The sequence below is a fragment of the Rissa tridactyla genome, chromosome 3, assembly GCF_028500815.1.
Source record: "Rissa tridactyla isolate bRisTri1 chromosome 3, bRisTri1.patW.cur.20221130, whole genome shotgun sequence".
NCBI lineage: Eukaryota > Metazoa > Chordata > Aves > Charadriiformes > Laridae > Rissa > Rissa tridactyla.
In genome coordinates, this window is record NC_071468.1 from 77481861 (window position 1) to 77718349 (window position 236489).

Genomic DNA, 236489 nt, shown 5'->3' on the forward strand with positions numbered 1-236489 from the left:
AAGCGCTGCCATCCCACCTCGCCTCCTCCCATGGGCAGGTGGGAAGGAGACGGGGTGCAAGCGGGGAGCGGTGGTGGTAGCTGGAGTCACAACCCCTCTCACCGCTGCTTTCAAAGGCTCACGCGTCTAAGTGACTTCTCAGCAGCTGTCCTCCCTGGAGACCCGCTTGCTTGAAAGATGATACCACTCTTGTAATTAAGATAATTGTTTAAATTCAGCCCCTTAAACCAGACCCCATCATACCTTAACCAACTCTGTCTACGCAAGCACGGGGAGGGGGGTGAAGAAGGTCGGGGCGGGTGTCACGAGATTGATTCAGCATCCAGAAAGATTTATAGCTAAAAATCTTGTTAAACTGAAACGCCTAATAAAGATGCAGGGGGAAAAAAATCGCATACAGGGCATAACCCTGCCCTGAAAAGGCTTTTTGCATTTTTGCCTTTTGTGCAGCGGTGTCTGAGGAGGTGAATGTCACCCCTGCGGCCAGGCATTCACTGGTGGCAGAAAGAAGAGCTCCAGATGAGCTCCTGCCCTGCTCACCTTCTGCCCAAACAGCAGGGAGGGCTGCACACACTTAAGCTGTTTCGGGATGTTTAATTTCCTTTCTCACTTACCCTGAATGCTTTCTGATTTCATGGAAATCTGAAGGTAATTGAATGTAATTGTTTAAAGAATCGAATTATTTAAATTATAGGGTAATGCTTGAAATAAAATGACAATCTGTGGGAGTTTATTAATGTTGGTGGTGGATGGAGAACAGCGGAGCGCTGTGCGCCATCCTGCCCAGCGCCAGGCTGCAGGGACGGGTGTGCCGGGGAGCCAGCGGATGGGGAGGGATGATGGCACAATGTCAGGATCCGGCACACTCCCGCCTGGGTGGCAACCCCCTGGGATGCTCGTCCCTCCCATGGCCGGGTTTGTCCTCGGTCCAAAACATCCTGGGCAGTCCAGCAAGAGCTGGTGGGACAGACCCTCTTTGAGGATGTTTCAGGGCATCTACAGTGGGTGACAGAGATCACCGTGGGGATGAGGGCTGTTCCCATACCTGTTCCCCATTACCACGTGGATGGTGATGGGCATCTGTGACCCTCACCCAGTGTCGCTAGCAAGGAGCCCACAGCAGCCAGTGGGGCAGAGCTTTGGTGTGGCTGCTGGTATTTCAGATGTGACTTCAGGTGGCCAAGGGTAAAATTTATGTACGTGGCACAGAAAAATACCCAGCTAGTCTGCAGACAGGCAAGGAAAGCCCTTGCATGCAGGAGACCAGGCAAACTAGGGGCTAATCCAGCACTGAAAAAAACATGTTCAAACACTGGGCATCGGACTGTCTCTCAGCTGGTCATTAAAGCCCTGACCCATGCTCCTCACTGTGCCACCGCCTGCCCCAAAGGCTTCAGTCCTGCATCTGGGGTCTGCTCCTGCTCAGAGGAGGCTGTGAGGACAAGCAGTAGAGGGAAGGGCTGAAAAATAAACAGTACAAAATAGGTGAAAGACAAATATCAGGAGAGTGATGAAAAAAAGCACGGAGACGGATGTAGAATACAATGAAAAAGAATTGTATTTCTAAAAAAAAATTTTGGAGATTGATGGTGGCCCGTGGTGCAAATAGTCAGGGAAGCAGTGACAGGAGACAGGAGACTTCAGCCATGCTCCTTGCTCTGCTGTCGCCTGCCTCTCTGTGCAGAGATCCTTAATATTTCTCTGCAAAGTGTCATCTTCATTTGCAAACCCTATGCCTAGAGAGGAAACTATTTTAGCATTTTTGAGGCTTGCTGACACCCAGGGCCTCAGGCAAACAAGAACTTTTCTCCCCCCCACCCCGCCCCAGCTTTATCACCTTTCTCATTTCTATTTGGAAACGAAGCAAGTGATTACATCAGTCCACTGTGTTTCTAGCATTTGGTGGGCAGATTTACTTCAGCAGAGATTTAAAGCTCCCCTACCTCCTCCATCTCCCCTGCCGTGGCCCTGTGGTCAGACACATCTCTGCACAAGGGAGAGTGGCGTGGGCAAGCCTGTGGCTGGAAGGGGCAACCTTGGGTTGAAGCCCACCAATGCGTGACCACGGCTGCTCAGGTGTCCCCTGAAGCTCACACGAGCGTGCCACCAGCATGCACGCAGACCGTTCCCCCGAACCATCCTGGGAAATACCTTCCCCTTGGCCCCACCTCTGGCTCATGTCCCTTTGCCCCTCGCCTCTCTCTTGCGGACCCCAAGATGGGGAAATGAGCCCTGCATTTGGCTTCATAGGCGATGTGAAGGCTTTGAACCATTCCCCCAGTGCTACCTCACCCTCCCTTGCTTTGGGCCATAAGTTAAGCTGCCCTCCAGACCAGCTGTATATTTTAAAACAAAATTCAAGGGTCTTTAATTTAAACTTTAAATTTAAGGCTGTCAAATGAGCCCTGCAAAGACCATAGTTCAAAGAACTCTGCAATCCTTAACGGAGCAAAACTTGCTCCCAAAGCAGTGGGGATTTGGCTGGTTTGAGGCCTGCAAAATTATTCATGGCATTCAGTGACAAAAAAGAAAAATTTCCAGCCCCCTCCCCAACACTTTGTTATTGCGTTGCATTGTATTAATATCATATTTTTTTGCGAGAGGCCGCAGCTGATGCCTCGGCGCGGTGCTGTTGTGCCAGCCCGCCCGTGCTAGATGACATCGGTAACATGGTGTGACACAACCAACGGCACCGAGTGTGACAAGCCACAGCAGCAACGCTTCTGCTGAGGCGATGTGAAACGACAGGGGTGGCTAAGACTCATGCTCAAAATTGTGAAGAGCTTGAAAGAGAAGACAGGCTTTTTAAAAGAGTCTGTCGTGATTTTTCTTAATCACTACTACTTTTCCCTCTTGATCCTATTAGGGAACATAAACAGGAATTTGCATGGTGTTCCAGTTCCCTCCATTTTATTCTGGTAAGGGAATCCGTGAGTGCTGGCCCACTGACCTTGATCTTTTCAGGGAGAAAGGGGTATTACAGGCCTTTTCCAGGATGAAGGCTGGGCTGAGGAGCGCTTGGGTACTTCCTTACCCAGTGTGTTTGCAAGTACCACAGGTGTCATACACCAGTAGCGGAAGACAGAAAACAGTTGTTCTCTAGTTTTTCTCTAGCCATGACTTTAAGAGAAAAATAAACACCCCGGCCATCCTCCCGCCCTTATTCTTCTTGCAAGGGATCGGTGGTGTGAGCTCGAGCATCTCACCCTGCTCGTAGTCACTGGTCGGCAGGTGCTTGGCCACCTCCCCGCTGCCGGGGAAGGGCACTAACAAAGCCCTGGCTCTTGTTGGTACAAACGGTCCGGGATCTGGGGTTCCTTGCTTTTCCTCTTCTTCCTTGGTAAACATAACAGGCTTAATACTCATCTCACATTCTGTGGTGGCGAGTCCAAAGTAACTCCCCTAAACCCCGTAAAGCCAGGCTAGCACAAAACCAGCAGGGACCACGAAACCAGCAGGACCAGTGATCACCACGCTGCAAGCCCGTCTGATGAGGCATTTGCGGGAGTGGAAGCAAAGAGAGGTGAGGAGCACATTTTGGCTTGCGATAAATACTGGGTAACGATATACGCGAGCGTGCGAAGTGGGCAGCGGGGAGCTGTGCAACACTCACAAACAACTGCGACAAACCCCTGGGCTGGGATAATTTGATCTAGCACAGTCAATGGAGCATGGCAGGATTATTATGATCATTATTTATTGTATGTATTGCAGATTTTTTTTTTTTTTTGGTGGTAAGAGCTGCTAATGCTGTGCTAAATAAGGGAAGACACGGTGCGTTCTGCGATGAGTGACTGGAAACGCTCCGGCATCCTGCCCAAATGCCATGGTATAGCTGTGGTAACTGATATTTCTACATATTGTATATATATCATTGCCTGGCCATACCTGTAAAATTATCCACACCGCTGACTGTTTGTGTTTGTGTACCGGTGCATGTGTGTGTGTGCGTGCATGAGCAATGCCGTACACGCACACCTACCGTCGCCGGCAAAAAGATCCCAAGTTCTCTTCCCCCAGTTTCCACGTAAATTAGCCAAAACGAAGCGACTGATCCTTCCCATCAGTGGCATCACGTAAGCTCAGCATCGGGCCAGGCTGCTGCAGGAGTGGGACAAAGGGCTGATGCTACAGTCCGGTTTCCATGGCAACAGAGGAGGGGTAGTGAAACCAGAAATGTTGCAAACACCCCTCCTGCTCATCGCAGCCTGATGCACGGTATTGCGAAAGATACTGCTATTGGGGGGGGGATGCAGGGAGAGGAGGGGGAAGAGTCCAAACGCCTTTACCTTTCCGCTTGTGGAGTTTCTGAAATAAAAAGAAACAGCAATTATTATTTTTTTTTCGTTTTTTCAGTGTAGCTGCGAAGAGAAAGGAAACCCGACGCGCAGGCCTCGTTTTTCTGTGCGTAAAATGTGTGTGTTCTTTAAAAGGCAGTGGTTGGCTGCTTTTCCGGACATGATGTGGTTGAAGCTGTCATCGTAATGGAAATTCATTGCTGTAGCTATGGTAAATCGAGTTTTCTGCCTGTGCTGAATGCATTAGTCTAATGAGATGTTTGCAGCTGGAGAGCCGAGCTGCTGGAGACTTGCACTGTGCTAAGAGACAGGGAGAAGATGGCTTTTGCCGGGGTCTGTGTGACTGTGCTGAAAGTCCTCTGCCCTTTGGGTCCCAGTGCCCAGGCTCTCTAAAGGCACTGCTCAGTGTTTTAACCTAAGCAATAGGTAAGGGCAAAGCATGCTTCTTCTTCTCTGCCTGATGTGTGTCGTTGAGCCTTGTTGGAGCAGTTTCTCGTGCGGCTTGTCTGTCTGTGGTAACTTTGCAGCTCCTCACTTGGAGACCCTCTTTGCCAAAGCACACCTTTACGTAGCCCCGGGAGCGGGTTTTGGGAGGAGAGGGGCAGCAGAGCAGTGGGTGCCGCCGGCTCGTGGTGGGAGTGTGTATATGTGTGTGTGTGTGTGCGCGCACTAGTTGGTGAAGACTTCTGACTACACAGCACTCTGCATGCAGAGCAGCTTCGGGATTTTCCAAACCTGAATCCAAGCAGTTTTTTGTGGGGTTTTTTTCTTTTCTTTTTTTTTTTTTTTTTCTCTGCCAGGTAAACGTCTCTTCCATTTTAAAAGCAACTTATTTTGCAATATACATAGCGGGCAGTATTTCTACCACAGATTTGGGGGGTTTAGTATAGTTCACAGAGCATTGAGCTTAATTATAACCTCCTCATATCTTCCAACCAGATGGTAAGTTGAATTTTTATCCTTAACTGAAAATGGAAAGGAGTGAGACTGTCTGTATGCCGGGTTTTCCCTTCGAGACTAAAAGGCACCTAGCTCGTGAGAGTCGCCGAGGAGCCTACTTTAGCAGAGTTGGACCTGTGTGTCCTTTCAGGTGTTTTAAAGGTAACTTTGCAGGAGGACAGGGCACGGGGGGTGAAATGCGTGCGTGCCCCCGGCTAGCCCTGACGGTCCCTCCTAAACCCCCCCAAGCCGCCGCTGCCGCCCCAGCTGGCCGCTCGCTGACAGAGGGTGAAGCCCGGCGTGGTTCAGCGAGTAACTCAGCCTTTGAGAGCCGGGCGCCGTTTGCCCTTCCATCGCCAGTGAAAGGCTGCGAGCGTTGGTTTCTCTGCCTGGGGTTCATCCAGCGGCAGCGGTCTGGAGGAAAGAAGTTGGTTTTTTTGGCTTTGGTGCATGCGAGGCTGGTGGCAGGAGTATAAAGTTAGCCTGGCGAGCTGCAGAAGGAAAGTTGTTCTGATTCTCTGCTTGGAGGGGGATTGCTGTTTAACCCTGGGTTTATTTCAAGAGCCTTCCGAAGATACTTTGCTCAAGGATAGACCAAGGGCTTTTCAAATTGATTAAAAGCACAATGGGCAGTGTAAAGCATGTAAAGGAGGGGTTAAGTAGCAAATACTCGGAAAGCAGGGGGGTGTTGTTATCTGTGAGAGCAGGGCTGGAGTCTAAAAAGTGTCTTTGTGCTACAGGAGTACTGACAGCATCCTCCGCCACACTGTGCTGTCAGACCTCGGTCCAGCTAAGCACACCGGGGTCACTCAGCTGGTGGTGTAAATCAGCATAACTTCCTTGGCTCCAGCCTCATCTGACACCAGCTGAGGGTATGGTTTGGAGATTTGCAAGTTCAGGTTTTGAGATTATATTTAGATGAGGTGTCTCCCAATGCTTTCCGTCTGCAGGTGACTTTTTATTTTAATTTACATGTCACACTGATTCTCCCAGGAAGGCAGAGCCCCTCTGCCCCATCATAAAAGTTATTTAACCGATGCACGTGTCCTTCACAGTAGAAGGGCTGGCAAGGGCATGAGCTTTTTAATGATGGAGCGTGGAAAGGGGACCAGAAAAAAAATCTACCAACAGTAAAAGTACATGCGCTGAATTAGATCAGAAACTCTGCTGAAGGTATACCTTGATGAATGCTTTGTTGATGTAGCACAGTAACTCTGATATTTCTGTTATTTTTTTTCTTGGATGTGTTTAATGAGTAATGTCCTACGTTTTGTGAAAAAGAGTGGGCAAAAAAAGGCAATTTTCTTTCTTGGGCAATCAGTGCCTTGCCCTGAGGTTTCTCACCTGCTGGGAACACGACAGGTACAGGTGCTCGATGGTGGCTACAATAGCTAGAAAGAAGAAATTGCAGTAGGATGCCTTCCCCTCAGCTTGACAAAAAAATTTGGCGGTTTTGATACATATTAAAAAAACCCCAAAGTTTAAAAGAGAGACACCATAGAGCGCCCAGTCCTGGCATGTGGGTGACACCCTGCCCTTCAGGAGGCTGAGGTGTGACCTTACACAGATGTCTCCCCAACGCCTTCCCTCCTTTGAATTTAAGGTCACCTAAATAAAAGGCAAAAAGCAAGAGAGGGCAGAGGCTGTAGGGTGAAGTGAGGAAGCGGGGTGTGGGACGGTTGGCTGTTCACAGCCTGGGAACAGGAGACAGGCAATCCCTGCCCGCTGGGCTCCTGCCTGCTCCTTCACCCAGCCCCGCAGGGATGAAGCAGACGAGCGAGGGGCTTGCTGCTGGGACACGGGCTGCCCTCAGTGGGGACATGTCCATCCTCCTCATCCCTCATCTCAGTCAGAACCTGCTGACACCCTCACAGGCTTCCCTGTGCCCAGCTCTGGTGGGAACCGACCCAAACCCTGCAGTAGAAAAGGGGGTGGTTTAACCAATTCCCCAGCATCACCACTTCTCGCTGGGCTCTGACCAGAGGTACCCAGGGGCTCCTTTCCTGCTGCAGACCGAACTCACATCACTAAGGCTAGCCCATATTCCTAGCATTGGTTTGAAAACATCTTGGGGTACTTTAAACTAGAGACTGAGGCACGCTCTCCCCCTGCAAACGGCCTGGCAAATAAATACAAGGCATAAAAGCATAGCTCGGGTAAGGAAGACCTTCAGGAAATAGCTGGTGAGAGTAAGACAGCAATGATTTCTATTAAAAATGGAATGAAGCAAAATGTTTATATTTGACAACACTGAAGTCAGCAAAGCCCTGTTACGTTCAGGAGATCTTAGTTCACTTTCATAAAGTATACTCAATGGCATCACAGTGTTTTTTAAAGGGAAAACATAACGATGAGGAAAAAAACACCCCAGTTCCCTAAAATCCTGCCCTACTTCTCTCCCTACAGCTTTAAAATGGTGCAAAGGAGGAGTCAGCTTTATTTACATAAAACACTCCCAGCTGAGTTCTCCAGCTGACCATTAAGAGCAGCTACAGTATTTAACAGGTGATAGTCACCACTGGGCTCCCCGCAGTGAGAATGAACAATAATTGCTTTACTTATAACAAAGAAAAATATTCCAGCCTCACCTGAAAGGGAAAAATGAATTATGTATATTAATTCTGTCATAACAAGTTGCATCATGAGGAATTGGTTTGCTGTGCAAAGGAAGCAAAATTTTCACTTTATTTTGCCGTATATTAAAAAAAAAACAAACCCCTCATTCAAATTTGTGCATCAGGGGATTACACGCTGCTCTGCCAAACAGAATCATGATATATGGGTGCATTAAAGGTCCTGGCTAAATTTGCTATCGACTAATAAAATGGAAAATAATTTATAATCTAAGGTAGCATCTTTGCACCAAGTTTTCCTATTGACAAGAATGAAGGAATTGCCAAAAGAAAGGGTGATGTGCAGTGAAGGTGGGGTTAAAATTTACTAATTAAAGATCTAAACTTCTGATATTCTTTTTTTTTAATAAAGCCTTACAAAGATGATGAAACTGTAAGTCATTCATTAAGGTTGACTGCTCCCTTTAGGAACTAGTGTAAATTTGGCCCGAATAAAGAATTGCCCAGAGAGAGTCTGGATATGTAATTATGTTCCGCTGAAGGATGAATAATTTCTCTTGAACCGAACAGTTTGCTGTTGCCCTGCAGTTTATCCTGACCCCATCTTTAAAGGTGATTCTCATCGTACGGGAGAAATGCTGCTATAAATGCCAGCCTTTTGCTTCTCCACCTGTTTGACTTTGTTGCTCTGTTCAGTTTGGGTGTGCGATTCAAAGGACAGGGTTCCCTTTCCGTTCCCGGTCAGCAGCGGAGCCAGGAATACGCCCCTGTTTTCCTGCTCCTTTTACCTGCCACATGTGCGGACACCGGCACGCTCAGGGTTCGAAATGTCAGACCGTCACAAGCTTTCGCAGGGACCAGCTGTTGCTCTTGTGGCTTCGAATACTTACATATTTGAGGGCTCCCAGGAGCATTCCCTGGCATTTTCTTGATTTACGGCAGGTGTGACTGAAATTGAGCTCGGGGCTGTGCCCTAAATTGCTCTCAGTGCTTTGGTCGCCGTACTGCTGGCAGAGGGTCTGCTCCTGCCTGCATTGTGGGGCTTATGGGCCCTGGGTGCTCTGCTGCAGCTGGGGGGCAGAAGGGAAGGGGGCTGCAACTTGGTGCAGGGCAGGGGAAAGCCTGAGGTCTAGATTTGGCACTTCAGGGCGTGCTCTAGCGGCAGAGATTGTAGGAGTTTGGGGTTTTTTTTTCTGTGTGTATGGTTGGACTCGATGATCTCAAAGGTCCTTTCCAACCATGAAGATTCTATGATTCAATCATTCTATCATTCTATGATTCCTCCATTAAACCTTCCATCCACATTCTGGCCACCCCGCTGCACTCCTTGGTCCCACCTTGGTGTAGGGTGCCAGGGAGCAGCCACAGTTCAGCTGCTGGGGCTCTGCTGGCACCTGTGCAAGCCTTGTTTTCCCAGGGAGAGCTGGAAAGGATTAATCCCACAGCATGTGCAGCTATAGGTGATTCCTGATCTCAAGCAGCACAAGAAATCTGTAAAAAATCAGCTATATTACTCTTTGACGTGCTCCTTGGATATAAGCGGCCACGTGTCCACGTGTCTTTTGCTGAGGGACCGGACTGTCTGTTGTGTAAATACCTTTTACACGACTGTCTGTTGTGTAAATACCTTTTACACAACTGTCTGTTGTGTAAATACCTTTTCCTGATGCTTGCCTCTCTCTCACCACGCTTCCGCTTGTGGTTCAACGATGTGAAGGAGGTAGCACAAAACGTGGCGTGTTTCACTTGGTGGGAGGCGCAGGGAAGGTATGAGATGCTTTCTTCTTTCACCCCATCTTCCTGCAGGTGTCATGCACCTGAGGTTTCAATATAGAAGCTAATTGTGAGCGCTTGTCCTTCAAAACTGATTAAGATTTAATGGCAGGTGAGGACATGCTATCCCCACACCCCAAGCCTTGCAGGGTGGACTCCCGAGATCCAGTTTCCCCGCAGCCGACAGGGCTAACTGAGCGTTGCAATGAGCATTTCCTACAAAGAAAGTCCTCCCAAAAGAGCTCCCTGGAGGAAGATGCCACCCTGAGATGTCCCCAGGCTGAGCAGGCTGGCTTGCAGGCAGCTGCCTGTGCAAGGGGCTCTTGGTGGCCATGTGCATTAGCCCCCTCTTGCTAGCAGGAGGAAGTTGCCACGTCCCCATAAGGCAGGAGAAGGCCTTGGTGACCTGAAAGCCTCTAAGCAGCATTGGCCCCAAGTGATTTCTTCCTGCTTGCCTTCCGGAGAGGACACCACAGACAGGTAAGTTTTTAAGACCTTCTCCTGTGACACCGGCAGATTTATTGAGAATTATGGCCGTTGTCATCCCGAGAGGCTCCAGCAAATGTTCAGGCACTCTATAAACTCAGGGTTGGAGGGAATGTGTCGCTCAAACACTGCAAATCTATCAAGAGGAAAGGTGGGAGCGAGGGACCACCACTGGTCCTGTTTGCTGGGTGTCCCGTTGCCACCTCCTGTCCCCTTGCCACAAAATCAGTCTCTCAGGTGCCCTCCTGCTCCCTGAGTGCCTCCCGCTGCTCCCTGGCCCCACAGCGTGGCCCGGATTTGGGGCAGAGCAGGCACACCTGGGCCGTGAGGCCAGGACTGCACCCTGCAAGGGGCGATGGAGGCTCTCCCGGGAGGCAGCCAAGGGGCACAGCCACATTGGGACGGGAGCAAGCAGGTTTGGGGTGGGGGGTCCCTTTTATAGAGTTGGTGCGTAAAATGATCTGATTTCCAAAGTATACATCGTAGGTTTGCAGCCATCTACAGCTGCGGGCACTGCGGGGAGTGGGATGTTTCTCAGGGGAGAGAGCAAAGATTCGGGAGCGGGCTGCAAACCTGGCCAGAGACAGCACTCGGGCAGAAGAGATTTTGCAAGGAGAGGTACTCACTGAACAGGGGAAAGGGGAGCTCTGGGGGTCTTAACTGAGGACAAACCCAAAGGGCAACATTAGAAGAGGGGATTCCCCATTAAGGACAGAGGTTGTGTGGTATTTTTTGTCTCTGCTATTATTTTTGCTTGGTGCTGAGCTGCTGCCGCAACTGGCCATCCCGGTCTGTCCTGCCAGGCAAGCAGGGTGGTGGTGCCGGGCGCTCCATCTCAGCTCCCGCCTGGCTCTTCAGGGAGATGCCTGCACGCCCTCAAGCTCGGACAGACGCGCCAGCCCAGAGCCAACACGGGGGTGCTGGAGAGACCTCAGGGGTTTGTTGGTGACCCCTATGGAAAAGCCCCGCAGCATTCAATAGGGATGCAGCCCAGCAGAGTGCTGTGGAGTCTAACAGTAGATAAGGCCTCTTAAAATATGTATCTGCGTATTTCCACGAGCATAGGAACCATCCTATTGAACTGTGCGATACAGAGAGACAATTTTTCCTTGCTTTCCATCTGAAAGAATAAACAAGTGAATCAGTGTTACCAGGAAGAAAAGTCTTGCGGAGGACATGTCTTGAGGAGGGCACATCCATTTGGCTTGGCATCTTAAAAATCTTACACAGGGAACTGAAGAAGGACTTCAGTAATACCATATCTGATACATTTTTAAGATCTGTTTCCCATAGAAGATGTTTTTCCTCTGCCTCAGAAAAGTGCAGACCTGGAGAGGCCTCTCGTTTTGCAAGTGCCCCGTGCAGCTTCTCAAGAGGGCATCCGTGAGAAGAAATGGTGCAAAAGGTCTCCCTCCCCTTTCCTGTGCCAGGTGCCGTTGAAGGGAGGGCTCACATTTTGGTGCCAGAGAAAGAGGGAGTCACAGCAGGCAGCCCATCTTTTCAAGGTGAGCATGGCGAGGACGGTGCAGGGCCCTGCTCTGTCCCCAGGGGACCGGAGGGACCCCAGTGCCACCAGCAGGGAACAGCAATGCAACAAATAGAGCTTCAGTGCGAATGTGTAGTAAAAGCACACATGCAGAGTAAAAATAAATAAACAAGAAGATGTCTTCAAGAAACTGGTTTTGATCAATATTTATGTATATGTGGAAACTCAGTACCTTTTCCCCTGTTGCCTTAAAAAAATGTTTATAGCATTTATCTCCCGATTTCATCTGGCAGCTTCCATCTATTTTCCTATAAATGGTGAATGAGAGATGTGCCTAGTAACTGTCTCTTATGGCTCAGTAAATACTTGAATTTATTTGCATATTAAATCGGCCACATTTATATTGCGCTCACTAAATGCAGCAACACGAAATAGTACAGAGAGGAGGCTAGTCGGCCATTAATGTGCCGAGGATTTATGTGAATGACTCCCTTTAACATTAATGGAAGTTATCTACACAAATCGCTTTCCAATGGGGGAATAGACCATAATGTATGTAAATACGTATTACTCACTGCCATTTAGTCGTTCAAAAGGATGCCTAGCAATCTAAACCACCTCTCTGGTGCTGATACTCAATCAGTTTTCCTTAAAATGCAGGAAGGGAGGGTGCTGCTCATGTAGGGTGTTGTGTCACATCCGAGCTGGCACGTACTTGGAGGTGGCTGCAGTCCCTTAGGCTTTGGTGGCCACAAGAGAGAAAAGTTTTGCAGGGTTGAGTCCTTGCTGAGACAGCGTCCTGTGTGGGAGTGGGGGCAGTTGGTGGGATGCAAGAGCTGGGAGAAGACGATTTCCCTGTCCCTCGTAAGGTCCTGGCGCAGCTGGATAAGGCATTCCCTGTTTCCCACCCGATGGCCCTGCTGCATGCCCAGGAGGGGTGGCAGTGACCTTTCTGGTTTCATTTGGCTTGTCTCTCTTGCCATTTACTCCCTTGCCTGGGAGGCCACGTTTGTGCAGGTCAGTGAGCAGCATGGCTGGGCACCACCCATGCATGTGGTGTATTACGTCTGCCTTCCCCCAAAAAAAGGAAGTCCCCCCTGCAACACTTTGCTGCCGGCTGCCTGGAGCCCCCGGGGACTGGCCCTGCCTTGCTGCTGAGGCTGCAGACATGGATAAGGTGTGCTCTGGGGAGCAACCGTCTTTGCCCTCCCTCTGCATGCCTATTTTTTGCCTCTCCCATCTGGGTGACAGGCAGTGGTGGGTGCAAGTCCTGCTGCACCAGCTCAGCTCAAAACTCTTTGCTCTACCAGGGCAGGAGGGATCTATGGTGAAGGCTGGAGCAGGGTATACCCTCAGCCTGTCCTGGGGCAAAAGCCTTTTTATTACCAGCCTGCTGCTCCCCAGGGTGGCTGAGCTGAGGAAAGCAACTATTTGCTTCATTTATTTGCAATTGTGTGCCCAATTTTGGGCTGGGCACCAGGGCTTCTCAACGGCTTCCCAGCAACGCCGAGGTGAAGCGTGGTAGCTTTGACCAGTTTCACGACGAATGTTAGAGGGAACCTACAGCACTGAAACTGAAAATCCACAAGTCCCGGTGAGGTGGAGCCGTGCTGTTCCTCAGAGGTGTATTTTAATCCAAACTTGCTGTTTTTACAGCTCCCTGTGTCCAGTTCGTTTTCTGGGCACCTCTGCTCTGTTTGCATGGATGCATGGATTGTGCCGAGGCCAGGGTGAGGAGCCTCACTCTTGGCTTGCCAGCGAGGGGTGGGACTGGGACTGGGACTGGGACTGGGACTGGGACTGGGTGGCCAAACCTCAGCTGTGGTTGCCGTTCCCTTGGCCATCTCGGCTGCAGGAGAGCAGTGCGGTGAAAAAGATGCTCTCAGCTTCCTGGCCATGCTGTCCTCCTTGCTGGCCCTCCCCTTGCTCAGCCGCAAAGCTCTGTGCAGAGCTGGGTGTCTTCTCCTTCCTATCAGCCAGAGGAGCCAGAAGCCAGGCAAGTGAACAACAAAAACCTCATGGTAAGAGGACAAGTTCCAGGGGTATCTTGACCCTCGCGTGGGTGCATGTGGCACTGCTGCCCGGCTCCTCAGGAGGCACCTCACAGCTCCAACAGTCCAGGGATATTTATCACTTGCTGCTCTTCCCTTGACTGAGCTTATTGGACACACGTTCATGTGTTTTGTTCCTCATGGAATTGCTGTAGTTGTATCAGGCCACTGAAGTTAAGCCTGTGCAAATATCCTTCCCTCTCAGAACACAGGCTTTTTGGGTGATCCTAAATAAAAAAACCAGAAAACGTAGCTCTTTTGTTCTTTACAGCTGTCTAGGTGAAGGTAAATTTGCTCTGAAACCAAAAATTAAGAAATTAGGCTAATGGGACCGGTCACAAAAATTACCATTTCATCCTGCTTCCCAGTCAGACGCAACTATCACTCCAAATCCCCCTGTGATGCTGGAGACGGGCTCATTACCCAGCATTACATTAGGCAGCCCCACATCCTTGCCAGCCTGGCAGGGTACCCAGCACCCCTCACCCTGGACTCAGGGCTGGGCAGCACAATTGTCCCTCATCCCAGAGCCAGGCGGGAAAACCTACAGCAGCAGAAATGAAGTTTTGCTGCAGCGAGGCGCTGTGGCACTGGGAGGTTTGCTCTGTGCCACTCTGTCAAGTAGGTAGTCACGTCTCGCCCCATCCCTGTGTAGCCACAGGTTTGTGCCTTGGCTACACGGGCACTCAGGAGCTTGTGCTTGTCAGGGCACCCTGCAGCAGACACGAAGACCCGCTGGTGGCCCGTGCCTGTCCTCTGCGATGGTTGGTTTTGAGCTGTGTGGCATATGGGAAGACTCCTGGGAGAAACTTCCAACTCCAGAGAAGTTTTTATTAACAAGAATATTAGAGATGGTAAAATTCCTGCAATCTCAGGTGTTTCAGAACTTATATTAAATTTACCTGCCACGGTTACTACCTATGATTTCTAATTAAATGGGGTTATTAAACTGGGAGACAATATTGCAAAAATGATGATTGATCTTTTATCCTTACCCATTACTTTTGCACACTTAGCAGTGGCAGTCTCTGCTGACAACAGGGACCGACAATGAACCAGCTAAGAAACTCAATTACTTGTCATTGCTGAAAAGAATCATAGAATCATGGAATTGTTAGGGTTGGAAGGGACCTTAAAGATCACCCAGTTCCAACCCCCCTCCCATGGGCAGGGACATCTCCCATAGATCAGGTTGCTCAGAGCCCCATCCAGCCTGGCCTTGAACACTTCCAAGGATGGGGCTTCCACCACCTCTCTGGGCAACCTGTTCCAGTGCCTCACGACCCTCATGGTGAAGAACTTCTTCCTAACATCCAGTCTGAATCGTCCTATCTCTAGTTTTAATCCATTCCCTCTAGTCCTACCATTACCCGACATCCTAAAAAGTCCCTCACCAGAAAGATCTGCTCAGGTGAGCTTACCGTTAACCTTGCGGCAGGGCTTTTGTCTCTCTGTCGGCTTAGATCTCATGGAGCAAGAAAGTCTGTCCAGGGAAGGGCTGAGGCGGGTATTTATTTACCCGGGTAGGCAGGAGGCTGCCCCATGCTGAGGAGAAAATGAAGGGTGGTCGGGGTGTGCGGTCTGGTGGGAGGCAAGAAGGAACATCCTCCCCTGCAAAACAGGGAGAGCAGGACTGATTGAGGCTTCTGGTGGGTGATTTATTCTAATTAATTTGGAAGCTGGGGAGTTCTCCCAAACTCATTAACATCTAGCTCTGCAGATATAGAGGTCTCACGCATAGGGACATACAGGGGGGATGATGGAGCCCATTGTCTGGGTGAAAGCTTCAGAGCAGGCAAGGAGCCAGGAGGAGAAAGACATGAGGCTCCAGCCCCTCTTGAATGCCCTCAGGGATTCAGGGCACGGCTCGGTAAACACAGATGGCAGTGAGCCCCGTGGGAGGCTGTGCCAAGGGGAATGGTCCTCAGGGCCAAAGAAGGGGAGAGTTTGCCACAGCAGGCAAAAATTGCCATGTGTGCCCACCTGCGTGCTTTAGAACATCACACGAGCTGGTTTTCCCAAACATCATGTGATTTTATACAAATACGTGACATATAGGTCCAATGGCGAACAGGGCTGTACTTGCCCCTGAGTTATTTCTGCCATTAGTGCCAGCATGGGGGTATGTCTATAACCGCGGGAGCACTCGTGCCTGGCACTTTAACAGCTGAGGCAAAGTGCAGAGGAACTGGAACTGGGAATGTTGGTCTTGCCATGTGCTCAGCCTGTGTCCTAGGCTGCCACTGCAGCCTTAATTACTGTTTGATTAAAAAGTGTTGCTAGTCAGAAATATTTTAATAAGTGTTGTTAGTAAATCTGGGAGACAGTGCACGACTTCTATGATTTTCTTTTTTTTTGGCAACGGAGAAATAAATGGCAACAGAATAAATAAATAAAGCCAGCCTCTGAAAAGGTCACATTTGCCAACAGTCACCGTCAATGTGCTGGCTTCTTATGCTAATTTTGGGACAGTGAAAAGCTTGACACCATGGTCCTGCTGCCTGGTGACTGCTAGAGAGGGTGGCTCAGGCTGGTCAACGTAGGGGTGGTAAAGCACAGGAGAGACGCGATGCCCTGGGAAGGCCAGGAGAGCATGCTCCATAAGGGAGTGCAAAATTAGAGGAAAGCCAAAGGAAAATGAAATAAATAAAGTCTGAAATCCCTCCAGGTATTCAGGAGGCTCCATTCATCATGCGCTGTGGGTGGCACTGTGCCACAGTCCCTTGCAGGCTCCTTGCAAGCATGGAAGTTCTCTCTGAATGAAGTGTGTTAAAATCATGTGTTCTCAAAGGTGATAAAGGAGCTAAGAAAGCTTGAGGGCGAAAACCAGGATAAACTCCAAGTGGAGAAAATGTCTTCAGACAAAGAATTTGGGGCATAATTACAACATTGTTGATGCTGGATCCCATGTGAATTACAATGCAAGAGAGTAAATCTGACTTTGGGCTTTAAGGTGCAGGAGGACGAGTTTGCAGTGGGGCACTTTGCCTGTTCTACTGTGGGTATCTGAAGCAATTTCACAGAGGTTTCATGAAGAGATACATACTAATTGTCTCAAATGCCATACTGCCCCAAAAAGCTTATAACGTGTCCTTGAGTGATGTCGTCACACATCTAAACTAAAAATTAAACTAAAAATAGGATGACTTAAAATCATAGAATCATAGAATTCTCTAGGCTGGAAGGGATCTTTCAGATCATCTAGTCCAACCATCAACCTAACTGACAAAACCCATCACTAAGCCGTATCTCTAAGCTCTATGTCTACCCATCTTTTAAATACCTCCAGGGATGATGATTCCACCACTCCCCTGGGCAGCCTGTTCCCAATGCTTAATAACCCTTTCTGTGTAAAATTTTTTTCCTGATATCCAATCTAAACCTCCCCTGGCGCAACTTGAGGCCATTTCCTCTTGTCCTATCACCTGTTACTTGGGAGAAGTAGAAGACTTACCTCCGTCCAATGTCCCCGTCCCCTACGCAGGGACAGGCAGAGTGAACTGTGATCTGCAGATATTTTATCTGTCTCGTAATCACTTCTGTTTTCTCACTGGCAGAATAGAGGGATTAAAAGCCAGAATGTTTTATTGAACAATTTTGAAATGATTCTGCAGGGAAGAGGTGTGTCCGGGCCCTGGAGGTGCTTATGAAGGCTTCTGGGTTGGGGAGGTTTGTGGGATGGGGGAGCAGAGCAGAGCAGCCTCCTCACCAGCGCTCTTGCTGCACTCGGCAGGTGATGGAGGTCTCCCTTCCTGGGGGAAAGCGGGAGCTACCGGTTGGGACTGCGCATTGCTTCTCTAGTGATTCGCGTACTAGAACAGTCACAGAATCATAGAATCACAGAATCTTCATGGTTGGAAAGGACCCTTAAGATCATCGAGTCCAACCAAACAACCTACAATCTCTGTCACTAGAGCATGCCCTGAAGTGCCACATCTAGACGTTTCTTAAACACCTCTAGGGATGGTGACTCAACCACCTCCCTGGGCAGGCTGTTCCAGTGTCTGACCACTTTCAGTAAAGTAATTCTTCCTAATATCTGATCTAAACCTCCCCTGCCGCAACTTCAGCCCATTTCCTCTGGTCCTGTCATTATTCACCTGGGAGAAGAGGCCAACACCCACCTCTCTACAGCCTCCTTTCAGGTAGTTGTAGAGTCCAGAGTTGTAGAGTCCTCAGACACTGAGTGGCTCCTGGAGCCCTCACTGCCACCGAGCGTGAAAACTCTGTGCTAAATCAGAATATGAGGCAGTGGGTGGCTGCTGTCAGGCTCAGGATTCTGTGTGCCTCGGTCTGTGCGTGGAGACACTTCTTCCTTGGCAGCCCCAGGTATTTCCATAGAGCTGTGATGAGCTGTCTTTGCTACTCGAATTGTTGTCCCAATTAGTTAGAAGAGATGTAGCCAGGAATGGAAGACATTGCCATTCTGTGCTAGAAATCTTTTGCCACTTTTGTGATACAGACATAGAAAATATGAAAATGATGGCATCTCGAGAACCAGGAAAAACTCAATGCATTGTGGGGAAAAAAATCACCGTGTGCAGGGTGACGTTGGTGAGAGCAACGTGAGCTCTTCCCTGGTCCCACAGAGAGCTGTTTTGGAGGCTTAAGCTGGACTGCAAGAACATATACGCCTTCTGCTAGTGCTTTGTGTTGCTCTCACCAACTAGAGACGGAATTACACGGGGGCCAAACTTTGTGATTAGTTTCCATAGCATGCCTGAAAGCTTTCCATTAGTTGGCCTCAGAGCTGGTTTGGAAGGGTGCCTTCTACTGACCAGCACCTGCAAGTACAAACCAACTGAAAGTTCATTCAATGGGACCTTTCATCTGGGGTGTTTTTTAAAGAACAGCGAAAGCAGAGATTAAATCAGTACAATTTTGCAAAACCGATTGCCCAAGGTATGCAGACGATGACACTCAAGCCAGCTGGAGTGGTTTTGTTCTGAGTATGGAGTTTCTAGGTGATGAAAACGGGGTCGTTGCCAAACATAATGTAAAAATCATCTAGAAAACAGGAAACGGTGGTTCGTTGGAAGGGGAAATGGATCAAAATAGCTTTGAAATTTGAAGGTTATATGTTTATTTAGAAAATGAATTACAGATATAACGAAACAGGGGCAAACTTTACTCTTGGGTGCTGAATGCTTTAGTAACCAGCCCCAGTTAGCAAAGCTTTGCTCCCCTGTCACAGTGAGTCACACCTTGCTAATTTGCCACATGGTGTTCCCACGGTTCAGTTTTAGGTCCGGGATCTGCTGTGGTTTTCCCAGCATGTTTTTATTCCAGATGTGTCCGCTCTGCATTTTGAGAGCCACCTGCAGCCTCCCCCAAAGACAGACCCGGTGTGCAGGCAGGCAGCAAGCCTGCGAGCTGCCAGAGCTCGCCTTCCAGGTGCGCTGGGCGAAATCACCGCTGACGGCCCCACGAACCTCCTCCAGCTTGCCCAGTGGTCACTCAGGCACCAGAGCTTTTCTTCTGGAGTGGGAAGTGATGGCAGCGGGATGACTGTCAAGTTCCTAAGCATTCCTGGGCAACACAGCATACTCTAGCAAGTGATGCACGTGCTTTTCTTGTTCCCAAACTTAATGATTAAATGAATACCCTTTTATTTATGCTGTCCAAATACAATGTTAAAACGTGGTTGACTCTAAGCATATCTTCCGTGCGTGGAAGTAAAAGCTTTGAGCATCTTCAGAAACTGTGGTCCCTGAAGTCTCTATAGACAGAAACATAAGAGCTACTCCAGTTTATGCTAGAAAAGGATGAATGTTTTATAAATATTATTTCTCAAAATGTAATATAAAAGTGCAGCAGGTCCCTAGGGAATAAAGATAACTTTATGTGAGAAATATGTGAAATTCCTGCCCTCTGTCTAAGAAAAGATATTTCCCTATTGACTTTTGTAATATCACTTCTTCTGATTTAGGGGGTTAATTTATTTCCTGGGACAGATATCTGTGGTAGGCTTACCAGCTGGTATGCACGATCCAGCCAAGTGTGTTGGTGTTGGAGAGAAATCATCCCAGAGTCAGTGGCTGGATATTACTGGGGACAGAAAGGGAGGCAGAGCATGGGGCGACGTGGGAGCCGGGGGACCGGACACGGCTCCCGAGCTGCCTGGGGGTCCCCAGCACGCTGCTGGGATAGCATTTGCATGGGATAGGAGAAGCAGTGGACTGTTTCTTTAGTGCTCAGACTGCCATTTTAATGGGAAAGGGGTTTGTCCTACCTTTTTTTCCAAAATGGGCACATTAGCCCTGGTGATTTCATGCAGTAGACCTAATTTGGCAAGGAAGGAAGCACAGATGTTTTAATCCATACTGTGGGCTGAAGAAAGGTAAGGAATGATGGGGGTTGTACCCAGGACAGGGGCTGCCTCTGTGTTAAAAACGTATTTACTTGGCAAAGTAATTGAGGATAATAGTATGTAATGAAACGCCTAGAGTGGCACAGGAGGCAATAAATGCCAGAAAAAAACACCCAGACCACCTCAAGCTGCTCATCATGACAATTTTCTCTTTTCCACTATAAAGTTCGCTCGTATTTCTTATTAAACAGCTGGAGGTCCACTGGATCTGGGGAAGACAGGGAGTTTTTCAACTTGACTCTAGCTTCTGTACTGCTGACTCTTTCTGCTAATTCCAGGTGGTTTCAGGGATCAGCCCAGGTTGTGCAGCCCAGGTTGGCCCCGGCGCGGCAGGCACTGGGGAAAGGCTGGGCTGGGGCACCATCAGCCATGTTGATGGGAAGCAGATTGCTGTCCTACCAGCGTTTTGGGGGTGGAAAGTTCTTTCTCATCCTGTGCTGGATTTAAATCACAACCATTTCAGTGTGCGTGGGAGAAAGTCACCAAGCCAGTGCCCTCGTATCCAGTGTGTGAGGTTGGGATGGAGTCACCCTGTGATGAATACGCACAACATAAGAGAGCCATGACAGCAGGCGACGAGAAGCTAGGATCTCACATTGGGTAACAGTCTGTCATTGAGGCACCATCTCCTTGTAATAGAGCACCCCTTTTTATAAGTAGAAAAGGAGGACAGCTTTCAACCTTCCCCACTCTGCTTAATATTAGCATCCTCCCTAGCTTTCTTCCAGGTTACTCCATCTAACTCTCCCAAGACAAATCTGCAGCCCAGGGGCCAACCTTAGCCACGTGGATGCAAGCTCCGCTGCGCCCATGAGCCCTGGAGATGGGCATTAGTCCTGCTCCTCTTTTATTTAGTAGTAGTTGTAGTTACAGGGACTCCTGCTCAGTCCTGACGGCGATGGGGACCAGAGTTCCATGCTCCCGTGTGCTGGGGAGTGCTCAGGCAAGGGCGCTGAGTCTGCCTCTTTTGCTGCTTTCCAGCTCTGCCACCCGAATGCAGCCTCTTTTGCTGCTTTCCAACAAAAGTTTTGTTTCACCTGGCTCTTTAATGCAAAATGCTCACTTAAACAAGAATTTTTATACATTGTGGTTTCCAAAAATTCCCAGCCAGCTCTCATTGCAGTGTGCACAGGCAAGTTGGGATATGCATCCTGAATCCTAGCACATCTGCATGTTGGTGGGACGTTGGTGAGACTTTCTCTCCACTGTCTGTTGCTATTTATTTTCCTCCATCACCTCCACATTTCAGAAATACATACGAAATCCTCCTCAACTTGTCCTGTGCCAAATGCACCTGAGAGGGATTCCATGTGGTGAGAGGACACATAGCTCTAGAAAAATGAGAAGTCTGGGGACATTGCCACTTCTCCCACTGTCTGCCTTGAGTACACTGACCTTCCGTGAGTTAAGTCCTTCTTCCTGCTACATACAAATGTCAAAATCTTTTTTGTTTTTCCTGCAGGAAGGGCAATGCATAGCTGGTTCAAGAAAACATTGGAAGCAGTTCAGGGAAATTATCTAGATATTTGGATCCTTCTTTGAACTGAGCTGACAGATTTGTAAGGCTCATCCATTTATGGCAGACACTGGTTGAAGATGTCCCATAAATGTAAAAACTATAGAAAACTTGGGGGGGAGGGGGAGAAGAAAAGGCAAGCAGTTAAAAAAGAAAAGGCTGGAGTACTGCCAGAGAAGCGAGAGGGAAAAAATATGAGTATCAGCCAATTACAGACTCAGCTGGAGAACTGAAATGGCCATAATATAAATGTTGCTCATTTCACATTCATTTGTTCCGAATCTTTGCCCCTGAAAATTTAACAGAGAGCAGAAAGGATCCGTGGCTTATGGGTGATGAAAGCATATGGCTTCTGCGCGAGACACAGAAGATGAGAAAGTAACTGTTCAAAAGAGAAGTTGGGGCTTTCTTTGCTGGCCTGAAGGTTGTAGATAAATAAGATATTGCTTTGTGTGCCTGTGGTTCAAGAAGGGTTAGCTTGTTAAACGCGCAAGTTCCCCGGTAACAAAGCTAATGGCAAGAGGGGACTCCTGGAAAGCAACCTGTAAATTACACTGGCAAAGTGTGTGATCAGAAACAAGGGTGTCTCAACCAGCAATCGCTTGGCTGAATATGTGAAACAGGACCTGTGACAATACAAAGCCCAATTTAAGTTTAATTGCTGGTGCAGAATCCCTCAGCCTCAGTTTTATGGGCCAAAGCCCTATCAAGGATACAAACATTCATGCATTCACAGAAAGATTTGTTCCGGTGTCATCTAATAAATAACAGATATCCTGGCCATCTTTGAATCTCCAGCATTCAGGAGTTGAGCTGGGGAAACTGAGGCTGGAGGATCTTGGTGCTGGAAATCACGTCTGGGGGTTTAGGGAGAAAGGAGAAATCTGCTCTGCATTACAATCCTCCTGCTCACTGGAAAAGTCACTTGGTGACAAGACTGCGGATGGCCAGAGGCAGGGCAGTGGGGAAGTAAGTGGAGGGCCCACGGGAGGTATATTCTGCTTATGGCAGAGCTCCATCACACTTCCCTACACCCAGAATGATGCTGGTGCGGCATGAAGCATCCCTGAGGCCATCAGCCTCCTGAGCAGAGGGAGTGTAACGGGCTGTGGAGGCGATGGGAGAGAGGATCTGCCTCCTTCAGAAACTTTGCAGCCGGTCAGTGTGGAGGGGAGGGCTCCCAGATGAGGTGGGGACGGTGAGGAGATGAAATAGAGGTAGGCTGATAGGAAGGCTTGGCAAACAGTAATCCTGAGATTGCAAGTCTGCAGGAGTGCAGGAGTAACTACTTGTATAATAAATACCAACCTTATAATACTCAGCCTTCGGCCTCAGCCTTCCATTCTGCCTCTCCAAGCTTGCAGAGGAAGTTTTGCACGGCTCCTGGAGTGCTCTGCCAGCAGCCCACTACATTTTACCACCCTCAGGATTTCAGAACAGGGGATTTTAAGAGGTTCTTTTTAGCAAACTGAAATGGCACCTCTGCATACCCAGATGCTGAGGCAGGAGGCCTCGGGGTAGTGAGAGGAGGGACTCAAGTTGTTTGGCTGGGACCTTGTCTTGCAAAAGGTAAACCAGTCTGAGGCAAAGACCTGCAAGAGGAACTCCACCCTCTCCTGCAGCTTGTCCAGGTGGGAGACAATCCAAGCACTGTTTTTCTTCTTGTTTCTCTGCAATATCAGAAGTGGTGCTACTAGCTCCACATAAGAGAGAGAGAAGGAAGGAATTGCCTTTGTTTTCTCCTTTTTTTCTGCACATTTGGCTTGACCACCCTCAGCAGAGCGACCCTTGCCACTCCCGTGGCCTCGGCGCATTCATTTTTCACATCTTTTCTTTTGGTGCTCTGCCCACGCTCGCTCGCTCTCCATAAAGTTTCATTTCCTCAATTCCCCGCCACAGGCTACTCGTCTGCAACAAAACCATCAGGCCAAATGAAGAAAGGTAAGATCAGGAGGCAAGGCTGGCCTCGGCTGCTCCTGGGGGTCCCATTCTCGCCGGGGTTTTCAAGTTCTTCTGGCTCATTAAGCAAACCTGAGCGAAAGGGGGCACGCAGCTACTGCTCTGCCTGCTGCCACCAGGGTGCTATCCTTCAAAAGAACACCTCCTCAAGGACAGCACTGTCACTGCTGCTGAATTTAACTTAACAAAAAAAAAAAAATCAGACTGTAAGATGACACTGGGAGCCATTTTTTCTTTCTTTTGCTCTTAGTAACAAGGAAAGGAACAGACACCCTCAATACTTTTTGTCTGGATTTTGAAGAATTCTGTGCTATTTCCTACCAGCTCCCTGCCCCTTCATTAAAGCACCCAGACTAAGAGAAGGAGAAGAGGGAAGGGTACAGGACTGGACGCTGCTTGCACGATACCTGGTTCTTTCCTGTCCCAATGCAGCGACTGCGAAAATACCAAAAGCAGCTCTGCAGGACCTGCTCTCAGCAGCCGGAGACAAAGCCTGCTGCAGGACTTCTTCTGAAGGGGCTCTGCCACTCATGAGCCTGGGGCAGCCAGCAAAGCACCCATGGCAGAAACATTGCTGGGTTTCTGCTGCACTGGGACACGTTCGCAAGAGAAAAAAATGTTTTCTTGTTTGAACGCGGTTTGATTTGGATCCTCTGTCAAATTTTTTAATAAAGCGCCATGCAATTGCTATTGCAGTGTAACCTTCAGTGCACTTTGCAGCTGGAGACACGCAGGTAAAAAGGGCTGAAACTAGCTCCAAAGAGAAATGTGCTATTTCCCGAGACGCGAATAGCCGAGCAGCAGTGTGGCAGCCTGTCCAGCCTGGCTGCTGCACCTCCTTCAGTTCCTGCGCAGCAGCCAGCGAACAAACTCAAACACGGAGCAACTAAAAGAACAGCCCCAGGTAGTTTCCTGAGCAGAGGAGAGAAGGATGCTTCGTTTTCTATAGATTTGTGTCCTGTAACTGCCTGATTCTGGTGTCTGGTCTGATAAGAGCTTTTCCCAGCGTTGAAGCTTTTATATTCTGTCTTCTGCTCCCACTGTCTCTTAAGGTGTGTGGCCAACACTGGGGGAGCGCAACTCAGGGAGCACATCTCTGTCTTCTACACATTTCCACTACACCTGCAAACCTTTGCACCAGTTGCTCCGTCAGGTCTGTTTGAAATGAGTCAATGAGTCCAAAAGTCATATAAGAATTGAATGAGACCACGAGTTTGTAAACACATGAACTCTTACTCTGCAGGAAGGTAGGCTTAAAAAATTCACACCACGTTTTTGCCATGCATGTCTCACCCACGGAATGACAGCACTGAAGGAGAACTTGCCCATCTCGCCCTCACCATCTCCCATTGTCTCTCTGGCTGACATGATGGCTCCAGGGCAAGGTAGACAGAGTCTATGCAGTGACGGATGCTGGTGTACGCAGTTTGGGATGCTGCTGCTACTTTCAGTTCCATCAAGGAGAGTTAAATCTCTGCTGTGCTGCAGGCATAAAATGATATATGGCTACCAGCTTTATCAGAAGATTACAGCTCATTAGAAAGCCATGTTTTTACAGCCCAGAGCAAAACCACATTCACTCCTCCTTGTATTTGCTTACAGGCTTTGCTGTAGCACTGCTCTGTGTAGGGAAGACTCACAAATACCTCTTTTGAATACCTAAGGATCAGTCTCCTTGGGAGAGGCTCCAAGCAGAAGAAAAGGTGTTTGCATCTTCTTCAGCCTTTCCTAAACTGCGTGTGAGAATGTTTAAAACACGGGATAGCTGGCAAAATTCAACTACTCCAGGAACTAAGAGAGGAAACACATTCTTTTGGCCAAATGAGAGCTACCGAAATATTTGCCCGCTTTTCCTTGAGAATCAATGTGTGGCAGTGGTTGGGATATGGGTGATGGGAGCATGAGGAGCCTGGACCCTGCCATCAGCTGGCCTTGTCCCCAGCAAGTCGCTTCGCATGTCTGGTTGTTTTCCTGCCTCCTGGAGAAGATGCTGTGGGACATGTGGGAGAAGCGAGAGACTAAAAGGGTAGGAAGTTCCTCACTCGGGACCTCACAGGGAGGCAGGGACAAGGTCAGGAATCTCAAGTCTTTCCTATCTGTGAAGCTTGAGTTTTCACTTCCAAAGAGGCAATGATTTCTTTTGCAATGCAATGTACTGTTAACCAGAAATATCCTGAACACAGGATAAAGCAGAACTGGTCACTGCGGGTAGGCACAAGTGGCCAAGGGTGGGATACACCTGGGCACTGTAGATATCTAGGTATGAGGTTCCTTGCTTTTATAAACACAAGAATTATGTATACATAGTACATGATTAACTTCACCCTATTGTTGTGAATAAAACAGACAAGTCAAGCCCAACTTTTAGAAATGCGATCAGTTAAGGATTACGACACCTTAGCACGGGTCTCTACAAGAAAGTAACAAAGCTCCTATGATCATCAAATCGCACCTGGTCAGTGGACCCTAGAGCCACTGAACCCACCAGAAAACTACATCTGTATTTGTCCATCTGAACGACTGCATGCCTTCAACCATATTGGCTAGATCTCCACTGATACCATGGGACGTCAGACATCCATCACACACAGACACCTCTGTATAAGAGTCTGAATGCAGGCATTTAGGTGTCTTAATCTGCTACTGAATTATTCCCTATAGCTAACTCTGGTTGCCTAAAATAGCCATCTAGTGCCACCTGAGATGACCTGAGGTGCCCAAGACATTTTGGCAGATGTGACACAGGGTGTAAGAGAGATCGCATCTGAAATGATCAGAGGCACCTGTACTGAGGTCACTGATGAACAGAGGTTTGAAATTAGGTGGATATAAACACAATCTCGGTTCCCAACTACCACAGATATTTGTGGTATTTGTTTCTTTAATGATTAGTTTGGGAAAATGGGCCTTTCTACTCAGATCCCACTGGCTGGACAGTCTCAAGGGTTTTATGTAGAAATTATCTTCCTGAGGTCAAAATGGGCAAAAGCGTCCCCCAGAGAAGCAGCTTGTTCTCACTTCAATCCCCAAGGCAATAGGCAAGAAAAGAGAAGAGCTTTGCAAGTCCCTGTAGAAGAACTTCATGACAGGGATGAAAACTATCCTGACCTTTCTTTGAGCAATGGTGAGATGGGTGCTCTCATGCAACGTTGTTAGGCCATCACATCCAGGCATGCAGAGAATATTGGTTCAAAGCTTTTATTAGCAAAAATTCCTACTGTCTGCTTCACTAAACACTTACCTTTCATGTACTATGTGGTACTGCTTTGGCATTCATGATGAAGAGATGTGTAATGCCTCATGTCCCTGAATACTACCCAAGAGGAGCACGCAGATATAAACCTTTGCTTCCAGATCAGGCAATGCTGCTGATTTTGCTCACCTACTCTACAGGCCGTCATCTCTGAGTGGTCACAGTCAAAGGGCTGCCCTGTGTGCACAGAGAAGGGAGGGGAAAATAGTCCTGTTACTGGCTGAAAAGTATCCCCTCCCTCCCATTTAGTAATGTGATGTTCCCCTGCAGAGTGTGCTTTCCTGAACAACAGCTGAAGGAAAGATAGACAAGATTACAAGAAGTTTATACCTTTTCCACATACAGCTGTTGGGTATGTAGATCTGGGAGACATGAAGCTCTGCAGGGGTCAACTGTTGGAGGCAGGACTGCAAGTGCTGGCAGGGACTCCTGGATCAGAGTCCTTCTGGAGCTGGGACCAGTGGCTGTACTGGGAGTGAAGGGCATTCTCCTTCAGCCGCTGTGAAACGGACACATTTTCTACTCAACTGCACTTTTGCACCTTCCTTTGGCTTAAGGCATGAATAGCTTGTTCCTTCCCTATGCGTCATCCCTGTGCCAGTCCAGGCAGGGGTTTGCATGAGACCTGGTGTAAACCAAGTCTAAATGATCATCCTCTGGAATTACCGGTATAAAATTTAATGTGATATTTTTACCTTCAGCCCTTGCAGTTACTGTAGTGCAGGTTAAAAGCTGCATTTATTGCAGGCGTTTATTTTTATTAAGAATGGATCTTTGCAGTCCATCAAAAATACTCAGCTTGGGAGGAAATGCACTGTAGCTCCCTCCACTATCAGCTACAGTTGCCGGCACGGTAAGCTGTGTTGCTAATCATACAGCGTCTACACCAACACATGATGCAGGGCAAGCACAGTGCAAAGCACGGGCTGTTAGAAACATCCTACAGGTCACCGGTGTTGGTCTCAGGCATGTCTTTTCTCTCCACCCCTGGCTTTCCACAGGGGCAGACTGCTGTGCATAGGATGCTCCACAGGATCCTCTGAAGTCATGGTAGAACCTCTGCTGCCCAGGCAGGACAAGATCTGACCCTTCCCGCAGCTCTCGCCTAGGCGCTGGGGTGGGAAGAGGTGTTTCCCTGCTGCCTCCTCGCTGGGATCTGATGGGGCAATGCGGAAGGCAGGGTTGGGAATTAAATTTCCAGATGACAATGTTTGAGAGACAAGTAAGGAAAGGTTACCCTGTGTCTAGCCCTGCATTAAGTGATGAGAAGCCACAAATGTAAAGCAGTTTCCTGCTGTTATTTTTAAACTAAGAATGGGAAAGTGATAGACCCAGGTCAGACTGAAGCTGCAGCATCCCCAGCTGTCCAAAGCCAGTGCCTTAGGAAAAGTACAAGGACAGGGCAAACACATACCGATTTCCCTCCCAAAATACTCCCGGGCTAGTTGTACTACAGTGATTTCCTGAACTGAGGCGGCGCCTTTGCTAGTAGCCTGCAATTTGCTTCCTTGAATTTGCCCTTAAATTGCATCAAGTTCTCTTAACTTGCCTTGAAGCCACCCAGCTTTCCAGCCCCTGAGCCGTGGGTCAAGCCCAGGCTGTGGCAGCGGTCGGAAAGTCCTTCCAAGGCAAAACCCTGACTTCGTTGGGGGGCAATCAGACAAGTCCTTGTGTCCCTCTGGCCGACCCGCAATTTGACTGCCTGTTTTTCCAGCCTACCCAAGAGCTTTCTCCTGGCTGTAAGAGGAGGTCGTGCTGTCACTCCCCACTGTCAGACAGAGGCATTTTTTGCTTCTCTGCTGTTTTCCGCTGCTGCTGGGGAGCACACTTGCCTTCCAGGATCTGCAGCAGCGTAACGCAGTAAATGCCACCAAAGGCACTCTCCATTTCCCTTAGCATACAAGACAGGAGAATCAAGTCATCGTTGGGCTTGTAATTAAGTGTAATAGCAACAGCTTGTACACTGCAGTTGGCTTCTTGTCTTTGCTGTATCAATTCAAATACACTACACTGAAATCATTTGGTGCACAGTCCGGTTGGGTCCCATGTGTCTGCGCATGTGGCAAGGAGTTTTAAGAGGTTTTGCCAAAGCACAGTGCCACAAGTCCCAAAAGCAGAGATAGAGGACAAAAAAAAAAATTGTGATTGATAATATTTAGTGTGTTTCCTGACCACCACGTGTTTCATACCTTACCAGCTGCAAAAGAAAGCAGCATCTCAGTCAAAGAAGTGCTTTAGGTCAGCAGCTCTTTTGCTTCGGGAGCTGTTAATTCTCAGTTTCTGAGGTGCCACCACCTACCTTTACCATTGAAGGAGAATACAATAAAGGCGACACAGTGTGGTGTTCGATGCAGGACCGTACCTCACAGCTTCATGGCCACCAGTGGCCACCACTGTAGGAACCGCTGCTCTTCCCCAGGCAGGGAGCAAACCTGGGCTGGGCTTGTCTGTTCGCATTGCCAGGCTTTGTTTAAAGCAGACCGAAATGCAAAGCCGGAAGCAGTAGTCTTTCATAGCGGGTTTTTGCGCCAAATCCAATGTAATCCTTGCATTTCCCTTCCCTGCTGAACTCCCTGCCCGCAGCCAGCCGCTAACTTTAACATCCTGGGGACATTTTGTTTTGGGAGGTGGAAGAGGCACCAAGGGTGTCCCTCAGAAAGCACTCCAGGGAGGAAAATGCACACTGCTGAAGCCAGAAGGAAAGTGGTGATGCTCAGGATAGACAGTGCTTTTCCATTTGACTCCTGCTGTGGTAAGCCTTGTGCTTTTAACCCTGAAAGTATGACTCTCTGCAGTCACACGAGACTTTCATTTGGGAAAAATCAGAGCACGGTGGCGGGCCTTCAGGTGGTTCCTGAGCTGGCTGAGCATGCCTGGAGAGTGCAACCACAGCGGCCCTGGACAATATTGTAAATTAGGTACTGCAGGTTTGCTCTGATCTAATGTTAGACATTCAGTGTTTGCATGAGAGTTTTAGGCAGCTGATGATGAAGACTGGAAATTTTATAGTCAATCTATAAGTCCTGCCATATGTAATGGATCTGCCTGAACTGAGCAGATGCCCCTGGTGTTATTAAGAAACCTCAGTTTTTAATATATTGCAAATAAATGCATTTACTGGAGGGTAGGACTGGGAGCTGTCTATTTTTTCTGATCCTACAGCAGACTGTGTAAATTATTGACCGGATAAGCCAGAGAAGTGAGTTGCTTGTTAGTCAGTCATGCTTACAAAGTTTTAACGAGGCAAAATATGTTTGCCTTTGAAGCAGAGAAACCCCCAGCTGCAGACACTTGTCACCAGAGGCCCCTATCAAGTGGTGCCCTTCCCACCGTGTGGGTGAGCAACCCTGATTTCATTTTCCAGCAATGTCAGCTCTGATCAGTCCGATCACACTGCCTTCTGAAATTGTGAGATTTGAAGTGTGGTGAGCAATTTGTAGACTTTACCATTTGTAGATTTTGTAAAAATTCATAGTTGTTTGTAGTAAAAAACCAAACCTTTACTTGCTTTATGGTTTTTGAGCTTAGAGGATGCTCATGGACCACATCTTTAGGCTTTTCTCTGTAGCTGAGAGGGCTATGAGTCTGCTCTGTAAAAACAGAGAGCTGGGAGTCTTCCCTTATCACTGGCCTGAGGGAGCATGAAATTGAAAGCGTCAGCCATCGCAAGGCTTATCATAAAAGCATGGGAATTGCTTAGACCCTTATGTCTAGCACTATATTCAGGCAGGACTGGGACTAGTATTCTGCCCACGCGCAGGAAAGCAGATGCCTGGACAAACCAACATTTGAAAACATATTTCTGCAGTTGGGGTTTTTCTTAATTGACCTTCGTTAGCATCTGACCCTTGCCAGAAGCTATGAAGAATGCTGTATATTCCCTTGGCACTCCGGGTATGGTTGTATATTTGTTTTCTTTATTAAAACCTGGACAGAGGAAAATGGACCAGATTCCACTCCATTACCCCTGCTCAACTTCATCAGCTGTATGGAGTTGTGGCAAAATAACGGCTTTTGATGGAGTACATCCAAAAGCCCACTACTAACATGCGTGGTAACAGATGCTATTAAATTGCAGAGAGTAAATGTTTGGCAATTCTCCTCTAACGCGGCTACCTTGTGCTGGCAGCCTTGTGGTCCAGTTCTGCCTCCCCGCTCAGGAGTCCTGCGGAGGGAAGAGGGAAGTCCATTTTGGTATCGGTAGCACTTCCGAGGTGAGGGAGGATTTGCAGAACCACAGAATGCAAGAAAAAATCAGGTTGGCAGGGACCTCATCTACTCCAAACTCCCTCTGAAAGCAGGCACTGACTGATGGGTGCAAGCTCATGCCTTCATCACACTTCTCTGCAGGATGCAGGGTTAAGGTGGCTGTTGTGGGATTCACCTGCGATAGAGACCTCACCACCTGAGCCAGCTCCCTGTCCTGTATCCACGGTCAGCAGAAAGAAACGGGCATGGCAAGGGTTTTGTCCTGCTTTGGAGAAGCTGAGCCAGCTGTGGTCAGGTGAATCCCACCCAGGAGTGCACATCTGTGGCATCTTTCTTGCTGCTTGATGATTGATGGTAACAATGAAAATGACAGTATGAGAAAACTGCCTTTGGATGAAAAACCTAAACTTGAAAAATAAATAAAAAGCTCTTTTCTTTTTTTTTTCTCTCCCTTATGGTTGATCAGCAGCCCCGGGACAGATGAGCCACCAGGCGTGCCTGCCTGCCAGCCTGGGCTCCGGGGAGATGCAGTCCCCCCGAATGGTGGGGAGGAAGCGAGGGCGGCCCCCGCTCCAGCCGGCACCCATCAAAGTGGCCGTTCACAACCTCTACTCAGCCCCAGCCGGTGCTCTGCCAGTCGTGAAGATCCCGAAGAAGAGAGGGAGAAAACCCGGGTACAAGGTAGATAACGTGTTTTTTCACAGCCCTTCTCCACCTCCTGCTGGGTTTAATACATTTTCTCCTAGAATTTCAGGTGAAACATGGGAACAGAGGCAAAGTTGTGCAAGCGTTGGGCAGAGCAATGCAAAAAAAGTGAAAGGAGCTGGTTTCTCTTCTACCTGAGCTGGTGAAAAAAAGAGGGAATCTATTTGTTTAAAGTTTACAGTTATTTCAATTTGCGTCGTTTGAAAATAACTTGTGTCCCACAGTGTTGTGTGGGCTGCACAATGCTGCAGTAACACAGCGCTTTGGACCTAGGTGGCTGGGCGGTTGATTGCTGTTGCCCCCTCCTCTTCCAAAGGGAAGCTTTTCCCCCTGCTGGGTGCCACACGTGCCTCCTCCCCGTCCCCAGGGACTCAGCAGGGAGATGATGGCATCCCTCCTTGGGCAGTGAATCTGGGATGATGTTATTTCTCAGCGAGTGACAGCAGGTAAAAAAACATCCTTTTATAACCAATGGCTTAAGTTTCTGGCGCTCATGAGCTGTAGCGTCCATGGCATCTGGCCTCGCGCCGTTTATTTGCACTATAGGATTCGCACACCGAAGCGATGTTTTCTGTGAGGCGCCTCTGTACGCTTTGCGCGCAGCTGAAGTGAACCCCTCTCCATCGAAAACACTTCCCCAGCGTGAGTCACAGATTACATTTTTTTTGATGGGGAACTCTAGCTTGATTTAATTAGCTCGCTAATTGTATGACTTTCAGATACCATGAGACTTAAACGCATTTTAAAAAACGACTCCCTGCCCAAATGGCAGGCGACCAAATTCTTTATAGCAACCAGATAGCTGAATTATTACAGAACAGATGGAAAGATACTTCTGAATTTTTAGCAAACTAGGAATTTACAGCCTACATTTAAATTTATTTTGACCGAGATGTGAATAACAGACATTTTTAATCACATGCTCTTTATAGCCAGATGATCCATTGCCTGCTTTCATTGATATTAAAGCAAATATCTGCGTTTTCCTAAAATGATATTTCATCGCGCTTCACCACCAAGCAAAGTCCTTTTCCTCACTATCCTGTTTATTTTTTCACAGCTTTGGTTATAAAATTTCATCAGCTGTTTTTCCAAAAACAGTTTTGTACCTGATGTGGAGCTATTTGCTGTAAAAAGCTGCATTTTCCCCAAACGCAATATTCTTTCTGACTGTCTAAATCTCTAGGAAAAATTCTATCCTGGCAGCCAGGGGGGGGTTAGTAGATGGTTGGGGTTTATTTCTCCAGTTTTAAAGTGAGGGGCAGCCCCAAAGAGCTACCTAGAAAGCCCATTCAAGGGAAGGCTGTGTTGGCATTGTAGGGGGATTTGTGGTGTTAGAGGATGTCGGAGTGACACGTGTGCGGGCAGCACTGCAGCAAAGACCACCGCATCCCTTCCAGAAGGCAACAAAACGATGGCCCCATACGAGCAGCCCAAGGGCAGTTTGTCCCCCCAGTGCCACCGCAGCAGCTCCTGCCTGGGGAGGTGGCCCCAGCCCTGGGCGAGCAGTTGGCTGGGACCTTGCAAGCTCCTGCCAGGCGGGGTGGGCAGCAAGAGTCACCCTGTGGAGGACGGCGTCTGGAGCGACAGTTTCCATTACAGGGCATAGGTTCCCCTGCTGCCTTAGAAGTCACTATTAATGGTGACAAATAAGCAGTCAGGATTCGGACACACTGGAACTGAGATTGCACAGACAACCTTCAAGTGCCCTGATTATTCACCTGCCTTGTGATACAGCCTTGGATTCCAAGGTTGCATACGCTTCTCTTAAGGTCACCCGCCTCATTCACTGCAAAACGCTCAGGGGATGTAGGAGGCTGCGTGCAGACTCCCCTGCATCCTTTGCTGTGCGGAAGAAAGGTATTGCATGACACAAAAAGAAAAGGTGGGAAAGGCCTTGGACTGTGTTTTGCCTTTGCCAGCACAGTGCTGACGCCTCTCTGCTCCACTGACTGAGCTGAACCCTGACTTGCCTTGTGCTGAGCCTCCTCACCTGCAGCCAAATGCACAGAGGGGTAATGCCAAGGACCCCAAAGTGTGTGCTCTGAAGCTCTGTGCTTCCCTGGTGCAGGTTTAATGACACCTTTCTGCCCAACCATTGGAAGACCACACTGCAGGACCAGGCACTCACCTTGGTGCACATCTGCATGCACATCTGCAGGGGCTGGAGGTGGTTTTCTTTCCAGCAGCAAAGGCTTTCATGTCCAGGAGGTGACTCTGCCCTCCTGGCTGGAAGAACACAGGCCCGTGGGGATGGGGTGAACCTCAGCCTTTTCTAGCAGGGCAGGGGACAACCAGTACAGGGGAACTAGGGGCCATAAAGATGAGGACCTGTGTTCTAAGTGGTTTAAGAAAAGTACAGGGAAAGTTTGTATCTCGGTTCATATTGTTTCTTTCCTGTATATTTTATTGCACAGGTTGGCAGAGAACTTATTCAGAAGAAAAAAAAATATCTGGGAAATGTTCTTCCCTCTCTTTCACTTATTTTTGGTGTGGAATGACAGAAATACGAGCTAGATGAGTCCTGATTGCTCGAAAGGGGTGTGCAGATTGTAACAGAAACTCGAGGACTCAACCGGGTCCTCCGCAGCCGCTGTATGCTCAGACAAGCCTGCAGCAGTCATCAGTGGCATGAAAGCCCGCATTCTCTCTGCACCTAATGCACTGTGACTTTGGCAAAGTAGATGCACTTATTTTCTTCCCTAAATCTCTGATTGGCTTTCTCTGATCTCTTTTCCATGGTAGAAGGTCCATAAGAGCATGGGGTTGGTTGTACATCTTGTTTTAAAGCCTTTTATATCTCATGCTGTGTATATTAAAACTTATGCCATTTGATACTCAAAAGCTGATTCAAATGCCTTACCATGGGGATTTCCCAAAGTGCTCTGACAGATTTGCTCTGTCTCCTTTTCTCTCTTTCTCTCTCTCTTCTCTTCTTCACCATTTTTTTTTCACTTTTATGCATATGTGCTCTCTACTGCCAAGCTCTGAGTCAGTCATCTGGTCGATTGGGTTGGCGTTTTGATAGAGAAGAATCAGTCCAAGAAAAGACATCTTTAAATTAAATACTTGGAGATCTACGCTTACTGATATGCAGGGGCTACTCAGGGTTTCAGTGTCCAGAGGCATTTAAGCCGTGTTTGCTACTGTATTGTCTCCTCTAATCAGGCATTGTTTTATTTTGATCTAATGAAGGCACATTCGTTGCTACCCCTAATAAAATGGCATATATCTGTATCCAGAGGCTGTAGAGCACATGCTGTTGCAATTAAGTTTGCAGTAAACTCTTTGCTAAAACAACAAACTGCCAAGACGGGGCTTCCAAGCCAGAGAGTTTACACAAGTCTTGCCCTCTGTTTATTTGCTCTTGAACATAAGCCTGCCTGGGCCTCCAAGAGCCAGGGAACAGGCAGAGAAAGAGGTTCTACTGGGCAATGTCCCATCTCCACCTCCACTGGATGTTGATTGTTAGGGCAACGCACTCTCAGACGGTGCACGAGGCTCAAGGGATGGAGGTGAGGGGCTGGCACTTGTGCACCTGTGTTTGGGGCAACAGGGCTGTGAACTAGTAAGGACATTAAGGAGCCAACATGCAAGTCAAACAGAAGTTATTAGGTCTGCTGTCTCCAAAATAGTATCTATATAGGTGTATGCATGTGCGAGTGCATATATATATATTTATATATATATGTGTATGTTAATATATATACAAGTATATATGTATGTCTCTATATAAATGTATGTATTTTTATATCTATGTATATACTATGTACAAACACATATGTATATATGCATTTATTATATATGCATATATGCATATGATCAAAAGCAAGCCCAGAAGCCTAGCACAGGGGCTACCTGAAGTTTCACATTGCCAGCGCGCTTCACCATAGAAAAGTGAGTCATCAACATGTTGCTATACGTTCAAAATAACAAATCACGCTGCTTCTCACCTTCTCATATGGGATAAACCCCAAACTGGGTGGGAACCTTGATTTTGGAAACACTGTTTTTCTCCCATTTATTTTTAATTGCTTGGAAAACAAACTGACAGCACTTGCTGCTGGTCTTTCCTGATGTCAGTCTGAAAGCAAGACAACCCTACAAAAACAGTTCAACACAGCTTTCCCTCTCCCTTTCGCAGCTTTCTTTTTTCACAGTTAGCATTGAAACAGTGATCATTATTTTAGATAGTTGTAATCATAATCATGGACAACATGACTCTCTATCCAAAATGACTTCTACTCTCCACCAGGACTTGCTCACTGTTTGGTTTCTAGGTAGTGGTCTGGCTTCATTACTACCTAAAATATACTTTGTACATTATTTACAGCTTGGGTGTAAGCTCTGAGAGAAGAATTACTCTGCAAATTTAACAGGGCTAAAAATTCCTTTTCATTCTTACACTTGTCACTTATAGCCTTTTTTACCTTTGGCCACTGAAAATCAACAACAACAAAAAAATCACCTGCCAGAAGAAGAGCTCAGTGCAGTATATGTAAATATATAAACCAGCCAGCTGTGTGCTTGGCTCTCTGCTTTCCCCCTGCTTCCCTTTGTAGTAAAAGGAAAAGGGAGAGTGGTCCCTTCAGGTCACATCCATCACGTCAGCCCTTTGTAATTATGAGGATCTGATCATCACTTGACTGGTGAGACGTTGCCAGGTATCAGCAGTGTAAAGGCATAGTGATATTGCGCTGTAAATTCCCACTGCGTTTCACTTCTCCAAGTCAGGTTGCAGGTCACGAAGATTACTGGGTGCAACAGTGCAGCAGTTTGTATTTACTACCTGGTAATAACACACTACGGGCCACAGTCTGAGCTTATTTACATGGGTGTCAGCCCAAAGTAGCCTCTTGGTGCCACTGGGTTTAGACAAGATTTACACTCCTGTACCCAAGGGCAGAATTTGGCCCTAAATTATGGTGTAGTTAAAGATCCCGTGTTTCTGAGTTGCAGAGAATTGTTTACACCTACATGAAATGTGTCGTAAAATACCATTGCGCTGATTTGTTAGAGTGTTAAACCCAATTTGCTTAGGTGTAAATAACTACCCAGTGGGTGGCATAATATTTTCATCCTGTAACTTAAGGCATTGCTGTCTGCTGCAAATCAGTCAGGCATCAAGCTCCAGTATCCTCCCGGGAGCAGAACGGATGCTTCTGGCCTGAAGAAAGCGATGCAATAGCGGATTGCTAATGGGTGGGAGTTCATGGGGAGTGACATACCCAGAAAAAAAAATGGAATATCTTGTGTATACTTTCATTACTCAACTGGTTATTTTTTGCAGCTGAAATCTCGTGTCCTGATGACTCCCTTAGCGATCTCTCCGCCGAGAAGCACACCAGAGCCGGATATTAGTTCAATCCCCCAGGACGCAGCTACAATACCCAACTCGGCCACCCCACAGGCTCTCACAGGTACCCAGCCTCAAGTGCTCAAGGTCCAGAACAGGCGGAGCTCATGAAAATGGGGTGTTTGTAGATTACACTGGTGACCAGTGACAAAGAACAGAGATGTCCTGCGAGACTATATTTTGACTGCCATGTGTCAAGTTCAGTGGAGATGTCAGATCCATTCCTCTTGAAATGCGGACATCAACATCCCATTAATGCTAACTATTTTATACTTACCCCATCAAATGTGTTGCAATGACCAGACTAAACCCCGATGTGAACATGAAGCATCTGGTACAGCCACGGGGAGAAGGATGGAGAAGCCATGGTCTGACTGTACACAGGGTTACCAGCACATAAACCCCAATACCTTACCCCACAGCAGCAGACCTGGTAATTTCTGACTGTAGTCAGGGAAAACACAGCCTTGTCCTTTTTTTTTGCTTATATTACCAGAAGTAACATAGGTCAATGCTTTTAAACTGATGTAAATGAGAAGAAAATCAACAAGACAGTTGATTTACCCAGAGGTTTCAGCAGAGAAATGGATTAGATAACATTAGAATCTAAACACAACACATAAATCCCATTATTTCTTAGCTGGGATGCACAGAGGAGAAGTTTTCCATCTGCTCTGGTAGCAGAATGATGCTAAACGTAGCGATGATGACGATAATAATATATTTTATTCTCATTTGTCCCTTCACATGCAAAGACTGCAAAGCGCTTGGCAAATATCAGTCGAGTGGTGTTTTGTGGCGCTGTCCTGAGAGCCGTGTCCGGTGCTGCTTTCGGAGGGGGACAGGGAGGCACCGTCCACCAGCCCCACCAGATCACTAGGGTGGCTGCAGAGGCTCCGTGGGCATCATTTTGGGCTCTGTGGATGTGGGTCCCTGCACCTCCAGCTGCTCATCCCTGTGTCGCTGGTGCTTGCTCTCCCAGCACCTTCCCAACGGTGTGTGGAGGCTCCCACCGGAGCAGGGTTTGCAGGAGGTGGAGACAGGCTTAAGCCAACTTTTGCTTCCCTATCTGCACTAAAAGGATCATAGGGGCCCCGGCTCCCCAGCGAGGGACCCAGCACGCTGCCTGCAGCCTGTGGAGTCCTTCCTGCAGCTGAGACTCAGGCAAAACCAGTGGCTTGTCACGGCAGAAGCCACGTCCTGCAGATTCGGCGAGGTTTGGCACAGTGGCACACCAGGAAAGCTGCACCCTGACAGCCCCCTGCAATTCCTGCATGATGCTGCTGTCTTTCAGTGTGTTATCCCTTTGTTTGTTTGGCACTTGGAAGGTGTAAAGTGCTACATAATGATAAGTATGATTGCTATTATCCTCCTGTTTACCCAGGATATACTGCTGGAGCCCCTTCTGCTGCTCAATGAGAGATGGCGTAGCAGAGTGCGCTGTGACAGTTGCACTAGATTTTCATTACGGTGATGCAAACTGTAAATTATTTCCAACTTTACACAGCTGTCATCGTGTCCTCCACTCCGCTTGATGGGGTTTTTTTGTCACATATCTGATTTCTGTCAGAGGATAATGTTATATTGTCTGAGAGATGACAGCTCGAGCACACTCAGCCAGCTATTATAATACGTCTCACTTTAGCCTGACTTCAGGCTCTTAGTCGCCCTTAGCGCTATCTCCGCTTCCTCCAAGATGCAGTTAGTCTCAGCCAAGCTTAAAATAAGTTCATGCTAGCAAGAGGAGCACGCTGATTTTTTTGGCTATTGCCGGCAGGCCTGATGGCACGCATAAAAACTGCCTTTGCAGGCAACAGTGTATGAGAAGAGACACACAGGGATTGGGGGAGAGGCTGGGGCATCCCTCACAGACCCCCTGCGGGGTCCCAAAGTGGGGTTTAGCATTGAAAGTGACATAGGGTTTCCCTCGAGACGATGCAGTTTGCAGCGTGCTGGATTGGACGTGACGAGGTCAGGAAGCTCCCAAAGACCAGCGTCTGCCCATCTCACTGTGCAGTTCAGTGCACCATAACCCTCCAGAAATTACAGCGGCATTAAGGCCAGAAGCAGCAAAGAGCCAAAGTCTCCCAAAACTCAGCTCAGAGCAGTGCTTCTCAAAGGGCTTCTCAATGAACCAGTCTAAAACCATCTAGAGAAAATAAATAAAGAGACAAAACCACCTCAGGCTGGAGTTTACCCATTCATGTAAGGTCACCCCTGCTCTCCCTGGGCATTTTTTCTGGTTGCCAGCTGCATGGATGAGGTAGTCTGCAAGAGGCACACACAGGGGGGCTTCCATGAGGATCTTTAGTTGCATGTAGCTTATTCTTGCCTCTGACACTGAGCAAAGGCCCCAACTCAGCTCACTTCACTTCGGCAATGGGTGAATAGCATAAGGAAGGCTGTCCATGCCATCGCAAACGGCAGCAATTCACCAGCGAATGGAAGAAATAAATGGAAATGTATAAAGCTAGCATTTGCTAGGACGCTCTCAGGGCCACTTTGTAATAAGCTTGTTGGGATTTTGTGCCTACAGTCTGCATTTATGTCAACAAACAAGCGAACCTGGGGCCGTACCTCGACAGAAAAAAAGTGCAGCAGCTGCCAGAGCACTTTGGGCCGGAGAGACCGTCGGCGGCCCTGCAGCAGGCTGTTCAGGCCTGCATCGACTGCGCGCTCCAGCAGAAGGCCGTCTTCTCCCTCATCAAGCAGGGCTACGGAGGCGAGATGGTGTCAGGTAAAGCATTTTTGTAAGGGGTTTGTGGCCAACTGGGAAGTGCTTGAAATCTTCAGCTGATCATAGAAACATGGAGTGGTTTGGGTTGGAAGGGACCTTAAAGGTCATCTAGTTCCAACCCCCCTGCCCTGGGCAGGGACACCTCCCACTAGACCAGGCTGCTCAAAGCCCCATCCAGCCTGGCCTTGAACACCTCCAGGGATGGGGCATCCACAGCTTCTCTGGGCAACCTGTGCCAGCGTCTCACCACCCTCACAGTAAAGAATTTCTTCCTGATATCCAATCTAAATCTCCCCTCTTTCAGTTTTAAACTGTTACCCCTCATCCTATTGCTCCACTCCCTGATAAAAATTCCCTCCCCATCTTTCCTGTAGGCCCCCTTTAGGTACTGGAAGGCCGCTATAAGGTCTCCCTGGAGCCTTCTCTTCTCCAGGCTGAACAACCCCAACTCTCTCAGCCTGTCTTCAAAGGAGAGGTGCTCCAGCCCTCTGATCATCTTCGTGGCCCTCCTCTGGACTCGCTGATCCCCAATCCTGCCTATCCTAGCTGTCCCGTTCACATCAGCAGGCTGTCAACCAGCTTTGAACATCATTTACACCTTTGTAAAACAAGCTGCTGCAGGAATTGCCTTGGTGTCAGATGAAAGTACATCGGTAAAGGGCATTGCAGCGGTGATTCAGGGGAGGACCAGTGCTAGCTCCAGAGTCCTGCACTTACCGGTCTTTGAAACAGTGCCGAGGCCAGGCCTGTCAGCTGAGTTTTTCCTGCAGCCGTACAAGGATGAGCAGCGTTACAAACCCACTTCATGCCGCATGTTGCCGCCACATGTTGCTCTAAAGGAAAACTTGCACAGAGTTCAGCTGCTGGTGTGTCCTCCTCCTGCAGTGCATGAGCCAAGTCTGCTCTCAGCTGTAGGAATTGCAAAAGTCCCGTGGCAATTCCTCATACAGCAGGACTATACAAATATATCGGAGAGAATCAGAGATCAGATGGAACTTCCCAGGAGCTCTTCATCTTCCCACAGTGACACTTCTTGTTGTGTCCCGATGAGTCTCCCATGTCCCACACTGAATCCCCTGCCCTGGATCTCAGACTGAACATGAACTTTTCTTTTAATCACAGCAAGAGTTTTGTGTCACAACATTGTTTCTGCATACGGGGAGGCAGTGGGAATTAAACAAGGATGGGAATATGGGAACAAAGCGCTCCAATGAGCTGCCACCGATGAGTCAGGCCCGAACATGAAGCCAAGGACCGCAAGTCCCATCAGTTTTGCAGGGACCACAGCAGCTCAGCTGTGCCATCGGGACCCTCTTGCGTGGGAGCCCAGGCTCTGGCCCGCTGTGCAGAATATAAATCCTGCTTCCTGCCTCTCCTCTAGTTCTCTCTAATCACAGGTGTGCCTTCCCTAAGGGACATCAGAAATACTCTAAGAATGATCCAGATTTGTTCACAGAAACATGAGACGGAAGAAATTTAGTGCAGAGCTTCATTTTTGCCTGGTTCTGTGCTGCATATATGATTTTCTGCAGAAAAGTCACGTTGTGCACCAAGCCTGCCAAGCCCATTGGTCTCAGTTCCTCTGAGTTGTCTCGGCTTCAGGTACCTGAGCTAGAAGCGCGTGGCCAGCCTTGTCCCCAACTTGATACCTTTTATAATCACCAAGGAGGGGCGAATGGCCTCCTAGTCATGGTATGGCTCTGAGATTGCAGCTCACTCCCAGCCCAGCAGCAGTGCAGACAGATTTTGTCATGGGCTTTCCAATCTTCCCATGGCTTGCCTCACAGATGTTCAATCAGCTGTGGAGCATGATCTCTTACAGCAGATCAGGCAGCAGGATATCTCTGAAGTTATCCCAAAGATTGTAAGCCTAAGATTGCAATTTATGCTTGTTAGTAGTGACTGGAGGCTGTAGGACTGGAAAAAACCTTTCAGGTGGTAGAGGTCAGGCAGCCATATGATGTATTCCTCCCTGCAAACCTGTTGACACCTGAATGAGTCCTGCTACAATTGATCCTGGTGTGTCTGTTGTGATCCCTCCACCTCTCTCATGGCTGGGACCTATGCCCTTTTTGATTCTTGGCTGAATATATTCCTGGACAGCTTTGCCCAGGAATTTTAATTGCTCTACTCTCACCCTTGAGTTCAATCTGAGCTGTATTTCTAGAGAGCAGTCCTCATCCTGCGAGGCTGAAACACACAGTTTCTTTCAGATCCTCTCTGCATTGTAAGGAAGATCACTGGATTAGTGAACGAAGCACAAGTATCTTCCCACAGCCTCACATAGCAGAGATGGTGATAGCTGGGAAAATTTCTGTTTCCTGAACATCACTGTGGCCTGCCTGTGCACCTCATCAAATGTGAATTCACGCCTCTCAAGCCTGGATGACCTGTCAGTCCAGCTCTGGTTCCACCAGGACTTTATATAGTGGAATTGACACTCCCTTGTCTCTCCTGGAAATGCTTTGTTCAATACCTCCCTGAAATGTATCTGACTTTTTCATTGCAGTGTCACCTTGGTGGCTCATGGGCATCTGGTGAGCCTATCCCATCATTTCTCTTCCCATCAGGTCATGTTGAGCCTCCTCAAAAAATTATGGATTGCCGTGTATTTTCTAGTGGTTTTTTCCACACATTTTTATTATTGCAGAGCTCAAAATCAGCCAGTCCTTTCTGTGCAGTCTCACAGTTCACTTCTCCATTGATAATGCGTACTAGCTTACACCATCAACAAAATCTTTTTGTGCCAGCACAGAACACTGCTGGTTCCCCTCCAGTGCTTGGGGTCTCCTGCCAGCAGAGCCTGTTGTCGTCTCCTGACCCACCTTTCCTATGCAATCATTTCCAGTTTAATGAAAGATTTCTCATACTGTACTGAATTCCGGATAGAACACAACTGCCAACCTTCTGTTGCCTATAAATGCAATTAAATCAGTAAATAAAGATCCATGGTGAGGCTGGTAGCTCTCTCTTCAGTATGTCCTTGGTACCTTTTATTCATTTGTAGCCATGTCCTTTTAATTCTTGTCTCCCCATTATCTTTTAAAACCTTGGGTATTGCTGAAGTCAGCCTAATAGCCCATCATTGGCAGATCACTTTCTTTCCCCTTCCTTAGACCAGGGTATCATAATTGCCTCCTTCCAATCATACAATACAGTTTTCAGTTGGATGCATATATTAGAAATCCTTGCACTGCTGGCCATGCTAGACAGCATCTTTCAGCACTCCAGGGAGAAGGTGATCTGGGTCACACAAAACGCAGCTCCTTAAGCTCTCCTCCAGCTTGTTTTGCACTTCAGGTGGGGTAATTGCGCAAAATATTTTAAAACATACAAACAAATACTTGTGTGAAATCTTCTCCCCTGCTCTCATTCTTTTTCCTGCCATGCATCCCCAGGTATTGAATTGCTCCTGCTTGCTTTCCAGTTTCAGCTTCTTTTGAGGGGAAGCAGCATCTCCTGAGCCTGCTGGTAGTGAACAGCATCGGGTATGTCCTGCGCTTCCTGAAGAAGCTCTGTCGCAGCCTCCTGTGTGACAATCTCTTCAGCAACCAGCCTTTCCAGCAGTACAACACTGCATCAGAAAGCCCAGAGGCGTATGAAAACAGACAGATGGAGGCAGGTAGGCTGCTTGATCGGCTTGGGCTCCAGATTTATTAGGGCTGAAGAAATAACTGTCCTTTTTTGGTGCTGTACTGTATATGCCAGAGAACTTCAGGTCCCAGTGGGATCTTTCCAGAGGGAGGAAGAGGGCTGATTTGCAATATTTTTTCTGGTGGCTGCAGAGGAGGCTTTCGGGTGAAAACCACTGCACTGAGGAGCCCCAGCAGTGACAGGGCTAATTTTTGATTATTTTATATGTCTTTATTTCTTTTATCTCTTTTCCTAAGGAAAAAAGACTTGAGCGATCCTGTTGCCCCTGTTTCTATCAATTTTCTTCCATAACTTTTGGCCACCTCAGCCATACTTGTCCCTGGGGTAGAAGCCTCAAAGAGATTAAGTTCCTCCAAGTTTCAAGCAGGTGTGATGGTAGTGGGGAAGTTGGTCCCTTCATCCAACTCAAACACCATATTAGGCACTGAAGGATCCCCACCAACTACCAAGCCTCCTCTGCTTGCAGACTTGCCACAGAGCGGTCCTGGGGGTCAGTCACCTCAACCAGGTCTTGCCTGTCCCCATTCCCCAGGCCCCTCTGCTCGTGCACTGCCTCGGCTCGCTGGCTGCAGCGAGAGGTGGGAGTCCAAGTGACAACATGGACCCCAGCCCACGCTTTGGGGTCATCTTGGCACGAATATGAAATCACTGCTGTCACTGGTATGCTCTAACCCGGCACTGCCCCAGCACTTCATTACCCATGTGCTTCCCCGCTTGCATGACGCTTGTTTTAAGGATCACCTGCAAAACAGAAAGGTCTGCCTTCACCCAGAGGGGCCTCTTACCAGGTGAGTGGAGAAAGCCGCTCGCAGCAATGCAGTTTTGGGTCAGTGCCGTTAGCGTAAATCCAAGGGAACATTATTAGCTGTAGCGCACTTGGCCTGGATCCTTATCTGTCATCTCCACCAGCGAGTGTAAACCTAAATGAGAATTGTGACTGCTAAAGGGTTTGCTTTGCTACTTGCAGGAGTATTTCTGCTAGCTTAAAACACCTACGGGCACCAGCAAGGTCCCTGCCTTAGTGCTTGACTGTGTGAGGTGAAGCCTGGAGGGGCTGTGGCACAGGGCAGATGCACCCGAGGACGGTGATGGTCCAGAGAGTCACCAGGCTCCCAGGTGCGCAACAAGCCTGGGCTTCGTTCTTACCCACACTCCAGCGTGCTGGGATGCGGTGCTGGCCCTGTGCAGCCCCTGTGGAGCTGGGACATGCCTGCTGCCCCCATCTGCGATCAGTGGCCGGAAAGCTGCCCTGGGCCCCTGCTACGGACATCATAAAAGTTAGTTTAGGAAAAAAGAAAGATGCAAAGTTATGGCCCTGAACCTCCGCTTCACCTGCAGGCTTCCTCCTGACTTAAATTATTTTTCCTCCTCTTTTATTAACACCTCTGTGGGTGTTTGGGGAGCACACTGTCTCTCATGCGTTCAGTTTAATGGTAGCTACATGCCGGCAGCTGAGAGAAAGGTATTTTAGTGTCCACAATTATGATCCACAAGTCTCCTGTTTGCCAGGAAGACCCTAAGTGTGTGCTTTGCACACCAAAGCTGGGAGTGGGCTGTGCACACAGTACAGAAATTGCATTTTTGTGCAAAGAAATCCATCTGCCACTCTTACACATAGGGGAGCAAAGGCAGGAACCCAGAATGAAAAGCAATATTTTTTTCCTTTGGACTAGGACATTTGCAGCAACCTGAATATTTCTGAGAGGTCAAGGGATTTCTGTAGCACTGAGTGAGTGCAGCCCAGGAGGCCTGGCATTTGTGTTTTCATTTGCATTTTAATTTGCATGTACATTTGCATTTACTTTTGCACAGCAAGGCTCTATGTGGTGGAAGGCAACTCCACAACCACAGGTTTTACAGTGGCTGTTACACATTGAGCATCTCCTTCCCTATATAATTTCAGTGCAGATGTCCCTGACACCATTCCCACTGGCTCTCCCCAGCCACTGAGGAAGTGGCAAAATATTATTTTTGCCCCGGACCAGGCAGGAGACATGGATGTAGAGAAGGCTTCTCTTCCCTGTCCCTCCCACTGCTGGGAGGGGCAATTAATAGCCCCCCTGGAGGCAGCATGGGCTGGGCAACCTGGACTAGTCAGGGCTCATGCTGGCCTTGGCTCTCCTCCCCGTCTTGCTGGGAGTGGAATGGGGGAAGAGGCAGTGTCTCTTGGGGCTTTTATACCTCCATCACCAGCAGCACTGTGGTACAGTGGAGAAGGAGAGCTGTGAAATAGCTGAGGGCCACAGTTATACATGGGGTTAAAAAAAACGCACCAGGCTCCAGATTGTTCACCCCAGTGTCTGATAGCCACTGGCCTGCTAGGCAGACAGCCATAGTGTGGGTCAAAATGACCTGGAGAGAATTGAGTACTTCCCCGCTGAAGTGGGGATGTGGGAGAGGTGACAGAGGAGCCACCTGGTCCTGCAGTGAGGGAGGCTGTGATGAGCAGTAGCATTTCCAGAGCAGCCGGGTGCCCAGGTGGCTCTCCGAGCCGTCAGCCCCAAAAGGGGACTCTCCTTCCACCAAAGATTAACAGAAATATGGAGAGATGGGATTTGAGGACACTTTCAGCACTCTGCTGACCACTGACCCGGTGTACCAAACTTGGTGAACCCCGGGTTGCTCTGCCAAAGCCTGTCCATGGGCCTGGGGGTGGCTGGGGGGGAGCTCAGCAGCTTCACCAGCTAACCCACTGTCTGCACCCCTGTGGGTCCCAGGATGCAGGCTGAGAGCCAGGAGCTGGTTTCAGTTGCAGCCAGGTAGTTGTTTGGAAAACCCACCGACAAGATTACTGCTCAGCCCCAAGAGCGCACGTGAAAGCACGGAAGGAGAAATTAACTCCGCCACATAAAACCCTTGAAATGTGGAATTCTGGAGAGAGGAAAAGCTGCCTCTTCCCCAGGGCAACCCCTGCCCAGCTCAGGAGCTGTCTGTCCATGACTGTACGGTAGAGGAACAAGCGTGAGGGCTTTGCGCCCTTCATGCTGCGCCCAGCCAGAGCCAGGCAGACACATAATATTCCTGCTCATCATGTCAGGCTGTATTCAACAGCTCTGTTGGCACCAGTGGAATACTCCAGTTTTAGGCACTGGGGCTTAAGCCACTGAGTCTATGTTTAATGCTGCATTGCCTAAATCTCCTTCCATCTCCCCAGGAGCCAGCGTTTCTCTGCAGCAAGGTCAGCACAGGGGGACCTCTGCTACACAGAACAGAGATGGAGTTTCCCTGTAGTGGCAATAATAAGGAGAACAGTAGGAGCTCTTCTCGCAGGCGGGTCTGTGAGGGTGCCTGTTGGGATAGAGCTCGCATGGAAGGAGCAGGGCCATAATAAAGCACTGCAGGAAGCCATGCAAAGCAGCCACATTTTTCATTGTTTCTGTTCTCCAGCTTGTAATCGGGATGTTCTTTCTTTTAAAATCATGTGCTTTTCAGCCCCTGTGTACCAATGAATTTAATACATGTATTGACTTCGGTGCAGTTACTCTTGATTTACACTGGCAGAAATGAGAGGAGAAGCCGGCATCGTGTCCAGTCATATTAATCCACTTACACCATACAGGAGTCACCTTTTAACCTTGCTCCAAAGCACATGCCCCTAAGCCATTATTCACCTGTGCTCACAGCAAACTGCCAGATGCTAATGGCTGTGTACAGGCCAGGTGGGATTTGTTGATATATGCATATATCACTTACAACGATGTTTTACATGTCTAAGAAGTATGCACTCACTGGGCTGTACCCGTCACCGGCCTCTGCAATGAGCCTTGTTGGCTGTGCATCACCGTCGCACCCTGCCTGCCCTGCCAAACTCTCTCAAACCAGCACCCAGCGGCCCCGCACGTGGGGTGAGGGTCCCTCTCCAGCCCTCTCCCAACATCCATTTGTGGAGAGCAATTTGTGGGGAGCAGCCATGGGATGACTCCCAGGATTTCATCCAGGAAGTGCCGGGCTTCAGGTCTGCATTACAGCAAATCCTCGAATGTTACCCGTCCCCACAGCACTTGGGTTCAAAGCACCTCTGGAGCTGCACCCAAAAATTTTCCATGAGAGTTGTAGTGCAGTTTGAACCAAAATGACGGCAAGACCTGGGTGAACTCTGCAGAAAACACTGTGAAGTGTGCCAGGGGCTACATGGATGGGAAGCCAACAGAGATCCTGTGAAGTGCCTCCATCCACACTCTCTGTGTTCAGCTTTCATTAGTCCTCCCATGCTGAGCTAATGGACGCCTGGATGTGAGCATGGGAAAAGGATATTTCTGGAACACCTACATACTGTTGACATGCACCTATGTAATGTTAGACTGTTATTTTTCAGAGGAAAGCAAGTTTGCTATAAAAGTTCTTGCCAACCTGGTGGTGGACATAGAAATTGAAGTAGTTTCTTTTATTTGGGAAGCATCAAAATTGATAAGCGTCTTTGTCTTTCCCCTTTCAGTCAATCCTTTCCTTGCTCTTTCCGTCCTGAACCTTGTGTTTTGGTTATTTTGTACTGTTAGACAATCTCTGTGCTCCACGCAGAGCGTGGCTGCATGTAGCTGCATCAAACCTTTCTTTATGCAAGGACTCCTGTGGCCACCCTGCATCCTTGTCCTCATGAGGGGGGATGACAGGAAGTTCTGTGAATAAGGTCCCCAGCTTTGTTCCTCTCCCAAAGGCGAAGCCAAATTTGTATGCGTAGATATCATATGGTGTCCCCTACCCCTGTCCACAGAACAGCACCTCTTCTTGTGGAAGTGGCTGGAGGTAGGGCTCCACATGAAGCAGAAGCACAACAGGAGGCAGAGGTACCCTATGCCACATTAGTACCTCTATATGTAGGAAGGTGGGCTCTTCCAAGCTGGTACGAGAAGTGCTATAGCAATGCACTTTAAGAGTGTGACTAGTAGGCAAGGCACTAGGCTGGGAGCTGGATTTTGTCAGAGACTTTGCCATTGATTGTGTGGGCAAGTCACTGTTTGCTGCCGTGCCTTTATTTGAGCATCTGTCCAAGGAGGGCAATAATTCTTGCCACCATGCGCAAAGCCCTTCTAAAACAGCTAGGAAAAAAAGAATAACACGATAGAAAACCACATATTATTACAATCAATATTTTCTGTTCCAAGCACCAAATAAACAACAGCTCAGAAATTTCAAGCCCTGAGAGGGCAAGAAAAATGTTGTCTTTCCCCTTCCTAGTACCGTGGCTTGTTTAATCTTGTCTTGTTGCCTGCTATGAGGAGCTGTGCTCCTGACTTCTCAGCACGCTCAGAATAAATGGCTTTTATGGCTATCAATAGCTTTGGCGCTCTTCAGCATTTAATTACCTGCAAAGGCCATTTATTGCCTCATATATTCCTCTACCATGAACATTATCCTTTAAACAATAAATAAAATATTAAGGTCACTCTTAAAGTGGGAGCAGAGGAACTGCACAAGCCATCCAGCCACAGGAAAGAGTACTATAAAAAGTTTGTCTGGTCTTTGGGGCATTTGAATTGACGGCAAAGCCCGCAGTAAAGCAGAGAAAGGGTGGGATGGCTGCAGGCATTCCTCCCTTCCTTCCTCTATTCCTCTCTCCCTCCCTCCCTCCCTCCCTCCCTTTCTCCCTTCCTTCCTCCCTGAGTCTGTGCATCCATCATCAGGCTCAGTGCCTCCTCCTTCTCCAGACCTGACCCAGCCAGCCCCAGGGAAGGTTATCCCAACAAGGAAGCCCCCACTGAGGTCCAACCTGCAGCTGGAGCACCATCCCCAGGACTGGCTTCCTGAAACGAGGTGTCTAGGGTGGTAACTCTGTGGCAGAGCAGAAAGAGAGGCAACTGTCATTCAGAAACTTGTAATTCAGAAACCTGGGGAAGGACAGGAACAGTTTAGGATGGTAGAAGAGGTAGGAAGTGAAAGCAGGAGGGTGAAAGAAAAGAGACAGTCAGGCAATGCTCTTGTGGAGGCGTTTCATGAGAGTATTCAGGCCCTTTAAACTTAGACCAGAAGAAACTAATGAAATGTACACTGCTGGGCAAATCCTGGCAGGAAGAAAAATAAGAGATGCATGGGAGAGACGAAATTCACCTGTGATATAATTTGCCTGCACTCTATAGAATTGGCAGAATTGGATAAATTGAGTCTTATGACCTTTATGCTGTGTGAGTACTGTTTGCTAACCCTCAAATGAACTAAGAGTCTCTTTCTGCTCCTTTAAGTTTATGAAATTGTATCTCCTTGTGGATGCTAAGCAATGAAGCTATAAGCAGACACCCCTCCAGCAGTCAGCCCAAGGGAAATTCTCCTTCCCACCTTCTGCCAGGCCTCCACGGTCTTGAGAGGGTGCAAGAAAATTCATCCCTTTTGAAATCTACCCCTGGGAGGGCAGGCACTCTGCTCCCAGCGGTGGATGAGGAGTAGCCCAAAGGCCCTTCTGTCCTTCAGCCAAAGACGTGCTAAGGGCCATGGCACAGGCGCTGGCAATGCTGGAGATTGCCTGGGCTGCAGCCATGGGGGCTAGAGGAGACAGCTGAGCTATGAAATTGAGTTTAAAGAAGGGAAAAAAGATGCTTTATTTTTCTGTATCAAACGGTATACATAAGGGAAGTGGATGAAATGATGGGCATAAATGCATGAAGCATGATGGATGAGATCACATCCACTACAGAAAAAAATACCCCTGGGAATAAGCATTTAATTCGAGCTCTACATGCACAGTGATGTGGAGGAAGCATGGACACTCTTTTAGAGCCCCGGTCAGGTAAATCCTGTGATTGTAACTCTCTTTTAGCTTCAGTTTTAGCTTTAACTTTGTTTTAGCTGATTAAGACTTTTCCATAGAGCTATATGATTCCTTTAGGAGACGTCTGAAGTTAGGAGTCTGGGCTTTGATTTTAAATAGCATAAATTAAAGTTGAATCAGGAATTTCCATTCCTAAACTTTTAAAATATTGATACAAATGCCTGTGATCCAACATACCCATATTTCAAGTAGTCAGATCAGCAGGCCACAGGCCAGAACCAATGATGAAAAACCTCCCCCCCATCCAAGTGCCAAGTGTACAAGCCAACATGACCCACCAGAATTTTCATAGATGTGAGGGGGAGAAAGATGATCCTCAGGATCCTTACCTTGTGCCAGTTCAAGCCACATTAGATAACATCACTTTGGAGCCACATGTGACGTGTTGGTGTAGGTTCTGATAGCCCATGAAAGCCATGGGCAATTAGATGTGTAGCTCCTTGCTGCTGGGCTGCTGTTGCAGTCAGGGTAGTAGAAAGGCTGGCTATGGCAGTGGAGGGGGCTATGAGAGCTAGCAAAGCCAGCACTTACTAAGTAAAAGACGCAACGAGAAATGTTTTGGAAGATAGATGAACATTTGCTCGTGCTTTGTGAATCCGGATGCAAGCGCCCTTGCTTCTGGGACTGCCTGGTACCCATGTGGTGCCTACGGCAGGGCCTGGGCTTGCACCTCCATGGGAGGACGCAGAGCCAGCTGAAAGGGGGGTAGGGGAGTCTTGTCTTTAAGCTATTTCCATTTGACAGGTTTCAAAGCAGATTCAGATTTTTTTTCAGGGGACGTTACTGATTTTTTGCTTAGATGTTCTTCAGTTTTTCAGCTCCGTTTTTCTCCTCTCCCATGTTGCTCTCTTTTTTAGCCTTTTCAATTGAAAGATTAAAAGGCTCTTCCTCCTTTATCTGTCTTTATCTTCTGTTTCTCCCTGTCCTTTTCCAGTTCACTGCAAAATAAGTGAAAACCCACGCACAATGGCAATTCCAGTTCCATGGAAATGAAACATCCATTTTTTCTGGAAAACTCTTGGCCCCTGTTCAATAAATAGTGTTCCCCAGCTCCTTAGGGTTTATTTGTTTGTGGTAATTATAGAGAGTACATCAAAGTGCCTTTCAGAAAGTAGTAACACACAGCATCTGCCTGAAGAACATTCATCTGTTGGCAAAATGAGTGCAGAGCAGGAGATTAAAGCAATTAAGAGAGTAACGGAAGCAAACTGTTGGTGGTGATGTGCAGTTTGGTGTTTGTGCTGGGATGGTGCTGGCCGCAGGCAGCAATGAGAAAGGTAGGGGTGCAAGGCCAGGACTTGCACCACCAGCAGCTGGGCAAGAGAAATACATCCCCACCTCTTGATGAAAATAAGCTGCAAATGGAGATTTGGGGAATCAGGCACTTTATGGTGGGTTTCTTCATGGAAGAAGTAAGGTCACAGAAGTGATTTAAAGAAAAAGGCAGCAGTGGCTTGCAGAGAAACCAAAGTTAAGGAAAATGTAGTAATGCTGGGGGTGAGTCCTGGGATGGGGTCCCAGCTTCCCAGTGGCATGACACGGTGCAGGACGCCGGTGTGAAGGGAAACTGGTTTTGTGGGATTATGGGGAGAGGAGAGGATAAAAAGACCCAAGAGAGGGGAATTTGTGAGTTCCTTGCTGCTGGGACTGAGATCGGCCAGGGACATCAAAAGCAGCAGCAGAGAAGGCAGGAAAAGAAAGGATTTGTTAAAGTGAACTAAGGCTCTGGGGCCCAGCTATCTTGTATTTATATGGCAGAAGAATCTACAGAAGAAATATCAGAAAGTCCAGCTGAGCTGCAGCACTGGACAGGGAGAAATGAAGCAAGGATTTTATAAAAAGTTTTATACCCACGTACAAACACATGCACAGGCTCGTGATTTATATGTGCTCTACCTAATTTCTGGAGGAGATTATGAGTTATTAATGGGCCAACGCAGCTTATTTTGCAGTTACTGTACTTTGCTCTAGACATCTCACTTCTTGTGTCACAGATTATTTGTTTTTCACACAAAAAGTTGCTGTTAAATATTTTAAGCCAGTACTAACCAATATAATTCAGGGAGATTCATCGTGGTGGTAGCAGAACCGAAATGCACTAAGTACTTCAGCTGCAGAGAATCCCCAATATATAACACCTTGAAATTTTCAGATAACACAGTCATTTTCACCTAGTCTATTCTATATACAGCTTTTTGTGACTTTTATCAATGCTGATTTATAAGCATACAGAGTACGTTATGAACTACCTGGGTAGAAAAGCCCCTCTAGGTACTGCTAGAAGCTGGAGACAGAAAAGATCGATCGCAGCCTCTCCCATCCCCCTCTGCCAGTGTGGAGCTATTGCTGTGCTAAGACACAAAACTATACAACCCTGATAAATCTTTTCATGATGTACATTTTGGTGCAACTGAAAGGTAAAGGAGAAGGGAAGAGAATGGAGGATCAGGTCTGAAATCAGGAGGAAGAGACCAAAGGAAGACTTTTTCTAAAGGTCGGATGCTTATATCATTGAAATCCCTTTGCTTTCACTCATGGGTATGCAGTGCCTAAGCAATTTGTCTGTGCTGTAAGATAGGACTAAAACCTCTCCATCGCAACACAAGATATTTACTCAATCATCCCCAAGTGCTTAAAAAAAAATCCTCAATGGGTTATTTATACACATGAGCACCTTTTATTATTAAATCTAATAAATTTGTCAGCAGCTAGCTTGTGAATTTACTCTACCTTTTTACTCAGTTTGGACAATAAAACCGTGTTGATCTGTTCCCAGCCGGTTTCATTCCCTGGTTCTACTGCATTAAACACAATGTGGCTGTTGTCTGGGCTGCAAACACTCAAGGGAAGTCGTTTAAATAATGAAAAAAAAATTGCCTATGCCGAAGTCCTTGCAATCAGGACAACATTGGGTTTTGGAAAATTCTCTAAAAAACTTAGATTCTTGATGTTAACTGACTGGCAGCTTCTCCTTGGGGGATTTGGTATTTCAGTTACCACAAAATATTTTTTAACAGCTAGGACACAGCGAAATGATACATGGTGCAGTAAAACCTCAGACTAAGCCCTGGAGAATTCACTGCAGGTTTTATCTCCACAGTGTGACCATGCTTTCAGTGTTCATAATATCTACATTCACAAGTGTATGAGGCTTATTTACATTTTCTTGTTCTGACTGACTAGTACCCCCCCGCTTTTTCTCCCCCGTGGATGCAATTGTGTGTTCCTATAACCCATGCAAAAGTTTACCCGGAGACAGAAAAATGCAGGCATGACAGCCCTGAACCGCTGTCGGCGGATGCCCTGGGCTGCCTGCTCGCTCGTTGCCTCTCTGCAGCAGCCTCAGAGATGCTGTGGCTCCTCGGGGACACGTCTCCATGCCACTCTGCCTTGGTGAGCAGCGAGCAGCTCGTCTCCTCTGCCACGAACCAGATGTCGCTCCCTGTAACGCGCTCCTTGTCCAGTCAAACCATGGCCGCCACAGGCTGCTGTGGAAAAGGTCTGGTCCTTGCCCAGCCATGCTGGATGTGGATGCATGCACAAGAGAGTGGTGTTGACACAGTCTAGAAACGCCTGCTAAGGGGTGACATCATATTTTCATTGTGCAGCATGTCTGGACGGGCAATGGAGCTAAAAGGAATGGGCTGGTGCTGTAATCCCAGAGTAAATCACAGTAGGCAGAGCTGGAAAGTCTTAATCCATCATAGGAAGCTCTTATCTTTAGATATACGCATGCAGGCTCAAGCCACAAGGAAGATAAGGTCCGTGGTCTGTTTCTGACTGGACAGAAATGTATGAGGCTGTTTGGCAGACACAGAAAAACGTTATTTTTTAATCTTTTAAGAGCTGATGTTAAAACAGAAGATAGCAGTTCAGAACAAAGGCATATCTTTTACACTCTTAAATACTGTTTAGATCTCTCTGCTCTCTCCCTCTCTGGCTTGCACTAGATCAAACTGATGGTTAAACTCCCCTAAGTATTTCCTTGTGCATTTCTGTATTTGCTTTTTGTGTTTCCCCACTTCTATTTTTCCTTCCATGAAGGCTGAGATGCAGGGTTTCTAACTTCCACAGCTGCTTAAAACTGTCCCCTTCTGCTCCCTGCACTGGCTCCCAGATAGGGCAAATGCCATCCTTGTGTGGGGAGCTGGAGCCAAGCTGAGGAACTATAAACTACAGGCGAAGATAAAACCGTACAAGGAGTCTCTTGATAGGACTTTGACACTGTGGCTGGCTCCTTCCAAAATGACTGGGAGATGAGAAAAGGTTGGCCCTGGCTGGGGGAGAGGAGAGGTCTGAGGAAGCTATGATATCATGCTGCTTAAAATATGGAGTTCACATCTGGTCAACCCATTATAGAAAATATATGGTAGCACTTAAAAAGGTACAGGGAAGGGTCAGAGGGCAAAGCCCATCACTAAACGATATGAGGAATAGGAGACAACAGAAAAAAGGAAGAGTGGGGGCAGAGAAAAGAAAGAAAGAAATCTATATTGACCGTGAGGAAAATAAGTTAATGGGGAATTTAATTAGAGCAAATACATATGATTGACATTGCAGATGGTGGAGTGAAAGGTTATGAAATAACACAAAAGTATTGGCCTAGGAGGAAGGGCAGTTGTCCTAGGAAGCTACTGGTGTGTAAAAGAGGACCTCCCTGGTTTGGGGATCAGTGTCCAGCGTGCTCAGAGGCTGGGGTGCAGGTTTCCATTGGTGCACCATGCAACCTTCACCTGAATGCAGCTGCTCCACGGCTGTGCAGGACATGGCCTGTTAACTGGGAATGGGGACCCTGGTTCCAGTTCACTGCCCTGACCTCAGGCTCTGCTGTCCAAGTGTCAATCTGGGGATGAACCCAGAGAAAGGAATGGGGGTGTCAGGAAAGGGAAAGTTGGAGGAATGAAAGTGTGAGACGGATGGAAGGGGAACAGCCTGGGGAAGAAATGGCTACGCAGGTCAGAAGAGCAGGAGGAGGAAAAATAGAAAAGGGAGACAGGAAAATAGCTGGCAAAATGGGAAAAAGGTGATGCTGCTGGTGTGGGAAAGCAGCGTTAGAGCAAGGTTGAGATGGTGGAAATACGATGGAAGTAGCAGTAGGAAGAGAGGCTGGGGAAGAACGGAGGGAGGAGCAGGTGAGGGGTGTAAGGGAAGGGAGCCTGAGACAGGTAAAGGGAGAGAGGGATGTAACACGACAAGTGATGTGGGAGCAGCAGCAGATGAGGAAAGAGGCACAAAGTGCGTTTGGCCTGGGAGGAGAGCAGAGAAGGCAGACTAGAGCATGTCTCTGGAGTGCAGAAAGAGCTTTTACCTGTAGGAGAGATTTTAGCAGAATAAGTTTGTTTGGGTTTTTTAATGATCAAGAAGAAGTAGTGAGAGATTAGATCTGCTCAGGAAAACATCAGCTAAAGATCATCTTCCCTGGGTATACACTCTTCATTTCCGGCTTGAAATTGATTTTCATTTGCTTTCCTAATGAACAATGGGAGGCATAATTTTTTTTGTCTTTCTGGAGTGTCTCTATTCCCAGATGCTACCAAAGGTCCACTGAATGTGTTCTGCATTCACACATGCAGTATAAATCCATGTGGCACGCTATAGTGGCATACAGATATTGCTGAGGCAAAGGACTTGACATGTTACAGAGATGAGAGAAAAAACAAGTATTTTTCTTCATCATAATGGAGAACTGCATTCCAGAGATGATGGATAACCTGACCAAGGTCACTCCAGAGAGCTGGCATGTGAGCTGCAGGTTCTTGTGCTGTTTTAACTCACAGCTGACCCATCTTCAGGAATTTGGCGAGGAACCATACAAGCTGCTACTTTAAAGATACTCAGCTAAAGAAATGTGCATTTTTAAATTCAAAAAGCAGTTGGTTGGGTTTTTTTCTCTTCTCATTTGCTGCATTTTAAGGTGTGCTGGATGTAACAGCCTTAGTCTTTTCAATACATTTGCCTGTGAACCATTCATGGAAAGGAAAACTATGCCAAAATGGCTTGAGCATCTCAGGGTGGTGAATAGTTGTAACAAAGACTACTGTGCTTAAGGCAGCTTTCTCATAAATCCTGCCTTAAAACATTGTGTACTAATTTCTCACTAGTGTGTGCCCTTCTGCTGACTACCTAGAAAATAAAATACAGAAGTGCGACAGAATACAGAAGGGCTAAGCTACAGATGTATGAAACTGTTGCATTTTAAACCTCAATAGAGAGTTATGCTTTATTCTATTGTCTTAGAAAACATGTTTTTCCCTAATTGGCCAAAGTGGGATTAGTAGCTGTGAAAGCCGTACACTTTACAAGGCCTTATGGGAGATTACAAAATGCAAATATTTTCATATACATCATCGGTGGAGCCCCAGCTCATGCGGTTTCTCTGTGGTACAAGCTAACAAGGGTCTGGAGAAATATGAACACAAAGAGCTTCCACAGTCTTTTGTAGTTTTTGGACAGTGGAGCCTGTCCCTTCTGCTGCCTCCTGTGCCACTGTAAGGGGCCATAGACCCTTCACCTGAGTCCTTGCCTGGTTCCCCCCCCACACACACCCGCAGCTGCTTCTTGGAATGGAGACGACATCAGTCATAGGATCAGAGGACAATTCAGGTAGGAAGGGAGCCCAGGAGGTTTCTGATCCAATCTCTTGCCCACAGCAGACTGAGCTACTTGATCAGACCAGGTTGTTCAGGGCTTTGTCCTATTGAGTCTGGAAAACCTCTAGTTCCAGAGCCTGCACAGTCTCTCTGAGCAGCCTCTGCCACTGCCCCACTGTCCTCGTGGCGAAAAGGTTTCTCCTTACATCCAGTCTGAAGTTTCATTTCAATTTTTGCCTGTTGTCTCTTGTTGTCCTGCTACGCATCACTGTGAATAGCCTGGTTCCATCTTCTTGGTGACTTCCACATGGGTCCTGTGGATTAGGTTCCTGCTGTTAGGTTCCTACCCTCAAGCTGCCTCTCCCCCAGGCTGAACAAGCCCCATTCCCCCAGCCTCTCCTTGCAGGGCAAGCACTCCAAGCCCTGGGCATCTTGATGGCCCTCCACTGAAATCACCCATTTGTCCATGTCTGTCTGGTATCACAGAGACCAAACCTGGATGCCAGGATAGACGACTGCAGTACCCCACTTTTTACTGGCCTCCAGACAACCCATTAACCATCATGCACTAAGCTGGATGACCCAACCAGTTGCTCACTGAACCCAACTGTAATGTTCTAACTTGGACGCAAGAGGCGGTGTTGAAAGCCTTGCTAAAGTCAAGGTAAATGGAATCCACTGCTCTCCCTTTGCCCACAAATCCAGTTGCTTTACGATAAAAGGCAATCAGGTTGGTCATGTGTGACTGACCCTTGGTGAACCCATAGGGACTGTCACCAGTCATCTTCAGCTCCTGGGAGGGAAATAAAAATGTCTTCTCCTGCTCTGAGGTGGCCATGGGGACTCTGTCCCCCCCTCAAGAGACTAATGTCTCTCTGTGCCCTGAAAGCCCCCCAGGCCTGACTGCCTGCCTCTTCCCTCCCACATCCGGGTCTCTCCTGAAGGTGGCCAGACTGTTGCAGGGCATGGGCTCATGAAGACATGGTTGCTCAAGGTGCATCAGCCAGTGCAGTTTTACACAGCAGCCTGCACTCAGTAGGGAGCACAGAAGTTGACCAGCACCTTTTAAAACTCTGTGATTTAAAACCTGTAACCACACATACTTGAATGCATAGTCTCCTTTTTCTTAATCTAACTGTGACCTACATGTCATCATGAGCTTCTTTTGGTTAGGAGGAGGTGACTCTGATGAGTTGCTCTTGTAATATGCTGACTGCTTATATGAACTTGAGGATCAGGAGCTCCGAAAAGGCTTGCTTAGAAACTTGGCTGCTTGAGAAGATCCCTGCTCCCCCCTGTCCAATGAAGACATGGATATGACTGTTCACAATCCCAGAGCACCTTCCACTGGGGCATGTTCCAAACAGTAATGAATGGAGGCTCCTGCTTGGTCCGTGGCAGTAGGCATCACTACACCCATTTTGGAGCCCAAAGCAGAGCCCTGTGGAATAACTTGATGTAGATCAAGAAAAGAGTCTTATGCAGGGTCAAGAACGGAACTGATGATGTCTGGCTTCTCATCACAGTCTCGTACACAACTCATGCGTGTCTTCCATGGGGAGATTTCACCCCCACATGTCTTATTTCACACAGATTACTGAAAGAATCTGACATCAGTCAAAAAATCCCTGGTGTCTGCTGACAAATTTTGGAGTCATTTATATCCATAGTAATAAAAGCTGTATATCATTTATTTAGCAGGGCTCTTTTAATGTGCTGTTTGTTGTTTTGATAGTGTGTGTCTTCTTCATATTGTAATCATATTAAAAGAACATTCTTTTCCTGGAATAAAGAGGTAATGATTCACAAGAGGCATAATTATTCCATGCAGTGCAGGCAGGATGCTGCAGAAAGAGCTGTCTTCTTTATGCGTAAGAGGCTTTTATTGCAAGTGTTCTACACAGTAATTAAATTCCTTTGAATGAGGAGGCTTGATTGGATTTTCATTGGTTTATTGGGAGGAGTCTGAAAAGCAAGGTATTTAGCTCAATTGCTATACAATTTTGGCATCTGTTGGAGGTTAGGGAGAAAGGTTCAGAGTGTCTGATTCCCATGTCTCTTATGCTAGTGTTACATTAGTTGAACTCCGTTGAATTCAATTGAATTACACCCTATCTGTATTTGTGTGAGAATCAAGCTCAGAAATCCCTGGCAGAAAGCAGCAGGATACCTGAATGCATGCAGTAAGGATCCAAATTATCTAAGGGAAAAAAGCCTTGCTAAAAGACAGTTACTTGCAGTTGCAAAGGCAAGTGCCCAAAAGTGAGGAAACTTCAAATTTACAGCTGTTCTTCAGATTTGATGTTTGCCTTATGGTGAGTCCAGCCTTGGCCCAGAATGGGACAAAGTCTTAAAAGACAGCAACAAGAAAATGAAAAATCAGGCTCTCATGTAACAAAAATCTGTGCTGTGGCTTGACACATGAGCCAGGATGCTGGCATGGCACAACTCTTGAGTATTTGAGTTGTCAAACTAAAACATGTTTGTTTAACATCAACTACTGTACGCGGCTGCCAAGGATTTTTGGTTTTTCGTATTTTTTTTTTCAAAGGAAAAGAGTAAAAATTAAAATTAAAAGGAAAACACTAGTATACACAGGCTCAACCTTGAGGCCTGTTGGGAGGAGACTGGAGCTAGCCAGAGGAGGACAATGACACAGACATGGAGGTCTCAGTCCAGACAGCAAAGCAAGATGGACCTGGACCTATGTCTGAGGGGAACTGGCAAAAAGTCTGTGTACTGTGAAACCTGGGGCTAGACCTGCCTCGTGCGTTAGACCTCCAAGCAAAGGGGAATACAATTCCCTAAATTAGGTCTGTAAGTGCAAAATTTGGTTTATTGGGAGGAGTCTGAAATTAGCTCCTACACGGTGTGCAAAATGCAACACAGAGGAGAGGAACCACAGCAATGATTTGCAGTCGTCCGTGACGCCGGCACACATGTCTGAACCCGAGCCAGGTCTGGGTGACTCATTCACACATCTCTTCCTGGGATAAACCTTGGGCGTGCTTATCAGCCATCAAGCCTCTTCTCCTTGCTGGATACCAGGCCTGATGGATGTCTGCAGCTGAGGATATTTTCTGATTAATTACAGCCAGAATGCTTTGGTTTATTACCTTTGCTCCCTCCTACTGGCTGGCAAGCATTACAAACCCAACAAACTGCTTGTCCTGTTGTCCTTCTCTGCCTTCTTCCTTTCAAATTTCATGTTTTTTAAAGACAGAGCAGACAGTAGCTGCACAATCCCTCGCTCTCCATGGTATTCAGGGAACACCACGAAGCAAATGGGACCCACCAGTCAGTGGCCCAGGACTTTACAGAGAATATTGCCGTAGGCTGACATGGATGAGTCACATCAAGCCACAGTTTCCCTGTTGCGATTCTACTGACTTCTGGGTGATTGTGCTTCCCTTCATTATTTATTAATTCTCAGCAAGGATCCCTCTTGCAGCCAGCTGTCTGTACAGAAAGTTGGAAATGGAGTTAAACTTTTTGCCAAAAAAAGGGAATTTTGGCCAAAATATTTTTTCAGGGGCTGAATTAAAAATTCGTTCTGATGTTTCTTTTGTGTCTTGGCTTCCTGAGCAGAAACGGTCATACCTGAGGACTACCTGGTTGATCCTGCGAACATGAAGCGGTACAGCGTGGATCCTGCTGATTCTGCCTTCAGTTGCATGGGCTCCGTGTACGCTGTGCGGCAGAGTCCTGCAGATGGACGTCCTGCTGGAGGCTCCTCTTCCTCCTGTAGCCATCGTCCTGCCCAGATATCTTCAGGGGGTTCCTCATCTACTGGCCTGCGGCATCAGACCTCCAGCCCAACGAGGAATGGGACCTATCTTGAAGGAAACAGAAGTGGTAATATAACATCTTCCATTTAGCAATGTGTGTTGCTATGCTGGTGCCATGCTGGCGTCTTCGCTCACTCCCAAATTCCCAGGAAAATTAGTGAGGTGGGTCTGGGTTGACATCCATCCAGACCACTCACGCTTCCATTTAGAAAGAGGAATAAAAACCTATGTAAACACAAAATCAATCTGTTGATCATTAAGTAAAAAGGTGAATGTTTTCTAATGCTGTTATTAATTATGTAAGCATATGTATTATGTATAATCGTGTGGCAATCACAACTGTTATTATTGACTTACAGATATAAATATTAATATATAAGGCATTCCTCCCAAAGATTGATACTGCCTGCAGGCAGGTACCTGTTATTTGTGTGACACCGGCTGTGTACAAGATACAAGGCAGAGCAAAACCAAATATTAGTGCCTGCCTCAAAGCATTTTAGCAAAAGGTTTTGCTTCCGAGCTGTGTGGCCCTTCCTGCCCCTTTAATCATGAACCAAGCCAGATTTTGCTTGAAAAAGACTGCCCAGCAAAACGTATATTTTTAGAAATCACCCAGCTCACTGCTCAAGGCTCTTTTATCCTTCAGGGAGCAAAATCACACAGAATTTGTCTCCAAATTCAAGAGATGCCATGGGAACCACTGCATTCAACAACCCTTCTTCTCCCCTTTTTTTGTATTTTTGTGCAGTTACCCTGCTAGGATTTAGGTTTGCTGGGTCGGTCGCCCTGCCTATTACCTGTGTTCCCTATTAGCCATGATTTTTTTTCTCTAGATATGACCTGGCTTCATCAAATGGGTTAGCTAATTCCCTGAACTTCCGTTAACTTTGTCTTTGTTTGCGTTTTCCAAGTTCTCCATTAAGAGGTCTTTATCAGTCGTGATTCGAACAGTGTCTTCACCCCTTACTAATTATTCAAACTTCATTTATGCATTTTTCATCTTGAAGATAGATCTAACAAAGGAGTTGAGTGTCTCAGCCATTTTTAAGTCATTAATTTCTTTCCCTTACTCATTTATTAATGGAATCTACTGTCACTCTAATATTATTTTTTTAAAAATCTTGATATATTTGCAGAAGCCTTGCTGGTTCCCCTAGTCCCTTTGTCTACCCTTAGCTCATTACACTCTCTTTCTGCCCTTGGATTTCCCTGGAAACTGCAAGTGATTCTGCATATTCTTGCTTGGTAGCCACCCCAGAGCCTCTTTCCAGTAGCTGCAGATCTTTGCAAAATTCCTTCACATCCGTCACCTCCCCAACGTCTGTATTATTTCTTGTTTCTGAACCTTCACGATTTAATATTTTAAACATTATTCTTGCAAAATACGTATTACTAGTATTTATCCTTGCATTTCTTTGTTTATCTAATTTTGCCTTCCTAAATGTTCAATACCTACTCAAAACCATCACTCGCTTTGCCATTATTTTGGCACATCTGTTTCCCTGGTTTATCCCTGTGTTACTCTATTACACAGAGCACAGATAAGCATTCGATTCTCATCATTATTTTTTCTTTACTTACAGAGTCAACTTTACTCAAAGCAAAGTGGATAGTATAGAAATGCACTACTGCAAACAACTTGTAAAAGGTTGTCACTAAGAACTAGGGGCCTCAGTTACAAAGAAAAGGACATGAAAAGCCCTTTCTTTCAGATCTTGTTCTGTGCCTCTCAGGCCAGCACAATCAGGTGCTGGGAGGACAAGAGGTTTACTGTGTACAGGATTCATTTTCCCCTCTCCCACTGCTTCCCTAGAGCCTCCCAGCAGAACTGGGACCCTTTCGTCAAGCTTTTTAGTTGTCAATGGCGAGGAGCCAAGATTTATCGGTGTTGTTACTTGCTTGCTTTGAAAATCTTTATCATTCTGCTTGAGATCAGTCATTATCTCTTTGTAGTACATAGGAAGGGTCAGGGCAGTTCAGAGCAAAGGTCTGTCTAGCTGTGCATCCTGTCTCCAGCAGGAGACAGCAGCACGCCCCCAGGAAAGAGATAAGTGCAGAGATGGTGATGCTTCCCCACTACCCTTTCCTCCTTCGGAAATTTTTTGGCTCAAGGGCTTCCTGAACCAGAAGTAGTGGATTCATATTTAGTAACCCTTCATAGATTTTTCTTTCCTGAATCACCCAGTGGCTTATTGAATACTTTGTGCATTTTCAGCATCCACAAAATACTGTGGTAGAGTTACCGTGCTTAAAAACGTGTTGTGTGGATAAAAAGCCGTGGTATCAGGGGTTTGAATCTACGTTCAAGGGACTGAAGCTTAAAATCAGAGCTCTTTATGCTTGTTCAACTGCATTACTTTCCCTTCATGTTTCTGACTGTGAATATCACTGTTTCCCAGCCTCAGCCAATGTCCTGTGAAAACTCAGCATGGTCCTTAGGCAGGAAGCTAAGCTTCAGGAGACAGCTCCACCTCTCATGACTTCCCACAAAATTTGCAGTCTTGACAAAATGAAAGCCTAAAAGATGATGCGTCTTTTTTTTCAGAGCTGAACCAACAGAATTGTCATAGAATGGCCATGCAGTAGGCTTTGCAGGTTCCTATATCTCTCTAGCTTGAAACATATTAAGGCACTTTGAGGAACAAAGAAGAAGAGTTTGCTTTTCTACTAGGCACCCATGACGTTTGGGTGTCTTTGAAGCAGTTACAAGTGACTTTGAGCTGCTACATATGATACTTGAGGGTAGCAGGACTCATCCCCAAACTGCTTAGTATTTTTGACATGACAAGCATTTGACATTTGTGAAGACTAGCTCCTCTGGGACCTCTGGGTCATTAGGAGAGCTCAACAGTAAAGGCTTCCTGAAACTGGTAGTTACACAGCGATCATCACGAAAATGGTTATTGGTTTGTTGATATTGCTTATTTACAATTATTAACAATTTATTACTCCTGGTATCATCCATTGTAGGTTAGGGTCTACCATAAAGGTACATGCAAACCCATATGGAGACAGATTTGCTGTCAAGCTCCTTCCAACAGGAGGAATAGCAAACCCCTATGCTCCACCATGTACGGCAGCACAAATGGCTAGTGCATGTTTGTACCACCACCATCCATCATATTTACTCTGATTCACTCAGCTGCCTTCTGGAGACTCCAGCAGCCCATGGCAGGACCTGGGTCCTCTGAGGCAGAGGAAAACCTTTTGCTCTTGGACATGGCCAGGCAGTTTTCAGTGGCTGTGATGGGGAACACAGTGACATCCACGAAGTCAAGGTGCCCACAGATTCATTATGACACCACTTCTAGCATTAAAGAAACTGCTGTTTCTAGTCACAGCCTGGTTTCATCTCCTACTCCATTTGCGATAGCTTCAGCCCTGTAATGCTGGAATTCCCACTGCAGAGTTCTACAAAGCATTGCCTGCTCCTCCTTAAAATTACAGACTGTATTTCTTCACAGCTATCAAACTTTCACCCACCATGCTGCTTCCACTTTTGCTGGAAATCGCAGACTTTTAAAATACACATCTTTCTGCAATTGCCTTAGTGCAGCCACACTAGAGTTTGATTACTGTCTTTGCAAAATCTCTTCTCTTTGGAATCTCTCACTATGATGCTTCTGCATGTGTTTCTCCTCTTTCTAGGGATAATTTATATGCTGCTGAATCATAAGTGAGCAAAGATGAGTAAGTGATGCATACCAGCCTCTGTTCTTATCCTCCTCAGTTTGCATACTTACAAGGCAGAGATGGGCAGGACTCATTAAAAGGAGGAAGAATTTCTCTCTGAAACCTCAAACCAATCCTCTTCATTTATGGATATTTTTGAAAAATAGCTTGCCTTATTTATCATGGTGGGCAAATATCATGGAAAAAACCATAACCATAAAACATATCTCAGTGCATAGCAGAACATGTCTTTCAAGCGGAATGGATGAGATTAAACCTCAAAGCTCTCATTAATGTGATCAGAAGCTCAGTGTCTAATTCTCCATGATTATGCTAAAAAATTCCAAACCAAAAAAAAAAATAAAAATCTCATTTCAGAAAGCCAGTTGGGGCTGCTAACAGATAAACATGCACTTTCCTGTCATCATTTGCCAAATTGAAGCTCTTAAATCAGGGAAGGAATAGTCAAGGACATCATAAACCTTTCCAAGCCTGCTTACATAACAAACAAAGCCTTTATTCTACGTATGAAGAATTGCGTGTTCAACCACAACATAATAACCTTAACCTTGCCCTGTAGCTTGTTATTTTTATGTAGATTTTATTATCCAATATTAGCAGTTAATTATTATCACCTGAGGGCCTTTGTTAAAGAGGCAATCCTGCTTGCTAATACATTTATTTCCTGAAAACATCTGGGGGCGCAGGGTTTGAAGTTTCTCTTTTTCCAGAATAGTGCTGCAAGCACCCTGGGGGGGCCAGATCCAGCACTTCCCCAAGGCAGTGGCCAAGGAGCTGCTGATGGCATTGTGGGACTCAGAGCTGGGTACCGATTCTTTGGCAAACGCAGCCTGCCTGTTAGTTTTTGAGGATATTTACAGCCTGAAAGGTTCCATGCTTTCAGTGAGCTGCCTATTTTCTCCCCCGCCTCCCTGTTCCTGCAAGAGAGCGGCAAATCAAGAAAAGCCCAAATAAATCTTTAATGCCAGCCCATGGCTGCATCTCATGCAAACAGATGCTGGGGGGTTCTTGCAGCAGGTGGAAGAGCAACCACGATGTTGCATCCCCATGTGGCACGTGTCGTGCCGGGAGCAGGAGTAACAGTTGTGCTCATGGGGTGAGGAGGACTCTGCCCTGCCATGCCGTGGGGCCAAGGCCACCAGCCAAGTGGTGCACGGCATCTCCTGCAAGTGCCTGCCAGGGCAAGTCGACATGCTAAGCCCAATCTTCTTTCCAGAGCTCTCTGCTGATTGTGGCTCGTCAAATCCCCCTGCACCCATAAATATCCTGTAATTGTGTTCTCCCACACAATGCCTGCTTTTCTGATGCTTCTGCTCTTCTCCTGCTTGGTGTGCCCTAGACTTTTAGAAAAGTGTCTTCTACAAAGCCTTCCTCCAGTCCTTGTTTATAGTGGGAGGTTTGTTGTTTTTTAAAATGTTTCCCGTTTCTCTGCGCCTTTGACGGCCTGCTACTTCTGCTTAGTTTCAGTAGATCTGCTGCTCCTTATTATCTGCTCCAGTGCAATCAGAGAGAACCTTTTAAAATTTCATTCCCACCCCCTTCCCCTGAGGCAAAGAAATCATTTAGGCCTGCAGCAATATTAAAGTTCATCTGTCACTCCCTTTCCACTCTTATCTATCAATGACCGTACCCCCTCTGGGCTGTTTGTTTGCCAAGAACATATTTAGGGAGTCTGTTATTTATCTTTCCTTCTTTCGCAGGTTTAACTCCATTTTAGCACTGGGTTTCCTTGTCATGCCACTGCAGCTTCTTGGCTGTTGACTTTCTCTCTCTCCATCCTCCTTCTCAGGAAGGTCCTGAGGCCAGAGTGCTGGGCAGAGAAAAGCATGTGTGGTCTGAGAGCTCAGACCAAGCCAGGCCGCCTATTTCCATTGGCTTCTCCGGGCTTTGGCCACTGACCCGGTATCTCCAGCCATTTATGCTCAGGCAGTGGTCTCGAGTGGGATGCCCCGAGACCTTCCCCTGTAGAGGAACCTCTTCACTCTTCTTCCCCGACACCGCTTCAGGCAGGAGGGGGAAGTGCTTCCCTCTGATTACCCAAATTTCCATATCCCATTCCATTAATTTGACAAATTTTTGCCACCTGTCAAAAACAGGAAATTGGATTTGACCTAGATTACGATCTCTAAAAATAATTATTGGTCGTGAGCACTCCCATCTCTTTGTAATCTGAGTATTCATTATCATCTTGATTAATTCTGATGACAGGATGGCATAGGATACCCGGGAGACATGAGACTTCCTCATTTATCTAGTTCTTAGGTTAAGTGTGAATACCTTCAGATAAGAAAAAATGTATAGTACTTGCCCTGCTGCCATCAAACACTTTTGTGCTTAATATAATCTCTCAGTAAAGTGAGGCTATTGAAAGAAACCCCATGCCTTTGTGTGGACATGAAATGATTTATTTTCTTTTGTAAATAGAGAGATTACACTTAAATGTGTAAACTACAATGTTAAAAAGTCAGAGTAAATTAAACAAGAAAATACACTTTAAAAGATATGGAAAAACAGATTGTTGCCAGTCTCACCAGCTACAAATTGTGCTCAAGATATTTGTCTGCACCTGGTGGTATCCCAGTTTTACTAACGACATTAAAAGGTAGCCCCTTACACACAAGTGAAATAACACATCCTAATTCATGAAAAAGCAGCAGAGAGTCCAAGACTTGACTCTAGGTAGAAAAATAAAGACAAAACAACCTTTGAAGAGTTAGTATCTACACATAATTCTTGGGTTTATGTTATTATATTGTACCTCGGGTAGGGATTTGAAAGGGTTATCTTCACCTGCTGGTGCCTGGAACAGTTCTAGCCATGCAGTCTCTTTAGAAAGGTCATTTATATATTTGTCTTTAAAAAATCAGATTTATGCTATTGATTGCTAGATTGCAAAGAAGTGAATAGAATTCCCCTGTATTTTAACCTTTTCTTCTCATCCCCCTTCCTTTCATTACAGATATTTCCAATACCTCTGAAGGCTCCTGACCTCTCTGGGGTTCTCTATTCCCCTTTGCCCTTTCCTGGCATTTCTGGAAGCAGCAGGTTGCGGGCAGGAGTCACTGGGCCGGGGGCTGCTCTCTCTGCGCCTGATGTGAATCCCAGGCTAAGCTCCCTGGGCTGTCCTTACATTCATACAAATTGAAGGGAAAAAATGTGATCCTCAGTAGTGGCACGTCTCCCCCAACCGCATTATGGCAGTAGCATAGAAACTTCTGCAATCCTTTGGGCACGGCAAAACCTTTCTCTCCCTGCCCTCTATTTTCCAGCTGGTTTGTGAAAGCCTGGTTTTCTCCCTGCCTTTGGTTTGAGGTCCTGAGGTGCACAGCATCTCCACACATCAGCCGGCACTCTGTCCATGGGCAGATCAGGCAGGGGAGAAATACTCTCCCCTCTGCCTTCAAGACAAGTCTTAGTTCTTCCACTTGCCCCTGACAAAGTTACTCGATGTTACAGATGATCCAGGGGCTGGCCAAGATTACCCTGCTCGTTTTGCACTCTTTGTCTTCATCATTTCATGCCAAAGGCTCCAGATGGTGTCTGTACCATTGTGTATTGCATTTATTCTGTGAGCGGAGCCCAGGGTTGCCTAAGTCCATACGAACACCAATCCTCGCTGTCTAATTAAGAGGACCTGCGGCTATTCCTTGTCCTTTATATCCAGAACAGTGACTTAGCAAATGAGAGCGTAATTATCATGATATTTACATCACATCCCATTATGAAGCCCATCGACCAGATTTGCACATTCATAGCACCGCTGCTTTCCGGAGTTGATCCTTCGTAACTGCAAAATATACCTCATTACATTATACTGCAGGATGAGCATGGTGGCAAGAAAAATAGGACCAATATGCACATAAAGCCATTATTGGGCATATATGGGCAGATCCTCGGCTAATATAAATCAGCATGGCTCTATTGAATTCAATAGAATGACAATCTACATAAGCCACAAACCCGGCCCACTACATTTGTTCACATGCATTAGGATCACGTTCTGAGTCACGCATGGGGATTTTCATACATTTCATCTGTCTCTATAAGCTCAGTATTTCTACGGAGAGCTCAGCCCTTCTCTCCTCAGCAGCTCCGATTGCCCTCTTGGGGCTTCTCCAGGCTCAAGTTTAGGTATCTGTGGTCTCCCTCTACTTGCACTCTTCTGTTTCCTTTTCTGTCTTCTGTAGTGCCTGCTTGCTTACCATTTGCACTTCTCGCATTAAAAACCGGGCCTTAACGGAAAGAGATGAGCAGGTCTGGGCAAATAACATTTTATACATCTGTGTGCTGCCGCCTGCTAATGCAAAGTTTGCTTGGTGTGGCTATAGCAAATTTAAACAGCTTTCCTGTAACCTAGCATAATATAGTTATTGTAACAGTGAAGCAGCGTAAGTGGAGGTGCAAATTATATTCATGTGGAGGCTGAGATTTATAATTCTGCAGAGACTAAGAATAAAAACATAAATGCACTTTCATTCCAATGTGCCTTTATTCGCTTGATTTAAAGCTCCAGCAAGCCGAAGTGACCTTAAATCATCCAGGGCTTATACCATTAAAAAGTCACATGTGCAATGTTCATCTTCACATGTTTTAGTAGCTTTCCAAATAGGCATTCATTGGGGACCATCATCTTTGTGAGAGCCTAAGATTAGGAGGGTATTGACTAGAAACCTTCCTTTAAGCTCTAAGATAAGTCTGAATGTCTGAATGTGAAGAAAAAAAACAACTATTTGCTAAATCCTGATTTTATCCTCTAGCTTCGCATTCAATGGCAATCTCCTTTGTTTGGTGCTGAAATGCTTTCTCTCCAGGTGGGAGGGTGGTGTCTTCTTCAGCCAAGATCCCCGCTGCTTGCAGATCAGACAGCAGGGGCAGCTCGGTTTAAGAGCCTGGCAGCTGGCACATTTTTCCTTCCCCAGCAGGAACCTGGGGGTTTCATGGTTTTTAACGCAATTCACCAGCTGGGATCGTGTCTCCCAATAAGCAGTCAGATTGGAAACTGCTCCAAGTCCCCTTCTCTCCCCACCCCACCATCTCAGGCTGATACTTGCACACACAGACCCGACGTCCAACACTGCAGTGAGGCTGCCGTACCACTGCACACTCACAAACCGAGGAAACTGCTGCATGCCGTTGTAATGCGCTGTTGTGGGCTTTTTTGTACCAATAGCCTCAAGTCCTTCACCAGAACAACAAGACACGGCTCGGCCATCAAGCAAGAATCCTTTGACCTGGACGGTGGATGACGTGGTTTGGTTTGTGAAGGATGCAGACCCTCACGCTTTAGGTCCCCACGTGGAGCTCTTCAGAAAACACGTATGTAGAAGGCTGCCCTTACCAATTCTGGGTAATTTAAGCTAAGTGCATGGGCAGTCCCAAGAGACAGCCAGTACACATCACACACGCACACGCCCCCTCAGTTGCCTTTGGCTTCTATAGGTAGTGTTTGTGCTCAGCTAGATTGAATCCAGGACCCCGCAAGGTGTTCAGCACCACTGGAGGGGTTGGGCTGAAGAAAAGTTCACTTATCATCCGAGAGAGTGAGTGGTCAAACAGTGGAACAGGCTTCCTTGAGAGGTGGTTGATGCCCCAAGCCTGTCAGTGCTGAAGAGGTGTTTGGGCAATGCCCTTAATAACATGCTTTAACTTTTGGTCAGCCCTGAATTGGTCAGGCAGTTGGCCTACGTGATTGTTGTAGGGCCATTCCAACTCAACTATTGTATTCTGGTCTATTCTGTTCTTTCTGTTCTGTTCTGTTCTGTTCTGTTCTATTCTATTCTATTCTATTCTATTCTATTCTATTCTATTCTATTCTATTCTATTTATCCTTCAATGGGGAGGTCTTAGCAATTTCTTGAGAAAATGCTCATTATTTGTTCCCAACTACGTCAGTGTAAATTATTTCTATGCCAAGCCTAACAGAAAGCACAGAAGATCTGGTGTTCATTTTTCATTGTCATATTGTCACAAAAAAGCCTCATCTCAATGACGATTTTTCCCCAGGATACCTATGATTCTTCTCTGAAAAGCATTTTTTATGCGTCTCTAGGTACTTAGCAGGAGAAACCCAAAACAGCCAAGCTTTTAATCTTTTTCCCCTTGGTATTATGTAACTACATAACCAAATTTAACAGACCTGCTGACTCACTGGAGAATATGATAGTTGCTTTTGCTAGGCAATCTCCAATTGTGGAAATTATATTATCCTTAATTAGTAAAGGGGAAGACTATAAACACACATCTGATCTTGAGTTTCTTGTTCTGCTCTGGATATGGAGTTGACACCAATGCATGTAGTAGCATCTTCAGCCCCCTTCTCCTTCTCCATCCTTCCTTGATCAGTTCAGTCTGGCTATGAAAATGGATTTTACCCTGAAAGTTACTTGCGTTCAACTGGAGGTCACAGCTTAGGATGTTAGTGCCTGGACCTAACTACCTGAGAAGAGCTTCCCAGCCCTGACTCCTGATCAGCCCATCAGGTTGCAAAGCAAGAGAGAGGGCTTGATCACCATGTCCCGCTCCTTTCCTGTGGGACAGTAGGGACAGGTGGGAGCGTGGGGCTGCAGACAACAGCTGAGGGAGACAACTGATGGACGTCCAACTACACCCTGGATGTAGGGTTTCCAGATACTGAGGAGAGGAGGTGGCTAAGGAGCAGACGAAAATGAAGGTGAACACAGGCGTCGATGTCTGCTCACCCTAGGCAGGTACTGAGGCCCTCTGCCATTCTGCAGACAGGCTGGTGGGATGAGAACAACAGAGCAGGCACAGCGGTGCTGGGACCAAATCTGCAGTTTCGGGCCAGGTGCCAGCCTACTTTCCTTGCCTTCTGCAGAGAAGTCAGATCTGCCTTATACGCTGATAATGAAAACATGGGCTACGTTGGCCCAGTGGGTAACCAGGCAGATAAACAAGCCACCTTTAGATTTAAAAGAATTTGCTTTCAGCATGAGTTTTTGAGACTATCAGAAGGGGCTGTGCATCAAGAGAAAACTCTTCATGCAAGGGAGAGAGAATTGCCATGGTCTGAGGCATACAGCTACATCCCAAAGGAGAGAAACATTTAAAGTTCATCTTGTAAATACGGACAGTGTAAAAGCACTGGTTTAGTCTAGTTTCCAGTTGGAGCAAAGGATGGCACAGCGTGCTTTTCTCTAGCAACAGGGCAGTGACATGCTCCAGGCAGCTGTGGGCCAGCCGGAGCATGCCACGATACTACAGCTGCTCTGTGACCAAAGAGACCAAGCTAAATTGCCACTAAAGACTGTCCCTGTCACCCTTTGTTGAACACCCCGCACCCATGGGCTCTACTTATCATTGGTTTCCTTGTAAAATATGCTGTAGGTGTGAGAACCTGGGTGAGATTGCCACACAACTCAATTCAATTACGCCTTCAAGTTATATATGTCCCTGCAATTTTTCAGCCTTCAAATCTCATCTGGATTAGCACAAAGACCCCAGGGGTGAGAGACAAGTGATTAGTCCATTAACCTTAGCCATATCTTCCTGTATGTTCAATCTTTCTATGAAGCAGGTGCATAATTTACTTAGAGGCACTTACTGTCATTGACCAGGCTCAGCCATCACCTCAAATGGTTGCTTTGGCAATCAACTCATCTGAGCTATGACATGGGGAGGGAGAGGGTGGTGGGGCCACCAGGAAGAAAAGGCTGGGGGGGTTTATCCTGTGTGCGGGCAGTGCTCTTCCCACCTCTGTATTCAGCCATTTGGGGGCAATCCCTGGAGCCGGCTCTCCCAGGGTGCAATAAGGACGTGCAGTCCACATCCTCCACAGCTGCCATCCGCATCGCAGGATGACTCTGGCTCTGCTCTTCCCACCAGGAGCAGAAGCTTTTCTTCTTGTGGAGACACCCAAGGAGCTCTGTCACAGGGGGCTCCCGAGATTGTCCACCAAAGGCCGTGAAACTGCCTACTACCTCCCCTCTGCTGTTCCCTGCTCCCTCGGCAGGGACGCGTGCCGAGGAAAGCCTAGCCCATAACTGATGGGTCTTTTGGCCTCATGCAAAGGAGCTACCGGCCTGGTAGGGACCTCATAGCAGGACTGCATAAGAACCTCACGCAGTGCCCTCTCAGCAAGAAAGACTTGGTAGAAAGACTGAGGGAGGGGAAACGGAGGAGGGGAAAGAGTTACACAGGGAATTAGCAGGTAGAAAACTTAAACTGGAAGGGATTAAAGCAATGTTATGGTCTGACAGTTTAATTATGGCCAGACATCAGACTTGTGAGCACGCAGCTTTCCCTAGACCTTCTTCATCTCGAGTGTTTGAGCACTGCCCACTGAGCTGCCAGTCGCTGCACTCCTGTCGCAGGTGGTGGCCTTACCAGGGTTGGTGTCTGTTCACGAGATTACAGAATACGAAAGTAGGGATATATACATATATCTCCCAAGCAGGATAGAGATCCTGAAGTCTTTAATTTTACTCAGAATTAAGTGCTTAAACAACCGTGAAGATGGGGACTTTGATCTTTCTCATTAAAAGCCTCATCCTCAGGGACATCCACACCAGGTGCAATTCTTATTTGCATGGCACAGGGCTTGTTTAGGGGCTACTCTGCTTTTTGAACAGTATCCTCAGAACAAGTGCTGCAAGAAGTCGGCACAAACACAGTAGTACTCATTCTTGCAGGTGGAAGCTGTATGTTTATACCCACTGTGTCATGACCTCGCAGCTCATACGTTTGCTGCCACCACCCCCTTGCAGGAGCACAGCAATGATCTACAATGTTCTAACTTGCAGTGGGCCCCATCTCAACTCATGTGAAACAAGCTAATTGCACTGGATGGCACTGAATTTTACCAGCTCTGCATCAGGTTCAAGATCTGCCGGTGGGGCTATTGCAGATCCGGGGTCCATGCTATAGAATCCTTCTTTTTCAAATTATTTTTTAAAAGGGCTGACACAGTAATACTGTAGAGAAGTCAAGCCAACAATCTGCACAGGGACATGGCTAATATGGGATATTTAATTGGATATGAATGCTCCCTCTGGCATACTCGTGTCATGGAATTTAATTTTGACCCCTACACGGTAATAATAAAGGAAATAATAAAATGCTGAACTCAACATTTAGAAACAGCTGCCTCTGCACCAAACCCTTGGCAGTGTTTTTACCCTATGGCACCACAGTTCCAGGAATTTGTTTTTCTTTCTTATGCAAATATTAATTACACGTAATACTTATTCTTACTTTCCGTTAGCTTCCTTAAAATAATGGGAAGGAGAGGGGGAAGGTGAAGAGAGGTTCTATTATAGATAGAGTGGGGGTTGCAAAATGAAGAGCATTAATTGATTGAGTTAATCAGAAAGTGACCTTAACTGCTCATCAGCTAAATCACCTACTGAATGGAATAATAATGATCAGGGCAAATTAGGATCCATAGTATTGCTTAATTAGTAGGTAATGGATCACAGAGGAAAGATCTGACCATCAAAACCAGAATACAATATATACAGCATTAGTATGTGTGTATACGTGTGTATCTATGCACACACACGTAGCACTCATTATGTTTTAGCTCTGATGGTGCGAGTATGTAAGTGTGGTGGAGACTGTGAGGAGGGGTAGTATTTTTTTAGCAGATCCACTAATATAGCTGGGAAAAACCAGACGAGCTCAGGATCCAAGGAAGCAGAGCGCAGCTGAAAGCTTCTGTGTTTTACGGTCCATAGTAAGACAGAGCCCGTTTCTCTGTGCACCCAAGCTACTTTGTGCTCACTTTGTGATTTCAAAAGGTTTTCAAGCCAACAGGTCTGAGATAAAAAAATTCAACTTGGTGGTAATTTCCTTCACTTACATAGCGGTTACATGAAATCTGAATAAATTTTAACAATAGATGCAATAAAATAAGCAAGTTACTACGATATTCAATTTAAGAAAAAGAAACATACATATACATATATGTCACCAGATATAAGTGCACTGAGGATATGTGAAAGATGCAGATAGCCAGAGACAAAGCTGGAACTGCAATTCAGAGGTGCGCAGTTTGTGAGGCCACATCCCTCTCCTTTTCTCCATCACTCATTCCTTTCTCTCAAGGTTGACTGGCTTTTCCCAGAATTGGGCTTAGAGCAAACCTGATCTTTTGAAAAAATCCCCATGTTTTAATTGCAAAATAATCGAAAACCTAGACAAACCTTACGGTTCCTTGAAGAATAAAAAGTACTATATGATTAACTCCTCCTTTAGAGTTTCCTTCTATCATACCTCAGATTCTAATTTTTTAAATGACATTTCAAAATGCATGACATTTTAGCTAGCTCTACTCTAAAAGGCATGCCGTTTCTGATTCACCTTGTTTAATGTGTCAGGGCACAGCACTGGCAGGGGGTTAACACATTTTGATTCTCTTTCTCTCTTTTGAAAACAGGAGATTGATGGCAATGCTTTGTTGCTGCTGAAAAGTGACATGATCATGAAATACCTGGGGCTGAAACTGGGACCTGCGCTGAAACTGTGTTACCACATTGATAAGCTCAAGCAAGCCAAGTTCTAACGATTTCTTGAACAACAACAGAACCTGACCTAAATCTAGATGGAAAACTAAAGGTAACATGTTGCCTTACCGAAATGCATTAATTTGCAGATTGTTTTTCCCTCTTTTTTAACAAAGACTTTGTCTTTTTTAACATTTGTGCATCGTCACCTTTTTTTAATCCAATGGGATCTTTTGGGATGCTTTGTGTTAATAATTTGCCAAAAAGTATATAATTACAATAATTATTTTGTATCATTAATATTATTATGATTATAGTAAGTCCTATTTTTGTAATCAGAAGTGGGAAATCAAAAACAAACACAGCTACGGCATATGCTGAGGACTGCTGGAAGATGAACCAAGAGTCCCTCACTTGCCACGGGTCTGCCCCGGAGAAATAACCACTGACCTGCGGGGACAGGGCTCCAGCTCCAGCACCGATGCTCAAGGGCTGGAAAAGCATGGCTTTTGGTCACCTATTGTCTGATGGGAACTGCCCCGTATCTTGCACTATCTGGAAAACTTGATTCTTCTCTTTAAAAAAAAAAAAAAAAAAAAAAAGTTTAGAAAAACAAGAAAACAGGAAAAAAAGGGGGTTTTGCAGCTAAAGTACTTTTTCCCACTAGAGGGAGCAGCCCTAATAGACTTAAGGCTGGAGCTCCGATGCCATGGTGCTTTCTGTCTGATGAGCGTTGACCATCACGACTCTCCTACCCAGCACATCTATAAACACCAACAAGGAATTGCAGGCTCCCAGCAGGATAAACCCGTCACTGTTTACAGATAATTAATTCAAGAAAAGCTCAAATGCAGAAAGTGTTTCTGACAGGATGTTTCTCGTTACGCCGAAGAGGGGGTGGATGGCTCCCACGGTGTCTGGCGTGCTCAGCTGTCGGCTGCCTTCCCTGAGCCGTTTCTGTCTGGCATAGAGTTTGTGGCACTCTAAGAAAAAGCAGAATTTCTAGTTTGGGTTTTGTTTGCATTTTTAAAAAGCGAGGGAGCCCGAGGGGGAGCGTTCCCCAGGTGGAGCTGGCAATGCAGAGCACAACTCTGCGCTTTGCAACCATCGTCAGGTTGGGGGCGGACGCTGTAGAATTGGTTCCTGATTGCGCTGTGGCTTTCAGCACATCTGCAGATGTGCTGGGATTTCAGTCTCAAGTGGATTAAAAATAATGCTCTTCTGCTTCTTACAAAAATCCAAAAAGTGCTCACTGATATTCCACGTAGCCAGGCGGGAGAGGACAGGTCTCAGGCTGAGGAGGTAATTTGCAGCACGGGTATGCCCTCGTTTTCACCCTTCGCGGAGGAGGATGACAAAGGGACACATCCATACAATTTAAACCCTTAGTGTGTGACAAGGACTGGTAGAAAGTGTTTGTAAGTCATGCAGGTTATTTTAGAGCTAGCCTCAACTGCGTTGAGAAACAGGGTCCTGATAATATGCAAGATGTCATACTGTCCGACCCTGTTAATGCAGAGCAGAATATTACCAAAAATACCTCATGGAATTAAATTCAACTTGATGCATGTTGCTAGACTAGACTAGAACTCCTACAAAAAGATAATGGTTCAAGACCTAATCCTGAAAATCCTTAACAATATCAGAAACCATATCCCACAAGACTTCAAGTAAACTCTTGGGAACTGTCCCCCAAATTAAAAAAGTTGTCTGCATGCGTTTGCAGGATCGGATCTCTACAGGACTGCCCAGCTTTCAGCAAATCCTGTCTGCACGCTGAAACACCTTTACTAGGAAGAGCTGAACAAGCGTGTTAAATGAAAAGTCGTATACTCTCCAGTGATGTAATATACTGAACCCTAAACACGCCGATGCTGGGATGGTAACACCCACCTGCATCGCTTTGTGACCATGGTGTAGAGAATGGAAATCTGCTCAGCCATCTGTCTGGTTGAGGCAGATGTGACTTCACATCAACACCAAACCTGTATAGTTCATTTTTCACTCTTACATCTTTTAAACAATTAATCTTTTCCCCACAAAGATCCCCAAAATATGTAAAAATCTTGCTGTATTAGTAATGTCACCTTCAGAGAGTCCTCAAACAATCTTCTTTTTTTTTCCCCCATAATTTTGAACATCGTTAATCTCTTATTTTTTTCAAAAGGTGATTTTAATTCCTCCACTTAGAAACCCACCTGACTGCAGTATATCAGTAGTCAGAGCTGGTTAGAATTTATCAGATGGCTTCAATGCTGGAAAATCCCACTTTGTCAAAATCAAAACCCTTCATAAAAGCATGTCACTTTCTAACGTAAAATTCTATTTAACTGAAACTACAGCTTTTGGTAATGTCAAAACATCATTTTGACATTTTGGAAATGGAACATTTTTGTTCCAAGAAGATTTTTGCATTTTATTGTATTTTCCTGGAGAATCTGTAACCTCACATTTTGTTCTGAGAGTGGGGAAAAAAAAAACCCACAACTACAGACTTTTCCTGACTCTTCCCATTCAGCTTCCATGCCCTACTCCGGCCATTACAGCTCAGAGGGCTGATAATACAAATGTAGTATTTATAGACTCCTCAGTGGCAGTGAAGTTTCTACATTTAATATGCCGAAATAGTTTTCATGTATGTATCTGAAGTATGCACTCAGTGGTGGTATCTCATTTGATATGACACTTGTAGGTGCAACAGCACTGTCCACGATATTTAATGTTCTGTTTTTTCCAAGGGAGGCAGTCACTGGATTCATTTTACGTGTATGTAACATTTATAACAAAAATTCCTCACTGCGTGTGGTTTGTTTTTTTATTTTTTTCACTGAAAGGCAATTAGGAGGCAAACATTACTGCAATGGTATTGCAATTATAACTAATTTTTCTCTTTTAAGTCTTGTCGGTGAGAGTAGTTAAGCAGCTCTGCGTGTGCCGCGGGTGTCAGGCCATTTCCTCAAAGCAAGCACTAAGGAGCCAGAACATGTATGTCAGCCACTTCTCCATTAGCTGCTGCTTGAGACATTGCTTGTACAAATTACTTCGCTTGCTATTCCATCCGTAGCTCTGGCTTCAGACTCCGGCCAAGCCAGAAGTATTTTTGAACTGTTCCCAACAGGTGGGTGGATGTGCATACCCTTAAAAGCAATACATGCACCTCTTTTCTACTTCTAAGCAGACTACTAAGCTACTTCATAGCTGGATCAAAAGACGCTTTGGTTGCTTCAGGGGGTTTCAATACTTAGCGAGCATTCGCTTTAAAAAAAAAAGGAAGCAGGCAAAGTCTGAAGATTTAGGGAGAGCTCTTCCCTTGCTCGAGTGCCAGGCATTCGGAGCACAGAGCCAGCGGTCCCATGGAATTGGGCTCCTTGCATCTAGCATGGCCGACCAGCTCAGCCTCCTCTGCAAGACAGGTCAGCCACGACGCCTTCCCACCCACCTGCTGTCACGGCCTCTTCTCTCGCACTGACAAATGCCTCCTTCCCCGGCCAGACCTCACTGAGTTTCAAGAAATGCCTGTGGGGATGCCTCCACCTCTCCGAGCCCACTGTCTTGCTTGGCAGGCTGGGGAGTGGGACGGCCTTTGCAGCGTTGGCAGCTTCGCTCAGCGTGATTAATGCAGGCAGGCACCCATGGGACTGGCATGTAAAGCGTCACTCTGGGCTGTTACTGCCCTTAAACCGATGGCTGAATTTCCGTTGGTTGTCAGCAGCCTTCACGAGTCACGCTTCTTTCCTTCTTAAAGAAAGGATGGCTGTGAGAGATTAAGTAAGAACGTTATTAGCAAAACCAGCAATAATCAGCAAAACAACAAGAAAATGGCTAAGGAAGTTTCAGTGTGAAAAGATGTCTCTGTTGGATTAGCGGCAGGAGATCAAACCATCCTCTGGTTCAAGCAGTGCTGCTCAGGCAAGGCAGGATGAAAGGACAGCATGGGTGCAGGTGTACGGCTTTAGAGAGGGAGCAGCTCTGAAGCCTGGCCTGACTCCGTCAGCCGCAGATGGCCTTTCCTCTTGCCCCGTTACGGCCATGGCCCCCTCCTGCCCAAGGGATGCAGCGCCCTCCCCTTCCCGGCTGGACTCTTCGGGGGCTGAGCAAGCTCAGGGAGGAATTTAGCAGCTCTTACCTCCCCAAAACATACCCCAAAACCTTCAGTTAATTGTTTAGTGCCTTCTTTTTTTTCCTCCTCCTCCTTCTCCTCTCTCTCTCTTTTCCTTTGAATGGCTTCTATTTGGAAAAAGACATCAGGAGGGGGATCCCACCCCCCCGTGGGTGACCCCCTCAGCTCACCCCATGGAGGATCATCTCTGGGCACAGACATCTGCCAGGATGCAACCAGTCCTGCCTTGGCACCAGGAAGGGAGGTGAGAATTAAATGCCCCCTTTTTATTAATTAAAATTAAATGCTGTTTGGGCACTCCCCCTCTCTGAACCTCACCCTCCCTCCCCAGGGCCGGTTGCAGCAAGGAAGGAGGTGCCCGAATGCGTAGCCCAGCAAGGCAGCAGGTATGGCAGGACCAAAACCAGCTGCTGCCCTAGATTGAAACTGGTTTGGCTGGAGAGAGGTGTCGTGCCCAGGGTTTCGCTCCGGGGGATTTTGCAGTCAGTTGTTCGCAGGTCACACCCCAGTGTTTCAGCCCGCATGTTCATTCTGTTGCTTTGCGGATTTTGTCTCCAAATCCACCCTCTTGAGCTCACATTAGGGGATCGCTCTGCTGGCACGGGCTGCTTCCACATCAACAGGCTGGGGGTTGCTAGGGAAATAAGTCATAATAAGCACTTTAGGGGCAAAAATTCAGGGAAATGGCAGGTCAGCAAGAACCTCCCTCCCTTTCCAACTACTTCTGTGCTCAGAACCTTACTGTGGCAGCTCCAGAACAGGGCCCACACACCATCACTCCCCGTCGCTGGTAATTGGGTCATATGGAGCTGTACAGATTTTCCCTCTCTCACCAAGAAATATGGTCCCAAATACACACACCTTCACCAGAGAAAGCAGGCAAGCCGCTGCACACATTGCCTCTGATGCCGTGCAATAGTTGCATGCTGCTCTCTAATCCATGCTCCCTTCATGGACAATTGGAAACTGATTCCCTTGGAAATCTAAAATTTTGCTTGAAAAAGAATTACTTTTATTCACTGCCATGAGTTAAATATTATGGAAACATGTCTGCTAACAATTTGCTTTGTGTAATTTGTACTAATGCTAATAAGCAACAGCTGCAACGCTTCCTGTTGTAAATTCTTTTGTGGTTGCAGTGGTATTATCACATCTGTACTTCGCAAAGCTGATAGACTCGAGCACAACTCGCTCATTCTGGCCCCAGCTCCAGCAAATCCCCGTGCCTCAGAAGTACGGCCATTCAAACGTGAATTTACAGTCCCTGTCTCCCTTCGCTCCCAGAGATTCCGCTCCCCACCAGGTGCCTGGAGCTAGAGGGGTGGGTGGGGATGTGGTAGCCCGGAGGTCAGCCGGTGCCTGCACAGTGTGGTGGGAAGGGATTGCTTTCAGCGGAGACATCACTGACCGGCCAGGTTTATTTGCAGTTCAAGCAGACAGGTTTCGGTCAGAGGCTAAGTGTAGGAGAAATGTGATTTATTAAAGAAAAAGAAAGAAATACGAGCGTGCAATACACTGCCACCATAAGACTTCAGCTGAAACCCAAGAATCTTTCAACTGTAATCTAAAGAAAAATGTTTCCCTCACTCAAGACGCTAAATAAAGCACGTTAGGCCAAACCCAAGTCCCACTGAGGTCCGCGTAAGTTTTTGTATTGAATTCATAAGACCGGGGCTTGGCTCATAAACCAGGTCAAGCTTCAGCCACGTCCCATAGTAACTAGAGCCTAACAAGCTATTTCATCCTCCCTTACAAAGAGTGGAGACAGCCGCCGCTGGCCAGCCCCCTCTCCTCTGCTCCCGGGAGAGCTGCTGGCTTCCTGGTAGAGAGCTCTTCCAGCTGCACCTCTACCTGATCCCCACACCTTCTCCAGTTAGCTTTGCGTTTCAGCTACGAGTTTTCGTGGAGGGTGGTTTGGGTTTTCCACTTCGCAGCAAACCAAAGCCCATGCGCTGAGGATTTCAGCCGTGCCACTAGGCAGAAACTCGCCCTGATTTGAATATGACTTCACTGGGAGATTTCCACTCGTTCTTGAGGAGAAGCCCTTGGTGGAATTTAAAAATAAAACATGTCAAAATCAGTCCCAGTGACCCACAATTTTTGGCTCCTTCAGCATCCACGGCACTTCATCATACTTCAAACGGCTGAGTCTCTTGGTAGTGCCATAATCGGACAGGAATAGCTCACAGGACTTCAGAAGAGACTCCATCTCTGACTACAGAGCCTTGCTCCTCTTGATCTATGGGCAGCTGCCAAAAAGCAGCATTTGAGGCCGGACAGGAGTGTGTGAGAGTGTGTGTGCTGCTCAGAGAGGCTTGCCTGGCTACACAGGCAGGCTGCGAAGCGAGTGAAATAAGAGCAGGGCAGAGCAGCTAGGAAGGATGGGCTTGAAAAATGGGCAAGTCCCAGGCTTTACTGGGGTTCCTGCAGAGTTTGCGCGCTGTCTCCGGGTTTGGATTGAGCTTTCCCTGCATACAGCAGTATGTCTTTATTACCCAGAGTTTTATATAACCTTGGTATTATATAAAACTGGGATCATGCTGCCCTTTTCTTTTTGAACATGAAATGTGGGCAACCAATTTCCTGTTGTCAGACATCTCTAAAAGAGTAGGGAACAGGAAAAACCTGAAGACTAAGCGGTACTCGATTTGTCCATGAGGACATTTCAGAGTGGAGCAGTTTCACAGCTTTCAGTGTCTTTCAGCTGAAACATAGGAGAAGGGGAGAAAAGGGACTTCTGAAATGCAGTGAATCCAAGCCAGGGAAAGACTAGTGATTAATTTTATCCCTCACTTGATGGTTTCCTGATCTGTAATGTGTTTTATGGCCCTGAGCGTTTGCTGCAGTGGCGGTATTGTGAATTGATCCATGTGTCCAGGTTCCACTGGAACTGAATGACTCTCTCTAAAACCTATCTGTCTTGATGGCTTTTCCAATGTGCTGTAGCATCCAGAAGGCTTCTGATCAGCTTGGTAAGAGTCAGTATTTGAAGACAAACATCTTTTCTTTTTTTCTTTTTCTTGTGGCACAAAATCTTCAGAAAGCAGCTATAACCACAGCTGTGTAGCAGGTCAACGTACATCGGCTTTTCATTTTATGCCTCTCAGAAACCTAGTAGTAAAAGAAAATCTCTTGCTTACTCAGTCTATATGCTTACAAGAAGCCAACCTGATTTACAGTCTTCCATTGACCCTACTGTAAATTTAGTAGAGTTATTTCTTATTTTTACCAGTGTAAATGAGATCAGTATCTCATCTACCCTCTGACAATACTAACAGTTCAAATACAAGCATGTTTGGCTGCTGTTATCAAAACTCAGTCAGTATCTGTGTCGCAATGGCATGTAGAGATTCCGTCTGGTGCTGTGCAGACATACTGTCAGACACTCAACCTGCCCTAGAGGGTTGACAGCTTCATGCAGCAAAAGAGACAACCTAAGGAGAAGGGTTTCCTAGAGGCCATTTTCCTTCCCTGTTGCAGATAAATGCTGAAAACAGATAGAAGTCAATGGCAGAACAAGAGCAGAACACTGAGAAAAATTAAGCAAAAATTCCATGAAGGTGAACCGTATTTCCTCCATCCCAGCATTGTTAAATCGGACCTTTGGTGAAGCCAGAAGTTTGAACCCAGATCTCCTGTTCTGAATCTAGTGCCTTACCCACAAGGCCATTCGCTTTTACCATATTCCACCCTTTCTCCCCGTGCTGTCCACATCTGACTTACTCCTCACACAGCCCTTGCCTACGCCTTCCCTAGACACCTGAAAGGTAGCACCCAAGCAGGCCTTTAAAGGTCAGTTAGACCTTCACCCTGCCCTCATCCTTCTCCCTCTTAGTCTTCCTCTGCTTTCTAGTCTTCTCCCCTGAAACTTCCCGCCCCTTTCCATTCGTATTCCTTCACCGTAGTTACTTTCATTCTTTTCTCATCAGTTCCTTTCTTGCAGCATCTCTCCTTCTTTTCCTTCCTTTCCATCTTTCAGTGATCATATATGTGTCTCCTTCACCACTGCTGCAACTCCTTCTCTACCTTTTGGCTCTTCCCTGCTCTTCCATTTTTCTCTGTTTCCTCTCTCTTTTTCTCTGTGGTTTTCTTCAACCCTTTATTTCCTTTCAATCAAGTGCCCTTCACAGGAGAGTCTAGTACCAGTTCTGCTGCGACAAAGACTACCACGCGCTGACATCTTTGAATTAGGTTGTCTGTATTTTTTTTTGACATGCTCTTTATCTTGCACAAAAAACCTTCCACTGCTTTCATTCACCAGCATGAAAGGCACTTTTTGAGGATGGTTTTTAACTAGCTGGCTGATGATTATTTGCAATAAATACCTCATTAAAGGCTCAGCACTTTTACGCAGGGTGACTGCAGTTTTCCCCTCTACCTTCCATCTTTTCCTGTGCTGCCTCTTGATACTCAAGCTGCTTAAATGCTTTGAACAGTCCCAGTTACCTTGCTCACTGGGATGAATCCTTGGCTTCTGCTCTGTTGCTGATGGCCACATGGACCAGACTTGGCCTGGCGAATGGCACACCATTAGGCAGGTGCGAGCATCGATGTGTGCTGAGCACAGAGCCACCAGCATCGCTCCCCCAGACCTGGAGAAGGTCCAGCTTTGCTTTCAGCTGGCATCAGAAGGTTGGTTGGAAAGAAGAGGTGCCCATTGCCAGTGATAAGGACAACAGGAGGTAGGAAAGAACCATCCGGCTGGAGGAAGAAGAGAAACGATGTTGGCCAGGTGGGAGGCAGTGGTGGGATTGACAAAATCAGCAGTGAGGGAAGGCCACGCTTGTACACCTCCATCAAGCATTGTGAGAAAAACCGTGTGGCAACTGGCATTGCAATATTTACAGCATCATCCTTCATACTGAAATACGTGCAATAACGCAGGGCAGATTCACACATGGATGCGCAAGTGTGAGTTCAGAGTAATGGCTGTAGCTTCTGTGGGGCTACTGCATACTTCTACCAGTGGGAATGAGATCAGATTTTGGCTCTGGGTCTCTGTTTCCAAACAGTGTGAAGAATGAGAGCAGAACAGTTTCTATCCAGCTGGAAAGTGGCAGCCTTAAATCAGGCCACAAAATAGCACAACTCCTGCTCACACTTTTTTTTTTTTTTTAAAAAAAGTGCTGCTCTGAGCTGCCTTCCAACTCTTCAGCATTAACTTCCAAGGCTAGTGAAGCATGTACAGGGCTTGTCTGATGTACGTGCAGCTATCAGTTTTTGTATAGCTAATTGGGCTCAAAGTGCATTAGCTTTGATTTTTAATGTTCTGTAATTTGCTAGATAAGCCTCAGTTTCTGCGGTGGCTGGATAAGCAGGGCTGCTTTCATCACATCTTGCAGGTATTTTACAATCTGTGACTTTTTTACATATCTACTATATATTAATCTTGCCCTCCTTGAATGGTGAATGACATCTCTTTCCCAGTACTGTACACTGTAAGAGTAGACATTTTCTAAGGGATACCAGATGTCAAGTGAATATATAGTTATTTTCATCTTTTCAAGCATATACAAAATCTGCCAGAGAGAAAAAAAAACGAATATACAAACAATTTGATTACAATCAAGAGTTCAAAGTCCCACTGCCTTGCATTCAGTCACTTCCAAATTTATCACAGCCTATACCACTTACTACTGATATACGCAACATCTCCAGATCTCACATCGTTAGAAAAATGCATTTGTGACTGCTCTTGTCCAAATCCCACAGGAGTTAACAGGAGCCTGTCCAGCACGTGGCACAGGCTTCTCCTCTGCGACTGCTCTCAAAACAGAGAAATCAGCTCGCGTACACTAGCTCACCAGGCTTTCTTCACCTGCCAGCATACATATTAAAACCAGAATGTAAATAATGAGATTTCCTTTTTAATAAAAATGTGCTGTCGTGATGAGATTATGGGCTTGAATGATGCTGACTTCAGTCTTAGGTCTTGTGACTTGGTGTGAGGGGTATATAAGGCTGACATATTTTGAAAGTCCTTGGCTCAGACTGTCCCACTTGTTTTCATCGTTCAGCCTGGTTTTACTCCACCCAGTGCTGCCCCGCTGGTGTCACCTGGCTCCTGCTCTTTTCCTGATGGCAGAAGGCGGCTGGGTTTATTTCACTGGCAGTATAACATTGTCAGCAGCAGCCCTGTGGGCTGCGACATGAGTGATGCTGCCTGGGTGCCCCTTTGGAAAGAAAAAGACTGTGTCAACTCCCCTCAGTGCACCCACCACTGCCCTCCGATGGTGCCTCTGCCCCGTCCCCAGTGCACATCACCACCCAGCTTTCCAGGGTGTTTCAATCACGTCCCGCACAATCCCCAGTGTGTAAACCTTCCTAGGCTGCTCTTTTTCTGATGCTGATATAAACCTAGACCATCCCCACCGGCATCAGTGAGAGGGTACCAATGTCACACTCACTGGTGAGAGAACAGTCAGGATCTCTGTACTCATCTTTCACACATCTTTGCCTTAGCACTGTTTTGTTTTGCTTTCTTTCAATGAGAGAGGAACAAAAAAGCATCTCACCCTGTGACTGCCCCAAGGTCCCAATGCAGCAATGCAGTTCTGTGCCATTCGATGCCAATCCTGCACCTTTGTGTCACTGCCATCAGTCTTGAGCTTTGTTTCAAGTTGACCGCTCGCTTGACATGCTTTTCCAAATCTAGGTGATTTCTAATTCTGTGAAGCCTGAGAAATTCTTTCACTAAATGTTCGTTCTGCTGTCCATTCCTTTTACTTAGCACCATATTTTCGCTTCGCTTTATTTTTCTATTATTGTCAGGAGGTGGTAAACAATTTGAGTTGCTTAGATGCCTAGGTAGACTTAGATGCCTACAGCTTTTCTTAATGCAAGCCTTCTCCATTTTCGACTAAGAATTCTTACTAAAGATGGCATATAGGATATATTATCAATTATGCCAGGATTACCATGTTATGCTAACAATAATCGGGGAAAAGACAGCTGCCCCTTAGTTCCACCTATTGGAAAAGCAATGCAAACCCTTTAATACTTCGCTGTTTCTCAGCTATCAAAACCTCCCCTAATAAATCACCTCTAACAGTGAACATTGCATTACATTGAATAGTTTTGTATTCACTTTGCAAATATGCAAAGAAGGGAGAGCTGAGGTAAAACAAATGCGGAATTTACGGGTGAGAATAACATGAGAATAAAATGCCTGGAGACCTCAGAGCAGCACAATTATGACAAACAGCGTATTAGTGTTGCTCTCACCCTGCCTCAAAGGGTTTTATTGAAGTGATTTGTCTTCGGCTGGGGAGGTGTGTGCCTTTCGATGTGTATGTACGCACAGGTCTGATGTATGCACACAGCTATGCACCTGCCCACCGTATGTACACCTCATACATATTCACGCATCCAAACGAAATAACAACTGTCGATTTAGCGTGTTCTGTATGGATGGGTCCAATATATTCATTCTTAATATGTACAGTGTTTCCATACATACGCAACCATTTAACAAATATAGTGTCAAACTGTGATTCCTTTTTTATTTCTTCAGACATTGTTTTTTATTATTTGTAACTTATTCCTTCCAGTGGATTCTCTGTCACTATGTAGAGGCATGTTTTAATGTATAGCTGTATATTGACTGTTCTGTGTGCTGTATGCTACTGTATGCATCTTAATTAAACTGAGTGTTACTGGTCTTAACGTTCTTAATTTTGTACAACAGACTTTTGCTTGGGTTTCACAATTCGATGCAGTGTGTTTAAGAATGTAGTATAGAGGGGAACCGGCTGTGATAAAGCAAAATGGTCCCAAATCTTCAGATTTATGTTTCATAGAAGAAGCCAGTACTTTCTTTTACTATTGCAAAATTATTTCTGTATTTTTAATAAAGAATTGGATTTACTTGGTTCTATGTATGTTTTATCTAATAAACTGTATTTTTTAAATAAGGGTCTGGTCTCGGTCTTTACACACCCGCAGCGATCGTGGCCACACAAAGAATTTTTACCTACCAAATTCCCTGCGGCTGAGCCTGCAGCTCTGCTAATGCCAGAATTACCTCCTGTCCTGACCAGTGCAGAGCTAATCTCACATTTTTATGCACATTTCTCTGCTACGCAAATCAGAGATGGGTACTGAGGTGTCAGCCTGTTGATAAATCCCCACTGCAATACGTTAGCTTCAATGCTCATTTGCAGGGCAAGCAGTTTCTTTGGTTCTCCACTGAATTAAAGCTAGGGTGTCAATTTGAAGCAAGGGTACGACACACAGCCAGACTCCTAATCCCTCAGGCTGCATCTGCATGGGCCAACCCTGCTCTCATTTATGCTGATGTAAATCTGAAGTGGCTCAGCTGAAGTCATTACTGTTACTCTGGATTTACACTAGGGAGAAAACAAGAGCAAAATTTGTCCCAAGACTGTAATATTTCAAGGTTGATCTGCCCACTTTACACACTGGCAATGAGTGGAATACTCTAGCAACGTCTCAATAAAAAGCCTGAAAGAGCCAAAAAATTCTCAGCTCAACTACCATTAAAAAACTTCCCCTAGAAAATAAGAAATGCTTTCCCTGTTATGTAGAGTCGGTTCTAGCTATCCAAGAAATACATTTCATTGAATGATTCCCCTCTTTTTTGCCCTTTAATTACACTTTCCTCTATGATGCTATCAACACTACAGCATGATGAAGTTTCCCTTGAAGTCAATTTGCCATCCACGTCAGTGAAAGTGAGAATAGGCCCCTGGATAATAGTGTTTGGGTCCTATCTTCTTATTGCTCTCTGTAATCGGATAGAAATCAGCTGCAAAACCCAATGTTACAGAAAAGGTAGATGAATGTATCCAAGGGGCTCTACTAAAGAAAAGTGGTTTCAGGTCACTCCTTGATTTTATTGACTCTGGCCCCTCTTTATGAATGCTGAATTTAAGGTAGACTTTAAAAAATGTTGTGAAGTTGTTTTTTCCTTATGCCATTCCTTCCCATGCTAGGACCCAAAATGAAGGCCTGTGAGATACACAGCAACCCAGCTGCTGTTCATTCCCAGCTGTGGCTTGTCCCTTGCACCTCCATTCAAGGGACAGGAGAAAGAGCAGGAAAGTACACGTCCCAGTGCTGAGTGGCCAAAGGCCTGTCAGAGTCATCATGAAGCCCTGGGCCAACTCCTGCTGATGGCTGCAAGGTCCTCTCCCCTGGCATGGGTGCTCACATTCCCAGTGGGTCACTGCTTTAGGACCCAGTTCATGCATCAAGCCTAACCTCAGCCGTATACCTCCCTTGTGTCCCTAAACAATAGACTGCAGCATTTTTGCTAGGAGAAATTTGCCTTTTTTTTTTTTTTCACCAGACAGTTCTTTTATCTCCAGACTTTAAAGCCAAAAGGAAGTTTTCCTTCAGACTGAATATATTCAGAAGCTGTCTGAAGTCATTTAGAGCCTGGTTTCTGAGGTGAAGCAATTTAACTTCATCGTTGGTTTATGTGTCTGCAAAGTGCTCCGTCGCCTTGGTTTGAAGCTCAGACACTGTCTGCAATAAATACTGGGGGGAGGGAGAAAGCTCCTTCCTTTGATTATACGGAGTCTATAGAGTAGACTGGACTTCAGGAAGCCAGCATTGATCTTGAAGATCACTGAATAACATGGGCCATGTGGCAGTTTCATTTGCTATTCTGTCTAAAGATCCCAGTTGGGGCTCACATCCCAGCTCCATGAGGAATCACACAAGGAAATAAGACATCAGCATTCCTGCCTTGCACAGCTCACAGACCAGGACTTAGATCTCAGGCAATGGATGAATATATATACCTATATACATATATATGCGTGTATGTATAAAAATATATATGTGCATATAGAGAGAGAGAGAAACACCATTTACCAAAACCGGTAGTGCAAAGCAAACAAAACATCGGATGCACTTTATAATTGTTATGTAAACATAGCAGGCTCTTTTCTTCCCCTAATTACCTGGTGTGATGGCAGCAGTGGCCTGATTGCCCTTCCCCATATAAGAACTCTTCCCATATAAGACCAGTCAGTCACTTGTTCATGGAGCTGCTACCTCTCGCACATCTGCCAGGAACTTATGGCCCAAGAGCCAGGGCATGGCAGGTGATTACACGATATGCAGCCCCTTGCACAGACTGTTTATCTGGTATTACCAGACAAAAGGGGTGTGTAAGATGCCAGGGGTGTTTCAGCCTGTTCGGATCTCTGCAAGGATCTCTGCCCACCTTTGCCGTGGTCATTTACACTGCACATGCCTGGGAAGGATTTTCATTTGCCCGTATTCTGAGGAAAACTTCTGGTTAAAAGCCATGTCCAGGCAAGATAAATTATTAAGCGAGAAGAAGCCGCTGGGAGACGGGAGTCACTTCCCATGCCCTTGACTGACTCTGCACATCCAGGAGAAGCATCAGAGAGCTCCAGTTTAGCCGAGATTTACTCTGGAGGCAACAACATGCACTTTTCCAACCCTGTAGATAATTTCAAGATCTGACTGTGCAAGAGCTCTTGCGGGGGAAAAAAACCCAAACCACCACACCCTCCATTCATGCCCTGACAATGAGACTGGTGCTAATGAACACAGCTATCTGCCAATGCCATCTTGATTGCACACTTGCCACCCATGGCTGAGCAGGGCTTTCCTTCCCAGCTGTGTGTAGACCACTGTGACATCTGGCACAGAAGCGAAGAGGAAGGACATACATATCCCTTGTAGACTTGCTCAGTGCTAGACCGTGTTAGTGCCTAGAGAGCATGAAGGAGAAAGACACAACCTCTAGCAGGGGTGGAGAGCTGGGTCTGAGGGAGAGGGTGGGAGGAGAATGGGCAAAAGCCTGGAGACAAATGAGGGTCTGGGAGCTGGTGGAAGGCTAACAGTATTGCTTGAGACTGGGAGAAAATTGGAAAGGCAAGATTGTAAGCAAAAAGGTAAAATGCTGAAAAAAACAAACAAAAAAAAAAGGGGGTGGGGGGAGAAAACGTGGGATAAGACAGTGAAGGAACTATGGACAAGGAGAGAGGAAACTGTGACGGTCTCTGAGAGGATAAGGTGCTGGCGCTAGGGGTCAAGCACGTACTCTGAACCCAGCAATGCCTGTGCAGAGACTGGGATCCACTGGAGGGAGCTGAAGCATGGGTGCAGAGCTGGGGGGAGCAGCAACCCAGCGGGGTGGGCTCCCCCCACCAGCACCTGAGGGGTAGCTGCAGGCGGGAGCGAAGCCCTGCCACGCTGCGGACAGACATGCGTGCCCCTGGTGGGGCTGGGGACCACGAGCACGGGTAGCCCCCCGGGCACTGCGTCGTCCCTCCAGCCCCCCCCGCTCTCCCTGGCACCCCTCTCCCGGCCCTGCTCAGACCCCAGGCCTTGCCTCCCCACTGCTGATTTCTCCACTTCTCTCCCACATTCATTTTTATCCCTCTGGCTTTTCAAACCGATGGGAGCTCTTTGTTCAAAAATAAGCCATCTTTTGAAATAGTGTTACTTCTCTCCTTGAACTTTTCCCTGTGAATGACTTGACATTAAGCTGATAGTTGCTCTTAACTAATTGTTAACCTATTAGTTGAGACCATAAAAATTATTGAAAGGCCAAGGCTAAAGCTGTTTAAATGAGAAATATTTCTACAGAACTCCCCCGAGATGAAATAAAAAAGCTCCTGCCGACAGAGCGGCTGCCAGTTTCAGACTAACGGGTTTGAAGATGATGTTTTGCTAACAGCAGTTAATCAGTAAATTCCCATTACTAATAAGGCCATCACTCTTGGCTGAAGCCGCAAATTACATGTTATGTTTCTCGGTGCTGAAGATAAAGTGTTCTTTAAATTTTGCATCTGCAAATGTAATGTTTAGCACAAAACACCATCAGGAAAAACAAGAGGAAAATTGAAAAAGTGTCACATACATTCAGCATCAATTTACTTCTCTGTCACTAAAATTACATATCTTTTTTGTTCCAGTATTTATTACCACCTTGAAGTTTATATTTAGGAGGGGAATGGAAACCTAGAGGGCTGAGTTTTGAGCTCAGGCACGCTGCTGCTGCAGGAGAGGCATCCTAAAGTCAGATGCAGCCTGATGTAAGTGAAATCAGAATGTGGCCCAGTCACTTAGGACAAAATTAAAAAGGAAACAACCCAAAAAGTTTCATTATAATGGTGCATCTTGATTGTCAGCCAGATCTTTTGCTCGCTTACAGGGTTGCAAATCTGGCTTCCTTCCACTGATGCAATCGTCGTTCCAGATTTCAACTCTCTTACTAGAGAGTAGGATTTTTGCCACCAGTGTCCAAAGAAGAGGACAAGAATGTGTTTTATTATGGTTCGAAAGCCGGAGGTGCTTCTTGATTACCAGTCCTTTTTGTACTGCTTTCCTTGTTCCAGACATGGCCAATTCAGAATCCGGCCTGTTGCTTGAAAATGGAAGATGAAAAGTGCCAATAGCTAACTCGACAGCAGGGCTTTTTTCCAGCGTGAAATGTTCTTTATCTACATTTCCAGAGATAGCTATACAAAACTCAGCTGCTTTAGGCAAAGCTCCTCCTTCCAGCGCCAAATGTTCTTTGCAGGGACATGGCTGCCTCACTTCTGCTGACCACTTCATATGAAAGTGCCTACATGCCTGGCACCCCCACCGTGGCCTTCAGCAGCATCTCCACACGTATTCGGCTAAGCGTGATGGTGGGATTTTGCCCTGCTCTCTTAATTCTGTGTAGAAACGAGTGCACGCACCCAGGCAGACAAATGCCAGCCCCACAGCAGCGACCATGGGTCCCACTTAATGTTGGCGCATGTTGGTTTGACTGGGAAGCACTTTGCTCAGCCTCCGTGCTGGGGTGGGTGCAGGCAGGCGGCCCTCGGTATCGGTGCTGATGGGGGTGTTTCCCTGCTCCCCTCTTGATGCTACTAAGTCTGTGCTCAGGACCGAAACCCTGTTTTTTTCCAAGGCTGCAGGGCAGCCCCTTTCTGGAGCATACTGGTCCCCTGGGGAAGGAGAGGTGGCGTAATGGCGTACAGGCAGCAGACAGGAAATCTTGTGCTTTGGTCCAAGGGAAGCTTACTCCCTCATGGGGCAAAAGCTGAAAGACAACAGTTGTTTTGATGGAGAAGCATATGTGGCCCAGGAGAGTACAAAATATGTCGTGTGTGCCATGGTACCCTCGCTGCGGTGAGTGGTGCCTGTTAGAAGTCGAGAAGGGCTCAGGACCAGAGGGTCAGAGCCTGATACCAAAGTGCCTTTTGGATCCCCGGTGCTGTGTTTTCTTGGCACTGAAAAACTCGCCTGTGAATTTCTCAGTCAAGATGATGCCGGCTGGTGATGTCTGGTGTTTTCTTCTTCACTTTCCTTTCTGTTAACACATCTTCTGCTTTCTCTGGTATGTCTTAGGGCTATGTACAGCTTCCTGTTGGGTTGAATTCTGTATTTTTTGGCTGTGCTCTACTTTCTACATTTTTCTGCACATATTTTCCCACTTTTGCTTGCACCTCTGTATCCTTCCTTCATTTAGCTGCTAACCCTGTTCTAATCATTACTTCCCTCTTCTTGCTCTACCCAGTTAGAATAGCTCGGTTCTTCTCTACGACTTTGTATTTTCCACCAGAAAAACCCACTTCCAGGTGGATCCTTCTTTCAGGATGTCTGTAGATAGGAATCAGGATGTCAGCTGGGAGATTTCTGCCTCAAACTGGGAAATGCAGACAGGCATGAAATTCATGTTCCTGGGAGCAGGTCTACAAAGCTAGGAACTCATTTTCTGTCACAGCTGTACAACATGAAAGGCTGTATGTGGCCTCGGAGGAGGTCACTGACCTCCACCACAGTTCTTAATTTTTCTGTTCCTGTTGACAACGATGTTTCCTCAGCCACGTTACCTCAGCTTTGCCTCAGTCCACCTACCTGCAAAGGGGAGTTAATAACAATTCTTCTCTTGATGAGTAATTTTACACATTATTTCTCACATGCTGGCATCCACCCAAAGTCTCAGCTGCTGTAAGCTTAAAATAAGGCACAGTGAAGTAGTACAAGTTGTCTTATATAGAGACCTGTACAGATACATGTACCTGTACATATACACAGGTACCACAGTTACCACAGATACCCCTGAGCAGTTACCACCACATACAGCAAACTGTGCATCCCAGAGAGACAGAAGAACCTGGTTCGTATTTGAAGCCTCCCCCGAGCACCCTGGAGGTGATCTACAAGGTGTTCATCTTTCCCAAACTGCTGCCTCCATGTGTTGCACTGATAGAGCTTCAATCGGACTCACGCCAGTGATGTTCTTTCCAGCTTGGCTTCCTGAGGAAGGGACAGTGTCTCCCTGTCTCCTTTTGACTGTCTCCCTGCTAGGCCAGAGGGTGGAGGCTCAGGGATGCTGAGATCCTTCAAGTTTCACCCATGGAGTCCCCATGATGACACAACACCCTTTCTCTGTGAGGAAGCTGGCCTCGCTGTAGTTATGACTGATGTCTCCATTGCCATGAACAGCTACTTTACATTAGGGACAAAGGTCCCAAACTGTGATCCTCACAGCTTTATTTTAATGCCACCTCCACCAAAAGGACCTCAGCTTTCAGCAGGCAATTTCCCTGGACACCCTAACAGCTTGTTTTTGGGCATGGGCAGCAGTTCCTAAGCCCTCATGAGGGTGAGACTCTGCACCTTTCTCATACTTGCAAGATCAACAAAATAAGCGTCCTGGCTTATCTCACCCACAGGGCCTCGTATGGCAGGGGGTTTTTTAAGCTTTTTCCTGGGAGATGTAGATTTTAATCACCTCACTGGGGCTGAAAATTTATTCTGTCTTATTTCACACTTCAGCAAGTCATCTAGCCACCTACCTGCCAAATACAAGACCTGCCGCCATGTCAGTAGGTTGTCTTTCGGAAGGACTGATCTCCTCTGAGCTTCTGAACAACCAGGCTTTGGCCTTTAGTTCCAGGACGTTCAGGGCTGTGAACCCTGATTGCAAGAAAGTACCTCCTTCAGCATACAGAGCTCATCCACCCTGGGGAGGGGGAGCATAAAATTTAAGATGAGGCCTTGTCTGTAATGGTTTCTATCAGCAAGCTTCAGGTGATCTCTGCTTCCACATACCCACAACTGCAGAGGTGCCGGGGTATTGTGCAGTGAGCAGGAACATAAAGTCTGATCTTACAGTTTTGAGTATTGTTATGAAATGGATGGTTTACAAATCTCGTCCTGGCTAGTTAACAGGGTCAGCTAAGCCCGGTGTGAGTTGGGAGAAAGCCCTCATCTGAAAACAACAGTGACAGTGGACTGCAGGGATGGCGGAGGCAGGAAGGGGATAGTTTTTCTCTCCTAAATTTCCACATCTCGATTTTCCATTTCCACACACGAAGCTGTCTGTCTCCTGTGTTTTAATTATCCAGTTTGAAGTATTTCAACTTGGTCGTGGTTTTATTGACTTGGGTATTTTTGTTGGCTCCACCATCAGCTGTGAGCAGGGACTGAGAATGGGTCCTTCACAGCCAAAACCATGTCCTGTTACTGCCTGTGTGCAAGAAGCACCACCAACAGCCATGGGCAGCAGTGGGCTTCTGTCTTCTCCAGAGAAAAACTACCCAAAAGAGGACGAAAGGTCCCAGCCAATGTGTTACATAAGGAAAAAAAAACCTCCATTAGAGCGAATGGATTACTCTGGGTTTCCTTTAGCGGTTACTGGAAATGTTAATGAGATGACTGGTTGTTTCTTTTGCAGAGAAATCTGAAGCGTGGGTTTTCAAATATGAACTGATCCATTTTAAGCCAACTGTACAGCTCCATGCACCAGCTGCAGAGACCTAGAGCTGCAACCCTTGTTTAGCTCAGAAACAATTTCAAATGAGCACTGTGGGGAAGAGACTCTCCAGTTTAAGAAGTAAACTGAATTAAAAAGCATGATTAATTGCTACAGCTTATTTAGCTTCAGATTTCTCTGCTTTGCACGCTTAGCAGAGAAATCTCAGCACCTACATTTGGTGCTAATAAAAACTCCATTAATGCTAATTGATTTTTACATTGTAAATTTATTACCTAGAGTTTCATGCTACGTGGCCACGTGGTTTAACAGTCTACCATCTGCAGCCCACCTTGGGTTCAGAATGGATACTCGCATTAAAGCACCGTGTTGAGGATATTGCAACTTCCAGCCCCACCCCAACACAGAGTCCAGCACAACAGAGGTTACCGAATTTCACCGGATCTATGCTCACGTGATGAAAAAAGTCATTAGGCTGACAGCAAAGGTGCACTGGGGGGAAGAGCTCTGCTGGTCACAGGAACCATCCAGGTCCTGGCTCAGTGGGTTCTCAAGGAGTTTCAGGTCGCACAGCCCGTTCTCAAGCCTGGAGCTGTGGACAGAGAGCAGAGGGAGCGGGAGGAGGGAGCTGGGGGCTGTGCAGCACAAGGCAGGCAGCACTGCCCGAAGAAGAAGCCATTGCACTGAAGGGAAGGATGCAGCAAAAAGGCCAAGTAAAAATTAGCTGGATCTCTTAACATAAAAAAAAATAATTGGAGATTCATCCAAAATTCAAAGTGTCAGTCATTTCTGAGGTTGCAATAGCACTGTTTGCTTTTATTAAATTTTGTTTTCTTAAATTATCACCTCTGCCTGGATGCTGCCATTTCAAAAAAGAGCAGAGCCATTTTTTTTCCTCTCTCTTTTTTTTTTCTTTCCCTCCAACTTTCCAAAAAACCCTTCACCTCCAGCTAGAGAGGAGACCTGGAAAATTTCAGCCTTCTAGGTGAAACTTTTGGACAGTTGCAAGCAAGTGAAAACAGGGAGATATAACATAATGGAAACACTCTGGCAGCCTTAGCTGTAGCTGTCACCAAGGCTCCAGCCCTAATGAAAACTTTCCTGAAGGAAGGCTGGGGTAGAAGCATTAACCCAAAGAGGGACTTTCCTGACCTCACCATCGTTTACAGGCAGGCTGAGCGCCCCAAGAGGGACAAAGGTGCTCAGGTGGCAGCAGGGGCTCCCTGGTGACTCTCACATTTCTGGCTCCAGGATGGTGGGAGGCAGTGCCTGTCTTCTTGCAGCCACCCGACGGGCGCTTCACGGACAGATGGTTAATCTGCACCAGTCAGGCTTTCTCTCGTATTGGAAGGGGCTTACTTGTATAAATCAGAAGGCTATTTCTGCCCAGGGTTTAATCCACTTGCCTGGAGGTGAGATGTCACCACGACTTGCCCAGGACAAGAGTTTTCTGCATTCCTGGTTTGCAGAAAATCCAGTCTGGTGTTCCCCAAGCACTGGTAGAGCTGCTCTGGACAGCTTCCCTGGACCTGCAGTCCCGCTGCCCGCCAAGTTTCCATGGAAAGGACACTCAGCCATGCCTGACAGGAGACAGAGAGGTTGTGTGCTAAACCGCTGGACTACCAGCAGGGCTGCAGACCCTGACAAACAGCCCTCGGCTCCCGGCTCACCCTCTCTTGCGGAGTGCCCTGCAAGGTGAAGAGCATAAGCCTCAGTGCAGCCCCCCAGCCAAGCTGGAAAGGGTGCACCAAGGCTTCCCCCACCACAGTTGTGTCCACAGCAGCCCCAGCCAAGGGAGAGAACTGCACCATGTCTGGGACAGACCTCCCCAGAGCGGGGAGTGGGCTGCAGAGGCTTTTGGGGGGACCCCTGGCCGCAGGAAGCTCTCCATTTGCTCGAGATGCCCAGCTGGCATTTCTGAGAAAGGTTCATGGCGTATTGTCTGCATTGTTGGCTGGTTTGCAACACGTAGAGGCAAAATGTGCTTGAGATTATACCCCACTGTCAATCCACACCAACTGTATGGTCTTGGAACTCCACAACACTATCCCAGTGGCTTCCAGTGAGAGCAAAACACAACTAGCACTTTACTCACCATTATTTGTGACTCTCTTACCCAAGAGCCTCATTCAGGTAAAACCAAGATGCTGGTTTACTATTTGTCATTTAAAATCAATAATGTTGGGTCCAAGACTTTTACAGCATTTCAGTGCTGCTCAAATTCAAGGTTTCAAATAAAAGGGCTTTCCTCATTTCTTTATTATGCATCTAATTGCCTTATAATGTGCCTAAATTCAAGGCACAGCCCAAGGGCTGATTCTAAAGAGAAATAGCGCATTTCCCTGCTGCTGAAGTGCCTAAGAGGTGAAAGACCTCTGTCACCAACATCCCCAAGTAGGAGTATAGATCTATATTCATATACATAGATTTTTTTTGGTATCTATCAATCAGGGGTGTGTCAGACTTGTGGTGACAGCTGCTCATTTTGCTCTGCAAATGCAAATGATCATTAATTTGGAAGAAAGAAGTAAAAGATCTTTTGTGTGTTTTTCCTCCTCTCCCCTTAAAAGAGGGAGGTTTCTGTCCCCACAGCTAGAGATTTGCCAGACAAACAGTTCACAGAATCACAGATTTTGCATCCAACATAACTGAGGCATGGAAAAGAAGGGCTAAAGAATCCTCTAACAGCAAATCTACCACTGGCCGAGAAAGTTATGTCAGAAGCTGCTTGACACAAGGCTGCTGCCTCCCCCCCTTCACTGCTTATTTCTGCCTCCCAAAATCTCCTCCTCCAAATCCCTTCCTCCCCCAGGATGAACCAAATAGTAACAGCAATTTTCACAGAGCTAGTCCAAGTCCGGGCTAAAAGCTTCCAGGAGGGGCTAGGAACAAGCAGCTGCAGCTGCTGGCAAAGGTTAGAGGGAAATTTAAAATAAGGATAAAAAGCAGTTATGATTTGTAAAAGGTTGACTGGCTACTGTTTAACGACCTTACCTGTGTGACTAGGATGATACTAATATTAAAACCAGGAATATCAGTGATGGCATGTGCCCGGCAAACGTTACATTTAAGCACAAAGGCTTAAAGGATCAGTTCACAACATCTCTCTGACATACAGCTATCAGGCCACTCAGAGTACCTAGATATATGAAGCAATTGAAAGGACACATACTGTAATTACAGGGATATACAGATATGCACGTGTTTCAACCTTAGCTTCAGAGCAATAAATCTTTGCTAGATAGATAAATCTTTGGTTGGTAAGAGAGGACTCTTGCAGCTGGTTCCTCTAAAGTAAACGTGCTCTCCCATTAATAAGCTTTAATAGTGAATAGTTCCATTGATTTTGGTGGGGTTCCTTGCAAAAATGCAGATTGTAAGGTTTCTTTGGAAGAAATCTGACCAGGACACATTTTTTTTTTCAGTGTATTTCAGACACATTCGCAGTAAAACTTACTAACTTTTCCAAACCGAGGGTTCAGCGTGCTTCTTTTTCATTATTAAAACAGTGATCTATAGCAGACAGCCTTTTCCTACAGAGTAGTCCTTGATACATTTACTCCCAGCAGGTAAGATATGATGGTTTTACTATGACACAGAGGAATAACTGTGCCACTACCGTTCTTTCTTGTGCCCTGCGTTTACTGCACTCATGGGTTAAAAATAAGCGCACGAGGCTCACAAAATGCCAAAAAATGAGTGTATGTTCAGGATTTATCACTCTACAGTCAAAGGACTGAATTGATCTGGCTTTTACTCATGCAAGTGATTGTCTTACCCATGGCAGAATTGCCTAGAAGCTCCAAGTCCATTTCAGACTGTAACATCTCTGTGACCAGCGCTCAATAGAAGTAGCAGAAGAAGACACAAAGACCATGAATACATCCAGATGTTTTGCCAGTCACTATCAGCTAACAGCTGGCTTGTGCTCTGGAAAACACAACTCTGAATGTTCTTCCCTCTGTAAACATATGTCATCCTTTTAAAAATTCCTCTGCCTCCAAAGTCCCGTCGCAATGGTATCCTCAGGTTTATACGTAATGCTAAAAAATCCTTGTGCTGATTTTTTAAATTTATTTCCATATTGTGAGCAATATTTCATCTACCCCTCCTGTGCCATTATTCTGTGCTTCTTTCTCTCTTCGCGAAGGATATTTGCATCCTTCTACCTCTCTCTCTGCATGAAAGCCTGTTCATGCTTCCAGTCAATTTTGTTACCCATCCTTGTTACCCCTTTATTTCCCCCAGAGTTATGTTCAGATAAGCAGGTCTAGCTCAACAACAGCATGGGCTTACTATTTCCTAGTATCCCCTTGCTAGTCTATATATAGGCGATGCCATTCATCTTATAGCTGTGCCAATGAGCTCTTTGGTGCTAGGATTGCCTTTTCCTACTCTTTAGACAGTCTGTGACCCTCAGGGGCTTAGTCACTGGTAGGAGCTATTTAGGCAACACAAATAATTAACCATTAACCAGCTGAATCCTCCAAGTCTAACCAAACTCTAAGCAGGGCTTAAGTTAAGCTCAGTGAGGTTTGGGAAGTTCCGTGGCTTGAAGGATTGACTCTTTTTGCTCTGAAGCACTTTCCCAATTAAGCAGTAGTTCACAAGAGGCTGTGGGATTTGGATCATTATAGGTGACAGTCCTTGGGAGCTCTGAAGAGAGGGCCGGAGGGAATAATCCCCTCTTTCACTTGAGCAATGAGGTGACTCCCCTGGAAACCACTCCTTTTAGTGCCCTATTAGTATTCTGACACACCGTTCATCCTATTAAAAATTACCTTGTCACCGGTGCCTTTACTAACTGTCATAAGCATGGACGGGGCATTAACAGGCAATTCATTAGCTCTGCTCTCTTCCAGCACTCTGAAGCTATTCACAGCTGCTGAGGAAGGGCTTCTTCTATGTGGGACAGAGCCTGCCCTAGAAATGTCCATACAGATGCACGTACCTTTATGTACGCGGTCAGTGGGTCACAGCGTTATTTTCCCCAGTGTCGCCCCCCGAGCAAGATTGGATGTGTTTCTCCCCTTAGTCAGAAAAAGGTGGGGAAAGCCAAGAAACTGACGGGGACTGTCAAGGACACAGGCAGGACAGGAGATCAGGGTGAGGGCCGGAAGAGAAAAGTGTTTGGAAGAAACAGCATCGCTGCTCCTCACCCCAATTCTTTCCTGTACTCTTTTTGGAAAGGATTCCTGGAGGAAAAAAAAAAAAAGGTGCAGAAAAGTGTTCCATTTGACCTATTGGGAATCCCATTTCATGATTTTTTTCCTCTCAAAGATAATGGTTGTTGGTATTTACTTAATTAATTTAAATTAAGTGAATTAATAGGAAAATTAATTAGTTGTAATAAAATCAATTTCATGTAATAGATATTTAAAGCAGTAGTACTGCTAAAGATATGGAAGCTTTACAGCAATTTTTAAGGATAAAAAATTAGGTAGGACTTACTGTTTAAAGATCTATACTCCCTTTGTGATTTTATTAGAGTTGCGGAAATAACTGTTTTTCTCCTTTCACATTTGAAATAATAACTGTTTGGACATGAAGAAATACTTATTTTGAGCTTATTTTTATCTTTCAAACTGTTTTCTACATCTGGTTTAGGGAAATTCTGATCCTAACAGTGAAATTTGTTCTATTTGTTTCCCTCTTTAAGGTTGCAGTGTCTTGCAGACTCCACCTGACTCAGGCCACGCTACAAGAAGGCATATTTATACCCCCTTCTTTGCTTTTGTTTTTGTTTCTATGGAATATAATCTGTGGGAAATCTGCATATGCCTTTTTACTTGAGAAAAGGAAACTTTTTTCAGTGAGGCATTCTTTGTGCATAAATACTTTCAAGAACAGAGTATAAAAGCAGTTACGTAGAAGCGTGATCCAGAGTCAATTGAAACTCCTGGAAATCTTATTGTTAACTGCAGTGGGGCTCCCTCTGCCAAAAGCACCATCTCAGCTCTCTAGCTGCAACAGACCATACACAGGGAAGCAGCCTTCATCCTTTGCTTCTACAAGCATAAGACAAAAGGAGAACCCTAGAGAGATCATCTTGACATTATGTGTCATTAGTTGATCTAATCCAAGAAATCATCACATGAAAAGGATTCTTTGGATCAGATAAAATCTCTCAGATTGGGATAGTTTCCTTTAAAACAGCCTTTCCTTTCCAAGATCTGCACTTCTAGGTTCAGAAAAAGCATTTTCTGAGGTACAGTTTACTCATTTCACAGTCCCGCAAAGGGGCAGCCACAGGTTTACTCATAGCAGAGGTAAAACGTCAATCTACAATGAACTCTAGAGTTCATAATGAAGAACAGTTGAGAAATCAGTTTCCTGCTCTTTACCTAGGGAATGAGGAACACTGCTTTGAGACCTGGCTCCTCACTAGACATCATAAATAACTACACACAGCAGAAGAGAAAAAAAAAAAAAGCTTCTTAATTTATTTCCATGAGTTAAGCACATATTTTAGGAATAAGTGAATCACTCTGTTGTTTCCTGTCTCCTACCAATAAAAGGGAACTTAATTTTAAGTATGATGCACACTGGTCTACAACAGAGATGCTCAATTTTTACAAAGAATTGTTGGGTAATGTTAGCAAAGTCCACCAGCACACCGATTCCAAGTTTGCTGGAAATGACAGATCCTATGTGCTGGCTTCCCATTGGGGAATCACATCCTGGAGAACGGAAGGTTGCAGGATTGCCCACAGGAACAAGAGGTATCACACGGCTGGGACCTCGGTGGGGTCACTCATTCAGCGGTCAACTGTGCCATTAGAGCAGCCCTGCAAGTGATTCACCTGCTTGCCGGGGGTGTAAAACCCTGCAGCCCCACAAAAGTTAGTGTACCTATGTCGAAGGCGGCCACCTGGCCCAGCACACCTGTGCTGAGACTTTCAAAATGACGTGGCAGCACAAGTCCCAGAGGTCTCCAGTGGCATTTCTGCCCCTAAATCACCAATATTTAGGTCCCCAATTCCTATCGAAGCACTTAGCTCCCTTGAAACCTGTTAAAGTTCTCAACGCAAGGCAGGAGCCTCAATGCCTGTGATGGGAGTAGGTCCTTTAGCACCTTTGATGACAGATTTACCCGGAGCCCAGAGCTCCTAACACCCACAGACCTCTGGAAGGGCCAGAACATCACCCACGGCAAACAAACGGGTGTATTTACAACTCCCCCGGGAGAGGTGCTTCTCCCCATCCCTCGCTCCGTGCGGAGAAGCGGCCTGGGGGTCAGTGGGCTCCGACCCCAGCAAGGCCGCAGCCACAGCGCGCCCATTTCCTCCCCGCCCCGAGGGGGCGGCAGCGCCCCGCCCGCCCGCCGCGCGGCCGGAAGAGGGGCCCGGGCCCTGTCTCCCCGGGGCGGTCAGTACCTTCCGCGCCCCGCCGCAGGGAGCCCTGCCCGGCGCTGCCGTGAGGCGCCCGGCTGCGCACCCCGCGGAGCCGCCGGCGGCCACCTGCCCGGCCCGCGGCTGACACCTTGTGGCTGCCAGACCGTACGTCCGCCCTGGTCGGCGGGCAGCGAAAGGCGGCGGCGGCTTTCCTTCGGCATGGGGGGGACGAGGGCTGCGGCGGGCCCCCCACCCCGGGGTCCGCCGGCCGCCCTGCCCGCCGCGGGACGGGCCTGCCGCCCGCAGGCGGCCGCTCCGCCAGGTGGCGCCGCAGTGCGGGCGTGGGCGGCCGGAGCCGGGCGGTGCGGGCAGGGCGGGCCCAGCCCCGGCCCGCTGCGGGGTGTGGGCGCGTCCCTCCCAGGCGAAAGCACGCCCTGGAGAAAGCCCTAAAAAAGCATCGCCGCTGCCGGCCTCCCCCTCAACCCCAGCGCCGCGACACTAAAAGGCTCGATTTCGGCTTAAATTGAAGTGGCACGCTGAGAAAATGCGCGTTGTGTCGGCAAGGACACGGGTTTGAGGCCTCTCTGGCTGGCGGAGTGTCCAAAACACTCTTCTTTCCCCCCCCTTAGCTTTTCATTGGACCACATCTTCCCGGTACGCCGGCGGCAATCCGTACCGCAAGGCGTCCTGAAAGGTGTGGGGATTCCAAGAGCCGACGTTAACCCTGATGAATATCTATGTCCGTCTCGCCAGGGTCAGAAAGCACAAAGTGTGGCTTTTTCAGCAGAGAAATAACGCGTGCTTTGAACAAAAGAGCCGGGTCAAGGGTTGTCTCTGCCATCCTCAGTCTCTCCAATGTCCTGCTGAGAGTTGCCGGTCTTCCTTTTCTTCATTATTTACCAGAAGCATCTGTAATTAAAAAAAAAAATAGCAAAAAAGATTCTTCTCCGTGGTGTCACGTTTATGGCTCCAGCCTTCCTCCCCGTTTTGCATTCAGAGTGCAGGAGCGGTTCAGGCTGTGTTAATGAGGCCGGTTGGCCACCGCCGGCCCAGCTGGGGCGAGTGGCAGAGCCTGGCGCAGCCGGCTGGCACGTTTCGGGAACATTATGAACTCAGGTGATTGCCAGACTCGGAGGTGAAGTTACAGAGGGGCCTCATCTGACTTCGCTCATGCGGCGTTTCATTAAAGGACTTTGCGCCCATCAAAATGATGGAGCATAGGCCAGCGTGTTGGCTCTGCAGGCTAATTAGTCTCTCAGACCTTCTGCTCCTCTGGAAGTCCCAGCCCGGCTGGGCAGGATGGGGCTTTGTGTTGCTCGCGTCGAGTGGCCAGGTTCCACATCTGTGGTGCTGGTATTTTCGCTGGTCTGCGGGGCTCTCATTTGGCCTATAAACCGCAAACATCTGCTGGGGTTATGGTCGGCTTGTTGGCTGATTTCAGCAGGGGTGGTGACCTGCTGTACTCGTCGATCAGTTCTGGAAGAGCAAACTGGATGCAATGCAGAGGAGTTTGAGAGAGCAGGAAAAGCGCTCAGCCAGTCAAAAATAAAAACTAGGTAAAAAAAAAAAAAAAAAAGGAGCTGTGGAAATAGTAAAATGTTGCAGCTCAATTAGCCTAGGCAAAGCGCGTGCTTGCGCTCCCAGTGTCCTTGACGTTTCCCACACATTCTCTCCCTTGATGGTTAGATATTATTTTTTAATGCATGTTGACAATTGAGCACATTTCTTTATCAATCCACTAAGATAAACAAAAATCTAGAGCCACTTAAGAGGAAGCAAATTATGAGAAGAAAATGTGCCTCATGCCTACACTGATAAAGTAACCTTAATTTGATTTAATCAGGGAATAGTTTATTTTAAAGTGATATAATAGCAATCAATTCACTGTAATAGCCCAGATCACAATGACGTCTTCTGCTGTTAACGCAGATGTCATGCGCATCTCAGAGAAATGTCACCATAGTTCGTCAGGCTGAGGAACGACGTATAAAAGACTAACTCCGTTCTCCATCACAGCAGTGTCTGCTGGAAGAATTTCACCGACCCTTCCCTCTAGTTACTTTGGATTGACACAGATGGAAATGAAAGCAGGACTGGACTGTCAAAACCCTTGGCGTTCTCCCTAATTTCTTTAAAAATGAAGTCCCTGCTGCTGCACTGATTCGCCTCTCCCCTGTGCCAGGGTAGATCAGGACTGATTCTGGAGGAGTTGATGGACTGACAACAGATCTGGCCTTTCTTAAGTGAAACATGTATAGTTCTTTCCACATAAATTCAGTTTAGATGCAGGAGTTTGGGTGAAGAACCGTTGAAGAGACTTACCCCACTGGTTATTCTATAGTCTCACTGAGCATTTATTTCCACGGCAAGCAGGGCAGTACATGCTGAGAAGGAGCGATGGAGCACAACTCAGTGTAAATAATACATTAGGTCTGACCTGGACCCATTTCTGCTGGCAAAACAGACTTTTTGTTTTAGAGTCCAGAACTTAAGTCCAGTTGGGACTTCCAACAAATGCAAGTATTTTATACTGCAACCTTGTAAACTACTCAGGGATTTCGAAAATAAACAAATACAAGCAAAGATACTGTTGCTGTTCCTCAATGGCTGGTGATTTCCCGTGAGCATGGATGGACAAAGAAGGATCTCTTTTCTCGTGGTTACGTACCCTGCCATTTTAAGGATGTCATTCACTGGACTGCATTGTGAAAAAACATTTAATGAATCTCCTCTTGGGTTTGCATTCCTGAAGAAAGCCGCAGCAGCCCAGATTGCAACTCACAACAAGCTAACTGCTTCTTGAGCCCATGCTCATCCTGCTGGGCAACCTCCTCAAGTGTCTCCAAAATGCATACAAGTGCACAACCCCCTTGGAAACCCTTGGGAGCTCAGCCTGGATATGCGCCAGCACATGTCCTTCTCAGAAGAACCAGGGCTGGATGGGAGCAAGGTGAGGAGACTTCTGTAAAAAACAGTCTACAAACCCATGAACTCAATGGAGGGTGAAAAAGACAATATTTTTTTTTTAAATCAACCATTGTAAGTCTTACAGTGGGGGTAAAATTTTCCATTAAATTCTGTATGGTGGGAAGGTTATCGCTTTCTATCGAATTCTCCTGGATTTTCCTGCGAAAGCAAACATGTCTGACTGATAGCACGGGGCTATCAGACACAAGGAAAATTATCTAATTTATAGTCAGTATTGAGAAAGCTACCAGCAGCAGCATAAAATAGTTCTCCATATGGTACCGTAAAGCTTCCAAAAACTATAGTTAAAGAAAACAACAATGCTCGTAGAGAAATTCTCCTTTTGTGTATCAAGTAAGGGGTTACAGCAACAAGACTGGTAAAGACTCACAAGAAGTAACGATGTCTTTGATTGTCTTATATTAATTTATAGCTTTTACGTACAGGATTACAAGTATTAGATGCATCTTTGTGCTAACAGGGCTCATGTTTTGAAGTACAAGAAAACTCTACAGTTACATTCTGTGGAGGCTTCAGGACACAGTTTGCCAAATGGAAAAACATTTGGAGGTTTGGAAAAATCTTGCACATAAATTACTAAAGGCACGAAGCGCCTGAAAGATGGATGAAATCAGAAGCCAAGGAAAAGCAGCGTGTGTGCCAAGGAACAAAAAAAAACATGTAATGATTTCTTTTAATGACTCTCCTGCAAAATGGAGAGCAAGCTTCCAGGGCATGTCATATTCTCATAAAAGCAGCTTGCCTGGGTGATGAGAAATACCCTGTAAGTGGTCAGACCAAGACCCAATTTTTCATCCTTTCTGCACGTAGCTCTCCATTGATTATGTTAAGTGCTACCCACTGGTTAAAAACACAGCGAGCTCATTGTCTCTGCCTGTGGCAAAGGGCAGCTACACACTTGCTAATTTCCTGATTTATGACACCCTATAGAAGGAATTGAAAGCGGGCACATGGGTGGCGGGGGGTGGGGGGAAGACACACTATTAAAACAGAGGGAGATCAGGAAGTTTGTGATAAAGAAAAGGCAGGCTCTCGTCTGACATGTAATCTCTCTTTCGGCTTGAAGTAAACCTGCTCCTTCAAGGCTATGCCATCAACAGGGCCTGGCTCATGTTTCACCACTAAATCTGAGTCAACAATCTCTAATCTGGACACCGGGCTCGGGATCCAGGCTCAAGTTGCAGTTGGAAGCAGACAACAGGGACACGGGGAGGTGGGGGCCAGGGGGAAGTGGGGAGAGGAGGAAAAAGACAATCTTTGTTTCTCATTTGATTGTCCGCACAAGGCTGAACTGAGGTCATGTGTCATTTTATTATTTTTTTTTTGTCATCTCCGAGATAAAACTTTGCACCTCTCTGGCCTTGAAATTGCCTTCCTGACACTTATATTAAGTACAGAAGATATATGTCCGAGAATGGGGGACATAAGTTTGTGGAGCAGCTCAGATTTGGAGTTCTTTTCATCTTTCTGACATGCGATACCGTGACATAAGCTGCCTGCAGTGGGGTTGCTATGCAGATATACAGTTTCTGAAAAGTTACACCAGGAAAACTAAAACCTACCGATGGATTTAGCATTTCACAAAGAAGCGGGATAAAATGTGTGGCAGTTAGACTCAAAAGCTAAAAAAGGTGAATTAAACTTTCATGAAAACAATCTCCCTAAAAAAAAAAAAAAAAAGGATCAATAAGTATAAAAGTATCTCATTGCATTCCTAGCCTTTGGGCCGCTGGCTTAATCCCGCTACTGTATATAATAAAGGAGACCCTGTGTGTTTAATGGCAGGGACAGAAAGAAGGGGGAAATACTTGGGTACTGTTACCCCTAATTTCACCCTCTTCCCCCCTCTTTGTTGCTGCCTCGCCATGATTTTATTTTGAAAAATAAAGACTAGAATAAAAAATATGTTGTCTGAGGCTTCCAGCCAAAAATGTGCCAGCACTTTCCCTTCCCACCCCCCCCGCCTCTCCCCCCAAACTCCTTAGGCCAAAAGCCTTAACAAAAGCTGTTTTCTGTTTGGAAGATCTCCGGGTCCTTCTCTCTCTTTCCTAACCCCTAACACAGGAAATGATTTTATAATTCACGTTATTAAGGAATTCGACTCACGCTCCCTGCTCCCCACCCCCCCACCCCTTCCTTCCCGCCCCGTTCCCTGGATGTCGACCGACAATAAGCCTGTGGGCTAGCACCCGTCCTCTCTGACCCGTTTTGTGTCAGCTCCTCTACCTGACCCTGCCCGTAAATCATCTCGCCGGACCTCTCGGGGCGGCAGCCAGCTTTCTCCAGCATCCAGCTGCGCTTCAGCGCCCGGACGCCTGCCTGGGCTTATGCTTGGGAAGATACCTATGAGCTAAATAGCGGGCTGCTCCCGAGTCATGTCCCCGTCCCCCCCCCTCCCTGAACATTATGTTTCACGTATGTGGTAATGCCTGTCATGCCAAAGACCGCACTAGCGATTGGGAGGCAATAAATCCGTCTCCCTTGGTAAGAACGGAAAACCGCGTCTCCTGAGGTACTCCAGAAGCAGAGGGCAGGTAATGTGAGGGCCCGGCATCACACAGCAGATGTGGGGCAGGACTTGACGGTGCAATCCTGCCAGCCTGGCACGCTCCCCTCATCTAAAGTTGACTGGGGTGACACCACCATCGCTGCGGCCCCCCAGGACCTCTTTGGCCACCTGCCCGCCCTGCCCTGCCCTGCCCTGCTCTGCTGGGGGCCCTGACAGCATGGAGGACCGCGGGGCTGCAACATGCTGAGGTGGACCCCGGGAGCCGACCAAGGGAAGGGTCCCTTTGCTTCAGAGATGGGGTCTGTAATGGGTCAGTGTTTACTGCACCAGCTCCGAAGCCATTTTGGAAGAAGCAGACATCCTTGTTCCAGGAGAGAGCCGCAAGCGCTCACTCGAGGGCTGTGCTCCCTCTTCCCGGCTCTGTGGATGTCGTATTCACGTCTCTTCCATGAGGATTGAAGAGCACCTCTCCTGCCTTTCTTGGCATAGCTCCTGTCCCAGTGGGCAGGCCGGGAGAGATTATATCTCATCGATCCTGGCCTGGGACATGGGAAGGGATGAGAGCCACTCTCAACACCTTGTTTTGCATGACCCTACGTAGGCTTGATTCCTTCAGCTGGAGAAGCGGAATGAAGCTGAGTCTCCCGGCCCCTCAGCAAGCCCCCTAGCCGCAACGCTTTTCTAGCAAAGAAGGCAGCATTATTTCTTCCTCAAGCCTTTTTTCTTTTACTAAATAGGTCCAGCACAGTCCTTCAAAGAAAAAGTAGCCCCGCTGAGAGGTAGGAATCGCAACACATCTCTGTCTTCAGCTATCCTATCAGCTAATAATAACCAAGCTTTCCTTCCCAGTTTGGGCAGCATCCCACCTGCAGCGTGGGTTGCCCAGATGCCAATGTGTCCCACGTAGGAAGTGCAGGCGAGGCTGCCCCTTCTCCCATGACAGCCAGGTGCCTGGGCATTCGGTGTAGGGACACACAACTTTTAGATGCTTGCATCATTGGTAAGGAAAGGCCCTGGTTGCTGCACCTGGCTGCCTCTCTGTGTCTGAGATGTCCTTGGAAAACAATTTCAATAGAGCAGCAGGAAGTGGCTGAGACACTCATCTGCTCCAGTAGGTCCGTGATGCTTTAGACACCAGGGAACATCTTTGAGAAAAGTGACTGTCAGCAGCCTAAGTTACTCTTTTGTTTGCCTTGTGGCTGGGTCAGTTCCTCACAGTGTCACGGAAGTTGAAGTCCCAACAGGTCACGACTGGCCGATGTGACAGGCTGAGGAGGACCCATGTGTCAGAGACCTTGTGTCCCTTGGAGGTGTTGCAGCGCCCTGCAGCCAGCATCCATTGCACCTCCGAGGGGCCATGCTTTTCCACTGTTGCTGGAAGAAAACAGTCGGGAGCTGCTGTTCAGCTGTTTTTTTCCCAGCTCTGTGTGTCCTGCTGGTGCATCCTGTGCTTTGTGGAAAATATCCTAGGGCTGCTCAAGGTAGCATTGCATTTCTTTGCCCAGTACCACATAAATGACAAGTAAATTGTGTGCAAGCCTATGTGAAGCTCTTCTACCAGTTTTGAGACATTTGAGCTGTTATGTTCAATATGAAGCAGGTTCAACTCAATTCCCGACTCTCTCTTTCTCTCCCTCTGCTGCACACGTGCGTGTGGATACTGCCCAAGTACCACCTTCCCTAACTCAGAGATCCCAAATATCAAGTCAGCTTTGGGTGGGAGTGGAAGGCAAAGCAACTTAAGGGGCTGTTTCTTTTCTGAGTTATACCTCTGTAAATCCGGAGCGAATCCAGGGGAATCAACCTGTACCAGGACCGGCAAATTTGTTCTTAGTTGGAGCACAGAAATGTTTGTCATAGTTGTTATTAAATGATGCCTTTACATATTCCAGGCCTATTTTTAAAACAAAGGCAATGAAGTTGGGGCATCCAGTTCTATATATGGACACTCCAAATGGCACTGAAATGCCTCATGCAAGTGTTTGGCTGAGTGTTGATTTGGGTGTCCAAATATGGACCTTAGAATGGGATATCTCACTTGGATAAGCATCCTTGTAAATTTGGCGTGCGGCACTTACTTGAACAAAGCAAATTTATTTCTATCGTTTAGCAGGGAAAAAGCACGAAATGTTTTCATTTTGAGGGTACTTCTTTTTCACGGAGCTGGGCCACTCAAATACTGATGCGTGTAGTAGTTCTGAAAAAAATAAAGCCCTCAAAAATCATCTAAGAAAACGCAGGAGGAAATTAATGCAGAGTGTTTGCAGCACGTAGACCCCCTCTTATCACAAGGGCGAAATTCTCGCTGACAGCAAGAATTCAGTGCCAGCAGAAGGATCTGTGCAGCTTGATCACAGCAAACTCCCCCTCTGCCCCGGCGGCGCGAAGGGACGCATGCAGGGCCGGCTGCTTAGAGACCCGAGGCAAAGCTGCCTCTCTCTGCTCGTGAAGACAGTCTCTGCATCTCAAAATGTGTATGTTTGCAAGGGCTGGAGTGATTGCTATTGCACGCAGGAACCTTCCCCTGTATCTCCCAGTGCATCAGGATTTTTCTTTGTCTGGTTCCTTGATGGCGAGTTCTCCAGGAAAGAGCTTGGCTTGACTATTAGGTCTTAGTGCGTAATAAATAATGTCGGCAGCGAGCGAGCACTGTTCCGCAAGCCTTTGCTGGGTTCCTGTTAATTGCGAAGGACCTTTTATATCCTTTGTGTAATTCCATTCATTTTGTTGGCATCGTACAAGGGATGGATTTGGCCTCAAAAATAAAACAGGTTTCTTTTGCATAATGTATCGTACCATTTGGTCTACATTTCGCTGAAGGTTTATGTGTACTTGGAGATTTCTCCCCAGATATGCAGCTGGAGATATTTTTAAAATAGCAAACAATGAACTGATTCAACTGTCCAAAGCAGTTGTTCAGATTCTGAATTTTGGGGTAAGTTGTTAAGAAAGTGTAAGGCGGGCAAATTTTCAGGAAAGCTAAGGTAAGTTTGTGATCATTGGAAATGCGCGAAGCCAGCTCCAGCCTAGATTGCTTTCCCTACCTCTGCTGTCCTGATGATTTTTGACAAGCTGATTCCATTTCTGGAAAAAGCAGTTCACGAGAGAGAAAGATTTCTCTAAAGAGTCTGTTGTTTTTCAGAAGAGTGAAAATGTGTGCTAACAATTCTGGACCACTGACAAAAGCAAAATCAATACACACGGCCTTCATTTTACAGCCAAGTTCAGATGAATAAATAGAGATGCAGCAAGCTGTTTGCTAGGGAGACAAGCTTTGCTCTACGTGCCCTTCCAAGCAGGCACGCTTATGCTGTTGTTGTTTGCCTTACATGGCTGGTTAATGAAATCAGTCAAATAGAGAGCTCACCGGACATTTCGAACCCCTCCATCAGCAGCGCTGGCTGTGCCGGCCAAAAGCTGGGAAGCAAACGCTATTGCACGAGATAGCTCAGGGCCTGCAAATCTGTTGCTGTTGCACTTTTGGGGGCATTTGGGAGGAGTTTCGTACTTTGAAGAACTTAGGCTTGATTTCAGGGAGGGGTGGGGGTCATGCATAATAAAAATCACATCCTTACAAAAGGCAGGCAGAACACACTCAGTACATAGCCCCAAATGCGGCCTCTACGCTTGCACAGATCCCCTTGAAACGAATGAAGCTGCAGCCAGTGCATCCATCTGGGGCTCTTCTCTAAGATCAGGACCTAACTCTGCACTGTACTAACTGTGGGGTGCTTCCCCCCCCTCCCCACGCCTTAAACACTGCAGAAACTGAGAGGTGAGAAGGGAGGAGCAAAAACGGAAAGGACATAGGTACAGCCTCCAAGAACACTTGCACATATTTTGCTGAGACTTCAGACTGAGTTTTGTTTGATCTGTGACCAGGCAGGTAGAGGAATGAATAACCGCATGCACAAAAAGGAAAAAAAAATAATAATAAAACAACAGCACATTTAAGTGCATTTTTTTTTTCTTGGAGATTTATTTTGTTTTAATAAATCTGACACCAGTCAGGGAGAGAGAAAAGCGTTGCAAGCCCAAAAGGAAAGCAGAGCACACTGAGGGTGCTGCAGATTCTTGCTCTCTTGAAGATGTTTCATCGGCATCTCTTTGAGCTCTCTCCCTAGACTCAGGAGTTGTTGGATTTCTCCCTCTTTTTTGTTTTTTTGTTGGGTTTTTGTATTTTTTTTTTAAAAAGCGAGCTTACTCGCCCGGTGTGTTTCCCAAGCTTTCACAGCTCTAATAAATAAGGAGCACCTGTAAAACAGTAGCTTGACTTAAGTGAATCTGTACAAAGGAAAATATAGAAATACAGTATATACATAGTGCTCATAGTGCACCATCACTACAAGGCTCTGGTTCAACTGACTCTGCTACCCTGCTCCCAACACCGCTGAGACAGCCACACACTGCTCCTGCAAACTGCTCCTCACTTCCCCGCAGCAGCCTTATAGAAAAGGTGTACTCTGAACACTCGAGAGTGAACAATTGCTTTATTCGAGTTAGTAAACAGTTACACTGAATCACAAGGTGATCTGATTTTTTTTTTTAAGTTTTTTTTTCTTTCTTTTTGATTTTTTTGTGGGGTTTTTATGGGGGTTTTTTGTTTTTTTTTTTTTCTTTTTTTTTCTTTTTTGTATTTGTCAGAATGGGATACTCCACAACTCTCTTACCAATTCAGTGCCAGTATAACATGCTCTAGTGTACTTTTGGACTCTTGGCTACAACTGTACAAGTGCACACAAGTAAATTCTACCCTGTTATCCTCCACCCACTGATTGAGGATCGAATTGCACATTTCTCTTAACCATGACAGGAGAAAGCAAACAGTGAAACAGAATCATGGGGGATCTTTCTCACTTTACCCTTGTTTTCATTGGTTTGTCCATACCATTCTAATTATCATGAAAGGGCTATGCATATGGAGAGATTGTCTCACTGCCTTCCTGGATCACTGAAAACCATCAGGGTTGAAATTTCATCCAAGTCTTTCGTGACGCCCAGCAAATATTCCCCTCAGATTATTTTACACCTTGAGGGAATTTTGGTCTTTAGTTCAACACTCTTGCTCTGTTCCCAAATGGGGCGCTATTTAGGGGAATTTAAAGAGAAAGCTGAGAAGAATAAACATTTACTGAGTTCTCTTGGCATTCAGTCTCTGAAAAACCACAGTATAAACTATTCATGCTGCTTCTTACATCTGTCAAATCAAAAATTAAAAGCCATAAAAGTGTAACACTGAAAATATGGCATTAGAAAGGATAAAGGTGGCCTTTGTAAAAATAACAAGGAAAGTATATTAGCCAATAAAATATTCTAACTCTTCATTTAAAAGTGCATCATGGGTAGGACAGAGATGACTCTGAAGCGTTGCTACTCCAGTATTACCCCTTTCCCCCATCAAAACTTGAATAGGTCCAAAACCATACAATGCAAATCACGATTCTTAGTGTAGCAGCAAAACCACAGCAGTTTTTCGAAGGAAAAAAAAAAATTAAAAAAAAAAATCCGTATCATTGTCCAGTCTCAAATATCTGAACTTTGAAGTCAGAGAGGGAAAAGTACCTATGTTGGTCCGTGTGGTTTTTGAAACCAGGGTGAAAAATCCCCCCCAGCAAGAAACCAAGAGGAAAAAGCGTTCCTTGGAGGAGAAGAGGGGTGGTCGCAGGAATGCTGAGCACACTGTGTGGGTCCATGATGTGCTGTCTTCTGGGTCAAAGGCACCCGTGGGACCGAGGCTTCCTCGGAGGGGCTTCGTGACAGGAAGCTGCTTTCTTTGCTGGACTTTCAGCCGGAGGGGGTGGTGAGCGGACCAGCTGGTGTCATTCGGTGGAGTGACGTGGTTTGCTCTGCTCCCTTTCTCCATGCAAGGTACCCTGTCGGCGAGCGTTCCTGCAAAGCAGACAAGGAGAGGTGGTGAGGGCGAGCGGTGGGAGACCCATCGCAGGCGAGCTGGGCACCGCCTGAGCGCACACGGCACGTAGCCTCATGCTGGGCGGGTGGCCGGGCTGGGACACAAACCCACCGCTTCAGCCTTGGCTGCCCCTCCTGCCACAAGGGCCATTGGTACATGCAACCTCCGAGGTTGCTGGAAAGGAAGATGGAGGAATTCCTGCGATAGAAAGCTGGAAACCGATATAATAATAGTTCATTCTCTGGGTTTCATGGAGTGCCTTTCATCCTACAAGACCATGGGTGAATAATGATACTTTGCAATTATACAGTACCCTTCACCCCTTGATCTCAGTGTGCTTTACAGAGCTGGGATGTACCGCTCTCTGCACAGCACAGGCGGGCAAGTGGAGTCAGAGAAGAAGAGGCATTTGGAGCAGGATCCCCCAGCACCTGGGATAAGGATAAGATGGGGAACACCGCACGTGCCAGGGCTCCCAGAGAGACCTCACTACATGGGCTGGTGTGCGGCTCCACAGGGCTGATCGGCCTCATGGATAAACTGGAACGGCACCCGGCGACAGCTCCACTCTCACATAAATATACATCTCCCACTGACACAGCTAACTCTGTAGGTACTATCCATGCTACGCATACAAACTGAAGATGCCCCTTTTGGCCTTTCTCTAAATCTGCAGTCATACAAAGGAGAGATGTATGCTCAACACAGCAAAACCGAGCTGCAGTGAGGGAGGTCGGGCTGGAGTTCCCCACAACCTCCTCGGTCGTCTCTTGGGACAGTCTGCAACCGGCCTCCTCCCACTTGTACCACCGCAACAGCAGCTGCAGCACGGCAGGGTCACCACCAGCAGAGCACGGTGACTGACAGTGCCTAGCATGACAAACAGAATTCAATTAAAGGCATTTTAAGAGCCAAAGCAGAACTAGGCATTGCTCTCACTGAGGTAAACTGCTACTAACATCTGATATTTTTAGCACTGAACGCATACATTTCCATGGACCGTGTGTGAGAGGGGAACAAAACCCTCCAGATCCTGCTAGAGCAGATCACAGAATTAGACAAATAATTTATTTTTCCAGTTGTTCCCTTTTTATATCCTGGTCATCACACCCAGGTCCATTTTCCTCCTGTTATCTGACCAGATGTACTGACTGCTTTTCTTTTTTTTTTTAGGACACAAAAGGGATGCATCCCACAAAACTTATTCAGACAACCTCCTTCTGAAGCCCACTGGTGCTTTGACTGGGTGAACAATACTGAGGCAAACACAGCTTTATTGATTTGAGGCCTTCAGAAATGCACGTGATAGCTCCCTTAAAATAAGGACAGCTTTGCCAGCGGTGAAGGCCAAGGTCGCGAAAATCTTTGGAATCATGTTTTTGAGAACGCAAATCACCTTCTCACCAACCTAATGCAACTAACAGCAACACAGTGGTTACAAGCTCCTGATGCCTTAGTTTATCTAGGAGCTACTGGGTGATACACTACGGCCTCATGTCCTTCTGCTTCCCTTGTCAGTTGACCGTGTAGACTGCCTAGCAGGGACTGTCTTCTCTCTCTCCATAGAATGCTTTGGACTCTCTCTCCTTGGATGGGATCTGCTGTCCCCTGAACATTCGGGTTGAAACTCTGAAGTACTTATTTGCCTTGATTTTGGTGCTGGGTCACATTTTCCTTCTCAGTCTGCTCAAAGATCTCCCCTTCACACTGGCTCCTCTGCAATCCCTCTTGTCACTGTGCTCGTATCCCCTGCCAAACCTCCACTCTTCTCAAAGCAGAGACTGGAAGGCACATTGAATATGCTGACCAGCATGAACTCCCAGAGCACGGAGACCATTATATCTAGGTTAAGGAGTAACATTTGGGCTTTAGGGCAACGTGCCCAGCAGGATGAGCCACTTTGTGTGTACAGAGAGCTGTGGACAACGACTAGACTGAGAGCTGGGATGCATCCACCTACTAAATACTCCCCATAAAGTACATGACTGCTTTCTGTCACTTTTTGGCTTGAAAACTTGCTCTGAGATTAACTAAAAAGGGAAGAAGAGAGAACAAAATCTGTAATGTCTGTATGAAACCTCACTCTGCACTTCAGGTATTTCGCCTGCTCCTCGCTTTCCATACATCAAGGGAAATGAATTTCCATCCCTCTCTAATCAGTCTCAAATGGCATGGCATAGGCATAGCACAGACTGATGAGTGATTTTGGAGGGAGGGCATAAAGAAGTTCACTAGCTCTCAACGCTTTCTGCTTGGAGCAGTCAGCTAATTTTGTAATTCCTGTCTATTTTCCCCTCCTTGCAGATAGCCTGTGTAACAGACTGTGTGGATTGGAGAGAAGGACCTTCCCCGCTGATTGGCTCATATGGCAGTCATTGCCTTTGATGAATGCATCTTTGTAGCGATCAAGTGACAGAACAAAAGTCCATATCAGGCATAGCATGCGAAGTTTTACAAAGAAATGAGAACACACTAGTCATCACCACTTCACAGTTAGATGTTATACACCTCGTGCCAACACCAGCGTGCATGACCAGCACAACAAAGTCAGCTATTTATATCTCCCCCAAAAAAACAAATTACTTTTTAGGAGAGCAACATATGCTCTTCACCCCAGCTGAACTTGCCCTCAACGCACATCAAATTTTGCTGATCAGAGAGAAAAATTGCATCAGCCACCAAAGAAGAACTTTTGTAAGCATAAAGCCATGGAGTTGAGCTTATGTGAGTTGCACTGAGGTGCGCACACTGGGGTTTGCCTGCTTTCCAAAGCTAAGCAGGGCTGGGCTGATCCTGGGATGCAAGACCACTTAGAAGTTAGAGGCAGGCTGTAACTCCAATCCCAGGAGGCAGCATGGAAAAGATGACAGAAAGAGAACAAGTAGAAAGGCTCATTTCTTCCCCGTTGTCAATGCAGGGGAGCAAAAGGAGAATAACTCAAATGGGTGATGACCCAGTTCAAGCAGGTAAGTTGGAGGTTCACCTATGCGGGCTCAGATAGCAACACGGTGCTCCTGTGAACAGTAGGTGAGAGTCGCACTGATGCCCTCTGCGGCTGTTAAGTCATGCTGCACCAACGCAGAGTCTCCTCTTTGGTTTATGCCCTGACACACGAGGATTTAAATCCTTGCTCAGAACAACACAGAGTTAGAGCTTGGCAGGAGAGCTTGGCAGCTAGGGCAAGGCCTCCCCAGCAAGCTTCCCTCCTCCCTTTCTAGCCAGGAAGCTCGCCAGCTCTTTCCAGGTGCTGCTGCAGACCTACAGCCCTTTGTCCTGCGCAGCCCCTGGGACTTGTGGGGTGGGAAGCCCTGGCCCTGCTTGGTGGAGCTAATTGCTAGAAGTCCTCCTCACTCCACTCGCCCTCCATGCCTCCATGCTGAGGAGCTGGGTAACTCAGCTGTGGAGGCAATTCCTTCTTCTGCTGCCCTGATCCCCCGTGCCCTCTCCCAGCGCTGCCCCACGAGCCAACTGTTGCCACGCTGGTGGCATGCTCCTGCTGGCAGTGATAGCCACCAGAAATAGCTGCTTCTACCCAGTGCCCTCCCCGATCATGTCCTACCTCCTCAGAGGGGCCAATGTCATTGACATGGCTTTGGACACACGCACGCACGCAAACACACAGTTTTTTCCATGGTTGCTTCCCCCTCATTCTGTGCTCCATTGAACATTTCTGTCTCCAGATTCACATCTTATTGTTCAGAAAAAAATTAGAGACTGGGTGGGGATGGCTGAGGCAACCGTTGATGTGGGCTGGCATGGCAGAGTTTCCATCATTTAGCACAGCACTTAATTCACCCGGACAATGAATGCTGATGTGCTAAAAGAGCCCTGGTTCATCTGGGACATGCATGGCCCTAGAGTAAAGGCACTGCAATTATTTTCTCAGGGAAACTGTTCTGAAGATAAACCACAAGAGTGCAGCTAAAGTCAGCATGGGAGCAAACTCAGCCCTGGAAACACTCTGGAATCATCTGTTACTTGTAATAGTTCTGTAATTTATTTTATTTTTTTTTTTTTAGCAATTCTTAAAGCAGTTCAAGCTTCTTCATTAAAACCTTCCCCTTTGAATACTTGATGATTAGTCTTTCCATGAGCTAACTGAAGGGATGCCACACTGCAACAGTCAGGGGAGGCCTATAGCACGAATGGGATAACAAGCAGGGTCCTTAAGCACCAACCTCTGATTTTGAAGGTGGTGTTTTCCTTCTGCTCTGGTCTGGTGAGCTATGGATCCTTCTCAACTTTGGGTCAGATATGCAACTCAGGCTCTCCCGCCTGCTGAAACGTGAGCTGTAATCTGAGCAGACATTGTGATTTCAAGGAATGCATTGGGGAAGAGGCTTGGGATTTGCCCTCCTTTTATGCCTAGGCAGAAGAAGTGGTAGGAACAGCTTAGTCATCCCCAATTCTGTGACTGAAATGTTGAAGGGATGCACCAGGGGCCGTGTTTGCAACCATATCCAGTCCCTTGTAGTCAGGGAAGGACCTTGAGGGAGAAACACGACCCGAAATGCAGAAGGTCTGTTGTGTGCTGACTCCTGCTTCCCAGCATCTATTCCTAGAAAAGCCTTTAAGGAAATTTCACAAGTTTACATCTATGTTCGGCCCCTTGCTGGTACATTTAATACCATTTCTCACTAAACTCATTCAACGTATGTTAAATTGAAGCCTGAAACTAGCTAGTGAAGTTAGGAACAGGGATGTATGTCACTATGCCCTTGTTATGTAGCAAGGAAATGGTGGAAATACAGTCCCAGACTGTCCATCGTGCTCCTGCATGGCCCAAGGGAAAACGACCTGTTAAAAAAAGGGAGCAAAGGAATCACCACTGCGGAAGAGACCCTGAGAGTCACCAAGAAGATGTGGGGTCCATGCTCCTGCATTTACCAGGCAGTCAGTTCACTGAAGAGAAACAAGACAGAAATGAAGCCCTCTCTACCTTTTTCAAAATCGATGGCAATTGTTCAAAACCCAGCTATCTAGCAGCAGAGTCTGCCCTTGACTGCTTTGTTCCAGCAACAGGCTCCATGGTAGGGATACAACATAAGGCAAAGGGAAAAGTAGTTTCTTCACTCCGTTATACCTGTCCATAAAGACAATGCTCCCCCCAAAATAGGAGTACTGTCTTGGCCTAGGTAAGCATGCAGCTCTTCTTTATAGCCAGTGGAAACAGGATTCCCTAAATTCAGCAGAGAGCAGCCACATACTTGGGGACAATGGCCTGGGCTGCTGTAAATCCTTCCCCGTACCACAAAGCAGCAACATAACTTCACTATGCGGCTTGCTTTGCACAGATCCAGGGGACATGGCACCCCCTCTCCCCTTCAGGTTTGGATTCTCCCGGGCACAACAGCTGCCACAAGGAACTCATGCCGCAGCATTTAAAATTTCCATTTCCTCATGTTCCCATCACTGTCAAGCTTTTCGTGAAAGCAGTTCCCCACCAAATTGCATTGCTTTCTGCTTTCCTCTTCTTGTGGTACAGGGAAAGGAGAGGTAAGGGCTCATGAACTTTAACCCAGGGCAACCTGTGTCCTCATTCTCCTTCCCATGTCCAGGGGTGCTACAGAGTAGGCACTGCATTTGGTGCTCTGAAACACATCTGGGAAGAGCCTCTCTATCCACCAGCTGTGGAGGGAGGCAGTGGAGATCAGTCTTGGTAGGCTAAGATGAACGTTTGGGCTTGGTTCCCCAGATTTCAGCATTAGTGCTGCTGTCAGGTTTCTCTGGCATCAACCTTCCTTCCCCATCTATACCACTTTCTACTTTTCAAAGTAGCAATCTCCCCAGAACCTCTCTAAATATTCTCTTCATATAATTTTTTGCCGTTTCAAAGAAGTTTCTTGTGGTTTAACCTTTTATAGAACAATTGTTCAGTGAGTTCCTGAAACTCTCCTTCACTTTCAATCTGAACAAAAGACAAAACCAATGTCAGCCAGGTCCTCCTGCCCAGCCCCATGGCACCATCCTTCTCACGGCTTTCTCTGGGAGGGGGTCTCTGGTTTACATTTTGGGGCATTTCGAGGTATGCGTGCAAGCCATGCAAAGAGGAAAATGCCACCATGGCTCTGGACTTGCAATCTCAGCTGTAACATCCACTGTCTCTGGCCATGGCCCCTTGTGGCACAGCACAGAGCCCGCCTGGGCCAGGCTCTGCTTTACAGTGGGGCAACCAGGTATATCTCCACAACAGCAAGGCAGCCCATTGACCTCCCGTTAGTGCAGCACCAGTATATTTGGCAGAGCTGTAAATAGTTTGCTTTGCCTTACCGACGCTTCATGTGCAGATGTGGCAGAAGATATGATTTTCCTTTTAAAAGAAACAGCCAAATTTTCAACTAATTCTCCCATTCTGCGCTGGGATAAGGCTGAAACTTTGCAAGGATGTTTTTACAAAAAAAATAACAAACAAAAAAGACAAAACATAAAAACTAAAACAGAAGGAAAACCAAATCCAGACAGTTTCTACTCTCCTTTCCTGAAAACAGGCAACCACTGTGATGTGATAACCCTTCTTTAAGCCTCAGATTTTGTCTAAATCAGAATAGAAACTTCAACTTGAATTTCAGCAGCCTTCTGTGGGCCCAAACCACTGGCTTCTGGCTATTCTGAGGCACTTCTCAATTTTCTTATCCAAGCTGATCTCTCTGGTAAACCAGCTAAATGGCCAGAAAAAGGCAGATTAACTGTGCATAGCAGTGTGGAGGAGGACGAATGGTGAAGATGGGGGTCTTGCCGAGCAACAGCCCATACCTCCCTGTCAGAGTCCTCCTCCTCCTCATCTAGGTTACACCTGGGCCCGGCTTTTTAATCTGAAATGCTATTGTGGGCCATAAATTAATAACAATAACAACAACAACAACAACTAATAATAACAATAATAATAATAATAACAACAACAACAACAATAAATGTAATAATAAATTTTTGCAAAAGCAGTATTGAATGCTGAAAAAAGTGCAAAAGTAGTATTGATGCTGAAAATTTTCAGCATCCCATATCAGGAAGCAATCAACATATTCCCATTTTCCCATGAACAACCCCTCTGTCTGTAACCATCCAGGGCTGTGTGCCTGGCACCATCCCCATGACTGTTTTTCACAGCCCCCATCCTGGTTTGTTTCAGCCTAAGCAAGAGCAGATGCAGACTCATCCAAAGGCAAGGGGGCATGCTTAAGCGGCCAAAGTGTCAGGTAGATTATACTGTGGGGGAAGGAAGAGGAAAAACCCACCCAGAACACATAAGGAGTAAGCATGTGAGACTTGGCATGGACCTCAGTGCAGTGCCGGGCACCTCAGGGCATCTCCCTTATCCCCAGCACTGCTGGCCATGGAGTGACCTGCGTTGGACCCAACCATTGTTATAGCTTTTCTCTAATTCCCACCTCCCCTACCCACCCCAAGAAAACAGGAACAATATTTTTACCACCAAGATAACCAGTTCAGCAATAATCGGTTAACTGCTTCAAATAAAACAGAACTGGCATTTTAACTGTACTTCGAAAGGCAGGGTCGGAATTCAAATTTTCAGTGACCTCATCATCTATCTTTTCTTTTATACTAGTGCTCAAGCATCTCTCAGTTGGAGAATTCCTGTGGGAAAGGGTTTTTTTCGCCTCCTTTTGGATAAGCAACTTAGAAGTGGCAGCACGAGTGGTTCATGAAAGCTTATAAATACTTGGAGCATAAGCAGGCAACACCAAGTTTTACATTTAACCACGTGGGCTCCAAATAAATAGCTGAAAATTGCTCTAACCATAGGTTTCAATATCAGTCGGCCAATGATGGGATGCAGATCTTTCCAGAGAGGTCGGAACTCGGTAGTTATTTCACTCTGCACTACCCAATCCCTAAACCCCCTATTTTTTTAGGTTTTGTTTGTTTTTTTTCTTTTGGAAATGTGTGCTTCCATAGAAGATGATTACATTACACAGCCTGAAAGTCCAAAACCGGGACTGGAAGACGGAGCACAGCGGAGAGTGGGGGCGTCCTCTCGACAAACGCAGTTCAGCCTCTTTGCCTCTAGATAATTTGTTATTGTAGGCTGGCTCGAATTTAAGACAGTAATGTTTCAGAAACACTTGGAAAAGCAAGCCAGCTGCAGGGAGGATATCGTTACAAATTGAGACACATGTTGTACAGGAATACCATTCTTTTCAAATACCAAAATCGTGTCTGAGGAAGTAAAGCCATGCAAATGAGTTAGAGGGAAGACCTCGGTCTGTAATGTGCTGAGGGCCTTCAACTTGCATTAAAGGCACCGAGCGCTGAGTGCGCAGAGTACCGGACAGGATCAAGCACAGATATTTAATTATTAGCTCTAATTTTCCTGGTAGAAGCAAATGTTGAACAGTTGAGGGTTCTGCAAAATGTCAGAGGTTACTTCGATTCACGGCTCTCACGAGATGATCACACATGCTTCCAAACACAGCCTCTGCTCACAGGAGTGAAATGTAGCTCATTATCAAAACAGTGTAAATAAGGTAATGATTAGCAGGCCTCAGCTGTCAGGCCTGGACTAACGGAGGCACCCAGGAATGTGCTTAACTTGCCTGTTTTGCACTATGGGACCTAAAAATAGACAGGGAGAGACTCAGCAGGTAATCTGGAAACAAAAAGTGCTTCAGAAAGGCTTGCCTGTCACAGTCTCATTTCCTCCTGATTTCTTGCTCAAATGGCTTTGCTTCTGCTTTGCTTGAATCTGCCACTGCTTTTTTAACAAGGATTTAATTTTCTCTTAAAATCTATTGCTCACCACTTGATTGTGTCCAACTTTTTTGCAACCACAGTCCTCAAAAGTGTTTTGCTCCTTTACTGACCCACTTCCAGGTATTGCTTGTCACACTGAGAAATAGTTTATTAGCTCCTCACAGTTGCTCAGAGCTCACCGCTCCGCGCTGAAGTTGGCCATGGTTGTTTCGGGGTCAAGCTTCACAAAGGCTATTAGGTGCTTAGCTCCTTATCAGATTTCAGTGGCAATCAGACACATACTGTCCAGGATCTCAGCCTCTGAATGTAAAGGCAATCGTTGTTTCGGAGGATGTTTTTACAAGGGTGGCTGTCTGTTTTACTATGGTCTTTGTTGTTAGGGATTCTGTATTTAATCATGAGCTGTGCTTTTTTTCCCCATAAACTTTCCCTGTGCCACTGACCAGGGTAGCTCGACAGCACAAGAAAAGACTGATGGAGAGCTAGTCTCCCCCTCTGCCTGTTTTACACTTAACACTTTTGAATGCAGCCAAATCTGCTTGGCACCAACTTAATAAGAGGAGCATTAGGCCTTATATGTATGAAAGTGCCTGGTCAGTCTTTGAATCCTTTACCTTTGAAGGTAAAGGATTATGGGTGGTGGGGCACTGGAACAGGTTGCCCAGGGAAGCTGTGGATGCCCCATCCCTGGAAGTGTTCAAGGCCAGGCTGGATGGGGCTTTGAGCAGCCTGGTCTAGTGGGAGGTGTCCCTGCCCATGGCAGGGGGGTTGGACCTGGATTATCTTTAAGGTCCCTTCCAACCCAAACCATTCTGTGATTCTGTGAATGTGGGCTGTACCAGTTTATGGAATGGCATGGATTAGATGCTTATTTCAGTTCAAATAATCTTCATTTCACAAGACAATTAAAACTAATAAGGGCAAGTAAGTTCTCTGAAGTCAGGTCCTGGGAGCTGTCAGGTAGGCTACAGCCTCCAGGAGACGCAGGCTCTGCAGATTTCTGTGGGTCTGTCAATGAAGCTATGGCAATTTTTGCTGGCTGAAGTTCTGTCCGTGTCTTTTGTTTGCCAACAGCCCTAAGATGCTCACTATCTTCGCAAATCAGACCAAGCGTGGTTATTTTCTCAATTGGGTTCAAGAATCAGATTTCCTATTTGAAACATATGCCCTAGGAGGTTTTATAGAAAAGCAGGAGAAACTCATCAGAAATCAGCACTCGTTCCTTTGATGCAAAGAGTGTGCAGTGACCTACAGCAGCGTACCACGAGCCTGCTATTTACTGCCACTGAGACGGAAGTTAGCGCTCCCACACCCCGGCAGCAAGATGTGGGAGCTGAAAGCTACTCTGGAAGCATGTCATTTTATACTTCACCATTTTGAGAACCACTTCCCCCCCCCCCCTCCTTTTTTTTTTCCTGGGAAATCCTTTTTCTGATTTAATATATCTGAGAAGCTACACAGGCAATTCTGAAATGTAAGATCACACTGCTACAGCCAGGCAGCTCTCAAGGGCAAAGCTTCAGTTCCAAGCAAATGTGTTTAAGACTTTGTGGTGTTAACAGTCTCTCCTCTCCCCCTTCGGATAAATGGAAAATTTCTGTAGGCTCATAAGAAGCCAGGTGAAGGAAAACTTCTGAAGCAGAAGAGTAGGTGTTAAGTGTATGAGTCCAATTACTCTGCTGATTTAAATTAGTTTAGCACCAGTGGCCCTACATCCAGTAAAATTAGGTAAGGCTCTGGCCCATAGTACTGTGTCAGTGAAGATGATTAGCATAAAAATGTGTTTAAATCTATAAAATTTGTTTTCCAGTATACCTTTAAGGTCAAATTCTATCTTGATCAGAGTGAGGAGGGTAGGGTAAGATACTGGTACATAGACGCTACAGTGACAGGGGAGCGATAAAAACTCTTAAGGCAGAAAGGGAGGTTAATAGCTATGCCCATTGCCTCAGGAATCCTGACCAGAGAAGGAAATCTTGTGCCGGACCATTATGGGCAGGGGAGCTCACAGTGGGATACATATTACTTCTGCTCTGAACTGGATGTTGTATATTTTTACGACTACAATGTATGGACTAGACAGCTGGAGGTTTGGGCTTATAACTCAGCAGATGCTGACCCCAGGACATAGGGGTTGGCTCTGTAGGTGGCCATACTCCTACTATTTCCATTACTTCTGGGAGAAATTCTGCTGACATAAGCAGAAAAAATCCCCTCTGCCCCCAATATACACACACAGAGACACACACACAGTAGCTAGTTGTTAGTTTAGCGTGTGCCACTTAATTTTCTAATTTAGTTTACCATAACTATCATGTTAAATCCAAGCAGACCTTAGTGTTCCCATTTATTTGCTTTAGGAAACCTTGACACCAAAACTGGAGGGTTAAAACTGATCCCGCCTGGATGTAAAGCATGTAGGCAGGCAACACTAACACTGCTAATTTTAGAAACTCGTGTTGCTCAAACTTGAAAAAATAACACTCAACAGCATATTCTTCCTAGCCTCATTCCGTTATCATAGTAGGACTTTGGCACCGAGACATCTTATGCTGGTTCTTCGAATTGCATCAAGCTAGGAGAGCTTGACAGTCCACATCCTGATGCAGAGACTAAACTTTAACATCAAGGATTATGTTGCTGATTAGCACTTCCAATAATCAAGTAATTGGTACATTAAATAATCCAGAGTTTGACGACTTGCCCGAAAAGGTCACGCTTGCATTGATTCCTTTTTAGAGAGTCCATGTTGCTATTACATGAATTCAATCTGTCTCTCCAGAACTCTAGCGTAAAAATATTTGGCTAATTTCCTTCTTTTCATACAATATGATGGGAAACAAAATCCAGGAAAAGTTGCACATTAGGGCAGTATGCTCAGATTTTCCAATTAGGGTAGGTGGGGAGCAAGAGAGAAAAAGACAATTCTCTGGACTCTTTCTTCTCCAGGGTTAGCATGGCCAGTGCAATCAACATAAACCTCCAAGGGCCCAAATCAACACAGTTATTAGTGCAGCTCCTATCCTCTTTGTATTTCAGTAGAATTTCTATGAGGTTGGGAGTCTCTCATGAGGGGCCTCCCTGCAACCAGAAAGGGGAAGGAGCAGATTTTTACCTCTGCCCTTCCCTAGGCCTGGGCAGGAGGAACTCATGGGCATGGCAGAGGTCAGGGCTGCGGCATCAGGGGCTGCACCAATGCTCTGCCCCCCTGCTCGCCCCCTCTTTACAGACACGGGCAGGCTCTGAGCCCTGTGCAGCCTTCACAGACAGACTGCTGGGAGGCCAGAAATCTAAGCAGCCCCCCTGCTCCCCTGGATTGGCTACTACCAGCACTAGTGAAAGGAGGGCTCTGCATGAAACCAAAGAGTCCTCGCCACAAATCAATCATCAGAGCTGCACAAATCACTTGTGTGTGCCTTGAGAGGCTCAAAACCCACCCGCGTTTCACTGAGGTACCCACTGGAATGAAACGGTTATCACACTGTTTATTTCTGCAGAGTACTTTGGGTATCCTCTTTCCCTTGAAGCACACAAGGATCCTGGTGTCATATCTCTTCTGCATGGAGGCTACTTCATTTCTTTTTGTGGAGAAAGGAGGGGATGAACACAGACTGACTAATAACCATCACCATGCCACGCTCTGCGATTGCACAAACCCTAGAGGCACAGCAAACACATAGGGTGGGCTTTTTAACTTCCAGTCTCTATGGGGACATCTATGTCTGTGCCAGTCACCCTAAGTTTCCTTCACAGCAGGGAGAAATAGGCACTCCTAGGGCACAATTCGTCCGAGCTGTCTCAGTCGTCGACTTCGGAATGAGCTCAGCTGTCTCTCTGAAGTGCCTGCTTCTCTAGGTTGATTTTAAAGAGAGTTTAGACAATTAGCTCAGCTGTGTCTTCATTCCAGATGTCTATATTGGGTCAGATTAATCTTGCCTCGCAACCTGAAAACATTCCTGTAAGACAACCCTTACGCTGAGACAAAGGAATATATAAAACTCTTGGTGAATGGGAAAATGGTTACTCCTGAGGATAACCACAGTGGCAATTATTGACATTTAGAGAATACAAAGAGCTGAGGACAATAACCGAGTGATAAAGCACCCTTCTTGTCTTTTCAAGGCAGCTTGTTCAGTTTGCCCACTTTCTCTGTCAAATACTATCTGTGAAGTGATGTCATGGATAATCATGTCAACAGGCAAAACCACACAATTCAGTGAGGCCAAAACTCTCTCTGAGTTTTAAGGCTTTGGCTCTGGACAATGCTAAACCCTTCTTGGGGTCGGGACCTTGGAAAGGTGGCATTACCGCAGCCTGGATGGTCTGGGCAGGCATAAATAGATGTTAAGAACCAGCCTGTCTTTGACTACAGTGTCAGCACACAGATGTGCAGGTCTCAGCGCTGGCTTGAAACAAACCACAGCTATGGGGAGACTGAGAAAGGTGGGAAAGGATGGGTTAACTTCGGCTCTCCTAGAATTAAATAAAAGGGATACAATCAAATAGTGGCCTTCTCACTAGGTCAAATCGTGACCCCTAGGTAAAAGCATGCGTACATTTATGAAGAGACAATCTTTCAAGCTCCAAAAGTGGCACACTGGGGTTTGCAATAAAGATCTTGCTGCTGAGAAGGACATACAGTCCATCACGGTGGGTAGGGGGATCCCCGCTAGCGGAGCCTAGAAGTGCGTAAAGATTTTAAATATTCACTTGACTTCTGAGTTATTGTATATGTTGGTTATTAGTCCAAGAAAGTCATAGTTGTGCTCTGTTCTTAGGAATGTATCTTTTAAATGTGTCAGCACATGCCAAGAGCAAAGAATAATGGTTCTGTTCCACTGAAGAAAGTAAATAAATACTGTTTGTGATCAAGGGAAGCAACGTTTCCGGCACTGCAGCCAACACCGGGAACGCGGCATTAACAAATAAAAAGGGAGTCCTGACTATATACTTCGGTATCTTTGATGGTGCAATTATCCCGCACTGATGGAGCAGGGAGATGTTGCAATGGCCCAGATTCCACAGCCTGCGCTGCTGTCTACGATTATAGGTGCCAAGCCCTTCAAGGCAATATTCGTATTGCACTGCTGCAGTCCCTATTTGTGCTACCAGGGACAGGGATTTACTGGAGGCTACAGAATATTCCACGGATTGTAATGAAATCTGGCATGTCATCAAGCCACATCCAGCAAACCGTCAGTATTTTACTGCTGAACAGATTTCTTGCAACACCCACCATTTTCCCTTTTCCTGAAAGAAGCTCTCCACGCTTGTGAATCTAAACAAATGCAATTACATTTGTTTCTTGCTCGCAGGTTTGAAGTAACAGACATACATTAAACTAACAGTTTTAGAAAGGTGCTGTTTTATCAGAGGGACTCAGTAGGCTGGGAATAGGGAATGAAGGTGGGGGGGTGCTCTGCCTCTGGAGCATAGTCCTTGGATAAGCCACAGTTGTTGGTGGACTTACCCATATCTCTGCCTTGCTTTGCAGCCCCACCAGGAACCACACACATATAACAACTGCAGGGCTGGGGGAAACCTCAGCTGCTTTACTAAGGTGGGAGACTTGCACCAAAAGCAGGTACCTTGGGTGAGAGTAAAGCCCCATGGCACAGGTCTTGCTGAGACAAGCTACAGCAGGCAGTCCCTAAGCACCAATACCCGAGGAAGGAAAGCTCAGGGAGAGGGGGTTAGCTCCCCGGAGAACAGCCCGGCTGAAAGCCAGGGTGTGGTCTGGAGGCAAACCAAAGTAAGATGGTTGGAGATGACCATTTGGTAAGTCAATTGGATTTGAGCTAGCGGGAAGCAGCTGGGTCATCCTGCTCTGTGCTATGCTGTAGGGCAATTTCAATCATCATCATGAAGGCTTGAGTTGCTGTGTAACTCAGCTGGAATAAGTAAGCAGATTAATGGCCCAGACCTAAACCATATCCTAGGCAGAAAACCACTGACTTTGACATACACAACACAATAATTTCACAGCCAGCACCATCACGAAATGTTCTGTGAGCAAAAGTGTAATGAGGCTGCTGATGGATGGAGTACTGACAAGTACAGATGCAATACAACACAAAGAACAATATTAAAACATAAATACCAATAGTTTTCTGAAAGTGCTGATAAATCGGGACCTGTATCTTGTTTCACAAAGGCCACGTCCACGCGGGTTTGATCTCATACCTGAAAATACTCATTCTACTCACACAGAAGGCAGTAGTGATTACACAAACCTTTACTTATTCTGATTTCGAATTCGGAGACACCTCCTTTTCAATGGTGGCTCCAGATCCTCTGGCCCTGTGCTGAGTATTGGCGTTGAGATAATGCACGGCGCGATAGCAGTCTTTTCTGCTGGTTTTGGCACAGGCTGGATCACGCAACCCGTCTTAGGCAGCATCCGCAAAGCATACGCATGGTCCTCGTCTGCTGGATTGTTAAGGTTCGGGTCCTGTTTGTCTCCCCCAGCAAGGGGCTCTTCCCCGCTCTTCTTGCCAGCATCTCCCTCCAGGTGGCAGTTTGATGCGCAGTTGTTCTCCTTAACAGACTCCAGCTCGCTCACCGCCAGCTCCTCTGGGGGCTGGGGCTTTTTCGGCTCCTGGGGCGGCTCCGGGTTCTTGGAACCCTCCGTGCTCTTCGTGCCATTCACAATGACGTTGCACACCGCTGCACCAGCTTCCAGTCCCGGCGTGCCGGAGGGCAAGGAGACAGGACAGCAGTGAGCTCCGTCACTGCACGGTAACGTTTTTGAGTCAACTGGGCTGCAGTTGTCCCTGCAGTCGCTGCAGTTCCTTTTGTCTGAGCTACCAAAAGCCAAATTTACAACACTGTTAGGTTCACGTTCAACTTTCACCGGGCCGTGTAAAGCCCTGTGGATAACATTGTGCAGCCTAGACCGGTGGCCTACTGTTAGGTCTATCACACCGTCCTGTGGACCCTGCAGCACACTGGGGAAACCAAATTTACTGTTCACTGGACTACTAGGTCTGACAGTCAAGTCAACAACTTCATTTTTACTGTGCTCCTGAAGCACTTGAGTTTGATTTAGGGACTGGCCTGAGCAGCTCGGTGAGGAGTCAGAGGATTTAGATGATCCTTGCTTTGACTCTCGAGGGGATGAAGAGCTATTGGTTGGCTTTGCCCCAGGTGTCTCGCTGGAGGTACTCGGAATGAAGCTTTCGCCGTTGCTGGAGAAGCCATTGGGGGGTTTGGAGTCATTGATGTGAGGAATGGGGATGGGAATGGGGATGGGGACAGGCAAAGGGACAATGACGGGATATGGCACTAGTAGAGTTGGGGGTGGCACCAGCGGGGCAAGGGATGGCAATCCAAAGTTCATCATCTGTGGCATAGGCATAGGACCATTTGGCATCATGCTGACAGGGGGAAAGGGAAGACTGGGCAAAGGAGCTCCAGGAGGGGGAGGCGGCAACAAGCCTGGAGGATTCCCAGGCATGGTAGGTGTTGTGGGGGGATGGATATGAGGGGAAAGCATCGGTCTGTGCATGGGGCTGGAGGTGGGACCCATATTTCTGGGACCACCTGGTGGGGGACCGATTCCAGGGATCATTGGATTTGACAGAGGGCTGTTAGGATTTGAGGCATGGTGAGGCGGCCCACGAATAAATGGTGGACGAATTTGCTGCATAATTTGCTGTTCCATGAATATGGGCAGAGGAACTGGCCCACGGTTTGTCATCACCATGGGAGGACTGCGAGGTGGGACACCAATTGGAGGCACAATGCTAGCAGGTGGCTGGACAGAAACTGGTGGAATATTTGGATTCTCACTGATGGGAATAGGTTTGGGAACTGGTGTGGGGATTTTAGTGACAGAGCAGTTGGCAGTGTCAGACGGAGAGGCAGTGGTAGACGCTGATGGTCCAGGACCTTGAATTTGGCCAGCTGCAGACGCTGGGGATGGGGCTTTTCTCCGAGCATCTGCTAGCGGTATATTCCAAGAATCTGGAGTCAGCAGCTGCACCCCAGTGCCTTCTGCTTTATTTTCAACTGGAGGATGTAATGTACTGCACAGTCCAGCTGGAAGATTGGCCTGTGTCTCTTTGTAGAAAATGTCCATTTTGTACTGATTGAGACATTTTGCACTGCAGAACTGAAGCCTTCTTTCCCCGTCCCCAAAATCCAGATACTCTTTTGTGTGTCTTATGTGCTTACACCAGTCACATACCTACAACACAGTAATAAAATCAAATCAGGTAAGAAAAGCAATCTTCTCTTCATAGTGTTATTTCAAAAGTAATTTTTTAGTTGCTTTCTAAATATTCACATTGTTTTTCTAGCACAAAAAAAAAAAAATAGTTACGTTTGTGAAAACTATGCTTTTTTTGCTCCAAAATATTGGTGAATTGAATGCCACTCCCTTTTTTGGCTCCCATGACCTCAATTCTACCTTATACAGTACATTTTATATATATATCTTAAACCCATACCACAGAGAAGAATCCTCAACTGGCATAAACTCTTGTATGTAAGTATATGTAAGTATACAAAATCCATATGAGCATGGCTGTGATTACTTTTCAGGGGTAACCTAAGCACACCTGTACCATCTGAGGTGCCACGCTACACAAGGAGTATGATAACTGGAAAAGGACTCAGAAAGTTGCTGGAAATGAATGCAAATAATTTCTGCTAAACTACAGCACACTGCAACATTTTGTATTCTATTAAGAGTACCAAGGAGTAAGTTGGAAAGGGTGTGGTATTTTGAAATGGCATCATGAAGCAAAAAGCATCATTCACCCTTTGCCCTTCATTCCAAGGAGAAACTTGGAAATGGTCGGGACATTTGTGTGAGGTTCGAATAGTCCCAATTTTGTGATATTTCGGCAAGCTGGAATTATTTGCTGAGCTGCTTGCCCACTCTTGTGTACGAGTCGCTGAGTAAAACTTCTTGGCAAGCAAGGGCCTATTTAGCAACTTTTCAAACACTATGGCAAAAAGTAAGCGTTGCAGGCTCATTTTTGTTTTGTTTCTCTGCTTTCCGTTTAATCCATTTCTGTGTTGCTATTGGTGTGGCGGAGGCATAGCCATTTTTTTTTAAAGTAAGGCTGCAGAACTAATTAAGCTGTGAAAGGTTTTCCCAGTTGTAAACCACTAGACATCAAAGTTCAAAAAATAGTCATTCTAGGCTTCAGAATCCATTACTTCAGAGAAATTATTGTGATTTCATTAACACATTAATTTTGCAACACCAACAGCTCTCACAGATGGTGAAGACATGATCTACAATTCAAATATGACTCTTGTTTGCACAAATGCCTTTCCTTCATATGGCATTTTAAACAAGAATTAATATGAGTAATCTTGCCATAGCTATAAACAGATAAACAGATGTCAGATTTTTCAGTGCCTTACTTTTTTGACAGAATTTTACACACACAAAAAACCCATTTTTGTCATTTACATTAGTTCTCAAAATACTCCGTTGACAGAGATTTTTGGTGCTTTCTATCAGCATGTTGAGCCTATGACCGTGTCAGAATACATCCCGGTATTGTTTGTTCTGCCTTTTCTGAATAGTCTGTATTAGGTTGTTTTGAAATGACTATATCTTTTGTACAAAAAAAAAAAAAAGAGAAAAAAAAAAGAATATGATTGTGAAAAGACTGTATTAAAAGGATAATTAATTTTAATAACTATTGGCCATATAAACAATTCCAAACAACATATGTCGGGCATCTGATTACCCATCTCATTTAACTCTCAGCTTTCCTTTAATATAAACAGTGGTGACATTTTTGAGTTTTCAGTAATATATATTTAATACATATATACACACATATACATACCCACACCCCCTCTATGCTATGGCTATTAGCCTGTTTATTTTAGCTCTGCAACCTTTTGGTTATCTAGGCAGGTTGCTATTTGCCTCCCTCTCCTGCCTCCCCACCCCATTCACACACTCACACACACACACTCCCTCCCTCTGCCACGAAGTTTTCACCCCAACTTTTAAATCAAACTAAATAATTACTTGAGAAGCAGCAACTATTAAGTCACCCCTGAAGTTTGGGAATGCAGGGCCCAGATTTTTAGCTTGGGCACACGGACGCAACGCCACGTGAGATAAAGCAGAGGGGGTGCTGGTGCTGCTCGACGCATGTGGCATTAGGACGGGCATATTTCCAGCACGATGCCCCATGCAAGGAAGAAAATTTCCTGGTGCATTGCAAACAGGGCCAGCTCTGCATTGAACGCACGCTGACGATGTATCACTCCAAAAAAAACACGGACAAAAAGTCTGTTGAACACACAGAAGAGTCGAGATAAATGCCTCCACTGCTATGGCAAATGCATCCCCCCCAAGGTGCAGGGCAGCTGGGAAGCAGAAGCACATGGAAGGAGGCAAAGTGGGGGCACACCCACTTCCATGGGCCCCCGGCTTTTACCAGGCATCATCTCTCCCTCTGCTCCCCGCAGGAGAGCTCAGTCAGTGGCCATGGCAGACAGCACCGGCGCTGGGCAACCCCTCGCCGCAAATAGTGCAAACACGCAGCAGTGGGCACTGAACCATCTCGGGTATTTGGCATGGGTAGGGGTTTGGCCACCCACCTGGCGAGTCAACACAGGGTGATCTGATGGAAACACCTTATAACTGGCCTCCTGAAATTTTCTGACTTGCCACTGTTTTCCAAGCAGACAAAAGGGGAATTTGTGAGTCTATACCGTGAGTTAATAAGCTACTATTTAACTGACTAAAGCTGCTCAATTCACCTTAAAGTCATTTTTGATCCGGAGCTCACTGCTGTAGCCACAAAATGCTACCTTTTTGCTTGTATGGAACCAGGATGTAAACCACTGTGCTCCTTCTGCCACTTGCAGGGTATGCTCTTGCCCCAAGGGCTGTGCAAAGAGGCAGGGAGTCTCCACATGTACCCCAAGGGATGCACAAAGAGGTACCAGGAGCTCTCAGCTGGCTCCCGAGGAAGGCTCGGGGAAGGATGAAGCCCACCCTGGCCCATCACCCACCAAAACAGTGTCTGCTTGCAGGGGAAAGACGAGGAGGGGACCGATCCTGGAGGTGGCTGCTGTAAAGGATGGGGCAGGACTCCAGATGCAGCTGCTTCCCCGATTTAGACCTGGGATGGTGCAGCTAAGGCTTGCCCGTCCTTTGGGGCAAAGGAAGCAGACGAGCTTGTAAGCCTGCTGCCAAAGAAGCATCTGAGAAATACGAGAGAGTAAACTCAGCCTCCTTATCTTTCTAGGAAGAGACCCTTCAGTGACTTTAATTAAAGTGACTGAAAGAAAAATAAAGACCCCCAAAAAGTTGTGGAACCTTTTCTAATAATTTCTAATAGTTTAATTTTATTAGTCATCAGTTGAAAAATTCACTGAAATAATTCAGTGTTTTATTGCTGTATTGATTTGTTTATCTCAAGTGGGCTCCTATGTCACCCCTAGCTAAACAAATATTTTCCTCGGTAAAAGATTTAGAAATCCTGCTTAGAAATTCTCTACTGATTTCTCCTGTTTTCAATAATTCACTGAGGTACAAGAAACTCTGAAGTCTGCCTGCCTCACTCACATATTAATTACAAACCGTTCTGTATATTTTATCACTAAAATTAATTAAAGCCACAGAAATTAAAGGCAGTGATTCTGTTCCTCTGAACATCCTGGATGGACCAAATATCTAATAATTGTCTCATTGATTTTATGCTACATCTCAAAGTGTTGAAGTTCACGTCAGTGAGAAATGTCTATCTACTACAGCCATGTGTTTCTTCTTTCTTCCTTTCTTTCTTTCTTTCTTTCTTTCTTTCTTTCTTTCTTTCTTTCTTTCTTTCTTTCTTTCTTTCTTTCTTTCTTTCTTTCTTTCTTTCTTTCTTTCTTTCTTTCCTTCCTTCCTTCCTTCCTTCCTTCCTTCCTTCCTTCCTTCCTTCCTTCCTTCTTTCCTTCTTTCCTTCTTTCTTTCCTTCCTTCTTTCCTTCTTTCTTTCCTTCCTTCTTTCTTTCCTTCTTTCTTTCCTTCTTTCTTTCTTTCTTTCCTTCCTTCTTTCTTTCCTTCTTTCTTTCCTTCTTTCTTTCTTTCTTTCTTTCCTTCTTTCTTTCTTTCCTTCTTTCTTTCCTTCTTTCTTTCTTTCTTTCTTTCTATCCATCTACCGACCTATCTATCTAAGCAATCAGTCTATGCTGCTTATTTAAGATAAAAGCATAAAACCTGCATGTCATACGCAGGTAATATGACACCTTACAATACCATACTAAAAGGTAGAAAAACAGTCCCTAAGATGAGGAGGAAATTACTGGAGGAGAAAAAATGTCACTTAAGAATTAATGAATCAAGTCTGTCTTACAGGATTGATCATTTAAGATGAGGTCAATGAATTTATGATACAAATGGCTATATCACTAGAGGTAATAAAACGGAGCAATATCATTCATTTTACATCTAACTAATGACGTGCTCAGAGTAATTACAGACTTATTCTAAAAGCCTACACTGATTAGTTCAGATGTGATAGGTGAAACATATATATCTTTCCGTTCAATAAAATAACATTTTCTTATCTGTAAAACACACAGCCAATGTCTTATTTTTTTAAGTACTTGCGTTGCGTCCAGAACATCGCCATTCTTCATAACCAGCTCAAAATCTCTCCGTTCATTTATTCCTTCTGCTTCCCTTTTCCTGCCTCATCCTTTCCCTTCACCGTACAACCAAGAGAAGAGCTAAACCGTGTCAGAGTGCTTGTTAGCGCTGCGCAATGGATTTGGTAGTGCTTACGCACAGGAGTAGGTCCCCAGCTTTCATCGGGATTAGGCACGAGAGTTAATGCTGCAGGGTCACGTCGGGAGGGTCTGACCCAGCGCCCGTGGAAAACAATGGAGAGACTCCTCTTTAATGCAATCAATCGGCTTTGGGTCCGATGCTCAACGCTGGCCTCCGCTCACCCGGGAGTTGACAGGAGCCTTGCCCCTGACCTCAACAGGAGCAGAGGCATGGACAGGGGTTTTGGAAGGAACTGCAGCAGAAAATCCCACAGCACAAGTTCGCAAAAGGAATACACGGGAAGAAAATAAATGCCGCGAGGCTGCGTTTCAGACATTTCCTACCAAACATAGGCAAAGTGACCATTTTGTACGTTCCTACCCAAAAAGGAGGTGGGACCGGTAGTGGTGTGACTGACAAGGAGCGTGAACATTTCTGAGATAAAGGGTCCGACCTTGCAAGGTGCTAACAGATCCCCTATGCACCTTCATCTCCCTTGGAAAATACTCCTCGAAACGCTCTGGGGCAAGCACACGCCACACCGCAAATACCAGAACACAAACCCTGAATGACAGAATGATCAGTAATAAGATAACTGCCTATCTCATTCAGCTGTAACGCAACAACCCTCGAGAAGATTAAATTTACCTAACTGGGGCATGTCCAACGCTAAACAACAGAATGAACATTTCCTTCAGTACGTTTAATGTATTTATATTTTAGTGGCGGGTTGCCAGTGTGCTACTTATAAGCTCAATGACTTGATATCATTCATCCGCTTTCCTGTGAAACACACAGCAATCTACACCAGGAGACGACTCAGAAGACACCGCATCAGCAGAAACACTACTCGCACCCGATATGGGAACACCGAGGAAGCCAGGACCGAGGGATCCTGTAACGCTCAGATTTCTCTAATACAAAGAGGGGGGAAAGAGCCATTCCCATTGGCATCCGTATCTTTATTTTGATAGAAACGTCCAAAGCAGAATCCAGACGTGGCCACAAGGTTGCCCCACAGGCACAACACAGGCATCCTGCTGCGCTTAAAAGGGCCACGCTCAGACTTTAGGCACAGGGTAATTAATACTTTAATCGGCTGTCAACTGCAGGCACAAAGTTCATCCATTAGTGCAGTCCACCACTAACCTCTGAATTACAATCTCGTACCAGACACTACTTCATTAAGAAATACATTTGCTAAAATCCGTCTGTGGACATATTTACATCAGCGTGAGAGAAAGCAGGAACGCGTAACGTGCAAACACCACCGCTGCGATGAACGAGAGCCTGTGCCTTATACACAGCACTTTGGACTAGTATCAGCTCCCTGGTAAAGCTTAGCGAGAGGACAGAAAGGGGTCACTAGGGTAAAGACAGTCCCTTTTCAGCTTCTTCAGAACCAGAGGGTGACTAACGTTCTCCTTGCTCAGGAGAACGCTGGTGTGGGACACATTGCACAAGGGAGGGCTGCATCACATCCTGAGGACCAGGCTCTTATCAAAGATCACAGAATCATAGAATAATCATTGAATCTTCATGGTTGGAAAGGACCTTTGAGATCATTGAGTCCAACCATACACACACACAAACACCCCTACCACCTCTGCCCTTCAGAGCATGCCCTGAAGTGCCATATCTAGACGTTTCTTAAACAACTCTAGGGATGGTGACTCAACCACCTCCCTGGGCAGGCTGTTCCCGTGCCTGACCACTCTTTCAGTAAAGTAATTCTTCCCAATATCTAATCTAAACCTCCCCTGCCGCAGCTTCAGACCATTTCCTCTGGTCCTGTCATTATTCGCCTGGGAAAAGAGGCCAACACCCATCTCTCTACAACCTCCTTTCACGTAGTTGTAGAGGGCAATGAGGTCTCCCCTCAGCCTCCTCTTCTCCAAACTAAACGTGCCCAGTTCCCTCAGCCTCTCCTTAGATGAGGAGAGGCTGAAAAAAAGATGCCGAAACATGGGACTGAAGACTATCAAAGCCTTGCTCCCTGGCATAAAATCCATGGATTCAACTTTGCTGAGTAGTTTCTACTCCCTTTTCCCACTGTGGTATCCAACTGCTGTCTCTTCATGCACACTTAGGCATGTTCTGGCTTCACCGACGCCACTGCACATTTCCTATATCCCATTCTGGCCTGGTTGCCTTTTCTTTTATCCCAGACTGTGTCCCAGGCCCTTCCCTGCAGTTTCCAACCCTGCCACCCCCTCAGGATGTGTGAGGCGTGAAGGCAGAGGCTCCCAACCCATCCCAAAAGCCACAAGGCGAGGAGACAATCCCCCTCCCCCTGCACAGGCTCCTGCCTTGAAGCCAAGCGAGAACCTGACACACCAGCCATATATTTTTCAGCAAAGGCTCAAGTTTTTTGAAGCCTGCCAAACATTGGACGCGACAGCAATCTAGAAATTAGGAAGTGGCTTGAAATGCACATAACAGAGGTTTCTAGTAAACAGCCAAATGAGTCACAACTAGTGCTCTTACACACAGCTCAGTCAGACCCTTTGCAGTTCACCCACCGGCCATCACGGCATGGACACCAAGGCCCCTTGCCACCCGGGCCCCCTCACAAGGCTGTGTAGCACTCCCAGCAGAACAGCAGGGGAAAATTCAGTATATCAGAAGGAAAGAAACCTACAACTTCTTGTCCTGAAGGACTATGTGCCTATCTTTAAATGGCAAAGGAGTGTGAAACCTTTCTCAGCTGTCCTCACCAGCTCCCCCAGCTTGTTGGGCAATGTAGTTGCCTGCTCCCTCCCTTCTTTCCTCCATTTATCCACCACCAAGGCTCTTCTTTGGAGTGGGTCACCTAAAAGGTAATGGCAATTTCTAAACAAATCCCCTCACAGACATATCCTCATCTCCACAGTCTGTTTCATGACCAAGAACAGAGAAACTTTGGGGCAAAAGCTGTACTTCAAGTGTTAACATATTCAATGCTTGTGAGCACAGAGAAGCCATGGCCCCAGTGGGGCTCTGGGTCAGACCAACCCCTCTTGCAAACAGAAACTTGGAGGTCTGTAAGTAACTCTTCACCCCCTGCCCTGCTCACTTCCTGGGGATCCCCCCGCGTAGCTGCCCCTGGGAAAGCAAAGTCCCTGCCAGGTTGGGAAGGCACCGCTCAGCTGGGGAAGGCACCGCTCAGCTGTTAGCACACAAACACGCAGCCATTTCTTTGACATAAAGATTGTTCCAAGGAACTGGAGTTCCCTTTTAGCATTTTCTGACTCAGAAAAAAGATGAACATTAAGAAGGGCAAGGGAGGCACCCTGCCGTGCTGATTGGGAAAGCTGAGCCAATTGGGAAGATCTGCAGAAGGACACGGCCATGCTCTGCTCAGATGCATGGGGTCGGACTGAGAAAGAGGAGGGGAATATGTCCCACCAAGAGACAATGACAAATGACAAGGTCCTTTGAGACGTTAGTGATAATCAGCATAAGGGAACTGAAATTCATAATTTAAAGGCTTTTTTGCTTATCTTAATGCTGTTGTGGTTTCTTCCCAACTAGTCGAGTTATCACAAAAGGTATGCAGCTGCCAGCACTCTGCGTCAAAAGATGGAGTGGACACAGCCTTGCCAGAAGCCACCCAACCCGCCGTCGTTCACCAAAGTGTCCCGGATCTCCCTACCAAATCCTCCCCCAAAACGCCCACCCTGAATCTGTTCAGGCCTCTTCTTGGGAGGGACGGGGGTCTGCATACCCAGCACGGCAGCCACTGCATGCTGGCCCTGTGGGGTGGGGGGCTTTGGTCCGGGGGTCCCTGGCAGGGATGCAGACTGTCCCCAAAGCGGGAGGGCAGTTCACAGCATCTACTTTCAAGACGACTGTAACCAAGACCCTGCCTCAGCTGCCATGATTGGGGATTGATGCTCTTTCACTACCAGATGTCAACCAACACTAGTAACAGGCATAACCCAAAGCGTGGCTCTAAGCAGTTATCCAGCCTCAGTCACCATTTTCAATGTGCTTATTGCAAGACATCCAGCATATTTATTGTTCCAGGATTTTTCTGCCCAAGATGGGTAGTGGTAATTTTTTATAATGATTGTTCCACTTGAATGGAGTGATTATTATAAGAAGAAAAAAAACCAAAACAAACAAAAAAAATTATTCCAGCTGAAACCTGCTGCGAAGGAACCCCGAGGCAGGCTCTAACACACTGTGAATGTGGTTACAGTATAGCTCGTAGCGATGCTAGGTGTGAAGGAAAACAAAGCTTTGTGCAAAAACAGTTGACAAAACAGAACACTGGAGTTGCCTACAACTTAAAACTGTCCTGTGATGAGTTCTCTCTGTTTAAAAGAGACAAAAGCTTGCCTGCTTACTTGCTTTTCCTTTCCCTGACGTAACCCTCCTAAACTTCTTGTCCTCCTGAAAATTTACCACAGTTTTCTGAGGAGCGAATACTGACTTTATGTCATTTAAATGCAGGACCCACTCTGTCTCCATTTTTCATCCTAATTATGCAAAAATCTAAGCTACATGAAGCATAAGGAGAAAATAGAGCTATTTGGTAATTAATGGCTAATGATAAATTGATTTCATTTTTTGAATCATTGCAGTTGTCATCTGTGGTATTTAAAACATAGTCTTTTCAAAGCCATTGCGTTCCTTTTGTGTTGTGGGGCTTTTTAACGTTCCCAGCCAAAAGCAATGAATATAAGTTATGCTAATGCCCGGTGGAAATCCAGGTTGGGTCTTGTTCCGTTAGGGTGCCTACATATTTGATTTTGTATATAAACAGCTGAGCTCCGTGTTTTCAACTTCAGTCTGAGGCTTTGAAACCACAGGAGGAACTTTGGATCTGAAACCACTGGTGAAGCCCACAATACGGTGGGCGAAACTTCAGGGAAAATGAATGTAGTGTGAGGTGGGGCTTGCCAAGAGGGAAGTTCTTCTCCCCAGAAACCTTCCTGGCTGAAATAACACAGAATGGGACAATAACAGCATTTAAACCTTAAAATCCTCAATGTGGGTTTTTTACACATGTACCATACGAGAGCTGATTACAGGGCACATCCGTGCTGCTGTTTCAGTACTGGCTAAGGCCACCACTCCAGCCATGACAGAAGGCCTAAATAAAATTAAGATGATGCAGAAGATGGAAAGAGGGCAAAAGAGGGAGAGCGAGCTGGGGGGTTTACATGCCCTCAGCAGGACAGACAACCTGTCTCACCAAGACTCACATTGCAGGAATGCCTGAAGATCCCCTAAGCCTTTCCAAGGGTAATGCCCTTTCCAAGAGTAATGTAGGCCCCAAGAAACCTCATCCCACTGTGAGTCCATGGGCCTTCGAGCATAACTATGTCACGCCAGAGACTGTGGGGCAGAGCAAACACCGTCTCAAGCCATCGAGTCCCAAGCTCAACTCTCCAACTCCTGTCAAGCCACAAGCTCATCAGATGGCTGCCGCAGATCTGCAAGCAGTAGCCCAACATTTGCACGGTGGTGTGCCCACACAAAAAGGCCAAGAGGCAATTCCTCTTCCAGACTTAACCTGGTCTGACAGGAGACCGTTCAACTGTGTCTGTAGCCTCCTTCCTCGTGAGCCTAATTTGAAGGTAGGGATCTGTGGAGTCAACTGAGTGTCTGCATCATGCTCCTCATGGCCCTTAGCTCGTGGGTGGCAGTGGGAGAAGCCAGCTTGGCAGACCAGTGCCACAGACATATTTGCTGGTCAGGCAAGCAGTTTGATTCAGGTTATGTGGGCATTGGTCGCCTTGAGGTCAGACACTTGATTTCCAGGCCAAGACTTCCCATGATGTGCATTCTCAAATTCTCTTGGTCCGGATATGATCTGGGAAAAGCTGAGCAGCCAGAAGCAAGAACTACAGCAAGTAGATGAAGCTGGGAATCTCAATGAACTACAGTACGTGCCTTTCCACAACAGGAGGTTTTGCTTTATGATCCTTAAGCTGTTAGTGCCACAGTGAGAGCTTCGCTTCTTCATAAAGATAACACGAATGTAACTCCTCAAACTGCTTCTACTAAAACCGTGCAAAGTATTGGCAGCGAGAAGTATCATAAACACCTTGAGAACAGGACAAGAACTGTCGGTTTTGAATATTCAGGAAGCCAAAAGAAAGAAAACAAAGCTAGCAGCTGGAAAAACATTTCTGGGGCTTAGAAGTACTTCCTCACAGTGTCACAGAATCACAGAATGATAGGGGTTGGAAGGGACCTCTTGGAGATCATCTAGTCCAACCCCCCTGCCAGAGCAGGGTCACCCAGAGCAGGTTGCACAGGAACACATTCAGGAGGGTTCTGAATGTCTCCAGAGACGGAGACTCCACCACCTCTCTGGGCAGCCTGTTCCATCACTCTGCCATCCTCAAAGTAACAAAGTTCCTCCTTCCATCCTTCCTATGCTCAAGCTTGTGCCTGTTACCTCTTGTCCTGTCACTGGGCATCACTGAAAAGAGCCTGACCCCATCCTCCTGACACCCACCCTTTAACTATTTATAAGCATTGATAAGATCCTCCCTCAGTCATCTTTTTTCCAGACTAAAAAGACCCAAATCCCTCAGCCTTTCCTCCTAAAAGATGTTCTAGTCCCCTAATCATCTTCGTAGCCCATTGTTGTCCAATACCTGCCATCTTTTTGGGGCAGCAGGGGAAGGTCAAACTCAGAAATCCCCCTCTTCCCTCTCCCTCAGAGAGTGGAAATGCATTTCTTTCCTCATGGGGACATTTACCTCCGTGTCCTTGGAGAACCTTCTGCACAGTTTACATTTTCACATGCTCAGCTACAGCAGGCAGCAGAGCAGCTTCTCCATCCCAGGAGTGCCCAAGCTGCGGGGACTCCCCAGCGCCCAGGCTGAGAACCACTGCCAGCCCCTCTTCAGGGGACAGAGGAGAGGGCCAGCACAGCTGCCACGCCAGGAGCTCCTCGCTCCTATGCAGAGCCTGCAGAGACCCTGCTCCTCAGGAGAACAGGACTAAACATCAGCCACAGAAGGTTTCTTCTGCAGAGCAGCTGTCAACCGGTGCACTGAGAAAAGAGAGCCTGTGTGCAGCACTCCCTGCATCCAGCCCCAGCAATCAGGAAAAGAAAGGGAAATTGAGAGCAATTAACACTATAAATGTTCCTATCAAATTCTTTTGAGAATTACGGATGCTGTTAAGCACAGGAAAACTTAAAAGTAAAAGAGGAAAGGGGCACTTTACTAGCCTCAAATAGTATCTCACTTATTGAGTTACCAAGATCTCTCCAAATGAGAAATCTTCACCCGTGACAATCTCACGCTATCAAGTCTGCAGGTAACTTCAGAAGCCAAATGAAGATTTATATTCTCTAATTAATTCACTTTTTTATTCAGTACCTGAATAAACATGTTCACCCTTTTTTTCTGAACAAAACTTTATTCTGGTCATATAGCAAAGTAACATTGTGAGATGGAAAATAACCCATGTGGCTCCTCTGTCTAGAGTTTATATCTAGTAATATCTTATATGTATTTTTTCTCCAATATATTTTCTCTTTAATATTCAAGAGAATATAAAAATAACAATAAAACCCCCTCCATTATGCTTCCAGAGGCTCGCAAGTTGGTTGACAGGACTATAAATGTAATAACAAGGAGGTTTGAGGGGCAGGTTAATGTTTTTTTGCTAACACATGATGCTTTTAGCCTAAGGCATTGCTGGAGGCCAACACCACTTCACCTGGACCAAAATCACCATCGAACAGCCATTAAATCACTCAGACTTAAATGCAATATTACTGGGTCTAGAGAATGTTACTGTAATCCAGATTTGAGATATCATTAGTCCATAGAATAGCAAGTAGGAATGCAGTCTGAAACCTTGAGAAATCTTTATTTACCTGTAATGAAGGGTTCTAAGTCCAATTCTGCCTCTCACCTATGCAATTTTACAGTGGCATAACTCTCACAGATTTTTATGTTGTTTCTTCTGATTTACGCTAGTACAAGCCAGAAGCTTACAGAATAGAAGTCTCTGGGTGCTTTGGAACATATATATATATATATATAAAACAAAATACGGGGTTTTCCACCTATCTATATAGGTCAGGGATCTTCAGCCTTTATTATTAAATGTAATCTTTATCATGCAATAATATTTACATGCCAGGACCCATTATGTTATGAGCTCTAGCGTATACCTGGCCATAGCGTGGGCTGCAGCAGAACTGGCTGGGTCTCACAGTCTACCTGGGGCAGACCCCCCCTGCCCACATTCCTGCACCTTTCCCATACACATAAAATCCTTGAGGGACTGCATCAGCTGCTTACTTGGAAAAATAATGTTAGGGAAAGACTGACTTGACTAGGGAAAGATTGACTTGACCGTTAGTAAAAACGGATGAAAAAAAATCAAAACTTTCCAAGAGGAGCGTTGCTGGGTTTTAGTCTATAGAACTTTGAAGGGAGTCAAAACTGTTCCAGATTTGACTGCGTGTGATTCACACTTTGAGAATTGCTGGTTTCGCCGCTGGTAATGGTACGCACCACCCCGCGTCCCAGAATATGTTCAGTTTAAAGAGCAGCCCTCTCTCTGGGAACCACATTTGATTAGAACAACCCTGGGCCAGATCCAAAATCTGCTTGGATCAAGGAAAAGTGTGTCACATCGGTTTCAGCCCAGGACTGAGACGTGTCACATCTCTTGCAGATTGGGCATGGAGAGTGGAATTCATTTTTCCCATTTCCTCTAGAGTTGGGGGCTGGAAAAGACAAAGCCAAGCAAGGGAAATTGCTCAGCTGCGCACAGAGGAAGCATTCAGCGCCCCTCTAGTTTCTCTTGCTGTGAGGCAGTGCTCCTGGCGGAAACCCCGAGCCCGTTGGTAGAGACCCAGCTCCCCTTCCCTCTTCTATTAGCACAAAACCACCAGTGGAGAGAGGCTTCTCCTGAGCAACTGTCAGGCTCAATCTTGGGCACTCCCAAGATAAGTAGGTAACATAAGACTGAAACAAGGGCCAGGGAAAAGAAGAGACGGGGAATGCAACAGTCTGCATATCCTCCAAATAGTGAGGGAAGGAGAGGAGAGGAGAGGAGAGGAGAGGAGAGGAGAGGAGAGGAGAGGAGAGGAGAGGGAAAAATAGAAGAGAAAAAAGAAGAAAGAAAAAAGAAAAAAGAAAGAAAAAAGAATTAAAAAAGAAAAAAGAGAAAAAGAGAAAAAGAGAAAAAGAAAAAAAGAAAAAAAGAACAAAAGAAAAAAAGAAAAAAATCCTACCTGGTAGGTAGGATTCACCATGGCTATTATGGTCCTTAGCTATCTTAAACCACTGTTTTCCAGGATTTTAGCCTTAAAAATAATAAATGAGGAGTTATAAAGGTCTGAAACTTCAGCCTAGAGCCAAACATATGGTGAACTAATGTGTGTGAAAACTTCCTTGTCTTCTTCTACTAATGCCTGTCTTGTTTTACTAAGAACACTCCTGCCATGAAGCCAGGCGTCCTCTGACAGGACCCGCCGGCTGTAAGGGTGGTGGGCAGCAACCAGCTTTACTTGTGACTGATGCTTGAGGGAGGCCCTTCACATACCCCGCTGCCTGCTATGATGCCTTTGTCAGGCCCAAAACATTTGGTGGTGCTCAAGGAGTGGAAATGCACCTTCTTCCTTGGTGATTTACACCTACCTCTTTGTAAGTAGGGTACGGATGTAGGGAAAAAAAAGTCCCACTAGGTCTTTCCTATTCAAATGAAAAGGTCTTACTTATCCCTCTGTTTAGAAAGCATTTAGCACTGGAGCATACCTGACACCCGGCTATTTACATAAATCAAATCTATTCTTAGTAACCCCAGGATGAATCTGGGATAACCCCACTGAAGCCAGTGTTGTTTTTTCAATTTGAACCATGTAACTGAGAGTTGAATTTGGCACAAAGTATTAATTTCTCACCAAGGAGGGTACATTACAGCAGAAGGCATCAGACACGCTATTCGGCAAAGAACACAATTACAGAGGATCCTTTAGTAATGCATTGTGTTACTGTAGATGGCACTCATTCCTTGCCTGTACGTATGATTTTATTATGTAAATGCATCATGGCAAACCCTTTCGTACTTACAAGATCATGCAGATGATTTTCTCATTGCATGACATGCGCGACAAAGCAGCTATGTGGAAGTTGCACACCAGGACAAAAGAAATCAGCGTATCGCAAGCAAGGCTCTTTTGTCACCCTGCAAGCGTATCGCAAGCAAGGCTCTCAAGAGTGCTAAGCTCTTTAGACTCCTCCTCAAAGAGGACAAACTCTGCCTTGCTTTCTCTAGCCCTTTTCCTTTCCTTTTCACAAAACTCCTTCTGACAACAATTTCACAGAGTAGAGCACTGCTGGAAATATTCCTCACGGAATCAGCTGAGATCTGGCTGGCAAATGAAGACTAGTAGTCATCACATACAAAGACTCTTAACTGTGTATTTGTTCAGTATAACTGAGGTGCTTGCTTTGCTTTTAAGGGCTTTTCTTTAGATTTATTTTAACGCCCACCCTGAGTCAAGTGCTCCTCATCCAGTGACTTACAGCAGTAAAAGAAGGAAGGTTATGTAGCTGGGGTGCTGAGATGGGACTTGTCAGATTGGCATTAGCTGTTCCTCACAGACACAGAATTCCTGGGTAACTTTGGACAAGGTGAAGGGTAGGCAGTGAAATAATCCAGACAGCTCAATTTTAGGTATTTACTTTGATTGCCCAGCTCAGGTCTGTGGACAAAGGTGGGCATCTCAGGAGAGTGGATCACGGCAGGAACCTAACTGAGGCTCTGAACTGGTCTCAGCAGAACTCTCCCCATCCACTGCAGAGGGAGTGAAGGGAGAGCAAGCTCAGGCAGGTCTCTAAAGCTGGGAGGCTTGTATGTTCTTCATTTTCAGTCTGTATCTTTGATCCTCCTTCTAAAATGGGGAGAAGGCTTCCCCTCATCTGGCTAGCCTACTTAGAGCATGGGTTTTTTGAAATGGGAATCAGGTTGTCCTACATGTGTGTACAACATCCAGTACGATCAATCACACACAGCAGGAGCCTTGAACCACCACCATCAAATGACCAAAGTGCAACATTACTGTGGGGCTCTTTCCACTCTGTGGGACCAGCAAACACAAGGGGCTTTGGCCAAGCCCAGACTTTAGGATTTGTTCCTCCACGTCTAGGTACAGACGTGGAAAGGAAGACAGAGTTAAGTATACCATATGTACTAGTAAACATGACTGAGAATATTGACTGTTCTTCACATCTACCGGGCACATTTATCACCCTGTGATATAGGAGGGGAGATGACTGGGAGGCAGGGACATGCCAGTTAACCTCAGGCGCTTGTCCAAGAACAACGACCGATCTGAGGTATGCGTGAGGGTTGAAATTCCATTATAGGTTTTAAATAATTAAACACTACATGTTTGGAAGCTCATTCCTTCCTATTACTTTTTAAATAATTAATCTGTATTTACATCTATTGAACTTCATGGAGCTATACACATAACAAATTTGAGTCAAGTTATAGAAGAGAGATTTTTCCTGTCTGACAGCATTACAAATGTTTTTTGTTGTATACAGTAACTTCAACTCTGAGGGATCAGTCAAAAACCAAATCCAAGCTAGATGCTGTACATCATAGGCACATGTGTAAGGGGTTTTCTATCAAATTATTCACAAGTAATCAAAACACTAAGAGAAACTGTAAATCCCCAGAGGAAAAAAATGTGCTTCTAACATCTTAGAATAGCAAAAAGTGATTCAAGTTGGAAGAGAGTAAACCAAAAAACTGCACGTATTGTTCCTATTGAACATACTCATTATGTTCAAGCTAATGCTGTCAGTTCCGTGGAGGCTCTAGTACAGTTTGATTAAAATCCCCCACAAATTGCTGCAATTGAAAATACTAATCTCAAAAGCTAGAATAACAGATAAAACAGAATAACTTCTGGTTCAAGCTGAACAAGCCGTTAAATACCCAGCAGGTTTCACCCAACTGGAACTACACGTGATGCACCAAAGCGAACAACCAACACTGTTCAAACCTTCGAAACAATAAAGCACTGGAACGAGCTCTTGAAACCGAAGCTCTGCCCTGGGAAATGAATTTGTAGCGATGGCATCAGGATTACATGTTTATTGTACATGTGATTTCCAGCTCAAGTTAGCTTCTATTTACAAGTAAGCAGATATATATACACGCACTCACTTATGCAATTCTAGCTGGCATTCCTACAAATTCAGTCCAAAAGTCCACCTAAGTTATTTCCTTTTCAAACAGCATTACTACTAATAGAAATGCTGCTGGCCAAACAGTTCCTTCAATTATAATAAGTGGAGCAAAGCTGCCTTCAAACTGGGATCTCAGTTACACCTGCACAGTTATTCTGGAATTTAATTAGATTGCACAGGGGTGAATATGGACTTAACGTGCTCTTCAGAGGCCTCATAATGGCAGAAGACATATTAGGGAGAGAAGAAAGAAACCAACTTGACTTTCAAATCCCGGGCTGGCTTTGCAAGCAAGGGAGCAAAACCATCTGTACCTGTAGGTGACGCATTCATGCATTAGAGATCACGGAAAGCCAGTGTCACCTTGCAGGGGAAAGGTTTGCTTAAAAACCTTCTTGCGATGTTCTTATTTTGTAATTGTTATTTAAAAAAAAAAAAAAAAAAAAAAAACAACAAAAAAACCCAACCAACAAACCAGCAAGGACACCTAAATCAAGGGCAGGCATTGGATCCAATAATGACAACTCTCCCGTTTGCTCCTTTGACCCATGCAGCTCTAATTCAGAGTCCTGAGGACAGAAGCTGCACATTTCTGAGCGGCAGAAGACAAACAGGGCTGCAGAAGAAGGGACCACGAGGTCAGGTTTCAGTGAAAGCTGGGCTTGCATGCCAGGCACGGAGATCAAGGACCGACTAACTCAAAGCACAGGAAGAATCAGCGCTTCAGATGTCAGCTGTTTCAAGGATTACAGGCCCTCCTGTTTCTGGTGTCAAGGTAATAATCAGAGCAGCGGACGCGTGAGGCTCCTCGCAGTGATAGCTGAACGTGGCAGCCCTCGATTTGGATTCAGTTTGGGGGATTTTGTTTCCTTTTCAGACAAAGCCAACAGCGCCAAGTATTCATATTTCAAGGCTGTTTTAAGGATCAAAACCCATCTTACTTAATAAAAAGACGAGCAAGATTCAAAGCAGAAAATTATATGGGAGCTTCACATACAGTAGGTGGAGAGGCAGATTCTGTGACTTTTTATCAGAGGTATTCGTTTAGAGATCTTAGAAATGCCCCCCCCTCCCCCCCCCCCCCCCCCCGAGTATTCATGTTTTCACATAAATCCTGATTTTGGCATATTACTTTATTGTGGAGACATCTTCTGTGTACTGGCTGGCTTATGCAAATTAACCAAATGTCCTATAAATTAGTCTTGAAATGCCTGGGATAATGAGCTGCTTGCATGGTGAGCAGTGCACTGTATTTCAAGAAGGACTCTTCACGGGTCGGGAGAGCAGGAGAACATTATAAATGTGCCCATGCCGCACAACAGGGTGGGATGCTCCACCAGCGTCGTGCTCCTCGCCCCGAAAGGCAACACTGACTGACTAGAATTGAAAAATGCAATGGTAGGAGGTAGATACCCCAAAATTGGAAACCCCTGTAATTAGCTGGTAGGCAGACAATGCGCCCCTAGCTGCTGAAGCCCAAGCCTGCAGATCCTCTCAGCTGACTTGGCCAACACACTTAAACTGGTTGCAAGCTGGATTTTCTTCCCTGCATAATTTGGATTTTCACCGAAGGCTTTTTGACATATGTTACGTATGTGAATGGTATTGTATTCTGTTGCTTTTTTTTGGAGATGTGCATCTGCCTACCAAAAATCATACTTCCCTTGTGTTCCTCACCTGAGATAGAGAATGCCTCAAAACTACACTCCTTGTTGTACTTTAAAAACAACTGTTTTATGCCGGTTGTTGTTTTCTTGTGAGGCATAGATTTGAGAGCAAGCTTTACATGCAAAGGGCTGGTTCTCTATTCCTGACTCAGGCAGTGCTGTCTGTCTGAGGTGTGTGCGGTAAATGATAATAAATCAGATGACAAATCAAAAATACACCACTTGCTTTCGGTGAGTGCTTAATTGGCATTCCACCTCTAATAATTACATCCATATTGAATTTGTGTGTGGGCACCTTCATTTGCAACATCACAATAATTAAATGACATTAGCGTTCAGGAGCAGGTATGTGAGAGAAAAAGTGCTATTAGCATTTCTTGGCAACAATGACAGCCTTAAGGATGCCTTTACCTTACATTCCTTCACTTCGTTATTGTCACAGAATGAAAGTGGGGAGGGTGAGAGAAAGAGGATGGACTACGGGGATGAAAACCGGAGATGGGTTTCACAAATGGAGCGATTTCCTTGCCTCCCTCCCTCTCCTTCTGGTACTTCCAAGGTCCCGCATTTTCTGCTAACGACCCGGTGGAGCAAGCCCCCTCAAAGGAAGCCATTTTATGTCTTTGTCCTGAAATAACCACTCTGTACCCCTGGGCACCCTGCGTTGGAAACTTCTCTGTTGACTATTCACAGGTACCATAAGAAGCTCCTCAAAGCACACAAAACGGCTATGAAAACAGTAATAAAGCCGACTCTCTGCCGTCAACGTTATTAGGATATGGCGAGCGGCCGGGCCAGCCCCTTGGAGCGGGAGCTTTGCACTGACCATGGCTACTCTGATTCGGTGGCGCTTTATCCCAGCTGACAACCGTGCAGACAAAAGGGATGAGGGAAAGGCAAAGCAAGCAGGAGGAGTTCATCGCCGCAATTCCACGTGAGCTTCGGGAGTGCAGTGATGCCCATTTTCTGAACGGGGAGCAGAGACAAAGAGAGAGAAAATGACTTGGCCAGGGTCACAGGGAATATCCATAACAGAGCTGAGGAGGGAACGGATGCCTCATTAAGGACTGGTCTAATACCAGGTGTCGAAGCAATCTTCCTTATAAGAAACTCAGGGCTTGCATTCAGGTTTACAAGCCACCCAGTGTGGTCATACAGAGAAATCAAGCTGTGAGCAGCGGCAGGCAACTGACAGCTTTTGAGATGGTAAAAATCAAATTTAGTAACATCTGGGCCTTATAACATTTAGGGAAGGGGACTTTATACAGCTAACTGCTACGAGGAGCCAAAGACTACAGGGACTTAGAAAAAAAGTGGAGGCATAAACCAGAAGTGATGTGATTTATCACGGATGGGGGGAAGAAGACAGTTAAACTGAGAGAAAGGAAAGATAGTAACGGAGGAAGAGAGATATTCAGAAGGGGAAGAGAGACCTGAGGAAAACGTTGCAAGGAGCAGAAAACCAAAAACGAAGGACAAAAATAATTTAAAATGGAAGAACAGCAGATACACTTAGGTGAAGACAGCTCAGCTGGAGTGCCCCAGGGACGATCCCTGCCTCACTGCAGCTTTCTATAAACGTGCAGCAAGGTGCGCGAATTCTGGCGGGAGGCGGGTGTTCGTCTGTCAGAGGAGGAGCAGCCCGAGGTGACGGGCTCCCAGCGCCAGGGCACTGAGGCAGGTGAGGCGCAGCCATCGTGGGCCCCCCCCCACAGCTCGGCGTCTGCAGTGGGTGTAACGTTAGCAGCAGCTGTTTCGATCATGTTTTAAACCTTCCTGCCCTCCTTTTCAGAGCTCCAACATGCAGATTCAAATCCCTGGACATTCACAAGCAATTATTTTCTAATGATGCTAGAAGCAAAGCTTCCCGTCCTATAGCTTCAAAAAACCCTGCCCAGCCGCGTTCTGCTGTTGACCTTTTCAAGACCTAAATATATACGAGATACCTAAATAAGATAATTGGCCAAGTATAATGCTGGTGCAAGCTGGAGGCCTTTTACCAGAGGTGACACAGGCCCCCTCTAAGCAGGAGAGAAACTGCAGGAACTCCATCCTTGCTGGTTTGCCCCCTGCGTTCAGAAGCTTCTCTGATGCTCGCTCCTCTCCTGATTTTGTGTGACTTTATTCATGTGCATCCCAGTGTTAGGTTTCACAGTGGATGTGCTTAGCTGTACAAACTGTGCCAAGTGAGCTTACCAGAATGACAATGTTGTGCAGGAGATGGTACTTTTGCAAGGGCAGCCCCAAATTCCCATTTTCCACTCTTGCACGAGAACACCCTATCATGCCGTATGATATAAATGTTTTGCGGCCTTGCAGATAAGCTAGATAGACAGCTGATCCATCATCATGACTCCACATCACCACCACGGTGAAGGGATAAGGAGTGAAGCTGATGGCTTCTGCACAACAAACAAACAAGCACAGAGACAGTGTTTGCTCATTTCAATGTGCAAAGCTGACTTGTTTAAATATGAATACGTTGCTTATAGCCAAATTTTAGTGACAGCAGCCCCATGGCATCTATCACTGTTTGCACTTTTGCTAAAAATAGTCGCATTGTCTCTGGATTCTTTTCAGATGCCACATCTGCAGGTAGTTTTCACTCCATCCACCCCATCTCCAGGGTATAATGTGCTCAGGAAGACACTAAACACGCAAGGTTCACGTGGTGTCACAGACACCTGAAATTACTTCCCTGTCCTCACCAAAAGCCTGTGCCCTTTTCTCTCTCTTCTCCTCTCTCTTGCTCTCTTTCTCTATCGTGCTCACAGGCAGGGGCGCCAGGCACAGCTTCCAAATGCCCCCAGCGCCTTCACTGAAGAGTGAGGTTGTCTAAAAGGGAGAGCGCACTGTCGAGACTGCGGAGCGGTTTCTCTCAGACCAGATCGTGATACTCACTGCTTCTCCATTTACAGAAAAGTGAGCAATTTTGTCTTCCCTCCCAACACCACCCCACTCCCCCCCCTCCCAGTCCAAGCCTACAGCACATTACAGATATGCTTTTGAATAGAAGCCCTGGCTGGAGGAACTAATAGATTTTTTCCTTTTCTAGTTTTTCACTGTATATATAGTGAGATGAAGCACTCGTCTCAAATTCAGGGTGACCTGCTTGGAGTCAGGCTCCTCCCAGAGCCCACCCGGGCGCTGTGTTTACAGCTGTGAAAAGGAGCAAATCCCACCCAGGAAACAAGCAGCACTGAGAAAACACACAATGTGAAATCTAAACACTTCTGATTCCCTCTGAGTGCTGCAATCCAGGCACTCTCCAAAAGCCTCTTCTAAGGCAGAGCTACATGGAGTTTCTGGAGGATCAACAAGATCCAGGCTATTTTGGATTCGCTCTCTTTGTGGTTTTCTAACCCTGAGAGCACTGGGAGGTCCCCATGCCTGCAGCAGCTCATACCTCTGCCATGGGTACCCATGTTCAGCCAGATGGATTTTGGTGCAGAACCAGGGCTTTGCACACCAGGGATGCGGTACATCCACAACACTCCTGCTGCGGCAGTGCACCGTGGTATCGATGTGCTGACAACTCTGACATTCAAAAAGTGGCTCTGAAAACAAAAGGCGGATTCCCCAGGCCACGCCAGGTTTTGCACCTAGGAACCCTCAGACAGACAGCACAGACCATCAACTGCAGCGCCCATCACTCCGCAAAAATTCAAAAAGCCACTTCCGCTTCTCCTTGCAACGCACCCGCACTAGTGGCAATCCTCAGTGTTGTCCAGTAGAGCTATTTTCTCCAGTGTGTTAATCGGGTTTGCTGGTTTTTCTAACAGCACAGGGGGAGAAACTGGGCCAAACTTGTCTATGTGAGGGCTCCTCCCAGCTCTCACAGTGACTCAGCTGAGCTGGAGGCAAACAGCGGTGGGATTATAGTAAATTCAATGGTGGCAAGCACCACCTGCTTTCCAAGTAGAGGAGCAAGGTAGTGCAGCTCACCCAAGCAGGCTGCTGCGGTCCGGTCGGTCCCCACCTCCTGGCTGAGCACAGAGGTGGCCACAGACAGACCGCAGCTTGGGGACACCAAAGGGACGCATCTCACCAGGGCAGGATTGGAGAGAAAAGCTCTCTGTTCCTGGACAGAAAGAAGCCACCACTTCTGTCACTGCTGCTCTGTGGTGGCTTAGGGCAACTGAGATTTCAGCCAGGTCCCCAGGGAAGGATTTTGATAACCAAAGCAGGCAAATATCTTCATTTATGTGGGGGGTATGTCAGCAGCCAGGCCCTCTGGTTATTTCCTTTCACCGACGGCAGTGATCTTGAGCTAATCTGGTCTGAACTTTGGACAGCTTGTGCTCAGCCAGGCCTCGGCCGTGCCTCCCTACTGGGGAGACTTTCAGCCCTAGTTTGTGGCTGGAGGAAGAAGAGACCTAAAGCTGGACTGCGGGACCATGCAAGCACTTCAGTAGTAACCCCTCATTAAAAGAACGCAGCGTAGGTGACTGAGAAAGATGACAGCACAGAGCCCTGTGGCAAGACACCGAGCACAGCCGCTGGGGAGAAAAGCACTCGCTCAACACAGTCCCCTGCGATCTCTCATAAAAGAAGAAATAGGATACGCGTAAGGTAAGGCTGGACACGTTTTCCAGACCCTGCAGAACTCCTGTGCCTGTCCAGGTGTGTGTGCACCCTGGGGGGACACGGTTCCTCCCTGGGCACGTGCTGTGGCAGGGACACGGCATGTGGTGGGTACGGGCACCCCCGGCAGTATCACCTGCGTGCTTCTCACGGCAATCCCTGCTTCCCATTTAAAGAAGAGACCGGATCCTGAAGGATCTGGCGGTTTACACAAGATACGGTCCCAGAGATTTATTAATACAAAGTGAAGAGTAACTGATAAAAGAAGCGTTTACCATTTCTCTCTACTGAGTCGATCTGTTAGCTCTTTAATATTTTAGTTTCCAGCATCCTTCAGCCCTTAGGACTTGGTGCCGGGCCAGCTGTAACACGATACACCAGCACAATGTCCTAGCGCTATCTTCCGGCATTACATAAACCTATGTTTGGGACAGATTCTCATCCGCTTTGAGACTCCTTTGCACCACTCTGGCAGCAGAAAGGGGCCATGGGAGCACATTACACGCACACCACCTTTCGAGACTTCTTTCTATTGCCAGAGTGAGGTAAAGACATCCCTGGCTCGAGCCAGAATCTGGCCCTTTGCTTAATGTGTTTAACAAACGAAACTGCTGTTTGAATCCCAAAGACAGAGAGAGGGTCAGTAACCGAGGGAGCACCGAGAGCTCCTTCCCTTGGCAGTCGGGAATCCACGTTGTTAGAAAGTGGAAATGTATCGGGTGTGTTAGCTTCCTAACCACAAAAAAAAATCTCTCAGAAAATGACTGTTTCCCATCTTGACTAAGGAGACATTAATTTCAGTGGCATGTGCAGTAATGTTCATTCAGGACTGGCCACAGGTGGTCAATTATTCCTCTGCCTGTCTAGAAGAAGCATGTTTATTCCTCATAATAAAAAGTATTAGTACAATACAGAGTTTATTGCTCAATTAGGAAAGTGACACGCAAAGAGTTACAGCCTCTGGCGGAGAATACAGCTAGAAACGAATTTTTGCATCTAGAAACTGATTTTTGCAGCTGAATGAAATACCACCATCCTCTCCATCAGACACACAAAAACTACACAACTTAAGAGCTAACTGGCAGGTATTTTAGGACCAATATCTAACTAGCCTGTACAACCGAATATTGTATTGTATATTCAAGCTCTAGATTATAATTGTGTTCCTTTCTCTCTTTAAAACATTTTAAATTGATCATTCAGGCACTGATAAATAAATAAAAAAAGCACAGAATTGAATTTTGGTTCCGAGCATAAACAAAGCTGTGCGTTGAGCAGAATTTGGGAACACTGCACACGTGCACACTTTGATCACTTTGTGGGATCTGTACTCACTGCTCTGCTTGTTTCGGTTACTATGCCTTGCCTGGGCAGTCAAATTGTTTTTAAATACCTAAAAGTAAACCTCAGAACCTGTTTTCTCCTATTGTGTCAAATAATAATTCATAATAAATGAACTCACTCTGCAAACACCAAGGTTGCTGTTGTTAGCTATTTGGAGTATAACACAACATTAAATAATAGATTTTGCACTTCTAACATTTTAATCTCAATCTCAAATTGCATGCAAAGGCAATTAAACAGTAGCATCCCCATTTCAAGGCTGGAGACCAGACATCTAAACACAAAGTTAGCAGATACCTAACTTCAAGCATAAAAGCAGTCCCTCTGCTTGAATTGATTCTATGTGCAAGCTTGAAGTTAGACACATGCAGCAATATGCAGTCCAACTGATGACTGTAGCTATCGAAAATGTAGGTGTCATATGGAAGGTATTCATCTAGTTAATGAACAGACATAGGCACATCTAAAGGTGGTTTCACAGAATTCATGGAATGGTTTGGCTTGGAAGGGAGCTTAAAAATCATGTAGTTCTAAGCCCCTGCTACGGGCAGGGACACCTCCCACTAGACCACGTTGCTCAAAGCCCAGCCTAACCTGGCTTTGTACATCTCCAGGGATGGGGCATCCACAGCTTCCCTGGGCAACCTGTTCCAGTGTCTCACCACCCTCACAGGAAAGAATTTCTTCCTAATGTCTAATCTAAATCCACCCTCTTTCAGTTTAAACACTGGAACTGTTACCCCTCATCCTATCCCTCCACTCCCTGATAAAAAGTCTCTCCCCATCTTTCCTGTAGGCCCCCTTTAGGTACTGGAAGGCTGCTATAAGGTCTCCCTGGAGCCTTCTCTTCTCCAGGCTGCAATCCAACTCTCTCTCAGCCTGTCCTCATAGGAGAGGTGCTCCAGCCCTCGGATCATCTTGTGGCCCTCCTCTGGACCTGCTCCAACAGGTCCGTGTCCTTCTTATGTTGGGAGCCCCAGAGCTGGGCGCAGTACTCCAGGTGGGGTCTCATGAGAGCGGAGTAGAGGGGCAGAATCACCTCTCTCAACCTGCTGGCCATGCTGCTTTTGATGCAGCCCAGGAAGCGGTTGGCTTTCTGGGTTGCAAACACACATTGCCTGCTCATGTTGAGCTTCTCGTCCACCAACACCCCCAAGTTCTTCTCCTCAGGGCTGCTCTTAATCCATTCTCCACCCAGCCTTTATTTGTGCTTGGGACTGCCCCGACCCACATGCAGGACCTCCCACTTGGCCTTGTTTAACCAATCCTAAATCAGCACCTAATTATTTTGAATAAATCACACTCCAGAAGTGCTTGCCTTCCTCTGTTAACTATCAATTGGACTGAGACATCAGCCCAGATGTCAAATACTGAGATGCTACAGGTAGGCACGTGAACCGAGCTGCGTCCTAAACCAAAAGGTGCTGTGGAACTGGGAAAAATTGTGGCACAGGTGAAAAGCAGAGTGAAATGTGGACCCAGCTGAAGCTCAGACCGAAATATCCATTGCCTCATTGAGAGTGCAACGTTTGATCACTTGAATCCCACAAGAGTGTTATCCTGAGGGATATGAAGCACAAGGGGACATGCACAGTCCTTAAAAAGAGAAGTAACCTCCATCATGATGAAGCTTTCACTGAAGTTGTTAACGCTAGCTTGCTGCAAGGCGTACAGCACGGAAATAATTCAGATTACTATGAGCAAAATGGACCCTATTTGTAAAGAACAGCTGTGCTCAAAATATTGCTGCACGTTGATCTGCATGTAACACCCACCTGGAAAACCCCAGTCTGCAAATGAAAGTATGAACAAGAAAACTTTGTGTAGGGAAACAGACACTTCTTCCCAGAGAGAGACAACAGCACATCGAAATCACACTGTGCAAGACAACATTTATAAAAATGTTGACAGATATCATCCCCCATTTGACTTATGGAGCCATCAAAAACTCACTTCCACGGAGCATTTTTGGACCCTTTAGTTGACTAAATCACCAATTTAGAATCTGTCAGACTTCATTATGCAGATGAAGAGTCTCTCCTTGGTTTCATTTGTTATGCATTAATAAGAAAGCATCGGTGACCGTATCCTCTCACACAACCAAAGCCTTTCTGCCATTACATAGTAAATTTTGTTCTTTCTCGTGTTGGAAAAAAACCTCAACACAACAGCAACACGGCTTAGTTGCTATGCAAAGACTTAGAGCCACTGCATAGGGATCAGTTCCAGAGTTTGGTTTGATTCAAACCGAGCCAGGCAAATTACGCCTGGATGTGATGGGAGGATGTTTTCCTGCTTGCCCGTTTCTCTCCTCTACAGGTGAAGAGTGTGCTCAGCCCAGACCGGCTCCGGGATCCCCACAATCTTGTGCGATCCCGATGTGCGTTTACTGCCTTCCAGCTCCATGCCTGGTGCAGTTAAAACACTCCGTACCAACAGGCAGATTTATTATGAATGCTGGTAGGGATCTTTTTTCTCTCTCATTGACTAGATGTGACTCAAAAAGTTAATGGTAATTGCTCTCATCTTCATTTAGCAATGAGAGAGAGAGAGAAATGGGAGCAATTTGCAGATCTGAGAACAGGTCATTACAGGTGTGTTATATTAGTGTATTCATGAGCCCCCTGGGACAGCCATGCTGCGATATCCAATAACTTTCTTAATGTGTAATTACACACCATTGGACTATAATTGATTAATTGAAAAGAGAATGTAGGCAGATGCTAGGCCAAGGCTGCTGCTGCTCATTAAATGAATATGTCCTTGCTTCTTTTTAATAAGTTAAGTGAACTACTCAAAAGCAATTAAGTGAGAACTGAAATTCATTAAATTTTAAGTAATTATTGGTATTAACTTCTATAATAAAATGCAGGATTTATATTTTGGGTTTTTTTTCCCATCCCGAAAGCAATATAATACACGTCACTGCTGAGATGTAAAAATGGTGTCTGCTACAGACAGCAGTGAGATACCTGCTCCTTGCAGACAGATTTTCTTCAGTGTGCCTTCAGGTAACTGCGTGACGCTAATCTGCCTCCTTGGGACGTCATTCCTGGAAGTCCTGAACACTCCTAGGGATTTCCAAAGAGAGGGGGCCACACGCTCAATATCCCAGAGCACCCCCAAGCCTCCCTGCAGTCCAGCCAAATGGTGGCCAGGCTCTTCTCAACCCTCCTTCCCACAGGCTGGATCTTAACTCTGAGAAATATAAAGAGCACAGCTCCTGATTTTCGAATTCCCACTCTCTTACTGCTGTATGTTGGCTCTTAAAGGGGTCAAAGACTCCAAACTCTTTTCTTTTTCAATGAGGAGGACAATGCATGCAGCAAGATGAGGAATAAGCCAACGGCACCGTTATAGAGAGTCACACTGGTCGACGTAGGCATCTTTTCGGACCTGACAAAACCCGTTCTCATTAACACCGTGCAGGAGTGAGAGCCAGGGTCAGAGGTGCAAAAGGACCTGGGCATGGGGGGAGTAAAGCCAGTTTTAGGCCCTGACCCTGTGCTGCAGGTACGGCCGTGGGGAGATGGGGTGCGAGGGACGGCTCCTGCCAGGTAGCTGCCAGGGTGCCCCACGGGCCCTCCTGAGTCATCTGCATCTCCTGCACATAGCCCAGGAAGAAAATATTTATAGCTCTGGGTGATGACTTTGGAAATTTTATTTCCAATTTATGTGGAAGGAAATCCAATGAATTTTATTTCACCGCACTTTACTTCCTTCGGAACAAGGCATATCTTTATTCTTTAACGTTCTATAAAAACTGTCTGAATTTTATTTAAATTGGTTATGAATGCCAGTTTCATAAAGCAAAGCCACGATTCACAACCTGTTTTCTTTCCAAAGGACACAAACCTGCTTTTTTTTTTTCCAGTTTTATAGAGGTTTGGGTGGGGGAATGGCTGACAATATTTTTCAGGCTTTTTTACTTCAAAATTTATTGAAATGCTTATTAAGAAGTAGCCTGCTAAAAATGCATTTTCAGCCAACAGTTCCTTAACTTTTAACTTGTTTAAATTCCCGGTCAATAAAAAGATTGGTAATTTTTTAAAACCATTTTTGAAAAAGCAATTTTTCAACAAGAACATGTTTAATATGAAAATTATAACTTCAGTAAACACATCAAATGAGGAAAGCAAAGAGTAAAAATAGAGTAATACAACACAGTATTGCAGTGAGGAGAAATTAAGGTTGGAGAAATTATTCAGGGGTCACTAGTAATTGCACATTTATTAATAAAAAATTTAATGCTTCTTCTGGGAAGGAAGTTGACAGAACTGGAGCTGTAATGGGATTTTAATTATTTTCCTTTTTAACACATGCGTTTTGCTTCTCTTTTGAAATAATAATAATAATAATGTTGGTGTTAAAAATTAGAAAACATGCCTCCTTCTGAGGAAAGACAGGCTTGTGCTCACGAAGTGTCAAGTGTCACATCCTAAAATAATGTGCCGGTATTGGTATGAAGGAAAATGCTCAACTAGAGACACTGGGGCGAAGTTGCGTGCTATTTCTAGCGTACACGAGGCAAGTGCTGTGGGAAAGGGGATATGAGTCGCTCTTGGCTCTGGGAGGCCCAACACCCACCGTCAGTAGCCATGGTCTTTTCCCAAATCTGCCGCCTTCCCATTGACCATCTTCCTGTGCTGCCCACCCCTCTCACTGTCACACCTTTTATTCCATCTCTTTAGCTCCCTGAATCGTCTTCCTTAATTCGCTTCACCGGACCGAAAAGTGGGGATTACGTAGAGCTGCTGGGGGTACCAGAGCTGCTGGGGGTACCAGCCTGCTTGGGCGGGAAGACTCATCCCTGGCCATTGGGGAGCTTCGTTCCCTTTATCCCCATCTCCTTCCCTTCCTTCTCCCCGCTCTTCATGCTCCTGGGGATTTTATGCCTTGTAATTTATGTGTCGCTGGCTACTGGCAGAGACTTAACCCTCCTTGCTGCTCTTAAGGGTCAATGGCACTCCCCTGCCCACCTCTGCGGGAGGCGTGGGGAATCCCTCAACCGCCTTAATGCTGTAGGTCACGGTCACTCGCTAACCCCGAGTATGAAAGGAGTGAGGTTTGGGTCTTACTTCTAGTAGAGCTGCTATCTCAGGCTTGCTATGACAGGGTTGTATTTTCTATAAGTTCCTACAGCTGGCCGCTGATTGCAGCCTTCAGCTTAAATATTATTAATAAAGATCATGTTTTCTACACTTCAAATTAGCCGTTAGCTGGCCTACAGCAATTTTTGGTCAGAGAGGGGGAAGATGTCTCAAAGCAGTCATTTGTCTTTTCGTGTCTGCAGAACATAGGGTGTCTGTCATTCAGAGACCACTTAAAGCTAATGGGAGGGATCCTATTGATTTCACTGGGCTTTGGATCAGAGGTTGTGGAGTCCTAAACACGGTGTGAGTCAAGAAAAAGAAAAAGCGTATTTCTTCAGCAGGATGGTGGTACAGGACGCGGGAAGGGGAACAGAAGGCCTGAAAGACCAAGGAGATCTCTCAAGACTCCCGAGAAGGTCTGCTGCAGCCCCAGCAATAGGACCCAAACGTCAGAGGTCCAGCCCACGGGAGCAACAGCCTTCATTTCCATTACAGGGTAGAAAAACGTAACATTTAAAAAGCAGGGCAAGAAAGACCGGGCAAGACAGTGGATGCATTTGTTCTAAAACAGTAAATAGATCTGTGTAGCCAGGCATAGAGCCTGTCGTTTCCCGGGGACAGCATATCGCGGGGCGGCTGGCAGGCCGCAGCTCTGTATTTGGTCCTGCGTTATCCCGGCGAGATGCCTATCAGGGTGCAGGTAGGGTCAGCCAGAGCTGGGTTTTGGGGCTCCCCTCCCCACCCCGGGGCTGCAAATCTGCCCGTGGGCTCAGTGCTGCCTTTTTTCAGTGCGTTCACCCAGCCCCCGTGGACTTCGACAGTCTTTAGGAGTGTGTGTAAGGTGAACACCGCATAGCCCTTCGTTCAGCCTGGCAGCAAATAAAAAACTTTACAGTAATTTTGCCTGGTTTGTTGCCCTTGCTTGAAATGAAACAGAATCAAAGTTGGGTTTTTTTGGTGGGGTTTTTGGGGAGGTTCTTTTTTAAAATAATTTTGCTATAACTCATGAACAATTTAGTTTTTGAAAATGAAACGTTACAGTCTACAATATGACCTAAGCCTCACTGTTATTTCAGTCACAGGAAAGGTTGAATTTCATGTGGCCAAGATTACTGAGGTTTTAAGAACATCAGTATCAATTCACTGCTACAATTGCTTTTCTCAATATTTTTTGTTCCAGAGCCATAACTGCCATTCTGACAGCTCTCTGTGCCTGATCCAAAGTCCCTGAAACCAACGGCGGGCTCTCCCTCGGCTGTTATGGGTTTTGCACGGCCATTTGCTCAAATCACTGTGTATGCCACAGTGCAGCTGATGGAGCAGGACCAGTTGCTCTCAGATTGCGGTGGCAAACTGAGCAAGAAACTGATGAAATCTATCGGTAAACCACCAAAAAATGGCACCAGCGGTAAGACGCAGCAAACGTTGAGTGATGCTGGAAGAGTGGCAGGGACCGCTTGTGGAGGTTTTAACTCTCGGCAGGCTTGGTATCAGTAGCTCTACAACCTGGAGCTCCACAGGGTGTCACAGGTCTTACACCCCTCTCCCCTCCCGCCTCTCCAAGGTGGCAAAATCACCTCCTGACCACAAGGTTGGCACCTTAAAGGCTAGATGTGACCCTGCATCCCTCAGAGCTGCTGGGTGGCAGTCCCGCTTCAGCTTTCTGGTGTCCTGAAGCCTGGGCCAGGATGAAGGGAGCGCTCTCCCTCTGCCAGTTTGCACCTAACAGGGTGAAGGAAGAGCCAAGGAGAGGTACAGGGGGAAGAGCCTTTGCTTTCTCTGTCCTCTCTGCTAAGAATAAGGAGGCAGCATGGAAGATGAAAAGGGTGTAAAGGCAAGAGAGGGGATGAGCAATGCTATCTGTCTTCCCCTAATTCAGTCCTCCTTTGAAGGCACTGTGATTACAAATGGACTGAGAGGTATTTTCTTTTAATGCTGAAGCACTAACAGGGAGCGGTTTTGCTTGACACCGGGGCACAGGAAACAGGTCAGGTACCTTAAAAAAAAGAATTCAAACCTCACTTTTTGAAACCAAAACTCTCATGGCCTCTGAAGGATACCAACATGCACATTTCCATTAACTTGACCACGACTACAAAACTTACTGGCCTTGTTTGATCACAAATATTCTCAGTGCTTTTTAAAATCAGTCTTGTAGGTATGAAATCTTTCCCCCGTTCCGGTACTGTAACACTGAGGTTAACCTGCCTGCATCCTTGCTGCCCTGGGCGGATGCCCCACATGTGCCGTGCTTCCTGACCCTGCCTCTGGTGCTGGAACAGCAGAGCAAAGTGAGAGGACTCCAAGCGAAGCATCAGCTGTAGCTCTGGCTCCTCTCAGCCTTGCCACAGCCTCCCCAAAGGCCTTTTGCTTGTAGGAGAACGTTTTGCATTTCATGTTTCAGCTGCAGATGTGTTTTCAGAGCTTTCTCTGCCTCTTTTTGTTAGTGATTAAAGATAACTGGCCGTAGGTGAGTTTGCATTAAATCCGGTAACAAGCATGTTTTATTTTGTGTCTTTTACATAACAGCTTCCAAGCACCAGGACTACCTTATAATTCATCTCATACTGGACTCAGAAATTTATCCTCCCAGAGCAGAAGTACTAAGAGCAGACTTTCTGATTTCAAAGAGAAAAAGGTCATGATCTTACTGCAGGAAAACCGTGGATCACAGCTGGGTGTGGGACTGGAAATGATTTTTTTTTCCCAGGGTGTTTACGTTTTGTTTGGTTATTTGTTTGCTTTACATATAATCCCATAGCAGTGGGCGGTACTCAGATCATCTTCATAAACAAATGATCTGGAAAGCAACCTGGCGTTTAATTTCCTTAACCCATCAAACCCTCCTTTGCTCATACAGCAGCATGCCAATCTGAAACCTTGACTCAATATTCTGGGGAACTGGGGGCAGGGAAGGACGAACTGTTGGTTTTTCTTTCCCACTTTTGTTAAAAGGCATCCAAGCATGGCCCTTCCTACCCTGACTAACCTGGGTAGGTGCCAGATGGATTTTTCCTTTCTCTAGGCAATGGCTTAGGAATTTCAGCTGGCTAGAGCTGAGGCTGTGGGCTTTTCACTGGCCTTTTCACTCCAGCCTACCCTTTCTCCGCAGTTAATCCCATCTCTCTCCCCCCATCCACTCTTAGCTGGACTGTACTGCTCCTTGACAATCAGCTTCCAGAGGACTAGATTCTGCCTTTTCCTTCTGGAAACAAAGAGATGTGCCTGAAAGAAAAGCTTCCAGCCACTTGTGGAATAAGAAATTAAAATCCTGAGGCAGTGCCTACGGGAGAAGGGTGCACGGCTGGCCAAGAGAGCATGCTAGCCCAGCTCTTTAAAAATAAACTTCTTTTATGTAGTTCCCAGTATTTATCATGGGTAGCTAAACTTAAGAAAACATGGCTCTCGAAAATACTGAAAAGTTCACAAGAAAAATTTGATGTCCTCATTGACTAGAGCATCTTAACCGCTTTGTTTTCTGTGCTCTACAACAAACAGCATGACACAACGTATCTGGATTTAGCATGGGAAGCGAATACCCAGGAACCTAATCTCGTAACTGCACAATGGCTTTCTATACCAACCAAAATCTTTAATTGTCACTGCTTTTCTTAATGCGCAGAACTGCCGTAAGCGCTTCAGGGGGTTCTTTTGACTAAATGATACGTCTTTCTTCCTTCTATTTCCTATCAAGCTCACTCTCTCAAAAAAACCCCTCCAAATAGCTGAGTTGTACCTCACTACCCAAATTATCTCCTCTTCTGAGGAGTAAGGGGGGTTGGAACTAGACGATCTTTAAGGTCTCTTCCAACCCGAACCATTCTGTGATTCTGTGATTCCGTGAAGAAAGCATACAATTCGTAATATTCTATGTTACTATGCTTTCAAATGTCTCCAAATGCCAAGGAGTTAAAGCTCGCCGTGCGTGCCAGTGATCTGTGACGTTAAGATTCAGGCGGTGTAGCCCGGCTCTTGCGGGAGAGCCCTGGCACGCAGAGCCAGCCCCTGCATCCCGCCTGGCAGCACCCTCCCAGCACGAGCATTTCCCCAGCAGAGGAGCCTGCACTTGCCGGAACAAACCTTGCTGGAAAATGGCAGCTGAACCCTAAAGCAAAGAAAGCACTTTTGAGCTGAAGCCTGCAGTTCCACCTGACAGGCTATTACCGTACTTACTTTCAACCGCGCTGAGAAAACTCCAAGGATTTCCCAATTCTCAAAAGCATAAACAAGTTTCAGTTTCTCCTTCATTTAAAAAAAATCTCAGCTTTTCGCTCAGCCAGCATCTGACTTGCACTATTAGACTCTGGGTAATTTTTTACTATGGGGAAAATATTTTTTCAGAAGAAGCAGCCGTCCCCACTCCTTTCTTTCATATTTTTTTCCCTTCTCCCCTCTCAAGGAGACAATTCCTAGCACAAACGTAGGAATACTGACTAGCCTTTAGGAGAAAGATGCTGTCTTAATGGCCAGTTCCTGTGAAATTCCCTTTACCCTTGAGCACATTTTAATATAGCATTGTTTCCCAAAAAGTAAAAATACAGAAGGAAAACCACGACCTCTGTGAAACACGTAGCGTCTTTGACAAACAACACTCGTTTCCCCACCACCAAAGCCTAGGCTCAACATCATATTTTCACTGAAAGTTCCTAAAATACATCTTTAAAGATATTTTAGGTACATATTCATTATTTGACCACTTTTTTTTTTTTTCACATACAAATTGAGTACAGATTACCTCCCTGCCAATTTTGTTTCCAATAGCATAGGAAAAATAAAAGTCTAACAAATTGCTTTTATTACTTCCTTAAACAAGAACTGAAACTTGTCCAAAAAAGCACATGAAAGACTAACTTGGATGACTTGAGCTTTTGCCAGGCACAGGAGTGATATAATAAAGCAAAAACTTAAACACATATTAATAGAGGAATAATTAACTGGGCATTAAATGAATGCTTTATTTTAATAGCACAAAGGGCGTCAACTGGTTCATTGATTGCTTGCACTAAAAATAAAGCAGATTTTAAATCGAAATAATACATAACTTATTTTATATCATATTGTCTCCCAACTCTAGTCCTGAACTCCTCCAACACCTATTGACTTTGGGGGCATCCTGGTGTGCTGTGATGGTTCGTCAGGCCTGATTGACCAGCGGCACAGTAATTAAACATGGCCTTGAAGAAACAGTTTAACTTATTTGGCACAAGAATTGTGACTGCACTGGGGAATCACTTTTTATGTTTGTCTGGTTTCCTCCCCTTAGGATGTAACCCTGAAACCAACGGGAACTTTGCAAGGAGTTTAAGAGGAAGCAAGATCAGATCTTAGGGGTCACATCGCTTTTGCCTGGGGAGAATTATACTGGGAACAAACTGACCCTTCCGAGTGACTCCTAGGGATCTAAAAAGCATTGTCATTACCTAACCAGGGGTTGGCTCAGCACAAGGGACACCAGAGGGTAGGAGAGCCTGTGGGCCCACTAGTGCAGGCGTGGCCAAGATGCTCTGCACTCCAGGGACTGGCCACCACCTCTGGGCTGCTGCCCTCCAGTCTGGGCTTCTCTGATCAACTGCCTGAACCTGGGGACCGGCTTCGGCACTGGGTTACGTCAGCTCATCAGCTCGACTTTGCTGGATGTTGCACCCGGGACACCAAGATTGGCCTTTGGCCCTGCATCCTCTACGGGGGAGGCAGACACGGGTTTCAGTGCAGAGGAAATGCAGCTTGCTCCTCCATCGCCACCCGCCTCTTCTACAGTTATAATGAGGAAAAAAAAAAAGTTGTTGTTGCAAAATACAACCCCGTGTTCTGACTCTCCACAAATATTTCCATTTAGCCAAACGACACATTTTACTTAAGTACGACCGAGAAGAAAGGCAAATGCGAGGGAGAGATCTCCCAGTTCATCTAAAACTCCCTTTTGGAAAGCCATCCGTGAATCTCTCTTAAATGTACTACAATTCATTCTCTGTTTACTTTAGGCAAACAGAAAAACTCATCGTGGAGCACTCGTTTTCGCAAGCTAATCAAGAACATTAGGTCCCAACAGATTCATTTAATAGAAATATAATAGGCATTCCTGCTTGCTTTTAATCTTGCCTAGCTGCAAATGCTAAAATGAACAGCGAATTAACCCTGCCTTGGAACAGAGATCCTTTCACAGCTGACATCATCTCTCTCATGGCTTGTAAACACTCCAGGCTCCCTGTATGTGCTTTCCTGGCTTTCGCTCTTTCCCCGCAGCAGAGGAGAGGAGTGGAGGAGAGGAGAGGAGTGGAGGAGAGGAGTGGAGTGGAGAGGAGAGGAGAGGATGCTCCCGCCTGCATGCAGCTAGGAAGGGGAGGAACAGGCGAGCTCCAAAGGGAGCACTGCGTGTCAGCAGAACAAAACGCGCCGCCACCGCCCAAAAACAAGGCAGAGCTAAAAGGTGGGTGGGAGAGTGAGTTTTGGGGCGCCTCAGAGAGGGGGGAGGGGACAGGGGACTTTTCGTGCATCACCAACCGCTCCCTGCATGGCTCTCCCTGATTTACCGTGCGAGACAAGGTAGTACGACAAGGCCATTCACGTGCTGTCATCAAATATGAGAGATTTTTCAAGCAGTTTGAGATCTTAAATTGTTCACGGATAGCAGAACTAGCATTAGAACGCTAAACAGGAAAAAAAAAAACCTATCATATTTCATAATGTATGTCATAATGAACAAAAGCCTTTCAAAAAAAAAAAACGGTTTTCACTGTGCTAAAGTAACAATCTAGACTTGTTGTAAGTATGTTATTCTTACAAGTAGTTCGCAGTTATTCTTGAAGGCAAGTCTTGGAGTTTCCTTAGCATAGTGCTGCTGGGGAAAATTTTCAGCATGTCCATCTTCATCTCTAGCCTGAAGGGAAATATAATGGCCTATTTAGGGACTTACAAATAATGGAAGGAAAAAAAAATAGCTAAAAGCATAACAGCTCAGATCATTAAAACAGACGGGAATCCCAAAATACAACATTATTAAAAAGTTTCTTTAAATGCTCAGTACACCTTTTAGATACGAGAACTTGGGATGCTGTTTTCTTACATAGCTTAGGTTGAACATGCAAATTCATTGTGGTGTAATAATTAGAACAACAAAAGACAAACCCAAAACAAAATATTTGAGCTGGAAACTGTGAGTAACTCAGGGTTTCAATTTACTTCATTGCATTTTTCAGGATTACATTACATACGTACTCGTTTAAACTTTTTGACATGATTAAGCAATCCCTAGATAACGTACTCGTATTTTAAGTTTAACAGCAAGGCCAAAAAAAATAAGTAAGTTTGCATACTCATAATTTACATGTAATACTATTATAGATAAATGGATTCCCCCTCCATGTTTAAGTGAAGCTTTGAAAGGAGCAATCATCTAGCGAGAACAATGATCCTTCAGTCAAATGCGGTCAAAATATTTAATGACAAAGATGCATTAAAAGTTACCAGTTATTTGGAACTACGCTGTTAATTAAGAAAGCTGAAGTTTAAATGGAGACATTACCAGAGCCCATTAGCAATCCTGCTTGCATATAGTATTTTTCCCTTCTCATCTACAGCATTTTCTGCTTTCGAGTTAAAGCAAAAGGGAGAAGCAGGTGAAAGGAGGAGTGTCAGCAATACACTCATTACACTGTTCATTTGGGTGACACTTGCACTCCGTTCCGCTCCATCTCGTCTGATCCCTGACTGTTCGCTCTCTCCCTCTCGCAGCCTCCCGAAATTCACAGCTGAGCTGTCTCCCTCACATATGGCTTGCATATAATTATGCACATTCCATTTTACACTGCATTAAAATGATGAGCTCCTGGCTCCCGGCCAACCTATTTAAATCAGCCCCTTGCCCGAAGAAGAAGCCGGGGAGAGGAGGAGGGCAGAAAGGGAGGCAGGGGGGGAGGACCGGAATGGGGGCGAGGGGAGCCGGCGGAATGGGGCGAGGAGCAGTTAGTCCTGCTCCCCATCCCTCCAGCTTCCCCACGTCCCCATTCCCCAGGGCAGAGGGGGTCCAGGGATGCCCAAGTGCAATGCACTCGTGTCTCGACGGCTGCAGCAGCGCTGCCATATCGTGTGTGTCCCCCCCTCCTTGCGCGGCGTGAACTGCCTGTCGTCGTGTGTCACACTCCCGGCACCCAGGCTTTTTCAGCGTTGGCATTTATGAAAGATATTTACACCTTGTAGGCTCTACGGCTTGTTTGCCTTCAAATAGGCTTCTTCTGCCTCTCCCCGGGGAGAGACGGGGTAGGAAAGGGGAGCTGTGAGTTAATGGCACAGGGGGTTTTTTAGGAAAATGTGAAGGGGTTGCATCTCATTGAAAGACCATTGACTCCATCGGGCTTCGACTTGGGCCTCTGCTTGTCAGCCACGGGGCAGGAACAAACTCTGCCTGACAAAAAAAATATCATTTTTAAAAGTGCAAAGTTTGTCCAAAGGTATGTTTTGAGTAGCACCTACAATTGATGATTATTACAAGAAGCGGGAAGTGGGAAACGAATTTATTCTCTACGTTTCCTAGCAGCTTATAGGAATTTTCTTTCACTGCCCTCAATAGCTGCAGGGTGGAAAATGTTTAAAATTTTTCCTCCAAACCACAAGGAAGAGGCAGAGCATTCCTGAGCACCTGAAATCACTTTTATACTGACAAAGGTTTAAATGCATTCTTCTAATTAGTTTGAAACTGAAACCCCTCTCACACAGTAAATCTACCTCCCATGCTCTGTGGAATACAAAGTTTCGAGTTTGACCGTGTTTTTTATAAAAAAAACACCCCAATTCTCATTTTGAAAACTTTGTCCTTTCCTCTCCTCCGTGAAGGAATATGGGCAACTCGACGAAGCTCTTCCAGGTCATCTAGAAGACAACTGGGGGGCGAGTGCCCTTAAAAATGCCTTGCACAAATAGAAACGGACCTGTCAAGCTCGGGACCACAGGTGCCAACGGGATGCTCAGTGACAGAGAGCTGGCGAGATGTTGCGTGAGGCACAGGTGTTGTGTAGGGCTCTGAATGCTATCGGTGCCCCCCAGACCCCTGAAATCGTATCTTGGCACTATTCTAGATGTTGTGCACGTGACGGCTGGCACATTGTAACCTGCTGGTGACCCTCGGGAGCATTATCTTGGTGCACGCACACACCTTGTAAAATGAAATGGATAGCAGGGTGTTTGTACTGCGTGTGTCAAAACAGAGAGACAAACCCCACCGACCTTGACTGCTTACTAAAACTGCCAGTTACGCAAAGGTTATTCACCCCTGCTGATGGCAACGTGCTCCCCCCCCTACTGGTCCGAACCTTATTTTATTTAACTTTGGATGTCACTAAAATTTCCTAGTCTCAAAACCAGTTTAGCTACATACTACTATAATTTACTCAGGCAGCAAAAGTATTCCTAGTTTAGCTAGCTGGTTTCCATTGTAAAAAATACCTATTCTCAGCAGCCAGGGCTAATTCTCCAGTTGCTTTACATTAATTCATCACTACCATCTTCCAGTTGCAAATAATTTGCAGAAGGAAACACTCTTGTAAATGTTCAGCACTGTTCTAAGCGTGTTAAAGAAGTGGCTCAGAGTTTATCTTGCCGTGGTAATATCGTGATATGCCTGTATCTACACCGACTGTATCTCGCTCTCAATTGCCGCCGCAGGCCAGCAAGCGGCTGCCTCAGCTCCTCACCATCTCGACCTCGCTCGCAGCAGGCTGGCAGCTACAGCTTCTTCCATCAGGCCTGGGCTGCCATGGGATGTATTTTGTCTGCTTATTGATTAAAAGGAAGCAACTGAAAAAAGCCCAAGCCAAACCTGGGATCTCTCTGATTTTTTTAAAATGCTTTTCAACTGCTGAAATGGTTAGAGAAATGCTCTCATAAAAAAAAATAAAATATATGCCCAAAATGCTAGATGCCATTGATTGCATATATGCAATATATGGTACAACTGCTCTCACCAGCACATTTTGTTCCAGGACAAAAAAGGTTTCAGCTCCTGTTCTGAGGCCTGGGACCATGGTGAGCGCTGACGGTTTTTTATCAGCGCAAAACTGCTGCAACTTCACTGTGGCAGCGCCTCTCCTGGGATTTACTGAATCTCCGAATTCAATAGCCTCCGCTGGCAGGCAGCCGCCTTCCCGTCAGCTGCACGGGCTCCGAGAGGGAAACCTGCCCATCGCTGGCCCGTGGGATGCCGAGGGCTGGACACTGGACAAAACTGGCATCGCTCACACGGCCCCGGCTACTCCTGGCAGAAGAGAGGACGTTACCCAAGGAGCAGCACTGGCAAGGAAGGTCTAGCGAGGAAACTGCAGTCGACTTGGTGGAGCTGGCTTGGCTGTAAGGTCAGCCTGATGACGGGTTGCACAGGAAATCGTGGCCTTTAATTGCAGGTTAGATATCAGGAAACCCTTCTTAATGATGGGTACAGCAAAGCGCTGGAGCAGATTGCCTAAGGACACTGTCAAAGCCCCATCACTGGAGTTTTTTAAGAGCAGATTAGGCAAACATCTGTCAGGAATGACATGCACAGAGTAGCTCCTGACATGGGGAAGCTGGACGGATGAGAACATCTCCTTTCCCAGGTCCCTTTCCTCTCTGCTTTCTACCTCCGAGCTTTGAAGGAAAATGGCAGGAGGGTAAGGGAAAAAAAATAAAAAAAAAAGAACAGGGATCTGAAAGGAGCTCTCTGAAAACAGCACAGCATTTGATGTTCAGAGATATGCGTACTCATTAATAAGTGCATGATGACAACCATCTTCGGTTGTTCATACGCCAGCCAGCCTATATTTGTGAGAGATGCCAACAGTTTGGAAACCGACTATATATTAAGTCAAGATTCCTTTTTTTAACGTGATGGGAGGAAGAACAATCCACAGCAGAATTTCCTCCTCTCCAAAGAGCATGGATATTTGTTTCTCCTTATTCTCAGAGAAAAATTATCTTGATCCAGACAGAGGATTTCTTAGTTTCGGTGTAAGTCTTTTTATGTCGCCTTAGCCTTGGGAGAGGAAGGAAATCTGTGCTTACGTTCTAATATTAAGGGCAGGATTGTATGACAGTATAAGTCACAAGGTAGGCTGAACAGAATAATTTATTAAGATGGAACTTCTTAATGCAAAGCTTCCACTAAAACGGGACAATGCATTCACAATGAAACCCTGCTGCTCGGTCCACAAAAGTTTAATGCCACTTAACTGAAAACACCTAACATCTATTTTCTAAGAGCAATGGCCACTTGAGTAATGCAGAGTGACAGAATATTAGCCTGCTTACTCAGGATAAAATTGCCACCTAATTTTCATAAATGTCCTTTCAAACAGATGAAACACGGGACTGTTACCCCCCAGACATGTTAAACGCAGACATTAGTTGAATGTCTCTGGCGGGAGAAAAAAAAAAAGCTGCGAGAAGTTGAGCAGCGTTGCTATAGAAGCGCAGATAACTGCGGCGAGGCTCCCGTCCCGTGGCGATGAACAGGGGAAGTTCACATCACCCTTAATACTATTGTCTCCGGAGGCTGGCCGCAGATGGGAACTGAAAGCCATGTTTCCGTTTCCACCACAAAGGTTATCTCTCCCTTCACTTAAACTCGAAGGAAATCCTCGGGGAGACCCTAATCCTTGAAATTCTAGTTCCTGTGCATTTCTGTTGTCCCAGATAATCAATTATCATGCTCTCTACATTCACTGCACCAGCCACGGTAAAAATAGTACTAAACTTCCATCTGTTCAGTATATTCTTCCCAGAAATATGAATGTACTTGCTGGGGCGGTGAGGGAGCCTGACATGAGGGTGCCAGGTTGTGGCTCCATACTGGGAGTGGAGCAGGGCCAGGGACGACGGTCGGAGAGGACATCCCTGGTTCAACAACCGTGCAGTTATAGGAGTGAATGAGCGAGCCCTCGGCTTGGGGAAAGTCTTCCCTCAGGGAAAGCTCCCATTAATATTTGAATGTTTGACAAGAGGTTTGCTCTTCTGGAGGATTTCAGGATTTTCCTGATTTGCCGCGTGATGGAATAAACGGAATTTATGAGCCTTGTTGCCTCTCTCAGCTGCACTCTACTCACTAATCTCTACAGTTGTAATATTTTGCCACTCCAAGCCTCTAAAATCTTCTCAAGCTTTTCAAAAAAGTCCGAGGTATTTTGAAACATGTCAAAATAATGTTTCGTAAAATCTCACAAAACTCAGATCAGTGGAAAAAAAAAGGACCTAAAATCCCACTGTTTGTTTATCACATTGTTATCATTTACATCCTACTAGAATCAAGGTTATCCCTTTTGCCTGACCTCCTCTGGCCACCCCAGATTAGAGGTGACCACCCTACCCAATGTCTCCCAGCTTGGGGTCTCTCTGCCTGCAGTGGCTCTCTGCACACTCAGTGGTGGTCTACGGAGATCTTGCACGTCACGTGCTACTAACTCCCCTTGTTTCCAGCTGCTAAAATGCATTTAAACACAGCTAAAAATACATTAAATACTTTCTCAATGTTATTTTTCCATGTAAGCAACTGCTGTAGTCACCACAGGAATGTTATTTGATCGCCAAGGGGAGGGGAAGTGGTCCACGAGACAATCTGTCTACTGGAGGTGATCTACAAAGTTAAAACGAAATTGTGAATATGCCCTCTTATAACTTCTTTATTAAGTATGCAGAGAAAAAGCAAAAGGACTTTTGCTGACTTCTTTTGCTGCCTCCTCTCGTGTCTCCCCACACACGCCACCCCAAGACACACGCGAACATATGAACAAACACACACACGCGCGCATCTCCACCCATTATTTAAGATAGGAATTGAGATCTTGTCTACCCTGGAAGAAGTCACCAGTGCATGGAAACAAGTGGAACAACATCAACACGGCAGGCAAAACCTCAGGACTGGGCACGCAGCTCTTCCCAGGTCCTGAGCGGAGGGTGTACCGCTGGAGACAGGTTTGTGCCATTTTGTTGCCTGGGGTGTATCCCCAGCCTTCCTTGAAATCTCTCCCCGGCACTCAGCTGCTCCTGGCACCTATGTATTACAGTACAGACTCCACAGCTGAGGAGTCCCTTTCACAGAGAGTGAAGTTACACGGTCACCGAGAAGGAGCAAAGATGCCCCTGCAAAGATGCCGTCCCTAAGTAGAGCCTGAGGTTCAACTCCCTGCAGGCATCCTTGGCAAGACAAGGGACCCTACAGTTGGTGTATCTCTTGGTAAGACCTGCTTATGCTTTACCGTGGTATGTCCATTATAGACAGTGATGAATCTAGACCCAAACTCTAGCCTGTGTTCACATTTTAGTTGCTATTTCATTTCTACAGCTGTCAAAAGTGAATACAAAATCTGAACAGAACACCACTAATGGCAGACTGGATTAGAAAAGCATTTTGAGTCCACATGTTTAGGAGAAGGTTTGGTGTAGAAATGTTTTCAGGAGCCAGCAATGTGGCTAGTGTGATTAAAACCAGAGAAAATACATCATTTGGAATATCCTGCAATCTTCTCCATTGTGCTAAGAGAAGAAATACTCCCTGACTTCTTTAAAAATAAATAGCCACTAGGTTGAACCTGCTATTCTAACCAAGCCCAACCCACACCTCCTCATTGTCCCTTTCTGAACAGGTGTAAAAACTCCTGGGAAACAGGCAGTTTTGCTGAGAAAAGCCGCCCCAGAGAAAATGCATTATGACAAAGAAGGAGAAGGTGCCAATCTGTGGAATGATAGGGCAGTGTTTCTGAAATTATCCTCATCAAAGCAACTGAGGAATGTCACATTCATTTTCTTGCATAACTGAAGCACACTAAAAAATCCAAACAAATGTGCCTGAAAATCTGATAAACGGTTATCTATGGATCTTTTCTTTTTTTGAATAATGCTTGTCTTCCACAGGCTGTGTCTCCGAATGGTCCAGCTTTATGTATTAAATTTTTCACTGAGAATTTCATGGTATAAAATTATCCACAGTTTATATTTAAAATGCAAGCTGCAAACTCTATTACAATATAAGTAATATTATAAGTGAATCAAAAGGAAATACTAATAACAGTACTACCCTGGTGCCTGCTAAAGTCATAACTTTCATCCTACTGCATCTAAAAGTCACTCAAAACTTACACAAAAAAAAAAGGATTCAGCTTTTTGGATTCTATATAACTTTTTCTCCCCTCCCCTCAGTTTTGTTTCATATACTTTATAGAAGAATCCTGATTTCCTGCTGGATTTCTCACCCTTCCAGACAAAATCAGGATTTTCTTTTTATACAGCTTGCAATGCCTGTACATTTATAGCCCCTTCTACCATAGTCGTAAAATACTTAGGAAAAACTGATGATCGCCTTCAGTTTCACAGTACATCCAGAAAGAGCAACTGATGCAAAAATAGCGGTGTCTACTGCCTTGGACCACTCTTCTAATTTTTATAGGACGAGGACTAGAAGGATTGAGATGTTAAATGACTCGGGCCCACAAGCAAGCGAAGGCGGTCCAGCCTCAATCCAGTTGCTCGAGCAGGGAACTGGATCTCAGTTCTCTAGGCTCTCAAACGAAAACTCCCCATTAAACCTCATTTTCCCACTGCATTCCAGACTTACGCACCTTCTTCCTTCCTCTATCGGCTAATAACCAGGCAGTTTCTGCAGCTTTACTGGCTTCTGCGGGACTGCGCTACCCTTTCCCTGACAGTTCACGGCATGGTGATATATGAGAAGCGTTCAGGTGGTTGCCTGAAAAGCTAATTCTTCAAACCGCACAAACCTTTACCCATATCATAAATTTTTAATAACCAGTTCTGAATTGTCAAAGAACAAATACGATAACAAACACATAACATTGAGATAATTTGAAATAAGCTTTGTTTATTGCCCCTTTGAACGTTCCTTCAACAAGCCACAGCTGCGTAGGATCTTCACAAAAGTTGAGCCTGTCCTACTAATCTCCCTTCTGATTCATGACAGGCCAGATCCAGAGACACTAATGGACCGTGCTTGACAGTTATTGCAACATACTCAATACACAGCTAAAATATGGCTAGGAAATAAATGAAAATATACTACAGACTTCCCAGCAGATTCCATTTTTGTAACGGGTAGCTCACACCAGTGTAGCCGATAAGCTTTCCCTCTCTCTTCTCATTCCCTACTATAATTTACGAGGTAAAAGCGTCTTCCAAAGTATTCTGTGTGGTTTACTGTCAGGTAGCTCAAGTCTCCCTTCTCACTGCTGCCATTTCTACAAGGGTTCCCCAGCAGAGGTTCCCAGAGAGACTCCTGTGCAGGGCAAGCACACGTTTCCAATCAGCCTGCCAGAGAAGCAGGGAGGCAGAAAAACAAAACACAACACCAAGGAAAAGAAAATAAAAAAAATAGAAAAAAAAAAATCCTCAAATGTTGGTTACGGTTAGCTAAGGCTCACAGACCAAACAAATCACTGTCCCTAATGAATTTGTTTCAATGCATCTGCTTATTTCAAGATTCAGCGTTGTAAATACCAGAGCAACAATGCGGATTTTCTCTGATTGCGGTGTCACATATATGATTAATCATCTTGACTCAGAGCATATTTTTTTAAAGCAATTGCAGGCTGGTTTAATGAACTCCTCTCCCACTGGCTTTTATAGACTAGTCATGATCAACATACCATTAAGATAAACCTCGCGCCCCATCCCTCCCCTCTCTGACAGCTTGCCTTATTTGCTTCACAACAGTCAATATCCAATTAAGAGGCAACAGATTTGATCGATACAGAAGGTAACAATAAGACTTAAACAGCTGGTAAATTCTACACGTACTCTTTTCCTTTAATTCCCATCTTTGTGGTATATAAACAGTTCCGCACTTTGAATAAATGTGGAGAAGGAAAAACAATGGCCAGGTCTGGTTGGTAAAGCTTTCCCTCGAACGGGCTGTGTCTGCAAGCTGCTCCGCAGCAATAAATGCTTGCCTGGGATCGGTGCAAGACAGGAAGGATCCTTTTCTCTGTATTTTCTGTGGCCTTTTAAAGGGTGAAAATAGAAATCTCTCCCTGCTTTGCTTACGAGCGACATACCACTCGGGCCATTCATGCATGAAAATGAAGGGGCTGTAATATTATTAAAGCAATCATTTATGAGCTGGGTGAAGGGGTGACCGGTCTGGAGAGGGGAGCAAAACCCAATAGGAATGAAGCATATGCAGGAGAACGGGCAAGGAGAGGGTGAAAAGAAAAGAGGGGAAGCTTTGATACAAACGACATCTTCCACAACCTTAATATCATCTCCCAGTCCTTCTGCCGATGATGAATGGCTGCAATAAAAGGTGGGATAGTGGCAGTTATAAGCAGGACAAAAGCAAAACCTGGCTGGTGGTGAGAAGCATTCGTTATAATTCCCAGCAGCCCAGCTGGAGGTCAGGGACTGAGGTCACGATACCGCCACTGCCTTTGGGTGTAGTACCAGGTACGGTACTGCTCCCTCCTCTCCCGCCACCTTTTTTTGAGGCTTTTATTCAAAGTTTTCCTTACAAAGACATTTCGCACAGTAATAGGCCAATATAGTCCAAACGAGGTAGCCCTCCTTTTCTAGCATTTCCACTCTTCTTTAAAGAAGGAGTGATGACCATGGGGGATGCCACGCTCTCACTGACAAACAGGACATAACTCAAACACCTCTGAGCTTGCTCCCAGTGCTGGCAGAAAGTTATTTCTAAATCACAGTGGCGTGCCTGTGTTTTCCACTGCCCACTGCAACCCTCTGTCAGCCGGCGGGATTCCAGTAACATCTATCATGTCTAAAACCAGGCAACTGTCTGTTCAAACTCATAAGAAAGTTCAGAGCACACAGATCTTTTCAGGCAATGGGAGGCAACCAACTATAATTTCTCTTCCCAACTTGCCTTGGGATTTGAGAAGTCCCACTCTGAGTTTTCTCCTTTCTGTTAGAAGAAGATCAAACGTGCTGAAAAACTCCTTTGTCTTCCCAGTTCCTTTCACTACCATCTTCCAAGGGGAGCAGTTGCGGGTAGGTTCTTGGCCAGGTTTCTGAGCCCAGAGGAATCCACTTGTAACTATGCCCAGCAGTTTATCAGACCTTTGTTTTCAACTCCGTGCATTGTTATTACAGAAAAAAAAAATAAATGTACTGCTCTAACTCTTAAAGACAGGCTTAAAAATGGGGATGCTTTCACTGGAAAGAGGAGCAGGGAGAAACACATTCACCATCTTTTCATCTTCTGCATTGACTCAAATGGCTTGTTTCCTGCCTCCATCCCTAACCTGACCTGCCTGGCTCCTTACCAGACAGCAGAGGCTCGCGTGTTTCGCTGGTTTGCCATCTCTCCTGTATTCCTGGTTTGCTCTTTCCTACTTCTCACTCACAGCTCCTGTCTTGGAAAGCATCCCTTGAGGTTGCACCAGAGTCCTGCAACGCTCCCAGCTAGCCCTGCTGTCTCCTCATGCGTATGCATGAGTATGTCCATGCCATCCCGACCATTTCAGGGTGGCACTATCAGCTTTGTAAAGCTTCCATGGGTTTATTCTGGCCTCTCATATGCAGGTCCTTTATATAACTCTTACTTGCCCAACACCTCCAACAAATATTTAGCCAATAACTTTGTTTACAGCTCTGTTCTTTAATGTTTCCTCACTGTCCAATGGACTATTTGGTGTCACCTCAAATGCAGACCCATTGTGTTGCTGGGCACACTGAAGTCCAGCTGGTCCTACGCAATAGGTCTGCTGCCATAGGTCTTTCCCATTTTCCTCTAAGATGGACCTACTGCTTCCATGAGGAAGAAAAGAGACGGAGCTAGGACATTCCTCTGCAAAGCAGGTACCATGGCTACAGAGCTGGGAGCTGCCAAAATCACCCCCCTTGCACAGTGAGTGCCCCTGGCTCCTCCATTCAAGGTCTGGGCTTGAAGCAGCCAGGTGGGCTTTGCAATATTCAAAGAGCAAAGTGCTCCTGGTGTCTCCACTCCCAGGCTGTAAATCAAGCACTTGCCTTTCCTGTCGCCAGAGCTGAGACTTATCTATCTCATTTCAGGGCAGAGTTGAAATGACATCTTTGTCTAAGCAGAGTCTGGAGAAGCCTGTAGAAATGTGGCCTTTGGCCTTTCAGCCACCGTGCACAGCTCCACAAATTCCCCATTGTTTGACCAAGATGTAGAAGTCTTTATCTTGGTCACAGTGTATATTACAGCAGGAGGCAGCAAGGCTCGGGGAAAACTGATGCTCTTATTATTGCCACTACACAGAAGTACAAAAGCATCAAGCAAAGAACCAGCTCTAATGAAACACTTTAAGCACATTTTTACTCTAGTGAATGTTGCTGCTATCTGAAAAACTCAATATAATTTTCTGTTCCGTATCTGATTCCATCAAAATCCACCTGCATCCAGGCGATTTTGCAGTGGGTTCTCCCACCTGCATCCAGACCACTTTGCAGTGAGTATCAGCTTTGTAAAGCACAGAAACGGTCTTGACCTTTGCTGTTCTTAATGCACTTTTCCAGTCTGTGCCTAAAGCTTCTCTAAAGTGAAGAAAGCGCCTGCTTGCCCTTCACACAACCACCAGTAAAGCTAAGCTTAGGCAAAGATCAGAGCTAGCAAGATAACTGCCAGGCTAAGTGACAGATGTTCAGCCTAACATAAGATTGAGGCCAATAGGCAGGAAAATCCGTCCGTGTTTTCCAGCGCTACTAGCAGGTGGAGGACCGTGGTGGTGGCCGTCATCGTCTTTTCTTTAGCAACAGGCTGGTCAGAGAGAAACGAAGCTAAGGAATCCTCTTTTTATACTCAGAGTGCAAGTTCCAGGAATAGAATTACAATTTAAATTAATTACATCTAACCATGTAATTAACGTTCGTGTCAGTTTATTACGGGCATCTTCACCATCGATGCTGTGAAATGCAACTTAGTGACTTTTTTTGGCAAGGAACGAGATGGAACAACCATTTGTCTCACTTGCATTGTTTATATATTAATCGTTACATTGTTACTAATATTATTAATCTCATTACCCTAATTACATGTGTTCTGTCTTTTTACAGTAGCATTCCTTCCAGCGTTAGCCTACTTCACACATCTCCATTGTTCCTCTCTCTCGGTTTAGAAACCTGACGGGGAATCACCGGCATCAAAGATAGGGGAAATGTGCATCGAGCACGAGGAGCCGCAACATCAGCTGCTTAGCAGGAAGGGGAAATCTATGAGGGTTCTTTAACAACCGGCACACTTCACAGCATACACTGGCAGAACATTTCACACGGTGGGAGGCGAGGTTTAAAAAATCGGACCACTATAATCCTTGAAAAGCAGCCTGGGTCTCTTCTGAAAGCCCAGGTCATGTGCCTGGCACTGCGTCATATGGTGTCTCTCTTCTGCCATTTGTTTATTTGCTTCTGGCAGTTTTGGCAGTGAGGTATCGGAGTGAAATGCACACCACTCCATACATATGGTGGGAAGAATCTAGTGCATCAGTTGAATGCATACTGTACTGTATACACATTCTGTTTTATCTCTGAGCACAGCTGTGCTGTAAAAGCTTACAAAATGTGAAGCCTTCTGTGCAGCAAAAACATCGACAGGAGAAGCTGGCCTATAACTTATTAGGTTGTGACACAAGCCAAAAAAAGCCGGAGTTAAAGCTGACAACTCCTGGCACCATGATGAAAAGCACAGTGGCTCAAGTTAAAGAGGGAACGTCAGCCCTAACTTAATGTTTCGGCCTTTCGCTGCCGGGGGTCACAAATAGCATCGCTGGTTTGATCTAGGACAATGATTCCCAACCCCATCCCAGAGGATGGCTTCCAGCTAACGACTGGCCAGCAAACACGCAAATCATCCCCCTGGTGCCCCACTGCGCTTGCCGGCAGCCTGCGCTAGGAAGGGATTCAAGGAGCGGGTGGGCAAGAGCCAAAAAGCAGTTGTGGCTCTCTTCCTCGCCCAGCACAGTAGCCTTCAAGCTGTGATCAGTCCTGTGTCTCCTACTCCCCCAGCTCTTTGGGCTGAAGGTAGTGGAAACATACGGTAGGAAACTCTCCTGTGCCGGTTGGACCAGATGTCTGGTAGATTTTTTTTTTCCACCACAACCTTGAAACAGGGACTCTATTTTAATCTGAGAAGGAACAGCCACACTGGGTCAGACCTAAGGCACCCTAGCCCAGGCTTGTCTCCAGCAGTGGCCAGTATCACCCTCCTGAGCACAATCTGAGGAGCAATGGGCCACCAGTCCTTCCAGGGGTACAGACCTGCCACAGGGGCACTGGGAGTAGGTGTGTGAGAGGTTTAATAATTGAGTTTGGCCTGTACATCCACTGTTCCTGGATTTTTTTAAGTATGTCTCACTGTGCAGCACTGAGCTAGGTGAGGTAGTAGCCCATCTCCTTTCCTACCTACTGATGGACTCCGTATGTGCATGTATGTGTAGGTGGAGGAAGTGTGGTGAGTAAGCAAAAGAGGGAAGGGAAACACAAGGTGGGGTGGCATTTTTAGGATGCAGAAGAACTACCCCGGTAAGAAAGCCATCACTGGAGACATCACATTTCCTTGCTGATCTCATAGGAATGAACTCCTCGCACAGCTGAGCGCTGGAGCTATCAGGGCTGACCTGTGTGCTTCCCCTGCATGCTGTGAGGGCTCCCTGGCCAGAGGAAGCCTCGGCTGACATCTGGGAAAAAAAATCCCTCCTGTCCAGCCCCATCGCTGCCTGAGATGATACCGGGACTCAAAGTGGGCCCCTGGCTCCAGAAGCTTCCTTGACAGCTGCAGGTTGTGGAGAGCACAACCTCACAGTGGGAAAACACCCCGGAATCGCAGAGGCACTCAGCCAGGGGAATCACACTCTTTTATGGTCCTCACTCAAACTTATTTCTCTCAGGCGAGAGCCCACCTGATCCTGAGGGGGAGTGGAAGCTTAACCGTCCTGCTGATAGGAGCTAAGGGAGAAAGGCATCCCACGAGGAAGCTTTCTCCTGGCCTCCACCACATCCCTCGGCTGAGAGGGGGCTTCCCTCCTCCTCTGACACGGTCGTGACGGCACCTCCAAACCCAGCTGCTCCTCGGGGCTGCCCAAAAGGCATCGGAGGAGTCCTGCGGCAGGGCATGGGCTCTCAGCCCGCTGCCACCGCAGCCCTGCGCCCCCGCAGCTCCCCTGGAAGGACGACCGCCTTGGGCAGCGCGTCGCTGCCGAGGACGAAATACAACCCCCAGCTAAGTTTAGCTTGTCTGCCTCGTCTCGTCGGAGCACAGTTGCACGGCTCTGCCATCGCCCCGTGTCCCCCGCCTTCTCCCCCAGCCCTGAGGGTGACCCCCTGACTACTCCACGGCAAAGGGGAAGGGGGACATGGCTGCCACACTTTTGGGGGGAGACAGATAAGAAACAGCAATTTTGTCACCTCTCCTATCAAGGATATGAAAATAAAAGAGAAGCGAGGAAAGGGGGAAAATAACAAGTTCTTGCCTTGAGCACTAATTGCTGCTGATGTTAGTTCATTTTCAACAACTGACTTTAATTGCATCTCCACTCTGGATAAAACTTCTTTTTCCAATGTTATTTTAAATACATGGCAGGCTCCTCCTCAAAACCAGGCCATGGTCTGCACTAAAGGACATAGTATCAGCGAAGGGTAATCAGAGGTTTGGAACAGCTCTTACGTAAGATATTAAATAACGCAGACTTACCCACTTTGAAAAAAAAAAAACAACATGAGAATGAATATGATAGTAGTTTATGTAGGCTGCTATATTTTTATGTTACCAAAAAAACTCCCATACTTCTGTTACCACAAAAATTGTCTACTAATTACTCATTAACCATCCATTGTTTCTCACAATGCAAAAAGTTCAATAAATGTGCAAAAACAAATGAAAGAAAATAACTCTAAAGTCACCAAGCTGGGTGGTGTGCAGGCCAAATCTACGCACAAATCCAGGAGGAGTGTAATGTATTCTGGAAGGACACATTCACCAGCTATTAACAATAATGGTACAAGTGCTGCCACACTAGAGTAGTTTGAAGGAACCGCTACAGAGATGACCTCGATGCAAAGAGCCAACAGTCTGACCTGCGGGGTGCAGGCTGACTTCACCTGGAGTTTTAGGACATTTGTGCCTCTCTGCAGTCAAGCTCTAGGGATTGACTTTAGAGATGGGAACTCTGGATCTGTTTTCAAACCTTGAAAATAACCCATGGAAATTAGTTGGGGCTATCATTTCTACCTCCAGAAAAAAGGTAAATAAATTGTTTCTGAAACTGGCGAGAGACTTCAGAGACAGGGGTTGAATTTAACTTGCACAGCAAGCACACCTGGTTACACTACACACTGGCTGAGAGGTGGAAGGGCAAACACATATGCGTATCTCCTGATGGTACTGGGCATGGACTAGCTTTTCTTCTTATACATGCTTATAGATCTTATACAGACAAGTTATGGATGCCCCATCCCTGGAAGTGTTCAAGGCCAGGCTGGATGAGGCTTTGAGCAGCCTGGTCTAGCGGGAGGTGTCCCTGCCCATGGCAGGGGGGTTGGGACTAGACGACCTTTAAGGTCCCTTCTAACCCGAACCATTCCATGATTCTGTGATCTAGGAAAGGTTAGCCCTTGAAGGGCTTTTGAAAGCCAGGAGGTCACAGCTTCTCTAGCCTTCCAGGTATCTGTTCACACCACAAGAAGTCTTCCAGCTGTCTCCTCCTGTTGTGAGGAAGCACAGCGCTCTTGAAATTCAACAACTTTGAATATCCTGATGGGCCAAAAATGAGACAACTGGACTTGAAACATGTAAATATCCACACGGTAACGTGCAAAAATAATGAGAAGTACAACAAAGATAATTTTCACCCTGATTCCTAATTTTTCTTTCTTCTATTTTTCCTGCATTCCTGACTTCAATTACATAGTTATCCAGGAAGCCAACTTAGATTATACTCTTAGAGATACATGAAGTAACCAGAAATGTCATCACTCTCATGATGCATTTCAGCAGGAGTTTAAATCTTTCTCTCCTGATCTAAGGAATGCAGAGCTGCTCAGAGGAATTCAGACAATTACAAATAAGCATCCTAGAAAACACCAATACTGGAATGGAAGCTTGCTAAAATATTACGAGCTACACAGACACTTTCCCTACAACACATGAGCAAGAAGGGAAAGGGTAATTATATATGTTAGGAAATTATTTTGTCTAGGCCCTCAGCAGGACCTTTACCATTTTCTTCATTAAAACTGGGATTTAAAAAAAAGAAAATACTAGCCTTGGACACATTTTCAACAAACTTTGATACTATAGTTTTACTAGCTGTATTACCCAGGTCTTTCAAAATCAACTTCAATAGCTTCACTGGTTTCTATAAGACCCCCAAATCCACAGTCTCTTGCTACTCACATGCTACTTGCTACAGTCACATGCTGTGTTAACAGGTGGAATGGGGAACATTTATGCAGCTCTGAGACATGGAAAGGAGAATGTAGTGATGGAAAAGAAGTAAAACCTACTGGCTGTGCCAAGATATGCCATTTCTCTTTAGATGGTTCAGAGGAAAAGATACAGTGGCCTCGCCATGTGCATGTACACCTGGATAAGCATGAACCTCTAGGTTTAGTTCCACCACTCATGAGAAGTAATTGGAAACTTTAAAATCAACCCTTAACATCCTAAAACTACAACTGAGTTGCTTCGCAAGAGGGTGGAGTTGACACATGTAGCTGATGCTGGTCAAATACTCCAAGAGGTCACAAAAGTCTATGTGTTTTTTATTTTCTTTTTTAAAAATTTTTCATCCCTCTTGGGCATCAAGTGCTGGCTGCTGTAGAGAGATCACTGCAGGAAGCAGAAGATCTTAAGAACAAAGCTGAAAAGGGGGTTTTAAACCACTCTTGTTGGATTAGCTAGATCAGACCAACTTACATTTTTTCCACATCCTTGCTTGTCTCCCCACACACCAGGGAAGACCCGTGTTATGCTATAGATTGACTTAAATGGAAAACAGAAGAATAGGAGGCCCACATCTAGGCCTCGGCAGGAAACCGACCTGGAATACCCACAATAAAATTGACAGGCTTGATGGCTGAATGGATTTAAGCAACAGCTGGAATCTGATGAGTCTAAAATAACTTCCTGCGAGAAAGCTGATCAGGAGAATAAATCTTTCATGGATTACATTCAATTAAGAGTTATCGCATCATTGAGAGGAGGCTAGACATCCATGAACAATACATGCTAAAAATAACTGGGTTCCAGGTTCACCCACCGACACTGAAAGCACAGACTCCAGAAGGAGTTTCTCTGCCAGGCTGGGTATTGGCTGGTGGCACTTAACGTGAAAACACAACCAACACTTTTGGAAGGAGCCTGAACTCTAAACAACCCTCCGAGGGCATCCTCTTGTGATAACAAAGCACGCGGCTCTTTTATACCCTGATACATCTGAAATACGCAGGAGATGGACTGATTTCTAAAAGCCGCCACTCAACAAGAAAGGCAGCGAATTTTTACGCCAGCTACTTTTAGCCGTGAAGCAGAAAGCGGCAGAGCCGAGCCCGCCACGCACGCAAAGGCTTTCATTCCATGGGCTCCCAGGGCGCAGAAGCTGCGGGGCTCTCAGCAAATCTGGAATAGCTCTCATGGTTGGAGATCAAGTCTCCGCAGTGAAACTCCATGAAACGGCAAAGGCGGAGAGGCACGTCCTGAACTCCCGGAGCAAAACAAGCCGACAACTGACTGGAAAGACAGCATGTCTCTTAGGAAAAGCGTTTAAATGCGACTGATTTTATGGTGCTAATATTTGAGATTAGGCAACAACTAAATCTAGGGTTCTTAGAATATCTGAACTATAAAAAAAGGCAACTGTGGGTGTATTTTTTATAAACAGGCTTACATACACCTGCTTTTTTGACACTGGATGCCTATAAAGTGACAGACTGAAAAGTGGCCCTCTTGGTTTTTGTTTGGTTGGTTTTTTTTTAAAAAATAGTAGTAAAAGGAAGATCATGTTAGCGTGCGTGTGAGGAGAAAATCACAACAGCTCTTCTGGACTTTCTAGCAATGAATAAGCCACCCTCCTCAAATCAGCCCAAAGCTACATCTTCCATTCTCACTTTTCATCAGAGGAAAGTTTTAAGAGGGACCAATTTCTTACAGAAATTTCCCATTAAAAGTATGTCACAACAGTAATTCAGACATGACAGAAGGAGGTTACAATGTGGAATCTGGATTCATACGACAGTTCCAGAGCTGAGAGCCCATGCGATTCCCTCTTGCAAGGTCACTTGGCCTTGGATTCTCAAAGACCCAGTATAGGTTAAGAAAACAAAGACCATCATTTACTTTCCTTCAGGGAAATTGGTCGCTTTGGGAAATCTCAGCCTTGGGGAGAGGAGCAAAGGAAACATTTTCCCTCATCCCAGAGCCGTGACAATGACAGGACTGGCCACAAATGCCCGGCTGTATCAGGGCTGCTCAGGTATGGTGCTCCCCGTGGGGCGGCAGGACGCCCTCCTGCTTCCTTCGTGGGTGCTCGGTGGAGAAAGGGGCTCACGAGGTGCAGGAGCACCCACCTAGCTCCCACCGTGCCTTTGTGGGTGCTTTTCCTCTCCTGCTGGGAGCAAGCACCTCTCCAACTGCAACAGCCGTCAATCAGAAAGGAAAATAAAATGGCAGAAGCCCATCGTTTCCTGATGTGTAGCTGTTTGGTGGTGGGACAGCCTGCTCCCTGGGAAACTCCAGCCAAGCTGCAAATTTACGGCTGTCAGCCGGCCAGTTCACAAACAATTACCTTAAACACTTGACCTATGCCGTGTCCCGAGTATCCATCAAGCAGCAGCTGCTGTGTGGGACCAGTCCTGTGGTACCGACATGAGCTTGACTTCCCTTTTGACAGTTACTACATCGGATACGCTCGGCTTCGTTTTTCATTATAGCAGCGGCTTTCTGAGGGCGGATAGGGTTGTGCTTTTCTGTCTGTCTTATAAAATCAACCCGGGATTTGAAAATTAAGCTGTGCTCTTTTGGTGTTTTGTCACTCCAGGTAGTAAAAAAATCCGTGCGTCAGGCTTTCTTGACCATTACCCTGATGATGATAACTGAGGTGGGAAGTCACCTGCTCATTCTCCAGCCACACTGACAGGGACAAGATATGTCTGGGTCAATGCAGGAAACATACAGAGCATGCAGTCTCTTTGTTAAATAAGAAGATGTCATTTCTAAATAACCACTTTCTTAACTACAATCTCATTGTACAGAGGTCACGGGCCTCTATCCTCCAAGGAATAAGAGTACTGTGATAAAATCAGCACAAGGAAGGACACAGGATTAGAAACAGGGGGCAGGGAGCAAGGATTTGGGAAGCTGAGAGGGTGTCACAAAACCTCAGAAAACGCTCACTTTCCCCAAGCAAAAATCTACCATTTGGGTCTTGAAATCTGAGACTCTCACTAGGAACGCGAGCTCCGTCAAACCAGCCGGGTTTTCTGCAACTCTGACAAGGAATTCGGTGCAACAGCTCGTGAAAACAGGTGGTGAGTGTCCAGTTCAGACTTGGAAGCAGCGGACTACTGTAAAATTCCCATCTTCCCACCCCTTGATTTAAGAATTTCCGTGTAAAAAGAAAACGGTCAGCTCAGCAAACAGACTGAACTATGTCGTAAAAGCCTTGTCTTTTTAATTACAATAGGTGTGAAACACACAATGCATCTTTAAGATTTTACAATGCTGGAAATATGAAGGAACTGAAATATTTGCCATTATCTTATCAAAGTATCAGGCCTGCAGCTTACAGGAATATTTTATGAATGGCCAACCAGAAAGACTTGCTTTTTCATTCTTGGGTCACATTCACTGCAACGCAACAGTAAAGAACAAGCCCCTCTCTCTTTCGAAGAACTGATTTGCTTCATTAAAAGCCAAGCCCTCTGTCTCTTGCCAGCTGAAATAGCTGCCTTTGTATCCTTAAGTGTTAAAAAACGTGTCAGACTGAGAGAGATTTGCTTTTCCCAGGTATTCCTGAAAGCCATTGAGTGCTTCGAGTCAGCACTATGAAATTACCCTGCACCACTCCAAGCATTTGTTTCTCTTCCCAAACAGAGCATCATTGTTCTTATTTAAAGAAATAATCCTCACAAAGCTGAAATAATTATTCAGCCCAAACAGCCCATAGCAAGTGAAACAGTCTTTAGACAGCTGTCATGGCTCAGTCTTCCGGAAGCTTTTATTTTAATGAAACTCATTAAGGAAAGAAATTAACAGAAATTAACAGGAAAATATCATAATTTGTCTTGTTTCAGAAAGCTTGAATGGAGACAAAAGGCTCTTTAACATGACACGTAATGTGACCAGTCAAAACTCCCTGTGCCGCTGAGTCTCGCACGCCGAGTAAATAAGTCCGAAGTTGCTTATGCTGCAGCTCCACGGTTTGGTGTGGTGAAATTAAAATGTTAAATGAGAATACCGTGTCTTTGGGTGCTAAGGAGGCTTGTCTCCCAGCATCCGTACACTGTGTGCTCGTACAAGTATGCGGGAATGTTCAAGGTAATGAATATGCTACCTGTAAATATCCTAGGGTAATGAAAGATGAAGGGTAATAAACTCTCTGGAGAAGGGAACCATCTTATAGATAGTTCATGACAACTGTTTCTTTCTGCAACGCTCTTCAACGGAGGGGAAAGAAAACGGCACTTATCTTTTCAGATACATACTAGGTATCTAAGTTATCTCTGATTTCCCCTTCAGAAGCACAAAAAGGAACATTTCACTGTGGTTTTTAATCTGAGTGGAACTGACAGAGGAGCATGCGGTGCTGTAAGCAGCTCAGAAAGGCAGAGATAATAACACCGACACACCTTGCTTCAGCGTCCTCAGCCTCTCCTCTGGCTCTGGCTGGCGTGCTCTCCCTTGACCGACCCTGGTGACATCCCTGCCTCGTCCCAGCAGAGAGCCACGCACACCCTCCCGCCACGTGGGACGGGCATCTGCCCAGTGAGAGTGGCTGGGCTAAAATCCTGCTCTTCTGAAGCCAACTGAGTTTTACCTTTGACTTTCAAAGCGGCCGGGATTTAGACCCCAGAGAGCTGTGACAAGAAAAGGAACAGTACATGCGCACAGAGGGAAGCAGGGGGGACAGCTGGGGAGCAAAAGGGGCACGGAAATCCACAGACCGCATCTAGAAACTAAAACTTCCCGCCAGAGTCACCCTCTGCTCCTCAGGGAGACCAGATTTTGCTGCAGAAATGTGGGGGAAAACTACTAAGGATCTTTTGAAAACATGTAAATAAAAGCATTACCTATTTGGCATTTGCCACGTGCAGTGGCAGTCAGCTCCCGAGGCAGAGCCATGTTACTTTGCCATCGTACAACTAATCTACTGTCAACGGCAGAGGAATACCAGGGACGCGGTTACGATTGCTTCCTAGCACAAGGAATACGTACAAATATATGTTGAAAGACAACGTAGTGCTTCTGGGGAAAAAAGGTCTTAGTTATATGGAATTTAGAAACAGTTTTCTTCTGATTTCTCATGGAGTGCACAGTAAGCGTCAGTGGCGCACAGGAAGTGCCAGGATCCATGAGGGCAGATAGAGACACGACAGACGGGAAGAGTCGAGGGAGTAAAGCAGAAGCTGGTGGCAGGAGGGAGAGAAGGATGGGCAAAAGAAATTGAGACTAATGGAAATGCTGCTGAGGAAAGTAAAAAGTGTGGAGCCTTCAGAGAAAGGAATTTTGGAGAAACAGGCAACAGCAAAACTACTCCCGTCCAGTTTGCATAAAGCCCGAATGATAACACAAGCCATAGAGGATACGGCTTTGGGAACTGGGTCCGATCCAAATCGCCTCGGAACAAGCTGTATCCGTCTAAACTGGAATCAACTGGATCTTCCTTTATCCCAGCTGACTAGAAAAGGTGTCCCCCCGCTTTGAGTTAGATAATTCAACCTGACGTTTATCCAAAAATTGTACCGTTTCTAATCAAGAATACCAGCAACATCCTTCACACTAGCAGGTCCATGCCTAAAGCAATGGCCCACTTGTGAATACAGCTGTTACAAAAAAAATAGTTAATCTATTAAAATCACTCGAGAGACACTCATGAGCATGACCAGAATTCAACCCCACAGCCTACGCAGTTAATACTATATACAAGCTGAGAAAGTTAGCTGTGGACTTCTACTTATTCTGTTAAACTTTCTGGACTTCAAAGAGTTGAGGAAAGCTACTGAAATATATCCAGAGTACCTCCTCATAGTTTCTCAGTCTATTTATTATAGCTTTTGTTTAGTAATGCCATGAGGATAGACTAGCATTAAATTAAACAAACCCTCTTGCAATGTAGGGAAATGCCTGGATGGCCTTCAGAAGGTTATTTCTGCCCTAACTACTTCTATGTCAGAGACATTTCAGGAATACAAATGAGTGGAGAGATTAGGGATGGATGAATCGTGGAGGATCACCAGCTCTTTCTCAACTAGCGGCAGTGACTTCTTGCAAAAAGGAACCCCCTAAAATTATCGTCCTCTCACTTATATTACCTTGTCACTGACTTCAAGAGGGCTCTGCATTTCTCTTTCACTGGTGCTCCTTCTCATGCAATGCATCAGATTATTTACTTAGGCCTGAAGACTACCTTATGTGTCCTCTGCCACACAAAAATATCATACATAAATGATTCAGAAGTACATGTTTTATCCATTCCTCCTGTTTAAAGTCATGTAAGCCAAATGCTAATCACTTATTGCCACTCAGCTCAGGTTTCCTATTGACTTCAGCCTGCCTACAAACAGGCCAAAGACAACCTGACTTTCACAGCCATGGATGTCTAGCTGTAAGCCCCATCACAGTTCCTGAGAGGTGAGGCGTTCACAACACCTACAAAAATCAAATCGTTGTGATATGGCTCTTTACACTTTGCCTCAGCTGTTGTGGTGAGCAGAAAATATACCACCAAAATTCTTTTGCTATCTTGATTTGCTTTCACTTATTCTGGCATGCAATACACTGTGCATTTATAACATTCATTCAAAACAGTTATTTCAAAATTGCTTGCACTTCGTCAAGTTTCCTTTTATATCCTCCCTTTTTCTTATTCCAAGGAAGGCAAATATAATTTATTCACCTTTTTATAAAGGAAGCCTGGAATCCCGCTGAAGTCCTTTGCAAACCTCCCACTGCCCAATGCCACCACAATTGAAACATTATGATGTTCTTTACTCCCCAGTACTTCTCTTTTTCTGTAATCCCTACCTCTAATCTGTGTGCTCCCGGAGTGACCATCCCAGCAGCAGCTCAGGGACCGTACTTCAGAAAAGCCCCTATGAACCCCTCAACTGCCCGGCAAGGGGAACAGTGCCCACAGGAACTGTTCCATCTCCTGCTTTGGGAAGAGGTCAGCACATCGCTCTCAAATGCAGATATGGCACAGAGGTACCTACTGACCCACTTCAGTCTCTGCTCTCTTGTTTGTGAATCCCACCCCACAGATGACTGGGAGAGGGACCCGTATTTCCATCACCATTCGCTCCTCTGTAACACTCAGCTGAGGGGGCCCGTCTGTTCCCTGTGAAAAGCTAGAAACCCACACCAAGAAACTTGTATGAAGAACATAGAGCCCCTGTACATCAAAGCAAAACCCTTCCCTTCCTGGAAAGAAACTTCAAAACAGCCACCTCAGCCTTTGCTGTCACTTTGGCTGTGAAGGGAGAGCCTGTCCTCTGCTTTCAGCCACATTTATTGTATGTAACGTGACAAGAAACAGCAGTCAAAATTTTACATTGCTCTAGTCTGAAAAAAGAATTATTTTTCTTCTGAGTTATAAAGGAAGAAAAGCTTTGAGAACTTAGTGGGCAGGTTTGGTGACGAAGCACTTGAAGTATGAAACAGAAAGCATCCTTCTCGTGATGCTTTGCATGAGTATATTTATAGGACATTTTTTAATTCTGGAAACAACAGCATGTGGCCTCTGCAGCTACAATCTTCAGACCAGATTTTCCACTAGTTTACTTCATTTTTATACAGACATAATTCAACCAATTCCTATAGGACTACTACACTGTAAAACTGGGTGATCCCATGAAGAATTTCTTTCTCACTGTTCTTATTGTCACTTCTTGCAAAAATAGCAAGATCGAGCATTACACATGGGGCAATTTTTCAGCGGGTATTACACACACTGCAGCAGCCCATGATAATTTGCAAGTAAAACACAAGTGAAAAACTCTGAGCGCTGGTTTCATTTATGCCTGGTAACCTGCGTGTGTCCTGGATGTAGAGGATGTTGGTCAGTTGGGGATAATTTCTATAAAATCCCAGAGCCGTGTTAGACCTGAGAGAAGGCTTCCTTCACCTCGGGAAACGTCCTATGACTTGGTGGAGGCTCACTTTTGTCACTGACATTACCCTGGTGGACAGAGACCTCATTTCACGACCAGAGCCTATCCCATATCGGAGCATCTGTGCCTTGGCACTGCCAAACGTGTACATCCTTCCTGACGGGCCGGTCAGAGCCAGTTAAGCCTAGCAAATGCGCTTGTGCACGGCACTTCAGCAATACAGCACGCGCAAAACCTGCTAGCTTTCTTCCATAATATTTGCAAATTCCGTAACAGTTGATTATTTATACATTAACCCACAGACTTCATTTCTTCCATCTTATACCCATCCATTGTAGATGTAGTGTCGTTGCCACTTGCTCTGTTAGGCAGGAATTAATGCATCAGAGCCATGTAATTTATGCGTGCTGTTTTGTCAAGTCTGTTTGTATGGAATCTGCTTCGGAGAGGCAAGCTGCTCTGTTCTCTGGGGCCAGAAATAGTATTAATTTTTTTTTTTTTTTTTTTCCTTTGGTGCCATGGATCAAGGTAACTTCAGAGCAGCCACCAGCAAATCTTTGATGAGATGGAAATTGCACTGTTCTGTGGTTTATGTCATTTCAGGTAGAGATGATCTGCGTGCATGCAGAAGTATGACACTGATATAATAGAAGAAAACCCTTCTAGTTGACATGGATATTCAGGGATGCCATTATCACGGCAGCCAAAGGACCAAGGACAAAGGACTGATTTACTAAGTTAGAATATGACAGTGCATTTCTAGGATTTAAAAGCAAGCGAGGAAACCGAACTGCCTGCCTTTCCTAGGAAGCAGTCTTACAAGGCAGACAGCTTGTTCCACTTAAACGCGCCCCACTGCAATAATAGTATTACTTGGGAAATGAAGACACAACATACAGTCTTTTCTTAGTGCTTTACAATTCTCGGGTCAAGTGCTAATACATATTACAGAGCTCTCTCTGGCAAGTATTGTTAGAGCTGTCATTAAAGACCTCCAAAAGTCTTAGCTGCGCAATTGAAAATGTTTCCAAATCCTCTTATCCCAAACATAACAAATCTCGCTGTTGTTAAATCTGATGTTTTGTAAATTTGATACTACTTGGCTTATTGAGGGGGCTGGAGAATGTTTTTTTGTGCAATAACACAGATCTCCAGAAAAGGAATAATGCGTCTCTGCGGCAAGGGAATAACGCGGATCTCTGGGAAGGGATTTATGCAGACCGGTGGAAAAGGGAAAATCAAAGACCACCTCCAGTACAGTATGAAGATGATTCTAGGATTAAAAGGCACAATAATGCTACCCAATTACAGCTCCGCCTGGGTCATGCGCTATGCGTAGCAGAGAGAAGCAAGATGGCAGATACCCTGGGTTATTTTAATTAATTTAATCATGTGACTAATTGGTCTCTGCTGGGTTTCTGTGGTAACTGCTTCCTAAGTGCTGATGGGCAATTGTGTTAAATGTAGCTTGGAAACTGCACGTAGGGTGCAGTGCCTTCTAGAGAGCAAAGGGAATTGTACAGCTGTGCGGGGAAGGTGCTCCCGCTGGGGCGCTGATTATCTCCGAGCAGAATGTTTACAGCTGCACTGTCCTCTTTGCTCCTCCGCAAGCACGCTTCCCAAAGGAATACGCCGATTTGCAGAAAACGTGCTAGACTTTCTCCCTCCTGGGCGTGAAAGTAGATTTCCTGTAGGAATATCTGAAGGCACACGTATGTGGCGGAGCCACGCGCTATTTGGAAACAAAGGGAGAGCAGCCAGAGAGCCCTGCCTGCAAAACCGAAATGACTCCTGCCTGCGCAGTGTGAGGCCCTGCAAACCAGAATGGCTTCTTAGCGGTGGCTGCGTTTGAGGGTAAATCCATTACCGAGCCCTGACACAAACAACGCGCGAAACTGGTTTCTTCCAACTGCTCCTGCCTCTCTTGTATTATTCATGAAATCCCTAGATCCACACGGGTCACAATTAGCATGGAGCACTGCAAAATGGCACAGCGCCGCCTTCAAAATTGGCAAACATGAAAACGACTTGTAAAAGTCATTCTTTGCTTCACGGGTTGAATTTCGGATCACCGCGAATAAGAAGTTGTCATCCTGCTGGATCCAAACTTACACCCGCGTCTCCTCACATGATTAATGTAACGGTACGAATGGAAAGATGATTAATAATAGCAACCTACATTCCAGCAATTACAATTGCACATAAGAAATGACTGTTTAATGGGGTGGTAAGTTAAACCCCGTTAAGGGCACAGAGGAAAAATAACTGAGAATCTCCTCAGTACCTTTCACCAAAAAAAAAAAAAAACCACCTAAGAAAACATCCATAAGACAACACAAGACATGCTGCAAACACAGAACACAACATGGAACAGCACATGCCATACCTTATCGTAACCTGGCCAGTGAAAATGCAGAAACAGGTTAGGAAATGTAGAAAGACACAGCCAGAAAGAGGTTAAAAGTTTGGCAGCTGTATTGCAAAGGCGAGAAAGGTTCCACTTAATAAAGCAAGGGAAAGGATAAGGCAGAATGGTGGAGGAGGAAAAATGTGCATCACCTCCCTGCCCTGGGCTACTGGAGAATGAAGGGCTATCCAGACTGAGGAAGTGTGGCAGACCTGGGCTTTATTTTATTTAACATGAGTTAGGTTAAATTTAATATACCTTATACAGCTTTATCAGCAAAAAGTGTTAGTTGTAGATCACGAAGTACGTAGACAAATACCTAATTTCTCATTTTTCCTGTTAAAATGACACCACTGGCTTTAGCTTGGGATTCAGTTTTCATCCTACTGGCATGAGTGGCAATGTTGGCCCTGATATCCGCAGGACCAAAATGCCTCCTTTGCTTTGAAACCGGTGGTTAGTACCTCATTGCATATTCTGTTCTGCAATTTATATTGAGTTATTAAAACCTAAGTTCAAAGGTAAAGAAACAAAAAGCTCAAAATAACCACATCTGTGATTAGCTGTCTTTAGGAAACCAATTTTAGGAAACATCTTACAAACTATGCAACGTGCTCTAATATCTCTAGTTGTGTTAGGCACAGCAAAGGTGCTACACAATGCTGAAAAGGCCAGATACAATGATTTAGAATTCTACATGACACTTCTTTAAAAATAGCCCTCACTATGTGAGATTGTGTTCAATCTCACATATTGCTTTAGCCTTGTTATAAAAAGTTTTCCACGCTTTCTATATTTGCATCAACAGTAAATACTAGAAAATACTGACATTTTCAAAATTCTTCAAAAGAGCAGTGTAGTGATACTGATAACTGCTTTATGAATGTTGAAACATTTTATGAGAGATTTGAGGATGATTGAAAGTGAGACAAAACATTTTCATTTTAATGATAATAATAAAAAAACTTTCCAGTGACACTATAGCAAACCTATTGCTTCTCCAAACCCAGTAGAGAACTAAATGGAGCTATTTCAATTCCCACACAGGGCCAAAGCCTCAGCTGATGCAAACAGCCCCACTGATTTTAATAAAGCCACGCCTGCTTACACCAGTTATGAATTTGGCCAACCAAATGGGACACGTCAATTTGGATTTGGATTATGTCACGGAGCCCTTCACGCTTGCTATGGCATCAGTGCAAGCGCTCTGATTAGGAAAATGGGTCTCGCCATAGTGATCAGCCCATTTGTTCATCTTGCCTGGTAAATTGCAGCTGACAATAGCCAATACCTGAAGGAAGGAGTGAAAAATATCTTATAATCTACGCAGTCATAGGATGCATCTGGGGCTTACACTGGCAGGCAATCTCTCTGATGAATGAGGTTTGGTTTCCGTTGCTCTTTTACTTGGCTTAGCTATATGTTTTGCTAATAATCATCAGTTTTATCAAACCTATGCAACTATACTATTGAATTTAAGGCCCAGTTCAACTGCTACTGGGGACAGAGAACTCCTCTTTACTTCAGCGGCTTGTGGCTCAGGCTTTTAACCATGATTTGTGATAGCTCAGTCTAAAAATGGGCAGTGTAATACCGCCTGCTGAATCCGAGCAGGCTATCCTTTCATTTCTGCAGAAGTCGGAGATGGAAAATACACAGAAGACGGTGTATGTATTCCCTCTGCCAGTGCCAGCTTCTGTATTTACTAGTGTTTGCTCGTCCCAGCTTAGTCCGTCCCCAGAAAAGTGGCTGATTTCAGGCCACGGTTCCAAGTGCTAACACACTGAAGTATTATACATCAAAACTGCAAAAGATTAACTTCTTTCCAGCCTTCTCCTCCTTCTCCACAGGCTTATCACCTTTGTATTCCCTAAATTATCTTTGGCTCTGCTCATCCCTTAACCCTGCCCGCCCAAACTCCCTCCAAATCCTGCCACTCTTTGTTGTACCCATGCTTCAGCAGCTACTCAGCTATCCTCAACACCCCCAGGCTCCAGACCCTAGCTATGGTCGTTTAACTACCATTACATCTGCACAGTCCAACTCGTTGCCCTTACCTATCCTCATTCCACTAAGATATTTTTTTCAGGTTCGGGTTTTTTTTTCCCCCTCAACACATTAACTCACTTTTGTCAAAGTACAAGTAATTTAGTTGTTTTTTTCCATTATTTCTAATTCCTCCAGAGAATTATTTTCTGTCCTGTCTGGTATCTGCAACTTCCCCTTAGTTTAGCATCATCTGCAGAGTTTGAGAAGTTGCTCTCGGTTCTCTCCTGGAGACCATTAACGCAATATGAAACAAGACCAAGCTCATGAAAGTCCCTCCGGCACTTCTCTATCCACAACCTGATATGCTGCTCTTTATCACCACCCTTTACTTTATTCCTTGAGCTCGTTTTCAGGCCACTTGACAGTGTTCATATCCAAAGTAATTTGAATTAATCTGAGGGTAAGATTTCATGAGATGCTATTTCAAGTGCTTTACTAAATTCCAAATCCATTAGAACTTCTAATTTCCCTCCCTCAGATGATTTCCGTGCGTGTGTGTACATACTGGCTGTGTTTGCTTGGCAAAACCTCTGTACTCTTCTGTTACTCTTTGCCCATATGGTATAACTGCAGAAAATGGGGATTTAGTTGAGTGTGTTTGTGCTTTGAAGTATCTGCTTTTTGTTGAAAAACTCAGATTTTTTTCTAAAAAAGATTAATTTTTCTGTAGCAAATTGAATTAAAAACTTTTGTAGCACAAATAACAACATTCCTCACCACTATAAAGTAATTTTTGGCTGGCACTGAACTCAGGTCCTTTGGAATGCCATCAGCTTTTTATTTAAATGGCCAACTTACTTGCTACAAAAACGTGGACCGAGGTATGCAGCTGTGCCAAAATGCGTTCATTTTTTCCATGGAGGGCATTAAACTACCCATAGACATGAAATAACGCATCGAAAATAAACAACCTTATCCAGCAAACGTGATCCTGAGTCCAAATAAACTATGTTCACCTAAATATCTTTTTCTAAAAGATGTTATGTATAAAAATTATATCCCAACTCTTCTTTTCAATGTTACGACCTGACAGGTCATGCGTAACTGAAAGTTGCTTTATTCTGCCATTAAGCAAATTAAACAAAAATCATTCAGGAACTCTCAGTTTCGTTTCCTATGCTCAAGAAGAAAGAAACCTTCTTATCTCTCTCTTTTTTTTTTTTTTTTAAGCACCATACAAATGACTTCCAAATTTTCAGGAACAGTTGCTGGTTTTAATGATACATTGCAGATCCTTGTCAATATCTCTGCTGCTTCACACTTTTATTTCCTTAGGAACACTCGGCTGAGTACCATCTGCTCCTGGTGATTTACTGCTCTCGAGCTGCTGAAGTTGCTCCGTAACTTCCTCCTAAGAGACTTCAATTTTTGCTATAAGGCCACACTCTGATTTCCTGTGAAAAGTGTCCTTGGAACAGAAATTTCCTCATCATCCTCTGCAGTGAGGATGGACGCAGAAAATTTAATTTAATTTTTCTGCTGTTCTGCTTTCTCAGAAGGGGCCAGAGTCACGGCTGGCTGGCCTGTGGGAGTGGGGTACTTACAGGTGGTTTTTCCTATACCTTCTACACTGCCTTGTACACATGCCTTTCAGATAATTTCCTTGTCTTTTTATTCCTGCACTTTCTCTCAGAGACCTTTGGTTATAACTGATTTGATCACATTCTCAAATTTTTTGAAGAATGAGTTTTGTCTTAAAAACGCCTAACAGTTGGTATTTCTGTCACAAGTGTGCCTGGGACCCCGTTGGCATTTCCATAGTTTAACAACCACACTTCCAATTTGGAAAAAAATGTTTTTTTTTCCTCTCTTGCTGTGCGAAAAACCACAGAAACAATAAGAAAGCAGACCACATGCAAAATAGTGAAACTGCCCGTACACAATGTACAGGCAAATACGCACGGGGCCTGATCCCGGAGCTCATCATGAGCAGCGGGACATCACCCACTGACGCCAATGGAATTTGGATCAGGCCCAAAGGAAGCACAACAAAAAACAGAGCGAGGTTTTTTGTCTCATTTTTCGGTTACAGTAATCATAGGTGTTGTTTGTAACAGTAGTAGGTAACAAGTTTTCCAATAAAAGTGTGATTTTTAAGTTGACAGTGTCCCTTTAAGCTTATGCACTTCTTCACTAAACTATGCCAGATTTACTCTCCCCTTTCTACTTTTTCCTTGCTCAGAGGTATACGTACCATCTGTGCATCTAATATGGTGTTCTTAAATAGCCTCCAGAGTGATTCAATGCTTCTTTCTTTCCCTTTTTTTTTTAAAAAAAAAAACAAACAACTTTATCTTGGTTAACCCTTTTCCTTGGTATTTTAGAGCCTTGTCTTTCAGAGCTCCTGGTCCTTCCTTTCTTTAGGATAAAAGTTACTATCTTCCAATATGGAAGTTAGGAGCACAGCCACCTGACAAAACTCAGTGGGGAGCTGACTTATCAAGGCATTGGTATTGATAAATTAATTGCTTCTGCAAATGGAGGCATGAGACTGGACCCTTCAATAACAGCCAAAGTTGACCATTATTACTTCTACAGCATGAAATTATTCAAACCTACCTCCTCATAAATATCTAAATGGCAGTGTTCTGTCTAAATGGACCACTTGGTGGACAAGGAACTGGCTAAATGGCCACACTCAAAGGGTTGCCCAGGGAGGCTGTGGATGCGCCATCCCTGGAAGTGTTCAAGGCCAGGCTGGATGGGGCTTTGAGCAGCCTGGTCTAGTGGGAGGTGTCCCTGCCCAGGGCAGGGGGGTTGGAACTGGATGATCTTTAAGGTCCCTTCCAACTCAAACCATTCTGTGATTCTGTAAATCTCTAGATTAAGTTTTTAAGATTATAGGTAGTTCTAGGAGCTCTCTTCCACCTGATGTAGTAGCACTGTGCACTGTGACTGCGAAAGCCTGTGGGCTAGATTAAAAATAAGACTAATTGAGACGGGGTTGTTGTTTGATTTCTAACTCAACAGGTCTCCCCTTGGATTTGACAGTCCAAATTTCAGGGGAGGGAAGGGCCACAGATGTATGGGACATGGCACCACTGTATCCCTGTATGCGATACAGGGAAAATGACTGTATCTGGCCAGTGCTGACGGGGAAGCTGAGTCCTTGATGGTCTCACACGCTCCTGGGTAAAGCTGTGCTGGGCTGCCATACCCCACTGAAGATCCTTCTCCTCGCAAAGCCCAGACAAGGGCCAGAGAGACGCTCTGCTCTGGTTTTAAAGTAAATGGACCGCCACGGGGCCACGTCTCCTGCCTGAGCATCTCCACCAGCCCCTCCGTGCAACGGAGGAAGGAGATTAAATAAACCAAAACCATCTGAAGCCACACACACACACAACCCTCCCATCGCACACTTTATGACCGTTTCTAAAAATTATTAAACAGTTGAGTACATTTACTTTAGATACAAAATTGCATCCAGGCTGACAACTTGCAACATATGTTTACTTCCAGCCCAATTTAAATTCAAATGGATGAGTTGTAAATGCTTGGGGTTTTTGACAGCAGCCCTCCACTGAACTTAGCTGGCCAGCAAACACTCTTTTATTATTGCAGAAACAATTTTCTACAGGAAAGGTATTTGACATTTTTGGACTTTTTTTGCCCTATAAAACCCACCTCGTTCTTCCAGCAAGTTTAACACTTGCACATCGAGCACAGCTTGATATACAGCGAGAAGCTGACTTTAACTAACAATTCCCCGTAGTAGATTTTTCCTGTTCATCCGTCAGCTTATAAATTATATCCATTTGGCCTCTCCTAGCCTCATTTAGACTCACAAGGCCAGATTCAAGGTTACTGTGTGTAAGGGTTTCTTCGATCTTCCCATAAACCAGCAAATGTTTGCAAACAAACCTAAAAGGGATGAAACTTTCCTACCTAGAAAGGGCCAAAAGATATATGATGTGATTTACTCCCTTGGTCTGACTGAGTTTCATCCTTGAATTTGTCCCAAGATTACTAGGCATGATGGAGAGGGAAGTCACCGCTTCGGAAGAGTAAGAGAGTAATTAAATACAGACCGTCAGCTGACAAGAAATGCTGCAACTCCATTGACCTGCTGCCTCACCTGCACAAATTCCTTGGCCACTAGCGAAGTGTGACAGCAACTTGTGCTCCCAAGAAAATTCAGGACTAGAAATGACCTTCCACCTTCAGCTGGGCCCCTCAGTTTTTCTACTGCTGCCCACCATGGTCCCCTGCCTGGGCAGAGTTTCATCCCATTAAACTACGCAGTTAATTGTAATATTCCATACGTCCTTTCAGGAGTGTGTACGAAGGGTGTCGTTCACAACACTGTTCCTAACCCAAACATATTTTTGAAAGCCATATTTGCTTAATTTTGGTTTTTAAATAAAAATATATAGGGTGAAAAAAATACTCAAGCTCCTTTTTCAATATTTCCCTAAGTTAATGAGCTGACTGATAAGTGAACAGATGCATTAAGGCAATAATTTATTCAAATGTCATGATATTTTTGAACAAACATATTATTTAATATGCATTTCATTATTTGCCCAGCTCATATTAGTATTAATGATTGATGTGTTCGTTAGGAAAGCAAAAAGTGGCACCAAATATAATCTGTGCAAATTAGATTCACTTTGGAGACCTACCCGAAGTTTTCCTCAGCATAAAGACTGTTCTCGATGCTCATTTTGTGTTGATCGCATGGAAACAAAGCAGGAAGGTGCCTAATTTCGTAAGAGGCCAAGGCAATGTGGGCTAATCTAACGTAACCTGAACCGAGACATGGAACGTAGCGAGAGCAATATTTTTTTGAGCGATCGTGCAGCTCACATAGGTTGGAGCCAAAGGGGTTCAGAGGTAAAGTAAGCACCCATGTGTATTATATCTGCTCATTTTCTGAATGCGTCATTGTTATGCATCTAAACTCTTTAATCAAAAATCCCTTGGTGATGTAAACATGTCCTGGATACAGATCATGAAGTCTATCTTGCCAAACTTATTAATGGTGCAAAACGTCTGCTTTTCCCCTAGTGTCTCCCCCTCCCCTTCAAAAATTCATCCTAAGTGATTTAAGACTTCAGCAAAGCACCTTAGCAACCTCCACAAAAATAGCTACCAGCCATCTTTCTTCCTCAGTCACTCTGGCAGGCAGCAACTTCTTTCACGTCTCCAATATCAAGGTGTCATAACATCTACTTACATCCAAATCATTGGTCTAAACTGCGTATAACCTAGTGCGTGAAAACCTTAAAAGCATTTCTAGTCAAGTCCTAATGCAATTAGTGGCGTTTTGTCGTAACATCTGTACGTAAACAAAACCTACTTTTGGCAAGAAGGAGAGATGCAATCACTGAAGCATCCAGAACTGATGAGAGGACACCTCGCATAAACTGGTCGCTTCATTTGAATCAAATGCCCACTGTCCAAGAGGCAGCAGATTCTCAAGCTGTAATTAGCGTATTCATCTTGATATAAACAAAGCAGCCAGAATGCAACACGACTGATGTAATGTGACATGGTGGTTAAAATTAAAAGTGAACACGCCTTTTAATTGGATTGGATACCTGCTAGCAATTCAGACAATGGGAATTTGATTCAAATTTATAGTATTAAATGGCAGCAGATGGACAGTAAAATGTCCATTGAGTTTGCAAACTGACAAGCACCCTGGGTTTGCCAGATCCCTTCATTAAGTCATTGGTGGCATCAGTCAGGTGCTGATGCATTTCATTGTTTGCAATGTTAATACGTTTTACTTTGGTGCGGGTGAGCAATGAGATATTCTGCCTGATGGTCTCAGTAGGTTAATTTGGAATTTCATTTGCCTCTTCTAATCATGAAACATCCTAGCTCTGGTTTTGGGAAGGAGTTTTATGAGATTTCTGGGTTTAGTATCCAGTAAGTGAAAAGGCCAGCTGATGACAGCTAGACAATGATGCCGACTCTTCTCCTTTCCGACTGATGCCACCCACCTCTCTCACAACTCAGGATTTGCTTTATATCTCAGTATCTGTTCCAGATTCTTGGTCGCGGTCTGCGGCCTTCACCCTTCACAAACTTTAAAAACATCCTCTGAGGGAGGATATTTTCCTTCCCCCTCCTTCTCCAGATAGTTCCTCAAGAAGTTCGCAGTTGTGCGCCACGCTTGAACTATTTCCTCTGCAGACTCAGCGTCTCATCTGCATTCACTCATCAGCGCTCATTTATATCTCAACATAGCAATCATAGCCATGGAGATGCTTGCCGTCTTTTCCCCTTCTACCTTCAAGCATTCGCAAGAAACCTCATTAATCGGCTTCTGTGGCAAATAAGCATACGCACACGTGCAGGTGTGCACATACACACACAAGCACACATAAATACACTTGCGCACATTCTGCGCAAACCCACAGCAGAAGAAGAAACTTTGTGAACCGTTTATTAAATCCTACTTCTCTACAGCTCTGCTGAAGCAAATACAGGTGATTTCACGCAAACCAGGGAGGACACCTGCTCTACACTGACCTTTCTACCTTTCTGAACACCTAACTAACGCAAGCTAAATCTCTAGGAGAATAGGTTTTCTATTCAGACCCCCTTGTGTTTCAAAACTTATTACGGAAAGGGACTCTAAAGGAAAATGTAACAGCTAAGCTTTTTTTTTTTTTTCCTTAGGGGCATTATTTGCATCAAGTTGCTTTAAGCAATTTTCCAAATTTCCATGAATGATGATCGTTTTACAAAATAAATTTTGCAGGTGCATAAGAAAGAGAAGAAAGTAACGTGGCTTTTTTGCTGTTACTCGTTGACTTAACAGGGAGATTGTTAAATGTTTCATATGCGCTGTTAGGCTGCACAATTAAGCTTGAAATCAAGAGAACTTTCTCTGACAACCCTTGGTAATAATTTGGGGGAATGATAGCTTGTGTTTACTCCCAGTTTTTAGTATGTGTTTGCATATACATGTCCATATTAATCACAGAGCGATACACGTTAATCAACCAAAAAACTATTCAGGCAGGAGGACTACAGTGTACTAAGGAGTATAGATGTTGTGTGCACCTTATTGTCTTTAAATATAATTTGAAAATGTAAGGAATTCTCTGATGCAGTAGAACTCAGAACTAAATAAACACGGACTACTTCTTACAGCCCCATTTGATTGTTCACATTCATTCTTGCTACACAGATGAGACAAAAGGGCATAAAACACGCTGCCCATCTGCGCTACCGACTCGCACACAGTGCTGCCCATCACTGTCCCGTACGGGGAGAAAGGCCATCATCGTTTACTTCTTCGTGGTGCTAAACAGCAGTTTACTCTTACTTTTTGATTGATGCCTTTTTGTTTATTAGTATAAATGAAATTTGACTGCACTGTAAACAAAAACATCTATCATCTTTTTTCCTGACTGGGAGGCAGTGTGAAACAGGAACAAGGTCAAGTATAAAATGCTGCCTGACGACCTTGCAGTCACTTCGTCTCCCATGTCTTAGTCAAATCAAGTAAATTATCCTTTAATATATATGTGAACAGAGCCTACGACCCCTATGAATTCAGTCCTCATTCTAGGTTTGGCTATTTGGTCATAATAAATTTGGTTTCTGACCCACTGAGTCAATAAACTTAATTTCAAACTTAATCTTTTCAGGCTTCAAACTCACTGGATCCAATTATGAATCCAATCGTTCCCTTTAAATTTAATATTCTGAAATTTGGTGGTCTAGTGCTTTTTGCCCTTATGTGCCTCTTTGGTACTTAACTTCATACTAGCTGGCCTGTAAAATTAAATCTCTAAGGAAGGGAGCATCAGAACAAGTCCAAATCTTAAATCTTCAGTTGCAAGCATTAGTACAAAATGCTCCCTTTTCCTGCTACACTTCCTTTTAATTGGTATTATTATGCACAACAGGTTATCATTATACACTAGTTCATTATGTGTATTTGACTACGCATACTAGACCAAACAGGATCAGGAATACAGAGTTGGATTATTTTTGTTTGGGGGGTGGGGTGGTGTATTTTTAGGTTTTTTCTAAATTGGATATAGTCTAAACATTTCACTCTTTGCCTAAAGGGGTAAAACCCCCCATTTTTCCTTCATTTACTTCTAGTAATTTAGATAAAATTACACTCTTTGGGGAGACTCATGGTAATTTCAAAATCTATGTATTTCTATTCTTGCAAGGCATGGTTGCTAAGACAGAGAACTTTAAATGGTCATGACTGCAGGATACCTGGGGCAAAATTTGTGTTCCTTAGGAGAAAAGCAACTTACAATCGTGCAAGTCTTTTTCCTTAAAACTTCCCCTTCCCAGACATGAAGGTCCTTGATGACCCTTGGCTATGTATGGATGCAGGGGGTGCAGGGGCACAGCTTCTGGAGCACAAACGGACACAGCTCCCCTGGGATAAAAGGCAGGAAGGACCGATGTACACCTCCAACTAAAATCCTTGGGTTCAAACACTCCCGAGGCCGGCAAGGTCTTGGTAAACCTATTGCAGGAGAGGGCTGGGAAGGAGTTAGAGGTTGAGAGCAGTCAGTGCCCGCCTAACCTGGGGCTTTTTGGAGCACTTTCTTCGCTCTCCGGTGGTCTCATGCCAAGCTTTTTCCCAGCTGGGAACTTGTGGGCATGCGTCGCTTCAGCACGCATCTGCCCTGTGTATGGGAGAGCATTTTGTTATTAGGATGACGACAAAAATCCTAATTCTGAACACAGCAATTGGCATTCAGGGATGGATAATTTGCAGCATTACTTAGAGACATTAGCAATGACTTATTCTTTACTGTTTAAACAGTCCTATCGTTTTAAGCAAGTGCTTATTACAGCACTTCTTATCTAGGGGAGGGAGGGAAGACTGCTTAACACGATCCATTAGGAAATTCAAGCCTGAAATGAAGTGACCACAAAATCAGCTCCCAGAAATGCAGCAGCTGTACATATTTAAAGTAATACGACACTATATTGTTGCTGAGATACATAAAAAAACATACATAAGGCAGGTGAAATGTGACTATTTTACGTCTCTGTTTGAAAAACGAGAAAGTGTAGAGTGGCATAACTTCTCAAATACATAAATAAGCATTAGACTCATGGAGAAGACAGGTATGCTGTCGGACTAGTAATAACAGATTAAAGGTCAGTGGTTAAATCTGAAACTATTGCAGCCTTTTCCTTTGATCCTACTCCTCAAGACTCCACTCTATTACTAACAGGTGAAGTGCAACATAAGAAGCATGAGGGTCTGCTGAATTCTGCTGTACCTGTCTTAATTTAATAGTGAAATTTTCTAAATATTCTGTCCTCGGATCATCTAATGCCACAAATGCACATGCAAGGGGCAGCTCCAGAATTCCCCTGCTGGGTCGGATCCTGTGCAATTCCAGATTCCACAGGTGCAAAGAGGAAGAAAATCTGACTCACTCGCTTAGCTTTGAAGCAGAGCCAATGTAGCAACCAACACATTATCAATTATATGTTATCTTCTCATGTTTTGCCAAGTCCGCCCATATGACATTTTGTTAATTTGCAACCTCTTTAGTGAAGAATAGGACACTTCACTGGGATATGATGGGATATGAAAAGATTCGGAAAATCTGTTGTTATTTAGATATATGCAATATAATGAATACAGAGAGCTTTCTGGATGGAAATATTCAGCATCTTTTAGCATCCAGAAGAATTTAACGGAGGTGTAGGAAATGAGGCAGGAGGCAATGAGATGCTCTCATTCATCCTTTCTCATAATACATGGACATGGAGGCCTCCAACAAAGCACATGGGTAATAAATTGTAAGTCGGGTAAAAGGGAACTTTTGCATATATTGCCCAACTGATTGAATTAATGACCATAAACTATTACTGAGTCCTACTACTCGTGGGTTAGTAGAAGGTTGAAGTACACCTATGCATTATGTTAACAGGCATTTATTTTAATTTAGTAAGGGATCTAAACCTTCTATTTCAGGATCTAAGCTGTAGATGGAGAATCCACCATGAACTGGTTGTTCTTTCATCTGCCTCCCCAAGGTTTCCCAAATTATCTGGTCCTCATCACTGCTGGACATACAGGACCACCTAACTAGGATCACTGACAATGCCTCCATTACTGTGAACCATCTTACCCACGTACGTTTGTGACTGAAAGTCACAGGAGCATCAGCTGACGGTGATCTGGATCCTGTCACCCCAGAATGGCTTACACATTGTAAGGCACATTGAGCTACATGTGCATAAATGTGCGTATGTGCACAAACACATACATCCGTGAGAACTTGTTTTCAAATAGGGAGCATCTAAGGAGCATATATTTCCCTCCTTTACACTTTTTCTAGAAAAAAAGAATGTAAACACCACTCCTCGCAGAAGACTCGTGTGACTTTAACTTGCCTGTCTGCTTCAGTAGACATTATGAGCTTGATTCTCCAAGACTGCCACTAAAATTCCACTCTACTGATTTTTGCAACCTAATTCTTCAGGCATTTTTTTTCCTTTTTTTTCCTTTTTTTTTTTGGCAGGATGATGTGACCCAAATTTATAAAGCAGGGCAATTTGCTATAACATTGCATCCTAAATCTAGGATCCATATGTACTTATTTGTTATTACCACAGATGTAAAAGACCAGATTCAGAGACCTGAATTCAGTTTGAACTTGACAGCCTTTGAACGTTCCGTAGCATGAGGGAAAACAGTATCATTTACAAAACCAAAATCTAAAGGGTTTTATGAATAATAGATATTTCTAAGACAATAAAGGCTATCCAAAGACTCACACTATTAAGCACCAAAAGGACACAGTTACTTTTTCAACAACTAAAAATGCCAGAGCATTCCTTCGTTATTTTTCTTTAAATGACACATCGCACATTCTGCTGCAGAAACAGCTGCTGAAGTAACCTAGGGGGCATTTTCAGGCACTGTACTTCAGTGATTACAGCAATTTTTGTAGACATTCAATATTAGGATTGCATTCTAATTTTAGACAGAGTTAAATTTAAATTGAGTAGGAGGGGTTTTCACGTGACTCTAGATGTTCTAACATTGCTTACCCCAACCCAAAACTTGTATAGCCTCTGAGTTTTAAAGCAATGGTAATTTATTAGTAATTATACACTTTAAAAGAACGAAACTAGAGCTCACTAGCAGCAGTGGGAAGATATCCGCTACTGTGACAGGACCCAGACTTAGGTCCTAAAAGCATTTACCCACTAGCCATGATCCCAACGCCATGGAACTTAGTGACACTGTCATATGTAACCCTCCTCTAGTCTATTTTCATGATTCCTCCTCTTGGTTGTGTATATGCAGCAAGCATCCTGAGACTCTAAGGCCAAATTGGGACTCTTACGTTGCTGCTTATTAGTATTTAAATTCCCTGACTCTCACAAAACCCAAGCATCGAGCTGAAGGAAACTGAAAGAAACAGGGTTAGTAAAGGGCTGACAGTCCAACAGACAATACAGATGGAAAGCGGAGGGACTAGGTGAGACAGAGAAAACAAAAGAAAAGAGCTTCTATTAGATGCTAAATGAGACCCAGGTTGGGCTTGATTACAGCTATGTCTATGTAGGTTACATCTTTCCTTATTTCTCTTACCTTGTTTCTCTTGAAATATGCTCTTCGGCAAGCTGCAAAGCACTTCTCGCTGCAGAAGCATTTCACTTCACTTCCCATACTCAGGGAATAGCGCTTGATTCCAACTTTCTGGCACCAGGCACACATTATTTGTACATTTGACACATCATCTTCTACAACAAAAATATAAGAACAATGTTTACACGAGATGAAAACACCTTCCTCAGACATCTGCACACTTACTCTTAGATACAACCAGCACCGGCTCATCTTATTTCTAAACCCTCACTGTCTGAGAGCAGAACTGTGCATGCCTGTGATCACCAGCTTCGTCCTCAGGCAGCCGGTGACCTGTGCCAGCCAGGCTCAGCAGATTGGCAAAGCTTCTAAGATGGCTGGAAAAGGTTATTAGCTTAAAAAAATGGTGCATTGCTGAAAAGCTCTGGAAATCTCGAGAGCTCTTTAGCACATTTAGGAGTGCGCAACTCTTTATTAAACAAGTAACCAAGACTAGAGGCTTAATGAGTATTGCTGCTTTGTTCTTGTTACTTACAGTCTGTTGTAGTGAGCCCCTGAGATGTTCTGCTCAGCAAGCTGATGACAGAACACCCCCAGAAGGTACTGCACCAAGGCAGGTCTCCAACAAGAGCCCTCTTCCAAACAAGAAGAACCACGAAATACCCCCTTTTCAGTGTTGTTTCGAAATAATGACTAGCGTACAAAACGGGGAGCTTTTGTGTGAATAGAGCGGTCACAGAAACACAGACTCGAGCAGGAAGGAAGGTGCAGCACTTGGTAAAGTCTGCCAGGTAATTTTCCAGTCTTTATGCTCATCAGTCAAATTTCAATTCAGACAGAGTTCCCGAGTCTCTTTCGAGCTCTTCTCTAACGTGTGTTACGAATGTGGCATGTATGACTTCTGCCTTATTAAAAAAAAAAAAAAACCAAAACAAACAAACAAACAAACCAACCACAAAAAAACAGGGCTTATTACTAAATCCTAGCAATATCCTTGTGCGGTCGGTCATCATTCCCACCCCAACTTCACAGATGAGGGCAGTGAATAGTTAAGCCTCCTAAACAGATCAAAACAGTAAGTTAGCAGGAATCTTTCTGACTTAAAACTCAGAATTCTTCAGTTCTTATGTCCAGTCTATAATACAGTGTGACCTTTTGGTTAGAGACAGCAGCCATTGTCTAACTTCTGGAAAAAAAAAATGATCCCTGAAGACTAATTGTTAAAGCAGTTCCTGGTCCATGAGCTGTGGAGAATTCATAGCTCAGAGAGTCTGTCATGCAGCCATCCCATTTCCCTATAAAGGATTTGTTTTTGAAGCTACGCTGTCGTCGTTCTGTAAAATTATTGGCAAACTAATTTTTAGCAGAGTGATTTGGCTCCTTTCCCCGACTCTCATAACTCAGAACTACGTGCTGCATTTTATTCACCTTAACGGAATAAATATTGCCAGTTTAATAACTTTTTTCCTTCCACAAATTGTGTTCTGATTTATAGCTACAAATAAAATTGTACAATGTAAAATAACGACCTTTTAGTTTTAATCAGGCTGTCTACCTTTAAACCTATATTTAAGGCTAGGTTATAACACAGATTTGTGTTTAATGTATTTCATCACTTACCCTTTAGAGTGGGATTTGCCAATATTGTAAATGCTTTCACATACTGAACATCAAGGGAAATCAAAACAGTCTGGGCAAAATTATCTCTAGCCATCTATAGGGTCAAGAAGCCTGCCCTTGAGCCAGACGCGTGGGAGCGCAGGGTGCCGTTATGGTGGTGCCGCGTGGTGCTCGGCACAGCTTTCTCTCCGGACCAGTCTTGCCCAGGATGCTGACTACTCCAGCACAGCCCAAAAGCTCTTCCCACCATTTTTATCCTGAGCCATTTGAAGTGCTAAGCTTTTACAAAAGTGTCCTGATTCAGCTACTTTTGCACCATAGTAAACCAATTCCTTACGGACTGAACTTGGCCCTTTGAATGTACCAGGACAACAGAAGGTCCCATGAACCAAAGGAAACAGACGGCAACCTCTTGTTTCAGATAACAGCAACATATATTCTCCTACTGATAAGTATTTTATCTCTGGAAAATAGAAGATCTACCAGTGATACCTTTACAATAGCCTTCATTTCTGGTGAGAGTAACTGTCATAGATGAAAAAAGAAAATTTCAGAGCTAAGAGAGTTCACTGGCAAAGTAGGTGCTGGAGTATCTCTATTTGAAGCAGGTTGGCTCGTCTGGAACGCAGTTTTTAAGAAGAAGTACTGAGCTCCACCACCGGGATTCTCAGGGGCTTTCATGCCTGACTTCATAGGGGAAGCACCACTGCTACCATTCAACTCCCGGTTCACCAACACCCACGAACTGTCTCCCATGGGCGATGAGGAAGACCACACCAAGTGTCCGTTTACAATTACGCAGCATCCCAGCAGCAGCAACAACAACTGTTTACATGGAAAAGCCACATTACACGTGTCTCTGCAGGAGGTCAGGCAAGACAATAAGGCTCAATCCACCTCCTTATGCCAAAGACTTCTCTAAGTCCCTGGCAAGAAAGGGAGAGGAGAGGCAGAGGCACCTACTCTGTCAAGTTGTTATCTTCCCATGCCCTGACCAGCAGAACTTCACCCCCATCTCAAAAGGAATCCTTTGTGCTAGCATTGCTTTACTTGTGATACACGGATCTGATAGTCAATAAAACAGCAGCGAATGGTCCACAAACTACTTCCAGCTGGTGTCTGCACCTCCAGGAAGAGACAGCTGATATCCAGAAGGCATCATCAATATTAATCAAAATGTTCATCATTTTGAAAGAAGGAAGGGAGAAAGGGAGAGAAAGAGTCTGCCTAAATACAGAGAATTGAATTATTTCTCTCTTCTACTCCCTTCTCCCTCAGTCATCAAAGAATGGTCATATGCAATATAATCCTTTTAATAGTAACAGTAATAATAAAACTAGATGCCTCTTCCATTTAAAAGGCTCAGGAACATGACTACAAAAGGATTAGCTGAGTATAGCCACGTAAAGCAGCCAGGAAACAACAGTATTTCAGAGCATGCGCTTCCTGGAACAGTACACTAATATGTCTCTTTTAAGTCACCCTTGTTCCATCAGGTGCAGGTTTGCCCAAGTAAATTTTTGATTTGATTACAAGCAACTCTCACCACCTGTAATGCAATTCATCAGGTGAAAAAAGGAAAACACCCAATATCACACGATAATTCCCTGTGGACCACCACCAAGAGCCCTGTGGAGCACAGTGGGAGGAAGACTTCCTATAAAACCAATCCCTTTCTCTTAGCTTCAAGTGAAGCTAAGAACGGCAAAGAAAAGGACCAGAGCGAGTCATGCCCTATGGCTTATGGGTATGGATGACAGCTGGGGACAATGATAAAGGTCCAAACCTGATCATGTGCATTCCTTCTTGACACTGCTTGCAGTAGAGATCGGAGCAAAAGTTGTAAAAATAACTAATAGGAATGTTTCATTACAGCCTTTTAAGCTCAGTGACCGAAAAAGAGGACTGCAACATTAATGGAAAAGTAATAGTACCTGTATTCCTACCGTTACAATCTACAGCAGTGGGAAGCGATAACTTAAAAAAAAAATAAATTAAGACTGTGTGAAATAAGGAAGGCCAAAGGCTGGTGATTTAATCACTGTCTTCTGCTAAATACAAACTGGAATAATCTAAAATCAGTAATTCAAATCTTCCATTCAAGACAAGATTCCTCTCACTTTTTCACAGACCTTTGTTTCGTAAGGCCAAATTCTTTAAAAATCACTTTACCAGACTGTTCTCCTCCTTTCAGGAAAACGTATCAAATCCCCATCCCTAGAGCACTCAGCAAGAAGAACCCACTGCAACAAGAAAGCAAGGAGGCGGGGAATTTCAAATCCAGTAGTTTGAGACTGCTTATCTGTCTCGAATCTTTATTCTAATCTTTTTCTGATTAGGTCTGCACTAAGAAAGCTTCTCCACGATAATTACATCAGTAGACTACATCGGCAATGCTCTCCTTTGCTCACAGACAAACTTTTGCTGGCAGTCCCGCTTAGCATATCCGCTTGAGTAACATGAGCTCACCCTGACGGCATGCCTACGTCCATCATGTGAGCCCTTGCTGGAGCCACTCTTCTGATGAAGATCATTGACCATCACTTTCAGGGCTCACACAGCCAGGCTGACGCATGTTTGTAAAGTACGAAAAGAACATTTGCAAGTCCCGGTACAGATCATTTTGAAGAAGTGAAAGGAAAATATTTTTTAACAACTGTATTTTTTTTCTCCATCTGGGCTTGCGACTTTGCAACCTGCTCTTGCAACATGCTTTGCGTGTTGTCGGATCTGACAGGCTTACGGCAGGTAGCGTGGGTACTCCCACAGGTGAGACAATGAGGAGCTGGCACAGAGACGACTGAATAGTCACAGGAGAGTTTTCAGCAGAACATCCGTACCACTGTCTTCCATAATTACATGAGGTAATAGAAAGACATATTCCTTCCGCATACAGTACAAGATCTGAATTTCCAGCTTCTGCTTTCCTGAGTTCTCAACTCTTCACAGGGAGAGCTATTGTGGGAGTTCCAATACTGTGTTTCTCTGCCCCTGGGTTGTGTCATTACAGGTTGAAGAAGTACTCCCTGCACCCACCGCACGGATACTGTTCAGATACATCTCCTTGTGGTTTTTAGCCTGTGTATTTTTCATAATGAACAATGCAATAAACACAGAGTGTTTGCAGTGTTAAATCATGTTCCCAAAGGGAGCAGTTTGTATAACAAGATAAAATTATCACATTATAATAACTAAATATGCATCAGTCTAAAGCATGCTTCAATTAATCATCAAAAGTTTGCACCGCCTCTTTAGGTCTTAATTAAGCAGAATGTTTGGAATTTTTTTCCCTTTCAAACCAGCGTGAAGGAGCTGCAGAAAATTGTTCCTCTTAAACCCAATGAGCAGCAGTTTAGACTAATCGATCTTATCTGGAACCATAATTTGGAGAGGTTTGGGGGAGAGAAGGAAGGCAACGACTACAACAGAGTAAATCTATCATGTACAGCTCTGTCCCTTTATCTAAGAAAACCAGCATGGCCTACAGTGTTTAGCTGGATGATTCTAAAATCCCTACAATTCTGGAGTTAAATCCTGATCAGTTTACTAACTGCAATATTACACTAGTACTCCTTTGAACTAACTAATAATATCTAATAATATATAATAATATTACCTAATATTAGACTGCAATATTCTACTAGTACTCCTTTGAACTAACTAATATGCATTTTCAACTTTAACTCCAGTTTCAGGAATTTGGGTGAAACTAACCGCAGCTACGGCTCTAATCCTGCAGATGATGATGATGATCCCTGGACAAGTACCCCAAAACTTCGCTTTCCACATTTCCTTGCATGAAATTCAGCAGGAGATATTCAACTCTTCTGGCAAAAACAAAATATCGCTCTTGAAGGTGCTCAACTGCAGCACTGAAGAAGTCTCTTGTGCAGATGGAAAAACAACATGGGCACAGGGTTTGGGACTGAGATCTCAAAGGGTACGTCCCCTGGACTGAGTGAGCCTGTGGGAAACCTTTGCCTTGGCTGTGGTTGTATCTGTGATCTGATACAGAAAATATTTTGGCATCCCCATCCCTCCTCGGTGTCTCCCCACCGCCCATCTCTTTCCTGGCATGTGAGTTTCCTTCCACCACAGCTATCAGCAGCCCCGTCTCCCCACTACCGCCTTCTTCTGTTCTCCTTTCTTTTCTCTTTGCTGCTGCGTCCCGCCCCCTCACCCAGGCAGTTTGCATCTCAGGAGTTTTGGGGGGAGCTAGAATAACCCTTTTACCCAGTGCTGGGAACTGTGCTCAACCCACTGGCATACATCTTTCTTTAAATATTTTAGCTGCTTTCACTACTACTTGCTAATGAAAAGCTGCAAAGCTTCCTTTTTCAAGACATTAGATCCTAACTTGAGTCTAGCACCTGCAGCATTAACAATAAGGGCTCACTGTTTCCACTGGGACCTGCCAGGATTTCAGAACGGTTAATTCCGAGTTAGCCGCCTCCCGCTCCTGAAACCCCAGCTTGCCATTGAAGAAAACCAAGTAGCGCGCGTTTGGACTTTTCACCCCAAAGCAGTTCCTGAGGTTGATGATCCCAAGCAAGGCAGAAGCACCATTACAGTCATTTTTCTTACATCCAAGATGCTTTATCTGATTAATCGCAAAATGAAAAATGAACAAACAAAACTCCTGAGACATTCCTGCAGACCCCCTTGTGATAGCACTTAAGCGCCAATCCTCTAAACAAATAGATGGGGCATGTGACAAACTTAAGGTACAAAAAGAACCTCGGAAAAAGTAATTACCAGAGGAAAATTAAAAAACGGGACTGACAATAGAAAGCTTGCTGCAACCACTGCTATGGAAATACCTCAGAGGCTCTACAATGTGTTTCCTTTTAAGGGCCAGTCTCTTGAAGTTCACTACTCTGCCAATAAAGCAAAGTGTCCCGGCTGCTTTTAAACAATCATTTTGGGGAACCACGGCTTGCCTACGTTTTCTATGCATGAGTTGAGGCACATTCCCATGCATAGTTCAGTGAGGACTGAATGCACAACACAAATAGAAGCTGGCATTTAGGCAGGTTTTAAACATGCAAACAAAAAAGCACCTATTTCAGCTAATAGGGGGGGAACTCCCTGTGTATTTTGAATATATGCTATTAAAGCGCATACGTGGACTTTGTGATTTTCTTTTTAGCACAAAGGAAACACTTGGCCCTCCACAGAGAGCAAAAGACATCAACAGCGGGCTAGATGGGGCAGGCATCCTGGCAACGGCTGGCATTTTAGAACACAGGCACTAATAACCCTACGATCAGTGTAAATGAGATGATGTTTGAAACTGAAAACAAGAGAAAGAATTTGAAGAGTAGTGACTACAGGTTTTGTCGCGGTGGTCTTTATTATAGAGCTAAACCTGCAGTTAGAGAAATTGCAATGCTGTTCAGCAACTGCAATAAGATTTGGGAAATGCTGAAGCGGGATCCAGACGTAGTAAAATGAAAGTCTCCTCGATACATAGGCTTAATTAGACCTGATAATATGGTCTTTATTTAGGGAAAATTGCCACTGGGCCCTGCCTGAAATCAGACTTCTTGGTAATGCAGTCATAGAACCAATTCCTCGGTGAATTTAGACAGATGATCTTGGAAATCATTTTTTACTGCCCTGCTAACTACCATTTAAAACATCTTTTATGCTTCCAGATTCCTCGTACACAATTTAAATATTGAGAGAGGTTATGGCGGGCAGTTCCAGAGTGCTCAGAGGGCAGAGGCTCTGCTTAATCCCACGTTGCACCAAGTTACTCGTGTGCACTTATATTTACAAAAAAAAAAAAATCCCGTAAACTTTAAAGTTATGTTAAGCTGTAACACAGAAAATCACTCATTCCTTTCTATAAAATATCTAATAACTCGGGTTAATATTTGAATACAACATTTCGTTGCCAACTTATGTCACAGACCTATCTTACAAGGTACTCAGTCATAGAAATGCTTCTGTTCCTCCTTTAAGACATTTTGCCTCACCAGACACAGTTCCTCCAGCCCATTCCTCCTTCACTTTCACAAGTTTCTGATAACTTTTGGTACAACCCCAATCATTATCGTTTGGAAACCACCGAACCAAACATCACATAGAGGCACTGATCTGCGTGACGGAGGATTTAAATCCCTTTTGCTTTCCCAAATGTGCTCGTTATCTTGTGAAAACTCTGGGAGGGCGCATTATTTTTCCCCTTGTACTTCTTTCCCCCGTGGAAAGCTCAGTCAACAGCACGGTGTCAACCCCTCTGCCTCCCCTTCCACCGCATCCCCCGACAGCGACCTCCCCTCGCAGCACAGCACGGCAGGGAGCCGGGTCTTGTTTGGGGTGCTCAGATCGGCCGATGTAGCCTGTGCATCACTCGTGCACAGAAGGAGGCGGGAAAGGGAAAGGTTTTGCTGACACCCATGCTCAAAGGCTAGACCAACCAGCAGCTGTACCACCCCTACCGAGGCACTGCCACGGGGATCACAAGAGAAAGTAAACCAAAGAGCACTCTTAGGGAAAAAAAAAAAAGGGGGGGGGGGGGGAACTGAGACACCATAGCCTCCAGCAGGTGCAGGGGGAAGGAGGCAGCATGTTCTCACCTGCATTGAAAGAATTTTTTGCATTCTTCTTTGACTACCCTTGATTTTAGCCCTCCTTCATCCCATCTAACAACAGCCGTCCAAACTTGTCTGAGCGAAAGGGCAGAGTCACCCTAAGTGCCCTCTCAGATTTACTCTATCACTAAGGGCTGCAGAATAACAGTTAGGATAGTTTCATGCTGCATACTATGGCCATACAACCTGCACAACTGCGGTGGGATTTTTATTTCTAGATCACTCCTGGCTATTGCTTTTCTGTTCCTGGCTACTTCTATGTAATTTTTTAACTGAAAAAAAAAAATACTTAACTTTACGTTGCTGTGTAGAAAAAAAGAATGTTCTAACACCAAGCAGAACTAATCTTAGTATCAGTTTGTCGCAACAGGTTGCACCCGAGACAAACCCTGAAGATCACTCAGAATCTTATGCTGACACTAAACGTAGCTACCAGCCTGCTGGGCAAGGATGGTTATCAGCCACAAAGAGACAAGTACGCCAACTCTCTGGAGGCCACACTGACTTCTTATTTGCTTCCAGATGCAGGTTGGATGGCTGATGTTGACTGACAAAGCCCCTTTTGATTTGGGCACTGCCTGATCACGGTCTGTCTGCCTAGTGGTGCAGGTGAGTGGAGTGCTCTGGCAAACAGTCCCCAGGATCCCAAAGAGGGATCCTTTTTCGGGAGGCTTCCCATGACTGGATTTAGTATCCTCCACTGACGTGCTGTTCACAGAATCACAGAATGGTAAGGGTTGGAAGGGACCTCTGGAGATCATCTAGTCCAACCCCCCTGCCAGAGCAGGGTCACCCAGAGCAGGCTGCACAGGAACACGTCCAGGAGGGTTTGGAATGTCTCCAGAGATGGAGACTCCACCACCTCTCTGGGCAGCCTGTTCCAGTGCTCTGCTACCAGAGTCTGTAGACGGTCAGGGCACCACACAGGGCCCATGTGTTTAAGTCACTTTTTCGGATGTAATTTTGAGGTATGGCAAGGAGAGAGTGCCTTTATTGGAGCCATTTATATTTGGCCATGTAGCTGTCTAATGTTTTCCAGGATTGCATAAGGAAATTTTTACCTAATATTTCATTTGACTAAAACAGAAAGCTGAACAGCTTGGAGATAAAATTTTAGTCAGACTGCTCAAAATTACTTGGTTTTCGAAAGAAGAAAAACACTTTAGTGTAAAATAAGCATCAGGGAGAAAAAAGGTAATTTTGTTAACTGTTCAAAGAGTTAGCCTGTTCAACACAAAATATGAATGCAGATAGGACACTGTTCAAAGTTTTCCAGCATGCTCAAGGGAGACCTAATCTGCTGAAATCTTCAATGACTGCTTTCTAGACATAGTTCAGGACCAGTACTCCTTCCTCCTCCTTCTCGAGCTGGTAGCTGTTTCTGATACCAAGTATTATATCTGCATCCCTGGAAATCCTGTTTCCCTTGGCTTCCTGACTCTGTCTTCTCCCAGTGCTTTTTCTGCCTCTGTGTCATGGTTTTGGCCGGATTGGCCAAGCAGAACGACAGATGGCCCTCCCCCCCTCTCTCCTCAGTGAGGAGAAGAGGAGATAAGGAGATTTACGAGTTTAGAAAAAAGAACTAGACTACTTTAATGAAAATAATAATAAATAAGAGAATAGTAAATAATAATAGGATAATAACAATTAAAGAAAAAAAAAGTATACAATATATACAAAACCATATCCAGCTCCCAGGATGATGATCGCGTCACCAGCAGACACAGGGAAAGTCCCAGACTGGAGTCAGCGATGGACAGGAGCTGAATTCCGGAACTAGAGTCAGGAATGCTCGGATCGGTATCAAAGGCAGACAAACAGACAGGGTCCTCCTCAGACGTCGGCCACTGAAGAAAAAGTGAGCCAGAGCAGCCTTGCCCCTTTGATCCCTCAGCTTTTAAACTGAGCGTGATGCAGATGGGATGGAATACCCCGTTGGTCAGTTTTGGGTCACCTGTCCCGTCTGCTCCTCCCTGCAGGTGGGACCCCTCTACGCTTCTCCGCTTCCGACCCTCGGACGGGGCAAACAGCAAAGCGAGCTGACCTTGGTTGTTATAGCAATAAGTATAAGCAAGAGCCTCTGTGCATACCATTCCTTGGTACAATCAGGTCTTATCACTCTGGGAGTGAACAGTTTCTGAACAATATGCTGTTAATTTCAGACTTTGGTCAGTTAGAAGAGGCCCAGCTAAAAAGTAAAATTACAAATCAGAAAATTGGTTCTGGTTTACCTCAAACCAGGACATTCCACCCCTTATTCCATACTGCACATTGCAGAGTGTCCTTCCTACTTCTCCCTTCAGGTTTCTGTGAGCATCCCCCATGCCCTGCTCTTTCTCTTCTCCCTCTTATCTGCATAGAATCTTATCTGCAAAAATTATTCAACTTATAATTCATTGTGATTGTTTCTTGGATCTGCTTATGCTCTCCAGACCATTGCTCTCCTGTCCAAAGGAACACCTCAGCCTGTCTCTCTGACACTCCTTCACTGGCACTGACCCTTCAGTTCAAGATCAATACAGCAAGAATTAAAGTCTTAATAATTTCTCCCTGAGTGCTCACTCCATATTATTTGTTCAATATCAGCAGACCGCACCATCATCTTTCCTGTCCTTCAGGTTCATGATCTAGATATCGTTTTCATCTATGGGCACTCTCTTTTGAGCTATATTTAAATCTTGTAGATTTTTCTCCTGTACGATATCTAAAAGCTTTCCCCACCCATGCACAAAGTCTGGACTCATCCCGCTTCTCAGCATCTCAGTCACTGCAGCCTGGTTTTCTCTCTGGCCTGTAATGTAGCCTTGTCCTACACACATCTATTCAAAATGTGCTGCAAAGGTCCCTTTCTCTGCCCACAATTTTAACCTTGAAGCTTTCTCTTGGACTCTTTCTGCCTCTCCCACCCTGTCCCCTTTCTTCATTTATTAACTCAAACAAACGTAAGCTGCTTTTGTTCTTGTGGCAGGTCAGTCATAGCCTCTCTCTCCCCCATGTTGAGAATGTTGACTTTAAGCTTTAGCAATTAATGATGTGAATCTTTTTCATTTGCCTGATCAACTCAAAGAAGTACCTTTGTGCTTTTTCCAAAGTCACCCCCTGTGCCTGTGAGGGGCTCCGAGAAAACATCCCCAGAGTTACTCTCGTCTGGTTTTGCATGACTCTGAAGTTTCCTACTTTGATGTAGTGCCCACAAAACGGTGTCAAAGTGCAGTGCCAAGACCACTGCCTTGCACACTGGCTCTCCTGGCTCCTTTGTACTCCCTTTTCTACTTGTATTCACCAGTTGTTTCTTGCCAGGCTCTTTGGGGTGATCATGACTAGGGCACCTACGCCCTAAGATAAAACAGAACAATTACTACCGATGCTTATTGCAAATCCCACAATTGTTCTCCTCCCCCTCCGGTCCTCCTAAACTTTGCTCCCTAAAACAAAGATAAATATGCTCATTTGCTCAGAAGTTATGGTAACCTAGCATTCAATTACTGATCATGGGATAAAGTCAGAGGAGGCAGAGATTATGCGTTTGTATCCCCTGTATGAGTGAAACAACTACTACGAATTATTGAAGTAAAAATCTAAACTTGGAAAATACTTCCAAAAAGCCTTCTCTGCACATTACCCTTAGCAGTGCATTTGAACATAGGACCACACGTGGTAGGTGGACGGGCAAAGAACAGAAGGCAGTTGACTTGGCCAAGGTTCCCCCGTGTCCACTTAACTACTGTTGTGGTAATTTGTTTTTCTACTTCATAGTTCCATCTCCTCCTGCTTGTTTGATGTCATAAAAATCCAGCAACTGTGGCAGTTTGCACAATGCATGTTATAGCCTTGTGTTCGTGTACCACAAATTCAGCATTCTGGATTCATTCATGACTCAGATTGGAGGAGAAAATAGCTTGGGATGGCACAAGCCCTTGATTAAAGCTTTAGGGCCAAATCAACAACAGCTGAGGATCCAGCCCATATGGCCCGAGATCTTTAGCTGTGTAAAGGCTGCAGGAATGGGCCCAAATAGCTTTGGTAATTAGCAAATATCGTATAAAATAGATGAAAAGTCTTTGGCAGGGAATGCGTATTGAGTAACATTTGAAAATTATTCATAGCATATTAGTATATTTCTTTAGAGATAAAACTCAATGGCATAAAAATAATTTGGGAGGGGCAACTGTGGTCTCTCGCATGACTGTCAACAGGCAAACAATTTGTTGGACCAATCGGTATTTTACAGTTACCTTTAGTCAATGCAACGGAGGGCAGAGGTGACCATCTAACACCTGGGATCTGATCCTACAAGCTGTTCTGCCTCTGCAGAAGTGTCCTCACATCCCATGAGGACTCTAGCCAAGCTGCCCCCCTCTGTGAGGAGAGCTCTCGTTCTTGGGTAGGTATTGGAGGTCACCCTGTACTCCCCAGTGCCTCGGTCACCCAAGAGCACCCAGAACAACACCCAGGGACATCCGTGGAAGCAGGACTGAGCCTGCTGCTATCTACATTGACCAATTATCGCACCGTATACAGCAGTAAGCAATAACACAGCAATTCATCACCCTGGTGTAGCCGTAAGAGTTACTTTCACAGATTATGGTAAGCAGCACACAGTGTGGAATAAATCATTTTTCACGCAAACACTGAGGAATGGCATGTTATAAAAACACTCCTGATAAAAATCTAATGAAAATGTAAAACATCTCAGTACAGTCTCCTGGGTAGAGTCAAGATCATATTAAACCCTCAAGAGACAACGGTCAGGGATTTCAATGAGAATCAAGAGACAGTTTTCCCAGGATAAGCTTGTTAACCTGATATAAAATTATGATATTGATTTGATAGCTTTGTCTCTTTTGCTGTTTCCTTCGTGGTGCCTATTTTTAACTTAATCATCTTCCGTTAATTTATTTAAAGGCTTTGTTCATCAAAACAAAAACTTTTTTTTTTTTTTTTCAAAAAGCAGAGGTTGTTGAAGTGCTGAGAGTATAATCCAGCTCACAGAGTGTCACAAGCAGCACAGGTCTGTTGTCATCGCATTTGCAGAGGTTTTTCAAGAATAGTCACTCTCCCATGGTTTTAAAGTTCCCTGTGACCAGTTTTTAAAGATTTTGAAATCAGCTCTCTTACAAAGACATCATAATCTAGCAATCTCAGGACACACGTCTATGACAGATACCACTTTTAAATGTTCATTAGGATTTACCTGCTGGTGGCTTTATGAAAGGTGGTGGAATTAATGGGACAATAATAGGTACATTCCCGTGATCCTTCGACCCTGCTGGTGAGTCTGAAAGTCCATTTCCTGTGGCAAGCCCTGGGTAGCCTGGGTTTATATTGTACGGTGAAATAACACTGTCCTCAGGTAATTTTGGTTTTGGCAAAGAATTTTCTGTAAAACACAAAGAACACATTGTACAGTATGACAAATATCTTTCTTAAATGCCCCTACGTACTTTCACCAATCTGTTCATTAAATTACTTACCCTAATACACGAAGAGTGCACAACCCTCTCCAGATATTTTCCCTTTAAAAAAATGGATACTTTCCAATATTCTGCAGAAATGCTCTGTTTTAATAAATCAAACTCACACAAACTCACACTAAAAAAATTATCCTCTTTTTTTTTTTTTAAGGTGAGATTATTTTGTCATACATATTCTTAGTGCGCCTGATTTAATCAGTGATAGCCTATTCACATCCTTCATTTCCACTGTTTGCATGGTCATCACACTCAGTGTACTGTGACTTCACCAATGCAAGAAGCATAAACTGAAAAATGAAAGAATTCCTAATTCTCTGTCAGTAAGTGGAGGAGTAGTAGTCATGGAAAGGATTTAAAGAAAGGAATAAAATATTGACATTACAGCAAAGCGTGCATGAAATGATGACAGTTATTATTCTAATTCTTTAATCCCAAATCACCTCAGGATTCTTAATTGTGTGAATTTCTCTAATGCACCTCAGTCAGCTATGGGGCAGGACTTAATTCTTAGTATTCCCTCTCCTCCCATCTCTCAGAAAAAGAAACACACTTTTTTCCCTCCCACAGACTGCATACACCAAAAGTTTCTACCTGGCACGGGTATTCGACATCTTTGTTTGGTACATAAAACATATGGTTTGTATCATGTGTCTACAAAAAAAATTATGTCACAAATTTCATCAGGCATAGACTGGAGCCACAAATCATTCAATAAAAGATCTATTTATTAAAACATGAATGAATTAATCGCATTACTGCACAGGAACAAGTTTCTTCAAAGATGGCTTAATGACACTGCATTTTCAATGAAAAATAAATATTGACCACCAATGTCACTATAGAGCTAACAAGCTGCAAACATTCAATTTTAACACGATTAGGTTGTTTCACCTTACCTCTAAGTTTTCTACCTTTTTTCTAGCCTTCAGAACCGGCCTCTCTGGTATCAGCACTCGTTGCAGCACTCACTGAATACAGTGCTGCTGCTGGCCATCAGAAAGAAAACCCAAATACTGCTGGCCACAAACGCAGTGAAAAGTGGCAGTCCAAAAGCGTAAAAGCAGCTGCAATTTCCTCTTTTTCCCTCGCTGTTGAGGGACTCTTGTCGGATAAGTCAAGATGCAGCAATCTCCTACTCTTCGCTTCGCTCTGATCATGAGTCCCTACCCATTCGCTTGGCTGAGGAGTCAGAAGGCAGCAACTGAACGGCGGGACAAAAAGACCGGGTCCCATCCTTCACATTTTTAATTATCTCATACTACAGTACACAAAGATCCAGCAGCGTCCCAAACAAATTCCACACCCCTGGGGAACTTCTCCAGCACTTGCAGCAGACACTAGAGTACAAACATCCCTGAGGAGCCTTTTGTGAACATTCACGCCGAATCCCACGCGCGTTGTGCATATTCCAGCTCAAAATCTTTCAGCATTTAAAAAAGCCATAGCCCAAAAAGTCTTAGTTTTGAAAATAAAAGGGTTCCCTAAAGCCACACAGCTAGGAAAGTGCTCTCTCTTTTTTTTTCCAGTTGTGAGCAGTTTATTGGTACCACAGGTACGTGACTTTCTGCTGACTCACAAAAGGCATTATTTGTGAAGACGGATTACTAAGTGCCTACTAACAGCAATTTTATTAAGTGATTTTCCTCGTACTCTATTGGATTCCTCGTACTAGAAGGGACTCTCCGATATTTTTATTTAAACCAACCACGGAGCAAGCAGCAGAACACGCTTCCCAGTCCACGCCAATTCAGGCAGGTTGAGATATTAATCCTTCTTTGCGCGAACACAGAAACATTAAGTCTCATTACCTTTGAGAACAGAAATGTGCTGGCGGCTTTCCCCGTCTGCCGAGTAGTTCCTGAATTCAATATCTTCTCCATCTTTCAATTCAACCTTATCATAACCGTACCAGCCAAGGAGCTCATTCATAGTGTTTTCTGCAAAGTTCTGAAAGAGAAAAATTACCTACTTATTTATGTAATCAATAACCATTTGGAAGGAAGGGAGGACTGCATAAATCGAACCATATCTGTGCTACACGAGGAAGTGTCAGGTTTGGCCCACCTCCTCAAAGACTAATGTTCGTTTCATCAGTCAAGTGCATAAAGTGTAATGCATTTAAATCTCCGACTGGCACGTGTAATTATGACAGAGACTCATACATCTGTAATTTAAAGAAAATGAAAAGGAGAGATATTTATGACTTCTGCTCTGGCATTCAATGTCAGAAATATTTTAACATACATTCGTCACACAAACTTGTCTGTGTTGCCATAAAATATTTAAGACCGCAGCAAGAGAATAACAGAAAACTAGGATATTTTTTTTCGACCGGCAGTTAATCAATCTTACTGCACTACAGTCTTTTCAGCTGGAGCAGGTCACTGACACAATTACAGTTCCTTGAGTTGCCCATGAACCAAATCAAATAAAATCACAGCGAAGATGTCTTTCCTCAGAGTTATAAGGCCTTGCACAGTCAAACCACTTAAAGAACTCTTCACCGTGAAAGCATTTTGCCATAACGCTTCAGATAAACACCTCTTACATTTGTTTAAGAAAACCTTTCTCAGTTTTGCCATATTTATTTTCAGACCGATTTCCAAGCAGCCGTGTGGTTACATTTTATGTTTGTATGGAAACGCAAAATATGGAACATGACTGTCATAACTCTGAAATTCTATTAAAAACACATCCTCCAGGTCATGTGGCAAAAATATTTCTGTAGAAAACGCTCATTACTGGGCCAGGAGATTTAGCGGAGCAAGTTAAGAAATCTGCAGCCAGGCAACAAAGCTTTCTGAAACCAAATAGTGCCATGGAGCTCTAGGGCTTACGGATTTAGGAAACTACCAAACGAAACCAGCTAATGAATTATTGCGATGGCAAAGATCAGTTTAAAGTAGTATGACAACTATAAAATGAAACGAAAAAGCCACACACAAAGCCTTTCCATTTGGTCTCCGCAATTTTTTTATTATCGCTCTTTTAAAACAAATTCCAAACTTCATTTTCCTGCAAGATCTTGACATCTAAAATAACGTTCCTGATAAGCACCGTCTTCTGGGACTCCGGCTACCAGCGAAGGAATCAGGAGAATACAACACCAATTCAAAACAAATGGTACGTGTCAAATTTGCAGGTTGCTAGATTTTGTCTAGTAACTGCTCTAGCTTAATTTTTGAGTGGGAGCAAGCCTAATGATAGAACACAGCAATTCTCCAGTCATTTAAATAAATAAATAAAATTAATCAGATGATAATTGCTTCTGAATTCAAAGCTACAGCAGGCACTCTGCCCCGGAACGTCAGAGAGCTGCACTGCTCCTGGCTCATTCATCACACCAGATTGCATAGGTGTTCCTGTCACTCAAGGAGCGCTGTAAAGCAGCTATAAGCAATAAACACAAGCAATTTATACTCCTCCAGGAGTATCCTCTGTGCAATTGTGCTACAAACACATGTTCCGGGAAAAGAAAAAAAAAAACGAACAAACAAACAAAAAAACCAAAAAAAAAAACCAAAATGCCACAGCAGACCCTTGGAAGCACCAATTTCCCGCTGGTTTTTCCCCTTTCATTTTCACTTGACCTCCTGCTGGGAGTTTCAATGCCGTGGCTGTCGTCTGCAGCCCCGAATTGCCGGAAAAACATCGCATCATTCCCCCTCCACCTCTAGTGTCAGCACTACAAGTACAAAACCCCTTACATCTGAACTATGTCACTACTACAGCTTGCAACAGCGAGTACAAGGCAGCGTAATGTGGCTAATGCCTACATTCATTTCTAAAAATATATATTTCATCTCTCATTTGAATGATGCAGGGTCGTGTCTTAAATACTAGCAAAAATGGGACTTTTTTTTTAAAGTTTTTTGGTTTTTAGCTTTTTAGAAAATTTTCCTCACAGCGCTGAAAGTCCCCACGCACTAACCCTGTCTCTAAACCCGCGGCAATCCAACAACGAAATGACCTGGAGATTGGGAGTGAAACCTCGCCACTGCAGCTCACCCAGAATGACCCAACAGGCCCATGGAGGCCTGAAGGCAAGCTCCACCAAATTCCCTTGCTTTGCCCAGTTTCAACTATGGAGACGCAGCCCTAGAGACTAATCTAGCAAGGTAGAGACCAAAGCCTTCCTGACTTAAACCCCAAGCAACCAAATTAATTGAGTAGCTCTAAATTTGCCTCCTGTGGATGCTTTGTGTTTTATTTGCACTGTTGATCAACTCAGGCAATGAGTAATTTCTAATTACTCATCAAGGAATATGCAAGCAAGGCTGTATATATGTTTGTTTTTTCCTGGAAATTCACACATGTATATGTCTCCTCAGATTCCAAAGTGATGACTGGGTTTGTAACAGCACAAAGTTTAAGTACCTTTCAAGCCTCGTTTTACCACCCATGATGAGTGATGCACAAAAACGAACCGTAGTAATGACAAAAAAATACATTTGATTCTGAAATTACTCAAAATAGAGACTTGACTCTTTTAAAAAAAAAATTAAAAATCACTGGGGTCTTTGCTATTAGCTTCAATGAGAGTAGAATGAGGTCGCACACTAGCAGCAGCACAAGTAAGTGCAGTGATTTCTCAACAAGGATGCTTGGATGAAATAAACAATTAAGCCATTCTCCTTCATAATTTATCTTACGTATTACAATGATGGTGATCACTCTTAATACTATTCTCCCAGTGGCTAACAGCCAGGGCTTCATTACACAGCACATTGTACACGACAAACCGAGAGGATGATCCCATCCTCAACAAGCTGACAGTCAAAGCTGAGAAATGTTTCCTTCCACGCTAACTCTCTCATGTAGACGGGTGTCCACAGAACTACAACATCACCTTCCCTCACATTCCTGACTACAATACTCGTTTGCAGCTATGTCTAACACCCTGTCCATCGAGATGATGGTCACACACGTCATGCGCTTGCTGAAGCTGCAGCCCTAGAGCTGACCACTATTATTTCGTTGTTTCCATGTGTTCTTCCTTCTTTCCTTTTCAATGGTAGGCCCAGTCTATGTGGATTCAAGATAGGTAACAAGATGAGATATGTAAAGACCAGGGCGGCAGCAATAGTCAAAATAGAACTGGTGAGATGAGAGGAGGCAATTTGTCTCTGTGTGAATGCGGGGGGAAAAAAGGGAAAAAAAGCCCAGTTCTTGATGGAGTTAAGGAAAGGAAGCAAGCCAATTAATATATAACCTGTACATGCCGAGCAGAAGCTCACTGAAGGATGTACAAACTTCAAAGGCTTAGAGAAAAGAAAGGTGATGATTGTAATCATGGTGGTTGAGAAAAAAAAGAACGCAGGATCTGATGCTGGACCAGAAGAGCAGAAGCAGCAGTGATGAAGCAGGCTAGAGAGGAATCAGCTGAACTGAGAGACAATGGGCCTGCCAAAGCCCAGGGAGAAAACAAGTGTGGGTGACCAGATGGAGGATGTGCAAGGAGCTGCAATTCCAAGCTTTTGCAGGAACAGGCCAGCAGAGGCACCACACTAGGCCACTCCTACTTTCAGACCCATTCCTCAAAAGCACGTGGAGGGTCTGCAGGATGGCGGCTGCCACCCCATCCCCACAGCCCTGCCGGAAGGCTGGCATGACATGAAAGACCAGCGCACTGGGGAAAACCTTGCCCATCATCAACAAAACCCCAAGTCAGCAATCACACTGCCAAGCTGGGACCCTGGAGCCCAGAGCGAAACCCACTGAACACAAAAGGAGTCCCGCAGGGATCCATGGATTTCATTGTGAAATTACAGCACCGACGCGAACGTCATGCTGACGGGCAGTCAACGCTCAGTCCCTCGCAGGGAAACCAAGAGACGGAGCCCCGGTGCTGCTCAGGGCATGGGCCAGCGTCGGAGCTGAGAAGACAAGCACAGAAATTCTGTGCTCACATCACCATGCCAAGCTCTTGTGCATGCACCAGGCAGCCAAGGTCCCAAGGTTGTGGCTGAAAACACCGACAACCTTTTCAGCAACCTCTTCAGACTGCGCCCAGGCAGTGGGTTGACATCGCACCGGAGCCAAATCTCCTGCGCTCCTCTAGCGGCGCATCATGGCAGCTGCCTGACCATGGCAGCACAACCAGCTCATCCTTGCCAAGGAAACCGGCCCCAAAACGCTCCGGTGGCCCCAGTCACACAGCACCGCCAAAGCCCTCCCTTACTCATAGATGGCAAGTCTTTCGTCGCCCCCTGCTAAGTCCCAAACCACTTATCACCACGGCGGGGCAATGTTTAATTTGCATGTTTTAACTGTATGATTTCTCTATTCTTGTACTATACAGAAATATCCTCTCTTCTGGAAGAGCCAGGATAACTAACTAACTATTATGCTCGTTGGTATTTTGACTTGAATTTGCTTCCTATTCATGGCAAAGATGAAGAAGAGTGTGTTGACTCGCCAGACTGTGGTTTCTCTCCTTTGTGAAACTGACTTATACACTAGGCAGTAAAAATATAATCACATTTATTCCCGCTTTAGGATTCATTTCATTGTAACAGTACACCTACAGCTTGATTTCTTACATTGCAATGCATTATTTTCCCAAATCTTCACTAATTAATACATACTGAAACTAAGCCACACTTCTCCTTCCATCTTAGACCTCTTGCCTTTCCTTCTTTACAAACCTTATTCACAGGGGGCAAGGCCTGGCTTCACCGAACGAGGCCTGGCAAACACGGAGGCAGGAAACGCAGGGGAGAACAAGTCTGTCAGACTCATTTTCTTGTAGGTTTTACTGCTGAATGTTTATTTCAGATCTGGGAGGAAGCACAGTGGCTCCATTCCATTTCCTTGCCTGCATAACCTACTCGGTGCAGAGCCCCACAAATTCACTTTTCACTTTCACCGCACCGAGGAAATAGAAATGTTTCTATAGCCAGAATACAAACTTCGATTTTTTTTTATTTTTTTTATTTTTTTTACCAGCCCTCACTTTCTTTGCTCATTTATGTTGTTGCCATATTGAATTTTATGGTTAGACCTTTAGGCTATCAAAAAGCAAAATTTCTTGATGCTTTCATTTCCTTTGTCCTCCCACGTACATACACGTTTGGTTCTGTAACAGCCAGGTGGTTTGGGGAAGCGCTATTTCTATGATGCAGAGGCAGGTGAGGCGCCCTGCGCCGACAACACAACTCCCTTGTGCAGCCATCCCACAAAACCCCTTCCATGCAGACTCTGCAAAAAAAGAACCCCAAAAAACCAACCCCACCTCGGTCTCCTGAAATAGTACAATTGATAAAGCCTGTCTGCTTTTCCACTTTCCCAAAGACATTTTTCGCTTTTCAGGAGAGAAGGGAGGAGTTTCCTTGGAATCTTCCGAGCGCTCCGAGCGCTCTGGCTCACTCCAGGCGCAGCGTCGCTACGCCTGCTTCACCGCTTTCCTCCTTCCGACAGTAGTACTTTTAAATGCCAAATGGGGAATATTAAAACACTAAACTGAAAGATCTTCTGATGAGTTTACTATTAAACTATAACAGATGGGGCTGTCTTAAGCTCTAGGCATCGGGAACGAAGCCCAATTTTAGATACAAATTAGTTATCGAGAATATTTATAGATGGTAAACTCCTTGGGCACACGGAGCAGCCCTGTGAAATTACAGCACAAATTAATTGCTTGCCTTTCAACTGACAGAGATGTGCGGATGCATTGCCTTGTTTGTGCAGGAGAACTTCCAGTACCATCCATACTGGATGCAACTTCATTGCACAACACCTAGCTGCTCCTGAGGAGCGGGATGGCAAAGGGAAATAAGCTGTGGAGGGATGGATGGGGAAGCCATCGCCGCGCCTTGACGAGCAGTTTCATCAATTAAACCGTAAAAAATGTTTCAGCCTTATAATAGCATCGGGTTCCCTGATTACAGTAGCTTTGGATCTCTTCGGTGTTCTGTTATTCACCAGCGAGTGAGAAACGGCACTGCGCTGAGCAAGGTGCACAGTGCTACCCCCTGGAAATAAAAACGGTAAGTATCATCTGAAGGAGGAAGGGGGACAAAAGAAAACAATAATCAGAAAAAAGAAAGAGAGGCTGTAAAGGTCACAGCGAAACAAAACAATTCCTCCTGAATATATTTTTTCATTGAAATGTAATACGAGAAAACTGTGCAGAGTCATGTACTTTTTGCACACAACATTGTTTCAAATTAAAATTTGTTATAACCATCATGTACATTAGGTTAGCGATAACAAAAATGTAACTTAATATCTGGCATAAGGAAAGAGCAAGCAACCTGAATATCCATCCGGTCACTTTAAAACCGAGCTGTGACGCTACTGTCGGAAGACAACAAGCCAAGGAGTTAGGTGTTGTGATCCTTCTCGAGTAAATATCTGGCTGTATCAAACAGCAAATCTTGAAGGAAGTCTCTGTGATGAGGTAATTTTATTGCTCATTCATAGTGCCCTGCATTTGCTGTACTTAAAATAGACACTTGTACCAATGGCCTTTTTATTACCCGAAAGAAAAAAAAAAAAAAAAAAGAAAATCACATATACACCAGTCCTTTTTCTTTCTGCTAGCAAAGGGAGGCAATTTGATCCAATGTGGGCTGAAACCTGAGTAGGTCACTGTACACCATGATAAAATTCCCTAATCCCTGAGCCAAATTTCCCTGAGGGGGCCCTCCTACTTCTCCTTCACTTTCCAAGCTGACTTTTCCATTCCCTCTCTCGTCTTTTCCTCCCCTTCATCTCTTTCATTTCCCCTACCTTAAAGCCTTGATATCTGATCTGCTGCTGATACTCGGGTTACAGTTTTTACAGCTTAGGCTGTCTATTGCTGTATACATTCCTTTCTTTCTGCTCCGCCGTGATTACTTACCAGAGCTTATTTTACACTGGTCCAGATGAAAGCAGTTCAGATGAAGGGAAACAGTCAGTCTGTTTGAACATTACAGATATGAACCCACACAAGGGCACATTGTGCTCCCTCTGTCATTTCGCTGCAAACATTTTGCACAGTGTAACCAATTTGTTACATTATTGTATTCCTCGGGTTTACCAAGAACAGCTAGACATCTTAATTCATCAGCAAAGAAAACCAGTAAGCGACCGCCGCAGGATTTTAAACTTCCTCAACAAGTCAAAAATTCAAACCACTTTTTTTTTTTCCCCCCCTCCCCCCCCCTTTTTCTGCTTCTTGGATGATAGCACCCAACCATCCTACTAAAAACGCCGTCTCCCAGCACAGCACATATAGCACACTTTACATCGAAAGGTGGCCTGCATTTTGTGAAAGGTTCTGCCATCAGCTATCTTGCTCTCGACCACAAATCACATCGGTTCAAAACACTGTTTCTACGCGCCTTTCATTTTTAAGTCAGCTGAAATCTTGAGGTTTCCAACCTTAAGCAGCTACCCGTGGTTAAAAAAAGAGAAACTCTCTACGTGAAGGTTAACGCCAGTGCTTAATACCAAAGCATTAGTTTAAAATTGTGTAATTTTTCTCCTTCACACAATGTTGTTTTTGTTTCTTCCTCACCCTTTCAGACAAACATCTGTTATACTGTAGAAGAACAACTATCTCCCAAACCGCTGAGTGTGCCTGCAGCCAAAGTAAACAAAACAAACCCAGAGGATCCAGCACAGTCAGCCTTTATATCCAGCCAGGATAACATTTCACATGTTTTGATTAAAATTAGCTAATTTGTAATTCTAGAACCTATGAAACTTAAAAGCTGCAATCCATATAGATCGCATTAGGCGATGCTCTGAGGGGCCAATGCCCTGTACTACAGACCTCCGCAGTCCTCAAAACTATGTGGGATTACAATGAGCAATGACTCTTACTCTCCGGTGCCTGCACAGAGCCCTCTCCCGAAATAGGATGTGTCATATATCTCGCAAAGAATAATACCGCTCCTCGGGACTCGAAACTGGTACGATTTGTTCCTGAAGAGATGCACCGACACATTACTTTGTGCGTTCCCCTAATACTACTCTTGTCCACATTTCCAGTTGATGTGCACGCAGGACTGTGTACACGCTCATCACGCAGGCGGCAGGAGCCACAACGCCTGCCTTAGGCAGGAAAGGGCACCTAACCCAAATTAGTGGTGTGCGGAAGAGGGGAGAGGGGAGGGGATTGTGCATTCCCGTTTAATTTTACACAGGGAGATCAATGCTCCGGAAAGCAGAGATATTTTCACTAGGCAGCATGCATATTTATATACTTGCCTATATAGTATACATACTATGCGACTCCAGGCAGTCCTCCACTTACAATCAGCCTTTTAATAAATGACATATTCAACTTAAATGACAGCAGCTTTATCTCATAACCAGACTATACCGTTTTAGTCACTTTATCCGCGCATTAAACAACAACAACAGCAAGTTCAACCGACGTCTCGCAATACAGTTCACAACTTTGGGGAATTAGAGACGTAAAACAAACAGACGCGGAACAGACGTGGAAAACAGGCGCAAAAAATAGGACCGGTCAAGCCTGGAGCAGCGACCTAATGATAAAAGACGTCCCGAAATAACGGGGGTTTTTTGTGCGATCGCAGCCATCCTAACATCTGGAGCGGCCGCCTCAAGCGCTACCTCCAGAGCACAGCTGGATTGGCACCGCTCCCTATCAGGCAGGACAGCCCTCCCTCCGCAGGATAAATACACTTCCATCCGTCCCCGGGGCAGCCCCCGGGACGGCCACCTTTTCAGCATCCCCTCCGCCGCCGCCACGGGCTGGGAAGCGGGGCAGGGAAAGCAGAGGAGGAGGCGAGAGGGGGAAGGAGAGACGAGGGGTCTCCGCGCTGTAAGTGCGAGGACGATGCGCGGCTCAGCCCCTCACATTTCACTTTGACAATTTAATTACACAGTTGCAGCCGGCTACTGGGAAGAAAAAAAAAAAAAAAAAAGAAAAAAAAGGAGCGAAAGGCAGTGTTTAAAAGAGGTCCCTTTCTTTCCTAACTTTAGGGCTTCCCAGCTACCTGAGGGGATGGCTATACAAAGAATAAAAAAATCATAATAATTAAAAAAAAAGAGGCTCATCACTGTCACCCAAGGAGCTTAAAAGCCCAACGAGGGAGAGTTGTTTGTTTGGTTTTTTTTAAATAAATAAATCAAAGCTGGTCAATGAACAGGATTTGCAGCCTGTGAATTCGTCTCTGTTTTCAGCCCAGGAGGCGGAGTTGAGACACATTCAGTGCATCCTACAAAAAAAAAAAAAATGACAAGAGATCCTTTCTTATTTCATTTCCATGCACGGAGGCGGGGGGGGCCGGGGGGGGGGAAGCCCCCCTCTCCCTTCCCCATCACAGGCACCTACCTTCATCTCCTCGTTGATCTCCCGCTTCACCGGGTGAGCCGGCTTCCTGCTCCTTTTATTTTCGGGAGGTCTCCCTTCTTTCTCCATTTCTGCCATTTTTTGCGCCGACTTGGTGGTGGTGGAGATGAAATGGCTGCTGGTGCTCTTGGGGGGGCCGGGAGGGGCGCGGGGGGGGGGGTGGCGGCGGCGGCGGCGGCGGCTCTCAGTGGTGGCAGGCGGCGCCGCGGAGGGCCCGGGGGGAGCGCGGCGGTGGCGGCGGCGGCGGGCGGGCGGGGGTCGCGGGCGGGCAGGGGCGCGGGTGCCCCGGCGAGTCAGCCATCTTCTGCCTCGCCGCCGGCCTGCATGGGAGCGGCGGGGCGGCGGGGCGAGCGGGCGGGCGAGCGGGCGAGGAGGCAGCGCGGAGCGAGCCGGCCCCGCGCCTGCTGTGGCGCTGCTGGCGGGCTGCCGCGGAGGGGGCGGCGGAGGGAAGGGGGGGCCGGCCTCGGCCCGCCGGCGGGCGGGGCTTGCCGGCACCGAATCGGCCGCCGCTGCCCGCCATGGGAGCCCGGGGAGGCGGGGGGGGGAGACGCGGCGGCGAGCACCGGGCGGAGCGGAGGGGAGGGGGCGGCGCGCACCCGCCCCCGCCCACACCCGGGATGGGGGAGGGGGGGACGTGTGTGTCCCCCCCCACGCATACGCGGGGGGTCGGCCCCGCCTGTCCGTTCCCCCACCCCTCACCGGGGTGCCGTCGCCGTGTCCCCCTGCGTGGCCGGCCCGGTGGCCCCGCCACCCCCCCACCCCCCCCAGCGCTGCCGTCCCGTCCCCGCCGCAGTCAGCCGGGGCTCTCCGGCCCCTTTCTTTCCGAGGTGTGATTACTCCTGTTTTTTTCCCCTTTATCTGCGCCTGGGAAGGGAGGATGAATGGTTTGGTGGGACGAGGTGCTGGATTACAGTACACACTGCGGGGGGATACATTGATTATTCCTGGGTTGTGCTTTCCTGCTCTCTGGCAGTCCCTAATTACCCGATACAATACCGTGCGGTACGGGGGTGTCCATTGTTCCATTAGTCAAAATTGTAATTGTACGGGGCTTCTCATTATGACTGCAGTACACCTTAAAATTACACTTATTTTTAAAAAAAAACCCCGCAGTTGAAAGATAAACTGCTTTCCGTGTGGGTATGAGTAGGCTCCCCATAAAAATCTCTGTTTAGCCTGTCAAAGATAAGTTCGTTTTGCGTGCAACAATGTCTAATTTACATTCTCTGTTTCTGAAGCTTAAATCACTGACATTTTTTCAGTATGAAAAGTTGAGCAGAACTCCTTTTTGCTCGTTTTGTGACTAAAATGAGTCTTGCTCGCCTGCTTTCAGATGGCAGAGTGATTAGAGACACGGAGCGTATTCTCCCCTGTGGCATTGAAAATGGGAAGAAACTGGGATTTTGCACAGCCTTAGCCGTTAGAGCTAAGTGATCATCAAAAGGTGAGACAGCAACCAGACCTCAGTCTGGTAAAATCCTAGAGCCCATCTGCAGTGGTAAGGTCATGGCCGTGGTGAAGCAAAGGTGCTGCCGCTCCCCTTGCTGCCTGCAAGAATCGGGCAGATGTTGGAAAAAAAACAGATCTGATCTGGGTTTGTTTTCGCAGAGCGGCAGGACCTCGCGGAGACCCTGGAGAAGGCTCTGCCGGCAGCAAGGAGCTACAGGAGACAAGCCGCAGAAGGGGTCGTGCCGTGGGCTCGGTCTGTTCCGCGCACACCAGGAACACAAGGTCTGCCCTCAGACTCACCAGCAGCGAGCATGAGAAAGAACCAAGATTTACACATATATTTTTTCTTGCCTGCAATATTTTAAAACACAGTGAATTCTGAAACTTGGGGGCAACTAACTTGTGACTCTATGGGTAACTTCCAAAGCATGGTGCTTAACAGGGAGGTTTCCTGCCTTCTGTGCCCCACCACCACCACCAGCAACCTCATCTCTATGTTTTGTTCACCATATTTTATTAAAAGCAAGTCGGTACGGTTGATCTCTCATCAAGTACAGGAGATAATCCCAGAATCTCAATGCATTTTCTCACCCAGTAGGAATAAGACAGGCAATGCAAGGGGAAGTTCCTTATAAACACAATCTCACGTAGCCTTCGATCTCTTTGGAACCTTTGGCTGGAAAAGCAAGCCAACCTCAGACAACTATTCTGCTTTGAATTGCCACCACCTTGCTGATACATGAAGTCGTTCTAATGAAAAAGGCAAAATTAATTCTTGCATTAGGGACATATCACAAGTTTCTCTGTAGAGCTGATAGCAGAGTTTTAATGAAAATATTTAGAACTTCTGCTAAACGGACTATTGCCTGAAATGGTTCTTCAGTGAAACATCTGAAGACTACTTCTCAACACTTACTATACGTATTGTAATAAATCTGTTTCTCTGCATAAACGTAATAGACTGAATTGATAATCTGACAAAAAGATGAATCCCGAACTCCCAACATAGATGGAATTTCTTTTAATATTGGAAGGGGCTTTGGAGAGGGTATCTGCAAGCCCAAATGGTGCAAGCTGTCTTCAGCAGGTTACAGCGAGAAGAACAAAAAGAATGTCTTCAGGATCAAATCTGTCATTCCAGTTTTCCTGACTAACGGCTGAAGGTTTCGTTGTAAATTGAAGCACTTCCCACCCCTCTCGCTGTCAATTCTGAACTCTGATCCTCGCTTCTTGGTCATCAAAAACAGTGGCTTTCAGTCAGGTTTTTTTTTCCAGTTGCACACTCCAAATACTTTTGAATGGAGATGTGAACTTATGCCTCCTGACAGTAGGCTCCCTTTTCTCAGCTAATTCTGGTAAACTCCTTAAAAACAGCCTACAGTCCCCCAGAACCTCGTCAACCACCAGATGAGAGCCATGTTCTTAAAGCATATCCTGTTTTTCTCAGTATCTAATACAGGCTTTGGATGGATACAAAAGTTCTACCTCTCTGTGTCCTAATAATATATCTTCATCTGACAGCAGATTATGTCTGCATCTGTCACGATTCCTATTTTTCTAGAGCTGTTATTACCTTTACATATTGCATATTATTATACTACATATTCTTGGGAAGTTGTTCTTCTAGTGATAGCATATGGAGGACCATCAACTGTCAACACAGAAGTTCATGCATTTAGAGTGCTCAGACGTTATCTGACACACATCGTAGCTACTGAAATAAGTTTCGGAAACTGTCTAATTATTCCACTTGTTACTGGGGAGCGAATGACTAACAAAAAGGAACGCTTTCAGGTTTTAATGGTAGCTCGTGAACTTGTAAGGGGAGGCAGAATATCAGAATCTATGGAAGCCATGAATTTGTCAGTCACACAATGGCATTGATCTGAACGTCTCCAAAAAGTTACGAGAAAATAAATCTGGTATTTACATTGCAGAGACCCTAACATTAAATACATTTACTGAACTGTGACAGCACAAATTTCTTGTGTGAAAACCTGTATTTTTCGTAAAGAAACCTGATTCAGCAGTGCTCTATATGGATTCTGCAGACATCTTAAAAAGTTGAATACGGATGCCTGATTGGATCAACAGGGCTGCTCGCATTGGATCAACAGGGCTGCTCGCATTTATTCTACTAGATACTGGGGTACATGGTATCAGTAAGCCATTTCCAGCCAAAGATGAAATCCTGATCCTGTGGAAATCAGTGAAGATTTGAGTTTAATGAGACCAAATTCCTTGCGAAATTTCCAAAGTGATTTTAAATCAATTTATTATACAGTGTGCATTGGAAAGCAAGAACACCATGTTCTAAAAGATCAAAAAAATGAAAAAAAAAAGAAAGCAGGGTTTTCAAAATATGTTTCCATTCTCATTCAAGCAAAAATGAGATTTTTCAATCTGAGGGGAAAAAAAGTTTCATACTCCTTATTGTAACTCATCTTGAAAGGGAGTAGGAGCTGCATATGAGGCTTCCCATAATGAGTGCATGCTCTAACCACACTGCAACAGAGTAAGTCACTCCCTGTCTTGCCTGTCGAAGGGTTTGGGGTTGGGTTTTTTTCCTTTGCTCATTGGTTATTTTCAAAGTTGGGGAGAAAAAAGCCACATGGTCCATCTTTTGGTGGTTGCTAAGTCACCTGCAAGACTGAGGTTCAGGTCCCTGCTGTATCTGAATGATGGCAAGAACCTGAACTTTTCCTTCCATTGCCCAAGCACATGTTTTACACCTAAGGTGCTTTGCCAAGCTCCCTATTTTTGTTCTATCACAGTTTTGCATTTCCAGCTCTGAATTTGCGCTTGGATTTCTGCAAGCACAGTAATTTGGACCTCTGAAAAACAAATATTGTTCATAAAACAACAGGTGCAAATGAGTTGCCTAAAATAAATCACCCCAGGTTTAATTTATATTCTATTATTCATATTCCTATTTATTAGTATTTACATGTTTTAAAAGGGGGCCTATCCACTTACCGGAGTCGCTTTCTAGATAGCACAAAAGCAACACTTTGCTGTAAGTTCTTCAATTTGGTCTTTATTAATGTGTAACTCTCTTTAATATTATTATTGAGCTATTTCTTCTCATTATTGCCTACTGAAGAGGATTAGACAAACAAGCAGGCTTGATTTTCCAGCTGGTAATACGTAAGTGGGCACGATGGCTTCAAAGCGAAAGGCTTTAAAAGGCAACGGCATCAAACAAATGGT

At 45.5% G+C, this 236489-nt stretch overlaps 2 protein-coding genes across 3 annotated transcripts; one reads left to right on the plus strand and one right to left on the minus strand.

Moving 5' to 3' along the window:
* Nucleotides 1-31438: 31438 nt before the first annotated feature.
* SCML4 (Scm polycomb group protein like 4) lies at nt 31439-74718 on the plus strand. The gene is made up of 7 exons (XM_054196454.1): nt 31439-31594; nt 36909-37038; nt 39511-39711; nt 43139-43333; nt 60301-60570; nt 69370-69515; nt 74593-74718. Exons 1-7 carry the CDS (start codon nt 31439-31441, stop codon nt 74716-74718), a joined length of 1224 nt encoding a protein of 407 aa, XP_054052429.1.
* A 36538-nt stretch (nt 74719-111256) lies between these two features.
* Nucleotides 111257-231965, minus strand: SOBP (sine oculis binding protein homolog). Of its 2 annotated transcripts, XM_054196313.1 has the most exons (7): nt 231813-231965; nt 222325-222463; nt 220237-220422; nt 206827-206978; nt 166332-166427; nt 128185-130139; nt 111257-113220 (listed from the first exon to the last, which is right to left on the minus strand). In XM_054196313.1, exons 1-6 carry the CDS (start codon nt 231906-231908, stop codon nt 128187-128189), a joined length of 2622 nt encoding a protein of 873 aa, XP_054052288.1. In that variant the 5' UTR covers nt 231909-231965; the 3' UTR covers nt 111257-113220; nt 128185-128186. The 2 variants fall into 2 exon arrangements, with proteins under 2 accessions (XP_054052288.1, XP_054052289.1); XM_054196314.1 differs by lacking the exon at nt 166332-166427.
* Nucleotides 231966-236489: the final 4524 nt, after the last annotated feature.

Bases quoted from the DNA above. Each gene is read 5' to 3' on its own strand.
- SOBP (XM_054196313.1), bottom strand. From the start codon at position 231,908: ATGGCAGAAATGGAGAAAGAAGGGAGACCTCCCGAAAATAAAAGGAGC. The intron at 220,423-222,324 runs GTAATGAGACTT...TGTGTTTTACAG, and splicing joins GCACATTTCTGTTCTCAAAG to AAAATTCTTTGCCAAAACCA. The intron at 130,140-166,331 runs GTAAGAATAACA...ACTGTGTTGTAG, and splicing joins AGAATAACTGCGAACTACTT to GTATGTGACTGGTGTAAGCA.
- SCML4 (XM_054196454.1), top strand. From the start codon at position 31,439: ATGCAGTCCCCCCGAATGGTGGGGAGGAAGCGAGGGCGGCCCCCGCTC. The intron at 39,712-43,138 runs GTAAAGCATTTT...CTTGCTTTCCAG, and splicing joins CGGAGGCGAGATGGTGTCAG to TTTCAGCTTCTTTTGAGGGG. The intron at 69,516-74,592 runs GTATGTAGAAGG...TTTTGAAAACAG, and splicing joins TGGAGCTCTTCAGAAAACAC to GAGATTGATGGCAATGCTTT.